The sequence below is a fragment of the Pinus tabuliformis genome, chromosome 9 (assembly GCF_031772625.1).
Source record: "Pinus tabuliformis cultivar Carrire ecotype Pingquan chromosome 9, CPIR1, whole genome shotgun sequence".
Lineage (NCBI taxonomy): Eukaryota > Viridiplantae > Streptophyta > Pinopsida > Pinales > Pinaceae > Pinus > Pinus tabuliformis.
This window is the reverse complement of record NC_142307.1, coordinates 1,470,441,213-1,470,729,570: the sequence shown is the minus strand read 5'-3', so window position 1 is coordinate 1,470,729,570 and position 288,358 is coordinate 1,470,441,213. Positions and strand designations below refer to the sequence as shown.

General features: G+C 36.3%; 1 protein-coding gene across 2 annotated transcripts; it reads left to right on the top strand.

The window, feature by feature from the left end:
- Window positions 1–46,068: 46,068 nt before the first annotated feature.
- LOC149154161 (metacaspase-1-like) lies at window positions 46,069–269,802 on the top strand. Of its 2 annotated transcripts, none has more exons than XM_089438590.1 (5): window positions 46,069–46,581; window positions 48,132–48,465; window positions 48,603–48,723; window positions 253,861–254,061; window positions 261,312–261,350. In XM_089438590.1, exons 1-5 carry the CDS (start codon window positions 46,182–46,184, stop codon window positions 261,333–261,335), a joined length of 1,080 nt encoding a protein of 359 aa, XP_089294716.1. In that variant the 5' UTR covers window positions 46,069–46,181; the 3' UTR covers window positions 261,336–261,350. The 2 variants fall into 2 exon arrangements, with proteins under 2 accessions (XP_089294716.1, XP_089294715.1); XM_089438589.1 differs by lacking the exon at window positions 261,312–261,350 and adding an exon at window positions 269,510–269,802 and having other exon boundaries at window positions 46,070–46,581.
- Window positions 269,803–288,358: the final 18,556 nt, after the last annotated feature.

Sequence of the window (288,358 nt, the reverse complement as noted above, 5' to 3'; positions counted from 1 at the left end):
TTTCACACTCACTAGATTATACTACACATCTTGGAGACCATCATCCTTATCAGTGGACATCTTCACATTTGTTAACGATTTTCATCACTAACCAATAATCAGAGGAATTCTTGCATGTTTAGAGTCAACATTTATTCACATGTGTATATTTATGCTATTATCTAATGCTAACGAAGACCTTGGGTGGAGGCTTGCATCACTTAGCCTTGTTTCCTCTATTTTTTTGGAGACAATTTATTAAACTGATCACATTAGGACATCATTCCACATTAGGCTTATCGGTGGACAAGATCCATCATAGATCCATCGGACATCATTTTGGTTGAGCTACTGAGCATGGGAATGCCTGACTCAAGACATGATTATGTATTTTTGACATATTTTTGGTGTTTACAAACCTCCTTCCATTCTGAAACTCTAGAACTCTCACTCATCAACTATGTTAAAAACTATTTTGGTCATCGCCTTCTTCTCTGCCCTCACCCTTTAGGGGGCATCTGTTATACAATAAAATACCTCCTCATCATCTGAAAGGATAAGATCATCTTTTTAATGAAAATACACCCCTATTTAGGAATTTTTAGGTTATAGCACACCCTACAAGATCACACCAATGCATTTTAACAGTGGCCATAAACTAGAAACCTACTTTACCCTAGAAGTTAACATTATGTATATTCATGGGGCATGTGTTACCATACTTTCACAAAGACACAAGAAAAAATGATGAGTTGACTCATTGTGACTTCGTTTGTTCACTCAAGTAGACTCTAAAAAGGTGGATAACTATTTCCTCGAGATCATCCATTGATGTTTTTTTTATCCTAACAAGCATACTAAAGTCGAAGAAAGAAATAAAGTAGAGGAAACATCTTCCACCCTATGGTTTTTTCCCAAAGTGAACTAAGGGAATAATTTCTAACTTTTTTAGCCTCCCCTTGCCTATATATTGTAGGTCAGGACATTGAGATTGGGATCAGAATTCATGTAATATTATGATACCAACATATTGTTTGAGAGAGAGAGATTGAAGAGCTAGGAGATGGAGGAGGTCATGCTAGAACTCCTTATGGTTGTAATATTCCTTCATTGATTGAATATATAGATCTATTGTTGTTTCATCCATATTGTTTTCTAATGTTTATGCTTCCTATTCTTATGTTGCAATAATTTGGATTATGGTTTCTTGTTGATGCCTTTAATGATACCTAGTTGCTTATTTGCAAGTGTTTTAAATTGATATTTTGTCAAGATCACATTTGTTTGCTTTATGTGTAGGTTTTGATCATGGAGTTGGATAAGGACATTTCTCAACCACACTGATTGCTCCAGATGATTTGTGCATATGGATAAGGCAATTATTTCTCACTTCTTCTTTTGTAATTCCTTATTATTACTTGCATTGTTGAATACATCCATCCATATTATAGTAGATCCCTTGATCCATTTGCCTTAGGTTCTGGGAAAACCTAAGAAGGTTTCTCATTCATCCATCCCAGCATAAATCCCTATATCAAGAAGAAAACATTTCATATCCATTACAAGATATTCAATTGGAAAACACACAACCATAGTTGGTTTGTAGGTCTACTAGGCCTCATAAGCCCTGGAAAAGGCATCCACCCTCAAATTGTATTTTTCTAACTTATGAAAGGGAACCTCATTTCTTTTAGGAATATTATCAAATGGAAATTAGAAAAAAGTGGAAGATATCAATGGACAAAGAAATGGACTCTTTGTTGGAGAATGAAGCTTGAGTTAGTGAAGATTTTGAAATAAATAAATGCCCTACAAAACAAATGGGTATACATGATTAAACATGAGGGTGAAGAGAAGAACCAAAGATAAAAATAAAGGTTGGTGGTGAAGGTATTTTCCTAAAAATAAGGTATTGAATTTACAAAAAAATAATTCACTTGTTGTTAAAATGTCACTTGTAAGAGTTATCTTTGGTATTGTTGTTTCTTTAGACTTCAATTGTGAACAATTATATGTGAAGACAACTTTCGCTCATGGAGAATTACGGAGGAAATTTATATGTAATATCTAGAATGATTCAAGGTAAAAGGTACAAAAAACATTGTTTGCAGGTTGATGAAGATCCTTTATGGTCTAAAATAGGCACATTTCTAATGGTACAAACAATTTGATTCATTTATGCTAGAGCACGGATTCAAAATACTAGGGTTGGTCATTGTGTCTACATCAAGAGGTATGACAAAGAAAAGTATATTATACTATTGTTGTATGTGGATGATATGCTAATTATTGGACATGATAAGAACGCGATCAATAGGTTCAAGATTTGGATAGTCAATTTGCAGTGAATGATTTAGGTTCAACACAACAAATACTAGGCATGAGGATTATATGTGACAAAAAGAACAAAAATTTATGGCTAACACAAGATAGAAATATTGAGAAGGTGTTCAATGGGTTCAGTATGAAGGATACCAAACCAATTGGTACAACCCTAACATCACACTTCAAACTTATCATGAATATGGGTCTTGATTTTGACTCGAAATGTAGATTAAAAATGCATACTCTAGATTCATCTTCGACTCTCAACTCTTCATCACACTTCACACTTAGTTCTTATTTATGCCTCTTATGATGACAAGAAGAAGGAGGAAATGAATAAAATACCTTATGCTTAAGCATTTGATAGCTTCATGTATTGCATGGTATGTACCTATCTAGATATCACATATTCAATGGGAGTAGTGAACAGGTTCCTTGTAAATATAGAAAAACAACATTGGAAAGTGGTAAAGTAGATTTTGAGGTATCTCAAGGGTACTAGTAATTATTTTTATGTTTTGGTAATAATAATGTTTTCCTTGAAGGTTATACAGATGCACATATGGTTGGATATGTGGATACTAGGAATTCTACCACTAGGTATTTATATAGTTTTACAAGTACAACAATGTCTTGGATGTATGCACTGCAGAAAGTAGTAACCTTCTCCACAATAGAGGTAAAATAGATATTTGTCACATACGCTTGCAAAGAAATGTTGTGGATGCAATGATTCTTAAGAGAAATTGTAATAACCCAAGATAAATGTGTTGCATTGTGAGATTGATTTTGGAAATAATACTAAGAGGAGGGGGTGAATCAGTATTATCAGATCAATAAAAATTTTCATTTCCATACTTAGATACATATATGCTACTTCATTCAAGGGAACCCGCGTGTATACACAACTGTGTCTAAAGCAACTAGCGTATATCTAAAATACTTATGATTCATTTAATCCATTAAGTGTTGGTCTTTAGTTAGTGCATCAGAACTTCATTAACCATATGAACAGTAAGCAGGTGTAGTAAAAATAGAACAGATCATCACACACAAGAAGCATACATGAACACCATGATATAAGGTGGAAACCCAATGTGGGTGAAAACCACCTGCTGCAATTCGTTTCTATCTTCCTTTATTAAGAAACTTCTTTTACAATGTACTGGTGCAGTCCTTTACCAGCACGCAGGCTACAACCTGCAGAAGGCTACAACCTTCTATCGTTCTCCAGACTCTCCAGGAAGTGAGCTCCAACCCCCTTTGCTCTTGTACTAGCTAAGATACTAGTACGTAGGCGCCGACCTACAATCTTCTCTCCTCCAGGTACCACGTTTCATAAATTTTCAGACTGGATACTCCTGAAGCACAACACATAATCTGAAAGGCCACGTTTCATCAAATTTTCATACTCGACCCATAAATATCACTGAAGCACAAAACAGTCAATACTAGCATCATCAATTTCTGAATCACTGAAACACTGAAACCCTGTCAATAACACAGTCATCAGAACACAGAGCAGATAACAGAACTCTGCCATAACCATCAAATTCATCTGCAACTTCAAATATTATCCTTCATAATGTATACGCTACTATAATGAATCAAACCCGCGTACATACGCGCTTTTGCCAAAGACAACCTGCGTACAGATCTAAAAATAGTTTCTCATAACTTGCAGCTGTACCAGACATCAGTCATACTCATAACACTTATATAAAAATACATGCATCAATATGTAGATCTAGAATAAGCATCATAAAGATAGTTCATTTCAAACCATTTGATCTCGATCTCTCCTTAGATCTTGTTCTCCATCAACCGTTGAGATCCCTCCTTCGCTTAGATCAAGCAATGTATCATCAACCCATAACCTGCATACTGGATCTCATACTTCATCAGATATTCAAGACTTTTCGGATGCACTTGCCTAATGATCTTCTTCTCCTTTTATAGTCTTAGGCCTTGTTCGATACCACGGTCCAAAACCATAATAAATCAATACCAAGAGCCCAATACTTGGGATCAACACACTTGTCGAGATACCATGGTCCGAAACCATAGGTTCAAATACCGAGGACTAACTACCACGGACCAAAAGTAAGCTTTCTGACATGTACGCGCTTTTCCGTGCATGAAACTGCGTGTATACGCCACTTGGTATATAGCGAACCTGCGTATACGCGACTTGGTATATAGTGAACCTGCTTGTATACCCTACTTGGTATATAGCGAACCTGCGTATACGCGACTTGGTATATAGTGAACCTGCGAGTATACCCTACTTGGTATGTAGTGAACCTGCGTATATATATTTTCTCTTCATACTTGTAGTCTGATCATCAATTCCTTGCTGCTATCCTTCTACACTATGATTTGTCATCAGTGTGATTTGCCATCAAGGACAACCCTTGTCCCATAATGCCAACAATTGAGTTTGCCATTCATTTATCAAAAAACCCAACATATCATTCTAAGATAGAGAAAATTGATGTTTGATATCATTGTATTCGTTAAGTGTTATATGATTGGCTACTACAGTTGGATAAAATACACACTAAAGACAATCTAGTTGATCTGTTAACAATGATTTTTCCAAGGGGTAAGTAGGAGCTTTGTAGAATCTTGGCTAGAGTATAACAAACATGATGAAAATAATATTCGAAAAGGATTAGCATTGAGGAGAGAGAAAGAATGTAAGAGATATTCACTAAATCTTTTACATGGTCTCAAGTGGGATATTGTTTGGTGTGAGACCAAATCAAAGTAAAAATAAAACATAAACTATTTTGACTTTTTAATGCTTCCATAATATTATGGAAGGAGTCAATTGAGTTGTCTGCACCCATGGTATCAGTAACCCTTGAAATTGGATGCATGGTATATTAATAAAGTTTATCTTTATAACGCTGTGAGTGAAAAGCAAATAAAGTGCAATAGATTTATTTTTATTCTAATAAAAGGGCTAATTATCTCTCCAATTCATGAGTTAATTCGTTTTCCAGATTATTTTTATTTACTCTCTTTTTGTTTGCAAAGAAGGGTTTGTACTTTAATAAATTTAACTCCTCTCGATGCTTTCTCTATCCAGGTTTAATATGGATCTATATTGAATTTTTAACTTTCAATTATTTCATTTTTTAGAATCGAAATATGTCATTATGGTTAACATTAAAATAATTAGTTAATATCAGTAAAAGCATGTATTGATTTTTTTTTTAAGTATAAGAATTATGTACATATTCTCCACACTCAAAATAAAAAATATAATATTTATGTATCTACATATGGATACAATTAAGAGATATATTTTTAAAAAATCACCCCATCTCCTCTATACAATATTTTAATATCAATAATGATCCCCTAAGAGGGTGAAAGTGGGAGTGTTAATGTTCTATAATGATTTTAATTAAAATTAACCAAATGTGTATATTCATTTTCAATTTTTATTAGACTTGATATTTCTTTTTTATTTTAAAGGGACACATGTCAACTAGAGGCTAAGCACAAAAAACATAACGCATCTCCTTCACACTTGGCTATAGAATGCGGCTCTCTACAAAAAAATATTTTAATATCCTAAATAATTGATTATTTTATAATTCTTAATTACATAATTTTTTTAATATGTTATTGAGAACCTAAATATTTTTAAAATTTTAGTAATTTTAAAATGGAGTATAATCAAATTAGGTGACATAAGAGGATATGCTAGGGTTAGGATTTTATTTTATATTTTTTTTCTACAAACCCCGATTTTGCATCCATATTCTTTATCCAATTAAGGTCTATATAAGATTTGGTAACTATCTCTTCAATTGTTACTAATTTTCTTAGTGAATGCCCATGTGGGGAGGGGTGCGAACCCCTTCTATAGACAAGTAGTGACTAGGGAAAACCATTCAAATGTTAGTAGTTTAGGAGATAATCATATTGAAGGAAATATTTGGGAGAATGTTGCCTTGGGAATCCGCTAACAATCAAAATTGAAAAGTAGATGTCTTCGTGAGCTAAAACTAACCCTAAATATGAGATTAGGTGTAATAAATAGAAAGCTATATTTAGTTTATGAAATATCATTCTCTCATCTACAAATTTATCAAGTTATGGCCTTTAGAGAAAGACTCGGTGAATTGAATCCAAATCAAGTGGTTGAAAAAAAGACATATTGAATTGAAACTAGGAGCTAAAGACTTCTTTACAGTTGATTTTTCCATTTAGAAGATCAAACTAGGTTTCTTGAAAATTGCCCCTATTTCTATAATAACACATTCCTTTTCATTAGATTTTGGAAAGAGAATTACAATCCTAAGAAAGAAAAGTTTTTGATGGTTTTTGTTTGGGTAAGATTATTTTCTCTCCCTAAAGAATTCTAAGATCCATAGATTCTCATTGGAATTAGGAATGATATAGGATATTTTGTGAATATTTTTTAGGTAAACAGTCATGGTTGGTATACCTCAGATTCTATAATCTGCGTATATATGAATATATCCTAGCCTCTCCTAGAATCTATAGAGATTTTGTATCAGTATGAAACCTAGATTCAACCCTTAAACTATGAGAATGTGCCTTTCTGATGCCATCGATGACACGATTACAAACACTTATTCATGGATTTCTTGATTCTCTACTCAATTGGAAAATTAGAAATTCAACCTAGATGGATTTCAAATAGTGGCTTATAAAAGATGAAACCCCATAAATTTGCAAGGCCCCTTGAAGGCTAATCTAGTTCAATATGAGAATAAGTTCATGGTTTCTTCAAACCCCAATGAGTTTATTGATCTACCTAAATATATCATGAATATTGATTGAAATGACGGAAAGGCTCAACCTAAATCTAATCCAAAGCATAAAGTACCAGAAGTGCCACTCAAACTACTAATCACAAAAGAAAACCTTGTGCAAGAAGCGGTCGAAATGGAAACCAAGGAGGAAGTAGATATTCTAATTCATGATGAAAAAGTGTTGGAATTTTTTTTTAGCGAATGGCACAACAAAGATCTTGCTACCAGTCCCTAAACTCTAGCTAACTTAATTCCATAAATAACTCAAGAAAAAGGGGTGATGTTCAACATGAGCCTCGATTTCGGTAGTTGGAGAACATTTAGTGTATTCTGGAGAGGTTACAGTCTTATTGGAGATGTTTTCATCCATCAAACATCTTATCTAATGAAGTTAATCTCTTGTAATATCCACATCCTTAGTATCGAAGGTAAAAAGTTGTCTTAAAGAAGGAATAATAAATGGAAAACCCTCAATTTGTATGCTTCAATAAATTAAAATCTCCATTGAGTAGGTCGAGAAAATAGTTGATTAATGTTGGAAAGGGTGTGAAGAAATTGTGGTGGATGCGAAAGGAAGTGTTGGTGACTTATTCATACTTTGGAATCATCTAGAAGTCTCCTTTCAAGACTGGGTGGATCTACCTTGAATACTATGTGTTTTTTTTTCATTATTATGATCAAAAGGAATGAGTTGCCTCACAGCTGTTTATAAATCGAATATTCTCTTGGAGAAATTGGCTTTCCTAGCAAATATTTAGATAATCTGATCCATCCATCAAGATGAGAAATGGGTATGTTTAAGGTATTTTAAGTTAATCAAATCTCTGGAGGAAATAAAGCAAGGGATAAGGAGGCTTGATTTGTAGGAACAATATTTTTTAGATCTAATCCATGATCTTCAAGTTGCATATTACAGTACCATCAATGGGATCTACATTTGGAATAACTAGAGAGAGGGAATACATAAATTTTTCAACCATCCAAACCAATTTCATGTGTATAAGGATTTAATCGGAAAGGGTATTTTCATTGAAGCATCTATCCTCCCAAGTCTTGGATCTAATCATTGGCCAATCCATTTAGAGTTGGACCTGAAGGCATGCCCTTGTAATCACCCATTTAGATTTGAGATTTTTTGGTTACAATGCTTGAATTCATAGAAGAATCCAAAGGTTGGTGGGAGGAGATACAAATCCAAGGAATTAACCTTATGCATACCTTGCAATTAAATCTAAAAGAATTGAATTTAAAAATCAAAGATTGGGATAGAATTGAGTTTGGTCATATCCTTACTATATATATATATATATTAAAGAAAAGGATCCATGAGGTCAAACAACAAATAATCTCTAATGGTATATCAGAGGACATGATCAGGGAAGAAGGTCTCCTAATCAAAAAAAAGGAACAGAGGAAAAACAAGAGGAAATCTTATGGAAATAGAAATCCCATGTGCAATGGTTGAAAGAAAGAAACTGAAATACCAAATACTTTCATAAGGCTATAATCAAGCACTATCATAATAATAAGATCTTCTCTCTTTCGTCATGAAATGGTCACCTTATGGTTTTGTTGATTTTCTAGTGAATTTAGGGTTAGGACAATATTTTTGAAATTGTGATAATTACTTTTGATGTAGACCGTCTTTTATCTTATTTCAATATATCATTCAACAATTATACTTCGGAAATTCAATAATAGAATAATAGAGACCACAATGCACAAAAGAGAGACAAGATTTACCCTTGGAAAACCCACTATGGGGAAACCCCAAAAACCTTTTCAATAAAGAAATTATTCTTGTTTAAAAAGAGACACACCTAGACCTATGGTCAAACCTGGTCTTCTCTTCCAAGTCAAGTCACCCAAACTGAAGTTGCACTTTGTTCTACCTACCTGATCCAGAAATTTCGGCCTCCCAACAACTATCTAGTAGCCCATAATTTGAGTCCCCCAAAATATGCCCAATAACCCAAAACAAATTGCCCCCCTGAAGCTGCTACCCCAGAAAGATGTGAATGAAAAATACTTATTTCCACATGTGTGATTTTATTAGAGAGGGGAGAGAGAAATTCAACCTTCTTTCTTTGTCTTTCTTCATCCTTCTTGGCCTCCTTCACTTGCTAGAAGTTTCCTTGAATGATGAATGTGAATCTTCCAATTGAGGAGCTTGAGCTGCCTTTATATAGTAGGTTGTCTAGGGTGGAAATACATGTCTCTCGACCATGATCGGCTTGACTTGGAGGAAAGATGACTTGTCACTTTTTGGAGCCAAAAATTTCATTTCAAAAATTAAAATTTACATCTTTTAGGAGTCATAATGGGACTTTGACTCAAGAAAAATTTTCTTTTACTCAAGCATTTATAAAATATGCTTTACAATGACATATTTAAGTACATCAATTGACCAAAAGAACATTATGAAGACTGACCATAGTAACAAATTCACACTCCCTCTTAACTAGGGAGGCATTCATAATCATGATCATAGATGTTCTTAGATTGAATAAAATTCTCTAATGAAATAGGCTATCCATTATCACCAACATCATCATCCATTATTAGCATCTACTAGTGGCCATTTCCAGGGCGGTATCAAACCCATGGCAATGTCATTAGCATATCAGGACTCACTTCTCCAGAGTAATCGTTCCTCAAATCCTAATGGCCACCACTTAGGCCATATGCTGAGACCCTCAACTAGAAAGAACTCACTTAACTTTCCCAGTGAGCACTCTAGACCAAGACCTCACTCAACCCCTTTATGGTTAGTGATCAGGTATAGATGTTTCAACAAACCTCAATCCACCTTACTTGGTTTGTGATCAGGGTCCAAGACCTCACTTCACCCTTTTGTTGTTTGATTAGGGTCTTGATGTTTAAGGACCTCACTCCACCATGCCTGGTGTGTGATCAGGCTCCAAGATATCACTCCTCCATCTCTAGTGTGTGACCAATTTCCTTCTCTAAGATACACTCACTCAACATTTCATGTTGAACCCTTTTTTTCTCTTGGAACCATTCTCCGTCTTGGGAGTTCGTGCTACATATGAATCAATACTACCTCTCAATGATAGGGGTGACCTACATGAGCCCCAACTTGTCTCTGAAGTACACAAACTTGTCCCTTGGAAATGTCTTCATCAAAAAATTAGTTGTCTTCTTATCAGTGGAGATGTATTCAAGCCTAATCACTCCCCTCTCCACCATGTCATGGATGTAGTGGTACTTGATCTCAATATGTTTAAACCTATCATGTAACACATGATTATCTAAAATATTCACACAACTTTAATTATCGTAGTGTATCACCATCGAGTCCAACTCTTGGCTGAATAGTCATGTAAACAACTTCCAAAGCCATACTACTTCGGTACAAGCCTCATTGGTTGTTATGTACTCTACTACACTAGTGTTGAGTGAAATCGACCTCTTCTTCCTACTTATCCACAATATCATAGCAAATCCCAAACTGAAGCACACTCTTGGGGTATTCTTCCTATCTTCAACGCTTCCTACCCAATCTGTCCTTGTATATCCCTTAATTTGTAAATCCTTGTTTACAACATACTTCAATCCATAATTCATTGTACCACATAAATATCTCAATATGTGCTATGCTTCAGTCCAATTCTCATGACTTGGTTCTATTTAAAACTGGCTGAAAGTGTTCACAACAAAGAAAATGTCTAACCTGGTGTTAATCAAATACATCAGCATGCCAATCAATCGCTTATAAATAAATGGATCTACCAAATTGGAGTTGGAGCCTCTTAACTTCTTTAGTTTATTAACCATTGGATTCTCCATGGGTTTGCAATCCATTATTCCAAAACTTGGAATGATCTTTATCACATACTTCCCTTGACTGGGGAATAGTTTTCCATATTTTTTCCATATTTCTAATCCCAAGTAATAGTGCATCAACCCAAGATCCTTCATATCAAGCTTATAATCCAAATTCTTATTGTATTGAATGATAAGAGGCTTGGAACCTATCAAAAAAATTCATCAACATATAATAATAGGATCACACGTGCATTATTCACAACCTTAAAGAAAAGTTTTGGATTTTCTTCCCTTTTAGTCAATCCTAGTCCTATAAAATAATTGATATGATCATAGCAGGCTCTCAAAGCTTGTTTGAGTCCATACAAGGCCTTATTCAAAATGAAAACAAGGGACTCCTTTCAATATAACTCCAATCCTTGAGGTTTCTCTATGTACACCTATTCCTCAATTACTCCATTGAGGAAAGTAGTCTTTACATCCATCTCATGCATTTCCCATCGCATAGAAGCAACAAGTGAAATGATGGATCTAATGGAGGTGTACCTAGAAACAAGAGTAAAATTCTCATCATATTCTTCTCCCTCTTGCTAGGATAACCATCTAGCCATGGATCATGCCTTGCATTTGTCAATTCTCCCATATGCAACATGCTTAATCTTATACATCCACTTGGAACTATCTATTGAATTCTCTTTAGGCCTTGGAAACATTTCCCAAATATCATTCTTCATGATTGATTGTTTCTCCTCATTCATTGCTTCCTTACACACCTACTGACTGACTACTTCTTTATAAGTGGAAGGTTCTTCATCAATGAGTTTTGTGATAATAACTCTATAGCTCAAGAACCTTTTAGGTTTCTTCACTTCTCTAGATGTGACATCAGGAGCTACATGTCTTTCTGCCTCTTCCAAAGTGGACCTAAGCCATGGGGGTCTCTTCTTGATCTCAACAACTATAAATGGTTCTACTGGACCTTAAGGCCCTTTTGGTCTTCTGGTACATTCTATTGAACATCTTGAGTGCTCTTCTCTTGATGTATCCCACTTTACTTCTTCCAAGGAATCTACAAAGCCTTCCTTAGACCTCCATTATGCCAATTTCTCATCGAAGGTGATATCTTAGCTAACCTCATTCCATTTGTTTTTGAATGTAAATTTTGTACGCTTTTGAAGATTCATTGTATACGAAAAATATACCTTTCTTTCTTAAAGGCTCATGCTTGTCCCTTTTAGCCTTAGGAACATGAATATATACAGCACAACCAAAGATTCTCATGTTCCCATCCTTTGGATTCCTTTTGGAGAAGGTTTCTTTAGGAGTCATACCTTCAAAAACTTTATGAGGATTTCAATTTTGAATATACACAGTTGTTCATGATGTTTTGCCCCATAAGAACAATGATACGTATAAATCTTGCATCATGGCCTTGAAATATTGTTTGATGGATCTAGTCTTTCATTTTTCTACACCATTATGTTGTGGAATATAGGGAACAATTAGCTCCCTCTTTATCTGAGTTTTCTTTTAGAAAGAAACAAGATCCTTTGAGGTGTATTCTCTTCCATTATTAGATCTCAGAATCTTGATCCTTTTACTTGTCAATTTTTCCACTTTAGTTTTGAATTCTTAGAACTTGTCAAATACTTCATATTTCATCTTCAAGAGATATATCCACATCTTATGGGAGAAGTCATCAATAAATGTCACACAGTACAACAAACCACCAAGCGATTTTATGGGAATCACACCTTATACATTGAAATGAACCAAATCCAAAACTTAGTTACATCTGTTATCATTGTTTGGAAATTTTTTCTTAATGCTCTTTCCAAGAGAAAAACCTTTACATAAACCATCATTCTTTACATGTAGTTCAAGAACCCTTGACACTACTTCACTTAATTCAGGCAATGCTCTGAAATGAATATGTCCATACAAGTTTGATGACATAGATCACTTGGATCTATTATGTCATGAACTAATTCTTTATATGGTAGAGTTACAAGTCTATGCAGTCTAGCATCATGAACCCTAATAACCCTAGCATCATTTATACTAGATCCCTTTGACCAAACAAGTAGTTTTCCATACATAGAAGCACATGTATCTCCTTTATCTTCTAAACAAGAAATAGAGACAAGATTCTTTTTCAAACCTAGTACATAAATGAAATTACCGAGATGAATGTTGTTACCAGATTCCATCTCTATAGGTGAATTCACAATTCCTTTGACTACATAGATATTTTTGTCTCCCAATTCAACCCTGTTATCACTCAGGTTGTCCCTCAGGTTGGATTAAAGGGATATGGCCGAGGTAACCACAAACCAACTTTGGGCTGCAGGTTCTAGCCCACCTGCAGTCAGAGAGGGCTCTCTCTTTCTGATTTAGCTTTATTGATGATGATTTTAGGCTAGCTATTGAGCTCAGGGGTTTTGTTTGTGTTTTGGTGAGAAGATTAATGTTTCTAGGTAAAGAGGCAATGCATATTCTGGTAAGTTTCAAACCATTGGGCATGGAGTCAAGGAGTAAGACTGTTGGTGCATTTTCTTGGTCACGGGAGGAATAAGGAGCAAGGTAGCTGCACATGGAACAACTTTTCAAGTTTGAAGGATGGAAAGAATGCTAAGGGAGGAGAGGCAATTAAGAATCTCTTAGTTAGCTTAACAGAGAAGGGTGGATGAGCTCTATCTAAGGGCAGTAAAGAATCCCTAGATAACTGTCAAACACATGTGAATTAGGGTAAATATGAGCCAAGGGGAATTCATATTCATGTCCAATTCATTTCAGATGAAAATATAGAGAAACAACAGAAATTGAGCCTAGAGTGCAATTAAACAAATTCTAAGCTAATCTTTCTTTCTGTTATTCAGATGGTGAAATAATGAAAACAGAGGTAAGAAGTACTTATTGAGCCATGTTGCAGCACAAGAATTCCATCATCCAGTCTCTAGAGACCATTAACAATACATCAGACAGTCATTCTTCCAATCTCTTCAGCAATCTTTGATTAAAGAAAAAGTATCAGACATACAGTGCGAGTCTCTAATGAAAAGTTATCAATCGACCAACCCTTGAAACAATGCAGAGGGTGGTATATATAGGAAAAATTCTCCAAAATTGTTTATTACAGCTGTGACCTAAACAAGTCTGAAAGTAAATGATTACTTTAACCTAAACCTATCAGGAATAAATGCAAGAAAATATCTATGGGCTGCACCGAGGGCAGCCGTATCAAAACTGAATTAAATGTGTTGTCCTCGCTGGCTTGGTGCAGTGCATCTGCAATAACTGTGCATGGACTTCTGCTCCATTGTAGTTCGGTGGCTTTAAGTGCTTTAACTGTGATTTGAGAGCTGGGATGGGCTTATACCATTTGATTTGACTTTGCTGGAGGCCATTCAATGCTGACCTGCTTTGGGAACTAAAGATTTCTATTAAAAAATTTAACTGATACTCTTTGCTGCTTCATCTTTCCTCTGATACTCTTTGAAAAATAAATCGGCCCGGTTCTCTCCTTTGCTGTGGGTCAAATCAAAATTTAATGGCCGCTGTTCGGCCCTCTATTTCCTTTAGAACTGTCCTTTGATCCTTTCTGCATGCCTTGGGAAGAAAAATGGGTCATTCGGCGCCTTTTGGGCTTGCTGGGGGCTGCACAATGAGGGGTTTTCCATTTCGGCCCTTTTCCCATAGCCATGCGCGATTAGCGCTAATCGCACATGGAAAACTGCCTCGGAATTTGAATCCGGGCTTCCTAAGCACGATTTTCGCCTCTCGCTCCAAAAATTGATGATGACGTCAGCATGACATCAGCGGGTGGGACCATGGTACGACAGATGACGTGGCAGGATGACGTCAGCAGGGTGACGTCAGCATGTATGGTGGATGACGTGGCAGGATGACTCGGCAGGGCCTGACGTGTGTAGATAACATGGCGTGGGTGACTAGGCAGATACGTAGGACAGGACAGGTGACATGGGGCGCGCACGCAGAACGCGGAAAGCGGTTTCATCGGACTGCTTTCTGTACGGGAGTCGTATCCGTGAGTGCCCTTCCAATGCAATAGAAGGCAGGCAGGTGTCTTTGGTACGGCGGAGAAACCGCCTCGCTATCGGAAGCTAACGGCCAACCGGCGGGGCACCTCCGAAATCGCCAAGAGCTGTCGGATGGGGAGGGCCCGATCCGACGGTGGACGGAACAGGTGAATCGGCGGGGGAATAATGGATGGGCGTGCGAATATTCAGATTTTGATATAGCGCAGCGGGGAGGGTAAAAGCTTTGGTTTTGTGGGTTTTGGGGGTTTTAAACGAGCGGGGGTTGAATGTATATGAACAAAACTTTAGGATAAGGGCGAAGAAGTGGGTTTTGTAGGTTTAGGGTTAGGGGAAAAGGTTGTTAGCATGACCAGGAGTCACACTAACTCCTGTTAGGACACAGATGAGTTCATGATAGTCCCAGGTGGACTATTATGTCCCAGAACTGATAAATACATAGCTATAGTGCTATAGGGTGGGATATGTATATAGGGGAGTTGTTTAGGATAGCTTTAGTAGGGGAAGGGGAAAACAGATAGGGATTTACATAATAGGGTCAGTAGTTAATATGAAGATGATGAGAAAAGGCTAAGGTATGGGACTTTAGGCTATTTTTTTGGGGAAAGTGACTTATAGAGGAAAAATGGACAATCCTTGAGTGGAGCAGATCTTCACCAAGGCAACTGATATGGAAAATGATGAAACTAAGAGGAATCAAGTAGATCTTGACCTCTTTAGGGGAGTTAGTAAGTGATTTGGGGAAAAAGAGGAAGGGGGAGTTAGTTATGTCTAGCTTGAGTTCCTCCAGATGAAAAACTGCATCATGATTGTGATCTGAAAAGATATACCACTTCAAAACACAAAATTGATCATGAATCATCATTCTGCAATCTCAAAAACTACCTACCCAGCCTACTTTCCTAGCAATTTTTCTTCTTTTTGGATTGGGTGCACTTAGACTTGCAGACCCAGCTTTACAATTTTTCTTTTGACTGTCCTCCTATCTAAGTCTACACTTATTTCTGCCAAGGACCCAGATTAAGCAGTTGGGCTCCTTTGATTCTCTACCTATTACAAATCTGCCAAGATTAAGCTGTTTGGACAGATATCATTCTCTATATTTTAAAACAGGAAATTGAAACCTAGGGAGACCAAGGTTAAGTTGTTTGGCCCTCCCTTTTAGAGAACATTCTTTTAAAAATGGTTAAGTCATCAAAATTGGAATTCAGCAGTGGCATTTGGACTAGCACACTTCATGGCTTCTTCTTTGGTCTCTTCTGGAAATATGGAACATTGCAGCATGCAAAGTATGACATATTTGGCATGTAAAATTTCAATCATGAAATATGAACACCTGTTGCAACAGGAGGCTAATAGTGACTCCACTTGGGGATGGCTTTTCCTTGTGAAAAGCCAAGAACAGTAGGTCAGACTGCCTTGATCTTCTGTGGTTGCTGTGGATTGAAGGAACTTCTTTATGTTGGCTGTTAGATAATTGAACTTTGTAATATAAACAACCTCCTCCTTAACTGAAATATTGTGAGATGCATATCACTGCTTGCTTTCTTCTGCGTGCTTGCTATTATGTAGAATGTTGCTTGAGCTTTGTACCTTTGAAACATTCTCAAAACATGGATCAAAACTGATATGTTTGCCTTGTTTTTGCTTTGAGCAAGGGTGCTGATATGAACTGAAAATACTGCTCTGTTTTGATATTTTAGACTAAAGACTGCAAACGGCTTCCCTTTACCATGAATTGTTGTGATGTGACTGTGCTACTCTTTGCTGTTTTGTTGAGGTTAGTGCAGAGACAGAGCTTTTAAAACTGGAACACTTGTATTGGCTGTGTCTTCACAAAATTTACTACTGTTCCCTTGACATTCAGAAAAATAAAATAAGACGTTGATATATACAAATATTATTATACAAAAATATACACAAAGCTGCACTGTATCCCTTAAAAGGGATCATGGTAATGTTTCAGCATACGGCCATTGAGAGGGCCTTCTTCAGCAGAACTATCCTCTACAGATTTGAGAAAATAAGTGTTATTTCCCTGAACAGCAGAAATAACGAATGGCCCTTTCCATAAAAAATCAAACTTGGCATGTTTGCCCTTATCTTCTCTTCTTGAGTCCCACCTTAGAACTTTGTCACCAATGTTGAAATCCTTAGCCTTAACTCTCTTGTCAAACATCTTTTTGAGCTTTTCTTGCAAAATTTGAGCTCTGTCATAAACTTGCTATCTGGTTTGTTGAAGATGAATGGTCTGATTAATTATTCTTTGAATGTCATTTGGTTCAGCCTGAATCTCCTGTAACAACTTGATAGTAGGGATGCCCAAGGATGAAGGAAATCTAGCCTCCATGCCATATACTAGCTCATAAGGGCTCATCCCAATGGACCTCTTAGTTGAAAGTCTATTTGCCCATAGGGCATTTACCAGCATTTTATGCCAGTTCTTCTTGTTCTCTTCTAGCACTTTCTTTATGATGTTGATGAGGCTTTTGTTAGATGATTCAGCCAAACCATTACCTTGAGGGTAATAGGCTGTAGAGTGGCCCAAGGTAATATGAAATTGGTGGAAAAAATTGATCATGTTTTTGGACTTAAAGGCAACGGCATTGTCAGTGATGATTTTCTCAGGGCAACCAAATCTAGAAAGGATATTGCACTCAAGGATTTGGATAATGATGGTTTCATTGGCTTGCCTGCAGGGGATGGCTTCAACCCACTTAGTGAAATAGTTGGTGGCTGTTAGGATCCATTTGTGCTGGCCTGAGGAAGAGGGATGGATTTCTCCAATGAAGTCAAGACCCCATTGTTGAAAAGGTTTTTCGGTTGAGATGGGTTTCAGGGGCAAAGGTAACAACTTTCTCTTGCCCTCAAAGATTTGGCACTTGTGACATGACATGGCAAACTTCTTTACATCTGCAAAAAGAGAGGGCCAGTAAAAACCAGCTCTTAAAATTTTATCAGTAGTGGACTTCCAATATAGATGGCGTCCACAGTCACCTGCATGGAATTATTTCATGACATTGTTAGTTTCACTCATGGTTAAACAATTAAGCAATATACCTTCATGATTTCTCCAAAATAATGCACCATCTATGACACAAAACTTTAAAGCCTTCATTTTTAAAAATATTTTCTTGGTTCTGGACAATCCTGGGGGAGCAAACAGGTTTAACAGTACAAAACATATATCACAATACCACGAAGATTGCAAAAAGGTCTCACTGATCTGTGGAGTCGCCATCTCCTGTTCATTGTCCATTTGGTCAATGTCTAGGGCTTGAAATTTTGTTTCGGACATCAGTTTGGCTAAACCTTGTCCCTTTATCAGCTTGGTTGGTTTTATTTCTATGTCATACTCAAGGATGTTTGCTATCCACTTGCCTCTTTTGCCTTCTAATCCCTTTTGGGTCAATATGTCTTTTACAGTAGCGTGTGGGACATAGGCAATCACATGTGAATATAAAATGTACACTCTGAAATCCTTGATGGCCTTAACGAGTGCATAAGCCTGCTTTTCCATGATTGGGTACTTCAAAGGGGCATCTCTTAAGGCTCGGCTGAAAAATGCAATTGGCTTTTCAGCTCCCTGTTCATCCTTTTGCAAAAGGACAACAGTTATTGTATGATCAGATGCAAAGGAGAAAATGATAAAATCTTTGTCAAATTGTGGGCTGGTGAGGACAGGGGTTTGGGTTAAGGCCGTTTTGATACTCTCAAATGCTTGCTTGCTTTCAAGAGACCGTTTTACCTTGGCATACTTTTTTAACATATTGCTTAATAATCTTATCAGCTCGGCTAGATTTGGAATGAATCTCCTTAGGAAATTGATCTTTCCAAGGAATGCTTGCAGCTCTTTTATGTTTCTTGGATATGGGATTTGGAGGATGGCTTGGATTCTTTCAGGATCAATTCTAATTCCATCTTTCGATATGATGTGGCCAAGTAATTTGCCTTCTTCAAGGCCAAAGAGAGACTTCTTGGGGTTCAAGGAAATTCCATATTTCCTGCATGTCATGAGTATTTGCCTAAGATGCTTGAGGTGTTCCTGATCAGATTTGGAAAATGGGGTAAGGTCATCAAGATAGACAACTAGGAAGTCATGTATTTCTTTGGCAAAAGCAATATCCATTGCTCTTTGAAAGGTAGCACCAGCGTTTTTAAGTCTGAATGACATCTTAACATACTTAAATGTTCCCCACGGTGTGGTAAAGGCTGTCTTGTCTTGGTCATCTGGGTGAACAAGTATTTGATTGAAACCTAAAAAGCCATCTAGCAAAGAGATTCTAGATGACCCCACTACTCTTTGTAGGATGTGATCCATCTTGGGAAAAGGATAGTGGTCTTTTAGGGAGACTTGGTTTAAATTTCTTAGATCTACACAAATTCTAATTTCACTTGTCTTTTTTCTTGTAGGAACAAGGTTGGATACCCATTCAGAAAACCTGATGGGTGCTATTATGCCTACTTCAAACATCCTCTTCACTTCCTTCTCAATCATGGGAAGAAGCATAGGGTTAATTCTTCTAAGTTTCTGTTTGAAAGGTTTCTGGTTTGGTTTTAAGGGAATGGTGTGTTGGATCACCGAGGTGTCATAGGATTTCAAATCCTCATAACTCCATGCAAATACATCTTGGAACTCTTTAAACAAATCAATGTACTTGGGCTTCTGATCAAGTGGTAAATTTTTGGACAATTTGATCATTTTGGGATTCTCTGTTGTCCCAATGTTGTGTTCTTCTATAGCAGTGTTCAATGGTTGTAATTTTGGCTTTCTGGGAACATCATTGGCGTCAAACATGTCTTCTAATGGGGTTAGGCCAGCAGGCAGAAAATTATCCTTTAGGTCAATGATCTCTGCCTCTGTTTTGGCAATTTCTTCCAAATGCATTTGTTTCAGCTATTCTATGTTTGTTTTGTCAAAAACAGTCGGGTTTAGGATTTGTTTGGCTGTTGCAGCTGTTACAGCCTGTTGGTTTTCATTTGTTTGCTGTTGGGAGTCATTCATAGCATCCATGTCAATGTTGATATTCGAAAACTCCTGCTCAAGGGTGAGGAAATTGTTGATCTGGGCGTCATTTTCAAAAACTTGCCAATCTTTAACGTTATTTGGGACAGCAGGCCTATGTTTTATTTCAGCAGTAAAGTGATGGCTTGGCTCAAAAGGAAGCTTACATGTACTAGCAAAGGTGGCTAGGCTGTGTGCATGGATGTTATGCTCTCTTGAAATCTTGGCTAGGCTGGATTCAGTAAATGCATTGAGTATATTAGTGGCAGCAGTCCTATAGGCCCTCATTCTATTGTCAATGGTTACAAAATTACCTTTCATTTGTTGTATGATTAAATCAGAGTCACCTAAAATGGACACCTTTGCAGCTCCTAAAGCTTTGAGCAGTTTAAGGCCTAAAAGCAGAGCCTCATACTCTGCCATGTTGTTGGTACATTTGAAATTCAGTCTGTAGGCATGACCTTCTGCATGATTGTTATGTGTATTGTGGATCCATACACCTGCCCCTGCTCCTAATTTGTTGACCGAGCCATCAAACTCTAAATACCATGTGATTTCTTGCTTGTGTTTAGTACCGAGAGTTTCAGTCATTCTTGTAGTGGGTAGATCTGAAATTTCTGTTTGGGGAGGTTCTTCTAGCATGCTGGTTGTATTGACTGTTGTGACAGTCTCCTGGGTATGTGTAATCGATTCTTCATTGATGTGTGCTTGTTGTTCTAGAGCCAAAGGTTCATCATCAGTTGGAGAATCTGTATCATCATTAAACAGAATAAGGGAATCCATATCAGAATGGATTGAGTAAATGGGAAAATTTTCAGGCTTGCTCTCACTACTTACCACATATTTCATGAGTGTTTCTCTGTACAGTCTCTTTGGTTGCGCAAAGACTGAAATAGTAGCATAGGAGAGGTCTAGTTGAAGGGATCCTTGGAGCTTTGCTCCCCATGATCTTGATAGGGGCATACCATATTTGGTGGGATGTCAGCCACCACCACATCCATGAGGATGGTCTTGTTGGGATATTGGACTAGGGAGACACACAAGTCTTGAATGAGGCCTAAACACTTGACTTGACTTGAGTCAAATGAGTATAAATCTTTGTAGGGTCTTGTAATATCAAGGTTCAGCTTTTCCATAACTGCTTTGGGCATCAGATTGTGTGAAGCTCCCAAATCAAACATAGCGTTGTGCAAAACTTTGTCATGAATATGCAAACTGACATAAAAGGGTGGAATAGGTCCATATGTTGATTTTCCATTAACTTTTGGGCCAAACAACAGTTCAGGGGTATCATCCAGAACATTTACATTGTCCTTATTCTCTAGTATTTGAAGTGATCTTTGAATTTGTTGCCTATATACATCGTGCTTGGAAAGTTCTGAGAGGGGGATGGATATCTTCAACTTGGCTATTTTTGTCTCTAAATTAAATGGCTTTTCCAATGGAGTTTTGGTGTTGATAATGGCAGTTTTTTCTGTTTCATTTGAATTGTCTGCTACTTGCTCTTGTTTGTTAGCGTTATGGGAATTGATTGCTTGCGGTTTTTCGATTTCAGGAGAGTTTTTTGGAACGTTGTTTGAGTTTTTCTCAGAGGAAGAAGGTGGTAAAAGCTGATCTACAGAAGGCTGCGCTTTTGTTATGTCTTCTACAGTCACCTGATGCGGGTTTGGGACAGTTGTATCAGCTGGTTCTGTTATGACAACCTTGCTCTTAATCTTGTTGGGTTGTTTTCCATCCTTTGTTTTGCTAGGTTCAGAAATATCAATGGTCCTAGTTCTCAGCTTATATTGTTTGTGGACCTCATACACAGCAGTATCATAACCTTGTTTAAAATCAAAAGACTCACCAGACTTAGTCTGAAATTGACTAAAGTTAGGCTCATCTTGGTCTTCTTGGCTCAGAAAAGTTTGATGCTCACCCTTTAGATCCATCAGATTCATGTAAGTGTCTTTTGTTTGCGCATTGGATGTAGATCCTTCAACATAATTATCTTGAAAAGGGGGTCTTATGTCATAGTCTGGGCTAGACCTGCCAGCATTTGTGTTCTACATTTTCCTAAAATTTGGGTTTCTTATGGTATTGGACTGTTGTCCTTCCCATGATGATTTCCTCTCAATGCTTTCTACTCTTTCTCCTAACATTTGTATGCCATTGATAATAGCATCAAGATTTTGTTCTAAGGCTGAGGGTTCTTCCTTAAAGGTGGTTCTTCTTTCCATTTTGGCTCTGTTTCTTTTGGCAATTAGGTTGGCCTCTACGCTGACAGCAACATTTTGCATGTCTGCAAGGGTTTGAGGAGCTCTTTCTTTTAACTCGTATGCCATATCCGGGTCGAATCCATCAGGGAATTTATACAAGGCAAGGTCAGGTGGGGGTCTTAAGTTCTATGGTGTTGCATTATAGACATTATTGAATCTTGCACAGTACTCCAAAATAGTCTCCTGAGGACCTCTTTTAATTGTATCATATTCAGCTAGTATGTGCAAGGGGTCTTTCTTTTTCTTCCATCTGTTGGTAAAGGTTTGGTAAAGCTCATCCGGAGTAGTTATGGAATTTGCAGCAAGTGATCTAAACCAAGTTCTTACATAACCGGTTAAACTTTGAACAAAAATTCTCATTCTCGTGCTATCATCGTCTATCTCATAGTTTTCAAAATAGTCTTGCATCTTCTTGGTATGCTGCAGGGCTGTGAAAGGACCGGTACTATCAAAATAGGTAATTTTAGATTGGTACTCCTGACGTAAAGCCCCAGGATTAGCAGGTAATTGCAGGGGTGCATATCTATTAGCCATATTGGCAGGGATAAGTGGAACAACAAGGATAAATGGAACAACAAGGATAACATGGATAACAGGAGTAACTGGAAAAACAGTAGTGGTAGTTGTAGTTTGTGCAGCGAGTGGAGGTGTGGGTGGGGTGCTTTGAGATGTGGATGATGAACAAGGGGAAGTTGGGGTTGAACGAAATAAAACCTTAATAGGAGTTGGAACACAACTTGGGAGAGCTGCTTCTGGACTCAAATCAGCAAAATCTTCTCTTTGCTCTTGCTTCTTAAGGATCTTTGGGATTAAGTTCAGATTTTCAAAAGCAGTTGGGGGATTTGGGTCGGCATTTGACCTTGTGTATCGTGGATTCTTCATGGAAGCCAGCTTCCGAAATGTTTTGGTATTTTCTGGGAATGTTTTGAGAATTAGAAAGGAACTGATCAAATTTTGGAACTGCTATGTATAGTTTAAAACTAGCATGAAGATTGACTGAAGCAGCTTTTATTTACTTCTACCATTGCAAAGAAAAGACAGTTTCAAAGGCTACCTGGCTGACATTCAGGCTTCATCTGTAGTTTTAAGGAATATGCAGCAATTAGAAAATTGATTTCTCAGTGGATTATTCCAACCTGTTTCGTGAATTTAACTGAGGAGTTCCCCAGTGGAGTCACCATTATGTTATCACTCAGGTTGTCCCTCAGGTTGGAGTAAAGGGATATGGTCGGGGTAACCACAAACCAACTTTGGACTGCAGGTTCTAGCCCACCTGCAGTCAGAGAGGGCTCTCTCTTTCTAATTTAGCTTTATTGATGATGATTTTAGGCTAGCTATTGAGCTCAAGGGTTTTGTTTGTGTTTTGGTGAGAAGATTAATGTTTCCAGGTAAAGAGGCAATGCATATTCTGGTAAGTTTCAAACCATTGGGCATGGAGTCAAGGAGTAAGACTGTTGGTGCGTTTTCTTGGTCACAGGAGCAATAAGGAGCAAGGTAGCTGCACATGGAACAATTTTTCAAGTTTGAAGGATGGAAAGAATGATAAGGGAGGAGAGGCAATTAAGAATCTCTCAGTCAGCTTAACAGAGAAGGGTGGATGAGCTCTATCTAAGGGCAGCAAAGAATCCCTAGATAACTGTCAAACACATGTGAATTAGGGTAAATATGAGCCAAGGGGAATTCATATTCATGTCCAATTCATTTCAGATGAAAATATAAAGAAACAGCAGAAATTGAGCCTAGAGTGCAATTAAACAAATTCTAAGCTAATCTTTCTTTGTGTTATTCAGATGGTGAAACAATGAAAACAGAGGTAAGAAGTACTTATTAAGCCATGTTGCAGCACAAGAATTCCATCATTCAGTCTCCAGAGACCATTAACAACACATCAGACAGTCATTCTTCCAATCTCTTCAACAATCTTTGATTAAAGAAAAAGTAGCAGACATACAGTGCGAGTCTCTAATGAAAAGTTATCAATCGACCAACCCTTGAAACAATGCAGAGGGTGGTATATATAGGAAAAATTCTCCAAAATTGTTTATTACAGCTGTGACCTAAACAGGTCTAAAAGTAAATGATTACTTTAACCTAAACCTATCAGGAATAAATGCAAGAAAGTATCTATGGGCTGCGCTGAGGGCAGCCATATCAAAACTAAATTAAATGTGTCGTCCTCGCTGGCTTGGTGCAGTGCATCTGCAATAACTGTGCATGGACTTCTACTCCATTGTAGTTCGGTGGCTTTAAGTGCTTTAACTATGATTTGAGAGTTGGGATGGGCTTATACCATCTGATTTGAATTTGCTGGAGGCCATTCAATGCTGACCTACTTTGGGAACTGAAGATTTCTATTAAAAAATTTAACTGATACTCTTTGCCGCTTCATCTTTCCTCTGATACTCTTTGACAAATGAATCAGGCCAGTTCTCTCCTTCGCTGTGGGTCAAATCAAAATTTAATGGCCGCTGTTCGGCCCTCTGTTTCCTTTAGAACTGTCCTTTGATCCTTTCTGCATGCCTCGCGAAGAAAAACGGGTCATTCGGCGCCTTTTGGGCGTGCTGGGGGCTGCGCAATGAGGGGTTTTCCATTTCAACCCTTTTCCCATAGCCATGCGTGATTAGTGCTAGGCACTAATCACGCATAAAAAACTGCCTGGGAATTTGAATCCGGGCTTCCTAAGCACGATTTTCGCCTCTCGCTCCAAAAATTGATGATGACATCAGCATGACTTCAACGGGTGGGACCATGGTACGGCAGATGACGTGGCAGGATGACGTCAGTAGGGTGACGTCAGCATGTACGGTGGATGTTGTGGCAGGATGACTCGGGAGGGGGCCGACATGTGCAGATAACGTGGCGTGGGTGACTAGGCAGATACGTAGGACAGGACAGGTGACATGGGGCGCGCGCACAGAAGGCGGAAAGCAATTTCATCAGCTCACTTTCTGTACAGGAGCGGTATCCGTCAGAGCCCTTTCGATGCAATAGAAGGCAGACAGGTGCCTTTGGTACGACGGAGAAATCGCCTCGCCATCGGAAGCTAACGGCCGAGCAGCGGGGTGCCTCCGAAATTGCCGAGAGACATCGGATGGGGAGGGCCTGATCTGACGGTGGATGGAACAGGTGAATCGGCCGGGGAATAATGGATGGGCGCGCGAATATTCAGATTTTGATATAGCGTGACAGGGAGGGTAAAAACTTTGGTTTTGTGGGTTTTTGGGGTTTTAAACGAGTGGGGGTTGAATGTATACGAACAAAACTTTAGGATAAGGGCGAAGAAGTGGGTTTTGGAGGTTTAGGGTTAGGGGAAAAGGTTGTTAGCATGACCAGATGTCACACTAACTCCTGTTAGGACACGGATGGGTTCATGATAGTCCCAGGTGGACTATTATGTCCCAGAACTGATAAATACATAGCTATAGTGCTATAGGGTGGGATATGTATATAGGGGAGTTGTTTAGAATAGATTTAGTAGGGGAAGGGGAAAACAGATAGGGATTTACATAATAGGGTCAGTAGTTAATATGAAGATGATGAGAAAGTGCTAAGTTATGGGACTTTAGGCTATTTTTTTGGGGAAAGTGACTTATAGAGGAAAAATGGACAATCCTTGAGTGGAGCAGATCTTCACCAAGGCAACTGATATGGAAAATGATGAAACTAAGAGGAATCAAGCAGATCTTGACCTCTTTAGGGGAGTTAGTAAGTGATTTGGGGAAAAAGAGGAAGGGGGAGTTAGTTATGTCCAGCTTGAGTTCCTCCAGATGAAAAACTGCATCATGATTGTGATCTGAAAAGATATACCACTTCAAAACACAAAATTGATCATGAATCATCATTCTACAATCTCAAAAACTACCTACCCAGCCTACTTTCCTAGCAATTTTTCTTCTTTTTGGATTGGGTGCACTTAGACTTGCAGACCCAGCGTTACAATTTTTCTTTTGACTGTCCTCCTATCTAAGTCTACACTTATTTCTGCCAAGGACCCAGATTAAGCAGTTGGGCTCCTTTGATTCTCTACCTATCTACAAATCTGCCAAGATTAAGCTGTTTGGACAGATATCATTCTCTATATTTTAAAACAGGAAATTGAAACCTAGGGAGACCAAGGTTAAGCTGTTTGGCCCTCCCTTTTATAGAACATTCTTTTAAAAATGGTTAAGTCATCAAAATTGCAATTCAGCAGTGGCATTTGGACTATCACACTACATGGCTTCTTCTTTGGTCTCTTCTAGAAATATGGAACATTGCAGCATGCAAAGTATGACATATTTGGCATGTAAAATGTCAATCATGAAATATGAACACCTGTTGCAATAGGAGGCTAACAAACCCTTTGACAAAAATTATTTTCTATCATGCTTGAAAGATTCCTACACTCTCTAGTCATGTGCCTTGATGCTCCGCTATCTACTAGCCACATATCATCATTATCTGCAAAGGAACTTGTCAAGGCATAAAAATAGAAGAAATATTTGTCAACCTTAGATCTCTTTGGTATTTCATCTTCTTTAACTTCTAATACGGAAGCATTTTTCTTCCATTTTATTTTCTTGTTAGTCCGATTAGGACAATCTCTCTTGAACTGTCCATATTCATGACAACCATAACATTGTATCTTTAAAAAGTCTTTCTTCTTATTAGAGGAAGAAGACCCTTTTTTTACCCTTTTTTGAGGTCCAAACTTCTTCTTTCCCTTGATCTTGAAGTGAACTACAAGGGCTTGAACTTCGTCTTAACAATATTTGTAAATAAATATTGCTTCGTCTTGAGCACATTATGTCCATAATTTCTCAAACGAAGGAGCTTCTTTCCAACTAGTTATACTTGCTACAAATGCATCCCATGATGTAGGGATGCCACTGAGTGTTATAGTCACAAGTTCTTGATTGGAGGTGGTTTTTACAATAGTAGAAATTTGATATCTGATTTTTGAAATCCTTACAAACTATGAAGCCACAATGTCTTCAAACTCATGAATTGACCAACATTCTTGCTAGTGTAGAGATTTATTAGGGCATCATACATCTTCTTGGTGGTATTGTGCTTTGCAATGTAGGAAATAAGATGGTCTCTAATGGAGTCCACTATTAAACTCATGGGACTAATATCATCCTCCTTTAACTTCTCTTTTCCAATTGCATCATTCGGTTTAGTAGTCTTTCCTATCACAATATCCAACACTATGATTTTGGAAAGAAAATATTTATTCTGACTTTCAAAGCTTTGAAGTTTGATGCTCCCTCTAGCTTTTTTTTGAATTTCATGTAGGAAGCCATATTAGACAATATAGAAGAATGAATTTAGTAATATTCTTTCTCTAGGGTTTCTGCAAAATTGATCTTAACATACCTTTTTTCGTCACCAAAGGTTTGGTTCCGTGTTGATTTTGTAGTGAAATTAGGGTTAGAAAAATATGTTTGGAATTCTAATAATTAATTTTAATGTAGATCTTCTTTTGTCTTATTTCAATACATCATTCAACAATTATAATTCATAAATTTAATAGTAGAACAGTAGATATAACAAGCACAAAAGAGAGACAATATTTACCCTAGGAAAACCCACTAAGGGGAAAAACCCAACAACCTTTTCAATAGAGAAATTATTCATGTTCAATAAGAGACAAGCCTAGACATATTGTCAAACATGGTCTTCTCCTCTAAGTCAAGTCACCCAAACTGAAGCTATACTTTGTTCTACCTACTTGATCTAGAAATTTTGGCCTCCCAACAACTATCTAGTAGCCCGAAATTTCAACCCCCTGAAGCTGCCATATAACCTTGAAAATTTTTGGCCCCTTAAAGTTATTGTCCCTGAAAGATGTGAATCACAAAGAGAGACTTATTTTGATGTGTGCAATTTTATGGGAGAGGAGAGAGAGAAACACGACCTTCTTTCTTTGTCCTTCTTCGTCCATCTTGAACTCATTCACTTGCTCAAAAGTTGTCTTGAGTGAGAAATACGAATCTATGAAATGAGGAGCCCAAGATTCCTTTATAGTAGTCTTTCTAAGGAAATAATACATGCTCTTGGTAAGGGCTGACTTGAAGGAATCTGACTTGTTACTTTTTGGAGCCAAAATTTACATTTCAAATATTCAAAATTACATCTTTTAAAATTCACAATAGCACTTTGAATCAAGATAAATTTTCTTTGACTCATGCATTTATAAAATATGCATTATAATGATAAATATAATTACATCAAGTGACCAAAAGCACATTATGAAGATCGACCATAGTTACAAATTCAAAAAATTTAGCACAGTGAGATGGAGCAAGGATTAGTCTCATTCTACCAATCTCTTCTCACAAATCCCATTCCAATCATAGTTTTTTTCATTCAACACATCATGGCACATATCGATAACCTCATTCTCCTAGAAAATAATGAATCCTTGATGAGGGATGTCTTGTTTGGTGGAGTGTAGGAAGTAGTAATGGAATTTCCTAAGAACAAAGCATTTGGCCTTCATGTTTTCACCACAGACTTATTTTAGGCTTGTTGGTCCTTCCTTGGCCTAGAATTTCATCCACTAGTGGAAGAATTCCACTAATATAAAAAGGTATGGTATGGCCTTAATGCCACTTTTATTACTTTAATTCCCAATGAAACTAGATTTGGTGATCCCAATAGATTTTGTTCCATTTCTCTATGTAATGTGATCTATAAAATGATCTCATCAATGATAGTTAGCCATCCCAATTTTCTCTTAAACAATATCATTTCCCTTGAGTAAACTAGTTTGGTGGAAGGTCAACGAATTCTTAATGGGATTATCACTACTCATGACATCATTCATACCCTGAAAAAATCAAAGAAAGCAGGAATGCTAATAAAACTACACCTATCCAACGCTAATGATAGGTTAAACTGCAAATATCTTTTGTCCACCCTTCAGTCCTTCAGTTTCTCTCCCTATTGGGTCCCCACCAGGTTGATTCTATCGCTCATATTCTATTTACTTTTGCGGTAGATGGTATGGGTAGATATCTTAAAGCCACAGTACACTAGGACACTCTTTAGGGACTTCATCTATATAGTAATGACCTTCCCATCACCCATGAAATATATTTTAACAATATTATGATATTTCCCCCGCCTATGGTGAAGGAAGAAATGGCTTTGAAATCTATTCTTACTAATTTTATGGATGCATCAAGAACCTTGATAAATGGGGATAAATCAAATACTTAATTTTTAAATACTTGTGTGACAATCTAGCATCATTTGGCTTTCATTTTGTGCTTCCAAACTATGTCTCTCTTCTCTAAATATTTGGGAGCTCCCCTGGTGGAGATCTCCCTACAATCCTCATGTTGGTAGAGCATTCTATAAAGGATATCTAATAAACTAGATAATTGAGAATTTCATTCTATGAAGTTGTAATTTTCCTTGCCCTTCTCAAATCATTGCTACAAGATCTACCTATATACTAGATGTATTCTCTAGCTTCACCTAAAGCTATTTTTAAATCTATCCCTTCTATTTATAGAGACTTCCTTTAGAGAGGAGTCAAGAAGGAAAAGAGTGCTAACTTATGGCTTGAGATAAAAATTTTGTCCATAAATTGGTAGGGTGTTCGGCTTTAGGGATACAAACATTATGAACAATGCATTGTGAGCTAAATTACAATGGTGTTAGCTGCAAGGTGTAATAGAGTTATGAAAAAAATATAGGATCAGAAGTATGGGCACTCCTCCCCCTAGTTAGAGAAATTGTGAGAAAACGATTATCCTTTTGGGTAATCCATCTAAAACTTGTCCCTGAATAACCAAAGCCTAATTTAATTCCATGATTTATTGGAAATCTGAGATGGTAGGTTTCCATTCTTTTGGAAAGATTCCTTGCATCAAATTCCACACCTTGGGGATTGAGATGACCTAAGATATTTAGAATAATTCACCATTGAACAACAATGTTTTACTATGGCATACTTTTGGAAAAAAATTCAAGGTTCTATATTATGGTAGGAATGGAAATCTATAGAAGACTAACCTTCTCATCCAACCCTTTCTTCCTAGCCTCTCCTAGCCAAAGAACTCCAAAAATGGAAATATCCTTATCTCAAGACTAGGATAAACTCACCCAGAGGTATGTTCACTCTGAGGAAAGCCTACTTCTTTCAACTAGTCATCATGATATTCCTCAAGATCTGATCTGGAGGAAAATATCGATGAATGACCGTTGGCCTAGAGTAGCTCACTTCTTGTTATTGATAGGCCAACATAGAATTCCCACTTGATATCAAATACGGGAGAAAGGGTATTTGTGTCCTTCAATCTATTCGCTATGCTAGATTCCAGAGGAATTAATAAAACACCCGTTTAATATATATTCTTATGCTGACCACCTATGGGAAAATATAATGGTTCTTTTCAAGTCTTCTAATAAAACCTACAAGTGTAGTGGAAACTATAGATCTTTGGTGACCCAGTATTGGTGGTAGCCCAGTGGTTAACACATCCTAGAATTTAGCTCCACATTTTTTCATGTAGCCCCTATGGAAGGAAATGAATAAAATGATCTTTAAATAAAAATACATTGTGGTAGGCTCTTTGAGCTCCTTGTTAAACAAATTATTCAACAGATAATGCTTAATAAACCATAGACCTAGGATGATTGAAACATCACTATACAAGAAGTTATGATCCTTTCCAAGTTGGATCTCTCTTCTTCTATGATCCCTTCTCTCACATCCAAGACTCCCACTCTAGGAGGGTCATTACCTTCCTTTTTCTCCCCTCCTCCTTTTGGGTTTTTTAAACTCAATTTTTGATAGGGGTTCTTAAGGCAATCTTAGCTAGGTAGGTTATGGTGGAATCTTCTAGAATTGGGATAGTAAAGTTTTAATGGTATTCACGATGAACTATGGCTTTATGAGTAATAATATGGTTGAATGCCTTGCTTTAGAAAGAGGGTTGATGGTGGCACTTGAGGTATGCACCTCTAAACTCCAAACAAATGAGGGTTCTCAGTTGGTAATTAAGACTATAAAGAAGCTCCTAAATGGATCAATAACAGTGAAACAATTGTCCAAGAGCTGGACACTGGAATGTATTATTTCCCACATCCATTATATAAATAAAAAAATTCATTTTTTGTGTCTGATTCAAGGTGATCTATTTTTTGCCGACACCTCCTCAACTTATGAACTGTTGGTTGATAATATTTTTCTTTTTGTGTGTGTGTGTGTGTGGTTCATGGATACCTGCAGTCATTGGGTAGTTGTTATGTCCACGGTAAGAACTGGACAGATCGACCCCGAAGGGGATAAATCTCCTCAGCCTATATCTAGCCCTGACCCTAAGGGCTTTCGGGGAGAATTGACCCTGTGACCTCCCGATTGGCAAGGCACTGATTTGACCAATTGAGCTAACCTTTGGGGCTTGGTTGATAGTTTAATGTACAATAATTTAATCAATTAAATTACTAGTCATTTTTGGCATTGTTGTCAGGGAGGTGTCAAGGAACTAGGTCTAGTTTGGTATGACATTTTATTATATTTCCTTACCTACAATATATGAGCATTCTAGAACATAGAGTGGCAAGAACTGTAAGATGGGAGGTAAGAACTTGCGCATCCACTTTCTTGGGTTCCCCTACCCCACCGGATTTAGACGATGTTGGTATTGTATGGGTCGAGGAGGAAGTTGACTCACGATAAATAGGTAGCTAGTGAAAGCGTGCCTTAGTAGCATGAGGGCGTCTGAGTATGTGATCGATCTTGTTTTGAATTTTCTTCCTTTTCATATATTTAATTTATTTATTTACAAAGTTTCTAGTGTGTTGTAAGAAACCCACAAATGTACTAACCCATGTACGAGATAGGGATTAGCACCCAATAGTAAGGATTTAGGAATGATCAATATTTTTTAGAATGTTACTTTGAGAACTTTCTCAAGCCCTAACCATAGTTGGAAATATCTTTGCATCTTAGGAGAAGAAAATTCTTATAGAAATTAGGAACATACCTACATTCTGGGAAGTAATACAAGAGAAAAAAGTCAGTGAGAAACATTTAGAAGAATACCCAAAACAAATAAAGAAACCATAGAGCACAACCAATGATAAGGAGCCCTTAGATCTAGAGATTGATGAATTTTTTTCATGCTTATCATCAAACCTCTTGAGTATTCCAAAATGTGAGGAGGAGAAAATAGAAGAACCTGAGAATGAGGAATTTTTATCATGCCTATATTCATATCTTTTATGCAACAAAGATATTTATTTAACAAATTGTAGAAGATTCATATCATATGAAGAATGAGAACACATAAATAAACATTGATGTTAAAACAAATACAATGAATTACAACTATATCAAGCACTAGTTATAAACAGTCATCAAGTTAGAGCACTACTCTCTTCTTCAACAATCCTTACCATCATATCAAACAAAGTAATTGGTTCTTCATACTATGTTATACATTAAATTTTATATTTAAAACTTAATTATGAATGTATTTTTATATTTATTACTCACATGGTTGCACTAGAAGTACTCCTACACTTGAAGGAGATCTTCCTTTCTTCAAATAAAATACTTTAGGATAGTATATAAAAATAAACTAAAGTAAAATTGTTGCAGCTACAAATCATATTTGATGTTGCAACTCCTTGAGATTTAGTTGCTACGTCTAAAGGCACAACAATTACAACTTATTTTTTATAGAACATGCTACAACTTCCTATGGTTCCTTCTACCACTTCCATCGTTGGATTGGCCACAATTTATTTTTGTTTGGGTCGACATCAAAAAATCATGTGGTAAGTCTTGTCAAGTACAATTCACTCTTTATTCCTCATTATTTTTTAAAATGACTACTATTATTTATTGGCTAATATGTCTCCATGTCACCTGGACAAGGTCATCCATTGAGTCAGTTGGGGGGGAATTTGTCATTGCCACTGTAATTTTAGTACTTCTTTCTTACAAGCTTAAAATGATGTGGGGAATTTAGGGGTTGTAAAAATAAAATACATCAGATAAGTCTTTCTCTCCAAAGATATTATCCAAAGAAATATTTCCAAGTTCCTCTAAGGAGCATTGTTGAAAACCTCGTATGGTGGACCATTTCTGTAGAACCTCAATAGGATTTTAGAATAACTCTAGCATGATCGACTAGAGGGGTATTTTAGTTATTATCTAAGATGCTTCATTTCACTACACATTAAATAGCTAAGATTTAAGACTATTGTGAATGGTGTCACCCATGGGCTAAACTTGAATAATGAGTTATGTGCCTAGAAAATATAAAATAATCTCGTACCACCTGACTTCCTTACACTCTAAAAAATGCCAATGAGAAGTATACATTATATATATATATATATATATATATATATATATATATATATATATATATATAATTCACATGAAAAATAAAAAATAATAATAAAAGGAAATATCAAGAAGTACAAGTAAACTCGTTGGGTTACTAAACAAGCCTACTAGCAATGGGGCTATGCTTGTATGATACCAAGGTAAACCCACTGGGGTACTGAACAAGCTTGATGACAGTATGTCTATTCCAAGTAAGAGGGATGGGGAACACACATTCGCACACATATAACACATTTTATGTGAAGTCCCAGGTCATATTCTGCAACAATTGTCATCAAATGTAAAGCTACAAATAATAAACCTCATAGCTCAACTTTTAGAGAATGGCTTCAAGACTCTTCAAGTATTATGCCTTGAAATTTTGTCTTTCAGAAAATAAAGATGTTTTCATGGAATTGGGACCCTTAGCATAGGTGATTTAATTTTCTCATATAAGAGGGCTTTTGTATACACTTGGATAATGGTAAAACTTTGAGAGACAAAGATAGATGTAACAGGTTCATTTTGGGAATGTATCATATTGTCAATATTTTTCTATATTTCACATCCTCTTCTTATGACATAACATTCAAATCACTGTTATTTATAATAATGAGATAATTGAAGTGATGAACTATTGACTAAAGTTGCTCATGAGGTGTTTTGTAGAAATTTCGATTGTAGGAAAATTGTAAGAGGAGTAGATTTCTAGTCTTCATCAGTGATTGGATAACTCTACCAGTAGCAGTCCAATGCCATGGCACCTATTCTGTATAAGATTCCACCGTTAAAAAATAACATTTGCATTCCCCTCCAAAAAGGGATATGGGGTTTTCATTTATTTCTACCATGAATTCTTTCATGTGATCACAACCAACATCAATATTCAATTCTAGATATTTTCTTGGAAGCTAGCAAAGGAAACCCTCATGTGAAACACAAATAGAATTCTTGGCAGCTAGATATTTTCAAGATTTCATGTAGGCACCTATTTTCAGAGGCACTTTTTGTAGTATGTTTGCATGCAACTGAAGCTCAAATAAAAAAATTGTGCAACACAGTTTTTCTCCATATATAAACTTGAGTAAGATGTGGACATAATTTCTAAAAATGCACAAGGGGTGTTTACGGAAATGTTTTTAAAGCAAACTTTTATATAAATTTCAGAAATTCTTGTAGCTTGCAATTTTGTTCAGAAGCAAAAATAATTTATTGAGAAACCCTTATTTCAATATTTGAGTGAGTTAAGATTCACAAGGAAAGGTGATTTGATGATATTGAAGGAGTTTGATTAAACAATATTTAACAACACTATCTTTTAATGCATTGGTTATGGATATCATAATATTCCAAAATGGGCTCTCATATTTCAAAAAATTGGCAATTTGTAGTTAAATTCCATATGTATGACAATTATTCACCATTATTTTGGTAGGAAGTGATGTAAAGAAACTCCTTTCACTTGCTCAACAAAGTCTTTGTACCCTCTCACAATGTTACCAAAAGTAGAACCTTCATTAAATGAAATGCTTGAAGCAAGTTCCAGGGTTGTATCAAGAGGTTTAAAGTTGGCACCTAATGGACATACTATGAATGATCAATTCTTGTAGCGTGTAAGGGAAGTCATTTTGATATATGTTGAGAAGTCATTTGTCTAGACCTATTTGACATTGAAATTACAACAAAGTACGTTCAATTCCCTATTTTCATTGCTACATTACATACAATAATGCATATTGCACTAGAGAGCTTGGAAACTTCATCCTATCAAAGAGTATGGACAATGAAGTAGTTTTGTGGGATCCTTATAGAAAATAAAAAAATATTAGTGATGGAATTGTGGACATTTATATCCAGTGCTAGAATATGATATTTGGTTCATAAAGTTTTTGTACACATTCCACTATAATTCTATGGCATATTGGAAACAAGAAGGACTATGCATATGGAATTAGTATGCTTCCCAGATTATTTTGTTCATGAATATGTACCTTCAAAAACTATTAATTGTTATTATCATCTTAATGGAGGCAAAGAAACCTTCTCAGACATCACTGAGACATCATCATGTCTACTACTAATGCATGTCTTTAAAATAGTACATGATGTCTTGGATTAAAGTGGAAATGATAATAAGTGGATTAAAATTACACAAAAAGGTATTTCATTCCTAGAAGAGCCATTTCCATAGTTGTTTCTAGACTAAATAATTACAATCTTGAGATCTGAAATACATGAAAGTGTGGTGAAATCATTTTCACAATACACAGGTTGGTAGGAAGTGGTTAACATGCTTCTTCAAAGAAAGGGACCAAACATAGGGAGAAGGATCAATAACCAATTTGTTTTCATGAGGGCATGCAAATATGGTGTGGGGGAGAAGTTGGGTTGTCGATTTTCCATTCTTTTTTCCACTTAAAGCACTCCTTCTTGGTCATGTTATAACACATTGTCACCCATTCCTTTCCCTCCTTGCCACGTTTCTCCATAATTTTGTCATAATAAATCTAAGAATGTTGAAGTAGGTAATTATTGTCATATTCCTTTATTTTTACCAAATTAAAAAGGATAATACTTGATTTATTATTAATGATGGTTCTCCTACCTTGGTTCTTATTGTTTCTATGCAACCTCCAAGGTTATTAGGTGACACTCTAACTACTAGAAGCAAAAAATAATCCAACTACTTGAAGTGCATAGTGGCCAAGTTACTCGAAGTGCACATGAAATGTTGATCCAACTGAAAGAATCCAAGTTATCGGAAGTCAAGACACAATATTATAGTAGACACACTATGTTGGCAGAAACACCATTTTGATAGTTATGCACTTGTAGTTGATCGTCGATAGTTCATTTGTCAGTTAAGATATTTCTCCGCCAAATTAGCATGAATAATGCCACGAGATGTATTCCTACTAGAAATATATTATTTCATATCATTCACATCGCACCAAGGTCAGTTCTAGAATCCTCTAGGAGAGATTAATAGTTCACACAACTCGTGCCATACATATTGGAGTCATGAAATTTGGGTGTGATTTCCCAAAGAACGAAGAAGATTATAGAAAAAATAAAACATAGGATTTGTTTAAAACATCCCAATTGAGGTTTTCCTAGGTGTGTTTCCTCCAAAAATTTTATGGATTGGGATATATATGTGATTATATTAGAGGGAAATTTCTAGTTGTGACCATTTTCCAGCTACGCCCAAACTGAACGACCAATTACTAGAACACATCAGATTAAGCTATTTCTGAATAAAAGTTAACATAATACATCATACCAAGCTAATTCAAGGTGGTTTCATGTCAAATCAAGTTTATATGATCATATTTTTAGCCAAAGATAACAACAAACCAATCTTATGACAAATGATCATGATTTGATAAACCATTTTGGGGGGAAATAGTTTGAATCTGCCTCCCATCTTTTATATATAAATTCCTGAGAAAAATCCAGGTTAAAGGGGTTTTAATGAGGAAAGAAGGATATTGACTTTGTTATAGCGGGAGTATTTTAGAACATTGTATGAACTTGTATTTTGTAATATTTTCTAATAATTAATGACAATTTCTTGTTGTTGATTAGTTTTTGAGTTCCATATTCCAACAATTCTCTCATCTACAAAGGGCCCCCTATCCTGGGATGCACTTGCATAGTTAGATAGTTTTGTAGATGTTATTTGATTTCTTTTATACATAAATATATCTATTTAAGTATTTGCAAATTTTGTCACTATAAATTTTAATTCATGTTTTATTTATTTCGATCTAGTTGTTAATTTCTATGATATTTTTCTTGGAATGGATCCACTTATGGATCAAAACGTTGAAAACTCTTAAAAATCATTGTGGAAAATATGGACTCTCTACCTACAAAAAAGAACCATAGGAATCTCAAATCTACCAATTTCCAGATTCCCATATTTTTCATGTGAAGTGATTTTTAGAGTCCGGCATGGAGATTAACAACCCAGGGATCCACCAGGAAATGTGAGAAACCCAAGGACTCAGACTGATAACTCTCTAAGATTTTGGTTTTGGTTTACGATTTTTAGCACAATGTGATTTTACTTAGTATTTGTTTATTGAAAACAATTCGACTCTTATTCTTCATATATTTTTCAGCGCCCTATCAATTTAAAAACTCCTAGTGGATAATTTAATGTACAAAATTTAAGAAATTAAATTTCCCATCACTCCTGGTGTCTGAGTGCATATGATTTCCATTCATGGGAGTGGGTGTGGGCATTGCACTAGGTAATGAAGTTAACAAACTGTTGTGAGGTGGGATAATATGTAGATATTAGCATGGCATAGTGGAGCTTGTCAAAACCTTCACTCATTTTCCATGGTTATGGCTATTGTTGGCCTTGGTATTCCTAGGTAACACTTATGGGTAAGGGTTCTCTTCTTTCTATTTGATTTTAATTTCCTTGTATTCATTTGTGGATGGTTAGTTTCTATTGATATTCCTACAATTACCCCATCGCATCCCTATTTGTTGGTTCTCAAATCCTTAGGACCATTAATAGTTCCATTGTTGATTTCTAAGCCTGATCTTGTCCCTTTCTTGGCAAAGTATTTATGGTTTAAATCCACTAGTCTCTCACTCGTCAGTTTAGATTGGTTATGTGACATTCTCCCTACATTTGTTTGGTTATTTGGGGACAATAGAGGGTCTAGTCTTTGGGCATCTTCCATTTCTTGGTTTATTGTTTCTTCAAGGGGGAATTTAGGCCTCCACTAGATTTTCTATTTTTATTTTGTAGTTTATTGGGAACTGGTTGGATACATCTCTTTTTGGGGGAGTCAGTTGTGGTCCCAATTCTATGATTGGTATCCTTCCTCCTTGATTGCAATGCCCAGACATAGGATGTGCAACGAGAGGGGTTGTTGTGCATGGATAGTAAGGATGGAGACACAATAAAACCTAGGCCCAAGAAGGGACATCTATATTTCATACAACAACCTCTCCTAAAATTCAGGAGGAGATTCATCAACTTGACACCTATGTTACTCATGATCGTTAGGCCTGTTCAGATACATAAATTATGGAGGACTTCAGTTGGATTCCTTTATATGGTCATACTAGGGGAAATGCTGAGAGGGGAGTGAATCAGTATTCCCTTTGATAATTTTTATTTTATCAATTAAGAACACTTAAGATAGAACAAAAAATGAATAATAACATAATAACTTTATTAATAAAAAATAATTAGGACTCCAATATTATTTACAATGAATCAAGTACAATAAATATTTCAGGGCTTCAACCCTAGATGACGAATACATCTTCAAAGCTAACCAAGCTCAAACCTATACTTCACCAAGAACCATCCTGGTATACTTCGGGACTCTAATCCTCTAGGGCTACAACCCTCTTAGCTAATCCAAGCTCCATCCTAATCTTCTTGAGGACTCCAATCCTCTAGGGATCCAACCCATTGCATTCATTCTTAAAAATAGTTTTAATCATTCTCATAGGCTTCCAATGTCTTCTACAAAAATCCCTAACAATATTTTAAACAATCCCCTCAATTAATCTTCAAAACTCTTTATTCATCAATGACAACTTTAGCAATCACAAAAGATGTCTCCAAGACTTCATGATACGTAAACAATTTCCTCCAAGTTTACTCCATGAGGGCTTCAATCATGCTTCAGGGTCTCTAAGAATGGCTTCTAAATGTATTCACGAGGTCTTCAATAATTATTCAATGTGTCTTCAATAAGTTTCTCCAACATATTCTCCAAGGTTTTCAAATGCTCTTCAAATGTTGCTCCAATGTCTGATCCAAGACTAGTCTTTAAACAAGAGTCTTCAATGATTCTTCAACACAACTTCAAGGGTTCAACGATTGTTTCATAATTTTTCTCTTCAAACTATTGAATGAGGTTCTTTAAGGATCTTCAAGTGCACTTCGACAGGAAACTTCAAAATGCCTTCATACTATGTCCAATGTAGCCTTCAAGGCTACTTCACTGCTTTCCTTTTTTGTTATACTTTTGCTTCACCGATGTAACAAGTTAATTCAATAAGATTCCTTAATCCCAAAACAATATCCTCCAAATGATGTCTAATAAATTTCTTCTCAAGGGATCCTCATACTGCAAACCATGAGTTATAAAAAGGATATCTTCATAAGATCACTTTAGTAGGTTTTTGCAAGCTTCAAAAGTGTTTCCAATGTCTGCACAACAAAGATGCTCCATAATCATTGTAATCATATTCATAGTTTTGAATACTTTTCAACGAGGATTATCTTCCAAATTTATTTTCTACAAGGTAAGAGAGAAATGGATTCAATTGCATTCAATCCTACAATCAATCCTTCAAGAATGCCTCCAAAAATGTCACACAATTTTAGTTCAAAATGTGCACAAATTAGCTTCTCTTACAAAAATATTCAACAATGCTTTAGCAATACTCTGAAGAAAATGCTACAATCAATGGTTTAAGAAATGATTCAACAGTGCTTTAAATAGTAGTCTTCACCAATGTTCCTAGCCATTCTACTGTAATTCTCCCAAAAAGGTGTCTTCTCTTTTCAAGGCACAACTCCAAGAGGTGGTCAAAAACTCCATAGGTATACAAGTGATATCATCATATGTCTACAATTCTTGAATAGGCCATAGGGAGGGTAAAGATCCTCCACAAAACCACCAATTTAAGGTCTTAAAAGGTCTGCAAAAAGGTCAGGTGTGAAATGTGATAGAGAAGGGTCAAATTTTGAAATATGAACAAGTCTCATGAAGTCGAAATTTGCCTCAAAGGAAAATCTGAAATACCACAGGGTCGGGTGTTGTAGAAGGCCGAAATGGTTGAGTTGATCCTTGCTTTGTACTGTAATTTTCACCAAAAACACCTCAAATTCATGACCCTAATTTGAATGCACATAGGATTATATATATATATATATATATATATATATATATATATATATATATATATATTTATTTTCCACAATGAAAGGGCATGTCGGTTGGCTTAAGGGTTGACTTAAGTGTTAGAGAGTCAACCTAAAAGAATGATAAACATGTATTTTTTATAATTTAAAAATTAATATACCCATAACAAAGGTGACTTAGGGAATGAAAATGGATTGGTTGGGGAGGGATTGAAGACTTCTTGAAGCTGGTGTAAACAACAATCTTCAGGGTATTGTGTAGGTGTCAAAATAAATTTTCTTTTCAAACATTTGGGATAGATTCATGAATTTAAGGATTATGACATTCTTTATGGTATGGATATTTATAATGTGGATAAAACTTTAGGATAACCTTTTATAATTAGGGCTTTAGAGTAGGAAACTAGGCTTTTTATGCACCAAGGATTTGTATGTGTATGAATGTTTAGTACACCATGGGGAATCAACTAGGGTTTTTCTTCTTGCTTATTTATTAGTTATTTATGCACTTATTGTATTCATTTATGGCTTTATGCATATATTGCATAAGTCATATTTAGGGTTTCATATACAAAGGAATTTTGTCATTTTTTACACTTAGGGTTAACAATTTTAGGGACTAGGGAATTTAGGGTTTATTCAAAAATTAGGGTTTAGGCTTTCCAACCAACCATTTAAGGTTTGATATTCATAGGGTTTCAATAATCATACATGTTTGACATCCATAGGGCTTCATTCTAGGGTTTTCCATTCAATCAATTCTACAATGTATTAACGTCAATGACAACTTTGTCCAGCAATCTCCCATTTTTCCATTGATGGCAATAATTACCCCCTTTTAGTATTCTCTCCACCTTTGACATCAATGAAAAATGGGCTACTTTTCCTAACAATGCCCTTTCATCAAGTTCTTCCCCTATCATTCTTGTCATGTCACCCTTGTTATTGTGCTAATATTCTTTTCATAGAGTTGTTTCCACTATCCTTCATATTATCATGGTGTTTGACTTGTGCTCCACCTAAGAGTGTGCATGATATTTTTATGATTCCCTTAAGTTAATCGACAACAAGAATTAATGACTTGAGCATTCAAGACAGATTCAATATGTTATTTTTCTGGTGAAACCTACTTCCTTCTCCAAACCTTTGTGACTATTTTCCCATGCTAGGTTGTAAATTCTTTAAATTATTTAGGAACCCACTTCAACTTGCAATCTTGAGCGATATGTCCAACATTATGGTATTTGAAGCATTCAATTTTACACATAAATAGTAAATCATAATCTTCGTAGTTGTGTATATTTGAGTATATTTCTACAAATTTACTTATAAGGAACTTATTGAAGTCCTGATAAATGTCTTTGTTATATGTTGTGCAATCCTTTGCCATAGGACCAAACTTTTTACAAGAGTAACAATAGCCAAAAATTATAGGTAGATACCTGGCAAAATGAGGATTTCCTTTGTGCATCTCTAAATATGTTATACCTTGAGGTTATTTGATAATATTCATTGTTTATTGCATCGTATATTCTAGGAGAAAAGGATCTTCTAATGTTATTCTATAGTTCCTTGATTTTGCTCGAACTTGGGGAATTAGCACAACTTTCAAGGCTCTCCACATTCTTGTCTTTTGATGCATTAAGGTTTGCATCACTTTTTCAAAAAGACTTCCTGCATATCCAAGACCAGATTTATCAAGAGGGGATCTTTGATGACTGAGAAGGTCATCCAATACTTGAGAATTCTTCAAGTTCTTCTTTAGTTTATCAACTTCTTTATTTAGGGAAACAATCTCTGATTTCATCTTCTCACATTCGTCATATTTCTTTTCCAATTTACTTTCAATTTCTCCCTTCACCCTTGTTGCTTCACATGCTTGGACTTTAAAATACATGAAATTTGCTTCAAATTTGTTATTTTCTTCATCCTTTTCTTTGATTTGGAATGGCAAGATTTCTCTTTCCTTCTTTTCTTCATCAATTTGTCCTTTTAGGAGGAGAAATTCTTCTTTTAAACTCTTAACTTCAAATCCTTGCATCTATTTATTTGATTATTCTAGATGATCTTTTAGGGAAGTGAATTCTTCTCTATACTGACCAACTTTTCTCAATTCTTTAGACCTTTTGTTTAAGACAATTTTCCAAATTCTCTTCGTTTCTTTTTTCTCTGTCTAACTGATTTGTCATGGATATGACTTCTTCATGATGTATCTTCTTGTTTTGCTACAATTATTCCTTAAGTTTTTTTATATTCTTAACCTTTTCTTGTATTTGATACCTTAAAAGGACAACTTCCTTCTTTGTCTTGTCATGATCATGATCAATATCTTGTACTTGTTTTTTGAGTTCCTCATTTTCCTTTTTCAAACTGCTTATCTCTTCTGGGCTAGCTACAATCTTTGTCTTGAGGTTTATTTCAATTTCTACTTCAGAGTTTTCTTCATCATCATCTTCCTTTATGCAATTGGTGCCTTCATATTTGCTTTCAGTTGTCTTCTCTGGTTCATCTTTGTGATATTTTCCATCATCTTCTTGATTAGAGGTCACAACCAACAATCCTTTTGAGTGAAGATCTTGAAGATTCTCCCAAAGCTCTTTTGTTGATGAACATTTATCCACATTGACCTCTATAGGATTTGGTAAACCACTCAATATCTTTTGTATAGATTTTGTATCAAACTATTTTGACTCCTCTAGGCTTCCATTAGTCATTGAATTTTATACTTCAAATTCTTTATCCATCAAAGAGAATTTCATTCTTTTTCTAGATGACTCATAGTTTATCCCATCGACCAACAAAGCTTCCGCGACTTGATTTTCTTTTGTTTTCACAATTGAAGAAGAGACATCTTTAGAGGGGTTGGAGGATTTATTCCTTGTCTTTTCCATTTTTTTTCTAAGGATATACCTTCCATCTATTAGGCTGAGATTGAAGGTACTGGCTTTGATACTAATTGTTGGAAATTTTGAGAGGGGTTCTAAATGAGTTTTTCTTTTTACAATTTTTATTTTACTAGTTAAGATCACTTAAGATAGAACAAAAAATTAATAATAATAGAATAATTTTATTAATAAGAATTGATGAGAACTCCAATCCTCTTTATAATGAATCAAGTACAATAAATAGTTCAAGGATAGTTTTAACCAGAGGAGGAAAGACTTGTTATATAGTTTTATGAACCCAATGTTTTGGACTACCAAGTGAGGCCATCATCAGGGGATGAGACAATAGATATTCTAGAGATATTACTGATGTGTCCATGAGCTATATTTAAGGTTATATATATCAGTTTCGCTCTGGATAATCTTAATTTCTTGAATTTTGATGTGTTGTCCATCATGTCCCTTCCATGGTAGGACTTGATGTTGTTAGATAATGAATCCATACACGTGAGGATAGTTTTAAATAAAGGAGGAATGACCTGTTATAGAGTTTTATGAACCTAATGTTTCGGACTACCAAGTGAGTCCATTATCAGGGGATGCGACAATAGATATTCTAGAGATATTACTGATGTATCCATGAGCTATATTGAAGGTTATATATATATATATCAGTTTCGCTCTGGATAATCTTAATTTCTCGAATTCTGATGCACTGTCCATCATGTCCCTTCCATGGTATGACTTGATGTTGTTAAACACTGAATCCATACAGGTGAGGATAATTTTAAATAGAGGAGGAATGACCTGTTATAGAGTTTTATGAACCCAATGTTTCGGACCACGAAGTGAGTCCATCATTAGGGAATGCGACAATAGATATTCTAGAGATATTATTAATGTATCCATGAGCTATATTTAAGGTTATTTATCAGTTTCACTATGGATAATCTTAATTTCTTGAATTCTGATGCGCTGTCCATCATGTCCCTTCCATGGTAGGACTTGATGTTGTTAAATAATGAATCCATATAGGTGATGATAGTTTTAAATAGAGGAGGAATTACCTGTTATAGAGTTTTATGAACTCAACGTTTTGGACTACCAAGTGAGTCCATCATCAGGGGATGCAACAATAGATATTCTAGAGATATTATTGATATATCCATGAGCTATATCTAAGGCTATATATCAGTTTCGCTCTGGATAATCTTAATTTCTCGAATTCTAATGCATTGTCCATCATGTCCCTTCCATGGTAGGACTTGATGTTGTTAAATAATGAATCCATACAGGTGAGGATAGTTTTAAATAGAGGAAGAAAAGTCAAAATACCATAGGATCGAGTACTTTAGAAGGAGGTAATTGTTGAGCTGGTCCTTTTTGTGTACTGTAATTTTCAATGAAAACACTTGAACTTCATCATCCTAATCCGAATACACATAGGTTTATATGTATAGGTTTATATATATATATATATATATATATATATATATATATATATTCAAACATTAGGGATAGATTCAAGAATTTAAGGATTATGGTAGCCTTTAGGGTATGTATATTTAGAATGTGGATAGGAATTTAGGGTATCCCTTTAGAATTAGGGCTTTAGGGTAGGAGACTAGGCTTTTTATGCCCCAAGGATTTGTATGTGTATGAATGTTTTGGACATCATGGGATATGAAGTAGGGTTTTGCTTGTTGGTTAGCACTTACTTATTTATGCACTTATCATATTCATTTAGGGATTTACGCACATATTGCATAGGTCATCTTTACAGTTGCATATACAAACGAATTTTGTCATTTTTAACACTTAGGGTTAACAATTTTAGGGACTAGGGAATTTAGGGTTCCTTCAATATTGCTAAGGTTTCATCAAAGTGTATTAGGGAATTTTCATCAACTAAGGGTTTGCTCATTGCATTTAGGGTTTCTTCAACAATTATCATTTAGGCTTGCCAACCAACCATTCTAGGGTTTTCTATTCATAGGGTTTCAATAATCATACATGTTTTCTATCCATAGGGCTTCATTCTAGGGTTTATCATTCAATCAATGCTCTAATGTATTACATCAATGACAACTTTGTCCAATAAAAGGAACCAATACCTAGACTCCATCACCTTATATTGGCAGCTCAAGATGTGTTAGGTCGAGTTCTAAAGGAAAAACACCAAGATAAGAATGATAACATTTTCTCCTTAAACAATATTTGGTGGGTGCAATGCCACGAGAGATTTTTTCGTGGAAAGATTGGATGCTTACTTGGCGGACATGGAGAGTCGCCTCCAATGTAATCCCAAGCCCTTTCGGCTAGTTGGAACAAGTGCAAAGGACCGTGACATCTGTAGATTCCTAGGTATGATATTCCATAGATACTTTAGTGTATTCAATAAATTGGTTATATTCAGACGCCATTGTAGAGATACCTTTTATTGATATTCCGTCTGTCTTTCTCTCCACCCACAAATCAAGTTTCTATTATGACAATCTATAATTCATATATCCATATCCAAACCAAAAGGAAAAAAATGAATGGAGTATAAACAAAATTCCGTTAGATAAGTTACGACTCCAATAAAATATTCCAGTCAGAATTTTGGAAAAGAATTCCAGCGTACTGATCGCATCGAATACCTTTGGTCTGTCCTGAATAGATAGGATCGAACATGATTCTCACAGCTGGTCAGAAAAAAGATATATGCTTCAATCTTTTTCGATTCCACAGCTCTGACCTGCATAAGTGTTCACACCATTTTCAATATATGATTCTGAATAGATGAGATAGATACAGAGGGTATTACGAGGAGGAAAAGTTTCACGAACGAAAGTAGAGATGATGGAAGAAGCCGAGCTGGTTCATTGTCCAAATTGCCGAAACGGGATATGGCTTCCTCCAGGGTTTGATGGTTTTCGCTGTGACTACTGCGGTGTTCATGTCGGGGTTCGCCGACCAGAACCATATTACCGGCCGAACCCCGCCGGGAGACGACCGATAATGCCAGGTGCTCGAAATTTTAATAAACCCAGATATTTCAATAAACCCGTACAGGAGCCGACTATTGTTAGTCCTCCACTGGTTCGAATCTCTGGTAACAAAAGAGCCGTTCTCTGCGGGATTGCTTACCGAAATACGCCATACGAGCTGAAAGGCTGCATCAACGATGTGATCTGTATGAAATATCTGCTCACAACCAGATTCAAATTCCCGGAAGACTCTATAGTTACTCTCACAGGTAAGTCTCATAGTTCATGTTGTTTGAGGCCGCTGAAAGAATATTTTTTTGAAAATTTTAGATAACCTTGAAGTTTTATAGGTATATTTTTTTGGGCTAGGGTTGAGCCTGGTCTACCAAGGCTATAAATTAGTCTAGGAAGTTATTTTTCTATGGAATTTAGAGATTTGTTTTTCAAAAAAATCTGATAATAGGAGTGTTTGAATATTTTTTAGTGGGTGGAAATGAATTCAGCACCATCAAAACTCTTTAGAGACCCAAAATACTGAAATTTATAGCTGCAAGTCAAATTTTAGATAGGGATGAAAGAGGGGTTTTCAAAATGTTTTTTCTTTTCTTACTTCCATCCATTCTCCATCTTCTTTTGTTAGAGCTTTACACATTAATCAAGGGTTTTCAAAATGTTTTTCTTTTTCCTAACTCTATCTATTTTTGTTAGGGATTTACACAATAATAAAAAAATTTCAAAATATTTTTCCTTTTCCTACCTCTATTCATTCTTGTTATTGTTATTGCTTTATACATTCTCAATGTTATAAATAGAATAAGTATTTTAATGATTATATATATTTATCAACAAAATAATCTAACTAAACTATAAATTCACCAAGAAAATAAGAGAAATTCCAGTATTTTGTATATCTTATATATTAAAGATTCTATATATCAAATAAATATGAAATAAAATTAACTAAATTTATTATAAATTTTGTATATCTAATATATTTAATATATATCAAATAAATATAAAATAAAATTAACTGTTAAATTTGTTTTGAATATTGGAGTATCTAACTCTAATGTAAACACAAAATCTCTCATGTAAACACAAAATCCAAAAAGTTTTAGTAGAAGAATATCTAAAAGTAACCTTTATTCCAATTAACTTAGGATGTCTTTTGGATAAAGGAATTATATTATTATACATGCTTGCACATAGAATGTGTTTTGGATAATGGAATTATATTAGTATACTTGAGAATGACATCATGTATTCAATTTTGCTGGGAAGGATAATAGAATTATATTATTATATTTATGGTATTATGTATTTAATTTTGGAGTTTTCTAATAACATGGAAGAATTGTTTGGACAGTCAAAAGTGGCTGGAATCCTGGCAAAAAAAATTTAAAAATCTTGTAGAGGCAGTGTTTAAATCGTGTTTTTATGGTGGAAATGGATTCAGCACCATCAAAAACTTCTAAGACACCTAAAATTTTGAAGTTTAACAACTATAACTTGGATTTACAAAAATCCTTGCTGGATTTTCTCTAAAAATTACAAAAATCCTTATTGGATTTTCTCTAAATATTACTGGAATTTCCATAACTTTCCGAGCAACTCCTCCCCTTTTAAGTTTATTTAGATTCTGTATTAATTTATATTTCACAAAAAAATATTCTTATTCATAATTTAATATTAAAAATTCAATTTTATTATTTTTTATTATTATTTAAATTACATCTATCGAGATCTACCCACTAAGAAATCTCACTGGACAACTCATGTGAGCTAATGTTTATAGTTTCCTGGTTTAAACTCTGTGCAGAGGACGAGGAAGACTCCAAAAGAATCCCCACAAGGCAAAATATGCTGAGGTGGATGCGTTGGTTGGTTGAGGATTGCCGAGCCGGGGACTCTCTGGTATTTCATTATTCTGGCCATGGCTGTCAGGAAGAAGATTATAAAGGCGAAGAAGTAGACGGGTACAACGAAACGCTTTTGCCCCTCGATTTTGAGGAGGCAGGGATGATTGTGGACGATGAAATCAATGAGACGCTGGTAAGACCCATTCCACCTGGAGCTCGACTGCATGCAATCATCGACGCCTGCCACAGTGGCACTGTTCTAGATCTGCCCTATGTCTGTGTTTTCAAACCCAGGTCAGATTTTCATGTCCTCAAGTCTGGCATACAATTTTATACGCAAGCTTTCACTTCTTAATTGTTCGTGAGAATTATAACAAGTTCTTATATTTTTTCAAATATCTTTTTGATTTTGCTTTTGTTGTCAAATTTAGTCTGGGCAAATGTGAGTGGGAGGACCACACACCTCGAAACGGTGCACCCAAAGGAACAAGTGGAGGTGAAGCCATATCTTTTAGTGGTTGTGGTGATGACCAGACCTCTGCAGACACTAAGGTAAGTTCATCTATCGGTCGTGCAAGTCTTAAATGTAATTTTATTTATGTTAGTCCTTTTTTTAATTAAAAATAATTTAAATAAATTTAATTTAAAGTTATTATGACATCACATAGGATGCGTTTTTTCACATGAAAAAAAGTGGTCGGATGATTTTTACCGGTTATTAAACACTTTTTAGGAATGTTGATGTTTGGAAAAGTTATGACACATATCATAAGCATATAGATATGAAAAGCAATTTCCTTTCTCGTGAGTAATGGTACCCATTGAGTTAGGATGAGACATGTTATCCATCAAGGTTCATGCTCTACGATATAAATGAACTAAACTATATGGGCGTTATCCAATTGTTATCCAATATAGAAGGAAATTTTGGTAGTCCTACTTAAATATGAAAAGTTAGCTTAAACCAAGAATTAATATACTTTGATGACCTAAAGACATACAACAAAATAAGATTATTAACGTAATTAAGGATATATGAGGCCTTCTCCTCCATTGAGAGGTTGGTGCTCCCCTTACCATCCAACCATTGATTTATTGAATGAATATGCACGTTAAGGGTATTATGAGTTGCATTTAATATTTAATGGACCATTGATTTATTGAATGAATATGCACGTTAAAGGTATTATAAGTTGCATTTAATATTTAATGGTTTTTATAATAAACTCAAAGGAAATTAGGAGTGTTTGTTGAAATAAATGTGAGTGTAAAATAAAGAGGGAATAATAGAGCATGAATGGGACCTCATACAAAATGAGATATTGATATAAGAGAGAGTGAAATGAGGGGATATATAGAGAAAGACAAAAGGATATATATATCTATATATATATATATACACTTTTGAATAAAAAAGCAACATATTGTATTAATAACCAAGTAAATTTAGAGTGAAGGATAATGTCCATGTGTGTGTTATATTAATAAATGTGCAAGTATAAATCTCAATATTCCATATAATAACCAAACCTCTCTTTTAAAATCCGTGAACTTGATGACGAGGAAGTAATCTACAGGGTTAGATGATGACAAACTAATTCACGTGGGATTTATTCATGCTTATTTGACCATTCTTGAAATCAAATACATGGAAGAAAATTATTCAATAACATGAGAAAGATAATTTTCATGACAAAGAAAAAAAAATCCTAAATCCCATCTCTAGGTTCTTTCCATATTTTTGAATGGAGAAGACACCAAAATATCATGACCAATGATATCTTAGAAAAATGAAAGAGAAGGAAATATAGAAGAACTATGCATATAAGAAAGGAGAAAGAGATATTAATGAATATTGTGAGAAGAGCCCTCAAACAATAATACAGAATCTAAGTAAAAAATGGAATCCCCTTGAAATTTTATGTTTCCTATATAAATCCTACTCTAGGTTCCCATTGTCTCCCATAAATGATATAAACTTTTATAATTCCACGCAAGAAGTGTATATTATTATATTATTCCCTAACTATTACCAAGATTCTTGGAACATCCACAAAATACATCACAATAATTGTGTGCAATGTAAGATATGACTAAGTAAAATAATCTAAAGAATTTTTTCAAGACATATTTATATCCTGATGTTGTCGTGAGGGAAAATCTAGTCTCTGATGATGCGTTCCTTCTCCAGATCCACATACACACATATCACATCAAAATTAAAGCCAAGGTATTTTAATTTTCCCTAAAGAATTAACATTTTTCATGTTATACATAAACATTTTTGTTGCACAAGGTTTTATGATCTAGGGTGTTGTTTTGGAGGTGTTAAGATCGTCTCTAGTTGAAGATAAGAAAATAAATAAAATAAAAATGATAAATTTATGTGTACATTTCAGCATGACATATTTCATAAGTCACATGCAAGTATCTAGTGCATTACTTAATCAAAAGGGAATCACCAATCACTCATAGAACCCATCCCTAGATCTAATTGCCACCTTCCAAACATACTAAGGGTCCATAGGAACCTAATTATATCCATACATAAGTAAATTCTAGTGAAGAACTCAAGACTTTATAATGTGTCTCGAACATCATCAATAGTTGTGATTGGACCCATATTCTTGAGTGTGACCTTGTTTTAGGTATAATAGTTAATGTAGAGGTGGAAAGTTCCATCTTTTGTGGGTGCACATATAATATAGATTACATAAGGAGAAATATTTTACTAAATGTATCCATTTTATAAGAGATCCTATATTTGGCATTGAATTTCCCTTTATTTCTACATAAAGGATTCACATTTTTTGAGTTCCATGGGTAGTGATACATTACATACTAGATAAATTGTAACTATACACCTAATAGATGAGTGTCAATCTTATATATCCCTGAAAAAAATAGTGCATATGCATATAAGTGCATTCAATCATTTCTATTATGTAGGATAGATCATAAAATGATACTTGGACTATCACTACAATATTTTACACAAACATTAAATAAATTATCAATATAATGGACTTTTAAGTATGGATGATAAACTTACAAAAATATTTGATAAAAATTTAAAACAAATTTGAATTATGTTATTTCCAGAGGAATGCTAAATTACCATTGTTATTTGATAGTGAGGACAACACCTTGATCCATGACTTGTAAATTGTATGGTACCCCTAAAATTGGGCCAAGCCAACAACACATTGTAGATATTGGAATGCATCATGTCACAAGAAAATTCATCCTTCCATGGATAGATGATATAATATAACGCCCATCATCGACTAATGTGTAACTCCTTTCATAAGTTGAAACATCCATTATCATAGGTGTGCATGGGATGGAAAGCTAATTTAAGTTGTCAAACTATTGTCCAAGAGATTGGATTCTATCAGTTCTCATTCTTAATGATGAAATGAAGGGGTTGTTGATTTTACAACAAAAGATTTTAGAGTAAATGTTTTTCCCATCCTCCAATTTATCTATGATTTAAGTCTCAAAGGGCGATCTCCTACTATACATATAAATCAATGAAAATGTATCACAAAGAGACCCTAGTGCTCAGGGATTACACCTCCTTTTATCTAGATGTTATGGAACCTATATTGAGGCTTTTAACTTGAAGCATTCGAGATATGACTAGAATTAAGACAATGAATATGCCATATGATGAATCAATCCAGCTTGCAAGGTTTGGCCCAAGCTAGCCACAAGATATCCTATAGAGTTGTTGAACATGAAATATACAAGTATCCCTAGGGAATGAGAGAGATAGAATAAGATCAATAGCTTTCCTAAGTGTGCTTCTAAAAATTTGGGATTTTCTAAATATAAAATATTTCAAAAGATGATAAGAGGCCCTACAAAAAGGAATTAAACATTATAAATAGGTAATGAAGTGACCTAAAGGTATAATTGAATTTTAGGTTAGCCATTATAGGGTTTGAGTCATATGAAACAATCATAAAATCCTTATTGAGTAAGTGTCATAGGTTTGGTAAAGTAATGCTTTGGGTTTTAAGGCCATAATGACTCTGCATTATGGATACTATGTATTCATAGTTGTGGCATTGCAAGGAAATTTGGGGTCTACTTCCAATCAATAGATAGGTAATGCTATTGAGTTTTGAATCAATCTTACTCTACAAATAGCAAGTCAAAAATGAATTTGGGCTACTTTGGTCCCAAAATGAGGCATAACAAGTGACGATGGACCCAACCAAGGGATTGGCACTCCCACATAGAGCCATGAAGTTAGAAAAATCCCTAAGGGTTGGAGTGAACAACACTAATGACCAAATACCTAAGATCTAGGGAGAGAAGGTACATAGGGACCCCACCTAACTGTTAGAAAGCTTATAGAGGCCATACATGTAGGACAAGGTGACAAGGCCTCTAGGAAGGTGACCCATATCGCTAAGTAATTATTTAAATGTGTTAGATTGATACTGGGTGGGTTGGAATTGAATGTGGTATAAGAATGGATAATATGATGCAACTTTCAGTTGGTAGGTGTATGTGAGTACCGAAGTGTGAATTTGATATTCTACATTTTCTACCCTTTTTGAACTTTGATGTAGGAGCATCAAGGCCAATTTTCATTTTAATGATGTAAATAAAGGGGGTGTGACATTTTTATTATTTTATTAATTAAATTGTTAGATAAATTATATAAGTGAGGTTTTTGTAAATATTCTTTTATTAATTAAAAGGATATGAGAGAAATAGATTAGGAGCCAAATTTGGGATTAGGAATACTATGTATCGGAGTTTGTTGAGTCCACACCTAAAATATAGATTTAGTTGAGGATTGGGTGGAGAGACTTTTGGAGTGAATTAAATGCATTATTTGTGTATAAATATGAGTGGTTTTTGTGAGGAAAAGACACTGGAATAGTTGAAGAGAGAGAGAGAGAGAGTGTGAGTAGAGAAACAGAGTAGGGAGCAGGGGTTTCTACTTGGAAGCCTTCGGGCAATTGTAAAGGGCCACCGATTGGAAATCAGGCCAAGGAAGGAGATTTTATGTAAGTAGTGTATGTATTAATACAACGTTTGATGTTCTGAAGTTTATGCCATTATTGAAGTTATGTGTTCAATATATGAAGAACTGATTTGATATGCTTGAATCCACATCATTTTGTGTGAAAACTGCAATCCATAATCATTGAATGTAAATGGTGTTAAATCTCTGCGTGAATGATGGTATTCTAATACATTTGAGGCTGTAGTTTTATGTTGAACCAGTTCTCTTGCGTATAATCGATTGTAGTAATCGCTATTGATTTAGCGCTTGAAGCCACAAGACACAATCCTGTGCAGACCTGAATTCGATTTGTATGAATACGTTGATTTTAATAACCTTTGTGATGTGACTCTGCACATAAGTTGAAAGAATCGATGTTATTAATTGTAGTAGACAAAACTCTGTAGGGAAAATCGATATTGTTTAAATAATGTCGACTTTCTGAAGATTTGCAGACAGCGCACAATTGAAATGTAATACCCACAGCGATTGCCATAAGTTTAAATGGCAATTCGAAGCATCAATCATGAATGGCATGTTGATGATTCAATTGTAGGAATGTGAGAAGGTTTAAAGTCAATTTGTGAAATACTAGAGAGCAGTCGATTGAACAGAATGCGGAAAAGAGTGCTGAGCAAATTGAATTAGTTGTAGAGATGAGGTTGACTCCACAGTGAGAACGTCTAAATGTGTGAAAAGTGGAATGACAAGAAATTCTGTCGTTGGAGAATGCGAGGCAAGCCGTCCTTGTATCGGTCAACATATATAAAGGTCGTGGCTGGTCTCCTGAGGCGTTGAATGGAATAGGTACTTGTATAATTAATCCAAGAACGAAGGTGAGTTGTGGGCATTGGAAACTTAATATTAGCTAAGCAAATATATAATTGAATGCATGTGGTGTAGCACCAAAGAGCAAACCGGAGGAACAAGCCACTAATGAAAATGATAGATTTGGTGATTGAAATATTGTAGTACTAATGTTCTTATTTGATCGCAGAAATGGAGCTGTATGGTCTCATGAAGGCGCAGAGAAAGTAAGTTTAAATTGTTTGATAGTGCGTTGATCTGATATAGGAAAGTGAAGTTTGGATATGCGTTGGGCAGTGCAATGTTAATGTTGGTGAACTTGATTCGATGTTGAAAGCGCCAGTCGGTGAATGACCCAGAATGGAAAAATTGATTTGGAAGTTGATTGCTCAGAATTGTAAATCGTTGAGCGGGTAAGAAGCTCTGTAGCAAACAGTGGAATCGCGGAATGGAATCATGATGGAATGCGCATCAAACAAAGGCAGGTTCTTGCATAAGTATGGACCGATGTCATCATAGAATGTGTGGGTCTTCACACAGTTTGGCAGGTTTAAAAAGGTAAAGGCGCACATATATTTGCAACTCTGAGTTCGAACAGTGGTATTAATTTGCTAGTTTAAACATGAGAATGGGTTCATAACCATAAAGTGATAATCATTTTCTGAAGATAAATTTTAAGCTTCCGCTTGTATGATTGGGAATGGCTAATGAGTTGAGATGAATTTGGAATTGCATTTTTATATGCATGGCAAATTGAGATTCTGGGTTGGCGGGGTTACCCGCTATCAAATTTGTTTTCCATACTATTGGGACAATGGAAAGTTAAAAGGAAAGAGAGAAGAAGTCATATTCAAGGGATTCGTATAGGTTTCTTTCTATTGTGAGCTAATGCTTCAATGTCATGAGAAAATCCTTCATTGATCATGCTATGATATCTTGGAGTACATGTGAAGGCATCCATGCCCCCATCATTGATGTAATGTGGAGATACAAGGGTCTCCCATGGAATGTTATGATGTTAAACAAGCAAAAGTGATCCATAAACTACCGTGGATATTCCATTTGACAACTCCTCACAATAAATCTGATAATATTATATTTAGAATCTAAGATTCTACACTATTACAGTTTTATTTAATTTCTAGATCTATAAAATTAAATGTAATTAGTGCATGCATGTAAAAACTAAATTAAGAAGAAGAGTAGAGAACGAAAGAATAATCTCACGTGCACATAATACACAAGATATGCTTTCTAGGAAACCCTTTCGGGAGAAAACCCAGCTAAAGGTGAGGTCGCTTCGCTCTCTTTCTCTATCTGGAAATATGGTTGTAGATAAAATATAGAAGTAATGCTTGTGGCACATGGGCTGCTAAAATGCACAGATTCTCTCTGTGTTCTCTACCTCCCATCTCTCTTGGCTATCTTTACTCAACTATGGAACAAAATTCTCTCGAAAGAATGGAATGTCTCTTCCTCCTAGTGGCCTAGTTATAACATAGCCCGATAGCCTACTAGTGTTTACGTTTGACTACATCAAATCTTAACTAGAGTTACAAAATAGACTCTTCTAGAGTCTTTTACATCACAAACACATGGATAGGCCCTTTTCCATGAATAATGGGGGCTGATGCGGCATCCTCCCGAATTATAGGTATGAAAACAGGAAGGTTAAATTTTAAGTGGCATAAATTTTGCATACGGACACTGATTGATGCAATTCTTGTGTCGTTGGAAATCTCTTTGTGTGTAGAATAACATGAAAAGGTTCAAAACTTGAGCGATAAAGTTTTAACCCCAAAAAGTGTCATTTGATTTTGCAAAATTGTCTCAGATGGTTTGAGGCCTCATTTCGCCAAACTGGGTTCCGCCAGTAAAAACGGTCCCGTGAGCTGATTCCTCCACTTTTTCCACTCCAAATGCATCAAGATGGATGATAAACAATATAATGATCCAATTCAGATCACACCTCCCCATTTTGGGAGGCTTTTGGTCCCCAAAATCTTTTACTAAATGAGGTGAGGAAAATTTTCCTCCACCTTCTCTTTGGTGTACCATTTAGCTTTTCCTAGAAGTTGTCCCTTCAACCCAATCTGCCAAAGGTCTTGTTTCCCTTGTCTTGTAGTTCTAGACCTCTTCTAAGAAATTGTATCTTATGTCAACTTTGTTTGAGCATATGGTGCCAAATCCTCCACAGAAGGTAGGACCTGTTCCTCTTCCTGAGCTAGCTTGGAAGGCTCATAGAGTTTCAAATTCTCTAGATTTACAACTGAGTAAGTGTGCATATATGGTGGTAAACTGAGTCGATAGGCATTATCACCCACCTTTTATAGTATCTCAAAGGGACCATACCTTAGAGCCTTGATTTTCTTACCAGGCCCCTGCAACCTCTCCTTATTTAACCGTAGCCATACTCTGTCTCCCCCCTTGAATGATTTCTCTATTTTTTGTTGATGATGCCTGACCTTATACTTCACCTACGACTTATGCAGTATTTCCTGTACCTATAGATGTATCTACCTAATCTTCTCTATAAATTTTCTAGCTCTCAAAGCATCTCTTGTAAGGTCTTCCTTCACTCCTCCTTACTGCCCATATGCAATATCTAAAGGTGAAGGTGGAAAATATCCAAAACAAGTTTCAAATGGGGACTTTCCTGTAGAAGTGTGGACTGCTCTATTATAATAATTTTGTATATATACCAAATTTTCATCCCATGTTTTCGGATGGTTCTGTTTGTAACCCCTCAGAAGCTGCACCAAAGTCCTGTTGACTACTTATGTCTTCCCATCTATTTGTGGATGGAATGTTGTAGATCTCTTCAACTTTTTGTCCATATTCTCCCACAATGTAGTCTAGAATTCACTGAGAAATCTTATATCCCTATCTGAAATGATGCTTCTTGGTATCCCAAAGTGTACCCAAACTTGTCCAAAGCAAAGCTTTTTGCTTTTTGTCTATTGATGGTATTTTTACAGGGCATCAGAACACACATCTTTCTGAACATGTCAACTACCATGAATAGGTATTCATGTCCCTTCTTGGTTGTCACTAAACCTCCCACGAACTCCATGGAAAGGATTTCCCAAGGACGAGTAGGTACAGGTAAGGAATGATAGAGACCCTATTTCCTATTGTTAGGCTTGCTGCTACAACAAAGCATACATCCTCTTATGAACCTAGCTACCTACTCTTACATCTTGGGCCAATACACATACCTCTATAAGTTAGCGTCGGTCTTCCCTACACCAAATTTCCCTACAACATTGGAGGTGTGAGCCTCTCTAATCAGCTGCAAACACTCACCTTTAGGAACACATAGCTTATCTAGCCTATAGAGTAACCCCAAATCTGTAATATTTGATGTGGGTGGCCTTGAAAGCATATCGGCCAACTTGTTTGTGTTGCCCTTCTTATACTTGATCACCAAATGAAATTGTTGTAAAACCCCATCCACTTGTAGTGTCTGGTCTGTTGTAGCTTATTCTGGGCCTAAAGTACTATAACGGCTGGTGATCTTTGTGGATTATTTTATTCTTTCCCACTAGATAGTGCTTCCACCTCTTCACAGCTTGCACCATGGAATAGAGCTCCTTATTTTAGGTGGGGTAGTTAATAAATTCGCCATGAAATACTTAATAATGGTAGCAAATGGGCCTTCCTCTTTGCATCAAGACAACATACCCACTCGCATTTGTCTCCACTTCAAAGGGTCGTTGCAAGTTTGGTAATGCCAAAACCGGTGCTTCACTAATCTTCTTCTTTAACTCATCGAAAACCTTTTTCTTCCCTTTTCCCCACTGGAAACTCTTACCACTTGTTGTTATGGCATGGAGCCATGTTGCTACCATTGAAACAAAGCACTGTGTTTCTCCAATGAAACTCCTAATATCAGTAACATTAGTAGGAACTTGCCATTTCATGATGTCTTCCATCTTGGAAGGATCGATCTTCAATTCTCCTCCACCAATCACATATCCCAAATATACCAAGGACTGCTACACAAATACGCACTTCTTGAGATTTGCTAGTAGCTTGTGCTTCTTCAATGTTTCCAACACCTGCGTCAAATGTGAAATATGATCCTCCTAGGTAGCACTATATACCATTATATCATCCAAATAGACAATAACAAATGAATCTATAAAAGGGTGCAATACATCATTCATTAATCTCATAAATGTAGTTGGTGCATCACATAGGCCAAATAGCATAACTAACCACTCATACAAACCTTTTCTGGTTTTGAAGGCGGTCTTCCATGTATCTTCTTCTTTGACTTGAACCTGGTGATATCCAGACTTCTAGTCCATCTTGGTGAAACACTTTTCTTGTTGAAACTTATCTAGCAGATCATCTATCCCAGGCAGGGGGGTATCTATTCTTGAGCATGATTTTATTAAATGCCTTGTAATCTATACACATCCTCTAAGTGCCATCCTTATTTGGCACAATGAATGTGGGTGACCCACATGGTGATGTACTCGGTCGAATGAAACCCTGTTCCAATAGATGCTGCAATTGTTTCTTCACCTCACTTGCTTCTATAACAGACTACCTGTATAGACTGATATTTGGCAATGGGGTGTTTGGCAATAGATGGATCTCATGCTCCACTTCTCTCTTAGTACACCCCTCTAGGGATGCCTTGTCTCTTATTGACTCCTCTATAGACTGAATTTCTCTTAAAAACAATAAAACATACTTCTTGTTGGAACTGATCAAATTATTGGATTGGTTGGCACTTACCAGTGAAATTTTTTACTTTCCTTTATGCGCGTTGATTATGAATGATTTTCCATCGTTGATTAGCTGATACTAGTTATCTCTCCTCATGAATATTGCATCACACAAGTACATGTATGGACTCCCAAGCACGACTCCACATACATCAAGGGGAACCACATCCAGATCTACTTCATCAATAAAATCAACACTAATAAAAAATATAATTTTGCATTGTTTTGTTACCTTCAGCTTTGCATCCTTATGTACCCATCCCAATGGATATGGGTTTGGATGATCATGAACTTCTAGCCCCAACTTCTTGACCAAATCTACTACAATGAGATTTTCCTACAATCCTGATTCAAACAGAGCATCAATATTCGTCTTCTTGACATGTATCTTTACATGAAAGAGTTTGTTTATTTCTTTATCCTGTTGTTCAAGGATACTCAGATTCACCTCCTTCTACATTGATGTATAAACAATCTTCTCATCCACGTCTGAGTTGCTTTCAACTTGGTTTCTCAAATCAGTGGCCATGAGATTCTTCTTTTTATTATCTTTCTTCTTGTTCTTTGGGTTTATCTCTGGATGAAACTTTCAACACTTCTTCTCTGTGTTTCATTGGTTGTAGTGGTTTCTAGGATCTTTTCACTAGTGCGTTATGGTTGTCATCTTTTTATATTTTCCCCACTTTTTCTTCTTCTTCCCATCCGTAGAATCATCTTGTTTCTCCTTTTGCTTTGATCCACTTGATTGCGCTCTTTTCAGGCCTATATTCTCCATGTGGTGTGCTTGCACACAGGCCCCGTCGACCGTTTTGGGCTTGAACAACATCACTTTCTCACGTAGATGGCAGTGAAAACCCCCCAAATACTTGACGAGTACATCTAGGTTCTTTGGAGAGATACCCAACATTATAGCCATCTTTATGAATTATGTGGTGTACTCCTGCACGCTTTGACCTGGCTTTTGCCTAAAGTAATGCCTCCAGATCCAGTCATCTTCCACGTACCCAATCGGATAAAATTGTGACTTAATGATGGTTTTGAAATCCCCCCAATTAGTCACTTGAGGTTCTCCCTCCAACCTCAAGGTTTCCGTGTGGCTCTCCCACCAAGTCAGTGCATGGCCCTCCAATTTTAGTTGTGCAAATGAGATCTTCTACCCTTCCTCAATCTGATCGAAACTGAAATAAACTTCCAGTGGTTGCAACCAGTGGTTTAGCTTCAGAGCATCGATCTCACCGTGGTATGGCTTGATATCGACTTTTTCTTCCACTTTAAACAGGGATTGGTTCATGAAACTTGAATTGGGTTGATCTTTTCCATGTTCTTTCTTTAGTTGATTGTTTATACATTCTCGATCTCCCGATCCCCCTTCTGATTTATCCTCTATATTCAAACCCCCTTCTTCTCCAAATATCCCCATCTTATTACTTAGGGTCACCATCAGGAGTTTTACATTGTGGTTTATATCCGCGACTTGTTCTTTGAGCCACGAAAACCTCACCTCTACAGGATCATGAGGTTGATTTATAGGTTCGTCACCCATGATTAGGGTTTTACGATTTTTGTTCCCGTTGATCTAGATCCCTGCAATCTCCACAAAATATCCAAATAAACCTAATCTGATGCGAAATTATCCATAAAATTCCATGGATTGTCCACTGGATAGCTCCTCACAACAAATCTGATAATATTATATTTCAAATCTTAGACTCTACACTATTACAGTTTTATTTAATTTCTAGATCTATAAAATTAACTATAATTAGTGCATGTATGTAACAATTAAACCAAGTAGAAAAGTATAGAATGAAACAATAATCTCACACACACATAATACACAAGATATTATCTCTGGGAAACCCTTTCAGGAGAAAACCCAACTAGAAGGTGAGGTTGATTCACTCTCTTTCTCTGTCTGGAAATATGGTCGCAGATACAAAGAAGTAATATTTGTGGCCTGTGGGCTACTACAGTGCATAGATCCTGTCTATTTTCTCTACCTCCTATCTATCCTAGCTATATTTTCTCAGCTATGGAACAAAATGCTCTCGAATGAATGGAATGTATCTTCCTCCTAGTTGCCTGATTATAATAGAGCCTGATAGCCTACTAGTGGTTAAGTTTGACTACATCAACTCTTAAATACAGTTACAAAATAGACTTATCTAGAGCTTTTGATATCACAAACACATGGCTATCCCCTTTACCATGAATAATGGGGGCTGATGCAGCATCCTCCTAAACTATAGGTATGAAAACTGGAAGGTCAACTCATGAGTGGCATAACTTTTGCATACAGACTTTGATTGACGCGATTATTGCACCATTGTAAAGATATCTCTATGTATAATAGAATAAAAATGTGTGACACTTAAGCAAAAAATATTTTCCCGAAAAAAACGCCATTTTATGCCCCAAAGTGCTCACAAAAGGCTTTAGACCCCATTTTTCCAAACTATGCCTCGCCGGTAAAAACAGTCCCGTGAGTTGATTCCTCCACTTTTTGCACTCCAAATCCATTGATATCGAGGAAAAACAATATAATGATCCAATTCGGATCAAAAAGATAACAGGAAATGAAAAATAGCAGGTGGTAGATGCATGAAAAAGCAAGAATGTTGGGATTGGAGAGTGGGAAATATTAAATACTAATTAAGAAAGATAGGAATTAAACTATGAAAATAAATGTAGAGTTAAAACCATAGTATTATATCTAACTATCATGCAAGTGATGTACTAACTAAATTATGATATTTAGAAATAAGAAAATTTTCATTACTAATTTAGTGAAATATAAACTAGAATATGTAATGAAGAATGAATGAGTCTCATGAGAAATATTAATAATAAGAGAGATACATAAACTCACCTATAGGAAATATTTGATACTATAGGTGCATGCTAGCCTAAACTAGGCACTTACATCACAAAATTTAGAATTGATTTTCAACCAATGAAGGGATAGTGACACCAATTCTTAGAAAAACAAAAAAGATAAATTTGAATGAAAAGGGAGGTGAAAATGCTCGAGTAGACCTATATAAAACAAGAAAGGGAAGGTGGTGAAGCTAGGGTGAACATGGAGAATATAGGAAATATAAGAGAGGAAATGTAACAATTATATGTAACGCCTAACAAAGGTGATAAAAGAGAGTAAAGTATGCTATGATCCAATGAAGTCATAGGATGCAACATCTACTCTTTGGGGATAATTGCAGCACAAAGGTGACGTACACCAATCCAATGCATAGTACAAGAAAGGGAGGAGAAATATGTTAACTTATATTAAATACACTATCCAAGGGCAAGGAACAAGCATTAGAGGAGACATAAGATAACTCGTGGCTAACATGAGAATAACACATGATGCCTCATTGGAGGAATCTATAAGAGCATGATTCATCTATCAAAGGGTAGTCATATGTGAGTACCCAATTATGAATATCATATGTTGCATAACCCTGCACCTCACCCCCCACAACCAAATCCCTTGTAGGAGTTATTGTCCAAAACATGGTAACAATAGTGAGTCATGAGGAAGGAGAGAATAAAGCATGTGCATTGGAGTAATCTAAGGTTCTTTGCAATGTGATTATTACTTTTATGTTGTAATGGAATCCTCCCCTAGGTTGGATATGATATCCCATAGTACATGTGAAGGCCCACATTCCCTGATGATCAATGTGATGTGGACCTACAAGTTTTTCCCATGGATCATTATGATTTCAATCAAGTGGAAGAAAAAATAGAAAGAAGAGTTAAGATGCATGAAGGATAAATGGTTAGGGCAGGGGACTAGGAAATCTTAACTACTAATTAAGAAATATATAAATTAAACTATGAAATATAAATGAAAAGTTTAGACAATGAGAAATAAATATAACTATCACTCAAGAGGTATAATAGCTAAATTATTATATCTAGAAACTAACTATATCTAATTGTCATGTCAATGAAATAGTAGCTAGAACATGTAAAGAACCATGAATTAGTCTAATTATAAGTATAAAATGTAATGAAGTGATAGCTAAACTTACATGTAGGTAAGATTTTATAGTCTAGGTTCATGTTCGCACAAGTTAGGTAACTACAACAAAAAATTTAGTAAATTTCCCCAAGGATGGTAGGGATAGCAAGGCCAGTTTCTAGGGAAATGAAAATGGAGGTGGAAATGCTAGAGAGAACCTACACAAGGCTAGATAAGAGAGGTGAAAATTCTATGGTGAAATTATAAAATATAAGGGGAGAGAGGTGATAATGTTATGGAAGACCTACTGGAGGCAAGAGAAGATATGTGCAGTGATGCTAAAATGGACCTAAAAAGTTAAGAGACAATTGTATCGTGACATAAGAGGTATGAGGTGGCACACTTTGGTGGGGATCTAACATAGGAATATGAGCCAAATATTATAGTTAGAGTTAGTGTAAGAACAAATGTGACATACATCAGTCTAAGGAATAGTGTGAAGAAGGGAGGTCAAGTATGTTAACATAGATTTAAAATAAGCATAGAGGTTTGTTTCTGGGAAAATTAGTGTCTTTTCGAATGGCTAACCCTCTACGTTTGGTAGCTAACCTAGAAACAACATTCAAAGAAATTCAATATCTTTCCTATGAGTAACAGGTAAGAAAAAGACAATGAGGGACCAACTTGTAGCTTTTGCTTGAATCCTCGCTCGATCTCCCTCTCCTTTGGCTGATCTCGTAACTCCTCCCCATACTTAACACGCTTGGAGAGTACCTGCACAACTACAGAAACAAAGACCTGTCAAAGCATAATGATCCATCACAGCATAAACATCATAGAATCAGAAATATGATAAACAAATGAATGCATTTACAGTTAACACAATCAATTGTTAAAAATCTTGAACAACTTTATTGATATCAAACAGAATTACAACCCATAAGAAGTCTGATCCAGCACCATCCTCCCAGCTTCAAGCCTTCTTCACCTCATGAATCAGCAAGAACACACCATAAATGACACAATGATCTCACCTCAACACTAAAACTAGCAGCAATTCCTTACAACTTAGAATAATTCAGCCCCACTTTCATTATCAGGACTCCCACGAGGAGGCGAATCGGTGAGAGATTATATTCGTCAGTTCTGTCGGGAAGGATCCCAACCCAGCAGAGATGGAAAAATTCATATCCGAAATGTTATTGATCGACCTTTGAGGACTTTTCTCTTTACCCTTGCTATATTGGCTGGCAGTGCAGCTTTACATTTAGCAAATAGATCCTACATGCAATATGCTCTGGAATGCCTGGAACCGAAGGTATTCAACTGGTGTGAGGTAGTACTTCCACTTATGAAAGATCAACTATCCAAAGTGAAGGCTGGAAGGACCAAAAATTTTGGTTATGGGTCCATTTTGATTTCCTTTGCTTTGGAAAGAATCCCACTTATGCAGCGATAGAACATTTCTCTAGGAGTGCCTAGACTAAGAGAAGCACAGATGCAGTGATTGGTAGACCTTATGGCTAGGTATGCTGGCCTGTCACAGATCTCATTTTCATCTGCCTTCTTCGAGTGGTTTGACCATCAGGAGATGGCCTTTGTGGAATATCCATATGTAGGGATGTATTTTCGAGGCGATCCAGATTTAGCACTACCAGTCGGGGAGCAGTGGAGTGCTATCGGTAAATTAATTTGACAACACTTTTAGTTTTTGAGTTTTCCATTTTTTTTGTTTTCTGAAGTTACCGAGACTAAACGAATTCATATGTATTTGCAGATATTCAACCAGTTCGACTTGTGGTACGCCCACGGGAAGCAGATGCTCTAGTGGAGGGAGCTATCGGGAGGGAAGTCCTTAGATATTTGGACATAGTAGAGACCCTGGCACAGTTGTAGGATCATGTGGAGAGCTTAACTCTCGGCATCCTGGATGTCTGGATTGATGAGTTACCCATGAGGCTACAGCGCCATACCACTGGTGTGCCAAGTCGTTGGACGAGGCTCCTGCGCATGATAGCACAGGTGGTGACCTATTATCATCAACAACACTAGTCTAGGATGTTTTTCTGCATTCATTTTGAGTTACTAGGTTCAAATGACCAATTTTGTCTTGCACACAAAATATTTGTGAAAACTTATAAATAGCTATCTATTTTACTTTCGGAATTTTATTATGGTTAAGTGATGAAATCCTATGCAAATGATGATGTGAAATGCTTTCTTTACATATGTTGCAAATGTCTATTTAACACATAGTTTGCTAAAGAGTCAGTCAATGTGTTTAAATTTCTAGAAATATGTTGATATTGAATGAAATCAAAATGTCTTTCCAAAATTCTAACTCTTAGGAACATGCGATGAATAGCTGGATTTCGAACAGAATAAACACCAGTAAGCTGTAGAATGACAAGTTGTGAATCTAGCCTAACAATGATTTAGCGTATGCCATGTGAAATGGCATCAGAGAGAAGTTCAATCAATGCACCATACTCAGTGATATTGTTTGTCGATCGACCAATACATATCCCTCTGAAACTCACTAACTCGTTGCTTGGAGAGAAGATGGCCCAGGCTGCAGAAGATAAGTCATGCGTACTACGACTAGCTCCGTCAGCATACCCAACAAATGGTTCCGAAAAGTTTTGACATCTACAAAAAATGTGAAGTGGATTACCTAACCAAATTGAAACTCTAAAAGAAAAACTAACACAAAAACATGCAATGAAATCATATGTATAATGAGTTTTACTACACTTAATCAAGCATAGTAACGTTTAAGATACAACCTGTTTCGGGGTTATGACAGTGGAATCCCATCATAATCAACTAACTCGTAGGCTCCTTTTGTCAACACACATTTAACGATATAAGGGCCCATCCATAATGGTTCAAATTTCCCTGCTCCTAATTTGTCAGAATCTTGATAATAAAGCAAGGCCAGGTCACCTTCTGAGAAGACACGAGGCTTAACGTTTTTGTCATATTGTGCCTTGATGCATTTCTTATGTGCTTCGTTAGCCAATGCAGAATCACGATGGGTTTCATCTAGATGGATTAATTCCAATAAACAAGCTTCTTCTTCAGAAGTTTTGGGTAGCAAGTCGATTGCGAGCTTGAGGGATGGGATTTCACATTGAATTGGTAAGACTGCTTCCAAACCATACGCCGACTGAAAAGGCATAAATCCGGTCACATTTCTCACTAAGGTCTGGTATGCCCACAAAGTTGAGTACAAGATTAAATGCCAATTCTGCTTATGGACTCCAATCATTCTTTGCAGCATGCACTTAAGGACTTTGTTGATTTCCTCAACTTGTCCGTTAGCCTGAGGATAATAAGGAGTAGAACTGTCATGAGATAGTCCTAACTTGGTAGTTAACTCGATCATCATATGATTGCGAAAATGTGACCCATGATCTATGACTATAGCCTGTGGCACACCGAATCTAGAAACCACCTGATTGAAAAAAAAGAGAGCAGTTGTTTCACCACTGTTGTTCAATGTAGGAATTGCCTCGGCCCATTTGGTAAAGTAGTCGACAGTGACTATAATATACCCATGCCCTCCCAGCCAAGGTGAGGTTACATTTCATGAAATCAATGCCTCATTTCACGAATGGGCCAACAGCAACGACTAGATGCAATGGTGCAAGTGGTAATCTAGTTTTACGGTCAAAAATCTGACAAGCATGGCACTTTTTGACAGCAAGTATGCAATATTTGAATATAGATGGCTAGAAGTAACCAGCTCGTAGGATTTTTTGTGCAGTTGTGTAACTAGATAAATTCCCCCCACAAGCACCTGAATGGCATTCATTCAAAGCTTTTTAGGCCTCCTCATGCGTGAGGCACCTTCTTAGAATCATGTCAACACCACGACAATAAAGTGTATCACCAATGATCAGATAATATTTGGCTTGGTATTGAGTACGTCACTGTTCAGAGCGAGAGGTGTTAGGCCTAAAAGCTTGGGTCTAGAGATAGATCAGTATATCCCCATACCACAGATCACTTGATGATATCAGAAACAGAGACTCATCCATGATTGATGCTTCTAATGTTAAATCATTGGAGGACAAGGGAAGGTTGCAAAGTAGCTCTGCAAAGACGAGAGATTTCTTTGATTTGGATTTGATGAATTCCAGATCAAACTCTTGCAAAATGACTATCCATTTAGAATATTTTCCCCCAGCAATTGATGTGACAAGATGTATGTCATAGGGTTGCAATCTGATAGAATGGTAGTTTTACGAAGGAGAATATAATGTCGAAATCTCTACACATCTTGAACGGCTGCTAAAGCTAAATTTTCAACATATGAGTATTTACTTTATGTATCATTAAGATTGCGACTTAAATAATATATAGGATGTTCAATTCCATTATCTTCTTGCACTAAAGACATACTGATGGTTGTATCTGCAGCGGCAAGATACAGGTAAAAATATTTTTGATAGTTTGGGGCATACATTAATGATGCTTTTATCAAGGAATCTTTGAGAGCATCAAAGGAAGCTTGTGCAACCTGACCCAATGGAAGGGTACCCCTTTCTTCAATAGACATGTATAACCTTTAGCTAGCTTAGCATAATTTGGAATGAACCTCCTCAAAAAATTTTCCTTCCCTTGAAGTCTCTGGATCTGTAACAAATTTGAAGGTGGAGGCATGTCAAGAATTGCTTGAACCTTAATTGAATCGAGTGAAATTCCATCCTTAGAAACTACAAAGCCAAGCAGTCAACCAAAGCCAACACAAAACACACATTTGTGTGGATTGAGTCTTATCTTGTAGTGTTAGCAACGTAAAAATATGTCTCTCAAATGTTGTGGGTGATCAGTCCATTTTCGCGAATGAGCAGGCAGCTCGTCAAGATATGGTTGAACTATGTGTTTGATGTCAGGAAGGCATAATTCATTGCCCTCTAAAATGTCTCCCTGTGTTCTTCAAACTGAAAAGTAATTTGCGATATGCGAATGTGCTCCATGGACATATAAATGCAGTTTTTGATTGGTCCTGTGGGCGAATATTGATTTGATTGTAGCTGGAAAATCCATCCATGAATGAAAATATTTCGCATCTAGCACATTCATCAATAATCTAGTCGATAAAGGATGTAGGATATTTATCCTTCAGACATGCTTGATTTACATCCCTATAATCGACGCACACTCTAATTGTCCCTTGTTTTTTCATCATTGGAACAATATTTGATACCCAATCAGTGAGAGGTAGAGGGTAAATGAAGCCAACATGCAAAGTTTTTCAACCTCTACTTTAATGGTAGTGACTTTCTTTGGATGAACAGGTCGAAGCCGTTGTCATACTGGTTTGACATTAGGATACATCTTGATCTAATGTTCAACGATGCTTGATTCAATGCCTGGCATTTCCTCATAACACCATGCAAAGTCATCTCTAAATTCATGAAAAAGAGCACAATAATTTTCTAGTTCTGATGGAGAACAAGATTTTCCGACATGAATATTTTCTACAACATTGGGTTTGGTCGAAATATTTATGGAGATTGTTTCTTCAATGTTAGATAGATTTCGCTCGGAATCGATTTTATTTACAGAATTCAATAAAAAATCAACGATTGAAGGGTGATTGAGTTCTTTTGAATAATCTTCATTGTCATCTTGAAGGTGGGAATGATGATGATAATCTTCCCACGGCGTCTCTCCTATCATCATTGATTGGATGATTCCTTTGTCTGTAGAATGTATACGTGACCAAGGATCGGAAGAGGTGCCATATTCTAAAGACCTATCTACCCATACAACTGTTGAGTGCGGATTTGGGTTCACCGCACAAGCCCAATAGATTGATTTCTATAACAATTCGATGGGGCTTGGCGGCATCTCCTTGCGATGATCATCACTCTCAAAATAGTTGGAACTCTTCTTAAACTCAGATGATGTAGAAGAGATCATGTTGCAAGTTTCCACTGTTGCAACTTCCACGAGACCAGATGGTGATGGTAAGGTAAAAGTACCCGTCAAGGAAGGATCTTTTAGGAGGCCTACTCCAACATTTTGAAGCGATTGTGAATTTCCATGTATCAATGGAATGCTTCCAGTAGCTTGTGAACTATTAGCAAAAAATGCTAGTTGGTCGATGACTGTGATTCCTCCTTTGAAATGAAATGCAATCGCTCGAAAGTATTTGGACACAACCGCAGCCATAGCATATACCCCTGGCCTTCCCAGTAAAACATTGTAATCAAGGAGTCCATCAACGACCTCAACTTCAATATCTAATATTTTGCCCCCTATTTCGACTTGCAAGCTATTTAAAATCCCGTACGAAGTGTACATTCTTCCATCAAAAGCTTTTAGTGTTGTTGGTGATCATGACAAGGGTGGTGAACCAAGAGTTTTCCAGCAACTCATTGACATGATACAGGTAGATGCCCCGTCATCAATAATGGTTCGATGAACATTTTTATTGAGGGATTTTACCTGTAAAAGGAAAGCGAGTTGTGCCGGTAACTATGGTGTATATCTTGTATGATTAAATACCACAAGATTGGAATCCGTAGGATCGATCCCACCTATCGCTGATAACAAATCCTGCTTTTGGGAGGGACAATTTTGCAATACCTCAAGTGTCGACATAGCGGAAGATGATTGAGCCAGATCCTCCACTATATTATAATTTTGGGCTACTCGAGCACAAGGATTAAATGTCGATTTGTGTACAACTCCATTTGGTGGCTTAATTGTTAATTTAGGAATAATCAGTGGAACAACTTCTGGTGAAGTCGTTGTCGAAGTACTAGGTTGATCAATAGCTTGGTTATTCAATGATGAAGTATTCCCATAATCTTTATTCCTTGTCGATACCAAAACATCAATTTGCTTATTTGTGATGGATAGCATAAGCACTTGGGATGTGGAAGCATTATCAGTGGCAACCAAATGTGTTTCTTGGTCCAGAAAGGGATCTATCAGCACCGCTGAGCTATTTGATGTCTTTAAAAGTTTAGATACCTTAGATCGATGTGGACAATCTCTTGTGAAATGCTCGTCATTGCATATCAAACATGCATAACGAGGTTTAGTAGCCGTAGTAGGGGTTTCAGAAGATTTTTCAGGAGTGGAATTCTCCTGTTTCTTCTTATTATTCTTCCCCTTCTTCTTTCCTCTCGATTTCTTTGGATTTTTGCCTTTTTTAGATGACATGGCATTAATCTCAGAGGCAAGAGTGTTTTCAGATGAATTTGCATTTTGACTGGAAATAGCAAGAGCTTGACCAGATGGTGCTCTCGTCGTTTTTGTGCTTGAGGAACCAATCACACCGTCGCCGGCATGAGAGTCCTTACTCGATTTTGGAGGTGGTGGAACAGTAAAAGCTGGTCTAGGTGCATCATGAATTTTGTCATAGAGCGTGCCTGATTATGTATAAATCAGATCCAAATATTGGGCACAAGCAATGACTTGCTCTTCCGTGACAACTCCTCCTTTTGCAACATCCTCAGTGATAGATGGCAATAAGGACTTTATAAACCACTCAGCTAAAAGTTGATTAGGAACATACGTCTTTACCATTCGACGACGATGTCGCCGCTCATGAATATGATCAAATATGTGAGTGGAGGTAGTCTGTTTAAAGTTGGTAAGAAGTTCTGTTCCAGTTTCATACTTGATAGGTAACTGAAAGTGGGTTAGAAAGGTAGTGGCAAGAATGGTGAAGTTATCAACAAAAGCTCTAGGTAATTCAATATAACATTTTGCAGTTGGACCAGTAAGTGTTCTTTGGAAAAGATGAAGTCTAATCGAATCATCATTCAAGGTGTTGGATGAAATCCATAAATGAAAAGTCATTATGTGATTCAATGGGTCTTCTCCTGGATCTCCATTGAAATTTGGAATGTCATATGGCAATTTATGTGGAATCGCTGTTCACCAAGGGGCGTATGCAATTGGATCATTAGTCAGCCGGTTCAAATCTGGTAGTTCTAGAGTTGCTACAAATGGCAACTGGTTATTCAGGTTGGGTGGAGCATACCCAAGATAAGATGGAATTGCTTGAGCAATAGGTCTTTGCATACCAACATAGGGCATCTGTGCCTGGTAACCCTGATAAGGTTGTTGGACATAACCAGTATAGGGCGGTTGTTTATAACTAGTTTGGAAACGTGGTTGTCCATAACCTGCAAAGCCTTGTTGCCCAGATCCTGGGCAAGCTTGATATTGACCAAAACCAATTTGAGCTTGTGAACCAAGTCCGAACTGGGGTTGGGATTGCTGGAATTGAGGTTGTTGATATTGCAACAGCCATGGCTATTGGGCCAATTGCTATTGTCCAATACCGGAAGATTGACCAAGTTGTGGATTAATTAGACATGTGTGTGTCTGAGTTGTTCTGGATAAAGGAACACTAACCTGAGGTTGTTGTTGAGCCCCAGAAACAAGCGGTTGTTGTATAACAACTTGAGAAACTTGAGCCTTTTGCATTGAAACCTGAGGTTGCGAGGAAGAAGGAGCAGGTTTTATTGGTTGAGATACAACAAGTTGTGCTTGTGACTGTGGCACAGTCGTAACAACAGGTGTAATGGGAATATTGGACACAAGTTGGATTGATTGTGTTGGATATACAACCCTTGGTTGATCTGGTGGTATTGGTAGCCAACCACTAGCTCTAATTCTAGTTTGATCTGAATACTGTGGGAAACTCTCATATGGTTGTCCCCCGGAAAAAGGAGGAAATGGTGAGTAAGCATACTGCTCTCCATATGGTGGCAATCCAGTGTTTAAAGGATATATCGGTCTCTGATAACTAGCTTGCCCAAATTGATATTGATATGCAGGATTAAATTGTTGAGTTTCCATGTGAGGAAAACCAGATGGGATTCTGGACGAGTAAATGGGAGTTGACCATGGTGCAAAAGCAACCCCTGAGTGGGTTCCTATTATCACCCCAAGAAACTCTCCTAGGTTGTAGCTCGGAGATGCTCAGGAACATTACAAATTCAACTTAATGTTGCAAATGGATGAATGGAAGGAATGATGCTTGTTCAAGCCAGATAACCACTTCTACTATTCTTAACTCCAGACATGCGTGAACACCCCTAGACTATAAGGCTTTAGACCACCAATTACTCATAGTTCAGAGATTGGGTGAATATGGAGAATACTGACCACACCAGCAGATGCACAAGACCTTGTGATGGCCGGCTGCAACGAGTAAAGAGGTCTGCAAATCTAATTCCCTAGTCTACAGACAGGATGACAGCTCTCTGTCACTAAGTGAAAAGAAACTTTAATAACTCATTCACTGATACGTACAAGACTTTGACACATAGGTAGGATGACAGCTCCTCTAATGCTAAACATCAAGAGTTCAGGAAAACTGCATATCAGGCACAACCTAGAATAGAATAGAAATGGAAAGTGAGCAATTAATAGCAAAAGAAACTTGTATTAGCTGAAAAGGAAGATGAAACACTACCCGTATCAAAGTAGTTACAGCCTCCATAAGTTGAACTTTACATCAAAACAACAACCATCAACCCTGATTACATCTTGTTTTTGGGTGTATATAGAGTTTCATTACAAAGGCGCTTGGCCATTCTAAGTATGGAGGGGTCATAATTGACCACCAACCACTTTAACTGCCTGGCGGAACTTCTGAGTGCGGTGGCTTGCTGTAGTAGACGAATTTGATCCTTTCCTATGCTCTGTTGTCCTTCTCGGGCAGGTGGAGTGCCGTGTAGAACGAAATTCCATAACTGTTAAATGCGGTTATCTGCTCGAGCTCTGTCTTTTTCCCTCTCAGCCATACTGTCCGTGGAATGCAGTTGTTGAGGAGAAAATGCACCGGGTACTGGTAATTGGTCACCTTCGTCCTTCGAGCACACAGAATGATTAGGGCAAGTGGACTGCATGGCGGATGTACGAGCAGGATGGAGGAAGGAAATCTGTAGTTGGATCAAGCAGATAGATGGCAGGGATCACTTGGCAGAAGGTATCAGGAAGAAGTGGGAGCAAGATGATCATGAGTCGTTGGATCTTAGGTGGGTAGATCCAATGGTCATTGGGTAGAGGAGACGTGTGGGGGTTAATGGGCAGGAATCGCAATTTCAGCGGCAGGCGGTATTGATCGTACCGCTTCAGGGCATATGGTGGTAAAAGTACAATGGCGCGCGATACCATTTAGAGGGTGACACATGGCGATGGGGAAAGGACAAAAACTGCCCTCCATTGCACGTTAATGTGCTGCTACATTGTGGTTGCGGGGAAAGCGGATGTCATCCGATCGCGGCGGATGCGATCGAATGGTGGGTATTTGATTGCGCAGGTAGCTTTATCTGATGTGATCGGAGCCATTGGATGGGAAGGGAGAGTTAACGGGTACGATTTGAAGGCGGGGAGGGGTCACAGGAGTGCGGGGTCATGTGTACATGGTTACATGATGGTTTAGGCTTCGCGCTCAGGGGCCTGAGGGAACACAGGTTTATGCAGGGTTTTAGAGGAAAAATGGAGGTAGCAGGATGATGAGGGTGAAAGTAGAGTGAAGGAGAAGGAGAAAGATGACTAGTGCGAGTCCTCTTTTGGGTACGAACCATATGGCCAAGCTTGCATTTGACTCTCAAAATGTCAAAATATGTAACAGAGCTAACAGTTCCAGCTAGTGATTGGTAACCAACCGGTATAGATGATGCACCGTACAAGTGTGACTCGGGTGTACTAGAAAACATCGAAGGAGTAGTAGCAAAATATTCTAGCACAGCTGCATCAAATGATATATTCTTCGATGTTGACAGTTGTTTAGACATGGTTAACTTATCCAAAAGTTGTTCTAACGATTCGACAGGAACTCGTGATGAAGCAGGATTAATGGAAACAAACTTAGGAGTAGTAGGATACAAATTAATCCCAGTTCCAAAATGAAATAGGGTGTCAGATGGGGGATCCTCTACTATCTCCTCTATAGCAATCAAACCAGGTGGAAGAGGCTAACCGTCAGGTCCGTAAAAGAGTTCTGGAGTTGAAGAAGGTGTAGTTTCTGCAGTGGTAGATGCTAGAGGGGTAACAACTTTTGGATACTGAAATTCAAAGTCCAGATGTTTAGGTAAATGAACTACAACCTCAAAGGGAGGTTCTTGAACAACTCCTGGTTCAGATGTAATCTCAGTTTGAACTGGAATGGGTTCCGGACCAACTCTAGATGGAGTTGTTTCAGGTTCAGAAGTATTTACCATTACACTAGGATCAGTTCTAATGTCCTCTGGTAATTGTGTAACTTCCTATTTAAAGGTGGATGTACCAGAAATAATTGGAGTAATTGGAGTCTCTAAATATGTTGAAATGAATGTTCCAAATAACCCAGATGAACTAGACTCAGCTAAACGATACTGCTTTGTCCGAATTGGTTTCACTTCCGGAGGCAAAGATGGTTGACTCGCTAATCTCCGCGAGCGATGGGGTTTTGATTGACTTTCTTCCACGATTTTGGATTACTTAATCAACTTAAAAATCAACTAAGGGAAAGTGATGTTATTTCGTAGTCAATTAATTTTAACGACACTTGGACACAACTTTTCTTTTTTAGTTTTAAAGAGTTGATAAAAAGATAAAGATGACTCTAGTCGCCTTCGATTCTTAATGAGCCTGAAAGGGCAACTGTTTAGATGGACCTTTTCCTTTAGAGAGTCGAAAAGGAATGAAAGTGACTACTCTGGACAATCTAGACAAAAAGGTTTACCAGACCAATCGCAAAACTGCAATATACACCTTAGTGATAAATTAAAGAGAAATTACCAAGGACTTGTGTACGGCAGTCAATCTTCTCGAATGTTGTGTTCAGTGCATTGCAATCGATAAGGCGGTAGACTCGATTTCCTATGGATAAAGGATTTAAGCCTATTATGGTCTCCCAATATATACGCAATGGTACGGGGAGCACAAGTCCGTGCTAGCACTTGTCGTATCAAAGAGGAGGAATCACCCAACCTTCAATGAAAATGATAGCCACTAGGTTTAACAACGCCGGAGCATGTCTCCAGCCTAGACCTCTAAATGTGTTCCATTAGATTCAAAGCATTGTTAAGTTCATTAAGGCTCATTTTAAAGTTGACCTTTCTTAAAAGTTTTCCTTTGATGGTTCACCGCGAAATGTGATCTGAAATTCCTAAAGATGCATCTACAATGATAAGCAATCTTTTCATTTATTTGAGGTTGATCTAAGTGATGTAATTTGGCTTCAGTGATGAGGTATTGTTCAAATTCAGCAAGCATCCAAGTAGGAATGAAAACTAGTCAAAGACACTCAACTCTTAGATGGGAAAATTGAGTTTCAGTCATCCATCGTAGGTACTAGTGATAGATAGTGCGATGCATAGCACTTTTCCCTTTCGGGAACTGAGATGCATCTCACTTTACAGTTCAAGATAGTGCGATGGTCCAGGGAGCGATTTCTGAAAGTGTTTTGGCTCAAATTTGCAGCAGTTTTCAATGGATTAAGCTTGATTTTAATGAACAATGATAAGCAAAGTGTGATGGAATGTCCTAAGAGGTTACTAAGCTACCAACAAGGGAATTTTGATGCTTTTGCAAATCAAATGCTCAAGATATAAACTAAACCAGAGATTGACTAAAGTAGCATTTATCTACTATGCAATTGTAGAACAAAAGCGGTTCGAAAGCTTCCTGGCTAGCTTCAGACTCTGTCTATAGTTTATATAATTCAACATAGAGCAAGAAATAGCAAAAAACAATCATCATTCCCCAGTGGAGTCACCAATTTGTTTCTGGGAAAATTAGTATTTCTAAGAAATGCTAACCCTCTAGGCTTGGCAGCTAACCTAGAAACAATAGTTAAAACAATTCACTATTTTTCCTATGAATGACAGATAAGAGAAAGATTATAAAGATCCAACCTGTAACTTCCGCTTGATTCCTCGCTTGATATCTCTCCTTTGGCCAATCTCATTACTCCTCCCCGTACTTAACATGCTTGGAGAGTACCTGCGTAATTACAGAAACATAGACCCATCAAAGAATAATGATCCATAATTCATAAACATCACGGAATCGAAAGTATGATAAACATATAATTGTATTGAAAGATTAAACAATCATAGGGGAAAAATCTTGAAAAGATTTATTAATAGAAAGGAGGATTACAACCTATAAGGTCGATCTAGCACCATCTTCCCAGTTTCAAACCTTCTTCACCTCATGAACAGCAAGAACATACCAACAATAACACAATGCTCTCACCTCAATACTGAAACTAGCAGCACTTCCTTACAACTCAGAATAATTCAACCTCCTTTGATCCCTTGGATGAGAGATCCTTTTATAGATGATTGCAGGAGGTTGAGTCATCAATGGGGATGATGAATGCCATTCTATTTTTAGGAATTAGTTCCATGAATGAGGGGAACAAGAGGTGGTTTCCTAGTTCCCTTGGTCATCCTTAGGCGAATTCAGAAGGGCAAGTGGCACAGGAGAAGTTTCTAGAAGTTTCCATGAGCAACCAATTCTCAAACTCTCCCAAAATTTTGTCCTACCTCACCCATCACACCTACTATAGGGCCAAACTACGATGCATAGCACTTTGGCAGTGCAGTACCTGCTATGCATAGTACCCTAACATAGGGCTTTCAACAATGATTCATTTTAGGCCCTTTCTGGATGATTTTTGAGATGGAACTTTTGGGGAATGAGGCATTCATATGACTTAGTTCCTTTAGGGCATAAAACAACTATTTTAGGGGTTGATGAACCCTAATACATCAACATGTAAGTTTGGGGTTGATGTGCCCAAATATGTCGATAACAAGGTTACATACACTAGCTAGGTGAAAGTTCCAAGTAAAGTAGGATAATTACACTAATATGATGTTAAAATGAACACAAAGCCATGATATAGTAGTGAAGGAAATAATGTGAGCATGGAAGGTGATATACACTAATCCAAGGTTAGCATAAGCATGGAGGAAAGATATACTAATTAAGGACCATGTGTGAGTTGGGGAGGTGGGATACATCAACATGAGGTCAATGAGAGCATGGAAGATATTAATTCCTAAAATAAAAGTCACATTGTATATAATTGACATTAGTGGCATATAATTCTTTCTATAGTTTAAGCTATGGAATGAGACTCAATGAATGATGACATAAAAAGATAGATAATAAAAAAAATCTAGTTAATCCATAACTAAGTAGCAGTTATCTATAGTAGGTCATACATGAGATAATGACTAGGAAGGATTAAGTTACGAACAATGAAATTAAGGGGATAAAGTGGAGAAAAATAGGTGAGCATGTCCCTATCATCTACTGGGTAAGGGTAAGGGAAGAGAAATTAGGTGGATGTTGGAACAAGAGGCTTAAGAGAGAAGAGAGGAAATAGGAAGGGAGAAATGGAATGTTCACTATCAATGTCAGATATGGCTAATGTTGAAAATGGGAGGTCCAAGTTAAAAGCGTAAAAATACCCATAAGAGACAAATTTTCATTCAATTTGGTAAACACGTTAAATACTTTAACCCTTTTAATCTAGAAAAGTCATCATCTAATACCGAGAAAATTCCAATGATTAACGTGAGAGGGTGAGAAGAATAGGAGTGGTTTCCTTTATCAATTAAAAACAGTCATGAAGAGAGTATAAGAATAGAAATGGGTGATTGAAAAATATTTGGAGAAGTAACACCATCTAAATGTGAGTGATTTAGATGAGGGGTAAGAAGGAAATGAGGCAATTTGAGTAGCAAATTCTCCATGATTTTTAAAATTTCATAGAGAAGGCTCTATCTCTAATTCTTCAAGGGTCATGTTATGTGAAGTTATCAAGTAATAAATAGGCTTAAGGGAATTCAAAGGCACATATATCATGCTTGCACTATGAGAAGTTCACCAAAAGTTTTTGATGCACCCTTATGTTGGAGAGGAGGTGTGTTCCTAGTAGGTTGAGAGGGATATCGTGTCACAAAGAAGTATTAGGTTGGGGTGCAACATATTGTTTATAAGTAGTTCTTGTTGGGAAGTAAGAGGTTGGGTTAGTGGATATCATGAGTCTTGTTCAAAAGAAGAAGAGGATTTCATCAAAGGACGTAGAATTCATCTAAGTTGTGAGTGTTTTTATTATGATACTTTCACCACTTCTCTAAATTAGTGAAATGGTTAGCTTAGGTGTTGTCATTAGTTGCATAAGTACTTATTTTTGGAGAGGGATTATCACTTCCCCACACCTCTTAGGTAGGGGTATGTAAGGCATTAAATAAGGTGGGTTCTTTAGACAAGGTTATATATTTATATTTGGGAACATGTTAAATATAGAAAGGTCTCTTGAGATATTATTAAAAATTAAAAATTCCTCTAAGGATCTTATATTCATTTTTTCCCTTGTAGGTCATGAGTTCATCTCTTTTATTACATGAGGTAGGTGGTTTCATGTATACTTTATCAAGAGGATAGGGAAAAATTGTATGATAAACCTGAATGGTAACAAAAAAGGGTTCATGCAAGGAAGAAATAGTGAACTATACTTTGTGATTAACCTAGTTTACATAGTGTAGGGTTGGTCCTCCTATATCACAAGGCTATTTTGGAATTGTCCTATGAGTACTTATATATCATCTACTAGGAGCAATGATAATATTGCTAATTCGATTTAGACGAGATAGACTATACATGTTTTGACAATAGATTTGGTTGACCCAAAGATGCATAAAACTAAGGAAAATAGACCTACAAGGAGGAAAATAAGAAGACACTATAGTCCAAGGAATAGGGAAAAAGAGATAAGAGGAAAGGGAGTTGAGAACCTTCGCTCAAGAGAAGGAAGAGTTGATAAGAAATCACTAATTTCTTGTGAATCTTGAAATAACAGTCAGATTTAAAAGAAATTTCAAGGCTCAATAAGATTGGAATCACAATCTAAGTTTCTATAGAAGAAGCCTCTATTCAAGCAAAGAGAATAAGAGAAGGTCTTGTCTAGTTTCTAGGTTACACAAGTAATCTAGGGTTTCCGTAGTAAAGTCACATCAGATCCTAAAGGAAGCCAATATAAGGGTCAAGAAGTAAGTATTATTCCAGTCAAATATACTAGAGAAGTGTGCAAGTATAGCGAAGGATGAAACCTCTTGAATCTACCACATTGAGCACACATATGTGACACCTTGACTACTACAAGTAAGTTGGAAAATTTCAAGTTTGTGATTGAAGTTCAAACGTTGAGTATAGTGCAATAAAAGGCATTTTGAGTATCATTGAATTAAAGAAAAGGAAGGGTTGATGTGACTTGGTTTTAAAGAATTTCTTAATCAAAGGTCTAGGTCTTGGAATTCATCAATTGAAGATTCTATAAGAAGAAGAATTCGTTTAGGTTTTCCTCTCAAGCTTGGAGAGGTTTTGGCCCTGGATGATAGCCTACATATTGTATAATTTGCCCCATTGTTCTTTATGATTTGGTAGTTTTTTTATGAATAATAACACATAATAATAATCAAAGTCAAAGAAGAACTATTTATGAAAAATTAAAAATTCTTCATAAGTAGTTATCATTGCTAGAGAAATCATCCCATCTCTCTACCCTAGATTTCTCAACATGGTATTAGGGTTAAGATAATGATTCAAGGAAGGGAAACTCAATAAGGTTCACTCAAAGACTGAAGTTCTAGAAGGGCATCAAGGGCATCAAAGAGTCAAGAAGATCCTCTCATATCCAAGTCTTTTTGAAGTCAAGGTCTACATCATCATCTTGAAGGAAGTATCAAAACCCTAGATCAATCAAAGAAGAAGTCCACACTTAAATAATTCCTTGGATCCTTTTTCAAATAATCATCATAAGAAAGGAGACCTCAAAATACCCTACCTCTACTCAAACAAATCCACTCCTCAAAGAATATTGAAGTCTACTCATCCAAGGGGAGAAAGAAGAAAGGATTTGTTTGCATCATCAAAGGATTCAAGGTGATCTACTTCTCTTTGGAGTCAAGAATCACTTTTGAAGGAAGAAATCTTCTCCAAGAAGAAATCCTCTAAAAATCATATCATCATCAAATCTGATTAGGTGGAAAATTGAAGGATTATCTTCTCAACTAAGTATTTTTATGTCCACATCTGAATCTATCAAAACGTCTTTTTACAAGGAGAGAAACAAGTTGGTTGGGTTTACAAACTTTCTTGTATGGAAGAAGAGGATTGATTTGATCCTTGTAGAAAATGAAGTGGTGAGTCATGTTAAGGGCTCAATCACTAAACCTCCAAAGGAATATGCTCAATAAATTGCAAGACATATGAAAGGGGAAGTAAATGCTTAAAGGATTCCCATAAAATACATCAAGGATCCCCTCATTCCCTATATATAAAATTTAGAAACATCGAAAGAAATATATGAAAAGCTTGTATAATTGTTATCTGTAAGCACTACAGGAGAATTAATCTCATTAACGAAATAATTCTACAAGATCAAGATATAAAAAGAAGAAGGATAAGCCTCATGCTTTATGAGGGTGTCTGAAATAAGGGACCAACTACAAGAGTTGGGAGAAATAATTTCTGACAAGGAGATGACTACCATAGTGCTCAATGCACTATCAGAAGAATTGGGAAAGTTCACATCAAGCATCTATGGGAAGAAAGAATCTACTCCATTCAATGATCTATGGTCATTATAAAAAACTAAAGAAACTAGGTTGAAGGTAAAGATTGATGTAGGATCAAACGAGAAAACTCAAACATATGTTGGCATGGCAAAGGAAAGATAAGTTTGGAAACTTTTTTCCTCATAAATGGAAGAAGAATATGGAAAAGGTTCAATGCTATGGATGTCAATAATATGGGCACTACAAGAGCTATTTTCCGAAGCTCAAGAAGGACAACAACTAAAGAGAAAGGGAAGAATCCCATATCACTGAAGAAGTAGAGGAATATGACAAGAAGAAATCCAAGAAAGAGGAAGTAAAAGATCTCTTCTATGATTGAGATAGTCTTCCTCACTTATTTATTTTCAAGTTTCTCTTTTTAAGTATGAATCACTAAGGAACATGATAGAATGCATCATGCCATCACAGAAGCATATGATTGAAAGCAAGAGTTCATGGAATCATCTTACAGAACCATGAAATATGGTTGAAATAGAAGTCTATGGCAGTCACCTATAGAAGGAGGTAGATCTTGGTAACCTCACTAGAAGCATAGGAAATACTTATGGGAAGGAGAAAATAATATAGTATAGAGTCATCACACATCATTCAAAAGGAGAATTTGTTCAATGAGGATGATCAATATCCTGTTTTAGAATATTCATTGAAAGGTTCACCTTCTGAAAGAAGAGTCTTGCCAAGAATTCCACCTTATATGGGATTCATGTAATGATGGTATGATGTCGCAAGAAGTGAAGCGGGTCAAGGTAATTGAAGTTATTTCAATCAAGTAAGTTGTTGAAGGAATTATAAATAACCTAAAGGAAGAAAATGAGGTATGTATGCTTGTATTTGATTTAACTGAGTCATGTCATATGGTTGAAGATAACATGGATGAATGCTCTACCTCAAGAGCATGATCAAAGGTAGGATATCCTCCTTTGGAAGGATGCATGAAGGAATGGTTCACACATTGACTAGATGAAATCAACATAATATGTCCTCATATGAAATATGAGGTGGTTGACAAAGGAAATATGATTGGAAGTTTATGGGAATAAATATGTGAATAAATAAAGGAAGAGATCATGAAAAAAGAAACTATGAATAGGGCTATCAACATCCAAGGACTAAAATATTTGACTATGATATCTCCATGGAAAATATATGAATATCATGATGAAGTCACAAAAGGAAAGAGACCCTTTTCATTATATATCTTTTTGGAGATGTGTCAATATATATGCAGGATGTTGATGCAAGTAAGGAGATGTTAGGATGAAAGAAAATCACAAAGGATGAAAGATCTTTAAGGAAACATGACTTGAAGAAGGTATAAAGGTATGAAGGAAAGCTAGACATGGACTAATGGATCACTTCTTGATGAAAAGAAGGATGAAATGGCTGACACGATTCATGAATTAAAGTGATCGATGGTTTGTGCCCTACAAGAAGTCCCAAAAAGATGTAGGATCAATAACAAATAAAAAATTCATGACATCGAAAGAGGGAGTCCTACAAGCAGTTGTTTGTCCCATGATGTCAACCTAAAGAGCTCCTCGAAGTAAGTCCCTAGTCAAGAGGGAGTTTGTTCAAGTCCCTAGTTAAGAGGGAGTTTGGGAACATTCCTTTTATAGGAATGGTTACATTCCTTCATTAGAATGGGAATATCCTCCTTGATTGAGAGGAAGAGATAGACACATCATTCTTTTCTTCACTTGGGAAGAAAGAATGGAGGATTATGTAAGAATCTGGCATCGGATACTCTTCAAGGATGTCGTAGGGAATCCAAGATAAAAGTAGTCGTAGAGGACCGATATTCTTTGAGGACTGGGAATCCAAGATAAGAATAGTCATGGTGGAACATACTCTGAGAGAACACGGGTGGGGTATGTTATGAGAGAGACAATGATGAAGGTGTCTATAAATCATTGGTCTTGCTGATATTATGCTTTGATCTTGTGGAGAGATATAGCGGTATGTCAAGGTCTTACTATGTGATAATGTTGGATGATATGATGCTAAATAGATGGGTTACCCATCTGACTCTTCTTATGAGAATTCTTCATATTGAGAATGTCCAAGTACCTTATATGGATTATGAATACCTATCTAGTTAAGAGGGAGTGTTGAAATATGTAACTAGGTTCAGTCTTCATAATGACATGTGTAATCATGATTTTATGTATTTAATATAATAGTAAAAATATTTTATTATTATTGATCTTGAGACATGGGTTTCATGCTCAAGGAAATTTTATTTTTAGGTCAAGCTCCCATTGTGAGCTCTTAGGATTGGTCATTGAGTCATAAAGTCAATTGAGTCATTGTCATGTATTGAAGACCCATTTGGGCATGTTACATATTGTAAGAAAAATTTATTTGAGTCAATGTCTAGTCAGAGAACTCTTTGAAACCAAGTCACAAATAAAAACTCAAGTCATCCTTATCAAAGATCAAGTCGGCCTAGGGACATCTTGAAGTTGGCCACAAATCATGGTTAAGGATGACTATATATTGGAGGACTCAACCTCATTCTAGGGACATCAATCAATCATTTGCAAAAGTTTGAAAAATAGATAAGAAAGAGTGTCGTACCATAGCAGAGAAGGAGCATACTGATGCAGGAGCATCCGACCACCCTTAATTAAAAGTCAAGGTCAAAGCTATGGAGGAGGAGATGTGGACAATCATGTAAACTGAGAGAAAATTTCTGTTAAAAACGAGCTAATTTGATGGAATTGATAAGTCTCAAGAAGACTTAATTTAATGTAATTATCTGCCATGTATGTGTGTTGAGAGATTTAGGCGATTTGTGAGAGGAAATCATGGATCTGAGATGATCCACAACTTTGTAATTTCTCTATAAAGAGTCTGTGTGTGAGAGAAGAGATAGAGAAGGGCAGGAAACATTTGTGTAAACAGAGTGTGGATTCAATGTAGTCAAGAGGAGAATTTGTGACTAAGGTTGAAATGCCTTAGACTGTAATTATACTATGTATAATATAAACTGTGTGTTATGTGGAATTCGTATGTCTGTGTGTTTATGTGCTATTGAGTTAATTCCCATGTTATTGGTTCATTGATCGACCATCAATCACTGTAAGGATCGATGGTGATCCAATGTTAACAAGTTAACTGTTGTATGAGTGTGAACAGAGTATGGCAGAGTTAATGGATGTTTGACGTAATTTCCATCATAAGCGAACAAGTGCAGAGGCATCTGTCAGATCATTTAGATCGATGGATATAAATGGTGGAAGAAGAATGGTGGAGGAATAGATTGGGGGGATAGGAGTGTATGGATGTCTTGATCATGGTCGAAGGCCCGCACTCAATCACAACCGTCGATCTAAATTTCAAATGCTTATGTCACAGTCAACTACGGGGGTTGAGCTGTTTGGTAATCCGCATGCTAGTTGAAGGGCCGCAGATTGTAGAATTTGATGGCCTCCATTATCCAACAAATATCGGGCCATAAAGAGATCGAACATTAACTTCAAAGGCGGACCCGAACTTTTATAGATTAAGGATTTAAAATCCTTATCAACTTCGTAAGGGTGGTTAAGTGTCGCACACGTTTCTCATGCGGTATCGCTATTGATCGTTAGATCAAGTGTACCTTGATTAAATAGTGGAGGATGGTGATTGGGTTTGTTGATTGGGTGGATCAACAACCATCGGATTGAATGGTAAGATCAATGGTGGAGATTGAAGCCGATAAGGCTTGGGCCTGAGCAGACCTGAGAAGTGTATGGACGCGATTTTGTTTTATTTGGAGTCCCATTTTGCACATTCAGGTGGGACCGACGTTCGTTGGTAGATTATATGTTAAAGCGTTGTTTAGTGATTGGTCAGGCTAAAATCCACCAATTTAAATGCTTCTGATTTGTATAGGTGGGCCATAACCCACAGGTTTACGTAAGGTGATTATGAAAGTCAGGGGAATTGCCTTTAGGTGGTTTTTCCTGCGTCAAAGCGGCATCAAAGCAGGGAAACGTTTCCTGTGTGTAGAAAGGAGATTTTGTGTGTGAAAGGCGGAGGTATAGTTATGTGAAGATTGGTGAGTTTGTGATCTTTATGTTGTTATGCAGGTAACAGCATAAGAAGGTGAGAAAACTTGCAACATCCTAGAGCATGGAGTGCTCATATGGTTCCACAGAAGAGAGAACCAGAGAGATGTTGAAATACTAAGACAGGAAGGAAGCTTGTTGAGGTATTATGTAGCAGAGAAGACTGTTACTACCGAGGTTTTGTTGCAGCTCACAGAAAGATCATGAAAGAAATTCCACTGAGGAAGTGGGTAGAATTGCTATGGGATGAAGGAGAAGCATATGGCCAGGAGGTCATAAATTTTTTGTGCCTTGGGAGTTTGATGCAGGAGCATCTGACCACCCTTAATCGAAATTCAAAGTCAAAGCTATGGAGGAGGAGACGTGGACAATCATGTAAACCAGGGGCAAATTTCTGTTAAAAACGAGCTAATTTGATGGAATTGATAAGTCTCGAGAAGACTTAATTCAATGTAATTATCTGCCATGTATGTGTGTTGAGAGATTTAGGTGATTTCTGAGAGGAAATCGTGGATCTAAGATGATCCATGAATTTGTAATTTCTCTACAAAGATTTTGTGTGTGTGAGAAGAGATAGAGAGGGGCAGGAAACATTTGTGTAAACAGAGGGTGGATTCAATGTATTCGAGAGGAGAATTTGTGACTAAGGTTGAAATGCCTTAGACTGTAATTATACTGTGTATAATATAAGCTGTGTGTTATGTGGAATTCGTATGTCTATGTGTTTATGTGCTATTGATTTAATTCTCGTGTTATTGGTTCATTGATTGACCATCGATCATTGTAAGGATTGATGGCAATCTAATGTTAACAAGTTAATTATTGTATGAGTGTGAACAGAGTATGGCAAAGTTAATGGATGTTTGATGTAATTTTTGTCATAAGTGAACAAGTGCAGAGGGAGCGGTTAGATTGTTTAGATCGACGGATATAAATGGTGGAAGAAGAATGGCGGAGGAATAGACCGCAGGGGATAGGAGTGTACGGATGTATTGATCATGGTCAAAGGCCCGCACTCAATCACAACTGTCGATCTTAATTTCAAATTCTTATGTTACAGTAACTACGGGGGTTGAGGTATTTGGTAATCTATGTGCTAGTTGAAGGGCCACAGACCGTAGGATTTGATGGCCTCTGTTATCCAATGGATATCGGGCCATAAAGAGATTTGACTTTAACTTCAAAGGTGGACCCAAAATTTTATAGATTAAGGATTTAAAATCATTATCAGATCCATAAGGGTGGTTAAGTGTCACACAAGTTTCTCGTGTGATATCGCTATTGACTGTTAGATCAATCATGCATTGATCAAATGGTGGAGGATGGCAATTAGGTTTGTTGATCAGGTGGATCAACAACCATCAGATTGAATGGTAAGATCAATGGAGGAGATTGAAGCTGATAGGGCTTGGGCCTGAGCGGACCTGAGAAGTGTATGGATGCGAGTTTATTTTATTTGGATTCTGGTTTTGTGCATTCAAGTGGGACCGATGTTCGTTGGCAGATTATATGTTAAAGTGTTGTTTGGTGATTGGTCAGGCTAAAGCCCACCAATGTAAATGCTTCCGATTTGTATAGGTGGGCCATAACCCACAGGTTTACGTAAGGTGATTATGAAAGTCAGGGAAATTTCCTTTAGCCATTTTTTCCTGTGTCACATACATAGAAGAAGGAAAAAAAATATTGGGGTTTGTTTTTGGGTCTTCTCTCTCACATGTGCAGTATGTTCTTATGGCACACTTTTTAGCTATAGAAGGAAGAAATCACAGTCATATTTAGAAGAAGTTTCAAGGCTCAAGAATATTGGAATCACAATTTGAGTTAGTATTGAAGAAGCCTCTATTCAAGTGAAGAGAAGAAGATAAGGTCTTTTCCAGTTTCTAGGTTACACAAGTAATATAGGGTTTTCATAGTAAAGTCACATCAGATCTTGAAGGAAGTCAAGATAAGGGTCAAGAAGTAACTATTATTCCAAAAAAATATACTAGATAAGTGTGCAAGTATAGTGGATGAGAAAACCTCTTGAATCTACCCCATTGAGCACACATATGTGACACCTTAACTGCTACAAGTAAGCCGAAAAATTGCAGGTTTGTGATTGAAGGCCAAAGGCCGAGGAAAGTGGAATAGAAGCTAGTTTGACCATCGTTGACTTAAAGAAGAAGAAGGGTTGTTGTGACTTGGTTTTGGAGAAGTTCTTGATCAAGGGTTTAGGTCTTGGAATTCATCAATTGAAGATTTTATAAGAAGAATAATTTGTTTGGGTTTTCCTCTCAAGTTTGGAGAGGTTTTGGCCCTGGCTGATAGCCTACATCTTGTGTCCTTTGTCTAATTGTTCTTTATGATTTAGTAGTTATTGGATGAAAAAGAACAAATAATAATAACTAAAGTCAAAAACTAACTAATTAAGAAAAAGTAAAAAGTCTTCACAAGCATTTATCATTGCTAGAGAAATCATCACATCTCTCTGCCCTAGATTTATCAACACCAAAGACCAAATCCAACAACCCTACCAAGCACTAAGTTAACCCCCAGCAAGATCTTCTTCAAGGTAGCTTCCAGAACTTTGATACTAATACTATGATGTTGCAACTTTAGCCTCCTGCAACTATTTCACAAAATTTCAGCCTCCTACATTAGAACTTCAGCCCCTCTACAACTAGAAACTTCACAAACCCTATAGAAAAACAAGACTATGACCTTAGAAAAAAAAAATTGGCTTATTTTCTTCTTCTTCATCCCTCCAATTACTCTATTTCTTATTTTTTATTGTAGATCGAACTTGTGTTTGTTTTGTTTCCAAATGAGTGAAGCTCCTCTCTTTTATATAGCCTTTCTTGAGGGTAGAACTCCCTCCTTTAAGACCAACCTGATTTTCTCCTTTAGTCTACCTGGTCTTGGGATTATAGGTGGATTTTCTTGACAAAATATTTTATTTTTTTATTACAAAGAGTCCAAATGGGATTATGACACATGACCAATAATATTCTTTATCCTAGAAAGACCTAGAAAACCTAAAAGCATGAAAAACATGCTTTTGGCTCAAACTTTAGTATGAAACCCATACTCCAAAAATAAAAATATAATTTCTCTCTCTTTATTTTTCTTTCTTTCTAAAGAATATACAATGTCATGATTATAGTCAGGTAATTATGAAGACTGAACCTAGTTACAATTTTCAACACTCCCTCTTAACTAGGGAGGTATTCATAAGCCCATTACATGGTACGAGGAATATCAATCTTGAGTCACTATCATAATAAGATTCAAATTGATAAGCCATATCTTTTGTGAATCATCTTCATCATAACCAACATGTCCTTGAAGTCCTTAACTAGACAAGAGCATCCTTATTTGAGACCATTATGTTAGGAGGCTTTACGTGAGATGCCACACTACCTCTAAGGCACATACCCCATCTTGATGTTCACCATGTATGTCCTTTTAGGACTAATCTTATCTTGGATTTCCAAACTTGAATCCTCAAAGAATATTGGTCCTCTTCGACTACTCTTGTGTTATATGCCCTACCTCATCCTCAAATAGTATTAGTCAACAACTTCTTTCCCTGTATTCTAGAATCCATAATAAGTCTCAATCGAAGAAGTTTATCCAATCCTCTAGACTCCATTATTTCTTTATGGACTTCAATAAGACTTACGACAATTAGTCCTAGTCTAGTGCATGACCCATAATGACAAGAACTATCCAAAATCACTCCCTCTTAATTAGGGAATATATGTTCCCCAAACCAATATTACCTCTCAGGTGCTCAAGTTTCTTATTTGGTAATGATTTATTCAGTATGTCGGCTACCTGTTCATATGTAGGTAGCTAATGCAACTTCATGAGCCCATCTTGTACCAAGCTTATGATGTAGTCGTAATTATTATTTATATTCTTTTTCCTAGCATGAAACATCGGGTCTTTTGACTATCTTATGAAACTTTCATTATCACGATGTATCCATGTAGGGCTAAGTGATCCTTCAAATAAGTGTTATAACAACTTCCTGATCCAAACTTATTCCTAACAAACCTTGCTTACTGTAACATATTCAGCTTTAACACTACTCAAAATAATTGAATCCTAATTTCAGCTCATCCATGACACCATGGAAGACCCTAGGCTGAAGAATCCACCTATTGTGCTTCTTCTATTTGTCTCATTGCCACTATAATCTGAATCTGTATATCCCATGAGCTAGATTTCATTACCAGTCTACTGGAGGCAGTGATGTATGGTTCCACACAAATATCTTAGGATATGTATGGATACGACCCAATGATCATGTTTTGGCTCCATCTGAGACTGAATGATGACATTTAATAAAATAAAATGTTTGGTCTTGTATTTACCAAATAAATTAAGGACCCAATCAATTTTCTATGGAAAATATGATCCACAGTACTAGACTCTGAACTCCTCAAATTATTTAGATTGGTAATCCTAAGAGTCATCATAGGATTTCCATCCATCATGCCAAACTTCTGAAGTATCTTGATCACATACTTACCTTGACCAAGATATATCCCACCTGGCTTCTTCCATACTTCTAGTGCTAAATAATAGTGCATAATCCAAAGATCCTTCATATTTCACTCAGCTTCTAATTGCTTCTTACATTCCTAAAACTAATGCTCTACACCTATAATTAATAGATCATCCACATACAAGAGTATCGTGACTGATTCACCCTAGACTACCTTGATATATAGGTTAGGATCTGCAGTAAACTTGGTAAAACCAAGTCTCAACAGGTATGCATCCATTCTTGCATACCAATATCTATCTGCTTGCTCTAAGACATATAGAGCTTTCTTAAACTTGCATACATGAGTATCCCTCCAATTTATTTCAAATCCTTGAAGCTTCTCAATGTAAACCTCCTCATCGATTGTCCCATTCAGTAAAATTTTCTTAACATCCATTTGATGGATGTTCCATCCCATAATAACAACCAACGAAACAAGTGATCTTATTGTCGTATATCTAGCTATGGGAGAAAAGGTTTCCTCATAATCAAACACTTATTTATGTGAGAAGCCTCTTGCTACAAACCTTTATTTGTATTTATAAATTCTCCCATCTGCAACGTGCTTTATCTTGTAAATCCATTTTGAAGTGACTATAGACTTGTCACTTGGCCTAGTGACAATTTCGCAAACATCATTATTCATTATGGATTGGTATTATTCTTGCATTTCATCCCTCCACTATTGATTTTTGGATGCATCTTCATAGGAGGAAGGTTCTACTTCAATAATATTCATCATATATGCAGCATACCTGGAATACCTCTTAGGAATTTTAGTTTCCATGAAGTTCCTTGATGGCATATTTCCTTCCGCTTCTTGTAGAGTAGATCTTAATCAAGGAGGCCTCTTTCAATTTTCTAGAATAATCACTTGGTGTGTCGGCTCACTCAGACCTTCAAAATATTCTTGAGTAGATGTCTAACCTTGATTATCATTATCCCTTGATATATCCTCAAATATAGGTATTTCTTCTTCATTAGAGTCAACCAGAACATCCTTCGACTTCTTGTGAGTTATGCTTTCATCAAATATGGCATCCTTTCTTACTTCAATTTGATGATCCTCCTTAACAATGATTCTATATGCCATTCATGAAGCACTATACCCAAGAAATATGCCATTTAGGCTATTAGGATCTAACTTCTTTCTCATGTCCTTAGGTGTATGAATATACACAGGACACCCGAATATATGAAGGTGATCCACACTTGGCTTCTTTCCTATAAATGCTTATTCTAGACTCATGTTGTTGAGGATTTTGTGAGTACTTTGGTTATGCAAGTACACAATTTCCATGCATGCTTATCCCCATAGGAATTGAGGGAGAAATTGATCATGTAGCATGGCCTTGACACATTCTTTGATAGTTATATTATTCCTTTCACCCACACCATTTTGTTCAGGATTATAGGGAATAATAAGCTCCCTCTAGATCCTAGTTTCCTTGTGGAAAGATATCAACTCTTCGGAGGTGTGTTCCCCACCACTTTTTGACCTCAGAGTCTTAATCTTCCACTCTATTAGATTCTCCACTTCATTCTTGAACTCCTCAAACTTTTCTAATATCTCATCCTTGTTCTTCAGAAGGTTGTGGAGCGATAAAAAGGTGTCTTTTGAACTCCTAATTACCTTCACATTAATTATCAACCCAGGGACGACTTTTTATTTCAAAATTGTACTCAGTCTGAGGCGGCTATTTACTCAAGAGTAATGTTTTGTAGTATAGTGCTTAAAAGCTACAAAAGTAAATGGCTGCATGTCTATAACTTAACTACTTCAAAAGGATAAATCACACCAAGCATTGCATCAGTTGAAGGTTCGGTAGCAATAACCCATCCTTTTCATAACTGATGAGAACAAATCCGAGGTCTGGGAGCTAGGTAGCAGATGCTGGGGCTCACTACAGCCTGAGATCGTCCTTGATGAATATAAATGAAATGGCAAGTAAAGGAAATAACAATGAAATAGAACAACACATCAGCCAAGGGTTTGGTGGCAATAACCTATCCCTTCCATAACTAATGGTAGCAGATCAGAGGTCTGGGAGCCAAATAGCAGAAGCTGACACTCACTACAGCCTGAGTCTGTCCTTAAGAAATGGCAAGTAAATGAAACAACAAATCAGCAATCTTGAAATAGACCAGCGATTGAAATGAAATAGCAATGCTAAAATACTAGAATTAAACAGTAATCTTAAATGGAACTGAACAACAAAACTAAGTAATTAGAAAGACACAGCAACTATAAATGTAATTGAATCAACAACCTATCAGCATGAACATTAATCGCAGTTATTGAAGCAACATCAATCGTAGTTATAATTGAATAGTAACTTAATTGAACAACCATTGCAATTATAGATGAGCAGCAATTAAATGAACCATAGTCATAATTAGATAGCGCAGCATTAGATCAGAATTATCAGCAGGACATTTCAAGCTATAATTAATAATTCTATCACTGACACAATCCAATTATGATTTCAACGAAATGTTCATAAACAAAAGATTACTGAACAAAACAATTTAAAGAAATGGAAAGGAAATCAAACCATCGCACGAAAGCCATTGTAAAGTTATGATACACAGCAGCAGCGTACTCCACCAGAGGCTGGGCCCTTAGCCGCCAGCGGATGCTGCTGGGTTACTTCAGAATGAGAAGAATGAAAAGCAATTCCCAAATCATTTATTAATCAGCCAATTGTGGAATCATTACAACAGCAAAAGCTTGAGAATTACAGCATGCAAAAATCCCTATCCTATCATGAATAATCCACCATCATTCTTCATCATTTTTTCATCATTCCAATCCCCAAATCCCCCATCTCTGATCTCTGTTTTCATTTAAATAGAGAGAGATCAGAGAGAAGTTACAATAAGGATAAGTACAACATGATTCCTATTACAAAATCGGTTTGCTTCTAACCATTTGATCAACAAGAACAAGGCGAATTTGGCTTTGTAGCTAAGATTTGGAGGACGACCGCAACAATAAATCTGAGAAAATCGTGCTCAAAGAACCCTGCGTTTCTCTCAATACAAGCCGAATTTGGGAAAACCATTCTTCAATAAAGTTAATTGGGTCCGTTCTGGACAAAACCCATGTTCCGGATTTTCCAGATTCTGCTTCATTTTCTCAGAATCTCAACCGCAAAATCGTCACTTCTTATTCCAGCGAATTTCTGAGTTGGCACTTTTAATAATCAAATCTTCAATCTGGAAATTATCTTGAAGGCTAAAAATGGTGAATAATGTTATAACTGATTTATTAAAACTATCATTGATAAAATCGTGCATAATCATCAATTTATTAGAAATAAAGGAGAAGAAATAGTATTCATTCATAAGAGCATAAATCATTATGAAATGGATTTAAATAATTATGACATGATGAAGAATAATAGAAATGGGTGGAATAAGTGTTTAAAAGTGATAATAATAATGACATATTAACGGCCCAACATACCCCCACACTCAATATGTTGCATGTCCTCATGCAACGAAAACTGAATATATTGCATGTCCTCATGCAACTCAAAGACAAAAACCCATGTGTTAACCAAGCAATAAAAAATATGTTCATCTCAGCTCATGAAATGGATAGAACAAATGAATTCTTCCTTAATTAATGAATATTCACTTTTAGTAAACTTGATGAAGGCATAACAATTTTTACATTGACATTCAACTATATGTATATATGAAGTTGCAACAAAATATGATATAAGTAACAGAAAACTTCATTAACCATTCTCTCAAAAACTACAAACCAGCTTTTGTTGAAATTTGGCAAGTAGATTTATAATATATGAATGCCTTTATGATCCAAAAATTGGACTGTTTTGATGCACGGGTCATGAGATATAAACAAAATGGCTGTAGGTGAGAGTGCATGATTTCCAAAATTTTATGAACTAATTTATCTTGAAATTGTCTTGGTTTTATTAATGATACGTCTGTGTTTTCCAAAAATCACAAGAATTGAGTTCATAGTTTTAAAAATATTATGGAAATCAATTTCTACACTGAAATTGTATGCCTTACATGAGAAAGAAAATAGAAAATATCCATCATGCGTAGCAATTCCTCCCCCTCTTTGAAAAATTAGCATGCCCTCATGCGATGCTAGAAAACAAATAGAGGTGGTTGCTACTATCTGGTGAATTCTATGCTTGGTGTAAAACAACATGGAATAAGGGAGGTGTTGAGAATGAATAAGAATAGCAATGGATGATAAAGAATATGAATTGCATGCTCATAAGAAAGAAATGAATGAAAGCAACACTCCCCCAAACTGAAAGATGATATGTCGTTGAAAAAGGGGAAGTGGTAAAGATGTGGAATGAAAGATGATAAATAATGCTCAAAATGAAATTCTCCTAAATTTGTAATAGATCAGAAAATTATGTGATTTTACCTCAAGTTTTACCTCCAAAAATGTGGAATGACATATATGGACTGGCATGTGTTGAAGCTGATGTAGGCAGAGTTGGTGCTGAAAGTGATACAAAAGGTGGAATCCAGGTAAGCACATCATGTCTGCAGAATTGTTCACGTTCGCGAGCCTCTTCTGTTAAGTGCAATAGTGTGGTCATGCTATGAATAGAATTCTGCCCATACTTGTTGTTTTCCTGCCAACAAATCATTATTTTGCATACAATGTTCTTGAATCCATAGTGTTAGTTTTGAATAGCAATAGATAAGATGCATGCAAAAATTTCAATAGGAAAAACTTATGTATACATGCAATACTAATATTTTGGCAAATCAATAAGTGATGGCAGAGTGCAGTAATCATATCGCATGCAATCCCATAATGCATACATTCCCCCCTCAAATTGGAAAAGGAATTCCATGACCATAAAGCATATGAGAGGGGTTATGTTGACGGCAAGGCACAGAAATGAACAATATATCAGTAAATGAAGCAGAGTACACTTATCAATGATAGGACAGCGAGAGTTATGGTTATAATGAGAGCAGAGTATGTAAAGATAGTAATGAATAAGAGATAGGACGCTTAGGATTGATGATAAGTTATGAAAAGGAGAAAAAGAACAACAATATGCCAAAAAGATGCTTTACTGATAGGATGCTAGCTGAAAATGATGCGATTGATCATAAAACGATTTATCATGCATAAAGGTTCAAAACAGGGAAAAAGTTAAGGAAATAACTTCTCTGATAAAAAGAAAAAAATAAGAAAAGGGTATTATAATAATAATTGGCGATAAGATATAACTTCAATACCATAAGCAGAGCCGCTGCTGCCAGCAGGCGTCCATAGCCTCGGCAGGGTTTCTTTTTAACCCATATGAGCCAGGATCCTCAATTTATAAATGGAGAGTTACAGTGTTGTTCTACAGAAGAGATCAGTGTGCTGGCGTGGTAACCAGATAACCACACTGCCATTCACTGGGATGTAGCAAAAGTGATCAGGCCGGCTCGTGATGAGACCTCCTGTTCCAAGGATAATTTGGCTATCCAATGGATCATAACCCTGGTGTGGTGGCCATAATGGGAATGTCACTTTCTTACAACCTTATGAACATGGTAGGCTGGCTCGTAATGAGACCCCCTATCCTCTATCTGCGAACAAAATTTTGTTGTTATTACACATTTTTATGATAAAAAGAGGGAGGCTCAGTACTCCTTAAGAGCAAGGATGGTGGAAGAAGTTGAACATGTCAATAGAAAAAAATATACCCATAATCTCATTTATTACAGACAGAGAAGATTATAACCAGGAAGGGTGGAACCAACATGGTATTAAGATGATCAATCAGTATCATGTACAGCAGAAAACAATGCAGTAAAGTAGTATATAAACAATTGTGTCCCTTTTTGAAAAGAATCTATCATCAAGGAGCTGTCCTATTAAATATCATAACGTAAATGATAATAACTCGCTTCAAAAGAATCCATAATTCTTGTCCTCATAAAAGTAGTGTACTTCATGCCATGAAAGAGAATCAGGAAAATGTGGTTGAGATGAAATAGGAATAATCCCACAAGAGGAAGGAAGGGTTGCTCTCGAAAATAATCCCAAAGTCTTGCTTTTTTGAAGGAACAACAAAAACGTTTAGGGAACAGCAAAGGAAATGCACACCAAAAAGCAAAAATACACAGAAAAAGGTGTGAGAATGCAAATGTCGTTCCTTTGGAAAAAGGAACAGCAAAAACTAAAAGTGTCGTTCCTTTAGAAAAGGAACAACAAAAATGAAAAGTGTCGTTCCTTTGGAAAAGGAACAACAAAAACGCAAGTGCCGTTCCTTTGGAAAAGGAACAGCAAAAATGAAAAGTGTCGTTCCTTTGGAAAAGGAACAGCAAAAACGCAAGTGTCGTTCCTTTGGAAAAGGAACAGCAAAAATCACAAGTTTCGTTCCTTTGGAAAAGGAACAACAAAAACGAAAGTGTCGTTCCTTTGGAAAAGGAACAGCAAAAAGAAAAGCGTCGTTCCTTTGGAAAAGGAAAAACAAAAACGCAAGTGCCGTTCCTTTAGAAAAGGAACAGCAAGAATCAAAAGTGTCGTTCCTTTGAAAAAGGAACAACAAAAACGCAAGTGTTGTTCCTTTGGAAAAGGAACAACAAAAAGAAAAGTGTCATTCCTTTGGAAAAGGAACAACAAAAACGCAAGTGTCGTTCCTTTGGAAAAGAAACAGCAAAAATCAAAAGTGTCATTCCTTTGGAAAAGGAACAACAAAAAACGCAAGTGTCGTTCCTTCGGAAAAGGAACAGAGAAAATGAAAAGCATTGTTCCTTTAGAAAGGAACAACAAAACGTGAAAGTACAGAAGTGTTGTTCCATTCGAAAAGGAACAACAAAATGTGAAAGTGTAGAAGTGCTGTTCCATTTGAAAAGGAACAGCAAAACGTGAAAGTGCAGAAGTGATGTTCCATTCAGAAAGGAACAGAAAAACGTGAAAGTGAAGAAGTGTTGTTCCATTCGAAAAGGAACAGCAAAACGTGAAAGTGCAGAAGTGATGTTTCATTCGGAAAGGAACAACAAAAACGTGAAAGTGTAGAAGTGTTGTTCCATTCGAAAAGGAACAGCAAAACGTGAAAGTGCAGAAGTGTTGTTCCATTCAAAAAGGAATAGCAAAATCTGAAAGTGCAGAAGTGTTGTTCCATTCGAAAAGGAACAGCAAAACATGAAAGTGCAGAAGTGCTATTCCATTCGAAAAGGAACAACAAAATGGACAATCATAAAATGAAAACATGCAAAAAAAACAAATTAGCTGTTCACGGCATTGATACTGAGGATGAGTTACACTTTGAATGAAGCAACACCTGAAATACAAGATATAAGAGAAATTAGAAAAGAAACAACATTTTAAAACAATATGTAAATTAAGTTACAACAGCTATGATATTATGTAAAAAAAATGATCTTTTTGAAAAATGTTTTGGCAGCAGTGACAAGACATGAATCTTCAAATCGAAATCAATTCTTCATTTCTTCTATTATGAATCCGTTGGGTAATGACTTGGATGAAATTCCTTTGTTTCATTAAAATTTCTTTCAAAAATCACTCGTCCATAAATTGACCTTCTTTATTTTCCCAAGACCTGCAAAAAACGAGTGTCTACCTGCAATAAAACATTAAATCATGGAGAAAGAGAGGTGATCGGGCTCCCCTAATCCAAGAATTATGCAAAAAAATAACAAATAGTTACTCTTTATAACAAATTCATTGAGAAAATAACAAAGTAAAATTTATTTGTCACCTGCGGGAGAGCAGTGGTCGACCATACTATCCAGCAGTGTTTTAATCACAACTTCTTTGTTTTTCATCGAAATTGAGTGATTCCAAAGTGAAATGAGAGCTAATTCAAAGGTTTATCTCCAGTAGCAACAGGTTTTAGAAATTCAATGATATGATATGTCAATTTTAGTTAGAACAACCTGCATAACAGAGTCATTTTCGATTACCCAACTCAGACCAACGATTGATATTTCAAGCATAGATTCTTCGTTTGATGTCAGATTCAAATGATTCAAATTGGAAATGAAAGTAGATTCATTGTTTTACCTCCAATAGAAACAGGTTTTGAAGAAAAGAAGAATTGATAGGTCAAATACTGTAAGGAACAGCCAGAAAGACAAAGTTTTAAGAGTGCTGATTTACGATAGACATTCAGTATTTTGATCATAACTTCCCCATACGATATCAAAAATGAGTGATTCCAATTGCATTGTAAACTAGATTCATAGGGGAATCTACCATAGAAACAGATTTTAAAAATTCATTCATTTAGGCCTCCAAACACTGACTGTCCCAACTCTGTTCCTGAGCTGCCCGCTAGACATCCGGTCAATGTTTTGGCTCTAACGTCTTCGTTTCAAATCCAAATTGAGTGATTCAAATTGGGTTAGAAATTAGAAATCAAGGGATACTTGGGGTAGAAACAGGTTTTAAAAATATTCACTTTTGGTCCCTCAAAACATGACTGTCCCGACTGTTTTTCCAGAAAGTTCATCAAGCCCGCAAGCCAAAAAAATGAAATTCAAGCATTTTTTCAAATTGGTGATAAAAATGAAAATGAGTGTTTGTAGAACTTATTATTTCCATTATGATTCATCTACATATTCAAATTATTAAAAAAAAAAATTATCACCGATGTTGATTTCGATAGCATGTTGCAACAAAAACAACTAGTTTTACATGGAAAAACAAAATGCATTTATTTATTCCCTTATTTATTTTATTTTCTACACCAACCCATTTTGATCTGAAAAATGAATATGACTACGTATATGAGTACTTCTAGTGGAGCCATTTTCAAAATAAGGCTTCATGTATACACATACCCAAATTTGAAAAATGCATATTAATGAAAATTAGGGTATGAGAAGCCAACTTCCCTTGAAAAAATGATATCAAAAATTGTTGAAGCATAGAGTGATGTTGCAAACAAATGATGGAGTGAAACCAATCTTCAATGTAGCTGTTACTTTCTTGATTTCTCATATCCATCATACCATGAAGTTCTTGGGATTTTAAAATGACTTGATGATGCATACTAAAAGAAACTTCATTTTCTTCCATAACTTCTACAATTTTTGAATTTGAAACATTTTGAATCTCATTGCAAGTTTTCTCCATTGGTGCATGTGAGATAGAATGGGTGGGAAGGGTTGGTAAATTTGGCAGTTCAACATTGTAAGCATGTTGTACTGGTTTATTGTGGTGAGGGTGTGGAATTAGTTGAGCAGGAAAATGTGTAAGGAATGGAGCATTGTGATGATGTGGTTGGTTGGGTTGAGTGGATAAATTTGATATGCAAGTAGGATGTTGTGGAAGAGCTGGTGGAGAATATGGAGAATGTGCTTGTGCTACAAGGTGAGGGAGAGTAGTCATGCAATCATAAGGTGAACCATGCCAAACTTGTAGATAAGATTGGTGGTTATATTGAAATTGACATGGCTGCCCTAGAACATGAGTATTCCATAATGGATTATGCAAGTAAGAGAATGGAGAAGAAGTGTTTTGAACCATACCTGTAGGCCATGATTTCCATGGTTTTGACCTTGTTGCAGCTTCCTCACCTCTTTGATATGATACTTCCATCCTAGATAAAGAAGAGTAACCATCTATGGTATGCTCCTTTCAGTCATGAGTGAAAAACACTTCATCAAATTCTTGATTTTTATGAACCTGCAAAGCATCCAATTTTGAGCTTAGAGAGGTAATAAAATCAACTTTAAAATGTTCAAGTAAATCATTGATTTTAGCTCTTATGTCTCCTATTCTTGTAGCAGATTTGGAAAAGAAAGAACAAACATCTCTAGAATTCTTACCAGCCTTGGAGATTCCTCTTGAATACCTTATGCACAATTCACAAACACCATCATATGACAACTGAAAAACATCACCTTTTCCTATCAGATTTAAGAGTTCTAAAAATTCATCTTTGATTCCTTTAAGAAGGAGTGTTTTTAAGATCTCTTTTTCCAAATGCTTGTGCTTTGATTTTTGAAGGTTATAATGAAATCGATCTACATAATCCTCCAAACTTTCGTCTTCCCTTTGTATCATACCGAAAATATCTTCATTGGATTTGCAATAGTCTTGGTACTTCTTCAAGAATATGTTCTTCATGTCCTCCCATGTTTGGATGCAATTCCCACCTAGGCTCCTGAACCATCGGAGAGCTGTTCCTTTTAGAGTAAGAGGAAACACTTTCAATCTTTGATCATTAGTACAATAATCATATCCTCTACAAATTTTCGAACTCAAATAAGAATGTATCTGGATCTTCATTTGTCAAGCCATGAAAATTTGGTAGAGACAATGGGGAATTATGTGCATTTGTGTCACTCCTCCTAGACCTTTGATAGGAAATTCAAAAGTAAAAATGTGATCCATTTCTTACCATAATAGAAGATGTTTTTCATGTGTTTCTTTGAGGCCCCTTCTTCAAATGTTCCTGTCAATCGGTTAGTGAAATGGGTGGTGCTTACATCACCACTTGAGAGAAATCATGAGATTTGTTTTTCAAAATTTCTATTTTTTCTTTTAATTCATTCACATAAAAATTCAAACATCTATTTCTACCCAACAAAGCAACAAAAAATCTATTAGGAAAGCGGACAATGGAGCAGGGCTTTTACATGCTCCGCACGCAGGTTCTTACCTTTCATTTTTAAGATCCAACTCTTCCCTAGCAGGCACTCATCAGATTCACAGTACTCTTTAGAAATGGCTACACTCTCCCCCGGCAACGGTGCCAAAATGTGGAGCGACAAAAAGGTGTCTTTTGAACTCCTAATTACCTTCACATTAATTATCAACCCAGGGATGACTTTTTATTTCAAGAGTGTACTCAGTCTGAGGCGGCTATTTACTCAAGAGTAAAGTTTTGTAGTATAGTTCTTAAAAGCTACAAAAGTAAATGGTTGCATGTCTATAACTTAACTACTTCAAAAGCCTAAATCACACCAAGCATTGCATCAGTCGAAAGTTCGGTAGCAATAACCCATCCTTTTCATAACTGATGAGAACAAATCCGAGGTCTGGGAGCTAGGTAGCAGATGTTGGGGCTCACTACAGCCTGAGATCGTCCTTGATGAATATAAATGAAATGGCAAGTAAAGGAAATAACAATGAAATAGAACAGCACATCAGCCAAGGGTTTGGTGGCAATAACCTATCCCTTCCATAACTGATGGGAGCAGATTAGAGGTTTGGGAGCCAAATAGCAGAAGCTGACACTCACTACAGCCTGAGTCTGTCCTTAAGAAATGGCAAGTAAATGAAACAACAAATCAACAATCTTGAAATAGACCAGCAATTGAAATGAAATAGCAATGCTAAAATACTAGAATTAAACAACAATCTTAAATGGAACTGAACAGCAAAACTAAGTAATTAGAAAGACACAGCAACTATAAATGTAATTGAATCAGCAACCTATCAGCATGAACATTAATCGCAGTTATTGAAGCAACAACAATCGTAGTTATAATTGAATAGTAACTTAATTGAACAGCCATTGCAATTATAAATGAGCAGCAATTAAATGAACCATAGTCTTAATTAGATAGCACAACATTAGATCAGAATTATCAGCAGGACATTTCAAGTTATAATTAATAATTCTATCACTGACACAATCCAATTATGATTTCAACGAAATGTTCATAAACAAAAGATTACTGAACAAAACAATTTAAAGAAATGGAAAGGAAATCAAACCATCACACGAAAGCCATTATAAAGATATGATACACAGCAGCAGCGTACTCCACCAGAGGCTGGGCCCTTAGCCACCAGCGGATGCTGCTGGGTTACTTCAGAATGAGAAGAATGAACAGCAACTCCCAAATCATTTATTAATCAGCTAATTGTGGAATCATTACAACAGCAAAAGCTTGAGAATTACAGCATGCAACAATCCCTATCCTATCATGAATAATCCACCATCATTCTTCATCATTTTTTCATCATTCCAATCCCCAAATCCCCCATCTCTGATCTCTGTTTTCATTTAAATAGAGAGAGATCAAAGAGAAGTTACAATAAGGATAAGTACAACATGATTCCTATTACAAAATTGGTTTGCTTCTAACCATTTGATCAACAAGAACAAGGCGAATTTGGCTTTGTAGCTGAGATTTGGAGGACGGCCGCAACAATAAATCTGAGAAAACCGTGCTCAAAGAACCCTGTGTTTCTCTCAATACAAGCCGAATTTGGGCAAACTGTTCTTTAACAAAGTTAATTGGGTCCGTTCTGGACAAAACCCATGTTCCAGATTTTCCAGATTCTGCTTCATTTTCTCGAAACCTCAACTGCAAAATCGTCACTTCTTATTCCAGTGAATTTCTGAGTTGGCAGTTTTAATGATCAAATCTTCAATCTGGAAATTATCTTGAAGGCTAAAAATGGTGAATAATGTTATAACTGATTTATTAAAACTATCATTGATAAAATCATGCATAATCATCAATTTATTAGAAATAAAGGAGATGAAATAATATTCATTCATAAGAGCATAAATCATTATGAAATGGATTTAAATAATTATGACATGATGAAGAATAATAGAAATGGGTGGAATAAGTGTTTAAAAGTGATAATAATAATGGCATATTAACGGCCCAACAAAGGTATAACCAAGTCTTCCTTAAGAAATTAGTAATGAAGCTTACATAATATTGCTTCCCACTAATATACTTGACTTCCATAGGTCCACATACATCTGAATGTATGAGATATAAAACTTCCTTAGTCTAGTATCACTTTTTGCAAATGGATTATTTACATTCTTTCCTAGAACACATCCCTTATAGGTCCCTGCATGTTCTCCCCTTAATTTGGGAATGTCATTGACCATTTGACTTAGAGATGGAAAAATTGTATAATGATGGTGTCCATACATTCTATGCCATAGTTATGCAAGACTTACATCCAAGTGTGCTAGGGCATGAGATAGATGTGTATATATTCTATCTAATGTCCCCACATGAATACCAATCACCTTAGCATCATCAATAATATAACCCTTTCCCCATACCAAAACCTTTCCATCAATAAAAGAAACTATATCACCCTTATCCTCTACACAAGAAATAGAAAGAAACTTTTTCTTCAAACTTGGACCATATAAGATATTGGTTAGGTGAATGCTTCCATTAGACTCGAGCTCCAAAGAAGTAGATCCAATCCCTTTCACTGGATAACTCTTCTTGTCTCCAAGTTTGATTGAATAGGAATTTCCTTTAGATACAGTTTGAATTTGACTAAATTCTCTTTTCATATGTCTGGAGGCACCACTATTAATAACCTATACATTCTTATCCTTGAAAGTGCGAGATAAAGCGGAGAACAAACTTCCTTCTACTACCTCCTTAGCAAGATTGGAGATAATGATCAACAGAAAATTCTTGATAGATGTAGAAAGATTTCAAAGAACCTTGAAACCCTTCCTTATAACCCTTTCCATAGTTCCAACAAAGATGTGATCTCCATTCTCCTTCTTGCACCTTACCTCTGATTCCATTTTGGAAAATCAAGAGAATTATGTATTTGGATGATTTTCAATAACTTGATAATTACTTGTAATTTGTGTTTGCCTTTTTATTACTATATTAGATATTTTTTCATCAAGAAATTACCAAAACAACGAAAAACACAAAAATACATACTACACAAGATATAGGTTTCAAGCCAAAGAAAAACCCCTACAAGGGGAAAACCTGGAAAATTCTTCTCATCTTCTTTATAATCCACTTGCAAAGAGACTTCCAAGACCAAAATATCAAAGCCAACAACCCTACCAAGAACCAAGTCATCCCCAACAAGATCTTCTTCAAGGCGGCTTACATGACTTCGACACTACTACTATGATGTTGCAACTACAGCCTTGCAACTGCATCCTCCTGTAGTTTCTTTATAGATTTTTGCCCCTAGCATTAGAACTTCATCCCCTCTACAACTGGAAGCTTCACAAACACTAGAGAGTAATAAGATAAGAGGACCTTAGACAAATTATTGGATTTCATTCTTATTCAGCATCCCTCTAGCTACTATCATTCTTCGTAACTATTGCATATCGAACTTGTGCGTGTTGTGTGTCCAAATGAGTCTATCTCCTATCCTCTATATAGCCTTTCTTGAGGGTAGAACTCCCTCCCTTAATTTTTACTTTGCCTTGGGGTTATAAGTGGTTTTTTCTTGACAAAACAGATACTTTTCTTATTACAACGATTCCAAATGGGACTATGAAGCATGATCAATAATATTCTTTTTCCTATAAATACTTTCAAAGACCTAGAAAGCCTAAAAGCACGAAGAAGATGATTTTGACTCAAACTTGAGCATGAAACCCATACTCCAAAAATAAAATATAATTTCTCTTTATTTCTTTTTCTTTCTTTATAAAGAATATAAAATGTTGTGATTACAATTAGGTCATTATGAAGACCAAACCTATTTACAATTTTCAACACCACTATGATCTAGGTGATGAGAGGAATGAGACTAAATATCGTCACAATAAATATAAATAAAGTTAAGAGGTAATGATAGTATGGAAAATAAAATAAATAGAACAATAATATGGTAAAATCCAACTCTTTATTATATGGAAAAATATGATTAGCCCACACCATGAAGGGGAAAATTATGTCCCATTACAAGTAAAAGGTTGATATATATGATACTTATGAGCACCTTTTCACACATGATTCATTTACTTTCATTATTTATTTTATTTTCAAATACCATAGGTTGTAAAATTGCATGGGTGAATATCTTAAACCACTAATGGAAAATTTAATGAATTATTGTTCATGTTAAAAACTAATTAATGATCATGCAATTATATTTTTATCATTTTATCATGATTTATTTTATTTTTCTTTTTTCCACCTTGAAAATAACATGGTTGGATACCATGGTTTACCAAAACCATGGGCTTGTAAGCCTACAATAGTAAAACTACAATTATTGATTGTGGTGATTCACTCATATCCACCTAAATTAGTCCTCCACCCTTTGGAAATAATGTTCACCAATGCATCAAGTCTCTCATAAGAAAATTATATTGAATTTTGTTTCTAGTGAGCCACATGCCTTGATGAATAATATGCCCTGCTTTGACAACATAGTAGATTTGTGTGTTATGTTAGAATGTGTTCTTTTTGTTGTTGTTTATAATCTGATCCATTGTATCCCACAACCTTTACAATGATTTAAGGCCTGATCCAGGTCCGGGTGTGAAGAAGGACCCTTCCAAGACCTTTTACTTTAGTGGTGTGTTAAGATTGCATTTTAAAAGAACATTAAGGAATACATTTGTATGTGGAAAAGAAAAGGAACATATCAATCATCAGCACATGAAAACATAAGCCTTTGATAACGGAGTTTGTCCAGGAGGGACTACATCTCCGGGCCCCGGTGTCAAGATGGTGTAGGCTGTTGTATTAAGTGTTGTCAATAAAGGTGATATACACAAGAGATGATGTCGCGATCATATAAGGAAAAATTCCCTCACGCAAGAGTGGCTCTAAGAGATATTCCACAACTAGAATTCTCAATCAAACGACTCCTATCAGTGTGACACAAAAACATACATGGTGAACATCCCGCCAACATGGCATAAAAGGGATTTCAAAACAAAACATGCATGACGACAACAAGAATATCCCAACAACATACAACAAGGGATCTCAAAACATAACATGAAGACTTATGACAGCAAGTACATCACATAAAATATTCCACATCAAATCAAGCAAGGAATCATGACAACATGTAATAAATGAGATCCTGCATCGACATCAATCAAGGATCTATGAAACATAATGCATAAATAAGAAGTAAATGAACACATAATATACCTCACAACCAAGGGCCATCTGAAGAAGTGGATGTCACACTATTGAAGCTGCTTAGACCATCAATCTCAAGGCATCGATCACATGAAGATGGCTTCTCGCACAAGAACGTGGACATTTGCACTGGCACTTACAAAAGTGACTAGAAGAAGAAATGGGAGAACAAGAAATCTAAAGACACCATTATATTTTTGGCGTCGAGTAGTGCTGAATCGACTGTCCAAAATCCGAATTCTGAGAAGTTGAGAATTCTGGGCTCAAGGAATCTTTTAGATTCCCCTGAGATTCCTCAAAGATTCTGTTCCATGGATGCACTGGAAATTTGCAACTCAGATGGCGAATCTGATCTCGCCATTGCAATCCCTGCAAACTTGATTATATTCTGAAATGTCAAAATTTTACCTCCTTGGGAAAATTTCATGGCTCATGGTTCTACTTCCTGTTTTTGCTGAAATCATGATTCCACGTGCATTCTAGAAATGACCAAAAAATTCAGAACTCTGATGAAGAAATGGACAGCACCGTTGCACTCATGGCGACGAGAGGTGTAAAATCCATATAAAATTTGTCAATTTCGAACAAAGTGAAAATTTTGCCCTCCTGCAAAATTCATGGCTCCTACATTAAAATATTAATTAACTGCCTCGAAAAGTGTGCCCGCATTCTGCCTCCTCGAACTCTGTGCAAAAGTAAAAACTCTGAGTTTAAATAAAAACCCTGGGTACATTCACCAAGGTGAGCAGTTATGGCTCAATGGTAAATAATAGGAATTTTTGAGGAGAGGTCAGGGGATCAAATCCCGCCTCTCCCGAAAGAATACACACAGTTCCTTTTGGAAAACCAAAATTATACATTAATGGGGGGTCGGGTCTGCATTGGGTGGCTCGTTCCTTAAACCTTGTGCTAACAACATTATCGACATACTAATATCGGCGATCGGCGCTTTGAATCGACAATTAACGTGGGCGCTGGTAGCATTTATCAGCGTGATTTATGGGATTTCGCCAATATATCAGTGATTGACTTGATTGGCTTCGATTAAATTGGCGATCGGCCTTCCGAATCAGCGATCGGCATGCACGATGTTAGCACATCACAATCGGCGCTTTGGCTTACAGTTCTCTGCATATATATATATATATTGGTGCGATATATGGGATCGGGGCGATGGGGTGTGGATCGGGTCCACCGTCAGTGGCCCGTGCCCACCCTGAATAATAAAATGTTATATATATATGGTTATGTGATGGAGGAGGGTTCACCGGGGGTTATGGCTTCCGATCCTAAACAATATATATATTGTTTATTGTTGCGATTACGATTAGGCCGGTAGGGGTTATGGCCGTCGGCCTTAACATATATATGTGATTTGTTTAAAGGTTTGGGGTGATTAGGCCAGTGGGGAGTTATGGCCTGTCGGCCTTATAATATAATTTTGTTATGAAATTTTGTTACATGGTTATTTAATAACCATTTCCCATATAAAAAATGATTTTTGTCTCTTATGCAGTTTTAGGAGACCAATGAAAGAACGCCAAGTGTCAATGGCTGATGGGCTACCATGTGGGTCCCACTTGCTTACTAGGATGCCATGTGGCACACGTGGGCCCCTCTTTTCCCCTGTCATGTCAAAATTTGAAGAGCTATGTCTTTCGCATATGAGCTCGGTTCGACGAACCATTCACACCACTGTAATCACGACGACAAGATACCTAACATGAACCTATTTCGAGCATAATCCAACACTTTGATTTTTGAGCCCTCTTTGTCCTGTGTGTCTCTCTGGAGCCACCTGGATCAATCCTCCCTACTAAGAAGCTTTTAGTCCTCCAAAAGCATGAAAAATAATCTACAACTTTCTCTGTACCCTGTCTGCATCACAAACGTCCTGAAAAGGTCTCGCTTCCATCTCCTTCACCTTTGTTCTTCGAAGCCTTAAGTGACAAGCCGACACCTTCTACCTCTGCAACATGTAGTACATTGTTTTGTAAATTACATGCTTTGAATGACATGACCAACTAAAGACCCAAACGTACCACACTTGCCACCAGTTTATAACACATACTCGGTGGTCAAATTTACATCAAGATGGAAATAATACTCCAGCTATGACAACAAGGCCAACATATCATTGTTGCTTCAAAAAGTGATGGAAAACACATCATCACTACAACACATAATTTACACACATAAGGCCAAACACTATTGTTTTGACAAGTGATGGAAACATAACATCACTTTCATAGTTTTAACATGCAACTCAAAATACGACTCAAAACATGACCAGACGTCATTGTTGCCAACCAAGTGATGGAAACACATCATCACTTTTAAATTTTAAAATGCAACAAATGATTTACAAAGGAATGACCATGAAATGACAACATGTCAAAAAAAACCATTTTTCACTTATCAATGTGAATAGGTCACCTCCTTGAGGTGGTTTTGCTTGTCAAACAACTGCTCTTCTTGGTTCATGCACCAATGCTTTGTCTTTAAGGCGCTGCTCTAGATGGAGCTTCCAGCAAGTGGCTCTTTGATGGCCATTTCTATCGCAATGACTGCAGTAGGCTTTCTTCCTCCATATCTGCTTAACCTGTTTCTTTTCATGTTGTTGAGAGGGTCTTTCATGCCTCATGAGTGCTGCCATTATTTTCCAACACTTAGAAAAGGTATGGTTAGGTAAACCACAAAAGGTACATGTTTTTCGATGCCTTGATCTTCATTCATTATTAACAACATGATCATAATCAAAATGAACATTTGAAGATCGAAAATGGTTATACCTTCCTTTGTTGTTTCTGATGTCAGTATGGCGATGAGAGCTTGCCTCAGCTCTCTCCCTGCAATGGGCACTACCATGGGATGATGGGGATGTTTTCCCATCATTCTCTTTCCTCAACGATGTCTCGAATGAATCTAACACCTTCGAGCACTCTCCTTTAGTGTACCTCGAGCCTGCAAATGGATGTTCATGCACAACCTCCAAAGGTGGAGTTATGCCTTGGTTATTAACACCAAGTTCTTCTTTCTCCTCGTGCCTCATCCTTGTAAGGAGCCTCATGTTTGTCCCTGTAATTGGGATCTCCAAATCTCCAACAAAAATCATACTATGATAGGATAAAATAAAAAATAAATCAACATCTTTTACCTTCTCTTTCGATTTGGAAAGAACTGAAGAGGATTTCTCATCATCCATTGTTGGTGCTTCACTCACTGTCTCAGCGCATTTCCCAACTTCTTTCCTGACATACCCAAGTCCTGCTTGACGAGGTAATTCCTCTACTTTGATGGGGTTGACAATGCCTTGGCCATTAACACCCAAGCCTTTTCCTTTGTACCCCATTCTCTTCAACAGTTTGGAGCCAATTCCTATGGTGTGATTTTCAAACACAGCGAAATCATCATCAGGAAACATACATGAAGATGGAAAACTAATTTTTACCTCACATGAGTCTCGCTGCAGCTTTTCCAAGGCCTCGTCCTTTTCTTGCAGTTGTCATAGCAAACTTTGTTTCTCCTCCTTCTCTTCATGTAGATGCATCTTCAATTCAGCGTTCTCTGTTTGAAGATTATGTTTGTTTTTCTTCAGTTCTTCCATGGCCTCTTCTATGGCTTGCAACTGAAGTTGCAATCGCTCCTTTTCCTCTATCTCTTTCTATAGAGTTTCATACATAATTTCCACTTTCTTTGCAATGTTGAGCATGGTCTCATACATCGCTCTTTCATCCTCTATCATTGTTCACAGTGCAATTCACATCAACGCAAAGACCACTTTGATACAACTTGATCCAAGTCTGGGTATGAAGAAGGACCCTTCCAAGACCTTTTACTTTCGTGATGTGTTAGAATTTCATTTTAAAATAACATTAAGGAATACATCTATATGCAGAAAAGAAGAGGAACATATCAATCATCAACACATGAAAACATAAGCCTTTGATAATGGAGTTCGTCCAGGAGGGACCACGTCTCTGGGCCCCGGTGTCAAGATGGTCTAGGTTGCTGCACTAAGTGTTGTCAATAAAGGTGATGTACACAAGCACTGATGTCACGATCATGCAAGGAAAAACTCCCTCACGCAGTAGTGGCTCTAAGAGATATTCCACAACCGGAATTCTCAATCAAAAGACTCCTATCAGTATGACACAAAAACATACATGATGAACATCCCGCCAACATGGCATAAAAGGGATTTCAAAACAAAACATGCATGACGACAACAAGAGTATCCCAACAACATACAACAAGGGATCTCAAAACATAACATGAAGAGTTATGACAGTAAGTACATCACATAAAATATTTTGCATCAAATCAAGCAAGGAATCATGACAACATGTAATAAATGAGATCCTGCATCAACATCAATCAAGGATCTGTGCAGCATAATGCATAAAGAAGAAGTACATGAACACATCATATACCTCACAACCAAGGGCCATTTGAAGAAGTGGATGTCACACTGCTGAAGTTGCTCGGACCATCGATCTCAAGGCATCGATCGCATGAAGATGGTTGCTCGCACAAGAATGTGGACATCTACACTGGCACTTAGAAAAGTGACTAGAAGAATAAATGGGAGAACAAGAAATCTAAAGACACCATCAGATTTTTGGCGTCGAGTAGTGCTGAATCGACTATCCAAAATCCAAATTCTGAGAAGTTTAGAATTCTGGTTTTATATTCCCTCAGGATTCCTCAAAGATTTTGTTCCATGGATGGAATGAAAATCTGAAACTCAAATGGCGAATATGATCTCGCCATTGTGATCCCTGATGAAAACCATGAAAAACAAGTATAAACTATATTCTGAAATGTCAAAATTTTACCTCCTTGGGAAAATTTCATGGCTCATGGTTCCATGTGCATTTTGGAATGATCGAAAAATATAGAACTCTGATGAAGAGAGGTGTAAAATCCATATAAAATTTGTCAATTTCTGACAAAGTGAAATTTTTTCCCTCCTGCAAAATTCATGGTTCCTGCATTAAAATATTAATTAACTGCCTCAAAAAGTGTGCCCGCATTCTACCTCCTCAAACTCTGAGTTTAAATAAAAACCCTGGGTGGATTCACCAAGGTGAGCAGTTATGGCTCAATGGTAAATAATAGGAGTTGTTGAGGAGAGTTCGGGGGATCAAATCCTGCCTCTCCCGAAATAATACACATAGTTCCTTTTGGAAAACCGAAATGATACATTAATGGGGGGTCGAGTCCGCATTAGTTGGCCCACCCCTTAAACCCCGTGATAACAACATTATCGGCATACTAATATCGGCGATCAGCGCTTTGAATCGGTGATTAGCATGGGCGTTGGTAGCGTTTATCGACGCAATTTATGGGATTTTTCCGATATATCGGTGATCGACCTGATCGGCCCCAATTAAATTGGTGAGCCGCCTTCCAAATTGGCGATCAGCGCGTGTGCTGTCGGCGCATCACAATCGGCACTTTGGCTTACATTCCTCCGCATATATATATCGGCGCAATATATGGGATTGGGGCGATGGGGTGTGGGTCGGGTCCACCGTCGGTGGCCCATGCCCGCCCCAAATAATACAATGTTATATATATATATATATATATATATATATATATATATATATATATATATATATATATATATATATATATATATATATATATATATATATATATATATATATATTGTTTATTGTTGTGATTGTGAATAGGCCAGCAGGGGTTTTGGCCATCGGCCTTAACATATATATGTGATTCGTTTGAAGGGTTGGGGTGATTAGGCCATCAGGGAGTTATGCCCGTCAGCCTTATAATATAATTTTGTTATGAAATTTTGTTACATGGTTATTTAATAACCATTTCCCATATAAAAAAATGATTTTTGTCTCTTATGCAGTTTTAGGAGACCAATGAAAGAATGCCAAGTGCTAATGGCTGATGGGTTGCCATGTGGATCCCACATGCTTACTGGGATGCCATGTGGCACACTGTGGGCCCCTCTTTTACCATGTCATGTCAAACTTTGAAGAGCTCTATCTTTCGCATACGAGCTCAGTTTGACAAACCATTTCCACCACCGCGATCAAAACGACAAGATACTTAACATGAACCTATTTTGAGCATAATCCAAAAACTTTGATTTTTGATCCCTCATTGTCCTATGTGTCTCTCTAGAGCCACTTGGATCAAGGCCCATATCGGAGTTGCATAAGTTTTTTGTGGGGGCCTATGATGCACTCTTTCTTTAAAAGAAACCATATCTTATCACCAACCTGAAATTCATGTGGAACCTACTATTTTTCATGTAATTTTTTATACTTGCAATTGAAATTTTGTAGGGTATCACGAACCTATTGTTGGAGGTGTTTATTCCATTCAACAAATTTTGATGTTTAATTTGTCTTATTTTGAGCATGGGAGGTCTATTTCAATGAAGATGTACTAGGAAGAGACACATCAATGGAGGATAATGGATAGAACTCTTAATACATTTGAAAAGAAATGTATCCAATAGAGTTGTTGAGAACTTTGATACAACCATGCTAAACATATGGAAGGATTTTGTCCCATGTATGTGGTTTTTTGACCTAGAAGCATATAGGAACCCTCGTAGGTGGGGTGAATATGTCTCTAGACCATTCTACAAGCTTGTCCACTTGCTTATGTTCTGTAGAGAGAACTTGTTCTAAAGTTGTGGCAATTTTGGTGACCTTTGGTTCTCCTTTTGGCTGAACCATGAAGAGGACAAACTTGGAGATATAAGAGGCTATTATTGTAAATTGTTTTGTCAATATTACTAAAATTATAATAGTCGGAATTGCCTCTAATATCTTCTAGAGCTAATCCTCTAGAGTAATAACAACACTATGTCAAGTTTGAGACATATAAACAACATATTATTTTGACATATAAGGTTATCCTAAAAGAACATCAAAAACTTCAAGTGGGACAACAGCACACAACAACTTATCTTTGAAAGGTTTTATGCCCTAGGATAGACAACATTTATAGCTAATGTTGATTTAACATCCTTGGCTCAACCAACCAATGATGTATGGTTAGGGATATGGAACTATCCACAATTTCACTCTTGATGGTGTTAGTGAATATTAGGTTCTTATAGCTCACAATTTCAATAATGAAATATAGTGGGGTCCCCTCCACCCACATATGTGAATGAAATAGGTGCTCCCTATCCTCAGGCTCCTTTGACTCTTTTACTTGGATACTCATGGACACAATGGTAGCACTTCATTTTTCATTGATGATATACTTTCCTTTATTTTATTTTAAATCAAAATCATAGGTAGGATTCATTTCTTTAATCTCAACCAATAATGATTGTTTTGATCAAAATTCATTAGTGTTGTTCTAGGGACCTGACTGGAATTCACCGAACTTTCTAGTGTCCTTCTTTTCCTATAACTTGGGATAATTTTCTTAAGGTTACCTCTCCTTGATCTGTCCTTTATTCTTTATTTGAGGGCCACCTTTTCCAATATTTTGTTGTTGGGGACTTGTAGGCCAAAACTCTTTCTTATTCATATTCTTAAAGTTTTTCTTAATTTTGACAAAATATTTCTAAGTGGCTCCTAATGAAGGGGTGTCCAAGAAATCCATCTATGTGTAGATGTACCTATATAGGCCACTATGGTACTTTATAACAAGGTGTCACTTAGAGTCTATGATACCTAACATTGAACGCAAGGTATGGAAAATATATGTGTACTCTAGTGATATTTGTTCTATCTCTTGTTGCAAAGTGGTCCATCTTCCATACTTCATAGGATAGAATTCCTCCTTAAGGGGATCCTCAAATTCTACCCAAGTGGGTTATTTCCAAAATGGCATAGATTCACTTATGGTGTATCCATCCCAATAACCTTCCCACCAAACTTTGAGATGAGGATTGGTTTCAAGGAGTTTGAAACTAATATTTTCACTAAAAAAACAATTAGATAGAGTAATAACCCTTGAGCATGTTCAACCATTTCTCTAGGGACTATACATCAATCTTTCCTTCAAATAAGGGGTTATAAGAGTTAACTTGCACCTTAAAGGGAATTGAAGCTCTAAAATTGTTGTTGAATGTTCCTTGGCTAGTGTCTATTAGGATTATGGAACCTAATTTACATTTTAGATACAAAATATTCCAAATATAGAGTCAGCTAGACATATAAACTAGACTAGAAGCTCGATTAATATAAACCTTTAAAGATTGTGAAACTACTTAAAGATAAGGAAATAAATGAATTACACAAAACATAAAGGTTTTACCGTGGAAACACTTATCCAGGAAAACCAACTAACCTTTGAGCCTGTTGAAGCCTCGAAAATTGTTGTGACAACATGGGGGAAAACCACCCGGTCCGGAACTTGAAAGCAACTCCTTTTCCATTTGGTATAGTGGCTCCGACTGGGGATAATGGGACTAGTTTCCCAGAAAGGGTTGACTTGATAATGTTGATGGGATGATATAGTATGTAACGAGAAATGATTCAGCTAAGTGTAATCTAATCTTACTACTAAACACATGCATATATCTTAATCTAACATTATCTAACTATAAATATACCAAAGAATAAAATATGATATGTGATCTACAATGATGTCTTGCAGCGATTGATAATAAATATCATTCAACTTCCAAAATAAATGAAATAATTTAACAATAATTGTTCTAGATAAATAGTTAGACAAAACAATTGAGAGAAATATATCGCATATGAAAATCGTTCATGTATTCAAAACAGAATCAGAGCTAACATCATACAGAAGTGTAATAATGCAAAACTATAATTCTAACTTTCATACATAAAATAGTTGAAAGAAGAAGTATTTCTTAATACATAAATAAAACATAATCATACGATAAAAGTACCATATATGATAAGTGTTGCTCATGTGATTCAGCAATATTGACCCAATTTCAATCAATCCAACACATTCTAAGAGTAGAAAAGTGCATTTCAGTAGAGCATGCTAGATATTTAAAGAAAAATAGATCCTGCTCCATTCATTTCATCAAAACCTCCTCAAAATTACAGAAGTGTAACATCTTGAAAAGTGTTTTTGATAAAAAAAAATTAGACCCCTCTCTAAATGCATGAGAGGGTTTTAAATACTAAAATATATGCCTCAAAATAGAATATTACAAAAATAGTTGAGGAGATTTCAAACAACCTTCCTCGGAATGGGAAAAAATAAAACTAAAAGTAAAATAAATTATTGACTAGCTCCTTTGAACTTGATCCTTGAGGTCGCAAATATCAATCATTGGCTTAAGCTAAGGTGGCTAGCTGATTGTAGATTTTAACTTCCCAGCAAATATGGCATCTATCAATTTTGGCACCATCTTTTGTGTAGAAGTTGTTAAACACCTCAAAGTCATCCACTGGCTGTGTGGTTTTACTAGAAACTGTCAGTATGTCTCCCAATTCAGGTTGGTTAACTATTTAATATCCTCTTCCTTTTCCTACGTTGTCTGTTTCCATTGTTGCTCTAGTTGCTTGACATTTGGTAGAAACCCTAGTACACACTCTTTGACAAGATTGGCACCATGAAGGTTTTCATTTACGACCTCTATTATGTTGCTTGTTGCTCCTATTGCTATCGTTGTTGCCCTTTCTGCCTATTTCAATCGAGAATCTCAATCCATAAACAAAATATCTTTGTGAGACTTCTCCAACTTTGGTAGGTCAGCCTTTCTTCCATCCTCTGATTCTTGCCAGGTGATAAATTCAGAAACCCTTTTGTGGATTTCTTCATACTCAAGCCTCATATCAATTACTTGGTTTTTTAATTTATCACTGGTCTTGCAGTAAGGATTTATTTGCGAGATTTTCTGGCAGAATACTTCTTCTTGTTGCATTAGTAGCGAATTGAGGTTGACTTTTTCTTTGATGAATTCGTCAATTTGTGGGTTGTCTTTGAATTTATCTATCATGGCTTGTATTTGTGAATCCTTTTCTACTAAGCTAGCCTGGTGTTGTATCCTCATCTGCTCGAATTCTCTTTGAAGTTGGGCTACCTATAATTCTTCTTGCTGATTAGTTTTTTCTTGGGCTAATTTTTGTTCTAGCAGTAGAATTTTCTGTTCCTTTTCCTTCAACATCATTCAGACTTTTGTCGCCTTGTCGATGGTGGTTGTGGCATAAGATCCTGCAAACTGTGACAACTTTGTGAGATTCTCTGATGGGTCAATAGGCGTGTCCTTCCACACAATATCCATTGGTTCATTTTCCGAAGTCATAACAGTAGTGGTGTCCAGTTTCCTTTTCTTCCTTTGTCTTTTCACTATAGCCTTGTGGGTAGGACTATAGAATATATCTAATGGAGGTATTTCCTCAATTCTTAAGAAAATTTCTGAAGTAGGAATAGCAGGAATAATCTCAATTTCCTGGGTACCTATAGCTCGTTTCTGTATTTGATTTATGTTGGGTTTGCTTGGGAGTTTGCATTTCAGATGTTTGCTCAAGATTTGTGTATATATGGAGCTTTTTATTGAACTAATCCCATTCTTGTTCCAGGTCAATGGTTGGAGCTTTACCTAACTAAGTTGAAGTAGAATCACCCTCTTTCTGTTTCTTTCCCAAGGCGTGCTCGGCTATCTCCTCTATACTTCCATATATGTCTTTCTCAGACTCTTTATTTGTGTTTCCTCCCCCATTTTGAGACTGTTGTTCTAAGTGTTCTGACTCATGAGTCGACTTCTCTTGGGTTTCTTCTTCAGATTTTTATTTGTAACTTCCCTCCAAGATTATGCTAGGAGTTGGCTCTCTTATTGGTTCAATATTCAATAGGTCCAATGGGACCTTTGATAGTCTCTTATTTCTATACACATGGAAAGCATTAATATCTTTCGGGGTCAACAACAGTGATGCCATATGTAGAAGTTGCGAAATTGTTTCTGGTTGTAGGAAGAGGTCATCAAAGGTATCCTCTTCATGGGTGAATTGTTTGACTTTTACCATAGTAGTAAATTCTTTAACAGTTTGATTTGGGTCGTATTGCCTTCTTTGAACTATAGCCAATTTCAGAAACATAATAATCTCTGCTTCCTTTAATGCATGCCCATAATTGTGTAATGCAAAAACACCACATTGTAATGGTAAGGCAGGCCAAATGTATTTCTTCTATTCTTTCAGTCCTCTAGTTAAGCCACCTTCCCCTGCAGTCTGGTAGGCTATTTCTCTAGCCAAAAGTTTGTCGGGGACATAATATGGGAGGACATGCGGAAAAGAAATGCTCCCAAAAAATCTAATGTAGGTGAATGTCTCTTCCCCAAACAATCTGGATACTGGCAAGATATCTACTTCAGCCTCTTGAGAAAACCTAGGGGATGTTCTATCAAAAACTGCTTTATGAATGGACAACATAACACCTTCATAGATTTTATGAAAATGGGGGTGGAACTGGGGTTCCCACAAAATTTTATGGTATATATGGATGGGAAGCGGGTTCTGTACAGTCCACTTCCATCCCATATTCGGAAACTAAGAACTAAAACAAATTTCATCCATAACAAAAGCACTCATAAAGAAAGGGGGGAAATCCTTAAAGAATGACTTCTTTTCCTTCTATATTCCACAATGGTCTTTGCCAAATTGTTTGATAAAATTTGAGCCTAGTTCATAATCATTGCATTAACTGCTGCATCTATTAACAAGAGCCATTCCATGGAAAATTTGGTGCTATCGGGTCTACTAAATAACCTACATATCATTGTTGTTGCGAAACTATGAGGGGGAGAAATGGATGCCATTGAGTACATACTAGTTTTATCCCATTTGAGTTTTCCTCCGCTTGATCTCCAGGTCTGCGTAACGTCTGATGGGTCCTCGTTCTCTTTGGTGAATTGCAAAAGGAACTGCTTGTTGTAGAGATTTTGAGGCTCTGGTAACTAGTACATTAGTTGTAGGTTGTCTGGTGAGAAAGACCCCATGACCTATTTCCTTTTATTCTTGAAGGTTCTGTCTGAAATGTCTACCTCATCAATTACCCATTTGACCATATCTGTGTATGGTATTATCTTTGGTCTCGAATCTATTTTGTGCAAGAATGAACATGTTGTTTTGAAATAGGAGGTGTTAGATGACTCCTAAGCATCAGTCGTGGCCTTTGTTACCAGTGGCCTGGGCTACTCTTCTTCTAACAGGTTATACATGGCTTCCCATGTCATGGTTCCTCCATCCTTGTTGCATGTGGTATCGGTGAAAAATAGTACCATGTCTGATTTCTTGGATGCAGAAACCTTTCCCTTCTTTACCATTCTTTCTAATGATGTTTTCTGCGGAGGTTTCCTGAAATGGAGCAAATAGAAGTTATCAGATAAACACAAGTGAGAACGACATTGAGATTTAAATGATACAATCAACCCCAAAAGGTGACAAGAAAGGAGCTTTTATTCAAAACACAAATGAAAAGATATTGTATCCCGTTGAGCCACTCTTAACATAAATTCAATTAAACTTCTTAACTACCCACTAAGGTCTCTTATCATTACCTTTATTACATATTAAACTACCGCATTGCAAACCAGAAGGGAAAAACTTTAAGGTGGCAAGTTTAAACTGTGAAAATGCCAATTATGCGATTGTGATAACATTATTGCAATATCGCAAATCGCACTATTGTATTTTCAGTTGTGCATTTTTTCTAGAGTTGTTTTAGAATTCTGCGGGATGCGAGATGAGCGGCATATTTTTTATCTTTTAGAGTGTACTTTTCCTAAATGAATAATTACTTCATAAAGTGAATTTTTACTAAGCGTCAGACTTAACTTGTAGTTTATAACATTTGTTTTTATCAAGTCCAAATACTATCACACTTCGCAAACTTTTGCAGATCATAAGATTGGCTTTCAAGTAAAGTGCAATGATGTGATAAGTATTGGCTCGTTCTACCGTAATATCGCATTTCGCATATTATGAGAGGATTTTTGAGTTGCAGATTTTTTGGAAATCGATATGTGATTGCGATAGGCACTTTATTTTACAATGAATGCATTAAGTCTTAGCTTTGAATGAAAAATCTAATGATATCCTAAGTTAAATGCGGTGATCCCTTCCATTGCAATTCGCGGATTAGAGGTTGTTATGTTACCTTTGACACCCTTTCTCCTGTGATATGCGATAAAAGCACAATTTGCTAGTGTTAAAGGGATTCGACTTGATATCTTAATTTATTTCTAAAATTTTAAAAAGAAAGTGCCTAAGTGCTCAATTTTTCTTAGAGGGATTTTAATAAAGGGTCCCAATTTATTAATAGAATATTAACTATTAAATCAATAAATGGGGGGGTTGTTGAATAGCACAACAGATTCCCACCACTCTTATATTATGAACTAAATATTACTGCTAGTTACAATTAATGTCGACCTTAGTCCACACCAAATACTTCTGCATGGATACAACATCCAATATTTATCAATCATGAATATTCATCATCCCATCATCTTATTTAACGTCACTTCATTATCTATTTAAAGGCATAGAAACCCTAATTTGAAGCATATTGAATTAGTACATGTGGCAAAGCATTTATTAGCTAATATTTTAGGAATCTTAGGATTCATAACCATTTTCCAATTGTAATCGATTCCTTTTTTACCACCAATTGACTTCTAATCGACCATCAATCTAATTCAATTATGCATGCACCTAAATGTGATCCTTCGGTTACTCCGGACTATTAGTTTCATACACATCAAATTCTACTAAGGTAACTACTCTTTGACTTGAGAGTTGACCCATCAAATTGACCAATAAATTGTTGTTCTTAGTCAACTAAGATTGCTTGAGAAGAGTACAATATCTCAAAATTATCCCACTTGTCTTCTTTGCATGATATTTTAGTCCTATGCTTTTAGTGTTCCATTTATCCTAAGACCAACTCCTAACTACACCAAGATAGCTTACCTAGATACTAGCCTCATTGACTTTGTGAGATATTCTACAACATTCTTCATCATTTTCACTGTTACCAGTAACACCTTCTTTCTTTCTTGCATGTCTCTAATAAAATGGTATTGTACATTAATACGTTTTTTCCTTCAATGATAACCTAGGTTCTTTGCTATGAATATTGCACTCTAACTATCACAACCTGTCCTGATTACTTGTTAAGAAAACTGAATCTTTGAACACAACTTCTACAACTAAATTGCTTCCTTCCTTGCATGAGTGGATTCCATGAATTCAGCCTTTTTCATCCATAGTTCCATGACAAAATATTTGTTATGCATCTAGCTAATAGATCCACCAAACATCTTGAACACATATCTACTAGTTGACCTTCTTCTATATAGAGAGCCAACCAAATTGGCATAAAAAAATCCTTATATAGTTTTTTCACTGTCATACTTAGATCCTTCATGGTTGTAGGTTGAACAATCACTTATGCCACATAAATAGCTTAATACTCTTTTGATAGAAAACAAATTCTTTTTTTTGGGTATTGTCATGTATATACTCATTGTCACCACGTGAGCTATATCTAGTTGAGTGAAGACTATTCAAATAAAAAACTCCCTATAGTACTTGCTTGTGGAACATGGGTTATATCCTCTATATCTTCTTGTTTCTTTGAACATTTTTCAATAGTTAGTCTTGACCCAAAAGGAATTTTTACCTTTAAAATTTTATAATCCTACATGTTGAAATGATTTAGAATTGTTTCAAAATACTTCTTCTAATTTATACTTAGTTTCCTAACTACTTTGTCTCTCCTAATCTCCATTCCAAGAATTAAATGTGTAGCACCAAGATCCTTCATGTTGAATTTGGAGGATAAATACATCTTCATATCCTTGATTAAACCTATGTTGTTTCCAATAAATAGCATTTCATTGACATACAACATTAATATATGAAACACTTGCCTTCCAACTTGAGATATATAGAGTGATGAGCTTGGATTCTCACAAATCCCAAACCTTGGATGTATGTGTCAAATATTTGGTACCACATCCTAGGTGATTTCTTTAAACTAGAAAGGGATTTCTTCAGCTTCCAAACCATCTTTTCCTTTCCCTTTATAACAATTCCTTCAATTTATTTCATATATATTTATTCTTATAAATAACCATGTAGAAATGTTGTCTTTACGCCCATTTTCTCTATTTCTAGATAAAATGCTATAACTAGAGACATTAGTACTATAATGGAAATTATGTTTTTAAAAGGAGAAATTATCTCACTAAATTTGACTCCCTCAACTTAGGAATAACTTTTTTTCCACTACTTGGGACTTGTAATTCTTTACTTGGCCTATTGAATTCAAATTTTTCCTAAACTCCCACTTACAACCAACAAGCATCCTTCCATTGGGTATTTTGACTAGATTCTATGTCTCATTCCTTTTTGAAGAATCCATTTCTTCCCTCATGGACTTTAACTAAAGTTTACCATCATTTAGTTCAATTTCCTTATTGACTATATGAGTTTCATCATCGATAATAGACAGTACAAAAAAACTATAAATTGGGTGGGGTGTACCTATTAGATTATTTCATTACTTGACTAAATATTTTCAAATTTGGAGTCTATTTTACTTCTTCATCTAAATTATTTGACTCTTCTAAGTCATTTTATTTTGTGTTCAAGTTGAATGCCAATTTTTGTTTCCCTTTCTCTTTTTCTAGTCTCTTATGTTGTGGAAGTGCACCTAGCTTCCCTAAGGAACACATATCAACTATAAATATTTTTGTTGTCACTAGGTTCCATAGCTTATATTATTTAATTACATCCTTGTAGCTAATTAAAATACACTTGAATTCCCTATTATCCATATTTTCCCTATTCTCCTTTGGGATATGGAAAAATGCCTCACAGCCAAAGATTTTGAGATGTGTTAGTTATGGACTTTTACCAAACCATAATTTATATGGAGCTTTTCTAATTAATGTTGATGATGGAGACCTATTCACCAAGTAACATGTATTGTCTACTTCCTCTTCCCAAAACTCTTGTGCCCATCTCACACTATTGAGCATGTTTCTTACCTTATCCATCAACGTTATGGTCATCCTTTCTAGTACTACATTCTTTTGAGGAGTGTATGTAGTAGTGTTATGGTGTATTATCGTGTTTATATTTGCATAACTTCTCAAACTCTACCATAGAATTCACATCCATTGTCATTTCTCAAAACCTTTATCTTATTATCTGTTTGGTTATCCATAAGAGCTTTTAACTTGTAAAATTTATCAAAATCCTTTGATCTATTCGTCAGGATATATAACCCTATCATCATGGAGAAATCATCAATAAAAGATAATAAAAAAATATATGGATTCACCTAGTGACTGCACTGGTATTGGCCCAAATACATCACTATGAATTAGCTCCAAAATTCCTTTCTCGCTTGTAGCATCAAATGGAAACCTAGCATGATTATGTTGCCCATAAAAAAAATCTTCACAAAATTGACTTTCAAAGAGTTACCAAGAAAACCTTCAACCTATTGTAGATGATACGAAAACCCTCCCTAATTTATTTTAGTGCCTTAATCTTAGAGGGATTACAGGGACCACCTAGTAAACTCAACCTAGAGACATATCTTTAAAACCCTATTTAGATATTATAAGTGTGATCAACCTCTAATGGCATGAGATATTTGATGGAATCTTGTTGAGCCATGGTAACCAATCTAGCGAAAGGAGCGGTCTCTAATCCTAATCCAATTGTGAAAAAGGATCTTGTAGAGGAAAAGTTTTGCAGAAGGCGTTCGCTTCATTCGTTCCAAGTAAGTTGCCAAGACCATCCATATTTTTGGTATCAGAGCCCTGTTCTAAATCCTGACTCACTAATCTGTAGACAAAATTCTATTGAAAGCCATCTAGCCTTTGAAAGGCCACTCTGTTGATCATTGGGCTGAGTAGATAAAAGCTTTCATTAGTCTATTTCTATTATAGATTAATCATGGCCAATCTGTTGCGATCATTCTCATCCATAGACAGAAAAGTCATTACTGAAGTCTCGTCACGATCGTCTGAGTCCGAGTCTGTTGAAAACGAAAATCATGAAATAGTTGAAGACCCTGAACATTGGACTCCTCCTGCTTTAAATTCTACTGATATATATAAGCTACCTATGACTTTCCTGTTCAAGAAGAAAAACTTTCTGAAAGAGGTAGAAATCACTATAAAGATATCTGGACCTTCTGTGCAAATCCTTGCTTTGAATTTATTTTCTGATGATGAAATTAAGAAATTTCGGCAGTATGTGAAAGATGGAAAATATTTCTATCTTCATTTTGGAGGGATAAGGATTGGATTAGCTCCACTGTTTCGTCATGGAATTAATACTCCCTGTATTGCTGAACTGTTTGATACCCGTCATCAAAATTATGAACATGCTAGGATTGGTACTATTCAAGGAAACCTTGCTACTGGTTGTCAATATAGAACCATTTATCCTGACTATGCTATTAGTCTGAATGATGTCCATCTGAAAGATTGTTGGAAATTATTATCTGGGGTTCAAGGATTAACCATGGCTGAAGAAAGTGAATACCTGTCTATAATTGGACAAGCCTCCTTCCAATTGACTAATACTGCACATCCTAAACTCAAACAGCCTGTTTTAAAAGATTGTGTTACTGTTGGCTTATCCAATGCTCAAGTTGAAGGTGTTCTGTATGATCCTACTGAGTTACCTGGCAATTGGTATTTCCAATATAAATCAATAGTTGATAATAAGCAACCTCAATCAAAATTGAAAAGAGTAACTATTGATAATGGACATGTCAAGCTGATTCCTCCAAGACCAGTAATACCTAAACCTGTCTCAAAGCCAAAGAGATATGTGTTTCCTATGATTCCAAATGAAGTTCCTTCAAATAGTCAAGTTCCTGCTACTATTCCAGAAGAAGAAAGTTTAGGTGAACCTTCGTTGTCACCTAATGAGTTGTATATACCTGAGTACAAACCATTTCTACCTATTGTAAATAAAATGCATCGTATCCGTACTTCTTTTGCTCCAGTTGAAGAATGGCAATATGCCAATCATAGATTTGTAAAAGGTGGCAAATGGCCTCCTCGAACAAAGTTCTGTACTACTTCCTCCTCTTCTCGTCAGCCACCCACCAGAGCAGATTGTGCTCCTTTGATACAACACAATTCTCAAAATACAAATGATTTAGATCAAACTTATCAGATTGGGAATTATTTAAAAACCTGGTGTGCACATGCTGAAGAAGTCCTAGATGATTTAGGCTCTCAAAGTGATTTGATTTTAGCCAATCTTAAACTTCTTCATGATGAACAAACCGCTGAACAACAGCGAAGAGATGAAAAAGAGAAACAAAGAAGACAGAAGAAGAAAAGAGAAGAACAACCTCCAAAGTTTGTGAAAACAATGGAAATTCCTCAGAAATGGGAAACCAGTGATTCCCAAGAAGAAGCAGTTGATTTTGCTGAATCCAGTAACAGCCAATTAAGTACTAAAACAGCTCTTCCAAAATTTTCAAGTTTATATAAGAGTAAAAGTGAATTGGCTACATTAGAAAATGCTGCTACTCTATTTCCATCGTTTATTATGCCTTCCCTGCAAAAAGCAAACCTGCATAAAGATCCGAAATATCCACGAGTCGAAGAAGATCTCTTTCATACAAATTCCTCTGGATATGTTCTAGATTTAGATAAGTCATCTAATCCTGCAGAATCTATCCGGATCTGGATAGGCGCTTTATATCAAATGCAAGTTGTGTCAAAATTGGATAATTTTTCCATTTTCTTGCTGGCGGAGAAACGTATGGCTGGAATTGTTTGGGATTGGTGGATGGGCGCTTCTCAAGAAGAAAGAAACAATGTGGCTGCTTTAGGCTTAGCCACTTTAGAAGTCTTATTGTTAACCCAATTTGTTCCCGAACCTCAAGATGAAAGAAAGACAATAATCACAGATCTAACCCGCATGCAATTGAACGATCTAAAAGATTTAGATCAGTTCGGATCTGAATATATGGGTAAGATATATAAAGCAAATCTTGTCAATGATCATACCCAGAAGATTGCTTTTCTTTCTAAATTACCGGGAAACATAGGAGATATGATAATGAAAGATATTGAAATCCAAGGCAAAAAGATTGATCAAATCTATTGGATAGATCTCCTATTTAGATGTCAAGAGAAAGTTAAATATTTGTGCTGGCAGAAACAGGTTCATGATATTTCTCCTAATTTGAATGTGTGTCGTTCTGTATTACCTTGGACTCCTTTTAAAAAAAGGAAATCAAAAAGATATGGTAAATACAGACCCAAGCGAGTTTGCAATCCTAAACGACCATTCAGAAAATTTAGATATGTGAAAAAGAGGAAACAACAGAAGAAAGACAATGCTTGCTTTATCTGCAAGCAAGAAGGACACTTTGCTAGGAAATGTCCCAAAAGTTCCTCTAACAAACTGAAAGCCTGTTTTGAAATAGATGAATTTGCAGATGAATGGTCAGTAGTTGCTTCTGATGATGAAGTTTCAGATGTATATATCTTGACTGATGCTTCTCTTTCTGATACTGAGTCTCTGCCTGATGCTAGTAATAAAATGAATATTGCTTATCAAGATTCTGATATTGAATCAGAAATTTTTGAAGAAGATCACTATAGTGATGATAATGATTCTGTTACTTTTGAAGAAGATGATACAGAAGAATATTCTGATACTCTTTCTGTAACAACTCATACAACTGTTGAGACCACGAATTCTTTGCCAAATTTACTTTCAGTCAAACCACAGCAAATCCAGAATTCTTTATGTCCATATCCTAAAACAGTTGCATCTTCTCCCTCATCACTTCCAATAACTCGTTCTGATGAAGAACAAGCTTTTCTGAAAAAGCTAGTCAGAACTAGTGATCTGTTTTATATTCCTGTTGAAGTTCAAGTTCGTGGTGAATGGATTTCTGTTGATGCTTTTATTGATACTGGTGGCTCCAATAATCTAGCTCGACCGTCTCTTTTTAAGGGATTATGGAAGCCTTTACAGCATATCTTAAGATCAGAAACCATTGGTGGATCTGTTAATCTGACTCATTATGTTGATAATGTTTCAATGAAACTTGGGGGGGTTATTATTAAGATTTCATCTATACAGCATTATGATAACTCTGCAAGTTTATTTCTGGGTATGCCCTTCATCAATTCTGTTTTGCCTGTTACAATCAGCAATGATAAAATCATTTGTAACATCAAGAAGAAAGCAGTTTCAATACCCAGGTTAAATATGGCTAATTCTGAAGCCAGAAAAGACCCGAGTCAAAAGAAGGTAGGATTAAAGAAGCAACCCAAAGAGAGAAAAAAATCTCACAATTGGGAAGAAGTGTTAAAGATCTATGAAGCTAAAGCTCAACCTACCCAAAAGGCCAATAGGGATCCTAATTGGTCGCCTGAACAGATTCAGATATATGAGGATTTATTAAGCTGTTGTTCAAATAATCCTCAAGCTTTTTGGACAACTCAGAGCCCCAAACAAGAAATAATAACTCTGCATGATAATGGAGTAACTAGAAAATTGATACCATGTACTCCAGATGAAGAAAAAGAAATGCGAAAACGGATTCAAGAATTATTAGATCTTAAACTGATTGAAGAAAGTGAATCTCATTATTCCTGTTCTGCATTTCTAGTTCGTAATCATTCTGAGATTGTTAGAGGTAAAGATCGAATGGTCATCAATTATAAGCCGCTCAATGCTATCACCAAAAGCTTTAATTACCCTATGCCTCGACAAGAAACAATCATGCAAAAAATTCATGGCAGTAAGATATTCAGCAAATTTGATATGAAATCAGGATATTATCAGATTCACATTGCAGAAGAAGATCGTCCAAAAACTGCATTTAAATGTCCTGCCGGGTTCTTTCAATGGAGAGTTGTTCCGTTTGGTTTAAAAAATGCTCCTGCATTCTTTCAGCGTCGAATGGATCATATTTTTGGTTCATATGATTTCATAGTTGTATATATTGATGATATTCTTGTATTTAGTTCAGATCTTCATTCTCATTTGAAGCATCTCCGAATATTTCTTGAAGAAGCCAGAAATCATGGGTTAGTATTATCTGAAAAGAAAATGGTTTTATTTCAAGACCATATTGATTTTCTGGGCATCAACATCAGCAAAGGTAAAATTCAGATGCAGCCTCATGTTTTACAGAAAATATCTGAATTTCCTGATCAATTAAAAGATAAGCCTATGATTCAGCGATTTTTGGGAATTCTGAATTATATTCATAAATATATTCCCAATCTTTCTGAGAAAACTGCTCCAATTCGAGAATTTATTAATGGAGGTTGGTCCGATGAAGCTACTCAAGCGGTTCAGTTATTGAAACAAGAATGCCAGACATTACCAACATTAAAACCGCCTGGTAATGGTTTTCTCATCTTACAGACTGATGCATCCGACAATTTTTGGGCAGCTACTCTTTTTGAAAAAAGGGAAGAAGGAGAAAATATTGAAGAAGTTCTTTGTGCTTATGCTTCAGGTGAATTCTCTAAACATCAGAAAGGTTATTTTCCTGCTGAAAAAGAAACCCTTGCGATATTCAATGGAATTCAAAAGTTTGAAATATATTTGGCACCTTCAAAATTCTTAATTAGAACTGATTCCATGAATTTCAAGTACTTCTTAAATGCTAAGATTTCTCAGCAACTGGCTCGGGGGAGATTATTAGCTTGGCAAATGTGGTTTCAGATGTATGATTTTGAAGTTGAATGGATTCCGGGTAATTCTAATTACTTACCTGATGCTTTAACCAGAGAAATGAATAAGGTACATGTTCATAGTGAAAGCCTTTTCACTATCGCCGGAAAAAGTCCAGCTGATGATTCTTTTGAAACTTTTGTACAGCGTTTTAAGATTTTAGAATATTTGTTATCCGATGTCACTGATCAAATCAAGAAGATAATTGGTCTCAGACTACGAAGAAATCAGTGGATTCAAAGATGCCAAGCTTGGCAACATAAAAATGTTGGTATTTTCCTCAATCTCAATGAAGAACTGGTAAAGGTTTATCCTCTACCCAATTTACAGGTCAAGCTCTATTTTCTACAGATGGATGACACTTGGCTCAGTCATTATACTCCAGACATGGTTAAAACTCTGAAAACTCTTAATTATTATCAGATTATTGGTGCAATTGAGTTTTCTATCTCTGTGTACATTTCTTCCAAAATGTTAGAACTGGAGGAGGTAAATATGAATGGACTAGTTGAACGTTTCTTGAGATCTCTCAAAATTCCAGATTTGTTTGAAGAGATTGAAGCAGCATATCTCCAACAAAATACTGAAGCTTTTGTAAATACTGATTCTTTCCCTCAATTTGAGTTGTTTCAGTCTTTTGCTGATTGGGAGATAAGAGATGGCAAGTGTCAGAAGAAAATCCAAGTCAGAGCTTCTCAATGTGTATTGAGAACCTTGCAGTAGTTAAGAACATTTACAGAACCTTGGGATTATCAGAATATGGAATTCCGTAATGCAATTGAACCAAATCCTTTTGCACAAATATACGGAAAGGATAGTATTATGAAATCTACATTAGCAGATGATCCAGATCAAATTAAAAAGATTTCATTATGGCTTCAAGATTTCTATTCTTTGAAACTACCGGAGAAGATATCACTGATAAAAACCCTAGAACCGTTGCAAGGAAAACAACGAGTATTTCGATTAATAATTAATCAAAAGGCATTGATTACTATTAATGTATACTCTTGTTCATGGACAGAAGATGCAGTCTGCCTAATCAATTTATTACTATCTAATCGTGTCTGCTCTTCAATAGCTTTTGAAATCGGATGGCAAGAACAAGGCCATCCTAGTCATCAATGTAAATTATGGGTTCAATCAAGCATTGAACAATCTGTAAGTATGTTTCAGATTTTTAAATGGGAGTTATTAGATGGGGTTGAACTGACTGTACAGTCTTTGCCAGACTTTAGAAATAGCAAGAAGGATAATTTGCTTGGAATAGAGATTGACCCCTTTGCCTATGTGAACAGATGGAATAAAGATGATTATCTCTTTCCATTAAAAAGCCTAAAAAAGTCTGCAGATTCGATCAAATTTACTTATGATACAGGTCAGAGTTCACATGCTCCACAAAAAGAAGATTCCTCCATTACAATCCACGATCCAAAGGAAAAGCTAAAGTAGACAGCGAAAAAGAAACATTGTATGTGGATGTTTATCAAGATGCTCAGGAACAACATGACCCCACTTGGGAAAAAGAATATTTATCATGGCTTACATCTTCCTGGAAAGACCCTCAAGACACTTTATCTCATTTAACGTACCATTGGAATAAAGAAAGGACTCCATCAGATTCTGAGATCGGATATGATAGTGACAGAAGTCCGAAAGGCTCTTGGTAAAGATAAGAAAGAATCCTTTGTCAGCAATGTGATACTGTTGATCACATGTTGTGACACGAATCTTTGTACAAAAGAAAAGTTGAGTAGACACCGTCAGTGGAATAAGATACTGACAGGACCCTCAATTATTTCTATCTTTTATGTCATGTCTTAGGTCAGATAGATTCGATTTTTAGATTATTTAAGCGAGAACTCTCTTCTAGTTTTAGCATCGTGAGTTGTGAGTGCATAGTGAGTTTGTGAGTGTGTGTGTAATCAGAGCTCATATCTCTGAGTTTCTATGGTGTGTAATTTTACATTGAATTAATATTGAAGCCTGCTGGGCCGCCAGTCTGAGGACTGTTCTCTTCCAAGATCATCGCTTGTGTGAGATAGTAAGGCGCGTTGGAGAAGCGACAGGAGTTCGCAGTAGTCCGTGCAAATCTCTGGTAGATGTGAGGAAAAGTTTTGCAGAAGGCGTTCGCTTCATTCGTTCCAAGTAAGTTGCCAAGACCATCCATATTTTTGTCAAAAATATGGATGTTCTTGGCAACTTACTTGGAACGACTGAAGCGAACGCCTTCTGCAAAACTTTTCCTCACATCTACCAGAGATTTGCACGGACTACTGCGAACTCCTGTCGCTTCTCCAACGCGCCTTACTATCTCACACAAGCGATGATCTTGGAAGAGAACAGTCCTCAGACTGGCGGCCCAGCAGGCTTCAATATTAATTCAAAGTAAAATTACACACCATAGAAACTCAGAGATATGAGCTCTGATTACACACACACACACAAACTCACTATGCACTCACAACTCACGATGCTGAACTCAAAGAGAGTTCTTTCTTAAATAACCTAAAAATCGAATCTATCTGACCTAAGACATGACGTAAAAGTAGAAATAATTGAGGGTCCTGTCAGTATCTTATTCCACTGACGGTGTCTACTCAACTTTTCTTTTATACAAAGATTCGTGTCACAACATGTGACCAACAGTGTCACATTGCTGACAAAAGATTCTTTCTCATCTTTACCAAGAGCCTTTAGGACTTCGGTCGCTGTCATATCCCATCTCGGAATCTGATGGAGTCCTTTCTCTATTCCAATGGTACGTTAAATGGGATAAAGTGTCTTGAGGATCTTTCCAGGAAGATGTAAGCCATGATAGATATTCTTTTTCCCAAGTGGGGTCATGTTGTTCCTGAGCATCTTGATAAACATCCACATACACCATTTCTTTTTCGCTATCTACTTTAGCTTTTCCTTTTGGATCGTGGATTGTAATGGAGGAATCTTCTTTTTGTGGAGCATGTGAACTCTGACCTGTGTCATAGGTAAATCTGATCGAATCTGCAGACTTCTTTAAACTTTTTAATGGAAAGAGATAATCATCTTTATTCCATCGGTTCACATAGGCAAAGGGGTCAATTTCAATTCCAAGGAAATTATCTTTCTTGCTATTTCGAAAATCTGGCAAAGACTGTACAGCCAGTTCAACCCCATCTAATAATTCCCATTTAAAAATCTGAAACATACTTACAGATTGTTCAATACTTGATTGAACCCATAATTTACATTGATGACTAAGATGTCCTTGTTCTTGCCATCCTATTTCAAAAGCCATTGAAGAACAGACACGATTAGATAAGAGTAAATTGATTAAACAAACCGCATCTTCTGTCCATGAACAAGAGTATACATTAATAGTAATTAATGCCTTCTGATTGACTATTAATCGAAATACTCTTTGTTTCCCTTGCAGAGGTTCTAGGGTTTTTATCAGTGATATCTTTTCCGGTAGTTTCAAAGAATGGAAATCTTGAAGCCATAATGAAATCTTTTTAATCTGATCTGAATCTGCTGCTAATGTAGATTTCATAATACTGTCAGTTCCGTATATCTGTGCAAAAGGATTAGGTTCAATTGTATTACGGAATTCCATATTCTGATAATCCCAAGGTTTTGTAAATGTCCGCAAATACTGCAAGGTTCTCAATACACATTGAGAAGCTCTGACTTGGATTTTCTTCTGACACTTGCCATCTCTTATCTCCCAATCAGCAAAAGACTGAAACAACTCAAATTGAGGGAAAGAATCAGTATTTACAAAGGCTTCAGTATTTTGTTGGAGATATGCTGCTTCAATCTCTTCAAACAAATCTGGAATTTTGAGAGATCTCAAGAAACGTTCAACTAGTCCATTCATATTTACCTCCTCCAGTTCTAACATTTTGGAAGAAATGTACACAGAGATAGAAAACTCAATTGCACCAATAATCTGATAATAATTAAGAGTTTTCAGAGTTTTAACCATGTCTGGAGTATAATGACTGAGCCAAGTGTCATCCATCTGTAGAAAATAGAGCTTGACCTGTAAATTGGGTAGAGGATAAACCTTTACCAGTTCTTCATTGAGATTGAGGAAAATACCAACATTTTTATGTTGCCAAGCTTGGCATCTTTGAATCCACTGATTTCTTCGTAGTCTGAGACCAATTATCTTCTTGATTTGATCAGTGACATCGGATAACAAATATTCTAAAATCTTAAAACGCTGTACAAAAGTTTCAAAAGAATCATCAGCTGGACTTTTTCCGGCGATAGTGAAAAGGCTTTCACTATGAACATGTACCTTATTCATTTCTCTGGTTAAAGCACCAGGTAAGTAATTAGAATTACCCGGAATCCATTCAACTTCAAAATCATACATCTGAAACCACATTTGCCAAGCTAATAATCTCCCCCGAGCCAGTTGCTGAGAAATCTTAGCATTTAAGAAGTACTTGAAATTCATGGAATCAGTTCTAATTAAGAATTTTGAAGGTGCCAAATATATTTCAAACTTTTGAATTCCATTGAATATCGCAAGGGTTTCTTTTTCAGCAGGAAAATAACCTTTCTGATGTTTAGAGAATTCACCTGAAGCATAAGCACAAAGAACTTCTTCAATATTTTCTCCTTCTTCCCTTTTTTCAAAAAGAGTAGCTGCCCAAAAATTGTCGGATGCATCAGTCTATAAGATGAGAAAACCATTACCAGGCGGTTTTAATGTTGGTAATGTCTGGCATTCTTGTTTCAATAACTGAACCACTTGAGTAGCTTCATCGGACCAACCACCATTAATAAATTCTCGAATTGGAGCAGTTTTCTCAGAAAGATTGGGAATATATTTATGAATATAATTCAGAATTCCCAAAAATCGCTGAATCATAGGCTTGTCTTTTAATTGATCAGGAAATTCAGATATTTTCTGTAAAACATGAGGCTGCATCTGAATTTTACCTTTGCTGATGTTGATGCCCAGAAAATCAATATGGTCTTGAAATAAAACCATTTTCTTTTCAGATAATACTAACCCATGATTTCTGGCTTCTTCAAGAAATATTCGGAGATGCTTCAAATGAGAATGAAGATCTGAACTAAATACAAGAATATCATCAATATATACAACTATGAAATCATATGAACCAAAAATATGATCCATTCGACGCTGAAAGAATGCAGGAGCATTTTTTAAACCAAACGGAACAACTCTCCATTGAAAGAACCCGGCAGGACATTTAAATGCAGTTTTTGGACGATCTTCTTCTGCAATTTGAATCTGATAATATCCTGATTTCATATCAAATTTGCTGAATATCTTACTGCCATGAATTTTTTGCATGATTGTTTCTTGTCGAGGCATAGGGTAATTAAAGCTTTTGGTGATAGCATTGAGCGGCTTATAATTGATGACCATTCGATCTTTACCTCTAACAATCTCAGAATGATTACGAACTAGAAATGCAGAACAGGAATAATGAGATTCACTTTCTTCAATCAGTTTAAGATCTAATAATTCTTGAATCTGTTTTCGCATTTCTTTTTCTTCATCTGGAGTACATGGTATCAATTTTCTAGTTACTCCATTATCATGCAGAGTTATTATTTCTTGTTTGGGGCTCTGAGTTGTCCAAAAAGCTTGAGGATTATTTGAACAACAGCTTAATAAATCCTCATATATCTGAATCTGTTCAGGCGACCAATTAGGATCCCTATTGGCCTTTTGGGTAGGTTGAGCTTTAGCTTCATAGATCTTTAACACTTCTTCCCAATTGTGAGATTCTTTTCTCTCTTTGGGTTGCTTCTTTAATCCTACCTTCTTTTGACTCGGGTCTTTTCTGGCTTCAGAATTAGCCATATTTAACCTGGGTATTGAAACTGCTTTCTTCTTGATGTTACAAATGATTTTATCATTGCTGATTGTAACAGGCAAAACAGAATTGATGAAGGGCATACCCAGAAATAAACTTGCAGAGTTATCATAATGTTGTATAGCTGAAATCTTAATAATAACCCCCCCAAGTTTCATTGAAACATTATCAACATAATGAGTCAGATTAACAGATCCACCAATGGTTTCTGATCTTAAGATATGCTGTAAAGGCTTCCATAATCCCTTAAAAAGAGACGGTCGAGCTAGATTATTGGAGCCACCAGTATCAATAAAAGCATCAACAGAAATCCATTCACCACGAACTTGAACTTCAACAGGAATATACAACAGCTCACTAGTTCTGACTAGCTTTTTCAAAAAAGCTTGTTCTTCATCAGAACGAGTTATTGGAAGTGATGAGGGAGAAGATGCAACTGTTTTAGGATATGGACATAAAGAATTCTGGATTTGCTGTGGTTTGACTGAAAGTAAATTTGGCAAAGAATTTGTGGTCTCAACAGTTGTATGAGTTGTTACAGAAAGAGTATCAGAATATTCTTCTGTATCATCTTCTTCAAAAGTAACAGAATCATTATCATCACTATAGTGATCTTCTTCAAAAATTTCTGATTCAATATCAGAATCTTGATAAGCAATATTCATTTTATTACTAGCATCAGGCAGAGACTCAGTATCAGAAAGAGAAGCATCAGTCAAGATATATACATCTGAAACTTCATCATCAGAAGCAACTACTGACCAGTCATCTGCAAATTCATCTATTTCAAAACAGGCTTTTAATTTGTTAGAGGAACTCTTGGGACATTTGCGTGCAAAGTGTCCTTCTTGCTTAGAGATAAAGCAAGCATTATCTTTCTTCTGTTGTTTCCTGTTTTTTACATATCTGTATTTTCTGAATGGTGGTTTAGGATTGACAACTCGCTTGGGTCTGTATTTACCATATCGTTTTGATTTTCGTTTCCTGAAAGGAGTCCAGGGTAATACAGAACGACACACATTCAAATTAGGAGAAATATCATGCACCTATTTCTGCCAGCACAAATATTTAACTTTCTCTTGACATCTAAATAGGAGATCTATCCAATAGATTTGATCAATCTTTTTGCCTTGGATTTCAATATCTTTCATTATCATATCTCCTATGTTTCCCGGTAACTTAGAAAGAAAAGCAATCTTCTGGGTATGATCATTTACAAGATTAGCTTTATATATCTTACCCATATATTCAGATCCGAACTGATCGAGATCTTTGAGATCTAGCAATTGCATGCGAGTTAAATCTGTGATGATTGTCTTTCTTTCATCTTGAGGTTCGGGAACAAATTGAGTTAACAATAAAACTTCTAAAGCAGCCACATTGTTTCTTTCTTCTTGAGAAGCGCCCATCCACCAATCCCAAACAATTCCAGACATTCGTTTCTCCGCCAACAAGAAAATGGAAAAATTATCCAATTTTGACACAACTTGCATTTGATATAAAGCGCCTATCCAGATCCGGATAGATTCTGCAGGATTAGAGGACTTATCTAAATCAAGAACATATCCAGAGGAATTAGTATGGAAGAGATCTTCTTCGACTCTGGGATATTTAGTTTCTTTATGCAGATTTGCTTTTTGCAGGGACGGCATAATAAACGATGGAAATAGAGTAGCAGCATTTTCTAATGTAGCCAATTCACTTTTACTCTTATAAAGACTTGAAAATTTTGGAATAGCTGGTTTAGTACTTAATTGGCTATTACTGGATTCAGCAAAATCAACTGCTTCTTCTTGGGAATCACTGGTTTCCCATTTTGTAGGGATTTCCATTGTTTTGACAAACTTTGGAGGCTGTTCTTCTCTTTTCTTCTTCTGTCTTCTTCGTTTCTCTTTTTCATCTCTTCGCTGTTGTTCAGCAGTTTGTTCATCATGAAGAAGTTTAAGATTGGCTAAAATCAAATCACTTTGAGAGCCTAAATCATCTAGGACTTCTTCAGCATGTGCACACCAGGTTGTTAAATAATTCCCAATCTGATAAGTTTGATCTAAATCATTTGTATTTTGAGAATTGTGTTCTATCAAAGGAGCACAATCTTCTCTGGTGGGTGGCTGACGAGAAGAGGAGGAAGTAGTACAGAACTTTGTTCGAGGAGGCCATTTGCCACCTTTTACAAATCTATGATTGGCATATTGCCATTCTTCAACTGGAGCAAAAGAAGTACGGATACGATGCATTTTATTTACAGTAGGTAGAAATGGTTTGTACTCAGGTATATACAACTCATTAGGTGACAACGAAGGTTCACCTAAACTTTCTTCTTCTGGAATAGTAGCAGGAACTTGACTATTTGAAGGAACTTCATTTGGAATCATAGGAAACACATATCTCTTTGGCTTTGAGACAGGTTTAGGTATTACTGGTCTTGGAGGAATCAGCTTGACATGTCCATTATCAATAGTTACTCTTTTCAATTTTGATTGAGGTTGCTTATTATCAACTATTGATTTATATTGGAAATACCAATTGCCAGGTAACTCAGTAGGATCATACAGAACACCTTCAACTTGAGCATTGGATAAGCCAACAGTAACACAATCTTTTAAAACAGGCTGTTTGAGTTTAGGATGTGCAGTATTAGTTAATTGGAAGGAGGCTTGTCCAATTATAGACAGGTATTCACTTTCTTCAGCCATGGTTAATCCTTGAACCCCAGATAATAATTTCCAACAATCTTTCAGATGGACATCATTCAGACTAATAGCATAGTCAGGATAAATGGTTCCATATTGACAACCAGTAGCAAGGTTTCCTTGAATAGTACCAATCCTAGCATGTTCATAATTTTGATGACGGGTATCAAACAGTTCAGCAATACAGGGAGTATTAATTCCATGACGAAACAGTGGAGCTAATCCAATCCTTATCCCTCCAAAATGAAGATAGAAATATTTTCCATCTTTCACATACTGCCGAAATTTCTTAATTTCATCATCAGAAAATAAATTCAAAGCAAGGATTTGCACAGAAGGTCCAGATATCTTTATAGTGATTTCTACCTCTTTCAGAAAGTTTTTCTTCTTGAACAGGAAAGTCATAGAACCTCTGCAAGGGAAACAAAGAGTATTTCGATTAATAGTCAATCAGAAGGCATTAATTACTATTAATGTATACTCTTGTTCATGGACAGAAGATGCGGTTTGTTTAATCAATTTACTCTTATCTAATCGTGTCTGTTCTTCAATGGCTTTTGAAATAGGATGGCAAGAACAAGGACATCTTAGTCATCAATGTAAATTATGGGTTCAATCAAGTATTGAACAATCTGTAAGTATGTTTCAGATTTTTAAATGGGAATTATTAGATGGGGTTGAACTGGCTGTACAGTCTTTGCCAGATTTTCGAAATAGCAAGAAAGATAATTTCCTTGGAATTGAAATTGACCCCTTTGCCTATGTGAACCGATGGAATAAAGATGATTATCTCTTTCCATTAAAAAGTTTAAAGAAGTCTGCAGATTCGATCAGATTTACCTATGACACAGGTCAGAGTTCACATGCTCCACAAAAAGAAGATTCCTCCATTACAATCCACGATCCAAAAGGAAAAGCTAAAGTAGATAGCGAAAAAGAAATGGTGTATGTGGATGTTTATCAAGATGCTCAGGAACAACATGACCCCACTTGGGAAAAAGAATATCTATCATGGCTTACATCTTCCTGGAAAGATCCTCAAGACACTTTATCCCATTTAACATACCAGTGGAATAGAGAAAGGACTCCATCAGATTCCGAGATAGGATATGATAGCGACAGAAGTCCAAAAGGCTCTTGGTAAAGATGATAAAGAATCTTTTGTCAGCAATGTGACGCTGTTGGTCATATGTTGTGACAAGCATCTTTGTACAAAAGAAAAGTTGAGTAGACACCGTCAGTGGAATAAGATATTGACAGGACCCTCAATTATTTCTACTTTCATGTCATGTCTTAGGTCAGATAGATTCGATTTTTTTTTTTTGCCTTGGATTTCAATATCTTTCATTATCATATCTCCTATGTTTCTGCTCGGGGGAGATTATTAGCTTGGCAAATGTGGTTTCAGATGTATGATTTTGATGTTGAATGGATTCCTGGTAATTCAAATTACCTACCAGATGCATTAACCAGAGAAATGAATAAGGTACATGTACATAGTGAAAGTCTTTTCACCATAGCCGGAACAAGTCCAGCTGATGATTCTTTTGAAACTTTTGTACAGCGTTTTAAGATTTTAGAATATTTGTTATCTGATGTCACTGATCAAATCAAGAAGATAATTGGTCTCCGACTACGAAGAAATCAGTGGATCCAAAGATGCCAAGCTTGGCAACATAAAAATGTTGGTGTGTTTCTAAATCTCAATGAAGAACTGGTAAAGGTTTATCCTCTACCCAATTTACAGGTCAAGCTCTATTTTCTACAGATGGATGACACTTGCCTCAGTCATTACACTCCAGACATGATTAAAACTCTGAAAACTCTTAATTATTATCAAATTATTGGTGCAATTGAGTTTTCTATCTCTGTGTACATTTCTTCCAAAATGTTAGAACTGGAGGAGGTAAATATGAATGGATTAGTTGAACGTTTTCTGAAATCTCTCAAAATTCCAGATTTGTTTGAAGAGATTGAAGCAGCATATCTCCAACAAAATACTGAAGCCTTTGTAAATACTGATTCTTTCCCTCAATTTGAGTTGTTTCAGTCTTTTGCTGATTGGGAGATAAGAGATGGCAAGTGTCAGAAGAAAATCCAAGTCAGAGCTTCTCAATGTGTATTGAGAACCTTGCAGTGTTTGCGGACATTTACAGAACCTTGGGATTATCAGAATATGGAATTCCGTAATACAATTGAACCTAATCCTTTTGCACAGATATACGGAACTGACAGTATTATGAAATCTACATTAGCAGCAGATTCAGATCAGATTAAAAAGATTTCATTATGGCTTCAAGATTTCCATTCTTTGAAACTACCGGAAAAGATATCACTGATAAAAACCCTAGAACCTCTGCAAGGGAAACAAAGAGTATTTCGATTAATAGTCAATCAGAAGGCATTAATTACTATTAGCGTATACTCTTGTTCATGGACAGAAGATGCGGTTTGTTTAATCAATTTACTCTTATCTAATCGTGTCTGTTCTTCAATGGCTTTTGAAATAGGATGGCAAGAACAAGGACATCTTAGTCATCAATGTAAATTATGGGTTCAATCAAGTATTGAACAATCTGTAAGTATGTTTCAGATTTTTAAATGGGAATTATTAGATGGGGTTGAACTGGCTGTACAGTCTTTGCCAAATTTTTGAAATAGCAAGAAATATAATTTCCTTGGAATTGAAATTGACCCCTTTGCCTATGTGAACCGATGGAATAAAGATGATTATCTCTTTCCATTAAAAAGTTTAAAGAAGTCTGCAGATTCGATCAGATTTACCTATGACACAGGTCAGAGTTCACATGCTCCACAAAAAGAAGATTCCTCCATTACAATCCACGATCCAAAAGGAAAAGCTAAAGTAGATAGCGAAAAAGAAATGGTGTATGTGGATGTTTATCAAGATGCTCAGGAACAACATGACCCCACTTGGGAAAAAGAATATCTATCATGGCTTACATCTTCCTAGAAAGATCCTCAAGACACTTTATCCCATTTAACGTACCATTGGAATAGAGAAAGGACTCCATCAGATTCCGAGATAGGATATGATAGCGACAGAAGTCCAAAAGGCTCTTGGTAAAGATGATAAAGAATCTTTTGTCAGCAATGTGACGCTGTTGGTCACATGTTGTGACAAGCATCTTTGTACAAAAGAAAAGTTGAGTAGACACCGTCAGTGGAATAAGATACTGACAGGACCCTCAATTATTTCTACTTTCATGTCATGTATTAGGTCAGATAGATTCGATTTTTAGGTTATTTAAGAGAGAACTCTCTTTGAGTTCAACATCGTGAGTTGTGAGTGCATAGTGAGTTTGTGAGTGTGTGTGTAATCAGAGCTCATATCTCTGAGTTTCTATGGTGTGTAATTTTACTTTGAATTAATATTGAAGCCTGTTGGGCCGCCAGTCTGAGGACTGTTCTCTTCCAAGATCATCGCTTGTGTGAGATAGTAAGGTGCGTTGGAGAAGCGACAGGAGTTCGCAGTAGTCCGTGCAAATCTCTGGTAGATGTGAGGAAAAGTTTTGCAGAAGGCGTTCGCTTCATTCGTTCCAAGTAAGTTGCCAAGACCATCCATATTTTTGGTATCGGAGCCCTGTTCTAAATCCTGACTCACTAATCTGTAGACAGAATTCTATTGAAAGCCAGCTAGCCTTTGAAAGGCCACTCTGTTGATCATTGGGCTAAGTAGATAAAAGCTTTCATTAGTCTATTTCTGTTATAGATTAATCATGGCCAATCTGTTGCGATCATTCTCATCCATAGATATAAAAGTCATTACTGAAGTCTCGTCACGATCGTCTGAGTCCGAGTCTGTTGAAAACGAAAATCATGAAATAGTTGAAGACCCTGAACATTGGACTCCTCCTGCTTTAAATTCTACTGATATATATAAGCTACCTATGACTTTCCTGTTCAAGAAGAAAAACTTTCTGAAAGAGGTAGAAATCACTATAAAGATATCTGGACCTTCTGTGCAAATCCTTGCTTTGAATTTATTTTCTGATGATGAAATTAAGAAATTTCGGCAGTATGTGAAAGATGGAAAATATTTCTATCTTCATTTTGGAGGGATAAGGATTGGATTAGCTCCACTGTTTCATCATGGAATTAATACTCCCTGTATTGCTGAACTGTTTGATACCCGTCATCAAAATTATGAACATGCTAGGATTGGTACTATTCAAGGAAACCTTGCTACTGGTTGTCAATATGGAACCATTTATCCTGACTATGCTATTAGTCTGAATGATGTCCATCTGAAAGATTGTTGGAAATTATTATCTGGGGTTCAAGGATTAACCATGGCTGAAGAAAGTGAATACCTGTCTATAATTGGACAAGCCTCCTTCCAATTGACTAATACTGCACATCCTAAACTCAAACAGCCTGTTTTAAAGGATTGTGTTACTGTTGGCTTATCCAATGCTCAAGTTGAAGGTGTTCTGTATGATCCTACTGAGTTACCTGGCAATTGGTATTTCCAATATAAATCAATAGTTGATAATAAGCAACCTCAATCAAAATTGAAAAGAGTAACTATTGATAATGGACATGTCAAGCTGATTCCTCCAAGACCAGTAATACCTAAACCTGTCTCAAAGCCAAAGAGATATGTGTTTCCTATGATTCCAAATGAAGTTCCTTCAAATAGTCAAGTTCCTGCTACTATTCCAGAAGAAGAAAGTTTAGGTGAACCTTCGTTGTCACCTAATGAGTTGTATATACCTGAGTACAAACCATTTCTACCTACTGTAAATAAAATGCATCGTATCCGTACTTCTTTTGCTCCAGTTGAAGAATGGCAATATGCCAATCATAGATTTGTAAAAGGTGGCAAATGGCCTCCACGAACAAAATTTTGTACTACTTCTTCCTCTTCTCGTCAGCCACCTACCAGAGCAGATTGTGCTCCGTTAATAGAACACAATTCTCAAAATACTACTGATTTAGATCAAACCTATCAAATTGGGAATTATCTAACCACCTGGTGTGCACACGCTGAAGAAGTCTTAGATGATTTAGGCTCTCAAAGTGACCAAATTTTAGCCAATCTTAAACTTCTCCATGATGAACAGTCAGCTGAACAGCAGCGAAGAGAAGAAAAAGAGAAAAGAAGGAGACAGAAGAAGAAAAGAGAAGAACAGCCTCCCAAGTTTGTCAAAACAATGGAAATCCCTACAAAATGGGAAACCAGTGATTCCCAAGAAGAAGCAGTTGGTTTTGCTGAATCCAGTAATAGCCAATTAAGTACTAAACCAGCTATTCCAAAATTTTCAAGTCTTTATAAGAGTAAAAGTGAATTGGCTACATTAGAAAATGCTGCTACTCTATTTCCATCGTTTATTATGCCGTCCCTGCAAAAAGCAAATCTGCATAAAGAAACTAAATATCCCAGAGTCGAAGAAGATCTCTTCCATACTAATTCCTCTGGATATGTTCTTGATTTAGATAAGTCCTCTAATCCTGCAGAATCTATCCGGATCTGGATAAGCGCTTTATATCAAATGCAAGTTGTGTCAAAATTGGATAATTTTTCCATTTTCTTGCTGGCGGAGAAACGTATGGCTGGAATTGTTTGGGATTGGTGGATGGGCGCTTCTCAAGAAGAAAGAAACAATGTGGCTGCTTTAGGCTTAGCCACTTTAGAAGTCTTATTGTTAACCCAATTTGTTCCCGAACCTCAAGATGAAAGAAAGACAATAATCACAGATCTAACCCGCATGCAATTGAACGATCTAAAAGATTTAGATCAGTTCGGATCTGAATATATGGGTAAGATATATAAAGCAAATCTTGTCAATGATCATACCCAGAAGATTGCTTTTCTTTCTAAATTACCGGGAAACATAGGAGATATGATAATGAAAGATATTGAAATCCAAGGCAAAAAGATTGATCAAATCTATTGGATAGATCTCCTATTTAGATGTCAAGAGAAAGTTAAATATTTGTGCTGGCAGAAACAGGTGCATGATATTTCTCCTAATTTGAATGTGTGTCGTTCTGTATTACCCTGGACTCCTTTCAGGAAAAGAAAATCAAAACGATATGGTAAATACAGACCCAAGCGAGTTGTCAATCCTAAACGACCATTCAGAAAATACAGATATGTAAAAAAGAGGAAACAACAGAAGAAAGATAATGCTTGCTTTATCTGTAAGCAAGAAGGACACTTTGCACGCAAATGTCCCAAGAGTTCCTCTAACAAATTAAAAGCCTGTTTTGACATAGATGAATTTGCAGATGACTGGTCAGTAGTTGCTTCTGATGATGAAGTTTCAGATGTATATATCTTGACTGATGCTTCTCTTTCTGATACTGAGTCTCTGCCTGATGCTAGTAATAAAATGAATATTGCTTATCAAGATTCTGATATTGAATCAGAAATTTTTGAAGAAGATCACTATAGTGATGATAATGATTCTGTTACTTTTGAAGAAGATGATACAGAAGAATATTCTGATACTCTTTCTGTAACAACTCATACAACTGTTGAGACCACGAATTCTTTGCCAAATTTACTTTCAGTCAAACCACAGCAAATCCAGAATTCTTTATGTCCATATCCTAAAACAGTTGCATCTTCTCCCTCATCACTTCCAATAACTCGTTCTGATGAAGAACAAGCTTTTCTGAAAAAGCTAGTCAGAACTAGTGAGCTGTTGTATATTCCTGTTGAAGTTCAAGTTCGTGGTGAATGGATTTCTGTTGATGCTTTTATTGATACTGGTGGCTCCAATAATCTAGCTCGACCGTCTCTTTTTAAGGGATTATGGAAGCCTTTACAGCATATCTTAAGATCAGAAACCATTGGTGGATCTGTTAATCTGACTCATTATGTTGATAATGTTTCAATGAAACTTGGGGGGGTTATTATTAAGATTTCAGCTATACAGCATTATGATAACTCTGCAAGTTTATTTCTGGGTATGCCCTTCATCAATTCTGTTTTGCCTGTTACAATCAGCAATGATAAAATCATTTGTAACATCAAGAAGAAAGCAGTTTCAATACCCAGGTTAAATATGGCTAATTCTGAAGCCAGAAAAGACCCGAGTCAAAAGAAGGTAGGATTAAAGAAGCAACCCAAAGAGAGAAAAGAATCTCACAATTGGGAAGAAGTGTTAAAGATCTATGAAGCTAAAGCTCAACCTACCCAAAAGGCCAATAGGGATCCTAATTGGTCGCCTGAACAGATTCAGATATATGAGGATTTATTAAGCTGTTGTTCAAATAATCCTCAAGCTTTTTGGACAACTCAGAGCCCCAAACAAGAAATAATAACTCTGCATGATAATGGAGTAACTGGAAAATTGATACCATGTACTCCAGATGAAGAAAAAGAAATGCGAAAACAGATTCAAGAATTATTAGATCTTAAACTGATTGAAGAAAGTGAATCTCATTATTCCTGTTCTGCATTTCTAGTTTGTAATCATTCTGAGATTGTTAGAGGTAAAGATCGAATGGTCATCAATTATAAGCCGCTCAATGTTATCACCAAAAGCTTTAATTACCCTATGCCTCGACAAGAAACAATCATGCAAAAAATTCATGGCAGTAAGATATTCAGCAAATTTGATATGAAATCGGGATATTATCAGATTCACATTGCAGAAGAAGATCGTCCAAAAACTGCATTTAAATGTCCTGCCGGGTTCTTTCAATGGAGAGTTGTTCTGTTTGGTTTAAAAAATGCTCCTGCATTCTTTCAGCGTCGAATGGATCATATTTTTGGTTCATATGATTTCATAGTTGTATATATTGATGATATTCTTGTATTTAGTTCAGATCTTCATTCTCATTTGAAGCATCTCCGAATATTTCTTGAAGAAGCCAGAAATCATGGGTTAGTATTATCTGAAAAGAAAATGGTTTTATTTCAAGACCATATTGATTTTCTGGGCATCAACATCAGCAAAGGTAAAATTCAGATGCAGCCTCATGTTTTACAGAAAATATCTGAATTTCCTGATCAATTAAAAGATAAGCCTATGATTCAGCGATTTTTGGGAATTCTGAATTATATTCATAAATATATTCCCAATCTTTCTGTGAAAACTGCTCCAATTCGAGAATTTATTAATGGTGGTTGGTCCGATGAAGCTACTCAAGCGGTTCAGTTATTGAAACAAGAATGCCAGACATTACCAACATTAAAACCGCCTGGTAATGGTTTTCTCATCTTACAGACTGATGCATCCGACAATTTTTGTCAGCAACTCTTTTTGAAAAAAGGGAAGAAGGAGAAAATATTGAAGAAGTTCTTTGTGCTTATGCTTCAGGTGAATTCTCTAAACATCAGAAAGGTTATTTTCCTGCTGAAAAAGAAACCCTTGCGATATTCAATGGAATTCAAAAGTTTGAAATATATTTGGCACCTTCAAAATTCTTAATTAGAACTGATTCCATGAATTTCAAGTACTTCTTAAATGCTAAGATTTCTCAGCAACTGGCTCGGGGGAGATTATTAGCTTGGCAAATGTGGTTTCAGATGTATGATTTTGATGTGGAATGGATTCCTGGTAATTCAAATTACCTACCAGATGCATTAACCAGAGAAATGAATAAGGTACATGTACATAGTGAAAGTCTTTTCACCATAGCCGGAACAAGTCCAGCTGATGATTCTTTTGAAACTTTTGTACAGCATTTTAAGATTTTAGAATATTTGTTATCTGATGTCACTGATCAAATCAAGAAGATAATTGGTCTCCGACTACGAAGAAATCAGTGGATCCAAAGATGCCAAGCTTGGCAACATAAAAATGTTGGTGTGTTTCTAAATCTCAATGAAGAACTGGTAAAGGTTTATCCTCTACCCAATTTACAGGTCAAGCTCTATTTTCTACAGATGGATGACACTTGGCTCAGTCATTACACTCCATACATGATTAAAACTCTGAAAACTCTTAATTATTATCAAATTATTGGTGCAATTGAGTTTTCTATCTCTGTGTACATTTCTTCCAAAATGTTAGAACTGGAGGAGGTAAATATGAATGGATTAGTTGAACGTTTTCTGAAATCTCTCAAAATTCCAGATTTGTTTGAAGAGATTGAAGCAGCATATCTCCAACAAAATACTGAAGCCTTTGTAAATACTGATTCTTTCCCTCAATTTGAGTTGTTTCAGTGTTTTGCTGATTGGGAGATAAGAGATGGCAAGTGTCAGAAGAAAATCCAAGTCAGAGCTTCTCAATGTGTATTGAGAACCTTGCAGTATTTGCGGACATTTACAGAACCTTGGGATTATCAGAATATGGAATTCCGTAATACAATTGAACCTAATCCTTTTGCACAGATATACGGAACTGACAGTATTATGAAATCTACATTAGCAGCAGATTCAGATCAGATTAAAAAGATTTCATTTTGGCTTCAAGATTTCCATTCTTTGAAACTACCGGAAAAGATATCACTGATAAAAACCCTAGAACCTCTGCAAGGGAAACAAAGAGTATTTCGATTAATAGTCAATCAGAAGGCATTAATTACTATTAATGTATACTCTTGTTCATGGACAGAAGATGCGGTTTGTTTAATCAATTTACTCTTATCTAATCGTATCTGTTCTTCAATGGCTTTTGAAATAGTATGGCAAGAACAAGGACATCTTAGTCATCAATGTAAATTATGGGTTCAATCAAGTATTGAACAATCTGTAAGTATGTTTCAGATTTTTAAATGGGAATTATTAGATGGGGTTGAACTGGCTGTACAGTCTTTGCCAGATTTTCGAAATAGCAAGAAAGATAATTTCCTTGGAATTGAAATTGACCCCTTTGCCTATGTGAACCGATGGAATAAAGATGATTATCTCTTTCCATTAAAAAGTTTAAAGAAGTCTGCAGATTCGATCAGATTTACCTATGACACAGGTCAGAGTTCACATGCTCCACAAAAAGAAGATTCCTCCATTACAATCCACGATCCAAAAGGAAAAGCTAAAGTAGATAGCGAAAAAGAAATGGTGTATGTGGATGTTTATCAAGATGCTCAGGAACAACATGACCCCACTTGGGAAAAAGAATATCTATCATGGCTTACATCTTCCTGGAAAGATCCTCAAGACACTTTATCCCATTTAACGTACCATTGGAATAGAGAAAGGACTCCATCAGATTCCGAGATAGGATATGATAGCGACAGAAGTCCAAAAGGCTCTTGGTAAAGATGATAAAGAATCTTTTGTCAGCAATGTGACGCTGTTGGTCACATGTTGTGACAAGCATCTTTGTACAAAAGAAAAGTTGAGTAGACACCGTCAGTGGAATAAGATACTGACAGGACCCTCAATTATTTCTACTTTCATGTCATGTCTTAGGTCAGATAGATTCGATTTTTAGGTTATTTAAGAGAGAACTCTCTTTGAGTTCAACATCGTGAGTTGTGAGTGCATAGTGAGTTTGTGAGTGTGTGTGTAATCAGAGCTCATATCTCTGAGTTTCTATGGTGTGTAATTTTACTTTGAATTAATATTGAAGCCTGTTGGGCCGCCAGTCTGAGGACTGTTCTCTTCCAAGATCATCGCTTGTGTGAGATAGTAAGGCGCGTTGGAGAAGCGACAGGAGTTCGCAGTAGTCCTTGCAAATCTCTGGTAGATGTGAGGAAAAGTTTTGCAGAAGGAGTTCGCTTCATTCGTTCCAAGTAAGTTGCCAAGACCATCCATATTCTGTAAGCAAGCAGGACACTTTGCTAGGAAATGTCCCAAAAGTTCCTCTAACAAACTGAAAGCCTGTTTTGAAATAGATGAATTTGCAGATGACTGGTCAGTAGTTGCTTCTGATGATGAAGTTTCAGATGTATATATCTTGACTGATGCTTCTCTTTCTAATACTGAGTCTCTGCCTGATGCTAGTAATAAAATGAATATTGCTTATCAAGATTCTGATATTGAATCAGAAATTTTTGAAGAAGATCACTATAGTGATGATAATGATTCTGTTACTTTTGAAGAAGATGATACAGAAGAATATTCTGATACTCTTTCTGTAACAACTCATACAACTGTTGAGACCACGAATTCTTTGCCAAATTTACTTTTAGTCAAACCACAGCAAATCCAGAATTCTTTATGTCCATATCCTAAAACAGTTGCATCTTCTCCCTCATCACTTCCAATAACTCGTTCTGTTGAAGAACAAGATTTTCTGAAAAAGCTAGTCAGAACTAGTGATCTGTTGTATATTCCTGTTGAAGTTCAAGTTCGTGGTGAATGGATTTCTGTTGATGCTTTTATTGATACTGGTGGCTCCAATAATCTAGCTCGACCGTCTCTTTTTAAGGGATTATGGAAGCCTTTACAGCATATCTTAAGATCAGAAACCATTGGTGGATCTGTTAATCTGACTCATTATGTTGATAATGTTTCAATGAAACTTGGGGGGGTTATTATTAAGATTTCAGCTATACAGCATTATGATAACTCTGCAAGTTTATTTCTGGGTATGCCCTTCATCAATTCTGTTTTGCCTGTTACAATCAGCAATGATAAAATCATTTGTAACATCAAGAAGAAAGCAGTTTCAATACCCAGGTTAAATATGGCTAATTCTGAAGCCAGAAAAGACCCGAGTCAAAAGAAGGTAGGATTAAAGAAGCAACCCAAAGAGAGAAAAGAATCTCACAATTGGGAAGAAGTGTTAAAGATCTATGAAGCTAAAGCTTTTATCTACTCAGCCCAATGATCAACAGAGTGGCCTTTCAAAGGCTAGCTGGCTTTCAATAGAATTTTGTCTACAGATTAGTGAGTCAGGATTTAGAACAGGGCTCTGATACCAAAAATATGGATGGTCTTGGCAACTTACTTGGAACGACTGAAGCGAACGCCTTCTGCAAAAATTTTCCTCACATCTACCAGAGATTTGCACGGACTACTGCGAACTCCTGTCGCTTCTCCAACGCGCCTTACTATCTCACACAAGCGATGATCTTGGAAGAGAACAGTCCTCAGACTGGCGGCCCAGCAGGCTTCAATATTAATTCAAAGTAAAATTACACACCATAGAAACTCAGAGATATGAGCTCTGATTACACACACACTCACAAACTCACTATGCACTCACAACTCACGATACTAAAACTAGAAGAGAGTTCTCGTTTAAATAATCTAAAAATCGAATCTATCTGACCTAAGACATGACATAAAAGATAGAAATAATTGAGGGTCCTGTCAGTATCTTATTCCACTGACGGTGTCTACTCAACTTTTCTTTTGTACAAAGATTAGTGTCACAACATGTGATCAACAGTATCACATTGCTGACAAAGGATTCTTTCTTATCTTTACCAAGAGCCTTTCGGACTTCTGTCACTATCATATCCGATCTCGGAATCTGACGGAGTCCTTTCTTTATTCCATTGGTACGTTAAATGAGATAAAGTGTCTTGAGGGTCTTTCCAGGAAGATGTAAGCCACGATAAATATTCTTTTTCCCAAGTGGGGTCATGTTGTTCCTGAGCATCTTGATAAACATCCACATACAATGTTTCTTTTTCGCTGTCTACTTTAGCTTTTCCTTTTGGATCGTGGATTGTAATGGAGGAATCTTCTTTTTGTGGAGCATGTGAACTCTGACCTGTATCATAAGTAAATCTGATCGAATCTGCAGACTTTTTTAGGCTTTTTGATGGAAAGAGATAATCATCTTTATTCCATCTGTTCACATAGGCAAAGGGGTCAATCTCTATTCCAAGGAAATTATCCTTCTTGCTATTTCTAAAGTCTGGCAAAGACTGTACAGTCAGTTCAACCCCATCTAATAACTCCCATTTAAAAATCTGAAACATACTTACAAATTGTTCAATGCTTGATTGAACCCATAATTTACATTGATGACTAAGATGGCCTTGTTCTTGCCATCCGATTTCAAAAGCTATTGAAGAGCAGACACGATTAGATAGTAATAAATTGATTAGGCAGACTGCATCTTCTGTCCAAGAACAAGAGTATACATTAATAGTAATCAATGCCTTTTGATTAATTATTAATCGAAATACTCGTTGTTTTCCTTGCAACGGTTCTAGGGTTTTTATCAGTGATATCTTCTCTGGTAGTTTCAAAGAATAGAAATCTTGAAGCCATAATGAAATCTTTTTAATTTGATCTGGATCATCTGCTAATGTAGATTTCATAATACTATCCTTTCCGTATATTTGTGCAAAAGGATTTGGTTCAAATGCATTACGGAATTCCATATTCTGATAATCCCAAGGTTCTGTAAATGTTCTTAAATACTGCAAGGTTCTCAATACACATTGAGAAGCTCTGACTTGGATTTTCTTCTGACACTTGCCATCTCTTATCTCCCAATCAGCAAAAGACTGAAACAACTCAAATTGAGGGAAAGAATCAGTATTTACAAAAGCTTCAGTATTTTGTTGGAGATATGCTGCTTCAATCTCTTCAAACAAATCTGGAATTTTGAGAGATCTCAAGAAACGTTCAACTAGTCCATTCATATTTACCTCCTCCAGTTCTAACATTTTGGAAGAAATGTACATAGAGATAGAAAACTCAATTGCACCAATAATCTGATAATAATTAAGAGTTTTCAGAGTTTTAACCATGTCTGGAGTATAATGACTGAGCCAAGTGTCATCCATCTGTAGAAAATAGAGCTTGACCTGTAAATTGGGTAGAGGATAAACCTTTACCAGTTCTTCATTGAGATTGAGGAAAATACCAACATTTTTATGTTGCCAAGCTTGGCATCTTTGAATCCACTGATTTCTTCGTAGTCTGAGACCAATTATCTTCTTGATTTGATCAGTGACATCGGATAACAAATATTCTAAAATCTTAAAACGTTGTACAAAAGTTTCAAAAGAATCATCAGCTGGACTTTTTCCGGCGATAGTGAAAAGGCTTTCACTATGAACATGTACCTTATTCATTTCTCTGGTTAAAGCATCAGGTAAGTAATTAGAATTACCCGGAATCCATTCAACTTCAAAATCATACATCTAAAACCACATTTGCCAAGCTAATAATCTCCCCCGAGCCAGTTGCTGAGAAATCTTAGCATTTAAGAAGTACTTGAAATTCATGGAATCAGTTCTAATTAAGAATTTTGAAGGTGCCAAATATATTTCAAACTTTTGAATTGCATTGAATATCGCAAGGGTTTCTTTTTCAGCAGGAAAATAACCTTTCTGATGTTTAGAGAATTCACCTGAAGCATAAGCACAAAGAACTTCTTCAATATTTTCTCCTTCTTCCCTTTTTTCAAAAAGAGTAGCTGCCCAAAAATTGTCGGATGCATCAGTCTGTAAGATGAGAAAACCATTACCAGGCGGTTTTAATGTTGGTAATGTCTGGCATTCTTGTTTCAATAACTGAACCGCTTGAGTAGCTTCATCGAACCAACCACCATTAATAAATTCTCGAATTGGAGCAGTTTTTTCAGAAAGATTGGGAATATATTTATGAATATAATTCAGAATTCCCAAAAATCGCTGAATCATAGGCTTATCTTTTAATTGATCAGGAAATTCAGATATTTTCTGTAAAACATGAGGCTGCATCTGAATTTTACCTTTGCTGATGTTGATGCCCAGAAAATCAATATGGTCTTGAAATAAAACCATTTTCTTTTCAGATAATACTAACCCATGATTTCTGGCTTCTTCAAGAAATATTCGGAGATGCTTCAAATGAGAATGAAGATCTGAACTAAATACAAGAATATCATCAATATATACAACTATGAAATCATACGAACCAAAAATATGATCCATTCGACGCTGAAAGAATGCAGGAGCATTTTTTAAACCAAACGGAACAACTCTCCATTGAAAGAACCCGGCAGGACATTTAAATGCAGTTTTTGGACGATCTTCTTCTGCAATTTGAATCTGATAATATCCTAATTTCATATCAAATTTGTTGAATATCTTACTGCCATGAATTTTTTGCATGATTGTTTCTTGTCGAGGCATAGGGTAATTAAAGCTTTTGGTGATAGCATTGAGCGGCTTATAATTGATGACTGTTGTGGGGAAACGTATCTGATGCGGATGACACTAACCCTTTCTAAAGGTGACAGTCTTTAGCAACAACTGAATGATAAAGTTTTCATGTTCCACTTTATGAAAGCACAGAGAGAATGGAAAGAGGGTCAACCAACCTGGTGTCTTGCGCTTAGTCGATCCTTGTCCTTCTCGCTTTGTATCCTATTCCCAGCTCTTTGCTCTCCAAGCCGATCCAGCTACACACAGAATCTGCACAGCAAAAGGGAGCAAACTACGAGATACAAGCAATCATAATTGAAGCATGGATTAGGTTGCATCAAATATACATGTAAACACAAAAGCATCTATGTAAAACAAGTATATAGAAGAACATGCAAACTTTATTGATAGAAAGTAACAGGGTTCCAGAGGAAGTTACAACCAATGATGTTGGCTCCAATCCAGCAGCACCTCCTCGGCAGCAAGAACTCTCTTCTTCACCTCTAGTAAAACAATCACCCAATAATCCTGGCAGTATACCAACAGCACCTCCTTGCTTAAACAAAATTCCAGCCTCCCTAGACCTCATAGAAGAGCTCTATATATAGGAGGGAAGAGGAAAGGATGAGTCAGCTGGAGGCTGGCATATAGCTGACTAGTGTCCTCTCCATCTTCAGTTAATCTTCAGTTCCTGTGTCCACTTGGAGATCCTTGCTTACACATGGTGATCAAGTACCTCTTACTCATCACAGGGCGAATCTCATGACCCAAGTGTCAGTTTGGAAGCTTCCTGGGCAAATGACACCTTGCAGGATGACTGTGCCACTTGGCCAATCTCGCCCAGCGTAGGTAGCCTTCATTGTTTTTGACTTCCAGCGCAGGTACAGAGTGGGACAGTTGCAATACAGCGCAGAAGCTCAGTTAAGCACCTGACATGATCCAAAATAAGCCTGTTCTGAAGTGTTTTTAGGTGGAGAACTGTTTGGAAGTGCTGTTGATTGATGACCTTGTTCTTTTAGGGGTAAGAACAACATGTTTAGGGACTGAGGATCCCTGTAATTATCGACATTTCTCGCTCCTTGACGTGAGGCACAAAAATGTCTATAACAGTTGCCCCCTAAAGTATGAGGCCGTTAATCGGGTGAAATGCTTTAGCTAGAGGGTCCGAAGTTCGTTCTAGTGCTGAGGAGAGTGCCCTGTAATACAATACAATACAATACATTATTTTTCATTCATCATTATTCTCATGATCTAGCTGAGGCGGGCATTCCCATGCTCAGCTTTCTATAAATACATTTTGGGTACATATGACAGACGATCGTCTGAAGATAGACTGATAATTTTCTGCTGAAACTATCATCCTTTGAATAGGATGATCATCTGCTGCAATGATGTACACGGAAAATGCTTTTATATTTCCTGAATATATATCGCAGCCCGGATGGATGAAGCTAGATCCGGGGTCTTCAAACTCGCTCGATCTTCACTCTAAGTACAAGTCGATCCATGTGAGAATTGCGCTGAAGTCGAACATGGAAAGACATCGCTTGATTACCGGTCAATAATGAAAACCGTTAACAAGCGCGAGAGGAATCACCAATAATGACGATGACCCTCAAGGTACTGCAGTACAATTCACGTGGCGTGAATAAAGGACTTGGCGTCGAACGCCACGCAAAATCTTCTGGTCGAAGGTCATTGATGTATACCTGTCGCCGGAAGTGAGAAACTTGCCATTGAGGCATGCAAGCTTCAAAGTACTGATGGGGGTGTTCCTAGATCGACTTCTTGGATAATGAGCTGATGTCGACAAGAAGCGATCCATCAAAGGAGGGCCTTAATGAATCCCACATCAATGACACGGAACGGAGCTAATGATTTAGTGGAGGCGGAAACAAACTGTGACATATGATTCAGGGTGGCGATCATGAAATGGATGAAGGATAATGTATGGTAGTGGATGGGACACGGTTGACACTTTCTGAATGACCCCTCTTGAACATATAACGACACTGATGTGATGGATCGGTAGCATTACCCCGAATGGATGGTGTGGCGAGGACCATGGTGATGAAACCGGTGAATGAGACAACCCAACCCGATGTGATACGGAAGAAAAGTGTCATGTTCAAGAGTGACTTGCTACCTCTAAACCTTGATGTTCTCCCAATTTTTCCCCAGTCATTTCTGACCAGTACCTCTTTATTTTTGTCAAGCTTGAGGAGGATAACATATGCTTGTTCTATAACCTGCCCTTCGGGCAAGCCCATCGCTATGATTTAACGAGCCTAGCGATAGGGAAACTCGTTCTCGTCTAAAGACAAGTTTGTCGCTATTTAATCATTTTAACGAGTCTAACGACAAGGAAAACTCGGTCCTTTTCATTTCTAGAGAGTCTAAAAAGGTACAGAAAGTCAACTCCATAATTCCTTTTTCGACAGCTAATCCCTTAAGTCCGAAAAAGTATAAAACAATACAGAAGGGATGGCTGTTCGGTACTTTTAACGAGCTGAACCAGGCAAGCGCTCGATCCTTTTGTGCAATAATCCCTCAAGTCCAAAAAGATTAAAATTTAGAGGAGGGATAGCGTTCCGGTCATTTAACGAGCTGGAAGGCCAAAACTCGGCAAACTTTTCATATTTTACGAGTCAGTGAAAAGAGCTGAAAGAAGACTCGTCTTTTGAGGAACGAGTGATAAACAGGGATAGCTACAGATTCCAGGTACAGGTTGGAATTTCCAATCACGGCAGTGTCACAAGGATGGCTCGGTGAAATCACTCTTCGCAGCTGTTTCTCAAAAGAGGTAAACACACAAATGGAAGTGAATGATCGGCCAAATGAACGGTGGAGGTGGTGGATGAAAACACGATCAAGGTTCTTATGGCTAATGAATTTACGATCTCAAAAGGTTATTTACCGGTTCATTTTTTCCATGAGCTTGAACTCTGGGGGAAACATTTTCTCACACTTTTCTATTTTTTAACGAGCATAAATTCAGGCCTAAAACTGCTCGAATTTCGCGTTTATTTTTTAACGAGCATGAACTATATGCTAAAACTGCTCGATATACCAGTCATAAAAAGAACGCCTCCTCTAAGGATCCATTTTTTATAGAGCTTGGGCCTTACCACAGCTATGCTCCAAATATAGCAAATTTTACTTTTGCCCCACAGGCTTTCTTCATGCAAGGTTGGAAACGGCTAATCCTACGAGTTTAACGGGTTAGACCTACAGGTTTAAAGGGAGGACCTAAAAATTTAAAAAATAAATAGTCGTCCCTTGCTTGCATTCCAAAAGTTTGCATGCCCCCAGGTATAGGATAGAATTTCGAGGCTGCCCCTCCTCTCCTTTACTTTTGCTTTTCTTTGGGTGTTCACAGTTATTTGTCATCTTGCTAATCTAATGCTAACGATACTTGTCTTCTCGTTATTTTAAGGGGTCTTACGCAGTACTCAGATTTCCTGTTGGCCCACTTTTAACAAACAGCTATTGTGACAATAGAAGAACACTACTCAAAGATAAAACATTGGTATTATTGAGGGAGGCTTGCCTCTTTCTTATTATCCGAAGAGTGGTTCTATTCGCTGCCGCAAATCAATCTCTTTCTTCGGCGGTGTCTATCATTGGGTTGTCCAAAGATGGTTACCCTCTGTCACAACAATACGGTCTCCTTCTTCTTAGACTGCGCCTGCTTATCCTTCAAAACATATGTTTCGATGGGCGAGGCTTGAACTTAAAGATGGTGACTACTTGTTGCAATAAGGGAATTCCTACTTGGGCATTGCCAACTTTTTTAGACAAAGGTGAATGACTCTTTTGCCAAACCCATAACTTTAACAAAAGAACACTATTCCAGAACAACCCCACTTCCTTCGGACGGGGTACGGACTAGTCATGTTCTTCTGCGGAAATTCTTCCTTATACCCGGAGTTTCTTCTGCCCGAAGCAGACCAGGGTGCATGCCCCCTGGGTCCTAGTCTTTCTTTCTGAATTACTCGCGCTCATCGGGAAGGAGGACTGGGGGCGGAGGCGAATCTTGAGTGAATAGACCATTTAGGATTGGTATTTGACTATTTGCGATGCGAGATCCCGGAAATGAAAGTTGGTCTACGAGCTTGACCACCCTTCCTTCATGTGGAAAACACATTACTCTAAAGAGTGAGGAGACTATCGCTCCCATGCAATAAATATAGTCGCGTCCAAGGAGTAGGTTATAATCCAAGGGTCCTTGAACTACCAACACGTTCATCCTGACGGTCTTCCCCTTCAATGTAACAGGTACATCGGGGAGGATTCCTAATGGTCGACTGGTTCCTTTATCAAAACCTGAGAGATTTCTCAACTCAGGTAAAAGCGCTGGGGAACCCAGTGCTTTCCAAGCAATAGAGGAAAGGATACTCACAGACGCCCCTTCATCAATGATAGTACCAGCCATAATCATTCTATAGATCTGGACAATGATTCTGAATGGTATACTGGCTGGTAACCGGGGTCTGCCTAGTCGATTCCAATCAAAAGATACAACCAGGTTGCTTGGTGGTGGGACCGAATATACGGCCGGATACGACTCTGATGATGTTCCTTCCTGCGATAAAGGAATGGGCGAATTGCCCGGATGCTCGTCGGAGTCGGTGCTGATAAAGAGAACCTGGATGGTGTCATCCTTGTTCTCATCAGTGAGGGTGTCACATGAAGACGACACTTCGGTGACGGTGTCATTTGAAGACGGGTCTTCAATGACGGAGTCATTGGACGATAGAACCTTTGAAGGAAGAACCGGGTCAACTGCCGTTTCGACCTTTAGACTTTCGTCTAGTCTAGATTCGGTAGGTTCATTCTCAATGACTGACACATCAGCTGACCACTTGAGTGGTCCAACTGGATTTTCAACTATCGAGGGATTAGGCGCGAGTTTTCGGTATCCAGGCGGAAGTTGCACCGGTGACACCGGGCGATCTTCCAAAACTCTCTTTGCCTCATCTAAGAATGGACATTTGTGGATGGCATGGTGACCTTCACACAATAGACAGCCTCATCTAAGAATGGACATTTGTGGATGGCATGGTGACCTTCACACAATAGACAGGGTGATCTTGGTCCCCTTCTTCGTCCTTCACTCTCGCTAGTTGAGGGTATGCAATCAACTTGACAACCAGAGGTTGATGCTACCGGATTGTGCAACTTCGGGGACCAGTCCCTTAGTATCCGGGGAATACAAGGACAATCACGATGGAAATGGATCCCTTTACAAATGACACATGGCGATTTAGGCCCGGTCGGTGCAGTGTGTGGGTTTTTGTCAGTTTTCTTCTGCTTGCCCCCAGTCGCCTTCGCCAGAGGCTCCTTCTGCTTCTTCCCTTTCTTCTTCTTTTCCTTCTTCTCCTTGGGAGGCTGACTTTTTCCGGCTCTACCTTGCGAAGATGAAGGATCAGATGAAGTGTCATAAGAAGTGGAAGGCTGGTGGGTAGTTCTAGATTGTTCTGACAGTTGATTCGACTGCTCAGGATTAGTGGCGATTTGGACAACATTAGTTGAAAAGAGCCAAACAGGAAGGCTGATTGTCAATCCTGGAAGTGACAATGTAGCCATATGAGGTGCACCAACATCTCCCCAAGAGGAGAAGGGATTTGGACTTCCGCCAAGGTTACTTCCTTGGTTGGTGGGCTCCATACTTTTCAACTGAAAGATCAACGTGGGAATAACAGGTGATTATGTTCCGCTTTAAAATAAGTTTTATTTACGACGCTTTTAGACACAAACTTGCTTTTTCATGTTTTAAGAGTCGAGAAAAAGCTAAAGATGACTCTAGTCGCCTTCGATGTATTAACGAGCCCGAAGTGACAAATGCTCGGTTGGACTTTTTCAGTTATAGAGTTTGAAAAAGGCCAAAAGAAACTGCTCTGGAGATCTAGGCAGAGGGTGTGCCAAACCTTTCGCGAAACCACAGAATACGTTTTACGGTACGGGTGGTCGATCTTCGTGAATGCTGTGTTCACTGCATCGCGATCAGTAGGGCGGCCGACACGGTTTCCTAAGGATAAAGGATAAAAGCCTATAGGGGTCTCCCAATATACGCGACGGTACGCGGGAGCTCAAATCCGTGTTAGTGCCACCGACTCTCAGGAGGAATCACCCACCTTCGTAGAGATCGACAGTCACTATGTTTAACGACGCCGGAACACGTCTCTACCTAGACCTCTAGATGTTTGCGTTAAATTCCAAAGCGTTGTTATGTAAATTGAGATTATTTTAATGTTGATCTTTCTTAACAGTTTGCCTTTCAGGTTCGCCACGAGATGTATATATACAACTTCCTATATGCAATCTAAGAATGAGAAGCAAAATCTTTTCAATCTTTCAACTTTGAAAACCTTAATCTACTTGAGGAAAGAGCAAGACACAACTTTTTCCACAGATCAAAGAACACACACTAAAATGCACATTTTCCTAAATCGTCAAGCATACAGTCAAATGCAAAATGCACAATGCATGTATTTCTTTTCGTTATCCTTAATGTTGATGCTTAACAAAAGGAAACTGTTGTATGATTTTTGAATCAACTTTCAAGTAGAAATAAACAAGCTTGTCCACAATCAAAAAGACACCTTATGAAAGACTTGTTTAAAATACAGGAAAAGTATAGATTCAAACCATAAAGTGAGAAGCAAACCAACTTAAACAGCTATGAACAGTAATAACACTAACTCATAAGACCACAAAAAATGCTTTTACAATTCAGGATCTAAGAGGCCATAGCTACTAGGTTCGCTTTTCACAATGGGAAATTGCAACTGAAACAAGAAATACTGAAAGAACGTTTACAATTTCATCACACAACTGAGGCGGAATAATGTCAAGGAGAAGTGGTCTACAGCAAATACAATAACCAGCAAGCAATCAGCCAAAAACAAGTGCAAACAGGGCCAAGACTCAAAGGAAGAGCTGAGCTAGACAAAGGCTAACTGGACCAGCGCAGGTACCAGTTCACCAGTTTGACTCTCAGCGCAGTTCCCGAAGGGAGCACCTGCGCTGTAATGCAGACTGCCTGTGGACAGCCTGCACTGACTTACGAGAGTTACGTCTGCTAAGAATTCCGGGTCATAAAAAGCTCAAAAATGTACTGTTTTGACTGAAATAAAATGCTATGGGTTAAGTACAGGTTAAGGGATGATCAAGAGGATAAAGATCTATCACTAAGAGTAAAGATTCATCTGTAGATTAGCTCTTTAAATCTTGAATTTGCTCAGCAAAGGAGCAAGAGTAGCAAAACCCTCTACTTCGCTTTTGATAGAGTCAAAAGCTTTTCGATTCGGTACTCCTTTCTTCAAGAAATGAATAGCAAAATCCTACAACAACAAGATACTAGGATCTCCCCAGTGGAGTCGCCAGTTTGTTGTGGGGAAAAGTATCCGATGCGGATGACACTAACCCTTTCTAAAGGTGACAGTCTTTAGCAACAACTGAATGATAAAGTTTTCATGTTCCACTTTATGAAAGCACAGAGAGAATGGAAAGAGGGTCAACCAACCTGGTGTCTTGCGCTTAGTCGATCCTTGTCCTTCTCGCTTTGTATCCTATTCCCAGCTCTTTGCTCTCCAAGCCGATCCAGCTACACACAGAATCTGCACAGCAAAAGGGAGCAAACTACGAGATACAAGCAATCATAATTGAAGCATGGATTAGGTTGCATCAAATATACATGTAAACACAAAAGCATCTATGTAAAACAAGTATATAGAAGAACATGCAAACTTTATTGATAGAAAGTAACAGGGTTCCAGAGGAAGTTACAACCAATGATGTTGGCTCCAATCCAGCAGTACCTCCTCGGCAACAAGAACTCTCTTCTTCACCTCTAGTAAAACAATCACCCAATAATCCTGGCAGTATACCAACAACACCTCCTTGCTTAAACAAAATTCCAGCCTCCCTAGACCTCATAGAAGAGCTCTATATATAGGAGGGAAGAGGAAAGGATGAGTCAGCTGGAGGCTGGCATATAGCTGACTAGTGTCCTCTCCATCTTCAGTTAATCTTCAGTTCCTGTGTCCACTTGGAGATCCTTGCTTACACATGGTGATCAAGTACCTCTTACTCATCACAGGGCGAATCTCATGACCCAAGTGTCAGTTTGGAAGCTTCCTGGGCAAATGACACCTTGCAGGATGACTGTGCCACTTGGCCAATCTCGCCCAGCGCAGGTAGCCTTCATTGTTTTTTACTTCCAGCGCAGGTACAGAGTGGGACAGTTGCAATACAGCGCAGAAGCTCAGTTAAGCACCTGACATGATCCAAAATAAGCCTGTTCTGAAGTGTTTTTAGGTGGAGAACTGTTTGGAAGTGCTGTTGATTGATGACCTTGTTCTTTTAGGGGTAAGAACAACATGTTTAGGGACTGAGGATCCCTGTAATTATCGACATTTCTTGCTCCTTGACGTGAGGCACAAAAATGTCTATAACAATGACCATTCGATCTTTACCTCTAACAATCTCAGAATGATTACGAACTAGAAATGGAGAACAGGAATAATGAGATTCACTTTCTTCAATCAGTTTAAGATCTAATAATTCTTGAATCTGTTTTCGCATTTCTTTTTCTTCATCTGGAGTAAAAGAAGTACGGATACGATGCATTTTATTTACAGTAGGTAGAAATGGTTTGTACTCAGGTATATACAACTCATTAGGTGACAACGAAGGTTCACCTAAACTTTCTTCTTCTGGAATAGTAGCAGGAACTTGACTATTTGAAGGAACTTCATTTGGAATCATAGGAAACACATATCTCTTTGGCTTTGAGACAGGTTTAGGTATTACTGGTCTTGGAGGAATCAGCTTGACATGTCCATTATCAATAGTTACTCTTTTCAATTTTGATTGAGGTTTCTTATTATCAACTATTGATTTATATTGGAAATACCAATTGCCAGGTAACTCAGTAGGATCATACAGAAAACCTTCAACTTGAGCATTGGATAAGCCAACAGTAACACAATCTTTTAAAACAGGCTGTTTGAGTTTAGGATGTGCAGTATTAGTCAATTGGAAGGAGGCTTGTCCAATTATAGACAGGTATTCACTTTCTTCAGCCATGGTTAATCCTTGAACCCCAGATAATAATTTCCAACAATCTTTCAGATGGACATCATTCAGACTAATAGCATAGTCAGGATAAATGGTTCCATATTGACAACCAGTAGCAAGGTTTCCTTGAATAGTACCAATCCTAGCATGTTCATAATTTTGATGACGGGTATCAAACAGTTCAGCAATACAGGGAGTATTAATTCCATGACGAAACAGTGGAGCTAATCCAATCCTTATCCCTCCAAAATGAAGATAGAAATATTTTCCATCTTTCACATACTGCCGAAATTTCTTAATTTCATCATCAGAAAATAAATTCAAAGCAAGGATTTGCACAGAAGGTCCAGATATCTTTATAGTGATTTCTACCTCTTTCAGAAAGTTTTTCTTCATGAACAGGAAAGTCATAGGTAGCTTATATATATCAGTAGAATTTAAAGCAGGAGGAGTCCAATGTTCAGGGTCTTCAACTATTTCATGATTTTCGTTTTCAACAGACTCGGACTCAGACGATCGTGACGAGACTTCAGTAATGACTTTTCTGTCTATGGATGAGAATGATCGCAACAGATTGGCCATGATTAATCTATAACAGAAATAGACTAATGAAAGCTTTTATCTACTCAGCCCAATGATCAACAGAGTGGCCTTTCAAAGGCTAGCTGGCTTTCAATAGAATTTTGTCTACAGATTAGTGAGTCAGGATTTAGAGATATGTGTTTCCTATGATTCCAAATGAAGTTCCTTCAAATAGTCAAGTTCCTGCTACTATTCCAGAAGAAGAAAGTTTAGGTGAACCTTCGTTGTCACCTAATGAGTTGTATATACCTGAGTACAAACCATTTCTACCTACTGTAAATAAAATGCATCGTATCCGTACTTCTTTTGCTCCAGTTGAAGAATGGCAATATGCCAATCATAGATTTGTAAAAGGTGGCAAATGGCCTCCACGAACAAAATTCTGTACTACTTCTTCCTCTTCTCGTCAGCCACCTACCAGAGCAGATTGTGCTCCGTTAATAGAACACAATTCTCAAAATACTACTGATTTAGATCAAACCTATCAAATTGGGAATTATCTAACCACCTGGTGTGCACACGCTGAAGAAGTCTTAGATGATTTAGGCTCTCAAAGTGACCAAATTTTAGCCAATCTTAAACTTCTCCATGATGAACAGTCAGCTGAACAGCAGCGAAGAGAAGAAAAAGAGAAAAGAAGGAGACAGAAGAAGAAAAGAGAAGAACAGCCTCCCAAGTTTGTCAAAACAATGGAAATCCCTACAAAATGGGAAACCAGTGATTCCCAAGAAGAAGCAGTTGATTTTGCTGAATCCAGTAATAGCCAATTAAGTACTAAACCAGCTATTCCAAAATTTTCAAGTCTTTATAAGAGTAAAAGTGAATTGGCTACATTAGAAAATGCTGCTACTCTATTTCCATCGTTTATTATGCCGTCCCTGCAAAAAGCAAATCTGCATAAAGAAACTAAATATCCACGAGTCGAAGAAGATCTCTTTCATACAAATTCCTCTGGATATGTTCTAGATTTAGATAAGTCATCTAATCCTGCAGAATCTATCCGAATCTGGATAAGCGCTTTATATCAAATGCAAGTTGTGTCAAAATTGGATAATTTTTCCATTTTCTTGCTGGCGGAGAAACGTATGGCTGGAATTGTTTGGGATTGGTGGATGGGCGCTTCTCAAGAACAAAGAAACAATGTGGCTGCTTTAGGCTTAGCCACTTTAGAAGTCTTATTGTTAACCCAATTTGTTCCCGAACCTCAAGATGAAAGAAAGACAATAATCACAGATCTAACCCGCATGCAATTGAACAATCTAAAAGATTTAGATCAGTTCGGATCTGAATATATGGGTAAGATATATAAAGCAAATCTTGTCAATGATCATACCCAGAAGATTGCTTTTCTTTCTAAATTACCGGGAAACATAGGAGATATGATAATGAAAGATATTGAAATCCAAGGCAAAAAGATTGATCAAATCTATTGGATAGATCTCCTATTTAGATGTCAAGAGAAAGTTAAATATTTGTGCTGGCAGAAACAGGTGCATGATATTTCTCCTAATTTGAATGTGTGTCGTTCTGTATTACCCTGGACTCCTTTCAGGAAAAGAAAATCAAAACGATATGGTAAATACAGACCCAAGCGAGTTGTCAATCCTAAACGACCATTCAGAAAATACAGATATGTAAAAAAGAGGAAACAACAGAAGAAAGATAATGCTTGCTTTATCTGTAAGCAAGAAGGACACTTTGCATGCAAATGTCCCAAGAGTTCCTCTAACAAATTAAAAGCCTGTTTTGACATAGATGAATTTGTAGATGACTGGTCAGTAGTTGCTTCTGATGATGAAGTTTCAGATGTATATATCTTGACTGATGCTTCTCTTTCTGATACTGAGTCTCTGCCTGATGCTAGTAATAAAATGAATATTGCTTATCAAGATTCTGATATTGAATCAGAAATTTTTGAAGAAGATCACTATAGTGATGATAATGATTCTGTTACTTTTGAAGAAGATGATACAGAAGAATATTCTGATACTCTTTCTGTAACAACTCATACAACTGTTGAGACCACGAATTCTTTGCCAAATTTACTTTCAGTCAAACCACAGCAAATCCAGAATTCTTTATGTCCATATCCTAAAACAGTTGCATCTTCTCCCTCATCACTTCCAATAACTCGTTCTGATGAAGAACAAGCTTTTCTGAAAAAGCTAGTCAGAACTAGTGATCTGTTGTATATTCCTGTTGAAGTTCAAGTTCGTGGTGAATGGATTTCTGTTGATGCTTTTATTGATACTGGTGGCTCCAATAATCTAGCTCGACCGTCTCTTTTTAAGGGATTATGGAAGCCTTTACAGCATATCTTAAGATCAAAAACCATTGGTGGATCTGTTAATCTGACTCATTATGTTGATAATGTTTCAATGAAACTTGGGGGGTTATTATTAAGATTTCAGCTATACAGCATTATGATAACTCTGCAAGTTTATTTCTGGGTATGCCCTTCATCAATTCTGTTTTGCCTGTTACAATCAGCAATGATAAAATCATTTGTAACATCAAGAAGAAAGCAGTTTCAATACCCAGGTTAAATATGGCTAATTCTGAAGCCAGAAAAGACCCGAGTCAAAAGAAGGTAGGATTAAAGAAGCAACCCAAAGAGAGAAAAGAATCTCACAATTGGGAAGAAGTGTTAAAGATCTATGAAGCTAAAGCTCAACCTACCCAAAAGGCCAATAGGGATCCTAATTGGTCGCCTGAACAGATTCAGATATATGAGGATTTATTAAGCTGTTGTTCAAATAATCCTCAAGCTTTTTGGACAACTCAGAGCCCCAAACAAGAAATAATAACTCTGCATGATAATGGAGTAACTGGAAAATTGATACCATGTACTCCAGATGAAGAAAAAGAAATGCGAAAACAGATTCAAGAATTATTAGATCTTAAACTGATTGAAGAAAGTGAATCTCATTATTCCTGTTCTGCATTTCTAGTTCGTAATCATTCTGAGATTGTTAGAGGTAAAGATCGAATGGTCATCAATTATAAGCCGCTCAATGCTATCACCAAAAGCTTTAATTACCCTATGCCTCGACAAGAAACAATCATGCAAAAAATTCATGGCAGTAAGATATTCAAAAAATTTGATATGAAATCAGGATATTATCAGATTCACATTGCAGAAGAAGATCGTCCAAAAACTGCATTTAAATGTCCTGCCGGGTTCTTTCAATGGAGAGTTGTTCCGTTTGGTTTAAAAAATGCTCCTGCATTCTTTCAGCGTCGAATGGATCATATTTTTGGTTCATATGATTTCATAGTTGTATATATTGATGATATTCTTGTATTTAGTTCAGATCTTCATTCTCATTTGAAGCATCTCCGAATATTTCTTGAAGAAGCCAGAAATCATGGGTTAGTATTATCTGAAAAGAAAATGGTTTTATTTCAAGACCATATTGATTTTCTGGGCATCAACATCAGCAAAGGTAAAATTCAGATGCAGCCTCATGTTTTACAGAAAATATCTGAATTTCCTGATCAATTAAAAGATAAGCCTATGATTCAGCTATTTTTGGGAATTCTGAATTATATTCATAAATATATTCCCAATCTTTCTGAGAAAACTGCTCCAATTCGAGAATTTATTAATGGTGGTTGGTCCGATGAAGCTACTCAAGCGGTTCAGTTATTGAAACAAGAATGCCAGACATTACCAACATTAAAACCGCCTGGTAATGGTTTTCTCATCTTACAGACTGATGCATCCGACAATTTTTGGGCAGCAACTCTTTTTGAAAAAAGGGAAGAAGGAGAAAATATTGAAGAAGTTCTTTGTGCTTATGCTTCAGGTGAATTCTCTAAACATCAGAAAGGTTATTTTCCTGCTGAAAAAGAAACCCTTGCGATATTCAATGGAATTCAAAAGTTTGAAATATATTTGGCACCTTCAAAATTCTTAATTAGAACTGATTCCATGAATTTCAAGTACTTCTTAAATGCTAAGATTTCTCAGCAACTGGCTCGGGGGAGATTATTATCTTGGCAAATGTGGTTTCAGATGTATGATTTTGATGTTGAATGGATTCCTGGTAATTCAAATTACCTACCAGATGCATTAACTAGAGAAATGAATAAGGTACATGTACATAGTGAAAGTCTTTTCACCATAGCCGGAACAAGTCCAGCTGATGATTCTTTTGAAACTTTTGTACAGCGTTTTAAGATTTTAGAATATTTATTATCTGATGTCACTGATCAAATCAAGAAGATAATTGGTCTCCGACTACGAAGAAATCAGTGGATCCAAAGATGCCAAGCTTGGCAACATAAAAATGTTGGTGTGTTTCTAAATCTCAATGAAGAACTGGTAAAGGTTTATCCTCTACCCAATTTACAGGTCAAGCTCTATTTTCTACAGATGGATGACACTTGGCTCAGTCATTACACTCCAGACATGATTAAAACTCTGAAAACTCTTAATTATTATCAAATTATTGGTGCAATTGAGTTTTCTATCTCTGTGTACATTTCTTCCAAAATGTTAGAACTGGAGGAGGTAAATATGAATGGATTAGTTGAACGTTTTCTGAAATCTCTCAAAATTCCAGATTTGTTTGAAGAGATTGAAGCAGCATATCTCCAACAAAATATTGAAGCCTTTGTAAATACTGATTCTTTCCCTCAATTTGAGTTGTTTCAGTCTTTTGCTGATTGGGAGATAAGAGATGGCAAGTGTCAGAAGAAAATCCAAGTCAGAGCTTCTCAATGTGTATTGAGAACCTTGCAGTATTTGCGGACATTTACAGAACCTTGGGATTATCAGAATATGGAATTCCGTAATACAATTGAACCTAATCCTTTTGCACAGATATACGGAACTGACAGTATTATGAAACAAGCTGTTTGAGTTTAGGATGTGCAGTATTAGTCAATTGGAAGGAGGCTTGTCCAATTATAGACAGGTATTCACTTTCTTCAGCCATGGTTAATCCTTGAACCCCAGATAGTAATTTCCAACAATCTTTCAGATGGACATCATTCAGACTAATAGCATAGTCAGGATAAATGGTTCCATATTGAGAACCAGTAGCAAGGTTTCCTTGAATAGTACCAATCCTAGGATGTTCATAATTTTGATGACGGGTATCAAACAGTTCAGCAATACAGGGAGTATTAATTCCATGACGAAACAGTGGAGCTAATCCAATCCTTATCCCTCCAAAATGAAGATAGAAATATTTTCCATCTTTCACATACTGCCGAAATTTCTTAATTTCATCATCAGAAAATAAATTCAAAGCAAGGATTTGCACAGAAGGTCCAGATATCTTTATAGTGATTTCTACCTCTTTCAGAAAGTTTTTCTTCTTGAACAGGAAAGTCATAGGTAGCTTATATATATCAGTAGAATTTAAAGTAGGAGGAGTCCAATGTTCAGGGTCTTCAACTATTTCATGATTTTCGTTTTCAACAGACTCGGACTCAGACGATCGTGACGAGACTTCAGTAATGACTTTTCTGTCTATGGATGAGAATGATCGCAACAGATTGGCCATGATTAATCTATAACAGAAATAGACTAATGAAAGCTTTTATCTACTCAGCCCAATGATCAACAGAGTGGCCTTTCAAAGGCTAGCTGGCTTTCAATAGAATTCTGTCTACAGATTAGTGAGTCAGGATTTAGAACAGGGCTCCGATACCAAAAATATGGATGGTCTTGGCAACTTACTTGGAACGAATGAAGCGAACGCCTTCTGCAAAACTTTTCCTCACATCTACCAGAGATTTGCACGGACTACTGCGAACTCCTGTCGCTTCTCCAACGCGCCTTACTATCTCACACAAGCGATGATCTTGGAAGAGAACAGTCCTCAGACTGGCGGCCCAGCAGGCTTCAATATTAATTCAAAGTAAAATTACACACCATAGAAACTCAGAGATATGAGCTCTGATTACACACACACTCACAAACTCACTATGCACTCACAACTCACGATACTGAACTCAAAGAGAGTTCTCTCTTAAATAATCTAAAAATCGAATCTATCTGACCTAAGACATGACATAAAAGTAGAAATAATTGAGGGTCCTGTCAGTATCTTATTCCACCGACGGTGTCTACTCAACTTTTCTTTTGTACAAAGATGCTTGTCACAACATGTGACCAACAGCGTCACATTGCTGACAAAAGATTCTTTATCATCTTTACCAAGAGCCTTTTGGACTTCTGTCGCTATCATATCCTATCTCGGAATCTGATGGAGTCCTTTCTCTATTCCAATGGTACGTTAAATGGGATAAAGTGTCTTGAGGATCTTTCCAGGAAGATGTAAGCCATGATAGATATTCATTTTCCCAAGTGGGGTCATGTTGTTCCTGAGCATCTTGATAAACATCCACATACACCATTTCTTTTTCGCTATCTACTTTAGCTTTTCCTTTTGGATCGTGGATTGTAATGGAGGAATCTTCTTTTTGTGGAGCATGTGAACTCTGACCTGTGTCATAGGTAAATCTGATCGAATCTGCAGACTTCTTTAAACTTTTAAATGGAAAGAGATAATCATCTTTATTCCATCGGTTCACATAGGCAAAGGGGTCAATTTCAATTCCAAGGAAATTATCTTTCTTGCTATTTCGAAAATCTGGCAAAGACTGTACAGCCAATTCAACCCCATCTAATAATTCCCATTTAAAAATCTGAAACATACTTACAGATTGTTCAATACTTGATTGAACCCATAATTTACATTGATGACTAAGATGTCCTTGTTCTTGCCATCCTATTTCAAAAGCCATTGAAGAACAGACACGATTAGATAAGAGTAAATTGATTAAACAGACTGCATCTTCTGGCCATGCACAAGAGTATATATTAATAGTGATTAATGCCTTTTGATTAACTATTAATCGAAATACTCTTTGTTTCCCTTGCAATGATTCTAGGGTTTTTATCAGTGATATCTTTTCTGGTAGTTTCAAAGAATGGAAATCTTGAAGCCATAAGGAAATCTTTTTAATCTGATCTAGTTCTGCGGCTAATGAAGATTTCATAATACTGTCCTTTCCGTATATCTGTGCAAAAGGATTAGGTTCAATTGCATTACGGAATTCCATATTCTGATAATCCCAAGGTTCTGTAAATGTTCGCAAATACTGCAAGGTTCTCAATACACATTGAGAAGCTCTGACTTGGATTTTCTTCTGACACTTGCCATCTCTTATCTCCCAATCAGCAAAAGACTGAAACAACTCAAATTGAGGGAAAGAATCAGTATTTACAAAGGCTTCAGTATTTTGTTGGAGATATGTTGCTTCAATCTCTTCAAACAAATCTGGAATTTTGAGAGATTTCAGAAAACGTTCAACTAATCCATTCATATTTACCTCCTCCAGTTCTAACATTTTGGAAGAAATGTACACAGAGATAGAAAACTCAATTGCACCAATAATTTGATAATAATGAAGAGTTTTCAGAGTTTTAATCATGTCTGGAGTGTAATGACTGAGCCAAGTGTCATCCATCTGTAGAAAATAGAGCTTGACCTGTAAATTGGGTAGAGGATAAACCTTTACCAGTTCTTCATTGAGATTTAGAAACACACCAACATTTTTATGTTGCCAAGCTTGGCATCTTTGGATCCACTGATTTCTTCGTAGTCGGAGACCAATTATCTTCTTGATTTGATCAGTGACATCAGTTAACAAATATTCTAAAATCTTAAAACGCTGTACAAAAGTTTCAAAAGAATCATCAGCTGGACTTGTTCCGGCTATGGTGAAAAGACTTTCACTATGTACATGTACCTTATTCATTTCTCTGGTTAATGCATCCGGTAGGTAATTTGAATTACCAGGAATCCATTCAACATCAAAATCATACATCTGAAACCACATTTGCCAAGCTAATAATCTCCCCCGAGCCAGTTGCTGAGAAATCTTAGCATTTAAGAAGTACTTGAAATTCATGGAATCAGTTCTAATTAAGAATTTTGAAGGTGCCAAATATATTTCAAACTTTTGAATTCCATTGAATATCGCAAGGGTTTCTTTTTCAGCAGGAAAATAACCTTTCTGATGTTTAGAGAATTCACCTGAAGCATAAGCACAAAGAACTTCTTCAATATTTTCTCCTTCTGCCCTCTTTTCAAAAAGAGTAGCTGCCCAAAAATTGTCGGATGCATCAGTCTGTAAGATGAGAAAACCATTACCAGGCGGTTTTAATGTTGGTAATGTCTGGCATTCTTGTTTCAATAACTGAACCGCTTGAGTAGCTTCATCGGACCAACCACCATTAATAAATTCTCGAATTGGAGCAGTTTTCTCAGAAAGATTGGGAATATATTTATGAATATAATTCAGAATTCCCAAAAATCGCTGAATCATAGGCTTATCTTTTAATTGATCAGGAAATTCAGATATTTTCTGTAAAACATGAGGCTGCATCTGAATTTTACCTTTGCTGATGTTGATGCCCAGAAAATCAATATGGTCTTGAAATAAAACCATTTTCTTTTCAGATAATACTAACCCATGATTTCTGGCTTCTTCAAGAAATATTCGGAGATGCTTCAAATGAGAATGAAGATCTGAACTAAATACAAGAATATCATCAATATATACAACTATGAAATCATATGAACCAAAAATATGATCCATTCGACGCTGAAAGAATGCAGGAGCATTTTTTAAACCAAACGGAACAACTCTCCATTGAAAGAACCCGGCAGGACATTTAAATGCAGTTTTTGGACGATCTTCTTCTGCAATTTGAATCTGATAATATCCTGATTTCATATCAAATTTGCTGAATATCTTACTGCCATGAATTTTTTGCATGATTGTTTCTTGTCGAGGCATAGGGTAATTAAAGCTTTTGGTGATAGCATTGAGCGGCTTATAATTGATGACCATTCGATCTTTACCTCTAACAATCTCAGAATGATTACGAACTAGAAATGCAGAACATGAATAATGAGATTCACTTTCTTCAATCAGTTTAAGATCTAATAATTCTTGAATCTATTTTCGCATTTCTTTTTCTTCATCTGGAGTACATGGTATCAATTTTCCAGTTACTCCATTATCATGCAGAGTTATTATTTCTTGTTTGGGGCTCTGAGTTGTCCAAAAAGCTTGAGGATTATTTGAACAACAGCTTAATAAATCCTCATATATCTGAATCTGTTCAGGCGACCAATTAGGATCCCTATTGGCCTTTTGGGTAGGTTGAGCTTTAGCTTCATAGATCTTTAACACTTCTTCCCAATTGTGAGATTCTTTTCTCTCTTTGGGTTGCTTCTTTAATCCTACCTTCTTTTGACTCGGGTCTTTTCTGGCTTTAGAATTAGCCATATTTAACCTGGGTATTGAAACTGCTTTCTTATTGATGTTACAAATGATTTTATCATTGCTGATTGTAACAGGCAAAACAGAATTGATGAAGGGCATACCCAGAAATAAACTTGCAGAGTTATCATAATGCTGTATAGCTGAAATCTTAATAATAACCCCCCCAAGTTTCATTGAAACATTATCAACATAATGAGTCAGATTAACAGATCCACCAATGGTTTCTGATCTTAAGATATGCTGTAAAGGCTTCCATAATCCCTTAAAAAGAGACGGTCGAGCTAGATTATTGGAGCCACCAGTATCAATAAAAGCATCAACAGAAATCCATTCACCACGAACTTGAACTTCAACAGGAATATACAACAGCTCACTAGTTCTGACTAGCTTTTTCATAAAAGCTTGTTCTTCATCAAAACGAGTTATTGGAAGTGATGAGGGAGAAGATGCAACTGTTTTAGGATATGGACATAAAGAATTCTGGATTTGCTGTGGTTTGACTGAAAGTAAATTTGGCAAAGAATTCGTGGTCTCAACAGTTGTATGAGTTGTTACAGAAAGAGTATCAGAATATTCTTCTGTATCATCTTCATCAAAAGTAACAGAATCATTATCATCACTATAGTGATCTTCTTCAAAAATTTCTGATTCAATATCAGAATCTTGATAAGCAATATTCATTTTATTACTAGCATCAGGCAGAGACTCAGTATCAGAAAGAGAAGCATCAGTCAAGATATATACATCTGAAACTTCATCATCAGAAGCAACTACTGACCAGTCATCTGCAAATTCATCTATTTCAAAACAGGCTTTTAATTTGTTAGAGGAACTCTTGGGACATTTGCGTGCAAAGTGTCCTTCTTGCTTACAGATAAAGCAAGCATTATCTTTCTTCTGTTGTTTCCTCTTTTTTACATATCTGTATTTTCTGAATGGTCGTTTAGGATTGACAACTCGCTTGGGTCTGTATTTACCATATCGTTTTGATTTTCTTTTCCTGAAAGGAGTCCAGGGTAATACAGAACGACACACATTCAAATTAGGATAAATATCATGCACCTGTTTCTGCCAGCACAAATATTTAACTTTCTCTTGACATCTAAATAGGAGATCTATCCAATAGATTTGATCAATCTTTTTGCCTTGGATTTCAATATCTTTCATTATCATATCTCCTATGTTTCCCGGTAATTTAGAAAGAAAAGCAATCTTCTGGGTATGATCATTGACAAGATTTGCTTTATATATCTTACCCATATATTCAGATCCGAACTGATCTAAATCTTTTAGATCGTTCAATTGCATGCGGGTTAGATCTGTGATTATTGTCTTTCTTTCATCTAGAGGTTCGGGAACAAATTGGGTTAACAATAAGACTTCTAAAGTGGCTAAGCCTAAAGCAGCCACATTGTTTCTTTCTTCTTGAGAAGCGCCCATCCACCAATCCCAAACAATTCCAGCCATACGTTTCTCCGCCAGCAAGAAAATGGAAAAATTATCCAATTTTGACACAACTTGCATTTGATATAAAGCGCCTATCCAGATCCGGATAGATTCTGCAGGATTAGATGACTTATCTAAATCTAGAACATATCCAGAGGAATTTGTATGAAAGAGATCTTCTTCGACTCGTGGATATTTCGGATCTTTATGCAGGTTTGCTTTTTGCAGGGAAGGCATAATAAACGATGGAAAGAGAGTAGCAGCATTTTCTAATGTAGCCAATTCACTTTTACTCTTATATAAACTTGAAAATTTTGGAAGAGCTGTTTTAGTACTTAATTGGCTGGTACTAGATTCAACAAAATTAGCTGCTTCTTCTTGGGAATCACTGGTTTCCCATTTCTGAGGAATTTCCATTGTTTTCACAAACTTTGGAGGCTGTTCTTCTCTTTTCTTCTTCTGTCTTCTTCGTTTCTCTTTTTCATCTCTTCACTGTTGTTCAGCGGTTTGTTCATCATGAAGAAGTTTAAGATTGGCTAAAATCAAATCACTTTGAGAGCCTAAATCATCTAGGACTTCTTCAGCATGTGCACACCAGGTTGTTAAATAATTCCCAATCTGATAAGTTTGATCTAAATCATTTGTATTTTGAGAATTGTGTTATATCAAAGGAGCACAATCTGCTCTGGTGGGTGGCTGACGAGAAGAGGAGGAAGTAGTACAGAACTTTGTTCGAGGAGGCCATTTGCCACCATTTACAAATCTATGATTGGCATATTGCCATTCTTCAACTGGAGCAAAAGAAGTACGGATACGATGCATTTTATTTACAGTAGGTAGAAATGGTTTGTACTCAGGTATATACAACTCATTAGGTGAAAACGAAGGTTCACCTAAACTTTCTTCTTCTGGAATAGTAGCAGGAACTTGACTATTTGAAGGAACTTCATTTGGAATCATAGGAAACACATATCTCTTTGGCTTTGAGACAGGTTTAGGTATTACTGGTCTTGGAGGAATCAGCTTGACATGTCCATTATCAATAGTTACTCTTTTTAATTTTGATTGAGGTTGCTTATTATCAACTATTGATTTATATTGGAAATACCAATTGACAGGTAACTCAATGTGTATTGAGAACCTTGCAGTATTTGCGGACATTTACAGAACCTTGGGATTATCAGAATATGGAATTCCGTAATACAATTGAACCTAATCCTTTTTCACAGATATACGGAACTGACAGTATTATGAAATCTACATTAGCAGCAGATTCAGATCAGATTAAAAAGATTTCATTATGGCTTCAAGATTTCCATTCTTTGAAACTACCGGAAAAGATATCACTGATAAAAACCCTAGAACCTCTGCAAGGGAAACAAAGAGTATTTCGATTAATAGTCAATCAGAAGGCATTAATTACTATTAATGTATACTCTTGTTCATGGACAGAAGATGCGGTTTGTTTAATCAATTTACTCTTATCTAATCGTGTCTGTTCTTCAATGGCTTTTGAAATAGGATGGCAAGAACAAGGACATCTTAGTCATCAATGTAAATTATGGGTTCAATCAAGTATTGAACAATCTGTAAGTATGTTCCAGATTTTTAAATGGGAATTATTAGATGGGGTTGAACTGGCTGTACAGTCTTTGCCAGATTTCAGAAATAGCAAGAAAGATAATTTCCTTGGAATTGAAATTGACCCTTTTCCTATGTGAACCGATGGAATAAAGATGATTATCTCTTTCCATTAAAAAGTTTAAAGAAGTCTGCAGATTCGATCAGATTTACCTATGACACAGGTCAGAGTTCACATGCTCCACAAAAAGAAGATTCCTCCATTACAATCCACGATCCAAAAGGAAAAGCTAAAGTAGATAGCGAAAAAGAAATGGTGTATGTGGATGTTTATCAAGATGCTCAGGAACAACATGACCCCACTTGGGAAAAAGAATATCTATCATGGCTTACATCTTCCTGGAAAGATCCTCAAGACACTTTATCCCATTTAACGTACCATTGGAATAGAGAAAGGACTCCATCAGATTCCGAGATAGGATATGATAGCGACAGAAGTCCAAAAGGCTCTTGGTAAAGATGATAAAGAATCTTTTGTCAGCAATGTGACGCTGTTGGTCACATGTTGTGACAAGCATCTTTGTACAAAAGAAAAGTTGAGTAGACACCGTCAGTGGAATAAGATACTGACAGGACCCTCAATTATTTCTACTTTCATGTCATGTCTTAGGTCAGATAGATTCGATTTTTAGGTTATTTAAGAGAGAACTCTCTTTGAGTTCAACATCGTGAGTGGTGAGTGCATATTGAGTTTGTGAGTGTGTGTGTAATCAGAGCTCATATCTCTGAGTTTCTATGGTGTGTAATTTTACTTTGAATTAATATTGAAGCCTGCTGGGCCGCTAGTCTGAGGACTGTTCTCTTCCAAGATCATCGCTTGTGTGAGATAGTAAGTCGCGTTGGAGAAGCGACAAGAGTTCGCAATAGTCCGTGCAAATCTCTGGTAGATGTGAGGAAAAGTTTTGCAGAAGGCGTTCGCTTCATTCGTTCCAAGTAAGTTGCCAAGACCATCCATATTTTTGGTATCGGAGCCCTGTTCCAAATCCTGACTCACTAATCTGTAGACAAAATTCTATTGAAAGCCAGCTAGCCTTTGAAAGGCCACTCTGTTGATCATTGGGCTGAGTAGATAAAAGCTTTCATTAGTCTATTTCTGTTATAGATTAATCATGGCCAATCTGTTGCGATCATTCTCATCCATAGACAGAAAAGTCATTACTGAAGTCTCGTCACGATCGTCTGAGTCCGAGTCTGTTGAAAACGAAAATCATGAAATAGTTGAAGACCCTGAACATTGGACTCCTCCTGCTTTAAATTCTACTGATATATATAAGCTACCTATGACTTTCCTGTTCAAGAAGAAAAACTTTCTGAAAGAGGTAGAAATCACTATAAAGATATCTGGACCTTCTGTGCAAATCCTTGCTTTGAATTTATTCTCTGATGATGAAATTAAGAAATTTCGGCAGTATGTCAAAGATGGAAAATATTTCTATCTTCATTTTGGAGGGATAAGGATTGGATTAGCTCCACTGTTTCATCATGGAATTAATACTCCCTGTATTGCTGAACTGTTTGATACCCGTCATCAAAATTATGAACATGCTAGGATTGGTACTATTCAAGGAAACCTTGCTACTGGTTGTCAATATGGAACAATTTATCCTGACTATGCTATTAGTCTGAATGATGTCCATCTGAAAGATTGTTGGAAATTATTATCTGGGGTTCAAGGGTTAACCATGGCTGAAGATAGTGAATACCTGTCTATAATTGGACAAGCTTCTTTCCAATTGACTAATACTGCACATCCTAAACTCAAACAGCCTGTTTTAAAAGATTGTGTTACTGTTGGCTTATCCAATGCTCAAGTTGAAGGTGTTCTGTATGATCCTACTGAGTTACCTGGCAATTGGTATTTCCAATATAAATCAATAGTTGATAATAAGCAACCTCAATCAAAATTGAAAAGAGTAACTATTGATAATGGACATGTCAAGTTGATTCCTCCAAAACCAGTAATACCTAGACCTGTCTCAAAGCCAAAGAGATATGTGTTTCCTATGATTCCAAATGAAGTTCCTTCAAGTAGTCAAGTTCCTACTATTCCAGAAGAAGAAAGTTTAGGTGAACCTTCATTGTCACCTAATGAGTTGTATATACCTGAGTATAAACCATTTCTACCTACTGTAAATAAAATGCATCGTATCCGTACTTCTTTTGCTCCAGTTGAAGAATGGCAATATGCCAATCATAGATTTGTAAAAGGTGGCAAATGGCCTCCTCGAACAAAGTTCTGTACTACTTCCTCCTCTTCTCGTCAGCCACCCACCAGAGCAGATTGTGCTCCTTTGATAGAACACAATTCTCAAAATACAAATGATTTAGATCAAACTTATCAGATTGGGAATTATTTAACAACCTGGTGTGCACATGCTGAAGAAGTCCTAGATGATTTAGGCTCTCAAAGTGATTTGATTTTAGCCAATCTTAAACTTCTTCATGATGAACAAACCGCTGAACAACAGCGAAGAGATGAAAAAGAGAAACGAAGAAGACAGAAGAAGAAAAGAGAAGAATAGCCTCCAAAGTTTGTGAAAACAATGGAAATTCCTCAGAAATGGGAAACCAGTGATTCCCAAGAAGAAGCAGTTGATTTTGCTGAATCCAGTAACAGCCAATTAAGTACTAAAACAGCTCTTCCAAAATTTTCAAGTTTATATAAGAGTAAAAGTGAATTGGCTACATTAGAAAATGCTGCTACTCTATTTCCATCGTTTATTATGCCTTCCCTGCAAAAAGCAAACCTGAATAAAGATCTGAAATATCCACGAGTCGAAGAAGATCTCTTTCATACAAATTCCTCTGGATATGTTCTAGATTTAGATAAGTCATCTAATCCTGCAGAATCTATCCGAATCTGGATAGGCGCTTTATATCAAATGCAAGTTGTGTCAAAATTGGATAATTTTTCCATTTTCTTGCTGGCGGAGAAACGTATGGCTGGAATTGTTTGGGATTGGTGGATGGGCGCTTCTCAAGAAGAAAGAAACAATGTGGCTGCTTTAGGCTTAGCCACTTTAGAAGTCTTATTGTTAACCCAATTTGTTCCCGAACCTCAAGATGAAAGAAAGACAATAATCACAGATCTAACCGCATGCAATTGAACGATCTAAAAGATTTAGATCAGTTCGGATCTGAATATATGGGTAAGATATATAAAGCAAATCTTGTCAATGATCATACCCAGAAGATTGCTTTTCTTTCTAAATTACCGGGAAACATAGGAGATATGATAATGAAAGATATTGAAATCCAAGGCAAAAAGATTGATCAAATCTATTGGATAGATATCCTATTTAGATGTCAAGAGAAAGTTAAATATTTGTGCTGGCAGAAACAGGTTCATGATATTTCTCCTAATTTGAATGTGTGTCGTTCTGTATTACCTTGGACTCCTTTTAAAAAAAGGAAATCAAAAAGATATGGTAAATACAAACCCAAGCGAGTTGTCAATCCTAAACGACCATTCAGAAAATTTAGATATGTGAAAAAGAGGAAACAACAGAAGAAAGACAATGCTTGCTTTATCTGTAAGCAAGAAGGACACTTTGCTAGGAAATGTCCCAAAAGTTCCTCTAACAAACTGAAAGCCTGTTTTGAAATAGATGAATTTGCAGATGACTGGTCAGTAGTTGCTTCTGATGATGAAGTTTCAGATGTATATATCTTGACGGATGCTTCTCTTTCTGATACTGAGTCTCTGCCTGATGCTAGTAATAAAATGAATATTGCTTATCAAGATTCTGATATTGAATCAGAAATTTTTGAAGAAGATCACTATAGTGATGATAATGATTCTGTTACTTTTGAAGAAGATGATACAGAAGAATATTCTGATACTCTTTCTGTAACAACTCATACAACTGTTGAGACCACGAATTCTTTGCCAAATTTACTTTCAGTCAAACCACAACAAATCCATAATTCTTTATGTCCATATCCTAAAACAGTTGCATCTTCTCCCTCATCACTTCCAATAACTCGTTCTGATGAAGAACAAGCTTTTCTGAAAAAGCTAGTCAGAACTAGTGATCTGTTGTATATTCCTATTGAAGTTCAAGTTCGTGGTGAATGGATTTCTGTTGATGCTTTTATTGATACTGGTGGCTCCAATAATCTAGCTCGACCGTCTCTTTTTAAGGGATTATGGAAGCCTTTACAGCATATCTTAAGATCAGAAACCATTGGTGGATCTGTTAATCTGACTCATTATGTTGATAATGTTTCAATGAAACTTGGGGGGTTATTATTAAGATTTCAGCTATACAGCATTATGATAACTCTGCAAGTTTATTTCTGGGTATGCCCTTCATCAATTCTGTTTTGCCTGTTACAATCAGCAATGATAAAATCATTTGTAACATCAAGAAGAAAGCAGTTTCAATACCCAGGTTAAATATGGCTAATTATGAAGCCAGAAAAGACCCGAGTCAAAAGAAGGTAGGATTAAAGAAGCAACCCAAAGAGAGAAAAGAATCTCACAATTGGGAAGAAGTGTTAAAGATCTATGAAGCTAAAGCTCAACCTACCCAAAAGGCCAATAGGGATCCTAATTGGTCGCCTGAACAGATTCAGATATATGAGGATTTATTAAGCTGTTGTTCAAATAATCCTCAAGCTTTTTGGACAACTCAGAGCCCCAAACAAGAAATAATAACTCTGCATGATAATGGAGTAACTGGAAAATTGATACCATGTACTCCAGATGAAGAAAAAGAAATGCGAAAACAGATTCAAGAATTATTAGATCTTAAACTGATTGAAGAAAGTGAATCTCATTATTCCTGTTCTGCATTTCTAGTTCGTAATCATTCTGAGATTGTTAGAGGTAAAGATCGAATGGTCATCAATTATAAGCCGCTCAATGCTATCACCAAAAGCTTTAATTACCCTATGCCTCGACAAGAAAAAATCATGCAAAAAATTCATGGCAGTAAGATATTCAGTAAATTTGATATGAAATCAGGATATTATCAGATTCAAATTGCAGAAGAAGATCGTCCAAAAACTGCATTTAAATGTCCTGCCGGGTTCTTTCAATGGAGAGTTGTTCCGTTTGGTTTAAAAAATGCTCCTGCATTCTTTCAGCGTCGAATGGATCATATTTTTGGTTCATATGATTTCATAGTTGTATATATTGATGATATTCTTGTATTTAGTTCAGATCTTCATTCTCATTTGAAGCATCTCCGAATATTTCTTGAAGAAGCCAGAAATCATGGGTTAGTATTATCTGAAAAGAAAATGGTTTTATTTCAAGACCATATTGATTTTCTGGGCATCAACATCAGCAAAGGTAAAATTCAGATGCAGCCTCATGTTTTACAGAAACTATCTGAATTTCCTGATCAATTAAAAGATAAGCCTATGATTCAGCGATTTTTGGGAATTCTGAATTATATTCATAAATATATTCCCAATCTTTCTGAGAAAACAGCTCCAATTCGAGAATTTATTAATGGTGGTTGGTCCGATGAAGCTACTCAAGCGGTTTAGTTATTGAAACAAGAATGCCAGACATTACCAACATTAAAACCGCCTGGTAATGGTTTTCTCATCTTACAGACTGATGCATCCGACAATTTTTGGGCAGCTACTCTTTTTGAAAAAAGGGAAGAAGGAGAAAATATTGAAGAAGTTCTTTGTGCTTATGCTTCAGGTGAATTCTCTAAACATCAGAAAGGTTATTTTCCTGCTGAAAAAGAAACCCTTGCGATATTCAATGGAATTCAAAAGTTTGAAATATATTTGGCACCTTCAAAATTCTTAATTAGAACTGATTCCATGAATTTCAAGTACTTCTTAAATGCTAAGATTTCTCAGCAACTGGCTCGGGGAGATTATTAGCTTGGCAAATGTGGTTTCAGATGTATGATTTTGAAGTTGAATGGATTCCGGGTAATTCTAATTACTTACCTGATGCTTTAACCAGAGAAATGAATAAGGTACATGTTCATAGTGAAAGCCTTTTAACTATCGCCGGAAAAAGTCCAGCTGATGATTCTTTTGAAACTTTTGTACAGCGTTTTAAGATTTTAGAATATTTGTTATCCGATGTCACTGATCAAATCAAGAAGATAATTGGTCTCAGACTACGAAGAAATCAGTGGATTCAAAGATGCCAAGCTTGGCAACATAAAAATGTTGGTATTTTCCTCAATCTCAATGAAGAACTGGTAAAGGTTTATCCTCTACCCAATTTACAGGTCGAGCTCTATTTTCTACAGATGGATGACACTTGGCTCAGTCATTATACTCCAGACATGCTTAAAACTCTGAAAACTCTTAATTATTATCAGATTATTGGTGCAATTGAGTTTTCTATCTCTGTGTACATTTCTTCCAAAATGTTAGAACTGGAGGAGGTAAATATGAATGGACTAGTTTAACGTTTCTTAAGATCTCTCAAAATTCCAGATTTGTTTGAAGAGATTGAAGTAGCATATCTCCAACAAAATACTGAAGCTTTTGTAAATACTGATTCTTTCCCTCAATTTGAGTTGTTTCAGTCTTTTGCTGATTGGGAGATAAGAGATGGCAAGTGTCAGAAGAAAATCCAAGTCAGAGCTTCTCAATGTGTATTGAGAACCTTGCAGTATTTAAGAACATTTACAGAACCTTGGGATTATCAGAATATGGAATTCCATAATGCAATTGAACCAAATCCTTTTGCACAAATATACGGAAAGGATAGTATTATGAAATCTACATTAGCAGATGATCCAGATCAAATTAAAAAGATTTCATTATGGCTTCAAGATTTCTATTCTTTGAAACTACCGGAGAAGATATCACTGATAAAAACCCTAGAACCGTTGCAAGGAAAACAACGAGTATTTCGATTAATAATTAATCAAAAGGCATTGATTACTATTAATGTATACTCTTGTTCATGGACAGAAGATGCAGTCTGCCTAATCAATTTATTACTATCTAATCGTGTCTGCTCTTCAATAGCTTTTGAAATCGGATGGCAAGAACAAGGCCATCTTAGTCATCAATGTAAATTATGGGTTCAATCAAGCATTGAACAATCTGTAAGTATGTTTCAGATTTTTAAATGGGAGTTATTAGATGGGGTTGAACTGACTGTACAGTCTTTGCCAGACTTTAGAAATAGCAAGAAGGATAATTTCCTTGGAATAGAGATTGACCCCTTTGCCTATGTGAACAGATGGAATAAAGATGATTATCTCTTTCCATCAAAAAGCCTAAAAAAGTCTGCAGATTCGATCAGATTTACTTATGATACAGGTCAGAGTTCACATGCTCCACAAAAAGAAGATTCCTCCATTACAATCCACGATCCAAAAGGAAAAGCTAAAGTAGACAGCGAAAAAGAAACATTGTATGTGGATGTTTATCAAGATGCTCAGGAACAACATGACCCCACTTGGGAAAAAGAATATTTATCATGGCTTACATCTTCCTGGAAAGACCCTCAAGACACTTTATCTCATTTAACGTACCATTGGAATAAAGAAAGGACTCCATCAGATTCCGAGATCGGATATGATAGTGACAGAAGTCCGAAAGGCTCTTGGTAAAGATAAGAAAGAATCCTTTGTCAGCAATGTGATACTGTTGATCACATGTTGTGACACGAATCTTTGTACAAAAGAAAAGTTGAGTAGACACCGTCAGTGGAATAAGATACTGACAGGTTCCTCAATTATTTCTATCTTTTATGTCATGTCTTAGGTCAGATAGATTCGATTTTTAGATTATTTAAGCGAGAACTCTCTTCTAGTTTTAGTATCGTGAGTTGTGAGTGCATAGTGAGTTTGTGAGTGTGTGTGTAATCAGAGCTCATATCTCTGAGTTTCTATGGTGTGTAATTTTACTTTGAATTAATATTGAAGCCTGCTGGGCCGCCAGTCTGAGGACTGTTCTCTTCCAAGATCATCGCTTGTGTGAGATAGTAAGGCGCGTTGGAGAAGCGACAGGAGTTCGCAGTAGTCTGTGCAAATCTCTGATAGATGTGAGGAAAAGTTTTGCGTGTGTGTGTAATCAGAGCTCATATCTCTGAGTTTCTATGGTGTGTAATTTTACTTTGAATTAATATTGAAGCCTGCTGGGCCGCCAGTCTGAGGACTGTTCTCTTCCAAGATCATCGCTTGTGTGAGATAGTAAGGCGCGTTGGAGAAGCGACAGGATTTCGCAGTAGTCCGTGCAAATCTCTGGTAGATGTGAGGAAAAGTTTTGCAGAAGGCGTTCGCTTCATTCGTTCCAAGTAAGTTGCCAAGACCATCCATATTTTTGGTATCAGAGCCAAGTTCTAAATCCTAACTCACTAATCTGTAGACAGAATTCTATTGAAAGCCAGCTAGCCTTTGAAAGGCCACTCTGTTGATCATTGGGCTGAGTAGATAAAAGCTTTCATTAGTCTATTTCTGTTATAGATTAATCATGGCCAATCTGTTGCGATCATTCTCATCCATAGACAGAAAACTCATTACTGAAGTCTCGTCACGATCGTCTGAGTCCGAGTCTGTTGAAAACGAAAATCATGAAATAGTTGAAGACCCTGAACATTGGACTCCTCCTGCTTTAAATTCTACTGATATATATAAGCTACCTATGACTTTCCTGTTCAAGAAGAAAAACTTTCTGAAAGAGGTAGAAATCACTATAAAGATATCTGGACCTTCTGTGCAAATCCTTGCTTTGAATTTATTTTCTGATGATGAAATTAAGAAATTTCGGCAGTATGTGAAAGATGGAAAATATTTCTATCTTCATTTTGGAGGGATAAGGATTGGATTAGCTCCACTGTTTTGTCATGGAATTAATACTCCCTGTATTGCTGAACTGTTTGATACCCGTCATCAAAATTATGAACATGCTAGGATTGGTACTATTCAAGGAAACCTTGCTACTGGTTGTCAATATGGAACCATTTATCCTGACTATGCTATTAGTCTGAATGATGTCCATCTGAAAGATTGTTGGAAATTATTATCTGGGGTTCAAGGATTAACCATGGCTGAACAAAGTGAATACCTGTCTATAATTGGACAAGCCTCCTTCCAATTGACTAATACTGCACATCCTAAACTCAAACAGCCTGTTTTAAAGGATTGTGTTACTGTTGGCTTATCCAATGCTCAAGTTGAAGGTGTTCTGTATGATCCTACTGAGTTACCTGGAAATTGGTATTTCCAATATAAATCAATAGTTGATAATAAGCAACCTCAATCAAAATTGAAAAGAGTAACTATTGATAATGGACATGTCAAGCTGATTCCTCCAAGACCAGTAATACCTAAACCTGTCTCAAAGCCAAAGAGATATGTGTTTCCTATGATTCCAAATGAAGTTCCTTCAAATAGTCAAGTTCCTGCTACTATTCTAGAAGAAGAAATTTTAGGTGAACCTTCGTTGTCACCTAATGAGTTGTATATACCTGAGTACAAACCATTTCTACCTACTGTAAATAAAATGCATCGTATCCATACTTCTTTTGCTCCAGTTGAAGAATGGTAATATGCCAATCATAGATTTGTAAAAGGTGGCAAATGGCCTCCACGAACAAAATTCTGTACTACTTCTTCCTCTTCTCGTCAGCCACCTACCAGAGCAGATTGTGCTCCGTTAATAGAACACAATTCTCAAAATACTACTGATTTAGATCAAACCTATCAAATTGGGAATTATCTAACCACCTGGTGTGCACACGCTGAAGAAGTCTTAGATGATTTAGGCTCTCAAAGTGACCAAATTTTAGCCAATCTTAAACTTCTTCATGATGAACAAACCGCTGAACAACAGCGAAGAGATGAAAAAGAGAAACGAAGAAGACAGAAGAAGAAAAGAGAAGAACAGCCTCCAAAGTTTGTGAAAACAATGGAAATTCCTCAGAAATGGGAAACCAGTGATTCCCAAGAAGAAGCAGTTGATTTTGCTGAATCCAGTAACAGCCAATTAAGTACTAAAACAGCTCTTCCAAAATTTTCAAGTTTATATAAGAGTAAAAGTGAATTGGCTACATTAGAAAATGCTGCTACTCTATTTCCATCGTTTATTATGCCTTCCCTGCAAAAAGCAAACCTGCAAAAAGATCCGAAATATCCACGAGTCGAAGAAGATCTCTTTCATACAAATTCCTCTGGATATGTTCTAGATTTAGATAAGTCATCTAATCCTGCAGAATCTATCCGGATCTGGATAGGCGCTTTATATCAAATGCAAGTTGTGTCAAAATTGGATAATTTTTCCATTTTCTTGCTGGCGGAGAAACGTATGGCTGGAATTGTTTGGGATTGGTGGATGGGCGCTTCTCAAGAAGAAAGAAACAATGTGGCTGCTTTAGGCTTAGCCACTTTAGAAGTCTTATTGTTAACCCAATTTGTTCCCGAACCTCAAGATGAAAGAAAGACAATAATCACAGATCTAACCCGCATGCAATTGAACGATCTAAAAGATTTAGATCAGTTCGGATCTGAATATATGGGTAAGATATATAAAGCAAATCTTGTCAATGATAATACCCAGAAGATTGCTTTTCTTTCTAAATTACCGGGAAACATAGGAGATATGATAATGAAAGATATTGAAATCCAAGGCAAAAAGATTGATCAAATCTATTGGATAGATCTCCTATTTAGATGTCAAGAGAAAGTTAAATATTTGTGCTGGCAGAAACAGGTTCATGATATTTCTCCTAATTTGAATGTGTGTCGTTCTGTATTACCTTGGACTCCTTTTAAAAAAAGGAAATCAAAAAGATATGGTAAATACAGACCCAAGCGAGTTGTCAATCCTAAACGACCATTCAGAAAATTTAGATATGTGAAAAAGAGGAAACAACAGAAGAAAGATAATGCTTGCTTTATCTGTAAGCAAGAAGGACACTTTGCTAGGAAATGTCCCAAGAGTTCCTCTAACAAACTGAAAGCCTGTTTTGAAATAGATGAATTTGCAGATGACTGGTCAGTAGTTGGTTCTGATGATGAAGTTTCAGATGTATATATCTTGACTGATGCTTCTCTTTCTGATACTGAGTCTCTGCCTGATGCTAGTAATAAAATGAATATTGCTTATCAAGATTCTGATATTGAATCAGAAATTTTTGAAGAAGATCACTATAGTGATGATAATGATTCTGTTACTTTTGAAGAAGATGATACAGAAGAATATTCTGATACTCTTTCTGTAACAACTCATACAACTGTTGAGACCACGAATTCTTTGCCAAATTTACTTTCAGTCAAACCACAGAAAATCCATAATTCTTTATGTCCATATCCTAAAACAGTTGCATCTTCTCCCTCATCACTTCCAATAACTCGTTCTGATGAAGAACAAGCTTTTCTGAAAAAGCTAGTCAGAACTAGTGATCTGTTGTATATTCCTGTTGAAGTTCAAGTTCGTGGTGAATGGATTTCTGTTGATGCTTTTATTGATACTGGTGGCTCCAATAATCTAGCTCGACCGTCTCTTTCTAAGGGATTATGGAAGCCTTTACAACATATCTTAAGATCAGAAACCATTGGTGGATCTGTTAATCTGACTCATTATGTTGATAATGTTTCAATGAAACTTGGGGGGGTTATTATTAAGATTTCAGCTATACAGCATTATGATAACTCTGCAAGTTTATTTCTGGGTATGCCCTTCATCAATTCTGTTTTGCCTGTTACAATCAGCAATGATAAAATCATTTGTAACATCAAGAAGAAAGCAGTTTCAATACCCAGGTTAAATATGGCTAATTCTGAAGCCAGAAAAGACCCGAGTCAAAAGAAGGTAGGATTAAAGAAGCAACCCAAAGAGAGAAAAGAATCTCACAATTGGGAAGAAGTGTTAAAGATCTATGAAGCTAAAGCTCAACCTACCCAAAAGGCCAATAGGGATCCTAATTGGTCGCCTGAACAGATTCAGATATATGAGGATTTATTAAGCTGTTGTTCAAATAATCCTCAAGCTTTTTGGACAACTCAGAGCCCCAAACAAGAAATAATAACTCTGCATGATAATGGAGTAACTGGAAAATTGATACCATGTACTCCAGATGAAGAAAAAGAAATGCGAAAACAGATTCAAGAATTATTAGATCTTAAACTGATTGAAGAAAGTGAATCTCATTATTCCTGTTCTGCATTTCTAGTTCGTAATCATTCTGAGATTGTTAGAGGTAAAGATCGAATGGTCATCAATTATAAGCCGCTCAATGCTATCACCAAAAGCTTTAATTACCCTATGCCTCGACAAGAAACAATCATGCAAAAAATTCATGGCAGTAAGATATTCAGCAAATTTGATATGAAATCAGGATATTATCAGACTCACATTGCAGAAGAAGATCGTCCAAAAACTGCATTTAAATGTCCTGCCGGGTTCTTTCAATGGAGAGTTGTTCCGTTTGGTTTAAAAAATGCTCCTGCATTCTTTCAGCGTCGAATGGATCATATTTTTGGTTCATATGATTTCATAGTTGTATATATTGATGATATTCTTGTATTTAGTTCAGATCTTCATTCTCATTTGAAGCATCTCCGAATATTTCTTGAAGAAGCCAGAAATCATGGGTTAGTATTATCTGAAAAGAAAATGGTTTTATTTCAAGACCATATTGATTTTCTAGGCATCAACATCAGCAAAGGTAAAATTCAGATGCAGCCTCATGTTTTACAGAAAATATCTGAATTTCCTGATCAATTAAAAGATAAGCCTATGATTCAACGATTTTTGGGAATTATGAATTATATTCATAAATATATTCCCAATCTTTCTGAGAAAACTGCTCCAATTCGAGAATTTATTAATGGTGGTTGGTCCGATGAAGCTACTCAAGCGGTTCAGTTATTGAAACATGAATGCCAGACATTACCAACATTAAAACCGCCTGGTAATGGTTTTCTCATCTTACAGACTGATGCATCCGACAATTTTTGGGCAGCAACTCTTTTTGAAAAAAGGGAAGAAGGAGAAAATATTGAAGAAGTTCTTTGTGCTTATGCTTCAGGTGAATTCTCTAAACATCAGAAAGGTTATTTTCCTGCTGAAAAAGAAACCCTTGCGATATTCAATGGAATTCAAAAGTTTGAAATATATTTGGCACCTTCAAAATTCTTAATTAGAACTGATTCCATGAATTTCAAGTACTTCTTAAATGCTAAGATTTCTCAGCAACTGGCTCGGGGGAGATTATTAGCTTGGCAAATGTGGTTTTAGATGTATGATTTTGATGTTGAATGGATTCCTGGTAATTCAAATTACCTACCAGATGCATTAACCAGAGAAATGAATAAGGTACATGTACATAGTGAAAGTCTTTTCACCATAGCCGGAACAAGTCCAGCTGATGATTCTTTTGAAACTTTTGTACAGCGTTTTAAGATTTTATAATATTTGTTATCTGATGTCACTGATCAAATCAAGAAGATAATTGGTCTCCGACTACGAAGAAATCAGTGGATCCAAAGATGCCAAGCTTGGCAACATAAAAATGTTGGTGTGTTTCTAAATCTCAATGAAGAACTGGTAAAGGTTTATCCTCTACCCAATTTACAGGTCAAGCTCTATTTTCTACAGATGGATGACACTTGCCTCAGTCATTACACTCCAGACATGATTAAAACTCTGAAAACTCTTAATTATTATCAAATTATTGGTGCAATTGAGTTTTCTATCTCTGTGTACATTTCTTCCAAAATGTTAGAACTGGAGGAGGTAAATATGAATGGATTAGTTGAACGTTTTCTGAAATCTCTCAAAATTCCAGATTTGTTTGAAGAGATTGAAGCAGCATATCTCCAACAAAATACTGAAGCCTTTGTAAATATTGATTCTTTCCCTCAATTTGAGTTGTTTCAGTCTTTTTCTGATTGGGAGATAAGAGATGGCAAGTGTCAGAAGAAAATCCAAGTCAGAGCTTCTCAATGTGTATTGAGAACCTTGCAGTATTTGCGGACATTTACAGAACCTTGGGATTATCAGAATATGGAATTCCGTAATACAATTGAACCTAATCCTTTTGCACAGATATACGGAACTGACAGTATTATGAAATCTACATTAGCAGCAGATTCAGATCAGATTAAAAAGATTTCATTATGGCTTCAAGATTTCCATTCTTTGAAACTACCGGAAAAGATATCACTGATAAAAACCCTAGAACCTCTGCAAGGGAAACAAAAAGTATTTCGATTAATAGTCAATCAGAAGGCATTAATTACTATTAATGTATACTCTTGTTCATGGACAGAAGATGCGGTTTGTTTAATCAATTTACTCTTATCTAATCGTGTCTGTTCTTCAATGGCTTTTGAAATAGGATGGCAAGAACAAGGACATCTTAGTCATCAATGTAAATTATGGGTTCAATCAAGTATTGAACAATCTGTAAGTATGTTTCAGATTTTTAAATGGGAATTATTAGATGGGGTTGAACTGGCTGTACAGTCTTTGCCAGATTTTCGAAATAGCAAGAAAGATAATTTCCTTGGAATTGAAATTGACCCCTTTGCCTATGTGAACCGATGGAATAAAGATGATTATCTCTTTCCATTAAAAAGTTTAAAGAAGTCTGCAGATTCGATCAGATTTACCTATGACACAGGTCAGAGTTCACATGCTCCACAAAAAGAAGATTCCTCCATTACAATCCACGATCCAAAAGGAAAAGCTAAAGTAGATAGCGAAAAAGAAATGGTGTATGTGGATGTTTATCAAGATGCTCAGGAACAACATGACCCCACTTGGGAAAAAGAATATCTATCATGGCTTACATCTTCCTGGAAAGATCCTCAAGACACTTTATCCCATTTAACGTACCATTGGAATAGAGAAAGGACTCCATCAGATTCCGAGATAAGATATGATAGCGACAGAAGTCCAAAAGGCTCTTGGTAAAGATGATAAAGAATCTTTTGTCAGCAATGTGACATTGTTGGTCACATGTTGTGACAAGCATCTTTGTACAAAAGAAAAGTTGAGTAGACACCGTCAGTGGAATAAGATACTGACAGGACCCTCAATTATTTCTACTTTCATGTCATGTCTTAGGTCAGATAGATTCGATTTTTAGGTTATTTAAGAGAGAACTCTCTTTGAGTTCAACATCATGAGTGGTGAGTGCATAGTGAGTTTGTGAGTGTGTGTGTAATCAGAGCTCATATCTCTGAGTTTCTATGGTGTGTAATTTCACTTTGAATTAATATTGAAGCCTGCTGGGCCGCCAGTCTGAGGACTGTTCTCTTCCAAGATCATCGCTTGTGTGAGATAGTAAGGCGCGTTGGAGAAGCAACAGGAGTTCGCAGTAGTCCGTGCAAATCTCTGGTAGATGTTTAAAAACACTAAGTTAACTTTCTAAGATAGGATTTTACTTGGATTTATTTGCAATTTTGTGTTTTTTGTGGTAGTGTAGTGCTAAAATAGGATCCAATTTAGTGCTATAATGCTTGGGAGACGTCTAGCCCAATTCCATGGACTTGAAATTAGCTTCAAAACTTGGTTTTGGACTCTAAATGTTTGTGAAGTTCCATCCTATTCCCCAACGTAGCTATATAGAAGTCCTCTAACCCTTAAGCCAACATTATTTCCTCAGGAAAAACTCTCTTGGGTGTCTCTTTCTCAATATTTTCCCTTGTAAAATTACCATAGAAAACCACTAAGCCTCAAAGAATCATTACAATGATCCTCATTCTAGTGTTATGGTTTCATTTTCTCCTTCCTAAGTTAATATTATGTCTCACCTTACTTCATGTAGTGGATCATTTACCCTTTGAGGAGTGTTATATCACACCATCGAGCCTTAGTGGAGTGTTAGTGCTAAGTCAATGCTTAAAGTAAGAAAATAAAAGATAATTTATGTTGGTTGTGGAGTCTAATTATATTCCTAATTCAGAGGTGTTTTTTTAGTCATGTTTGGATCTCAATCCCTGACGAGGGGGTGTGGGGGGCTTTCCTCCCCACTACTGCTATTTTCCCCCCTTCGCGGGGGTTGTGGGGCAACACCCGTAAAATTAAAATTTAGAGAAAATTTTCCTTGTAAAATATTATAATATCGTAATCAATCTACGTCATCATGAGGAGAAACATATAAAGATAGAAGTTATGTTATTTAGGGTTTTATTCCATAGAAGGAAACCCTTGATTTATATGAGGGAATTGTATTGTGACTGTGTATTATTTTGTTTGAGAATAAAACAGGAGACTATGTGAGAGAAAATATGAAGTTATAGTGGATTTGTTGTAGGTTGTATCGCTTCAGTTTGTTGGATAATATAAAAGGAAGGATTGTTTATTTCTCCATGGATGTAGCACAAATTGGGTGGACCATGTATATTTGTGTCTCTCTTGTTTCATTTTTATTAGTGTCTATGTTTTTGCAATGTGTTTCATTGCTTTGTTATTTATTTCTAACAAGTCTCAAGGTTTTTTCTTGCTTTCAAGGATTTTCTCTTGAGTTTAATAAAGTTACTTTAAGTTAAAAAAAAAAAAAAAACAATTTAATAAATAAATTACTTAAGTAATTAACAAAAAATCTCTTGAGAAACCCTTTAAGAGAAGTTCATATCACTCCTCTTTACTCACACCAAATAGACATATTTTTCTCAAGGTCAAATCACTTTAGTGATGAGGCATTCCACTTCATATTTCCTTAGCCATCGCCAGTTTTTCATATCATCTCAGGTAAGTTAATTTTTATATTATTTCATCTCAGTTTCCAACTTTTATTATTTTTTTTTAAACACAGTATTTACCCTGTAGTTATTTTTATTTACATCAATAATATGTGTTTCATATTTGGCCAAGTAAATGAGTTTTAGATGAAATGTATTGATATTTGGACTATCTTATAATGCAATGTCTAACCCTCATTCTCCTAGTGACATAGAGAACATTTTGCACATCATACAACTCAAGGGGAAAACATTTAACTCAACTTCAACATCAATATTAGAGGGTAGAAACTACCATTTGAACCCAAGATGGTTGTATATCGACCTTATCTCACTCCATTCAACCCCAGGAAATCACCCAATCTGGCTAATAGTTTCCTTTTTGGGATTTACATCATTTTTCTTAAACATTAATGATCAAAAAATTCTTTAGAAAATCCCAATAGCCCTTAGCAATCAACCTAGGGATTTCCTTTTTCGAACACCTGGGGTTTCAAAAATTTAGTGTTCTTAGGCTTGTAGTGTAATTTTTTTGTTTAAAATCATAATGGTTTCTTTATTTCTTAAGGAAAAGAGAATGAGAAAACATTTCTTATCTAGAAAACATATCTTGTCTCTCGTTACCTTAATAATATTATTTATGGTAAGGATCTCATCCATCATAGTTGAGATTGTGAGTCTAACAATATTTCATTTTTCGCATCGTCGAAGTTTTCTTTTTCTCTCAAATCCAACTATCCTTGAAACTAGATACTTCAATTCTTTGTATTCTACATTTCATGATAACCTCTATAATCAATGTTTTTTACTTTTTTAGGTTTTGCAGGAAGACCATGTCCATGTCCAAGAAAAAGTTTGGGAAATCCCTAGTGGTTGAGTCCTCAGATGATTAAGATCCTAGTAACTCTTCTGGTTCATAGTTTTAACATACTCCTTTCCATATTGACAAGTACACCATGTTCACATCGTTAAAGGTATATGAATTGTTTCATAGAGAAAATCCACCTCCATATGATCTGTATTCTAAGGTTTAAAAAGCTTCCAAGAGATCTTGGCTACCAAAGGTGCCTACTCATCCATCTATGCTCATGTGTGCTAAAGTTGTAGAGTGGTTAATTAAACATGAAAACCCCAATGAAGCCATGATCAGAGATGGCCATGGAAAACCCATCACTTCTTTGCATGCTTCTAATATTAATATGTTATATATGTCACCTAAAGAAGAAGCATGCCTAGATGAGGATTGGCTAAGAAATTTGAAGATTTTTCCTAAGGAACTACTTAATACATGGTTTGCTATCAAAGAAACATTTATAACACAAGAAAATAAAGAGTATGATGCAATATGATGAGGAATTCATTTCATTTGGTAGTTTCTATGTTATGAAATTTTATGGTCAATAAAATGTTAAAACCTTCCCCGAGGGTTGGGTCCCACTCATGTATGTTGTTGCAGTTGAAGGAAAGAAATTTAACTGTGAAGATATATTAGTAGCCTATCTTAGAGATAATATTGAGAAGGAATATATTATTGTTTAGTAAATATATTAGCCTTAGTTACTCATGGTTTCATATCTTCTAGGCATCATCTACACTGAGATTTTTTTCCTAGTCATGAACTAGAGGTGGACCATCCATGAAGAACAAGTCCATATTTATTACAAAATATTATAGGAGGATCACTATATGTTGGTTTATGCATACACTTTCCATAGTTTTTTTATGCATTTATATGAATCCCTATTCAATGAAGTTGCTCCCTACATGATGAAAAAATTCTAGCTAAGTAGTACCCCTAGTGGATCACTGTTATGTGGTTAGGATGACACTTATATAAGGGTTTTTAGAGAAATGAAACCTCCTTATTTTCTACCCATATTTGTAATTGATATGGTAATGCTACAAGAAATTAATACTACTGAATTTTCTATAGTGGTCAACACAATGAAGTATCATATTTCTATGCCCTCAACAACTACGACATTCTCTCAACCCATTAAGAGAAATGTATGAGATCTCCAAAACAATGTCAAGAAGAAGGATGCATAGATACTTGAGATCAAACAATAGGTCAAGATGTTGAAAGTAGAAACCAAGACAATCGAGCAAGTGAGCACCAAGGTAGAGGATTACAATTCATGTGTTATGGAATTATGTGAGTCCTATAAGGATCAAGTATTGCAAGTATACCCTTATCTATAGATCATGCAGGAAATAGCAACTAGATTACAACCACTATGGAAACTAGCTAAGGAATAAGGTATCCAACTACAATGAGTTTTGAATGTTTTCAATTAACTAGAACAATGGTCCAAAGAGTATATTTAGGCTATAGAAAAATTTCTCAATATCAACACTTAGGAATTAGCATATGAATTAATTTCTATAAACCAAGCCATAAAAATATAGGAAAGTATAGAAAAGGATGTAGTTTGGTTAGTATCCCAATATCAATAACACTACTCCTTAGCTAAAAGAATTATCAAGATGAATAGATTTTCATCAATTGGGGCCCAGGGAGAAGTCAAGACAAGTGAAAAAGTAAATAGGGAGTTATAGGAATTGTTAAATTCCAAAGAAAAAAAATTAGTGTCTTCACTAATCAGCTCACTAAGGACAATCTGAATGTTGGCATTATGATACATATGTTGTACTTGATGGCAACCCACTCATCTCAGATGATAAATTATAGTGCAGCAAAGTTCACGCACCTTCATGAAGATAAAAGTTTCTTTCATGTAGAGAAAAGTTCACGCACTTTTATGCAGAGAAAAGTTTATTTCATGTAGAGAAAAGTTCACGCACTTTTATGTAGAGAAAAGTTTATTTCATGTAGAGAAAATTTCACGCACTTTTATGCAGAGAAAAGTTTATTTCATGTAGAGAAAAGTTCACGCACTTTTATGCAGAGAAAAGTTTATTTCATGTAGAGAAAAGTTCACGCACTTTTATTAAGAAAAAAAGTTTATTTCATGGAGAGAAAAGTTCACGCACTTTTATGCAGAGAAAAGTTTATTTCATGTAGAGAAAAAGTTCACGCACTTTCATGCAGAGAAAAGTTCCCTTCATGAAGAGAAAATTTCACGCACTTTCATGGTTGGCTCATGGTATTAGTCTGACAGTTTTTGATCCTATGGTTTTGGTCCGTGGTATTGCATCCAAAAGTGTTGATCTCATGCACTTTCATGGTTGGTTCATGGTATTAGTTCGACAGTTTTTGATCCTATGGTTTTGGCCCATGGTATTGCATCCAAAAGTGTTGATCTCACGCACTTTCATGGTTGGTTCATGGTATTAGTTCGACAGTTTTTGATCCTATGGTTTTGGCCCGTGGTATTGCATCCAAAAGTGTTGATCTCACGCACTTTCATGGTTGGTTCATGCTATTAGTCCAACAGTTTTTTTGATCCTATGGTTTTGGACTGTGGTATTGTGGAAGGCCTAAGACTATAAAAGAGGAAGGAGATCATTTGGCAAAGCATCATCGAATGAATTGAATATCTAATAAGTGCTAGATCTGAAATATTTGTGATTGGGTTATGGTGCAGATCTGGATCTGAATGAAGGAGGAACCTTAGTGCATAAAGAAGAATAAGTTCTATTGATGGGTCATAATCTTTATGCTTGAATAATAGTATCTTTGCATGATTTTGATCTGTTATATGAGGTGCATGCTTGATCTATAAATCTGACAATCTGGGTTAATTAGTGTCTGAATATTTGAAAGAAGGAATTATCCTTTATAGATCTGCACGTAGGTTTTAGGTTGTTGAAGTAGTGTATATCTTTAAATTATGATCTAGCTGCCTTTGTCTATTACTGCAGTATTCTCGGTTCAAAATTTGGTGTGTGGTTACTGTTACTGTGTTCTGGGTACAGCTGTCAGAGAAGTGTTTACTTGATTCAGTGCTAATTGGGAAAAGGATATTGTTTGATGCAGATATACTTGATGATTGATTGATGTTCATGGATCCAGTCTGAAAATTTATGAAACATGGTCCCTGGAAGAAAGAGAAGGTTGTAGCCTTCAGTAGGCCAGCACCTACGTACTAGTATCTTGTCTAGTACAAGAGCTAAGGGGGTTGTAGCTCCCTTCCAGGAGAAGCTGGAGAACGAGAGAGGGTTGTAGCTCTCTGCAGGTTGTAGCCTGCGTACTGGTAAAGGACTGCACCAGTACAAAATCATTGTAAAAGGAGTTTCTAATTGAAAGAAGATAGAGACATATTGCAGCAGGTGGTTTTCACCCACATTGGGTTTCCACCTTATATCTGGTGTTCTTTTGTGTGACTATTTGCTTTTTTTGTTCCTGCTCATTATTTTATGATACTGACATACAAAGTAATGATCAATATTTGAAGAATTATTCAAAGTATAAATAAGGAAGATAGATTGATAATAATTTGATAATACTGATTCACCCCCCCCTCTCAGTATTATTTCCAACAATTGGTATTAGAGCAGGTCCTTCTGAAGAAGCTTGATCACTTGAAGGAAGATCTAACATCATGAGCAACTATGAGAGGGAAGCATCAATCAGGCCACCGATTTTTGATGGAACAAACTTCGTATATTGGAAGGTAAGAGTTACTGCCTATCTTCAATCTTTGGGTACAGAAGTATGGGACATTATAGAAACAGGGTATACTTTTCCATCAGCTACTCCTACAGATTCAGCTGAGAAGAAGAAATATGAAACAAATGCAAAGGCGGTTAATACTCTTCTAGGATCTCTATCTCAATCTGAATTTGTGAAGGTTATGCAATATAAATCCGCGAAAGAAATATGGGACAAGATTGTTTTGAGCTACGAAGGAGATGAACAGGTAAAACATGCAAAACTTCAAACCCTCAGGATTCAGTATGAGAATCTCAGAATGTATAATGATGAAAGTGTGGCTAACTATTTCCTTCGGGTAGACGAGATTGTTAATTGTATGAAAAACTTGGGTGAAGAAATAAAAGAGGCTGTTGTGGTTGAAAAAGTCCTAAGATCATTGTTCCCCAAGTTTGAATCTAAAGTGTCTGCAATAGAAGAAAAGGAAAATCTACGAACTCTTACTATGTCTCAGCTACACAGAATTCTAACTGCTTATGAAATGAGAAAAGGAGGTCCATCAGACAGGAGAGAAGCTGTTTTTAAGGCTTCAGGCAAAGGAGACTACTATGAATCAAGTCACGTGCCAGAAGAAGAAGAAGAATCAAATTTTGTCATAAATCTTCAACAGGGTACTGGAAGGTTTAAAGGTAAGCTACCTTTTAAATGTTTTGCTTGTGGAAGAGTAGGTCATTATGCTTCCAAATGTCCTCATAAGGATAAGATTGACAAAGGAAAGGAACCTGCCAGATGGAACAAGAAACAGAATGCAAATAAGAAAAGCTAGTACACTCATGAAGACAGTGATGGTCTATCAAATAGTGATGAATATGAACGAGGTAATGACTATAAACTTTTAATGGAATTTGAAGATGATGATTACATGGATGCTATAGATGTGGATAGGTTTTATGAAGAGATTTCTAGACTTAAGACATGTATAGAAGAAAAGAATATGATCATTGATACTCTACAATTTCAAATTGATGAAAAAGAAAAATATCTTGAAAAGTTAGAAGGTGAAATTGTTGGCCTTAGAAAAGAAATTGAGAAAACAAAGGCTATTAATCTTAAGTTTGTCAAAGGATCTGAAACTCTAGATGAGATCATCAATGTACAGCGTTCTCCGCTAAACAAGACAGGTCTGGGGTATAATGGAGAAACATCTCAAGCATCCACCTCAAAGAGTTATCTTAATGCAGCAAGAAGGAATGAGCAAAAGCACAATGGAGATCACCAGGTAAAGCAGGGACGAATTACATCAAGAACGAACAAAGACTATCAGGTAAACCAGGGGAAATCTGTATTAAGGATGAACAAAAGCTACAACCAGCCACAGGTAAAATCTTGTCAATTTGCTTCAAGAATCGATGACAATAGAAATTACAATCATTTGGCTGGTAGATTTGATAATCGCAGAAGTTTCTTCAATGGGCAATGTTTCTCTTGCCATAACTTTGGTCACAAAGCAGCTCAATGTGTTGCATATAAAACAATCATGACTAGAGAAGCTCAAAAATAAAGAAGTATGATTGGGATTACAAAAAAGACCTATAACAACTTTTCGGCTCTTGAAAATGAAGTTGAATGTTCTATTTACAATAAATTTGGTCATGAAGATTCTGAATGCAGGAGCAGGTTTCAGCAGACAAAGGAACAAGCCTAAAGCTCCAGAACATGGAGAATAAAGGAACCACAAACAAAAAGATGTGGGATAGCCTTTTATGCAGAAGGACAGGAAAATCTATGGTACATCGACAATGGATGTTCGAAGCATATGACAGGTGATAAAGAAAAACTTGAATCATATTCTGCTTTAGAAAATGGAAAGAAAGTTTCTTTTGGAAATGATACTCCAGCAGCTATAAAAGGAAAAGGCACAGCTCAGTTAAAAGAAAAGGTCAAAGCTAGAAATGTTTTGTATGTTGATGGCTTGAAGCATAACCTTCTGAGTGTCAGTTAGATGTGCGATCAAGGAACCGAGGTAATATTTCGATCAAATGGATGTAGCGTTCGTGATCTTGATACAGGGAAAACAGTGATCAAAGGTAGAAGAACTCCAAATAATCTAAACATATTTGAAGAAGGACAACAACAATGCTATTTGAGAAAGGATGATGAACATTGGTTATGGCACCGAAGGTTGGGGCATCTATAGCTTTTCACAAATAAGGAAGGCATGCAAATATCAGGCAGTTCGTGGTCTTCTAGATATCAAAATTCCAGACAACACTATGTGCAAATCATGTTAGTTTGGTAAGCAAACTAGAACCAACTTCCCGGAGAAGGAAGGATCAGCCAGCAAGCCTCTTGAACTAGTCCATACAGATGTATGTGGTACTTTCAGGACGAGGTCACCTCGAGGAGAAGAATACTTGATATTATTCATTGACGATTTCTCCAGGTTTGTTTGGTTAGGACTTTTGAAGCATAAAGACGAAGCATTCGAAAAATTCAAATCCTTCAAAGCCTTGGTTGAAAATGAATCAGGTTACAAAATTAAGTGCCTCAGGTCCGACAGAGGTGGGGAGTTTACCTCAAATGAATTTTTCGATTTCTGTGAAGAACATGGGATAAGAAGGGAATTCTCTACAGCTAGAACTCCTCAGCAAAATGGAGTGGTGGAAAGGATGAACAGAACAGTCCAACAAATGGCCCGTGCTATGCTTGATGAGTCTGAAACTCCCGCAACTTTCTGGGGTGAAGCTGCATATGCTGCGGTTGTTATTCTCAACAAAACAAATGTCCGAGTGAATAGCACTCAAACTCCTCATGAGCTCTGGTATGGTGAGACTCCTTCAGTAAAGCACTTCAAAATCTTTGGGAGCAAATGCTATATTAAGAATACTGATGAGCAACTTGGCAAACTTGAACCTAGAGTAGATGAACGCATTCTTCTTGGTTATTCTCCACACAGCAAAGCATATAAGTGCTACAATAAAAGACTTGGAAGAATTGTTGACAGCATTGATGTAGTGGTTGATGAAAAGGGATACATTCCTAGGCAAGTAAATCATGAAAATATCGAAGAAGATGAAGACTACTCTCAAAGACAGAATGATGAAGAAGAAGAACCTCAAGAAGCACCAGAGGAACAGATAAGGATAGAAGAGAAGACTCCATCCCGGTACGTTCAGAAGAATCATCCAGAATCTCAGATTTTGGGGCAGAAAGAAGCAGGTGTACAAACAAGAAGAACAATTGCAGAAGCTTCAAGCTATTTGGCATTACTCTCCTCCACTGAACCAAAAAATGTAAAAGAGGCATGCAAAGATGAATGTTGGGTCAAAGCAATGGATGAAGAACTTGAGAAGATCGAAAATAACAACACTTGGGAGTTGGTTCCTAGACCAAAGGATAAGAATGTTATAGGGACAAAATGGGTCTTCAAAAATAAGTTGAATGAAAATGGGGAAGTAATTAGAAACAAGGCAAGACTTGTTTGTAAAGGGTATGCGCAGCAAGAAGGAATAGATTTTGAGGAAACTTTTGCTCCTGTTGCAAGACTTGAGGCCATCCGAATGTCCCTTGCTCTCTCAAGCTTTCAAAAGTTCAAAGTATTTCAAATGGACGTGAAATCAGCCTTTCTGAATGGAGACTTAGAAGAAGAAGTATACATTGAGCAGCCAGATGGTTTCATTCTTGGAAATGATCTAAATCTTGTATGCAGACTGAAAAAGGCTCTATATGGTCTTAAACAAGCTCCAAGGGCTTGGTACTATCGTTTGGACAAATATCTTCATCAACAAGGTTTTTCAAAAGGATCAACAGATAGCAATCTTTATATAAAAATTGAAAATGACAAATTGCTAATACTTGTTGTGTATGTAGATGACATTATCTTTGGTAGCAATGAAGAATCTATGAGTCAAAGCTTTGCCTTGGTGATGCAGAAAGAATTCGAAATGTCCTTGCTTGGAGAATTGACATATTTTCTTGGCCTGCAAATCCAACAAGGGGAAGGAGGGATCTTCTTGTCTCAAACCAAGTATCTCAAGCAGATTTTGAAGAAATATGGCATGGAAGATGCAAAACTAGTATGTACACCCATGGTCACAAGATGTAGCCTCAGTGCAAATGATGAATCAGCAGTAGTACATCAACCAACCTACAAATCTATGATAGGAAGTCTACTTTATTTGACAGGTACCCGACCAAACATCATGCATGCAGTGGGAATAGTTGGAAGATTTCAGGAAAATCCAAAGGAAACTCATCTTCAGGCAGTAAAGAGAATCTTCAAATATCTTCAAGGGACTCAAAATTATGGCTTATGGTATCCTAGAGATACAGATCTCACACTTCATGCTTATAATGATGCAGATTGGGCCGGAAGCGTGGATGACAGGAAGAGCACAAGTGGTGGTGCATTCTTTATGGGTTCCAGATTAGTATCTTGGTTCAGCAAGAAACAGAGTTCAATTGCGTTGTCTACAGCTTAACCAGAATATGTTGTTGCTGCATCTTGCTGCACTCAACTCCTTTGGATGAGGCAGACCTTGCAGGATTTTCAAATCACTTGTACACCACCCATCTCCATCTTATTTGATAATACAAGTGCAATCAGCATTTCAAAGAACCCAGTCATGCATTCAAAAACCAAGCACATACCAATCAAGTATCACTTTCTCCGGGAACAAGTGCTTGAACAAAAGGTCAAGTTGGAGTATGTTCCTTCTAAGGAACAGGTTGCTAATATACTCACCAAACCATTGCCCAGGGAGACCTTTGAATACCTCAGGCAAAAGCTGGGGGTTGTTGATGCATCATCTTGTTGTTGAATCTCTTCTGATTGTTGGTTGTACGCAAGGTTCATCTGAAGTATATGCGTACATGTGCTGGGTTGCAGATTGGTCAAAGATCGAATGGCACAGGTTCATGGGGAGCATATCATGCATTGTTGGCATTATGGAGGAAGTACAGAAGGAGATCATGGATGCTGGTCTGAATATTGCTGCAATACGTCTCTATCTCCCTTTCATGTTCATTTATGGTGTTTGATGGATTATGGTTCTTCTTTGCAGATCTGGTTTATAGTCAGGGGGAGCATGTTCTTAGGGGGAGCATAACCCTTTTCCCTTGATGTCAAAGGGGGAGAGTGATTGGTTGTTGTTGCCATCAACTCCAAAGGGGGAGATTGTTGGCATTATGATACATATGTTGTACTTGATGGCAACCCACTCATCTCAGATGATAAATTATAGTGCAGCAAAGTTCACACACCTTCATGAAGATAAAAGTTTCTTTCATGTAGAGAAAAGTTCACGCACTTTTATGCAGAGAAAAGTTTATTTCATGTAGAGAAAAGTTCACGCACTTTTATGTAGAGAAAAGTTTATTTCATGTAGAGAAACGTTCATGCACTTTTATGCAGAGAAAATTTTATTTCATGTAGAGAAAAGTTCACGCACTTTTATGCAGAGAAAAGTTTATTTCATGTAGAGAAAAGTTCACGCACTTTTATGAAGAAAAAAAGTTTATTTCATGGAGAGAAAAGTTCACGCACTTTTATGCAGAGAAAAGTTTATTTCATGTAGAGAAAAAGTTAACGCACTTTCATGCAGAGAAAAGTTCCCTTCATGAAGAGAAAATTTCACGCACTTTCATGGTTGGCTCATGGTATTAGTCCGACAGTTTTTGATCCTATGGTTTTGGTCCGTGGTATTGCATCCAAAAGTGTTGATCTCACACACTTTCATGGTTGGTTCATGGTATTAGTTCGACAGTTTTTGATCCTATGGTTTTGGCCCGTGGTATTGCATCCAAAAGTGTTGATCTCACACACTTTCATGGTTGGTTCATGGTATTAGTTCGACAGTTTTTTATCCTATGGTTTTGGCCCGTGGTATCGCATCCAAAAGTGTTGATCTCACGCACTTTCATGGTTGGTTCATGGTATTAGTCCAACAGTTTTTTTGATCCTATGGTTTTGGACCGTGGTATTGTGGAAGGCCTAAGACTATAAAAGAGGAAGGAGATCATTTGGCAAAGCATCATCGAATGAATTGAATATCTAATAAGTGCTAGATCTGGAATATTTGTGATTGGGTTATGGTGCAGATCTGGATCTGAATGAAGGAGGAACCTTAGCGCATAAAGAAGGATAAGTTCTATTGATGGGTCATAATCTTTATGCTTGAATAATAGTATCTTTGCATGATTTTGATCTGTTATATGAGGCGCATGCTTGATCTATAAATCTGACAATCTGGGTTAATTAGTGTCTGAATATTTGAAAGAAGAAATTACCCTTTATAGATCTACACGCAGGTTTTAGGTTGTTGAAGTAGCGTATATCTTTAAATTATGATCTAGCTGCCTCTGTCTATTACTGCAGTATTCTGGGTTCAGAATTTGGTGTGTGGTTACTGTTACTGTGTTCTGGGTACAGCTGTCAGAGAAGTGTTTACTTGATTCAGTGCTAATTGGGAAAAGGAGATTGTTTGATGCAGATATACTTGATGATTGATTGATGTTCATGGATCCAGTCTGAAAATTTATGAAACGTGGTCCCTGGAAGAAAGAGAAGGTTGTAGCCTTCAGTAGGCCAGCACCTACGTACTAGTATCTTGTCTAGTACAAGAGCTAAGGGGGTTGTAGCTCCCTTCCAGGAGAAGTTGGAGAACGAGAGAGGGTTGTAGCTCTCTGTAGGTTGTAGCCTGCGTACTCGTAAAGGATTGCACCAGTACAAAATCATTGTAAAATGAGTTTCTAATTGAAAGAAGATAGAGACATATTGCAGCAGGTGGTTTTCACCCACATTGGGTTTCCACCTTATATCTGGTGTTCTTTTGTGTGACTATTTGCTTTTTTTGTTCCTGCTCATTATTTTATGATACTGACATACAAAGTAATGATCAATATTTGAAGAATTATTCAAAGTATAAATAAGGAAGATAGATTGATAAGAATTTGATAATACTGATTCACCCCCCCCCCCTCTCAGTATTATTTCCAACACTAAAACAACACCTTTTCACCTTGCCAAGCAATAGATAGTCCTAAACTCTTTCATGGTTTCTTTAAAGAGAGACATGTTAGTTTTATCCTATTCTCTCCTATGAAATAGAAAAGTATCAAATATGCATGTAGAGCTTGTTTCCCTATAGAATCAAAATGATTGCTTCATTATATGAAATTTTTGTGGCCTATTTTCAGGATGTCATAAAACTCCCAATTGAAGATCTAGTAAAATTGTAATAGTTGTCAGCCTCATTTATGAGAGTTTTCTCGGCATTTAATTTTATTATATTTGTAAATTATGTGAATGTGAATGTTTGCAACTAGTCTCAAATAATTTCATTAATCACAAGGAGAAATTAGTAACTCTACTTATAAATATTTTAAGACTTTCAAAAGGAGGGGTTGCAAATTTATAAATTTTTTATATTCTTATGGAATAAAACTAGGAGACTTGTAATTTTGTATTCATTGTTATAATACTAAAAATACTTGAAGGAAATTTTTGAATTCATATTCCTACATCCATTGTGTTTATATTTTTTACTACTATTGAATAAGGTCTTTCATGTGTGTATTTCATGATATGTTTTGCTGCTAGGTCATAGACTAATCTGTGAAATAAATAGTTTCTTCTCACATTCTTACTATTTCGTTTTTGCTACTTCCAATAATGATTACTTATTATATCAAAATACTGACTATTTTATATTTTCTCTAATAGGTTAAGCATTCACTATTGTTTTCGGTATCATCTTTTATTATACATATTTTTTGGCGAGCTAGATTAGATTAGCTACATTTTTTCATTTACTTAATTATAGTTTATATTATTCATGCCCTTCATTGTGGCGATCATCCATACCTCATAGAATTTTTAAAAATCAAGAGTGCATACCAAGCCCAAATATATATGAGTTTCTTACCCAAAATAGTGTGAGTTTTAATTAGAAACTTATGCCAGAGAGAACCCCTTAATAACTACTATTTATCGCTATCAATGAAACCATGCATTTGTTTTTCATAACCAAAATTCATTTCTCTCTAATGTGTCCCATTATTTGATGTCGTAGTATGGTTTCATTAATTAGAGAAGATCTAGAATCATTAATCTTAGAGACAACTACATGTTACATTAACTTGGGTTACTGTGACTCAACATCTTGAACAATGTTCTAATCCAAACACTAATCATCAATATCATCGCTCCACAAACCATTTTTCATGAATATTTCTTAAATACAGTTTTCACACCTACATCACCAATTTGAGTGATAAATATTAGGTTTCTATCCAAACTTGGAATATGTAGTACTCATAGTAATGTTCTACTCCAACCATTATGTAGCACTAATTGAACTTTCCCTTGATTAACTATCTTGTTTGTTACATCATCCCCCAAGTAGAAATATCCTCCATGACATTCTTCATACTTGTAGAAACACTCCTTGTGGAGTATATGACAAGATGCTCCTAAGTTGATCAACCATGCCTCATTATCTAATTATGTACTAGTTGAAGCTAAATACACATATCCTTGTTCATTGAAATAATTTACCCATTTCATCAACTACTTGTTGAATACCTTCTTTCATTCTACAATATTCCACTAGAAATATCTTTTGTAATGATCTTCTTTACTGCATTTTTTGCATCTTCTTGTTAACTCAATAGGAGACTTAAATCTTCATTTTGATCTAGATCTTCCTTTAGACAATTCACATTTACTTATGTCTCGTAGTCAACTTCTCACACATAGAGTATTATTGGTATATCCTTCCATGTTTATTCACCTCATATTCTCTGATAATATAGATTCCACCACATCATCAAGAGTCAATGTGGTCATATTACTCCCAATAGCCATAGCTATACTATGCCATGAGTCTGGAAACGAAAACAATACAATGATACATTTTTCTTCTTCTTTAATGGAGATATCCACACTTAATAACTAATTTATCATGGTATTAAATGTACGAAATTCTTCTATGATCGAATCACTAGATCCCTTAAAAGGTAAGTTTCTTTCAAAGAAATAACTTATTAACCAACACTTTTGTCTAGTATAAGTTTCCCAGTTATCATATAGCTTCTTGGTAGCATTTTTCCCTAATACATTCAACAACACCAAATCCGCAAGATAGTTGAATCATGCTCCTCACTTTTATTTTAAGTTTCTCCCAATTGAAATGAACCTTGTGCCTTAAAAATGATAAGAAACCAATAATTATAGTTCACTTGGAGGGGGAAACCTCCTTTTACAATGAATATAATCTACAAGACAAGATTGTATGATCCTAAGGATGCATATCCTAGATATAGATATATCTATATCTATATATATATATATATATATATATATATATATATATATATATATATATATATGAGAAAAAGGGTGCAATTATAATAAAATGGGACCATGAAGGTTTCTAGCCTACATAACAATATAACAATATAAATGTAATAACTCAATATATTAGGCTTAAAAATGGGTTTTGGGGTTATCACGGGGCTTTTATAGGGCTTAACATGCCCCTCCTCTTCAAACAAGTGCTTTCCTCAACACTTGTTTAACTACTAGTGATTATGCATGAATAATTCATCTTCCCATGTCATGTCCTCCATTGGTAGGTTATTTTGTTTGATGAAGCACTCCATGATTTATGTGTTACTCAGCTAGTTGATCCTCATTTCAAGGATTATTTCTAATTCTAGTATGATTTTCGCTTCTTAATTTATCTCTAGTACACTTCTGAGCTACAAATGAATAGCATAGTCATGATCTCAAGTAGGTGGAAGATCATTAGGAATTTATCCAAATACCTTGGAATGATTGTTGACAAATTTATGGAGATTCACTAACATAGATGAAATTGGTGTTTGAACATTTAGTGAGCATAAGTTTGAAATTATACAAAGTTCCCAATTTTGAGTAATTTTATCATTTCATTAGAGCTTATCATTTTAGACAGTTTCCCTTGGATACTTCTAAACTCAATTTCCTTTCCTTCTAAGTTAAATATTATAAAGAGGTCTTGAAAATTAAAGGTTATTGTTCCCAATGATTGTGACCATTGGAACCTAATATGACATCAGCATAACCCATTTGTATTTTAATCATGGGACTATCCAATATATAATCCCTCATATTTAGATTAATACCATGGAACTTCCCTAAACAATTTATGGTACCTTCATCTACAATCATTACTTGAAACTCAGGTGCTATATATATGAAGTATTTCAAAGGTTTTTTTAATCTGTAATTGATGAAGTTATGGGTACTGCTAGATTCAATTATATCCTTTTATATTAAAGGCTTATGGAGTACTTATGTTAGCCAACGCATGACAAGAGATTGCTATAGTACTTTTTTATAGCTCTATATCTTGTGATGGTTTCACTTTTTTATCTTCTTTGTCTTCACTGTCTATGTAGAAACATTTATTCTCACTATATTTTTGCCACTCACTATACTTGTTTTGATAGTTGAAACATAGTCCCTTTCTCTTATTTCATCCATTTGTTGAGGAATCAACCTTGGTGGTTGTGGAAAGGGAGCATGATTTTCTCTATAGTTATTAGTGACCAATTTTCTTGTGGCATTTTCAACTTTATTTGGATTTAAAACAAAATCATGCTTTAGATATTTAGGTTTAGAGATATTCCTCATGTTCAATTATTTCCTTTAAATCTCCCATAAATAATTCTATCAAACTATATTTTGAAATATTCTTTACCCTAAGACTCCACTTTTGTAACCATTGAATGTCATCTGTAACTGGACCTTTTGGTTGAAGATTTACCAATTGGCCAAAAAAAGTATTTCTCTTAATATACCCATAATGTGTTATCAGTTCCTTTGTAAAATGGACCAAGAGATAATAGAGTACTTTTTCATCTCACAAATCGATTAATACCATCCATGTTGGTATTTTTATAAAAATGAATGCAATATTTACCATTTGAAAGGTTTCCCCTTGTTGTAGATCAAAGTATTGATTTGTATCAAATATCCATGTTATAGGATCATTACAATCAATAATTTTCATATTAATATTTGGAATGTAGTAGTTCCTTGGTGTTGACTTGAAACCCTGATGATGCAAATCTTGGATTAAAAATTCATGATTATTGTTTTGTGATTCAATAATTTTTCTCTCTAATTATGATAAAAATTCCCATAGTTGACTGAGTTCCAACACAATGGTTCTCCTTATTTTCATTATTTATTTGGATCTCAATGTCCCTTTTTGGAAGCATATCCAAGAGAAGATTTTTCATGGAATTTATCTTCCTTTCCATTTCATCCATAATTTCTCTTTTAAGCTTTTCTTTAGAAACTGATAAATCGGCCTTCCTCAACATACTACTATCCATTTCATTAAATTTCTTCTCCAATTTGGAGAACCTAAATTATAAGCCTTCAATTTATTCATGAGTCTAGGATGAGTCTTTAGGAGGTTTGAAATGTATTGTAGCTTTCTTTAGAGGCATGTTGCAAAATAATAATAATACTTCTATTTATCATTGTTGGTTTGAGGGGGCTTGGACCCAAGTTTAGAGTTAGTTGTGCTAACCAAAAATACGCTATAGTACTTACCATTTTGGCAAAAACCCACGTAGCACAGGCTGCAGTTTCACCCGAGGCAGTATTGGGGGATGCTAGAACTAGGTTTCTGCATCCAAAGGACTATGTGAAGTGTTTTTGTTAAACATAGGGTTTTATCCCGACCTTCATGAAATCTAACCCTTAAAACCCACAGATTACATTAACTAACAGTAATCAGAATTGAACCCTTTGTCGATTGCACTAAAAATTCATAACATCATATTTTTAAGCAGATATACTTCTTCGCGCATCTATTAATTGTTTTCTATATTAATTGCATTCAATCAGACCAGAAATACAGTAAATTCATAGATAGACAATAATACATAGATATGTGAATAAATCTTCAAAACAACCTTTATTATGCTTAGATCTTCAATTACATACTCTTCCAACCCTACGCACACAGCTACAGGGGCCCGCACACTCAGCTGTAGACTTACCAAGGTCTTCACACACACAACTCCAGGAACCTTCCCCTTCGCCTAATTACATAAAATAGACTTCTATTCTTACTTAGATCATCTATTGATTCCTTAACTACCTCCTATAACTCTTATATGACTCCTTTTTATATATTTCTTCATTACAATGCCATGGTCTGCGGTCGGGTCACAAGACAACTTGACTCTTAACAAACTAAGGGGATTTGACCTTACTAAATCCCCTTTGACCCCTATCGACCTGCGCTACTCATGCTCCACTCCTCAAAATGTTGAGACTTTACAATATTAACAAAACATTTACAAAATTTAACCCTAGGGGACCCTGTCACAATAGGCCCCCAACAGAAATTCGTGACTCTTCCCTAGTCACTCTACTAGTGTTGCCTCGATCTTTGGTTACAGACCGCTGAAATTTTTCTTCAATTCTTGAAGATCTGTTTCTCCTTATGCAATGGCCTGATGAACCTCTTCAACCAATTTCTTTATAGTTGGACCTTCGACTGCAAGACCCATGGTTCCCTGTGTTTGATGCATAGCCTTCAACTTGCTATGAATTGTTTGTGTTAACTGGCTTGCCTCATCAGCCTAGGGCTATGTCCTTGAGGATATGATGGAGGCATTCATATGTAGCTCATCAATTTGGGTCTGGATGAACTTTCCCTCCTGCAGTCTAGTGAACTTTTGCACAAGTGCTAAGGTTTGCATTGTTTCCCTGATCCTATCGAACTGCACATGTTTTTCTCAGATGTCTACTTCAATTTTTGGCAAGTGTGGATCCTCCTATAGTAAGTCCACATCTCCATGGTTTGCTAAAACAATTATCTGAAATCCTTGACTGTCGCCTCTACAGTAGTCATATCCTCTTTAATAATAGCCTCGTGCTACTCTCTGATTTCCAGAGGAGTGGTCGGTTGTAGCTTAAGTTGAAGCTTGGATATCTGCAGTTGTAGCTCAAACAGAACCTTGCCAATTTCCTCCTTTGACTCCTTTACTGCAATAGCTAACTTCTTGATTTTCTCTGAGAAGGTTGCTTCTACCAGAATTTGGAGCTTTGGAAGCTCACTACAGACCTCTGTTATCGTTTCTTCCATCTGCTGACTACGTGCAATGACCTCTTTTCGTTCTTTGAGCACATGCACATTTTCCTCGAAAATTTATTGTTTGTAGGTCTTGACTTCACTGATAACTATTAAGGCTCATTGTTCCCAAACCTTGATCTCATCTGATAATCCTTGATGCAGCTCATGCAATGACTGAATGGGGAGCGTTACAAGGTTAAGGCTCAAATTCTTTAGATGCAATAGGTACACCCTGTCCTCTGAAGTCTCAACGTGAAAGGATCCCTCTGGTAACTGCACTGCATGGAGGTCTATGGTCATCTCTATTTTTTAGGCTTTCATGCTCGCCTGCTTCAGGCTCACTTATCCTACGCTCGCTTGAATCAACCCTGTCTAGACCTACAATTCCCTTAGGCCCTGTTGTACCTTGTCCAGTGCCTGATGGTATTGGTCCTCAATGTGGCCCCAAATAGTTTCTGTGGCATTATGGACCACATCGCCGATCTCATCTAGGTCCCCCTCCATGAGGACCAATGGTGTCGCGCTCACGGATTTGTCGGACTTCTGCTTTTTGTGGGGTCCCATGGAACTCCACTTCTGCCTCCTCTTGAGTATGAAGGGGGACTCCAAGTTTGTGCCCCTTCCTCTTCATCTTGAGTCTTGACCTCCACATCTGTGCACTTGATTTCCGATTCTTCGAGGTCAATAATGGCTTGCGAAGTTGTTTCTTTCTTCTTTTGGCGCATCCATCTCCTTTGTAGACACCTTTACTTTCGGTGTTTCTGTCCCCTTTGTACATGCCTCTTTCTGTTATGTGGCCTTTTCTTTCAAAGAAGCCTTTTCTTTTGCAGAATCCTTATGTGCTTCTTTATTGTTGTCTTTCTTTGTTGTTGTTGTAGTTGCGCCTTCTACAACCTTACTTGTTCCTACAACTGCATCAGATGGAGTGCGCCATTTGCTTGGCCATTTGCTGATGACCCCCATAATATCATCTTAAGCGACCAAGTATGTCAACTTACGCCATGTGCCCATGGTTTCCTTCTTTGCACTGATAGACAGATTGTGAAAATCAGCCTTGAAGTCTGCAATGTTAGCATATTTCTCATGTAAACATGGTGATAACCGCGGCCATTGGTTGATCACCATCCTCAACTCAGAATCGAACAGGACCCAGAATATCTTTGTCTCCATGATGTGCTCAGGATCCTTCATCACCCATAGTGAGGTTAATTTCATGGCCTCGCATAAGTTTGGATCATGCTACAGGAATTGTCTCTCCTCGGGCATCCTCCATTCCATTAATGCGATCAACATAAGTAGCCACGTGTAGTAGAATGCCTTGTCATCGTCCTAGGCCTCATGGCAATCCTCCAAGAACTCATCACATAGATACTAATCACAATTATATTATACTCTTTTGGCACACTACGCAGCCAAAAATACTACTGGCACTGGCACTTCATCAGTGTGACACTTCCTCATGATCTGTCGAGCCAATATTTGTACAGTAAATGGCACAACACCATCTGATATGGAGCTAATCGCATATCCACATGACTTGTTCACCATCTTGAAGACACTCTTCATCTAGTCTACCAACATTTTCTCCTACGATTTCCCCACAAAAGAATCTATGGGGTTCATGCCTTGATACAGTAATAAGGTTATTCGGTCGATCAACGTATCAGTGATTGGAATGGGCCCTCCTAACCAAAGGCACCCATCGTGAACCAGTGTCAATAATTGTTGCAGACAGATAGTGTTAATGGTGTTGCGGCTAAAATGTGTCACCCACAACATGTTTAGCAACCCCGGTGCTCAATTCCAGTTGCCCACTTCATTGGCTCAAGTCGTGTAAAATCTGACTCATTGTAGACTTTCTTCAAATATTTGCTCAGTTCCAACTGTGGGAAATTCTTGTGATCACACATGTCCCAGTCCTCCATCTTCAAAAATGGTATCAAGGCCAACAAATTTCCATGAAAAGGTACCTCCTCTGGTAAAAATAGTGTGGATACTTGGAAATTCGCCGAATCTAGGCCTTTAGTAATGTTGGTTGTGGATTTCCTAGGGGGTACATAAGGTGGTAGCCGAGTAATCAACACGACTTCATCTGAATCAATCTCTTCAATCCCCATAGTTATCTCTTCTTCATCTAAGTCCAAGGGTTACATCGGCTACTTCCTCTTATCCATCTGACCCTTTTGTTTGATCTACGTGGGATTCTTGCATGACGATTACCGCAACGGCACTTGTTGGGGCTTATTTTTCTTCTTTTCTCCAGCTATGGAGGTAGATGGTTTAGGCCTCAGCGACCTACGCATTGTGGTAGGTATGGGTTGTGTTGCAGTCATTCTCTTCCAGAGTATTTCCTTCTTCCACTCAGTTAAATTCGCGTCCCACCCAAGTCCTTGTTGTGAAAACTTCTCTCGAGTATCCATACAATCCCCTCTAGACATGCAGCAATTGTCTTGGCGCAAACTAAGGCGCAAAAGCTCAAGGAAATTTCTCAGGAATAAAAGTGTTTGAATGTGGAGTGAGATGCTTAGCCAACTTGAATTTAAATCCATCTGTTCCCTCCAAATCTCTGCCATTAGTTCTCTCTTGGGCACAGATTTCCAAAGATATGCTCCTTAAATGCCCCCCCACTCCTTTTAACGGAAAAATTTCCATCCAATCATCTACAGTGCTTCCAATGGTCACTTTTTAGCCAAGCTGCATAAGACTCACCAAGCTAGCGAAACTCCCTCATCGCAACTCCCTTCTGTGCCTTTCTCCTAATCGTCACACAACCCCTTCTCTTCACCAAATTTTCCTTATGACAGCGTAGTTTATAGTTCTGTACTTCCTTGCAACTGCCTGAAGTACTAAGATTGTCCTGCATTCATATAGTCATTGCGTAATAGTGAGATTGCCCCTATACAACTTTAATCGACTCCCATTGGTTTTCCCTGGAAACATTTCCTCCTTCAGCTTCGCAAGATGAATTTCACATCCATCCATAATATCCTTGACGATGTATGGCTCGAGCCAATGCGTCTAAAATTTTCCTGGAAACTTTGTGAACTCACTATCATATAGGAATACTAAATCTCCACTTTTAAAGGTGCACTGCTTAATGTGGTGATCACGCCACGCCTTTTCGCGATCCTTCTACGCCTGCTGATGAAAACCTACCAAGAAGTGATCTTCTTCCAACTCAACTATATGTGTGAGGCGTTCTTCCATGGTATCCTGATCAACCATATCTGTGACTACAACAATCCTCAAACTGGCCACAATATACTCCATTAGCATCACTGCCTCTTATCCATAAACCAACCTAAATGGTGTATGTCCAATCAATTTCTTACAGATAGTTCTATATGCCCAAAGAACTGCTAGTATGCACACATCCCAATCCTTCCTATTTGCATTACAAATATTTGTCAAGGAACTTTCCAGGATTTTATTATAATTATTTCACTGTGTTGTTCACTTGAGGATGATACGGCGTGCTTTTCTAATGATACATCTGAAATTCTTCAAGCAGGGCAACAATTGTTTCATTTAGGAAGTGTGAACCCCTATCGCTCATCAAAATATTAGGACAGAAAAACCAAGACAAAATGTATTCAAATATGAAATTCGCAGCTATAGTTCCACTGCAATCCTTCACAAGTTGTACCTCAGCCCACCTGGTCAACTGTTTTATTATTGTGATGATGTATCGCGCTCTTGTCTTCTTTCATGGTGGTTGAATTGATCCCACAAAGTCTATTTCCCATTTATAGAATGCATGTAATGACACTTATGGGTTCAGAGGAAATTTATCCCTTCACAATGGCCTCCCCATTCTCTGATAGACATCGCATGCCCTAGAATATTCATTGGAATCCTTGTGCACAGTGGGCCACCATAGCCTAGCTCATAGGATATTTTGTGTAGTCACTCTTCCAGCATAATGTCCTTCAACAACTCCTCCATGTGCTTCAACGAGGATCTTGTCTTTCATAATCTGATACATACCTGCACAGAACTTCATCCAATCCCATTTTATACAAGTGCCCTGCAATGACAGAAAAATCTGTAGCCCTAACCACCAATTCTTTCTTCTATTATGTCGTATACCCTTCAGGAGTTGTACCCATAGACAAAAATTTGATTATGTCTGCAAAATGTTCATCTGCAATGCGCACAGTAAAGAGTTGCGCATCAGGAAATCCTTCATCAATACTTGTAGGTTCTTCACCATTCTCAATTCGTGAAACGTGATCTGGTCCAGCATTTAATCTCCCTGACTTCACAACTACTTCAAAGTCGTATTCCTAAAATAGTAGTAACCATCTACAAATCCCCCCCTCCAACACAGGCTTGTTGACTAAGTACTTCAAAGTTGAATGACCTGTGTACATTTTGAGATGAGCACCCAACAAATAATGCTTGAACTTCTGGAGCGCATACACCATCGCCAATCCTTTGTGCTCCATGGTCGAATAATTCTTCTCTGCCTTAGACAACTTTTTGCTTTCAAATGAAATCGGATGGTCAATATCACCTATGCCTGGTTGGGTTAACACTACTCCTAACGCTATGCACGACACATCCACATGTACATGGAATTCTTTCTTCCAATTGAGGAACACCAAAATAGGTGTTGTAACCATATTTTCCTTCAATACATCTAAGCTTTTCTGGTAATCATCATCCCAGCAAAAATTCGCATCCTTCTTGAATAATTTTTCCATGGGCGCAGTGACCTGCGCATATGCCTTGATGAATTTCCTATAGTATCCTGTATGGCCCAACGTTGCACATAGCTATTTTACATTCCTTGGAAGCTCCAGATTCATAATCACTATGATTTAAGAAAGTTCCACCATCAACCCCTGCTTGCAGACAACATGGCCCGAGAGTATCCCATAAGGTACATAAAATATGCACTAGATGAAGACTAGAAACATGCTTCTTCACTAACCCAAACACCATCCAATCATCAAAGTAAACCTCAAAAAACTTATAAATAAATTATTTAAAAGTTGTGACTACCACCCTAGAAAAGATCGCAGGGGAATTCTTAAGTCCAATGGGCATAATTGTATACTGAAAACAGCTGCATTCAGTGGCGAAGGTAGTCCTTCTTCGATCTTCTAGCACGATCTTGATCTAGTGATACCCTAAGAACCCATTTGTAAATGAGAAGGTTTCTTGACCACCTACATTCTCCAGTACCTCATCTATAAATGACGTAGGGAATGGATCATGTACATAAGCATCATTCAACTTCCTTAGATCTACGCAGATTCATATTTCACCCTTCGTCTTCTTTTCCTAAACCACCATTTGACTAACCTAATCTGATTCTTCTAGAGGCTCAATAATTCATGCTGCAAGCATCTTATCCAATTCTTTGAACACTTTTTCTTTGTACTTAGGATTCAACTGATATGGGTGTTGCTTTAACAGTTTCGCATCTAGCTTCATATTGATGTTCATGACACCTAGACAACCTACTATCCCCTTCATATCAGAGAACTTTGTGAGAAAAAATTATTGATACTCCCATAGTAACTCAGTGATTTTATCAATTGTACCCTCATCCTAGTAGTCACCTATATTTGTGAACTTCGGCTACATGTCTAACCCAATGTTCACTTGCTTGGTTTTCAATAATTTTGGTATGTCAGTAACTTCTGCCTTAGGCCCCACAACTTCATGTTGTCCCTCTAACTCATGGATACTGATATTTCTGGGATCTTCCTCACCCTCTTTTGTGGTCACATTGTAGCATTCTGGAGCATGGTGTAGCTGCGTACTCCAGTCTGGTTGTACCCTTGTGATAGGTCCTTCCGGCCTCCTGAATATTTCAGCCTTGATTTCCTGTACTGCTTCATCAATAGACTCAAATCCATCCTCAAAATTGAATGTTAACAGGAAACTTTCCTTCAAAACATCCCACTCTGCATAGCTCCCGTCAACAGACGTGTCAATCGCGAACTCAATAATAAATCCACCCAAAATACTATTGATCCAATAATCGGCAGCTTTCAGGATCTTGTTGTCTGATCCTTCTAGGTGCCTTACTAACTCTGGAGTCCACACAATAGGGCTATCCAACTTCAAAGTACCTTTATCATCCACCAATTTAGTCAACCATTCGTATAACTCGCACAGAAAAGAGTAGAAGAAAATTTTGTGTTCTTCTGTATACGGGTATCTATTCAACCACTCTTCTTTTGATAGACGCGGATTCCTATTTTCTTGGGCTGCAAACTCATGCAGCTTCCGTTCTATCCACTTTTCAATCTCCTTTTTAGTTGGTATCCACTTATGCCACATCACACATTCCTCAGAGAGATCCTAGTCCTAGCAACAAAACCATTTGTTGGCTTGAAGGGGCTTGGACCCAAGTTCATAGTTAGTTGTCCTAACCAACAAAACCCTACACTAACGGCCCTTTCATAAACAACCCACATAGTGTAGGCTAGAGTCTCACCTGAGGAAATATTCGGGGATGCTAGAACTAGGTTTATGCATCCAAAGAACTATGTGATGTGTTTTTGTTAAACTTAGGGTTTTATCCTAACCTTCGCAAACCCTAACCCTTAAAACCTAAAAATTACAGTAACTAACAGTAATCAGATATAAACCCTTCGCTGATTGTGCTAAACATTCATAACATCATATAATTAAGCAGATCTACTTCTTTGCACATCTATTAAGTATTTTCTATATTAATTGCATTCAATCAGATCATAAATACAGTAAATTCAGAGATAGGCAATAATACACAGATATGTGAATAAATCTTCAAAACAACCTTTATTATGCTTAGATCTTCACTTACAAAATCTTCCAACCTTGCACACACAGTTGTAGGGGCCCGCACACTCAGTTGTAGACTTACCAAGGTCTCTGGGCACACAGTTGTAGGATCCTTCCCCTTCGCTTAAGTATAGAAAATAGACTTCTATCTCTTACTTAGATCATCTATTGATTCCTTTATTGCCTCCTATAACTCTTCTATGACTCCTTTTTATATCTTTCTTCATTACAATACCATGGTCCACGAACCATGGTCGGGTCATAAAACAACTTGACTCTTACTAAACTAAGGGGCTTTGACCTTTCTAAAGCCCCTTTGACCCCTCTCATGGAACCCATCTATAGCTTATAAAACTTTGTATCTTTGTCATCGTAATATCTTTCAGATAGGTACTTCTTCTTGAACAGTCTCTCAAATTCATCCCAGATCAACTCTTCTTCTCTAATGTCTTTGACATTCTTCACATTGTCCCACCCAATATTTTCTTTCCCTTTAAGAATGAAGGTGGTTATTTTGGCTTTCATGTTCTCTGAATAGTTATGAAATTTGAATAATTCATCCCAAGGAACCATGCCTTTTAATCTTCTGACTTCTTCAACTCTCCATCAAATGTAGGTGGCTTGACTTTCTTGAAATCCTCTATAAAGTACTCATTCCTCCTTTAAGGATGATGGTGGTGGTGATGATAATGTCTCCTAGATGAGGGACTAGAATGAAACCCATACATATCAGTCCTCCTATTAGGTGTACCCAATGATCTTCCACCTTTGACTATGTCCACTATATCCAACATGTATTATGACTGAGACCTACTACCATATGCCATGTTAGTCTTCTCTTCCTGTTCTTGACTAATACTAAATCGTCCCTATCTCAAAAAGTCTGACAAACTCTGAAGGATGACTGCATTGATCTTCTTTTCTTGAGCCCTTACATTTCTTTCCTAAGCCTCAAAAAACCTTCCATTATCTTCTTTGCAACTTTTGATCTCTTCCCTCAAACTCCTCAATGTGTTTAATATATCAGGAGAATACTCATCGCCTTGCTGCCCAACTGATTTGTAGGGAGAGTCACATGAACTATAGTCCACCATTTTTCTCATCATTTTTTATTTTCTTATTCCTGCAAGTATACCATGTCAATTAAACCAAATATATACCATAACCAAAATCATACCTCAATGACATTCAAGGGAGACTTATCTCATCTACAAAATCGGTCCACATTAGCACAATACATGCATAATCATAATTACATCAATATGCCAACATCATGCATGAAAATTCCAGTTGCATACCATAACCTCATGAATGACAACCATAACAATGACAATGCATGCATAACAACATGCATCTATCACATCCAGTCTAAGTGTTTGAACCATGCTCTGATACCACTTTGTACCACCACCTCCCATATCTTCCCACTTTCACTAGCCTATTAGGGTAAACATGAGCATAGGTATACTATGACATGACTCAACCTCCTAAGTATAGTTAACGAAGTGGAATCAACGACATCAAAATTTATTGACTTCCCTTAGATGCTACAGGACCCCCAGGAGCTAAACAACCAATCCAGATGCCCAAACCCTGAGTTAACTTTCCTTTTTTAGTGATATGGAGCCCCATTTTCTTACATAGCAAGGAAAACAAATGACTGTAACCCTCCAGTCGCATGGATGACCCTGCCTCCCAACGAATGTAGACTAAATTACTCAGTTCTGTGCATGCAATGTCGAGATCTGAGCCACTTTTTCAGGGCTAGGATCTAGACCTCTTAGAACTTGATAGAAATTTTAGAAATGATAAATGACACAAGGATAAATCCCTTACAATAAACTTGGACAAGGACTTGACCTAACCAAGTATAACCATGACATTCATTTCACCAAACATATAGTGAACATGAAATCTACAGGTCGTTGAATGCACATCTGAACATAGAGATATGAAACTTATCTGAGAATCATCAAGAAGGTCTAATTCCCTCCCACAATAGTTGTAATAACATCTATTAGGTCATGCATTCAAAAAACATTCATTTATCAATCAAACATGATAAGAGGCATAACTTGAATCTGTCATAAAACCATGCTTATAACCAGCATATAACCATAACAAAAACAATGATAGAACAACCATTAAAGCCACATAATAAAAAGTACATTTACTCATAAAATACAAGAGTAAATTAGCTCTTACTAACATAGGAAAGAGCCAACCAAATCAAGGACTTGCACATACCACTCGACCATAGATTGGGCTGAACCAAATATTTCTTTCAACCAATCACCCCCATGCCATATTCCAAGAATGAATGTGGGATCTCATGGGATAAACAAATCCATAAAAAACCAAGGGAATCCAAAGGTTAAACCACTTCCACCCTCACCCTATCATGATCTCAGTTAAATCGGTCCCGTGATCACAAACAAAGCCGAGCTTCGATGTCTTAGTATTACTTCACCATCCCTTGAGGAATTTTCCTATCTACACCCACATGTCGAGGGATTCCTGGAGAAAACCATCTCCACCCCCAACCCTTGGTATTTTCTTGAGACCACCACACCCAGATCAAAAACCCTCTGGCAATCCAAATCTCAACCAACAATGAATCCCATCACACCATTCCTCTCCAAAAATGGTAAGACAAGGCTGAAACCACTGTCAAACCTAGAAAAATCAATGCCAATGATAGAAAATGAACCAAATACACACATGCATAAGTCATGCATGCCAGAATCAGCTAGGAAATCATACACACCTGTTACATGCAAGTATTCTTGTTGAAGCCTCTCGATCCAACTCTTCCTTGCTTGATCCTTGTTTTTCTTTTCTTTCTTTTCCTTCGTTTACATGTCCTTACCCTTCCTTTGTCTTCCTTCTCCTTCCTTTTCTTGATTTCTTGCTTCCTCCTCTTGGTTCTCTTCTCCTCTCTAAATCCAATTCCAAAATTGAACTGACAAAAGGCCCCAAATTGATGATGTAACGTCTTTTTATTATTGATGCATATAATTTTTTCATTTTTCCTCTATTTTCCTTCAATTTCCTCCTCAAACGTAACCTTTGACCTTTCACCTTCATTTTCTCCTATTTTCCTTTATTTTCATAAATAAATGTCAATAATTTCCTCTTTTCCTTTTCAAATCCTTTGTCGATTTCCCTTATCCATAATAAACATCAAGCGATGCCCACTAGGATTCTTTGCCCAACATTCAGCTTCGAATATGTGTCTCGTGACCATGGTCATATTTTTTCTTTATTAACTTTATTACATGAACTTTTAACCCGTGGATATTATAGGAACATTGATAACATGGATCATAAGGAGGAGGGCCCTACACTAATCTCATCTTTTGATCATAGTCATTAATTTGTCGAGTGAAATCGTATTCGTTGGATCCTTGCACCAATTAGAGTGCATTGGGATCGAAAAGGGTCAATTGACTGTGGTCTCACTTTTCACCCAATAACAATGTCAAACCCCATGAAAATGTTTTTATCAGGAAAAAATGGGGGTCTGTTAAATTCAAGGTTTGGTTATGTTTGATGAGCCTATAGTTGTCAATCTCATCATATGATCATGGCTGATGATTTCAAAGGATCCATGCGATATGTTTTACATATATTTGGACCAAGTATTGTTGTTTGCAGGGGTCCACATCGACAGGAACCAATGTTTTTAATATTCGTCAGGAGATCCAAGGTGTTGATTTGGAGGCTACCAAAGAGATGATGGTGCTTGGTCACTAGGAAATCGATGACCATGGTTCGTCAGATATCGATTTAAGCCCTAACATCAAGGAATGGCATAGTGGAAGCATGAGCATGAGCCCATTTCTATTAAATTTCATGGGACCATAATCCAGCGGTTCAAGAATTGAACCTTTAGGGGTCCAATTTTATTAGACCCCTAGAATTTATTTTCATCAAGTGGTATTAGAGCCCATGATCAGTGTTCATAAAATCTTAGACTAGTGTATAAAATAAGCCACTCAAAACTTGGATTTATGACCATTAATGACAAGATATATGGTATGTATTGATGTTTAGGAAGGATCCTTTTTCACCTATTAGTTAACCAAGGTTTACATAATATGAAATCCTCGTGCTTTGAAAGAAAATATTTGTTCTAAAATATTCTACTAATTTTCTAGCTAAGTTATAATAGTTAAAATAATGGATATATCTAAAAAAGTATATCATTAAATAGTAATATTTCATTTCGTTTTCTCCAAATATTTTATATGTGTAAGTCTAGTTAGGCCATTGGGAATTTGTACTCTAAAATCCAAAACTTGAAATATCTCTTTGTATTCATTGAAATCCATCTCCTCTTATAATATTGAATATCATATGATTAATCTTAATTAGTATTGACCTTTTAGGTTAGCTAACTTACAGACTTGCACCATGCACCCTCCTGAGCATCTAAAATCCAAAAATTAAAATCTCTCTCTGTGTTCATTAAAATCCATTTCCTATTATAATATTGAATATCACATGATTTATCTTATTTAGGATTGACCCTTTAGGTTAGTTAACTCACATACATGTTAAATTTCTCCAAGGGGTGCACTGATGCAGTATCACACCATGGGGTGTGCTCATGCGATATCTAAATTCCTCCAACGGGTGCACTCATGTAGTATCACAATTCCTCAGGGTGCGCTCATGCGCTCAAGAGGTCCAAGAGGGTGCATGGATCAAGTATGAAGGATGAAGGATGAAGATTTGTGCCTTTGAAGTGTGCTCATGCACTCAAAGTATCAAGAGGGCACATGGTGCATTGTGGAAGGCTGAAGGGTGGGGCTTAAGGCCTTCGAGGTGTGCTCATGTGCTCAAAGGGGTGCATTCCTTTGGGTCGAAGGAGTGATCTCAAATGAAGACTTGGTTTCTGGAAGGGCACAGTTTGGAACAAGGAAGGGGAAAGGGCTTAAGGAGTGTGCCTTGCGCTCTTGGAGGATGCATCTCACACTTATGAACAATGAAGTATTCTTGATCAAGGCTTCAAAGTGTGCTCATGTTCTCTTTGCCTTAATGGGTTCTCTTTGAAACCAAAAATTTTCTAACTTTGGAAGATAGGAAAAGGGGTGAACATGATGAGTTTAGACATAAATGAGGTGCGACACATACAAAATCATCAATAAAACTTAGACAAACTTGAACAATGATAATTAAACCTCAAAACACCACTTTACAAACATCCCCCAAGTATAACTGGTGAAGTGTGTGCGACTGTGACCAAAAAGTGTTGTTTTACAACAACAAATGTGTTATGATTATGAAATGTACTAAATATGTTCTAATCGATGCGACAACACTTGAGAGTACTTGGGAACACTTGAAATGTATAGGATGGCATGAAACAATAGTTGACAACCAAGGCGAAAATTTGACACAACAATAAAGTAGGCTCCGAAATTGGAATGTAGTGAAATTTTGGAGGTTGTTGTAGCAGCAACAACACATCCCCTATATTATTATCATGATAGTAATATAAACATATACCAATTTTATTGTATATAGGACATCATAATAGTTTATTTACATAAACAGTGAGCAATAAGACACACACATATACGTCGATATAGTCATTATTGGATACATGGATTTATCATTTAAATATATGGATGTCCTTTCGCTATATGAGGGTTCTTATCCAAATGCATAAGGAATTATTATATAAATAAACACTAGTATGGTTTTGATATTCTTGCATGTATTTGGTGTAGATTGTATGTATGTGGGTTTATAATGTTAATTTTTTACTAAGTTCATAGTAATCAATGTCAAAGTGGGCAATTCTTGGTTTAACACCTTCAAATTGGACCTCTCCTATTTTGTCCACAAATTTAGATAAGTAAACAAAATATAATATACCTATGTATAGTTGGAGGTGTGATATTGCTAGAGTTACAACCCATATAATTTAGGGTTGTTTTTTAGCATCAAACACTTAGATAAGTAAGGTTCAAAACGTAGAGATATCTAAATATCAATAAGTCAAATTATATTGAGAATAATTTAATATGAAAAAAGGAATAATAGGTTGTTATTTGTAAAAAAATTATATATTTTACAAAAGAATTGGTATATTTATGTCTATATAACCTCACTCTCATGATCAGGGAGAAAAACAGCAAGGTTGGGAAAATTATCCATAGTTTTTACTTAGAAATTCCAAATTTATCATGGAGCTAATGGAATTGTAGAGAAAATATTTCAAGATATTATAGGATTGATTTTGAACTATTTTAGATATAAAATTATGTATGTATAACATGTGTAAGGTATTTAATGAGTACAACCTCCATAGAAAGGTTTAAAAAGGTACCCCGTGAGCTATAAATTTCCATGAATATTCCACTAAAATAGTTCATCACAAAATATCTTGTACTATGCTAGAATATTTTAATATATAGGCCTTTCCTTTTTTTCTCCTTATATCCCAAATTTAGCAACACTAGCTTATTACTCAAATTCTTGAAAATAAGTGAAATACGAAAATGGGAGAAAAAGAAAATTAACCCAAGATGTATCCTAGGAAACATAATATGGGAGAAAACGTAGCTAGAAGGTGAGGTCTATGTTACTCTCTCTTTTCTTCAGTTATCATTCAATGAAAATACAAAGAAAGAAGCATTTATTATGGAATTTTATTTGACATTATGGCCCAAATGGCTACTACAAATTTTTCTTCATCCTATGTTATTCCATAGAATCCCACGACTAGATGATTTGCTCAACTATTAAAGAAGTGTAATGCTAAAAAAATGGAAACTCGTGTCCTCCTAATGACCTAGTATTTAACATAGCCTAATAATTATCCAAGGTTAGGTTTTTTTTCATTCCTCAACCACAATTTACTGTTAAGTTTTGGAATTTCTAAAATATTATTAAAAACCAATATGCATCTAGCCCCACATGTGTGCATAATGAGGGATCACATGGCATGCACTCAATACCATGCTAGTCAACAAGGTAGGTCAACTTGTAGGAGGCATAACTTTCACACATGAACTCCTACTAAGGTGACTTATGGAAAGGTTTTGGTGTGTAAAATGATTCTTAGTCACCAGAAACTATTATTCTAATATTTGACTCCAAAACGTGTCATTTTATGCCTCAAAATGTCTCTAGAAGGTTATAAATCCCAAAAATATAAACTATGATGTGCCACTAAAATGGGCCTTACACCCCAATTCTTCCAATTTTCCACCTATAAACTATCAATATATATGTATAATGATTCATTCCAAATCATACCAAATTAAAACTATGACAATTTTTTATTGGAAGGTCTATTATATTATAATACCTTGGTAAAGGGGTTGGGTTAGTTTGTATAACTAATAAAAATATAGTTTATTTTCAAATTAAGGATTTTTGCAAGACCCTAAGTGTTTAAGACAAGTTCATATGGAAATACAAAAATTTAAAGGGGATGAAAATGGAATTAATCATAAGAATGGCTTAATATCACAAATGAAAATTGTATAAAGATTTTCATGTATTGAATTTATTTTGAATATGAAGATAAGGATTAGTGGTACATCCTTGATAAATACATCAAATTATCTACATAAAAACATTTTGAAAATGTAATGGAATCGACAATTCCAATTAAATTGATAATGGAAATGAAATCAAAGGATTTCTTTTTCCAATGAATATATCATGGGTTATCGATTTTTTAAAGATATTCTAATACATAGATATTCTAAAGATATACATAGATTAATATCTAGGTTAATTAATCAATATAACCTAACCTAATACAACTAATTTATAAAACCTAATGCATTTAATCAAACAAATCACAATCATATTTGAAATCTAATTAAATAATAAATCAATTGATATCTAGGTCAGTTAAGCTACATAGTCTAGATTAATTAAAACAATGCAAAACCTAATGTATTAACTTTATTAATTAACATTATGGTCAAAATTGAAAATCAATATAAAACCAAATTAATTAAATATCATATAACTATATTAATTACTCTATACAAATATAAAATAATTACACAATACATAGAAATGTATATCCAAGTTAATTGTACATTAGAATCCAAACTAATAAAACAAATTTATAAACCTAGTGCATTAATCAGAGTTAATCTAACAATAAGCATCCAAAATAAAACTATTCTAATTAAAGCAACATAGATTTATGCAAATTATTCAATATAAAACTTTATTAATAGCAATTATAATAACAATAGAAAACTAAATCAATTAAAATAACATATAACTAAGCTAATTAATACAAATCTAAAATAATTACACATGCATAGATTAATATACATCTAGGTTTATTGAACAATAGAACCTAAGCTAATAAAACAAACATATAAACAATGAGCAGCTAAAATAAAAAACAAAATAAAAACTATTCTAAGTAAATATACAACATAATACTTAATTAACATAATACTTAAATATAATACTTAAATATGCAATATAATACTTAATTACACAATACATAGATTAATATCTAGGTTAATTAATCAATATAACCTAACCTAATACAACTAATTTATAAAACCTAATGCATTTAATCAAACAACAAAGCATCTAAATTAAAAACAAAATAAAAAACTATACTAATTAAATATACAATATAATAATTAATTATTCAATATTCAAATCCTTCATAAAAAAAAAAAAAAAAAAATAGACAATTAAAATTACAAAACCTAACAAATGTACAACGACAAAGCTAGGGCATATCCAATTAGTAACTTAAACAAAATAAAAATTTAATAATTTATTAAATAAGCATTGGTCGGCTAAACTCCCAAGCTGTCACCCTTCACCATATTTATCGCAAATTCTTTTTCCTCTTCTCTGTATATCATGTCCTGATGATGAGTCTTGCTCTAGACTTGAAACGTCGACAGAAAAAGATGAACACTGTGGATGATCCGAATTCAAATTCTCAAAAACCACTCCACAGAAACCTGCAATCCAAAATATTCTAAACTAATAATTACTTCTTAATATTTCTTGGGTTAAAATTTTCTTGCATTCACATTCATCATAAATAAATTACACAAAATATATCAACATTAGAAACAAAATTCTAGTAGGATCATGAAGAGACATCCAAACAAGAAACATAAGAATTGTATCTTAGGAAAACCCACATGGGGGAAAAATAGCAACCTTTTCCTTAGAAAAATTAATCAAGTCAACAAAGATCCATCTAATTCTTCAATTCAAACATGAATTCAAACTAACTAGTGCCATATCCCTAGCCACACCTAGTCAAACTGCCCTCTAGACAAGTCAATATGTTTCCCAAACAATTCATCATAATCAATCTACTTTAGAATTTGGTCAAATACCTTCCACGAAGATTCAGTTATGTTGCCATCTTAGAAATTCATTTTTATGCCTTCTCAGAAAATTCATCCTTATCTGGATTAGAATAGTGACTTAGATGATCTGAATTATTACTCAACAGTAATAGAAGTAGATGCCAAAAGTGAAGGACAAATTTCTTTTATAAAGTGAAAAAATGTACCCCCTAAGTGGTGTAACTGTTGGAGTTGGTCAGACGTAAGTAGGTTGGATCTAAACTTATATTTGGAGGGAAAATTCATAATTCAAATTCAAATTTTCTTCTTTTTGAAACTGACGTGAAGAACATGTCTTACATTAATCACTACATGTATTTTAAGGGTTAAAATATAACTTATGAAAACCAACCATAGCTACAAAATTCAACACTCCATATTAGGTAGGGAGGTATTCATAATGACTATCTAGATGTTCTCTTGTTGATAAATTTCTCTAATAAAATGTTACAACAATTCATCCTCAGAATTAGCATCATCGAATTACCATAATATTGGTTATCAACTTTGACTCATGGTAAATTAAGAACATCAACTAGTTACCATCATTCCAATCAATACCTCTAACATATGGTGCACCATAATCCTGGTTAATACTCCTAACACATGGTACATCATTAGCATCAACTAGTTAGCATGACTATGGTCAGTACCTCTGACCATAATTCTGGTCAGTTATTCTGACCCAAATTGGTCTTGGTTCACCATCATCCTAGTCAACATCTTTAACTCATGGTGAATCTCTAAAGGCCTCACTCTTCATGACTAATTCTGGGCCTAATTCTAAATGTTCTCACTCACCCTATCTAGAGAGCCTGAGCCTTATGCTAAAAGTCACCCACTCAACTAAGTGTTTGTGCCTCTAGGATGATTCTTCCTAATTTCAACCAACATACTTGACACAAAAAGAATGTGTGTCCTCTATTGGACCATTCTCCTTAATTCTGGTGAACATTCTTGACACAGGGAGAATGTTTTTCACTAATTTTATTACATCAACACTTTGGACCATTCTCTTTCTCAACATGATCTAGAAATAACTTTTGTCCTTGATCTCGTTATTTCATCACTCCCTATTACTAAGACAAACATGCTCAATCATTCCAAGTTTGTCCTCGAAACAATATACTTGATTGTAGAATAGTACTAGAGCCATACTTCTCTCTTATATACCATGTCTCTATACTAGATCTCACTATTCTTTGACCTATAATCATCACTTGTACTTGATCAAATGATGCAGGAGCATTCAACTCAGAAGAATCATTGTATTTTAGTAGACATAGGGGGGTCTTGTGTTTTAAGGAAGTTGGTTTCCTAAGTGTTGAATTAATGTAATTATTGAGGTTTTGAGTGATTTTAATGAGAGAATCTAGAATAGGGATTTAATTAAGTATAGTGAGGCCTATTTGTAAATGTTCTCGAATGTTGGAGAACATGAGAGATTCAAGATAGTTGAGATATTTGAGAATCATTTGTAAATCCTAGTTTAGGAGTTGGTTTCCTGATTTGTGGATTAAAGAGGATCCTTAGGGATAAAGATGAGATTTTAGGATTTTGTTGAGAAGTTTATGGATCTAAAATAGGATTTGGTTATAGAATCCCTTTGTATAAATGTAAGCCTAAAAGGCATAGTCAAGTTAGATAGTTAGCTGGTTAGCTAGTTAGAGGTCGTGAGTTAGAGGTTTGATTGTAAGCTTAGGGACAACTAGGAAAATAGAGGCCACTGATATAGAAGATCAGGCCAAGGAGAGAGTTCCTGTGCGAATACCTGTTTATTAATACAAACAACTCGATTTTGAGTTTGTGTGTGTGTGTATGGGGTAATTTAGTTATAATCTGTGTGTGAACTAGAGTAAGCTCTGTGTAACATAGGTTGCAGGTGGAATTCGAGCATAACACAGAGAAGAATAATGATATGAAGGATCGTAATGGATCGCTTGAATCCATTCGAAAGATCACAGTCGAGATTCAGGAGTGACTGTGTTAAGAGCATGCAGAGTTAAGCTCATGAGGAAGTTGTGATGCAGGGCATCTAAAGACTGAAACCATGGAAGAAACCAGAACCCACAGAAGAACACTGAAGAAATGGCATAAAAACGAAGTAAAGGGAAGAACGAAGAAGTGAAGTGTCGATCCATAGGAGCCGTTGGATCAGCTAGATCAATGGACGAGATTGTTTGTGATAAGCGGCCATGATTAAGTCGCGTAGAATGGAGTCAAGAAATGAATGGTGGAGATCAAACCCAAGTGCTTGTGGAAGGTGAATCACGGAAATTGATTTGGATCATTAGATCAACAGATCTGTTAGGTTGATGGATATTAATAGCAGAAGAAGAAGGGCGAAGGAATAGATCTGGATCGTCATATCGACAGATCTATTAGATTCACGATGATCAGCAACTGCGAGGGTAGGAGAGTATGGGTTTCCTTGATCGTGGTTGAAGTCCTGCACTCATTCCTAGCTGTTGATCCCATATTCAACCTCTTAGATCATATTCAACTGCAGGGGTTAGGGCCATTTTAAACCGTGTGCTAGTTAAAGTCCTGCAAACCATAGATTTGATGGCCTCTAATATATAACAGTCATCGCGTGCAAATCAGCTCATACAATAGTCAAGGAAGAAAGACGGGTTTATAAGCGGAAGATGTTTATAGGGTGGACAAAAAGTGGTAAGTGGTAATTCGGGGTAGTCACCCGATTCCATTTAGTAGTCAACACGTAGCACATCAAAGGAGAGAGGAAATCTCTTTATCGAACGAGTAATACTCGTGCAAGTGGCTCGCCCGATATCATTGTTAACCGTTGGATAAAGTGTGCTTTGATCAATGATTGGGGATTGCCAATTAGTTTCGCATCAGAATATTTCATGAGTGGATGAACCTTGACCTTAAGAAAATGTGGTTTGCGATGTGCGATGCTCAAATGTATCAACAACCGTCAGATTGAAGGGTGAGATCAACAGTGGAGATTGAAGTCGATAAGGTTTGGGCCTAAGCGGACCCAAGAAGTTTATCAACGTAAGTTAAGTGATTTGAATTTCAGTGGATGAATGGGTTTAAGTTGGTATACAACGTGACAGTCGTTGATCTGATGGAGTGAAATCAACGGTGGGGGCTGAATGCAATAAAGGTAGAGTGTTGGAAAACGTGCAAAGGTCGTGGATTGGCAGAAAGGTAAGGCTTACAGGTGTTTTATGTGTATTTCTATTATATAAGAATTATAATAGAAATAAAGCGGATAAAGGTTTTATGGGTTAAGTTCAAATATAACCAAATTTAATATTAAGGTTTGGCTAATATGCATGGGGTATAGAATTAACCAAAGTTTATGAGGGTGAATAAAGTTCCGCTGGAAAGGTTAATGAAGGTTTAGACTATTGAATAGTCAAATATAACGTTTCCGCATAAAACTTAATTAAGAACATTAAACCTTGGTTTAAGAAGGTTTTCACCATGGATCAGGTGATTAAGGCCTGGGACCAGTGACATGCAATTTTATTTGCATAATGTGGGTATTGTCGGCTTAGGCTGGCATCATTTTGGTATCAAAGCAGCACAAAGAAACTCTGTGTGAAAATTTCTTTGAAAAGAATTTAGAACAGAGTTATGTTTTAAGATGTGTATGCAGGCAAGAAGAGATCAAATTTTAATCTGACAAATAGTAGGCACAAAGAGATAATGTGTAGCAAAACTTGCAGATGAAAAAGAAACAGAGGACAATCCATTCAAAGTGCAGGTGAACGGTAGAACAAGATCATGCGGAGGTCTTGAAGGTGAGATGATATGTTTTGTTTTAATTTGATTTGAAGATTGGAGAGTGTGTGGTCTTTATATAGATGCACAGGTAACAGCAAAAGAAGGTGATAAGATTGCAGCAACCTAGAGAAAGGAGTGCTCAATTGGTTCCAGAGAAAAAAGCCAAAGAGATGCCAAAATAATGAGCTCAGAGGAGAGAAGCTTAGTGAAGCATATGTAGCAATAAGGAGACTTGTTACTGTAGAGGTATTATTGCAGCTCACAAAGGAAATTCCACAGAGGATGTGGGTAGAATTGCTAAGTAATGAAGGAAACTAATAATACTTTCTAAGTGAAAGAAGAGGTGGTTAGAACCAAGTATCTCATTGTGATTGAAATACAAGAGTACAGTTGTATTCTTAGAAGGTGCAAATGAGTTGAAGCCTAGAAGGAGCAGAGAGAAGTGCTCAAAAGGTTCGAGAGATAGAGAACCAAGGGCTTGCCAAAAGACCAAGTACAGAGGAAAGCTTGGTGAGGTAAGTGGCAGCAGGGAGGACTTGTTGTTGCAAAGGCTTTAGTGCAGCTCATAGTGAGTGAGTGAAGAACTCATAGAGATGGAGAAGAAGATGACTACTGATAGTCATAGTAGAGGTTCTGAAGAAAACCACAACAGAAGGAAAGTGAAGAAAGAGGATGCGAAGGAAAATGACAAGAGAATGAGTCAAGAGGAAATTTACAAAGAGATTGTTGAGATGAAAGAAGAACCTAATGTATTGAGGATGATACTGGAGGAAAGCCAGAGACAAGGTTGGGTCTTGCGGAAAAGGGAAGTAAAGTGGCATAAGTTACAGAGAAGGCTACAACAGAAACAAGTAAAGTGGTTGATGGAAAAACTCAGAGAAGATGAGTTGGAAATGGAAGTTTCCATTTCTGAACCAGAGCAGGATGAAGTTCTAGGTGAATAAGAAGGAATTATTGATGATTTTTTGAACTGTTGGACAAATGCAGACCAGCAGGAGAATTTAAAACCTTATATTGTTGAATCTAATAATTTTGATGTGATTACAGGTTTTGTAGAGGATGAGAAATCTTTTGAAACTGTCAAAAGTATGGAAGAGTATCTTTCAGAAGATAAAAACTCTGAAGTAAAGAATGATGGAGAATGTCTCTTGAATGAGAAAAGCAGTGAATTATTGTAGCAGAAAGAATTTAGTGATACATTGATGTTTGAAGTTGTGACAACACAGGGAAAAATTCTTGTGAAAGGAGATGAAATTCAGTCTGAAGAACTGATATGTGAAGCAACAGTTGAGACTGTTGAACCTTTTAATTTTAAAACTGATAATTTATGTCTAAATGCAGGAATCATAAGTAATGATGAAGTACTTATGAAGTGTCACAAAGAAATTGAGTTTCTGGAGTATTTGCTGGGAAATTTAGAGTATGACGGTGTGATTGCAGAGGAAGGAGTTCACTACAGTGGACAAGAGTAGGAAGACATCATTAGAGGAGATGATGTTGAGGGGAGACTAACTGATAGTCTTGAGAGTACATTAGAGAATTCTTTAAAGGGGTTGAATCAACATATTGATGTGCTGATAGATGAGGAGAAACCAAAGCAACATACTAAATTTTTGCCAAAGGAAGAAGAGGCACTGAGGCCTTATGTTTTTTATTTTAATAATTGTTTTGTGAGTGCAAGTTTAGTTGCAGATGCTGGAAGAAATTTGGCATAGATGAGCAGCCAAGTAAAGATGGTAGAAGAGGATTCTGTGGAAGAATTTAATCCATGGAAAAGAGATGTTCAATTGCCGGAGAGAATGTTGGAAAGTCAAGATTCAATGCAGAAAGAGATAATCATGAAAGAGGGTAAGGATGAAAGGAAGGTAGAAAAAGTAAGAGTAAGAGTAAGAATTCCACAACTTCAAAGAGAAAAACAACAGTTTGAAAAGTTAGTGGACAACAGCAACAACCTGAAACAAAGAGAAAGAGGTAACAGTAAGTGGCAGAGCATGGACTACCCCAAGGATGTGCTAGAGATGGATATTGAAGAATTATGGCAGTTGATGATGAAACAGTCCAGGATGAGGGAAATGACAATAGAAAGGATGATCAATCAGAACTTGAACCTGATTGACAAGGAGAGGAAGATGAAATAGAAGACAATAGACATACAGCAACAACAAAGGCACAGAGCATTCAGACAACTACAAACTAAATTTTGGGACCCTGGAGGTTTTCTATCAACATATGAAGACACATGATCAGGAGATCATGAATGTTTTCTACTTTGGAAGTCTGATGCAGGAGCATTTAGCTCAGGAGAATCATTGTATTTTAGTAGACATAGGGGGGTCTTATGTTTTAAGGAAGTTGGTTTCCTAAGTGTTGAATTAATGTAATTATTAAGGTTTTGAGTGATTTTAATGAGAGAAGCTAGAATAGGGATTTAATTAAGTATAGTGAGGCATATTTGTAAATGTTCTCGAATGTTGGAGAACATGAGAGATTCAGGATAGTTGAGAGATTTGAGAATCAGTTGTAAATCTTAGATTAGGAGTTGGTTTCCTGATTTGTGGATTAAAGAGGATCCTTGGGGATAAAGATGAGATTTTAGGATTTTGTTGAGAAGTTTATGGATCTAAACCAGGAATTGGTTATAGAATCCTTTTGTATAAATTTAATCCTAAAAGGAATAATCAAGTTAGATAGTTAGCTGGTTAGCTAGTTAGAGGTCGTGAGTTACAAGTTTGATTGTAAGCCTACGGGCAGTTAGGAAAATAGAGGCCACTGATACAGAAGATCAGGCCCAGGAGATATTTCATGTGTAAATACCTATTTATTAATACAAACAACTTGATTCTAAGTTTGTGTGTCTGTATGGAGTAATTTAGTTATAATCTGTGTGTGAATTAGAGTAAGTTCTATGTAATAGAGGTTGCAAGTGGAATTCAAGCATAATACAGAGAAGAAGAATGATATGAAGGATCGTAATGGATCGCTTGAATCCATTCGAAGGATCACAGTCGAGATTTAGGAGTGATTGTGTTAAGAGCATGCGGAGTTAAGCTCAGGAGGAAGTTGTGATGCAGGACATCTAAAGACTGAAACCCTGGAAGAAACTCGAACCCACAAAAGAACACTGAAACAATGGCATAAAAATGAAGTAAAGGGAAGAATGAAGAAGTGAAGTGTCGATGCATATGAGCCATTGGATTAGATATATCAATGGACGAGATTGTTTGCAATAAGCGGCCAGGTTTAAGTCACGTAGAATGGAATTAAGAAATGAACAACGGAGATCAAACCCAAGTTCTTGTGGAAGGTGAATCATGGAAATTGATCTAGATTGTCAGATCAATAGATCTATTAGATCGACAGATATTAATGGTGGAAGAAGAATGGCAGAGGAATAGATCTGTATCATTAGATCGACATATCTATTAGATCGACGGTGATTAGCAACTATAGGGGTTGGAGAGTACGAGTTTCCTTGATCGTGGTTGAAGTCTCGCACTCGCTTGTAGCCTTCAATCTCATATTCAACCTCTTAGATCACAGTCAACTGTGGGGATTAAGGCCATTTTAAACCGTGTGCTAGTTGAAGTCCCATAAACCATAGATTTGATGGCCTCTTATATCTAACGGTCATCGCACGCCAATCAACTCATACAATAGTCAAGCAAGAAAGATGGGTTTATAATCAGAAGTTGTTTATTGGGTGGATAAAAAGTCATAAGTGGTAATTCAGGGTAGTCACCCGATTCCATTTAGCAGTCGACACATAGCACGTCGGAGGAGAGAGGAAACCGCTTTATCGGACGGGTAATACTCATGCAAGTGGCTTGCCCGATATCGTTGTTAACCGTTGGATCAAGTGTGCTTTGATCAACAGTGGGGGATAGTCGATTTGTTTCGCATTGCAATATTTCATGAGTGGATGAACCTTGACCTTAAGAAAATGCAATTTGCGATGTGAGATCCTCAGATGTATCAACAACTGTCAGATTGAAGGGTGAGATCAATGGCTGAGATTGAAGCCAATAAGGCTTGGACCTTAGCGGACCCAAGAAGTTTATCAACGCAAGTTGAGTGATTTGAATTCCGGCAAATGAATGGGTTTAAGCTATGATACAACACGACAGTCGTTGATCTGATGGAGTGAAATCAATAGTGGGGGTTGAATGCGATAAAGGTAGAGCGTCCGAAAATGTGCAGAGGTGGATTGGCGAAAAGGTAAGGCTTACGGGTGTTTTATGTGTATTTCTATTATATAATAATTATAATATAAATAAAGCAGATAAAGGTTTTATGGATTAAGTTCAAATATAACCAAAGTTAAGAGTAAGGTTTGGTTAATATGCGCGGGGTATAGAATTAACCAAATTTTATGAAGGTGAATAAAGTTCTGCTAGAAAGGTTAATGAAGGTTTAGACTATTGAATAGTCAAATATAGCGTTTCCACATAAAACTTAATTAAGAACATTAAACCTTGGTTTAAGAAGGTTTTCACCATGGATCATGTGATTAAGGCCTGGGACCAGTGACATGAAATTTTATTTGCATAATGAGGGTATTGTCGGCTTAGGCTGGCATCAGCAAACAATCGTGCAAGTAGTTTCTAAATCAGTAATTCTTCACAGCTCGCCAACCAGTTGCAATATACTCAACTTCTACATTATTAAGTGCAACAAATTTCAGCTTCCTACTCATCCAAGAAATCATAATGATTCCCAAACTAAAGCGATATCCTAAAGAATTTTTTTTTCTTTTGCATTCTCTACCCAATCTGAATCTATGAATTCATGCAATTTTACTTCACTTGTTTGAGACATATCTCAAACCATAACTAATTGTACCATGACCAATTGCATCAAGCAAGTACCTCAACACATGTTGAGCCACATGCCTTTTTCTAACCATAAACTAACCTACTCCTTCATTGGATCTATCACCACAAGTGCTTTCTAGTCCTGACTAGGCACTCCCTCTAAAACATATCAGGCTATGGTAATCCTCGCCACTCCTTTTGCCATTGTTTCTTTCTAGTCATTGAAGCATATCCATTATCTAGCATAGTCCACTCATAGAAGGTATACTGATTTTAGATACCTTCTATCTCTTGCGATCCATCATTTGAAGGATCTTAATAGTATACTTCCCTTGACTAAGGAATTAAGGCATCAAATATATATCCATTGTCACGAACTCAAAGGTCAACTCCCTCTGAAGCTGAAACAAGGCCTAAATACTCCCTCTATCATGTGATTCCTTCTCCTCAATTCATATGACAACAAAATTGGCCTTGATCCAATGATCCAAGAATGTCAAGTCTAAGGAGGTTGTACAAGCCCTTCTTATGTTTGAAAGTAAGAGACTTATTAATGTTATGTGCACTTCATCAAGGAAAACAATCATTGAAAATAAGAGACTTATTCATGTACCTCAAAAGATTAAGGTAGCTCTTATGTGCACTTCATCAAGGAAAACAATCATTATATCCATCTTATGTAACTTTCAATAGAAATCATAAAGACAATCATTTAAATAGAAGTGTACCTGACAAAAAATTATCTTCACAGTCTTTTCCCTCTTTCTGGGAGAACCCTCTAGTCTCTCTATGTTTCCATTTGTTGCACACTCAATTTTGTAGATCCATTTGGAAGTCATCACTGAATTCTCTTTGGTGCAAACAAGATATACTTCAAACTTGTTGATCTCCCTGCTCCCTAAGAGCTAGGATTCCATCTAGTACAATATCTCTCAACATAAATCATTGATTCTACGAGATTCTTCTAGTCACAAGCTTTGCTTCATTCTTCCACTAAATTCATCTGTTGTTGGAGCTTTAGTAGCCTTCACTATGTGTCTGCAATCCTCCTAAGAGGCCATGGAAGAAAAAATATAACCAAGGAATGGACACAAAGATAGGAGACCAAATATTAAAACAATAATAGTAATAATAAAGAGAGATACAATATACTTATCTTTTGGGGATTATAGGAAAATTCCAGCTCCCTCTTGTTATTAGCCTTCTTCCATCCATCTTGCAAATTTATCAACCTCATCTTCATCATTAACATGATGTCATTTCTTCCTTGCATGAGCTAGGGTTTCTTATTTTAGCATAACATTAATCTAGGTCCAAATCTAGGGTTTTATCCACAAACCCTAGGGTTTTTCACATCCAAGACTTCCAACCTTTTATAAACCTTAGTTTTACAATACTCATCCTTTTGCAAGTACAACAATGTTTGTCATCAACAAATTTTCCTTTTATTTCCAAACGTTCAAAATCATAGGTTTTTTTCCATGCCACCTCATATGTGATGTAATCAATCAAGAAAAATCTTCAATAGGGGTATAACATTCCAATATCTTCTATAGCACTTACTCCTCCTACCAACTCTTAATCAACAAATTTTGAGTAATACAAGTTTGATCAATATTGAACTCAGTCCTTGAGCATGATTCAAAACTTTAAAATGTCCTATCAGTTCATGACACTTGAAACAAGTGTATCCAAGCTACATTTTGCCTTAACAATACACTTCAATGGATTTGCTTCAGATTTGATAACCAAGCTTCAAGTGTTGAATAAATTCTTCATAGGATGGAAACATGTTTACTTCTAGGCTTAGGCAACCCTATGTTCATTCCAATGTTCTTCCTTAACTCCCTCTGGTTGTTAATAACTTTTCAAAATATGAACTTCTATCAATACATCATGCTTCAAGATGCTACACATTCTGGTCACAAGTGTGTGGATCACATATCTCTCTTAGAAACTTAATTATTTCTTTAAATATTAACGAAATTACTATAAGATAACCTACATGTTGTAGAAAAAAGAATATCATTAGTTTTTCCACATTTTAAAAACCCTTATTCAAGACATAGGTTTTCTAGGGTTTACCAACCCTAAGATCATCAACCTTTTATCATGGCAACTTTTGTTGTAATATATTGATTCCATTGTCAATCAGGTGATGTTATTAGTCAATCAAATAACTTTGTGGAAATATGTTTCTAATTTTTCTCTTATCCATGTGTAGATAATGTTTTTCATAAAGAGGCCACTAGATCTTTGATTTCTATACATTACAAGGATCTCTCTCCTTCTCTTGTTATTCTTGTGTGAAAAATACATTAGTAATCAAGTCAATAAATTTCAAGACTCAATGAACACTATCATTGAAGATTTTTCATAGTCTATTGTCCAATATGTAAAGCAAGGTTGAGTTACAACTTTGCTTTGTCATATAAAAAAATTTCCATAAAAGAAGTATGCTTCAACTATGGTTTGTTTACGAATCCAAAGTGAACTCTTCTTTAGACCAAGAAATCTACTCTAAATGGTGGGATCTCTCTTCTTATCTATTCAAAAGTACTAAGAGGTAGAAAGAATAATTAGCCCTTCAATACCATTAGAGGCATTCCTCTCAATCCCTTAAATTATTTAGATTTAGCCTCTAATACTATTATGATATAATATGTTTTCCATGTTCTTATGATCCATATATAGGATACCATGAATTCTAACATTATTTATCCCATGCACAGTTGATGGTTGTAAGTTTTCCAAGTAAGCTAGTTGCAAGATAAAATGAATAAACTCTATCTACCTTGGTACTCTAACACTTGATTATTTTTAGGTAGCCTAAATAATTTTAATCCAACTTATTTAGACTCCCTTCAACCATGCATTGTGAACCACTATACTTGAAATCCAAATATTCAAGATTAGGAGGGACAACAAAACTAATATGCCACATGGAAGTTGATCTACGCTCCATGGTCAGATCCTTTTGCTCACTAATTCCGTACACAATGATTTTTAAATTTGAGGAATAGTGATCTAAATTGGATAATTATATTTTTTTCATCCATATCAATGCATTTGGAGTGGAAAAGGTGGAGGAATCATCTCATGGGACCATTTTTATCAACGGGACCCAGTTTGGCGAAACGGGCTCTAAAACCTTCCGAGAGTGTTTTGAGGCATCAAACAACATTTTTTAGGTGTAAAAATTGTTTGCTTTAGCATGAAACCTTGTCATGCTATTCTACACATAGAAATATTTCCAATGGCACAAGAATCGCGTTAATCAAAGTCCGTATGCAAAATTTATGCCACTCAGAAGTTGACCTTCTTGCTTTCACACTTATAGTTCGAGAGGATGCCATGTCAGCCCCCATTATTCATGGAAAAGGGGATATCCACGTGTTTTTGATGTAAAATACTCTAGAAGAGTCTATTTTGTAACTCTAATTAAGAGTTGATGTAGTCAAACTTAACTTCTAGTAGGCTATCGGGCTATGTTATAACCGGGCCACTAGGAGGAAGAGGCATGTCATTCTTTGGAGAGAATTTTGTTCCATAGCTGAGCAAAGATAGCCAAGCGATATAGGAGGTAGAGCACAAAGAGATGATCTATGCACTGTAACAGCTCATAGGCCACAGAGATTACTTCTTTGTAACTGCAGCCATATTTCCAGACAGAGAAAGAGAGTGAAGTGGCCTCACCTTCCAGCTGGTTTTTCTCCCGAAAGGGTTTCCCAGAGAGAATATCTTGTGTATTATGTGTGTGTGAGATTATTTTTTCGTTCTCTACTTTTCTTCTTGATTTACTTTTACATGCATGCACTAATTACAGTTAATTTTATAGATCTAGAAATTAAATAAAACTGTAATAGTGTAGAATCTCATATTTTTAATATAATATTATCAGATATGTTGTGACGAATTGTCTAGTGGAATATCCACGATATTTTACGTATAAAATTTCAATTTAATCTTGTTAGCCTCCTACTGCAGCAGGTTAATCATCTTTCATGATCGACATTTTCACATGCCACATATGTCGTACTATCCATGCTGCAATGCTCCATATTTGCTACAGGTGGCCAAAGAAGTGTCCATAAGAGTGTGCTAGTCTAAGGACCACTGCTATGTTCCAATTTTGATAAGCAATCCATTTTTCGGTTCGAGGCAGTTTTTTAGTTGGAGGTACTCAGGCTGGAATTCACTAACCTCTCCCTTCTTCTCATCACCCTTATTATATAACTCCCTAACAATTTTCCCCCTTCCCCTATTTTAATCATGTATATAAACTCCCCTATGTAAATACCCCTCCTTGGCAATATAGCCATATTCTCTATAAGTCCAGGAAATCACAGTCCATCTCGGGCTGTTTTTAGCCCATCCGAGTCATTAAGGAACTAGTTTGACATCTGGTCAGCTAGTAACCTCTCCCTTAACCCTAAAAACCCCTAAAAAACCCATATTCCGCCCCTAACCCAAAGTTTCTGTGCATAAGTATTAAGCCCGCGCCTGTAAAACCCACATAAACCCGTTTCCCTAAGTTTTTAACCCACCCGCGCAAATATTAAAAAACGAATATACTCCGCATATACCCCACACTTAACCCGTCGTCCCTTCGCGTCCGCCGCCAGCCGTCCGATCCACAGCCCCGCAGATCGACGGTGGGCGGGCCACCCCATCCTCGAACCGCCCGGCCTTTAACGTCCGGGAGTTCGGCGGTTTTTCCGCCGTACTCCCACCACGCGTCAGGCGTTGGGCTGTGGTGGAGCCCCTCCCTCCGAAACCACTCGCCCCTGAAAGCGGTGCGCCACATACGGCTTACCGCCCTACACAGTGACGTCATCCCCTGCACAGTCACATGCCCACGTCACACCCTACGTCACCTGCTGAGTCACCCCCCTGCCTAGCCACATGTCGCGTCACGTGCCTGCGTGGCCTCCTACCACGTCACTTCCACGTGTCCCCGCCACCGTACCTGCCACGTCATCGTCCGTACGTGATGACATCATCCCGCCACGTCGCCCTGCTGACGTCATACTGACGTCACCCGCCGTACAATGATGATGTCATCAGCTCTTTTTTGGACGCAGAGGCGCAAAAGTTGCACTTCGGAGCCCCGGAATCGAATTCTGAGGCAGTTTTTGATGAGCGATTTTTTAGGCCGAAATGGAGAATCTTCAGGGAATCTTTAAGGAATCTTCTTACCATGCGGCCCCAGGAAGCCCGAAAAGGCGCAAAAATGATCTGTTTTCTTCACAGAGCATACCAAAAGGATCAGAAGACAATTCCAGATGGTACAGAGGCCGAGCAGCGGCCATTTACTGGTGATTAGACCTGCAGCATATCAGATCAGCAGTCCAGATTTTGTCAAAGAGTACCAGTGGAAGAAAAGACGCCATAGAGTATCAGTCAATATTTTTTAGGGGCTCGAGGCACCTGAACATTGATGAAGCCCCCAGAAAGTCAAATCAATAAGCATCAGCCCATCCTTGCCTTCAAATCACCATCAAGGCATTCAAAGCACCAGGACAGCAAGGAAGCAGAAACCCATACTCATTTATTGTAGAAAACACTAGAGCAAGCCACCAAGGCCAGCATCATTTATTCAGTTTTGACCCATCGGCCCTGAGCACGGCCCGAGATATTTTTTTCATTTATTTCTAGATAGGATTAGGTTAAGTAGTCATTTTTATGACCTAATTAGGTCAAGGTGTAATAAAAGCAGTAGATAGAAAGTTTTTCCCTATATATACCACCCTCTGTATAGTTTTAAGGGTTGGTTAATTGAGAATTTTCACTAGAGACTCGCTGTGTATACCTGAATTTTTCTGTAATCAAAGATTGCTTAAATCTTGGAGAGCGAACTGTCTGTTGTTGATGAATGTTTTGAAGAGTTGAAGGTGGAATTCCTGCGCTGCGGCCTGAAGCAATAAGTGCCTCTTATCTATGTTTATGTGTTTTCCATTATCTAAATAGCAGAAAATAGGAATAGCCTAGAATTAGTTTAAATACTCTCTATGCTCAATTTTTGTTGTTTCTTGATGTTTTCCTCTAAAAGAGTTGGTTATGAACATTGAATTCCTCCCGGCTCATGTTCACCCCAATTCACCTGTGTTGGCCAATTATCTAGGGATTCTTAACTGCCCCTAGGTAGCGCCCTGTTTTTTCTCTGCTAATCTGTTGGAGAGATTCTTAACTGCCTCTCTTTCTTTAGAATTCAGTTCATCCCTTAAACCTAAAGATTGCTTCAAACCTCAGCTATCTTGCTCCATGTTCCCTCATTGTTATTAAAAAACGCACTGGCAGTTCCCCTCCTCGACTCCACGCCCAATGGCTTGAAAGATTCAGACTATACTCTACCTCTCTACCTGAAAGTGTCAGTTTTCCCACCAAAACTCAATCAAAATCCCTATGCATCATATCTAGCCTAAAATCATCCCTTTCAACAAAGCTAAATCATAAAGAGAGATCCCTCTCTGACTGCAGGTAGGCTAGGGCCTGCCTGTATCCCTTTAGGAGTCAAAAGGGACAAAGAGTGATAACATAATGGCGACTCCACTGGGGAATGAATCATGTGTTTATTAGTGTAAATTCTCAATTTTGACCAGTTCGCCTCGTTTTCTGGAGAAAATGTTCCTTTTCTTCAGGGCTTTTCATGTTCAGCTCTGATTTGTGACGGTGGACAGAGATCAGGCACTTCATGGTTGATTCATCCACCTGGCGACTCCACATCATCCTCATAATAAAGACTCCGCTGGAGAAATGAACCCGAAGGAATTATATAAGCAAATTAGGCTCTTGACTTGGACTATCATCCAAGAGATCATGTTCTTTCTCTTGCACCAGATTTTTCTGTGCATATTGTACTTTAAAAACGATTTTATGTCAGATTTTTATGTTTTTCCTTTGGAAAAGGTTGTTGAAAAGCCTCCTTGCACATCAGAGCAGCAGCTTTCAAATGCTGTGGAAGATCATCATACAGCCAAGGAGGAACCAAAAATAGAGCCCAGTCTTCTAGTTCCTGTACATACTCCCATGCCTCGTAAAGTTCCTGAAAGATATAAGCCGCTCATTTTGCCTCCTGTGCTTGGTCCTCTGCCGGCAAATCATCCTGAATATCTCCCTAGATTTGATGGAGAAAATGGTATTACTGCCCAGAAACATATCCAGGCTTTTGAAGATTATCTTAATACATTTGAAGTGGAAGATGAAGATGTCAGTCTTAGACTATTTTCCCTTTCTTTGCAAAGCGAAGCTAGGACTTGGTTTAAAGCGTTGCCTGAGGCGAGCATCTCTAAGTTTCAGCAGTGTGCCAAGCTTTTCCTTGATAGATGGATGATCAGAGGTAGTCTCTTCGTGCTCATCGAAGAATACAATCATTTAGAAAGGCATCCAGATGAATCCGTTCAGCAGTTTTCAGACAGATTCAATCAGGTTTATCAATCCATGCCTTTAAATATAAGACCTCCCCTTGATCTAGCTCTATTGCAATATCCTAGAGCATTTGACACAGAGATGGAATTCTGTTTAAGAGAGAGATGCCCGTCCACTTTGAAACAGATGCAGGACATAGTTGTGGACGTAGAGGCAAATCTAATAAGGAGGGAAGAACAGTGCAAAGCAGAGCAAGAAGAAATATTTCATAGTGTGTTACAAAGGACAGAGGAAATGACGCAGCTGATCATAATGAAAGTGGAATGTTCAGAGCACCAGAATAGATCTGTTTCACAACAGGAAAGTAGTGACATTCACGAACAAACCTGCCACAAAACAGATGACATATTCATCCAGCCATACATGATGGAGCAGTCTCCTGATATATTGTGTGAATATAATAGCTTCTCTTCTTTCAACTGCTTGCCCAAATATGATCTGTATGATGATGATTATGAGCCTAACGACCAAATCAGCCTTGCAGAGGAATCAGATCCTATTTTGGCAGGAAGCAGTGTTCAGGTTCAGCAACCTGAAACCAATGATCAGCATGCCCATCTCAGCTATGAAGAAAAGGAAGAAAACGCAGAGTGTGTTGATTTCAATGAAGGAACTTTACCCTTTTGTTTTGAATCTTTTCAATTTATCAAGGATAACTATCATGTTGTATATGATCGAGTGTCACCGCGTGTTTTTATTGACCGTCTAGAGGTTAATCAAGATATTGTTCCAAAGGTATTGCCTCTAGTTTTGCAGCCCCAAAGAGCCATTGAATATCAGATTGAGGTGGATCCAGAAGCAGCAGTATATGACCAAATAATCCAAGTGGATCCCCTGCCTCTTTGTTTTCAGCCATCTGAGTTGTTCAAAGAAGAAGAAGACCAGCAGCCTGCACAGATCAGTCAAGTCCTATTCGAGCCAGATTGTAATAAATTACAAGCACCTCTGCAAGTTCTAAATGACCTATCCGCTGGCAGGCAGAATGATGAAAGAGATCAGTGCTCTTCGCCATTAACAAGCTGCAAGGCTCAGTATCGAGTTATCGATGATCTCCCGACTCCAAGGCATGGTAGCGATCCTCAACCTTTGTACAGCTCATTATTTCAACCTAGAAATTGTATATATATGTTGCAGGACAGTTTTGTACAGCATTTAAACACCGCAAAGGAGGTCAGTAGCTTCCTGATCTTCTCAAAGATTGACAAAGCCATAAAAAGTTGCAAAATCTCAGTTGGTCTCACTAGCAAGCATAAGAAGCAAAGCCCACTCATGTTATTATTGCTTAAGTGGCTACATTGGCTATTTCACTTCACCTAACAGCAAAGTAAGTGCTGGTTAGGGTAGGTAGGTAGGTAGGATCAATAAGGTAGCCAGCCAAGGGAAATTTACAGAACACAGCAACAATTGAATACAAGGCAGTCTGACCTGCTGTTCTTGGCTTTTCACAAGGAAAATCCGTCCCCAAGTGGAGCCACTATTAGCCTCCTGCTGCAGCAAGTTAATCATCTTTCATGATCGACATTTTCACATGCCAAATATGTCGTACTATCCATGCTGCAATCCTCCATATTTGCTACAGGTGGCCAAAGAAGTGTCCATAAGAGTGTGCTAGTCTAAGGGCCACTGCTGTGTTCCAATTTTGATAAGCAATCCATTTTTCGGTTCGAGACAGTTTTTTAGTTGGAGGTACTCAGGCTAGAATTCACTAACCTCTCCCTTCTTCTCATCACCCTTATTATATAACTCCCTAACAATTTTCCCCCTTCCCCTATTTTAATCATGTATATAAACTCCCCTATGTAAATACCCCTCCCTGACAATATAGCCATATTCTCTATAAGTCCAGGAAATCTCAGTCCATCTGGGGCTGTTTTTAGCCCATCCGAGTCATTAAGGAACTAGTTTGACATCTGGTCAGCTAGTAACCTTTCCCTTAACCCTAAAAACCCCTTAAAAACCTATATTCTGCCCCTAACCCAAAGTTTCTGTGCATAAGTATTAAGCCCGCGCCTGTAAAACCCACATAAACCCATTTCCCTAAAGTTTTTAACCCACCCACGCAAATATTAAAAAACGAATATACTCCGCATATACCCCGCACTTAACCCGCCGTCCCTTCGCGTCTGCTGCCAGCCGTCCGATCCACAACCCCACAGATCGACAGTGGGCGGGCCGCCCCATCCCCGAACCGCCCGGCCTTTAACGTCCGAGAGTTCGGCGGTTTTGCCGCCGTACTCCCGCCACGCGTCAGGCGCTGGGCTGTGGCGGAGCCCCTCCCTCCGAAACCTCTCGCCCCTGAAAGCGGTGCGCCACATACCGCTTACCGCCCTGCCCAGTGATGCCACCCCCTGCACAGTCACATGGCCACGTCACACCCTACGTCACCTGCTGAGTCACCCCCCTGCCCAGTCACATGTCGCGTCACCTGCCTGCGTGGCCTCTTGCCACGTCACTGCCACGTGTCCCGCCACCGTACCTGCCACATCATCGTCCGTACGTGATGATGTCATGATGACGTCATCCCGCCACGTCGCGCTGCTGATGTCATGCTAATGTCACCCGCCGTACAATGCTGATGTCATCAGCTCTTTTTTGGACGCAGGGGCGCAAAAGTCGCACTTCGGAGCCCCGGAATCGAATTCTGAGGCAGTTTTTGATGAGAAAATCGCTCATCGCAGGATTTTTTAGGCCGAAATGGAAAATCTTCAGGGAATCTTTAAGGAATCTTCTCACCATGCGGCCCCAGGAAGCCCGAAAAGGCGCAAAAATGATTTGTTTTCTTCACAGAGCATACCATAAGGATCAGAAGACAATTCCATATGGTACAGAGGCAAACAGCGGCCATTTACTGGTGATTAGACCCGCAGCATATCAGATCAGCAGTCCAAATTTTGTCAGAGAGTATCAGTGGAAGAAAAGACGCCAGAGAGTATCAGTCAAGATTTTTTAGGGGCTCGAGGCACCTGAACATTGATGAAGCCCCCAGAAAGTCAAATCAATAAGCATCAACCCATCCTTGCCTTGAAATCACCATCAAGGCATTCAAAGCACCAGGACAGCAAGGAAGCAGAAACCCATACTCATATATTGCAGAAAACACTGCAGCAAGCCACCAAGGCAAGCATCATTTATTCAGTTTTGACACATCGGCCCTGAGCACGGCCCAATATATTTTTTGCATTTATTTCTAGATAGGATTAGGTTAAGTAGTCATTTTTATGACCTAATTAGGTCAAGGTGTAATAAAAGAAGTAGATAGAAAGTTTTGCCCTACATATACCACCCTCTGTATAGTTTTGAGGGTTGGTTAATTGAGAATTTTCACTAGAGACTCGCTGTGTATACCTGAATTTTTCTGTAATCAAAGATTGCTTAAAGCTTGGAGAGCGAACTATCTGTTTTTGATGAATGTTTTGAAGAGTTGAAGATGGAATTCCTGTGCTGCGGCCTGAAGCAATAAGTGCCTCTTATCTCTGTTTATGTGTTTGCCATTATCTAAATAGCAGAAAAAAGGAATAGCCTAGAATTAGTTTAAATACTCTCTATGCTCAATTTCTGTTGTTTCTTGATGTTTTCCTCTAAAAGAGTTGGTTATGAACATTGAATTCCTCCCGGCTCATGTTTACCCCAATTCACCTGTGTTGGCCAATTATCTAGGGATTCTTAACTGCCCCTAGGTAGCGCCCTGTTTTTTCTCTGCTAATCTGTTGGAGAGATTCTTAACTGCCTCTCTTTCTTTAGCATTCAGTTCATCCCTTAAACCTGAAGATTGCTTCAAACCTCAGCTATCTTGCTCCATGTTCCCTCACTGTTATTAAGAAAACGCACTGGCAGTTCCCCTCCTCGACTCCACGCCCAATGGCTTGAAATATTCAGACTATACTCTGCCTCTCTACCTGAAAGTGTCAGTTTTCCCACCAAAACTCAATCAAAATCTCTGTGCATCATATCTAGCCTAAAATCATCCCTTTCAACAAAGCTAAATCATAAAGAGAGAGCCCTCTCTGACTGCAGGTAGGCTAGGGCCTGCAGTCCAAAGTTGGTTTGTGGTTACCTCGACCGTATCCCTTTAGGAGTCAGGAGGGACAACCTGAGTGATAACAAATCCAATCTTATTTTAATCCTTGAGGGAGGTCTCCATCAATTAGACATGAATTCAAGTTATGACAATGAATATTTTGATGTGCTTCTTGATCAAGCAACTTCCTCAGGTCTAAGATTTTCCTTGGAATTTTTAATAAGGGGTGAATGGATCTCTCATCATTCCTTACCATATTTTTATTTTCCAACTATGGTCATATTCAGCCTCCTGCAACCACATTTGGCATTTGAAGTATTTCAGACTTCTAATACACATTGAACTAAGTCCTAGCTTCATAGAATCTCATCCCCTCTGTAACCAACTCTCTCAACCTACCTGAGGTTAAACTTCTTCAGCCCTTATATTAAATATTTATAACTTTATCATTAACTATGTTTATTGTCTAGTAAGTGGACTAGGGATAAGGTTTCTCTAGGAAGAGGATTTAGTCTGCTCTTACTTTTACAAGGTTTATCTTCAACCATACACTCTGAAACCATGTTGATTTTTTAAAGATATTCTAAACTGATAATTAATTCTTATGGTTTCTTAGGTTAATATTTCTCACATTCACATCCATCATAAAGCAATTACAAAAGATCTCAACATTAGAAACAAAATTCTAGTAAGATCATGAAGAGACAGGAAAACAAGAAACACAAGATCTTATCCTCGGAAAACCCACATGGGAGAAAAAACTAGAAACCTTTTCCTTAAAGAAATTATTCAAGTCAATAGAGATACATCTAATTCTTCAATTCAAACATGAAGTCAAACTGACTAGTGACATAGCCCTAGCCACACTTGATCAAACTGCCCTCTAGACAAGTCAATTTGTTGCCCAAACAATTCGACATGGTTAGTATACCTCATAATTTGGTTTGTTGCCTTCAATAGAGCATAAGTCTTACTGCCATCTCAAAAATTCATCTTATTTTCATCTCAGAAATTCATCCTTATGTCATCTCATAAAGTCATCCATATCTAGATTAGAATAGTGCCTCATATGATCTAAATTATTCCTCATAAGTGATTGAATCGACTTCCAAAAGTGGAGGAAAAATTACCTTATATAGTGAACAAAGGTTCCCTTCATGTGGTGTGACTGTGGGGGCTAGGCCAACTTAAGTAGGCTAGAGATGACCTTATATTTGGAGGGAAAAAATCATAATTAAAGTTCATTTTTTTTCTTTTTGAAACCGACATTAAGAACATGTCTTAAATTAATCATTACATATACTTTAAGAGCTAAAATATAACTTATGAATATTGACCATAGCTACAAAATTCAACATGGGATCAAAACTTCTTTAAAATATTTAAATGGAGGATGGATCAACTACTAATGATAATAAAAATTGATATCTTTGTGAGACTTGAACTTGAACTTTGGAAAAAATAGAGTTTATTATGTCATGACAAATTCTACCTTAAAATATTCATTTAAATCAATAAATATAGCCATTGGGATAAATGGAATTTAATGAAATGAATAAATTAAAGATGGATTACATGAGGTGAAAGTAGTAATATAGAAGAAAATTGTTGAAGCATCTCAATTACAAAAGGATGGAGGTGAACTAAAATAAGGCTTCCTTAAGAGTGGTGGTGATTTTACCAGTAGAAGGATCTCAATCAAATTCTTATTAGGCTAAGAATTTAAAGTGGGGATATATGAAAAAAGGGAATGAGGAAACATTAGGGGAATTCTAAGGTAAAAAATGGGCCTCAAAGTAAAACAAGTACTAACAAAATAAAATTTAAAATAACCAAAAAGATTTAAGATGTTGATGTCATCCCTAGGGGTGAATATGTTTGAAGGGAGAAGAAGAAAACTAAGTTTTTTTAATTGTATTTTTTATTTGTCTCCTTATAAGTTTACTCAAATGTTGAATGTCGTCATCCATTGAAAGTAAAATTAAATTATTCATCTAACGAGTGCTCACTCTGCATACTTTGTTTGGAGGGAGAAGAATAAAACTACATTTTTTTAATTGTATTTTTGACTTATCTCCTTATAATTTTACTCAAATGTTGAATGTAGGCATACATTGAATGTAAAATTAAATTATGCATCTAACAAGTGCCCACTCTGCATACTTTTGAGTAGATGCACACCAAAAAAATTGAAAATACATGACAAAATCAAGTTTCTTTTCAGAAACACATTTTTTTTTATGTATTTTCAATTTTTAGTGGGTGTGGGCCTACTTTAAAGTATATAGAATATACACTCTTTGAAGGTTCATACATATTACATTTAATTAAAGCTATAAGGAAATAAGAAACAAAAATACAATAGAAAAATAGTGTTCTTTCATTTTATTTAAAAGTTCAATTATTTTCCTTGGTAATCCCATTGTAGATCCCAAAATTCTCATAATGAGGATGAGTCAAAGAAGAACTAACAAATAAATATGAAAATTTCAAAATTTTACATAATCATAATTACGAATCCATTATTGATTCTAATAATCTGGAAAGTCATCTACATAAGGTAGAATCAAAGATCAAAAAGGAAAATAATACTATAATAGTTGAGGAGGAACTCCATAAAGAGGTTAAAAATGCTTAGAAAGGATGAGATGAAATCCTAAATGAAAAGAATAAAAAATAAAAAAGGAATAAGTTTATTGATACCACCACTTTTGGCTTTTAGAGGAGAAGGGACAACATGTAAACTAAGGTCACAATAAAATATCTACATAAGTTGAATTGTTTTGAGAGGAGAAGGAAGAAAATATAAAGTAAGGTAACAATAAAATACTTGCAAAAGTTGAACTATATTTAATGACATAAAGATCAAATATGATTGTATTGTCTCAAAAGAAATATAAAATGAAGAGAAATCTCATAATTAGGATCTTATCTTTATACTATAAAAGGAGATTGATTATAAGGGTACAGAAAATGAAGTCAAATCGTCAAAAGTGGAAGCATATCAATGTCATAATTACCAATAAAGTTGGAAATAGAGATAAATAACTCCACAACATCACGCCCAATAAACAATTTGATAGGATCAACAACATTCATGGAATGTGCCGCTTAGAAACATTATGTTGCAGGTAGTATCAAGGACCCATGAACTTCAACTTATTGATTTTGTTACAACAATGTATGAAATTAGAGGAAAAGAAACTAAGAGACAACAAACAATGAAACATTTATGAAAATAAGGTTTGAATTTGGATGGATGAATGGATAATTAACAATGAAAAAAACAAACTAAAATTTTGAGAAATACTATTACTTGGTTTCATCATATGTAAATCTCTCAATTACAAAGATTTGAGGGTAAATCTTTACAAAGGGGGTATTATGTTATGACCTCAGTAAATGTATTTTTTGGAATCAATATAGTATAATGTTTTCTTGGGAGTAGTGAATTTTCTACTAGGGCGCCACTCCTTAAATAAATATAATGATAAGTTACATAATATTGTCTTATACATTCGCTAACAATAGCCCATGAGTGCATTCATAAATCCAAATCATAATTCCATGTATACAATAACTACTATAATAACTTCTACATATACATATATGTCACATTGCCCATGTAGGCCTAGTGCCAAACTACCTACTATTGTTATATACATGGTTGAATCTATATCTACCCATATTAGGGTCATGACAATTGATATGTAAAGAATCATAATTCAATATGGGTTTTTTATTCTATCAATTCATGCTAGGTTTAACTTCATTAATTACCCCTATTAATATATATTTTGGTTGAATCTTCATCATAATTTTGTTATGGTTATTTTTCGATTCACTATCTTAAATCCTCATGTACAAATCATGATACCAATCAGCATTTTCTCTTGTCTATTTCCATGAATATCAAGCCTAGAGTTTACATACCAACTTGTAACATACATCTAATCCAAAAATAAACTATGCTTGTAGCTATCCAAGGAATTTAAAACAACAAAATATTTTATATGAGTGAAACTCCAATTAAAGAAATAAGAACCAAATAACAAAAAATTGAGAGACTTTACACACCCAAGCATAAACTGCACTTATTAATCTACTTGTAAATGTAGATTAAGGGTGGAAAACATTTATACAAAACCGTTTTCAATTTATTTTGGAAGTACAAGCATTAAAAATGATCCAGAGAAACCCTTATGGTATAAACTAGAATTTAAAGTTAAATTATCAGCAAATTAGAGAAAGATTTTATTGCATAAAGAAGATAGTTCACAAATATTCAATTGTGATTTTACAAAGATATTTTTCTTCCAAGGAAAAAAAATTGTACCTTATATTAAAAAAGGAGAATGAAAAATGCAACCTTTAGGTGCTACAATACAAAGACTTATATATTTATGGTTAAACAAAAGAAAACCATAAAGGACCATCAACTAGTCAGCCATTGATTTTTCCCATAAGTTCCCTCATAATTGACCCTTATTATCTAAACTTACACATTGTAGCGTCCAAAATATTCATCATAAAATATGACTTTTGTCACCTAAGACAATGTCTTACACTAACCTGTAAAAATAAATAAAAATATAGATATAAGTTCCATCCATAATGAAAGAATACCCAATCATAAAAACCTAGAACCTAAATAATTCCCTCTTTGGGCAAAGTATCGGCTTCAACGTCTAATTCCCTAAGATATGTGTGAAAGTATTCAACTCAAACTAGGTAAAAATTCCAAGTAGTTATAAAGTTAGCCTTTGAAGAATCAGATTATGTAGAATTGTTCCAATTTCATCCACTTAATAAATAATAACAAATTTCAAAATCTTTGTAACTTATAAATTCCTATGGATGGAGCTAACATCTTTTAAGGATATGAGATTCATAAATTCCACTATTAGATCTACTACCTATATTTTCCTTAAATCAAATAAAATGATTTTTTTTAATCTATAATATACCCCCCAAACTATAGATGTTCTCCTTCCCTTAGAAATGTCAAAAAAAATCCCTAATGAGAAGTTGTAAATCACAAGTTCTCTAATGTGACTTTTCCCTCTAGTTATAATGTGTGTTTTCAAATTGTGAAATAGGATATTACCTAAATAGTAACTTTCAAGTTAAGTATTTATTTATCCTCAAATAATACTTTATTGTGCACTTACCAAATACCTCAAAAAATGGGAAAAGGATCTCTCTCACTAGCTTCAAATCTTGTCATTGAAATAACTTATGTAAACAAGAAATAGCATTGCCTTCATTCCACAAATTATCCAAGTGTAACCATAGAGTGATATCTCTTTTGAATTGAATAGTGAAAGGACAAAAGTTTACAAAATGAATATTGTTTTCATCATTAATCCTACATAATACACAAACATATGGTCCTTTTGTTTATCTTTTTTGTAGGAGTTCCTTGGTCATAACTAAATTATTAAATGCTAAACACATGTAGAGAATAATTTTCTTAGGTATACTAACTCCCCACATCTTTGAATACCATCATTTTTTTCATGGTGTCTATCATACCTCAAAACTATATATTCAAGCTTTGTTATATATTTACCTCCAACCTTATTCATTGACCATCATGATTCATTGTATATCTCTCTTATCCTTATATGTCCTTTCCTAAGTTCCTCCAAGAATATGTCCCACCAGGTAGAAAAATTAGCTTCAAGAACCAAATTTCCAAAGGTTTGTCACATCTAATCCCATATATCAATTGTATGTGCATTCACTATCTGATGTAAATTCAATATCCCTATGTCATGCAAGTAATATATTATATCTTTGGAAAGAAAATAGCATTCCCACATCTCACGGTAACATGAACACCAACCCTAACCCGCTTACCATTCCCAACCCACAAGGAAAGCTACTTACCAATAATTGAAAATGTTTATAATAGGAATTTATAATTATTAGAAACACCCATAATAGGCTTTCTTCCCCTCCTAATTTACTACAACACTAATTCTAATGAAATATAATTTTCTACCACAATCCTTTACTATAGACTCTCCTTTTGTATAAGATTCCAAAGGCTTTCTATAGTTATGGATATATGAGAAAGATACATATTCTTTAGCACATAGCCTTCTTCATCCTTTGGTTGTGTTATGGCTTACAATTTTGTGAGATGGAAATTCCCTGATTCTATCTTCCTTTTCATAAAGGATAAAACAATTAATTCTAACCCTTTCCAACACCTATTTTGGTATAGTAGCCAATATATGCTACTATAAAAGAATGGTTTCGAAATTATATACTTAACCAATGTTAATCTCGCACCTTTAAAAAAACACCTATTGCACCAAAAATTATCTTCAATTCAATTCTTCATATAAGCTACTACCAACCCCTTTTACAATATCTATGTGTTTTCAAAATACAACCCAAATACTTAAATCATGTGTCCAAATCCACTAAAGTAAAAGGAAGAAATAGATACAGTGTGTGCAAAGTACCCTCATTAATGGAATGGGAACTCTTTATAGATTTCTTTAATTTGACCTCCATCCTCATAGCCTTGTTGTACAACTACATTATTTCCTTCAAAAAACTCCCTTCCTCTTACAAGTCATTTTTGTATGGTAAGACATCATCCAAAATAAAAGGTTTGTTAGGTATTCCATGCCCCCAATATTGATTTCTTTTAATTATCACCTCCTTCTAGCCTCTTGAATAGCTCAACTTATCCCTTCTAGTACCAACAACATTAGATAAGGGAAAATAACCTTTTCTAAAAACTTGATTATGTCTAAAAAAGTGGAGGTAGCTCCATTGATAAGTATAGAAAAATCCATAGGCATAACACACCCCATTATCTAATTGATCACACAGAAACTCATGCCTATATTGATTAGTAGTAACATTAGATGCGATGAATGGGTTCTATCATATACCTTAGAAAGGATTAACTTTAATACCATAACTACAAGTTTCTATGATCTAATGGAATGTAGCTCTTCTTTTGCACAACCAAATACATCACATATTGGAAAACCTTCCCAAAAATAAAATTGCCATGGGGATATAAATACTGAAATTAATTTCTTCAACCTAACTACCAACACCTTCAATATTATATTTTACATGCAATTGAAAAGTGAGATAGAGTTGAAGTCATCAAAGGAGCATGGTTTATCCACTTTAGGATTGAGAACAATGAATGTATCATTAAAGTAACTAACATCCCAATTAACTAAATTCCTCATTCCTCTATTTAAATCCTCACCTAACAAATATGAAAACCCAAGGAAAAACTCCATATTTCAACCACCTGGAATAAAATTTCTCTCCTTTTAAAAGGACAAGAATACATGTACTTATTCCTCCTTATTAATATTCTCATTCAAGTCTTTGTTATCATCTCCTAATATCAACCTGGTAAAATATAAAACCACCCTAATGATCTCAAAAAATTCATACTTTCAAGTTCTTCTGAAATTTTCTAAATTACCAAACACCCAATTATACGAACCCTTGAAGTTCCTTACATCCAAATCTCCTTCAACCTCGATTTTATAGATCGTAATATTTATATTTATATATTTTTCATAATGTTGAAAATATTGTATGTTCTCATATCCCATCTTTAGCCAAATGGCCCTTCTTTTCATTCACTAATTTTACTCCCTCTCTTCCAATAGATTCATTTTTTATATTTCCAAAATTTTAACCCTCAATTTTTCCTCTTCACTAGACACTCGAGAAGTATTTTTCATGAGGATTTTTCAAAGTTCCTCCTCAATTTCCTTTATTAACCTATCTATGTTCTTATAAATTTCCCCTATCCAAAAAAAAACCATTTCTTTGACTATATTTAGAGGAAAAGGGACTTGCTCAATAGGATTACTCCTATCATCCACCTCAGACTGCCTCCAAGTATTGAATAAAATATCTTGAAATTTTTCCTCCTTGAGCCAACTAGGCTTGAAATTGACTGGGGTCATAAGGTTAAGATCATTCCTCTCAAATTGAAAAAACATAGGGTTGTGATATAAAATCCTTCCCTCCTATATTTGTGATCTAAACATGTCAAGTTGATACAAAAAGAGATTTGAAACAAAGAACCTATCAAAATTATTAGATACAACATCTCTACTTAACCTATTGTTCCACCATGTAGGTCTAAGAGAAATAAGTTCTACATTAACCAAACCAAATTGTTCCAAATAATGAATTATGTAATCAACTAGTCTATCCATCTAAGTTGAGTCCCATCAATTTTCCATTATATTCAAATTAAAGTTTAGGTAACCATTAATAATGACTCTTCCCTCTTCAAACACTAAAGCTAAAAGAAATTCTCCTAAAGTCCATGCCTATCTCCATAGGCAGGATACACATTTAGCAGAACAAGTGTTTGACCCTGAATTTTACTATAAATCTTATGCATAGAATTAAAGTGACAATATAATCATTAATCAAAACCATATTAGTATTCCAACCAATTATTATTCCTTTTGACAATCCCATTGCATCAATAAAATTGAAATATAATCTTTTAAAACTTTTCCTCGGCTTTACTAAAATGCTTAAGTCCTTACACATTATCTCCTATTTTAAAATGATATATCACTTTTCCACCTCAATGAAATAGGTTAGGGAAATTATGCGGTGATTACTACCCAGCCCATAAATGTTAGTTGATGAAATTTCGTGAGAAACAAACTTTAGGGTCTTAGTTTACTCTAGAAAACCCTATAATGAGTCTTTGATGACCCTATCGCATCTATTTCAAAACTTTATGTGGTATATGAAATATATGATATTTCCTATTGACGTGATCAGATGAAACATCTTTAAGGTGATTTATCTCTAAGTCACCCTAGATATCTCACCTCCCCGCTCCCCCCTCCTCCTATACCTTAGTCAACATCATGTGTTTTTGGGTCTCAACTAGTAATGACCTTGTCCCTAAATAACATTATAACCACCACTAGCTTCTATTTCAAAGGAATCCTTATCAACTTTAATGGAGATGTCCCCTCCTAAACCCAAGTAACTAGAATGAGTTGAGAGGGATTATCAATTTTGGACCCTACCCTAAAAAACTTGTCATAATGTCATTGTCCGTTTTGTGAGTGGCTAAGGTATGTTTATTCCCTTTGTCAGATTTATCCACCTAGACTCCAAATTTACAATGGCATCAATACCTAAAGGAGTTCAGGTATTTTTTGCCTAATGAGTGCCATTCTAGAAGTGTGCACTCTTGAATTAGTTCAGGTGTCAACTCTTTTATAGGATTGGATGGATCAACATCTATGTCCTTTAGCTCCTAGTGCTTGTGTTGCACATGCTAGTATCAAAATAGTTTCAGGGGTTGTGCTCCATAGAAACTAAGGGAAACTTGATGATTACATTAGATTTAATAACATCATCACCCAAACCCTAATTCAACAACTTTGGAGGAAGTTCTTCCATCTTTCCAAACTTTGTCACATAACCTTTTCCTTAATTTTGAGTAACACCTTCCACACTCACATCACTCTTATCCCTCTACATGTGCTTCTTGAAGGGTTTGTCATAGTCCTACACTATGTGGTTATCAAGGACAATTTTAAAAATCCATACCCTCATTCACCACCTTTGTAAGAGGTTCTTCCAAACTTTATTAATAACATTTTCCTCAATTTGAGTCACACTTTCCGCAATCACATAACTCTTATACCTCCTAAGGTGCTCCTTGAAGGGTTTGTCATACTCCTACACTACATGGATGTCAAGGAAAATTTTAAGGATCCATATTTATCTTATAGTGTAGAAACTTTGTGAATCTTACTAATTCTTCAAAAAACAAGCATAAAATGTTTGGTGATATTTTTGTAAAATATTCAAATTGCTAAATATTTTATATAGTTTTTGGAAAATTTGGGAAATTTTGAAAGTAAAATACTTTTAACGTATAGAATTTTGGCAAATTATTGTAGAAAAGAATTGAAATTGGAAAATCCTTTTTTTGGAAAAAGAATCATGGAAAATTAACCCATGGGATAAATTTATCCCCTAAAATTTTCCTTGATGCTTGTGGTTGTCCCAATGAATGCACCTAAAATACATTCACATTGTCTAAAATCTAACTATAAACCACATCTCTCTCCACAATCTTTTGACCCTCACATATCCCTTCTTCATATCAATGCCGACTAGGATATTGGCTACAATCTACTATGAATCTTCCTTATAACCTTGGTTAACACAAAATTTCCTACATATACCATTACTGAAAGTAAAAATGTCTTCATCAAACCAAACATCCATTGGAAATTTAGGTGTCTTAACCAAAACAAGAATAATGGAAGAAACCTTTGATCTAGGATTGAACCATAGGTGCCAAGGTTTGATATTTAAAAACTTTGAACCTCAAAACCAACAAGCCTGAAATCATTGTAGCATCATCCTCAGATCAAAACACAAACCCTATCCACCCATAGGAGAAAATATGAGGTCAAGTTGTACCTAATTAGCAAAGGCCAAAAATCTTGAAGCCAAAAATTCATTGTATCCTTTTCCATCTACTTTCCAAAGAATTTTCCATGCAAATTTTTACTCAAATAGTCAAGAATCTCGTTCATTCTAATATCTTCACCTACAACAAATTGTAAGTCATGTTCCTTTCTCCTTAAAACCATCCTTCCTCTCTTAACTTTGCCTTTACACCCTAGGATTACTTCCAAATCCTTAGTAGGAAAAACTCCCATCAAACAATTTAGATCAATAACACTTCTAATGAACCCTCCACCACATGGAACATCCACTAAAACCACAAAATCATCCCTATGGAAATTTTTTTATATAGCACTGGGGCCTTATATTGAAAGAGCCATCATCATTCCTTGACTTTGTGTAACGTAGAATGATCTAAAGAAATTTCACATTTGTTGTGCTTGAAATGTGCTTCCACAAGAATACCTCAATATTTTTCCTCCCCACTATGAATTATATAGTTGTACCTTCACTCTACATAAATATTAACATGATTTTAAAGTTGATTATATTTAACTCGCTAACCCTGGTCCCAAAAGTGTTGTGGAGAAAACTTGTCACCTAAAACCCCACACAAAGCATTTGAGCTTCAATGCTGAAAGGCTGAAATCCCCTCCATAGATCATGTCAATATTCCACTAGATTGATGTCATTAATATATTTTGATTATATACAGAACACAAATTAACCTATTTTACTTTCAATGTTTCAAAATATAAATTATACAAGTTTATTTAACTTTGCATCAATGATTTTATTTCTGAGTATGCTATAAACATTAAGATTAGTGTTTTGTTTGACCTGTAAACATTTTACGCTATTTCAAATGTTGTGAACAGGCTATTTCAAAGATTACATCAACCGGGGCCATGACACTTAGTTTTATTAAAGCCCTTGAAAAGGGAGAAGGAAAAACTTACGGCACTCTGTTAAGTTCTATGCGTGATAGTGTTCGTGTAGCACGCCAGAAGCCTGCAAAAACTACTGTTCTTACAAATATGCTTTTAGAAGGTGGCAGCCAAAAACAAGGGAAAATACAGGTAAATTTCTATTTGGAAAATTTTGTTTATATTATAAGTAATTTTGAGGGCTGTATTTTATCTTAATACATTATTTCCTTCTTAGTATAATTAATACGAATTATAACTTAATAATATATTATTTCCTTCCTAGTATAATTAATATGAATAGTAACTTAAAATTTAATTGAGGTGAAAAAGTCCAGAAAAGATCTTTAAAAACATTTTAATTATAGGAATATTCAAAATAATAAATGAATTTGAGATTAGTAAAGAATTTTTCTTTTATTACATTATAAAGAAAAAGAATGTATTTATTAAAATTTGAAAACATTTTGTAATTATTTAAGAGATTTTGAATTGATGGTGAATGAATGCATTGCACTCTTTATAATAAGTCAATAGTTCAAATTCTCTAAAGGTAGTCTCACTTAACTAACTGTATATATATTAAAAATAATTATAACTATATATTAAATTTATAAAAGTATAGATAATTTTACTTATAAAATTAAAATTACATGATTAGTAATTAATATATACATTAAAAGAAATTAGTTTATATTATTTTTTATTATCATGTAATAAAGAGATTTACCATAATTAAAATTACAAAAGAAAATGTATTCCTTATTTAGATTGATAATATTTTTTCCAATAGAAAAAACTACATAATTTTTAAAATACTAATAAATTAATATTCTTGATTATCTAGCTTTACATTATTGTAAGAAATAATTATTATTTTTAAAGTAAGCATGTGCGGTGTAGTTAAGAAATTATATTTTTTTGAAGTGTGTGAGAGAGACCAACCAAGTATTCCACTCATTAGGGGATAAGATATTTACTCTTAACAAAAAATTGTAATTTTATTCAACCTGAAATCAAGGAACAAAATTACATTTTGTAGACGTTGTGAAGCATTCGAACATGTTATCATTTCGAATGATGAGGAATAAAAAGAAAAAAAAAATTACATAAATTTTGTTGACGCTAAGTGTGATAAAAAATTACTTAACTTCTCCATTTTTCCTTTGTGTTTTTGAACCCTTTGCCAAACCCATGGATGAGTTTAGTTGTTACTATTACCAATTCATTTCCAACTACCTGAGAATGGACTTCTTTGTCTAAGTCAAAGCTCTCACGTACATGAGTTCTCTTTATACCCCCCATGCATGTTTCGTTGAGTGTTTCTATTAAATAATCCTTCAGGATTTTATATATAATAATAGTTAGAACATAGATTAGTTATTTCCTGTATTTCTAATTATGGAGACATAATTTTCTCCCTCTGAATTTGATTGTATAAATATGTACTTCTGATTAATAAAAATATCGTAGAATACTATCATTTTATCATGAAGTTCTCCATGCACATTTAATAGTGATATCAAAGCACAAGGTTTTGAAAAGCACTGAAGTTATTGTGCCTGGTTCAAACTTCATTCATGCAAAAGTTATAGAGTTAATAATCCGACCTGGCGGAGTCCGTGGGACCAGGAGTTGATAAGATGTGACACGAGTTGACAGTGCACAGGACTAGTGGTTTTGGAAACCATTCTGGCACCACAAGATGTGGCATTTGAAACTAGGATGGGTGTCCTTGTAACAAATGTGGGCCATCAATTAACGCACTTAGTGATTTTCTTCAAACCGCCTCCAAGGACCACAACACTCGTTAAAGCTTAGCAGGAGATGTGATGTTAGGTGTCATTGGATGTGTTGGAAGTTGATCTGATATTTCGGACTTGTGCAACAAACAACTATCTCGTGGGACCACTCATCACATTAAAATGCAGCAAGGAAGAAGTCATCTAGGACAAGGCTCATCATACACCAACTCAAAAAGGAAACATTTGTCAGTTGGGGATATATAAGATCCTCAAAATTCTCTGATGGAATCCTCATCGTAGGGTTCACTAATCTAGAGAGGAAGCAAGTGTTTCATCAAGAACTACGACTTGTGGAACTCATGTATGATAGTATAGTGACATAAGAGAAGAAGTGGATCAAGGGGTTGAAGACACTTCAATCAAGGAAGTTGTTAGAAGAAGCCTAGATGACCTAAAGGTAAAATTGGGTATGTATGCTTGTGTTTAATATTATAATGTAATGTCATATGGTTGTAAGTAACATGGATCATTGCTTCTATCTTAAGAAGCATGATCAAGAGAAAAAGGATCTCCTTCTCTGAAAGAATGCAGGAAGGCATAAGACACGCTAGATGAAATCAACATAATATGACTACAACTAAGAAACTTTGATTAAAAGCACCTAGGAATGGAATGTGGAGAAGGAAGAGATCATGAGATAAGAAACCATGACAAATCTAATCAACATCCAAAAGACCAAGACTTGACCAAGAAATCTCCCAAAAGGATATGAAGACTCTGATGGAAAAGATGAAGACCCTTGACCATAGATATCTTTGGGAGTTGTGTCAACATGTATGAAGGATGTTGATACCTACAGAAAGATGTCATGATGAAGAGCCATCTAGTAAGGTAATATTTGATTTAATGATATATTTTGATTTCTTGAATAATATTTGGAGAAGTTCATGTAGGGCTACTCAAGCAAGAGTTGTAAATACAATTACAACTAGCATTCATGTGAAGGATAGAAAAAGCGTGATAAAGAAGCAGCCATATGATGAAGGTTCCAGATATGAAGAAGGCCACTTTCCATGAAGAAAGAAATGACATGACAAATGAAGGAGGAAAGTGATCGGTGGTTGTTGCCCTACAAGGAAGAAGCTCAACTGAATTTCATGACATCAAGAAGAGAAGTTGATCAAGCAGTTGAAGGACCCATGAAGAAGAAGTTGTTGATGTATAGAAGAGTCCCTAACTAAGAGGGAACTCTCACAAGTTCCTGATTAAACCAGAGCTTGGGCAAGTTTCTAATCAGAGGGAACTTGGGCATATCTTCCCCAATTAAGAGGGAGAGATCAGCACAACATTCTTGTCTTCACTTTGGAAAAAAGAATGGAGGATTGGGTATCATCTGGCATTCGATGCTCTTTGAAGGTGTGTAGGGAATCTAAGACAAGAGTAGGCAAGAGGACCGATATTCTTTGAGGTTTGGGAACCCAAGATAAGAATAGTCCTAGAATATCATACTCAGTGAACACCTGGGTGGGTATGTACCCTGAGAGACAATGATGAAGGTGTCTATAGTCATTCGTCTCACCAGCATTGTGCTCTGATCTAATGAGAGATAGAGTTGTGAGTCAAGGCCTTGTTGTGGAAACAATGTTCGTTACTATGATGCTATACATATGGGTTACCAATCTAATTCTTCTTATGAGAAATTCTTTAGATTGAGAATGACCAAGTACCATTATGAATATCTCCCTAGTTAAGAGGGAGTGTTGAAGAAAGTGTAGCTAGCTTCAGTCTTCATAAATGTAATTTTGATCTTTTTACTTGTAAAAAAAAAATATTATTTTTCTAAATTATAAAAATGAGTTTCTTTCTCAATGAATATGTCTAGCACATGTTGGAGTGTTATAGGAAAGTCAAAGAGTTAAATAATGTATGAAGTAGCTCTTCTTGAGCATGAGAAAGAATATATTTGAGTCATTAACAATGCCAAGTATCCCTCCAAATGAAAAGCACCCTCCTCTCTGTCACATCAGCTTGGAAATTGAATTAAAAGGTAGTCAAGTTGGCTCAAATAATAGACACAAAGTTTCATTGACATGTTGGCTAATTATGGAGGACTAACACCTACAAATACCCCACTAGGGTCACCACAGGAATTACAAACCTCAGACTTGTCTGATATCTTCGGAGGTCTATTACAGAACTCGGACAGAACTGAAACTTCAGATAAGTACAGACCTTAAGTTTTTATAATCTCATATAGGTACAGGAAGGAAAAAAATATCAGATCCTCTATAACCCCAGACATCTTGCAATATTAGATAAGGAGCAGTAACATCTTCAGTCAAGTTCAGGGTTACAGGAATCTCGGATAAGGAACAGCACAATGTTTCGGTTAAGAGAAGGGTCATGTCTCAACAGTCTCAACATAATGATAAGAATAAGAAGCTCGATGATCCCACATTGATGCAATCTCAGCAAACTAGACACAGTCATGACTTCAGTAAGGTGGTAATCATATGTCTCGATGTAACTCTCATACAGTATAGAGACCTTGTTGATATGAACATGATCTCAGTGAGAGTGCAACAAGGATATAGGTGAAGAAGAAACTATGGTACAACAAATATGATCTCGTTATATGTTAAATTCCTCCATAAGGATGTTGCAACAATCTCAAAAATGACCTCGATAATGCAATAGTAGTGAAGACCTTGGTGAAGCAGTAATGATGATGATGATCTCAGCAGTAAGAAAAGTATTGGTGTCTTGGTCTAGGAGTGGCTTAGTAGGTAAATTTCATGGTCTTGGTATTCTTCAATTGGAATCTCTATAAGAAGAATTTTGTGTGGGTTTTCCTCTCCAAGAGGGAGAGGATTTGGCCCTAGTAGAAATCCAACATCGTGTGTTCTTGTCTCTTTGTTTTTTATAGCTATTTGATGAACTAAGAATACACACTCTAATAATAATGACAAGTGAAGAAGTAAAGTTAAATAACTCACAAATAGTTATCATGCAAGAAGAATCTAATTAAATCTAACTGCCCTAGATTACATCATAGACACAAGTGCCACTTGTCATATGACCTTTAGGAGAGACTTGTTTGAAAAAGCCAGTGATAACATTGATGGAGTAGTGTATTTTTCTGATAATTCTCAATTAAACTGGAAATTAGCAAAGAAGCTTACAATGAGACTGTAATGATTGGTGTGGAAGAAGACAAATTATTAAAGTTGAAATGTATGTCATCTGTTACATTAAATACTAATCATTTGGTCCAAGAAAATGTTTGTCATCAAGTTTATTGTGGCATGCACGTTTTGGTCATATTAATTATGAGAGTATTAGAATTATGAGATAGTAGGGGATTAAGGGGCTTCCAATAGTTCCAAGAAAACTTACTCTGTGTAATGCTTTTATCTTCGGGAAGCATCACAATTAGTCTTTTCAAAGTTATACTTCTAGAGCTTCAAGAAAATTAATTCTCATACATTTAGATTTATGTGGACATATGCTTATTGCAACTGTTAATGGAAATAAATATATACTGACATTTATTTATGATTATTTGAGGATGTGTTGGGCATATCTTCTTAAAGAAAAATCACAAGTTTTTGATGTGTTAAAAAATTTCATATCTTGATTACAAATGAAGCTTAACTTAATATAGACACTATAAGAACTAATAATGGGGGAGAATATACTTCACATGTCTTTGAAAGTTATTTGCAAGAGAATGACATCAAACACCAAACTACAATACCTTATAATCCACAACAAAATGGTGTTGCAGAACAAATGAACAGAACACTGCTTAATATGGTTAGATCGATGATGCTCTTTAAAAATGTAAAATTGATGTTCTTGGGAGAAGCATTGCTTTGTGCAACTTATATTAGAAATCAATGTCCTTAACTTTTCATCAATGATAAAACTCCATATGAGATGTGGTATAATCATATTCCTGTTGTTCAACATTTCAAAGTTTTTGGTTCTCAATGTTATGATTTGATTCCTAAACAACAAAGAAATAAGTTTAGTGTAATAAGAAGAAAACGTATATTTTTGGGATATTCTATGACTTCTAAAGCATATCGATTGTATGATGAAGAGAATAAGAAGTTTATTTTGTAAAGAGATATAGTTTTTCTTGAATCTGATAAAGATATGCCCATTATTGATAGGAAACTTAATCAATTAGAGAATTTTGTGTCTGCAAAATTTTATTATCAATCTGATAATATTCTTCCACATCCTGAAGGGGGGATTCCCATTCTAGATCAGTCTGTGGATTTTCCTTTCAAATTTTCCTCTCAATGATGATAATAATTCTATTTTTGAAGAGAAATTGGATGATAAATGTGTTTCTACAAGGACAACAGGGACTAGGACAACAAGGACAAAAAGTAATGAAGAGTTTTCTCTACAAGATGAGCAACTTCATCCAAAACCTCTATGAAGATCAACTCGGATTAGAACATTCCTGAGGAAATATGATGAGTTTGACATAGGGATTTGTTCAGGTAACTATTCTCATGATTGTGAATATAAATTTTTTGTTGATTATGGGCCTAATTGTTTTGAAGAAGCTACTAGTTATGATGAGTGGAAATATTTAATGCAAAAAGAGTATGATGCCCTCATAAAAAAAGGCACGTTGGAGCTAGTGGATCCTCCTATTGGAATCACACCTATTGGTTGAAAATGGGTTTATAAAACTAAGTATAAAGTTGATGGCTCACTTGATAAGCACAAGGCAAGGCTTCTAGCAAAGGAATATGCATAGAAAGAGGGTGTTGACTGTATAGAGACATTTTCTCCTACAACTAAAAAGGGCACTATTAGAATTTGTTTCTATTGCAGTTTAGAAAGGATGGAAAATTCATCATATGGATGTTAAAACTACTTTCTTAAATGGATATTTGATGGAAGATGTTTACATGATTCAACCAGAAGGTTTTTCTATCAAAGGGAAAGAACAAAAGGTATGCAAATTAATGAAGTCTTTGTATGGCTTAAACAAGCACCATGTGCATGGTATGAGAAAATAACTGAACATTTTCTTAAGTTGAATTATAAGCATTTTGACCTAGATGATGCAACTCTTTTTATTAAGAAGGTTTGAAGATCAGTTGTATATCTGGTTTTCTATGTTGATGATTTGATGATTACAGGGGAAAATGATGAATATATATCATCTATTAAGAAGGAATTGAAAAAGGGTTTTGATATGACATATTTAGGTTTACTTCATTATTATCTTGAAATTGAAGTTGATCAAAAACCTCAACATATTTTTATCTCTTAGAGGAAATATGTTGGAAATTTATTGAACAAATATGGTATGATAGATTGTAATCATCTTGCTACACCAATGGAACAGAATTTGAAACTCACTTCAGAAGAAGGAAAACCATTTGAAGATCCAACAAAGTACATGAAACTTGTTGGAAGTTTGATTTATCTTTCTACTACTCATCCTGATATAACTTTTGTTGTTGGGATACTTTCTAGATTTATGCATCAACCTTGTGAAGGGCATTGGGTAGCAGCAAAAATAATTCTTAAATATTTAAAAGGAACTCAAACATATGACATCAAATATTCCAATGTTTAATACTTCCATCTTATTGGTTATTCATATTCATATTTTGATGGTGACAGGGAGCATGGAGTCTCAGCCTCTAGTTATTTGATGAATCTTGGATCAGCAATTAACAGTTGGAGATCATGAAAGCAATCTATTCCTGTTGATTCTACCACCAAAGCCGAATATGTTTCAGCATCTAAAGCTATAAAATAAATAATTTGGCTTCGCAAAATACATGAAGATTTGCAAGAGAAACAAAAGGCTTCAACTCCTCTATTTGTTGACAATTTTTCTGCAATTCAATTAGCCAAGAATCCAAAGTTTTATGTTCGAACCAAACATATCAACACCAAGTATCATTTGATCAACATCATGTAGAGGCCAAAACAATTCATCTAATGCATTGTCCTACTTTAGAACAAATTGAAGATATCTTTACCAAAGCACTAAGACATGAAAAGTTTGAAAATTTTAGATCTTTACATGGCATGTCAGGTGTCCCTTTAGATTAATGGGGGGAATGTTAAATAACCCTTCAGTATTCTATATCTAATCATAGTTAGGGCATAGATTAGTTATTTCTTGTATTTCTAGTTATGGAGACATAATTGTCTCCCTCTAAATTTAATTTTATAAATATTTCCTTCTAATTAATAAAAGCATCATTGAATTCTATCATTTTATTATGGAGTTCTTCAGGCACCTTTAACAGTTTCCTCTTTCTAATACATTATTTCTATGTTATCTACCAATTTAGTACCCTTGTGAGTGTGGGTCATGGTTCCTGATTGGTCCATGCCACCCTCACATACATGGTTACCATCTTGCACTTGTGCTTCATTTTTTGGAACTTCCTTCATGTTCTCTTGTTCTTCTTCTTCAAAAAGGAGAGGGTCTGATACTTGCCATCCTTTAGGCTTATGTGCCTATGTATTTTTTGTTTTTTTGTATTATTTTTTTCTTGCGTGTAAGTGTTCTACGAATGTCCTGTTTGAAAACACATTCAACATCTAAATGTCATGTTCTCATAATCTAAGACTTGGGTCCACTGAAACTTTTCATGTTTCAAATGGATGTGATCGAGTAGACCTTTTCTAAGATCTATCTCTGCACATATTTTGGAAAAGGTGAAGGTACCATTTTTTTTTGTCATGGTCCATCTTTTTAAATTTTCCCATAGTATTTCCAATATTTTCAAGGGCCTGATGATACGAGAAAAGAAGAGGGAGATTTGGTAATATCACCCAAATTGGCATTATTGTGACCACCATGCTTGTGTCATTGAATTTTCGGAACCATGGGGTAATGAAGAGCCATTCCCTACCCCAAAATCGTGGCTCCTCATTTATGAATTTCTCTAGATATTTCGGTGTATCAAATTGAACTATGAAAAAACCTTTGGAACATAAGTATATATCATAGTTGGATGTCCAAGAAGAAAAAAACCCACTAGTGTAAATCTTCAAATCTTAGCCAAAATCCATTAAACCTATATATTATAACCTTGTATTGAAGATGAAAAAGGAAGTGATTTTACCTCTAAGATTTTTATTTCCATAGTTGGGGCTTGTTCTATTTAATCAACAAATTAGGATCCTGGAAGATTTTGGATCTGGTCTGCAGGAATGGAAGCCTTCCCTTTCATTGCATCCTTGAATGAAACTAGTCCATTAAGGTTTATGAAAACAGAATTTTCAACTATGGGATTTCTAGATCCAACAACTTCCTTACAATATTTTGAGGCCTTCGGTTTCCTTCTGCTCATAGATCCACCATAAATCCTCACAACCATGAAAATCATAGAATTCTTTGAAATAACATAGCCAGTCAATAAATAAAAATTCATTAACTACTCCCCTCCATGTAATAGGCATTGCAATGACACAGGAATACCAATTTGATGCTCTAGTTGTTTTTTTACATCCAAAATATGATCAGTTCCAAAAACCCAAAAAAGGAGCATAGTCCCATATAGGGTTTTGACAAAGATCTAAAATCCCTCATTTAGATCCATTTTTTCCTTCTAAGATCCCTTGATCTGAGGGAAGAAATTTTTTGATAAACTCCATCGCTTACATAAGAACCCATCTTGGGTACAATACACTCGTGACAGAGAATCTTCTCTCCCATGGAGTCGCCTTGTCCTAACAGCCTTCAGATACCAAAGAAATTTAGTGTAAGGGAATCCCCATTCTAGTGTATATAGAGATATGAACACAAACCCAAAAAAGCATCCTACCTACACAAAACTAGATAGACAGTGCCATCATCCACCAACCAAGTTTAAAAAAAGTATTCAACAACTGCTAGGATATAGACAAATTAGTGGTGTGTCCAATTTACATGGTAGATCATTTGCTTTCCCACAAGAAATGCTTGTGATCTAAATCTAAAAATTTTGATGATCCCCCATCGCTTGTTTTTCACATAGATACAACAAACTGCATCATTGCATCATTTAGAAGGAGCCAAATCTGATGGGGAATAAAATTTAGGTGACTTCTTAAATTCACGAACCCACCATAACCTCTCCATGAGAGCACATCCTCTAAAACACACTTTCAGTCGATGGTTGAGTCTTTTGCCATTGATTCCATCTTCGTCACGAACCCAGAAGCATAAGTCTTCTATAGATCGAAGACTTTTCTTTCTCTCAAAGGTCCAGTTCGCAAATATACATAGGAAAATGGAGTATGCATCTTGAAAGAAAAAAAACACACAAAAACAAAACAAAACAAAAACAAACAAACAAACAAAAAAACATGTCAGGCACCATGGACAATACAAATTTCATTTGCTCTTCTTCTAAGTATTCCTTTACTGCCTTAGACCATCCGATAATCTATGATAGCAATCATCTCTCCTACTCCTTATCCATTTAAATAATGTATTTTGTAAGGCTCAAGACCATAAAATAATAACATTTAAAACTATTACAATAATATAGAACTCAACATATTATATGTGAAAAATAAATTAAAGTGAGGAAAATGAGTATCATTTTTTTAAACATTTTAAATAAATAAATCATTATAATATTAAATTATTTTTATTCTTATTATTATATTTTTTTAATATTATGTGTTCACTTCATATTAACTAAAAATTACACCACTCTTTTGTATTAAATTATAAATAAAACATTTTTCAATATAATAATCTCATAAAATTAAAAATATGATTTGAACAAATATTTTTTCATGAATAATTTTGTTTATATTAAAAAATAATTTTATTCAAAATTTATATTACAAGTTTACTATATTTTATAATTATTATAATATATTTTATAATTATTATAACAAATTTATGAATATAATAAATATTATTTTCTTAAATAAATTTGTTTATGATAATGATAATGGTTAATGTTCACTGAGACCAAACTTTGGTCTAACGTACCTAAAGAAATGAATTATTATTTACTTTGATTTAAGATTTTATTCCTATGCTCAAAAAGCTTGGAGAGAAGCCTCCCGAGCTCACTATAATTTTGACATCATAAAAGGCTAGGACAGTCAGTATTGAAATAAAGATTATGAAACTCATATCTAATGTGGTTGTACGTAGGGTACTCTAAGAGGAAGTGATTTTCATCCTCGATGTTCATATTCTCACAGAGATGGTAGATCCTTTCCATCCATGGTGTTTTTAGGAACTGCCTAACAACCCATTTCACTATGGAGCTCATCAGAGTTTGTTCTAATCTTGGCTATATTAATTTTCTTCTTTGAGCTAGTTAAAATAGAGAGATACTTTTGATCTTCTAGGGTGGGGTTGATGACCTCCTTATAATATCTTGATTTTCTTTTAGCTGCTAAATCCTTCTCACACCACATTTTTTCTTTGAACTTAGAAGTAACAATATTTTTAATGTTATTAATGTTTTGCAATGTAACATTCTCGTCGATCTCCCAATGGTTTAACCAGGCCCTGGTGTATTTATACCAATCTCATTTGATCCTTAGGTGGTTTTGGCTAGCTTAGGAAGTCTATGGTCTCCTACGTTATTGAGTTTGTGCTTGTACAACAGAAGTCAAGTCATAGCTAGGCTCTCGATAGGGGAAAGACCCACTTCTATAAGGAGAATAGGATAGGGTGTATTGCTTTTAATTTTGAGGTTATAGATTACAAAACGCTTCTAGATTTGCTCAATCTTTCTCCAGGATTCTCTAGACATGATGCGACCCTAAACCTCACATCCATATAAGATAATAGGAGTGACTAAAGTTTCAAAGAGGAACTTCTTTCTATCCCACATTACGAGGTTTTCCATTTTACAATTATTTTCAAGACCAAAATAAGCTTTCCACCCCCCATTAATCCTTTTCTCAATGCTATAGTTCCAGTTGAGCTTGTGATGAATATTAATTCCTAGGTAATTTTTAGAAGACACTTCCTCCAAGTTACTATTATCATACATAAAATTAGCGTAAGTGTCCTTCTTGGATTTGATAATCATAACTTTTGTTTTGTCAGTGTTAACAGTCATACCCATGGTAGAGCAAAAATCCTTAAGAAGTTTAAGTTTTTTATCAAGATTAGATGGGCACTTTGTGAGAAGAACAATATCATCAGCATATAGAAGAAGGATGATGACTATCCCAGCTAGGATCATACCAGCATAGCCTGCTTCCTCTAAACAACCTTCTAGCTTGTCGATGTAAATTCCAAATAGGGTAGGGGAGAGGGGGTAACCTTTTTTAACTCCGATATTACACTTAATATCTTTCGACCACCCCTCATTTCTCTTTAACTTCTTATTGAAAAATAGTGTTAGGTCCTTATACTACTAGTGTAACCCCTTATTGTTATTAGTACAACCCCCTTATTATATTGTTGTTCCCATGTAGTCCCCATATTTTTATTATTGTGCCCCATAGAAGCCCACTATTGTTATTATTGTGCCCTTACATTATTATTGTTATGTCGGCTTTGATTATATTATGACCCCTTAGACTCCTATATATATAAAGGAGGCCTTGTCATTTGTATCATCCAAGAATTGTACATTTGTGTAATGTAAATGAGGTTTCCCCCTCGAAGAGGCTTATTTATAAGGCGTGTATCTATCTTTTCTATCTTTTTGTGAGCTGGTTTCATAACATTTGGTATTAAAGCTTTGGATTCTATGGTTTCGCTGCTCAAAACCGATCATCATGGAATTTTTGCTATAACCTTTTCGCTACGAAGTTTTATAAGCTAAAAAAAAAAACATTTGAGTTGAAATCGTTTTGAACCTTGTGTCCAAATTTCAGATCTTGTCTCGCTATATTTTCGGAGATATGATATGAGGAAGTTAGATTTTTGCAAGCTCCAAAATTCAATCTCAAACAGGTCATTGTGGAATTTTTGCTATAATTTGTTTTCTACGAAGGTTCAGACTCTAAAATTAAAACCCATTTGAGCCGCAATTATGGTGCAGCTCGGCCCCAAATTTCATATCTTGTTCCGCTATATTTTAGGAGATATAGTTAAATACATTTAGGGTTTTTGCAAGCTCCTGAATTACATCCCAAACATGTGACCTGGGGAAATCATTATAACTATCTCTCTGAGAATTAGATTGAAATTTCGTAAGAAGTTGCAAAAAGAGGATAGACTTTAGTTTTTTGTATATATTTTTCAGATTCAAAGGTCAAAACAGTGACATGTGGCACTTCATACAAGTTCGCTCTTCTAAAACGGTATATAATCAGGTCATCTTGGGAGATTATGCATAACCCTTTCTTGCATAATCCAATTTCAATCAAACTAGTGGCATTGGAAAGAGGACGCAGAGGGCTACTGCAGGCCATGATTTCAGAACTAGAAGATCTGAAATTACAGAGTTACAGTCATTTCAAAATCAAGCTCCTAAAATCAAGAAAAGGTGATATGAGGAAGTTTGATGGCAAGGATATAGTAAATTGGATATTACAAATGGAGAAATATTTTGATCTACATGAGGTGCAATTGTTACAAAAGGTACATATTGCATCTTCATATTTAGAACAGAATCAATTTTTATGGTATAAATGGCTTTGTTCTTGTAAACCACTTGTTACGTGGTCAATTTTCACAGAGGAAATGATAGCACATTATGAGGATACAAGGAGAAACACCTTCTTTAGCCAATTGATAAATCTCAAACAAAAGTGTTCAAGAGCACATTGAGGACTTTAAAAAATTGAATATAAGGGAAAATGATATTCCATAGAAGAAGAAGATTGATGTCTCCATAGGGACTTTAAAGGATAACATTCAACATGAGTTTCGTCTTTGGGAACCTGATTCATTAGAGAAGGCATTCAGGTTGGCAAAAAAAGTGGAAATCAAAATGATGGCAACAAGGAAGTCTACCCTTCACAACTATAAAGATGGAAGTGTTGTTTATCCTAGCCTTCCACAACCTACAAGGTTGACACCACAACAATTGGAAGAAAAAAGAGCAAAAGGACTTTGTTACAATTGTGATAACAAATACATTAAAGATCATAAGTGTGCTGAGAAGAAATTATTTTACATTGATTGTGAAGAGGTGGAAGAAAAGGATCAAGAAACATCAAAAGAAGAGGATATACACCAGGAACCAACCCCAGAGAAAGAAGAAATCAATCCGACCATATCTTGTAAAGCATTAGCAAGAATTACCACTCCTAAAACTCTCAAGATAGAAGTACATATCAGGAAGAAAAAGTTTCAAGTGAAAGATCATATCGAGAAAGAAGAAATGAATCCGACCATATCTTGTAATGCATTGGTTGGAATTACCACTACTCAAAATATCAAGATAAAGGACATATCAAGAAGAAAAATGTTCAATAATTGAAAGATCACATCGAGCATCAAGAAATGAATCCGACCATATATTGTAATGCATTGGAAGAAATTACCACTCTTCAAACTCTCAAGATAGAAGGACATATCAAGAAGAAAAAGATTCAAGAAGTGAAAGATCACATCGAGCATCAACAACAAGTTCTCCAACTTTTAAATGATAACACCACTTTGGTGCAGAATCGAATGGAACAACAAACAAATCAACATCACAATGAAAGAAGTTTTGATGTAAGTGATTGGGTATTTTTACAGTTACATCTCAAGCAAGCTATTTATGACAAGGAAATGTTGGCAATACTACATGCACTTAAGAAAAGGTGACCATACCTAATGGGAAGACACTTCAAGATAAAAATGGATCATGATAGTCCTAAATACTTTTTAGAACAAAAATTATCTTTAGAAGAACAGAGAAAATGGGTCACAAATATGTTGGGTTATGACTTTGAAATCATCTACAAAAAAGGGAAGCAAAATGTTGTTGAAAATGCACTCTCAAGAAAGGATGAGGATCTGGAAGCATTGTTTTGTGCTATTTCTATTATCCAACCAGATTGGATAAACGATGCAAGGGATGAATGGAAGAAGGATGAAGAAGTGTGGTCACTCATTCAAAAGTTGCAGAAGATCCCAGTTCAAACAATATTGCAAGAACTTGACGAGGAAGGAAAAATCATATTCTTGGAGCAGTGACAGAAACAAAAACCCGACAACTACGAAATCGATCAATTTCAGAGTATCTCATCGGGTGGAAGAACTTATCCACTGAAGATTCCACATGGGAGGACAAGAATTTTATACAGAAGAATCAAGAACTACTCAAGCGTTGAGGACAACACTTTTTGAAGAAGAGGGGCATATCAGGTCCCCATACTACTAGTGTAACCCCTTATTGTTGTTAGTACAACCCCCTTATTATATTTTTGTGCCTATGTAGTCCCCATATTGTTATTATTGTGCCCCATAGAAGCCCATTATTGTTATTATTGTTCCCTTACATTATTATTGTTATGTCTGCTCTGATTATATTATGACCCCTTAGACTCCTATATATAGAAAGGAGGTCTTGTCATTTGTATCATCCAAGAATTGTTTATTTGTGTAATGTAAAGGAGGTTGCCCCCTCAAATAGACTTATTTCTAAGGCATGTATCTATCTTTTCTATCTTTTTGTGAGCTAGTTTCATAACCATTAATGAAAATTTTATCATATTTTATAATTATTATTATTATATTATATTATATTATAGATAAATATTTAAAAGCTAATTAATATATATATATATATATATATATATAAAACTGACATTCTTAATTTTATTTATATATTAAAAATAATAATACATATAAAATATTTATAAATTATTATTAGTCATATTATGTATATGAGAGAAAAAATAAATATTTGCTATATTCTAATATCATTTAATTTGTATGTTGAATATTGCAGGAGCCGCAATTGTCTTCGTCATATCCATTTGATTTCAATGGGAAGCCATTTTATCTGTGATGTTTCTTTTTTAATGTGAAAAAAAACAAACCATTTTATTGTGTTTATTCGTGATAGAGGATTTATGAAACATAAAATATAGAATGCGTGTCTTTATAAAAGTGGATTAATAATGGGGTAGAAACTACCATATTGAAATTGATGGTGAAAATTATTAGTGTTTTAAGATTTTGTATTAAATGGATGGTTGTTTAAATTTTCATAATAAATACTGTATTATTTTTATGTTTTTATTTTTATTATAGCTTTTGTTTTAGAAAATTTCAAGAATGTAATGAATATGAAATTAAAAAATATGATTATATATATTTATATAATTTGTTATTTATAAAAATTTATTTATAATATATTGAAAAAAAATTAAAGTAGAAATCATATATTACAATTTTGACCGATATATTTTTATAAATAAAATTTAAATTTTAAAATTTTGTAATTTTTAATATTTAATTTATATGAAATTAATTTTTTCCCATGTCTAAAAGACTAATTGCAATTTCATTAACTTATATTTTTTAAACATTAACTTATATTCTTTAAAACTTTTAAAGAGAATGTCATTCTTTTATAGTTAAGGTTTTAAATCTTATAGATAAGGATGTTATAAATTTATAGGAGCTCTTGGTTTTTTAAGTGTGTGTATATATATAGCTTAGCTTGTGTTTGTTTTTTTTATATAAGATTATGTTTATATAAAAGAATTAGTGAAAATATTGACTTGTGGTCTTTTAAAGTTTTAAATAAAGATATTTGTTATAATTAATTTGGGGTTGTTAGTTTTATATATAAAAAAGTCAAGTAAAACATTAATTTGTGGTTTTTTTAAAATTTCAAATAAAAGTATTTGTTATCAATAAATGAAAATTTGTTCTTAGTTTATTATATATAAAATGTTTTTTATATAATAAAAAAAATTTATAATGTTATTTCATTTCATTATTTTATTTTATCTATAAAAATATTTAATTTATGTTTTTTCTTTACCCTTCTCTACTGTATAAAGATTAATAAGATAATTGAACCTGTGATAGAATAGGTTTTTCCTTAATCTGCTATGTTTCTATGTATTAAGATTACACCTTTTTGATGGTGCAACTATGTGTATTTCAAAGTTGTAAAAATGAGAATTGAAGTAAAGATATTGAATTTTAGGATCATGGTTCAAAAAGAACTAGATTTTATATCATAACCATAATCCCTTCTCCATGATCTTTGTGAGTGTGTGAGATCTTTTTAGCATATTTTTATTAAATTTAAACTACTCTATATAATCTAGGGTTTTTTTTCAAAAAAAAAAAAATCAAAATTTTCATTTTTTAATTAAAAATTATTAGATCGATAATCTCAGTAGTGTATATAGTCATTTGTTTTTTTTTTCTTTTGTTAAATTAAATCATTTTTTCTTGCATTATAGTTTCTATTATATATATTTTATTTTATTTTCTAAATTATACTAAAAATATATTATATTATAATCTTCAAAAATAGCTAAATAAGTAATTTGGATTATATAAACTATATTCCAATTTTTTAATTATACCTAAAAACATATTATATTATAAGTTTTTCCTTTGAACTAACAACATCATGCATTTAACTACTAAGACAAATCATTTTTTAATTTTAAAAATTAAATAAATTAATGTATGATATATTTTAAAATTCAATAGAACATAGTAAATTTGAATTTATAAATCATTCGTATTGTTTAAATAGATTTTTATTTTCAATTTAATCCATATTTTAGATTTTCCTTTTGTAATAAATGGGAGAGATTCAACCATTTCATTTAAATTTAAAATCAATAAACATTAAACTTTAATATTATGGTTTAAAAAGAACCCAACTCTAGTCCAACCCCGATCCCTTACTCTATGTCCGTTACTTTGTATGTATGTATAAGACCATGGTTCAAAACTTGCAATCTTTTAAAAAGTGCCATCTTTTAAAACCCTCCATCATGACTATATATATATATGAATTTTTTAGAGTTTTTTTAAATTAAATCGAGGTTAGTTTACCTAAATTAGATCTTTTCTTTTTTTAATTGAAAATTTTATAAAGTTGGTACTGGCATGATGTATATTGCCATGTGTTTCCTCCAAATTTATTCTTCTTGTTAAATTGAATTTTTTTTAATTCAAAATAATAAATTCATAATCGTGGTTACTAAATTATATTTCATTTTTTCAATTATGCTTAAGATGTATTACACTATGATCTTTCCTTTTAATTTGTAATAATCAAAAACATTATGCATTTAATTATTTTAATGAATTATTTTTTAGTTTGAGAAAAATTGAATGAGTGTAAGGTTGGTAAAATGATAATATAGATCAAAACACTTATTCTCTAATACATCTCATAGTGTTTAGATTAAAAAAATTAAAAAATTAACTTAATTATAACTTTATTAAAGTGTTTTTTTACTGATAGAGAATCTAGCGGAAAACCGAGCTGCGGAGAGAGCGGGAGTCTGCGGAAGATCAAGGCGGAAGGTTTTTGAGCGGGAGTTTCACCATGGAAGGTCGCAAAGGAGGGAGCTCCACTCCCTCCTACAGAGAGGTAGTGGTTAACAAGGGCAAGACACCCCTAGAATCAGGCAGAGGTAACTCGATGGAAGAAGGAGAAAACAGGGACAAGGAAACAGTAAGTAACAAGGAGAAGAAAAATGATGGCACAAAAGACAAGGAGGAAAATGACAAAAAACAGGGAACAACAGATAGGAAACAAAAGGGACCGTGCAAGCCCAAAGCTGAAATTACTCCCTAGGAATCTTAAATAACCCAGAGCTGCAGGCCCACAGGGAGCACATGCAGACTTATGCAATCATATGCAAATTCATGGGACTATGGCCCATCGAAAAGGCTTTACAAACATGGATCAGATACCAATGGAAGCCTAAAGGAAGAATTGATCTTCATCTAGGATCCAAGGGTTTTTTCACTGTGGTGTTTGCAAACATTGAGGACAAAGATAGAGTGTTTGAAGGGGTCCCTACTTCTTTGCAGCAGCAGGGCTCTATATGCGCTCGTGGACAATGAACTTCGTGCCAGAGCAGGAAACATTTACCTCAGTCCTAGTTTGGGTAAGACTCTATTTGCTACCTCTGGATTATTGGAAAATAGAATCACTAACAGCTATAGGAAATAAATTAGGGAGGTATGTCAAAACTTTTGAAGCCACAAGAAGGGGAAAATATACCTCCTTTGCTAGGATTTGTGTAGAGATGGACCTATCTGGAGCACTTCCAGATGAAGTTATATTGGAGGTTTATGATGAGGAATGGGTGCAGAAGGTTGACTACGAGCATATTCCTTTTAGATGTCGAAAATGTCATGAACATGGGCACCTCCTTAGAGACTACCCTCTCAGTAAGGCAGAGATCAAAAGCAATCCCAACATAATGAAAGAAACAGAGGGCTTTCACAAAGTAGCTCATAAAGGTAGAAATGGAAAAAAAGGGCCGAAACAACACCAAAGTGGAGATTAAATAGTGAGGCCAAATCCATTCCAAGTACTTGAAGAAGAGGAAGATACAGCAATCAAAAACCTAGTAATGAAAGATAGATATGATAAGCAGGACAAGGAAGAAGAACAGGATCAAGAAAAGGTAAAGGAAAAATAGAAAGGGATCATGATGAGTGAATCAGAGATGGATATGGATTAGGAAATGACTCAAAGCGAGATGGAAATGGAAGACAATGAGTTGCAAGAGATTCTTGACAGAGAAAACCTAGATCTAGAAGGGTTCTTGAGTAAGGGAACAACGGGTGGGGTAGAATCTCTACCACAAGAAGAATGCATTCGAGTAAAGCAGTTATTCTTATGGAAAACTCAGGCAAAGGGATTGAGCGAAGATAACAGCATGGAAAGACAGGGCACTCATGGAATAAAAGCAGTAAAATCAACACCAGAATTAGCTCCAAGAAACCCGGGGAAAAAAAGGGGTAGAAAAAAGCAGAATGAGCTATTAATGGAATGTGGAAAGCTCATGATAGACTCAGGTAAGATGAAAGATCTAACTAGTTACTCCTTTACCAATCTATAATTATGAAGTTTACAACTTGGAACATCAGAGGTCTAGGTAGCAAAAGAAAGCAAAGAATACTGAATAATAGAATGAAGCAGGTAACTCTAGATATAATATATGTCCAAGAAACGAAATGTTATGTTCAAAAGATAAGACAAATCCATAGTAAATGTCTTAGCAGATATGAATTCATAGAAGTCAAAGCAAAAAATATAGCAGGGGGTATCCTTATCCTCTGGAATCCCCAAAAAATAGGCATTATAGATGCGGAGGCATCAAGAAACTATTTATCAGTTGTCATTCAGCCTGTAGGTGACAAGGACACCTTTCTTGTTACGAATGTCTATGGCCCTCAAAGGTTAGATGACAAAATCAGGTTTATTGATTCCTTAGTGGACCTTCGAAACAAATTTTCAGGGCTATTGTGCGTTATAGGAGGAGATTTCAACATGATTAGATCTCTCTCAGAGAAAAGAGGGGGTAAAAGAGCTCTAAGCAAAGATTCCTCAGCTTTCCAATGTTTTTCAGAAAACATGAAGCTGGTGGACATTGAGACAAACAATGGTCTTTGCACATGGAACAACAAAAGAGGAGGGGGTTCCCAGGTAGCTTCCAAGCTAAACAGATTCATGATCTCTGAAGAGCTCATGCTTCTAGACAATGAAATAATAGCAGACATTCTTCCTTTTGGAGGCTCATATCATTGGCCGATTCAAATGGAGATAAAGGGCATTGGCACCCCAAGAAACAAACCGTTCAGGTTTGAAAATATATGATTGTCACACCCGGATTTCAATGGCAATATTGAAAAATGGTGGGCTGAAGACCTGCACATTCAAGGATCTTCTATGTTCCTGCTACATAAAAGACTAAAATACATCAAGCAGAAGCTAAAGGAATGGAACCAGAAGGAATTTGGCAATCTTTTCACAAGTAAACAAATTGTAGAAAACAAAATACAAGAGCTCAATCAAACTTTGATCAAGAATGGCTTTGATAAAGACATAAATGATCAAGCAAAGAAATATCAACAAGAATGGGAAATGTTGTGCAAACAAGAAGAAATTTTTTGGAAACAAAAATCCAGGGTACTATGGCTGAAAGAAGGAGAACGTAATACCAAATTTTTTCACAGATCTACCATTGCAAATAGAACCCACAACAGAATCTCTTCGATCAAGGATGAAAATGGCCAAATTCATCACTCCCATGAGGAGATAGATGCAGTGTTAGTAAAGCATTTTCGGGACATTGCCAAGGAAAACTTTTCAGAAAGAGAACCTTTCATTAAGAACTTAATTAAACACATACCTAAACTGGTCTCCAGAGAGGACAATTGTAATCTCAACAGACCTGTAACTGAAAAGGAGATCAGTGAGGTCCTCAAGGAAATGCAAAATGGCAAGGCACCAGGGCCGGATGGATTTAATGTGGATTTCTTTAAAGCCTGCTAGAATATAGTCAAAAGGGATATAGTGGAGATTGTGGAAGACTCCAGGCAGAACAAGACCATTTTGAAAGCTCTCAATACCTCCTTTATTGCCCTCATTCCAAAACAGGATAATGCTCAAACTCCAGAGAGATATAGGCCCATCGCCTTATGTAATGTTGTTTACAAGATAATTTCCAAAGTTGTGGCTAACAGACTTAAACCCCTACTGCCCAGGCTCATCTCCGGGGAACAAACAAGGTATGTAGAAGGAAGAAAAATTCTGGACAACATAATTCAAGCTCACGAGGTGGTTCACTCGTTAACATGCAACAAGAGAGTGGGCATGATCATGCAACTGGACATAGCCAAAGCATATGACAAAGTAAATTGGATATACATCAAAAAAGTGCTCACAACATTTGGTTTTGATCATAATTGGGTCAAATGGGTCATGGCCCTGGTGACCTCTTCCAGCTTTTTAATTTTGGTGAATGTCTCTCCTTCTGAACATTTTTATCCCTTCCAGGGGTCTTAGGCAGGGAGATCTGTTATCCCCTTTTCTCTTCATCCTCATGATGGAAGGGCTAGGGCGATCTATCAAACATGCAAGAGAAATAGGAAGAATTCAAGGACTCCAACTTTCGAAGAATGGGCAGGTTCTGATGCATCAACAATTTGTAGATGATACCATGTTACAGGGAATTCCCACAGTTAAAGAAGCACAGGATTACAAACAAATTTTGAAGGACTTCGCGAAGGCTACAGGTATGGAAGTTAACCTTACCAAATCAAAAGTCTTTTTCTTTAACACTCATATTGCCATCCAGAGAAATATCTCTAGAATTTTAGGCTTTCAAAGAGAATCCCTTCCTTCTAAGTATTTGGGAGTACCTCTTACAGCTAAACCCCGACACAAGAGCATTTGGGATCCTCTAGCAACTAAAATGCAAGACAAGGTCAGGAAATGGACAAACAGATCTCTAAATTTAGCTGGTAGACTAGTGCTTACTAAAGCAGTTCTCCAAGCTATCCCAATCTTTATGCTATCAGTCCTCCCAGCTCCAATAGGAGTCTTATAGCATTTTCGGAATATTCAACGAGACTTTCTGTGGGGCAAAGAGGAAACAAGGAAAAAATGGGCTTTGGTCTCTTGGGAAAAGATCTGCAAACCCAAATGCCAAGGAGGCCTGGGTTTGGATAATCTAGAGATTCTCAACAAGGCTCTAGGAGCAAAACTTTGGTGGAGGTGGGTTAAGGATCCTAAAGCTCAATGGGCAAGCATCTAGAAGGAAAAATATGCCAATGCCTGGCCAGCTTCTAATATAATATGTATGACAGGAATAGTGAAAGGCTCCCTCATATGGAACAAGGCTTGGGAGAACAAAGAAGTGGTTCAAAAGAATAGTTTTTGGGAAATCAGAGAGGGAGATCTGGCACTTTTCTGGGAGGAAAAATGGCAACAAGAACCTAATCTTCTAAGGGAAGAATTTTTAGGTCTCAAGCAAGAGACTGACAATCAAGGTTTAGTTAAGGTGAAAGACTTTTGGGAGAATCCACATAATGCAGGAAAGTGGAGAATTTGGAAAAAAATAGAGAGTAGAGAGGATAGGACCCTCAACAGTAAAGCTGAGTCCCTGAAGAGAATGCTGGATCAGAGAATAATTCTAGTAACGAAAGGGCAGGATCAACTGAGATGGGGCAACAACAAAGAGGGCAACTTCAATATCAAGGAAGCTAAAGGTCTTCTCCTTGATCTGGAACCACAAGCTCCAAATAAAACTTGGCAGAAGCTTTGGAAGCACAAAGGCTGGATGAAAATCAAACTCTTCATGTGGTTAGTTAACCACCGGAAAATTTTAACCTGGGACAACCTCAAAAAAAGGGGCATGTTGGGACCCTCCAGATTCCATCTCTATGAAACCCAAGAGGAGACCATCGAGCATCTTCTCAACAGTTGCATTTTCACAGATAGGATTTGGGATTTCTTTACCAATATCTTCAAATAGTCTGATAGAGACAAAGAATATATTGGTAACACCCTAAATAATTGGAGGAATAAGTTTTCTGATAATGAAGTTCTCAATTCTGCATGGGATCTTTTGCTGGGTTTCATTATATGGAATGTGTGGAAAGAAAGGAACAAAAGAATATTCAAAGAGGTAAAGACTGACTCTCTTAACCTGGTGAAGCTGATTGTAAAACAACTTAAGGAGGTAGTTGGTACCACCGTTAGGAATCTCCCCAAAAATCCTCCCTCAGTTGAAGAGTTGAGAATCCTATAGTTGCTAGACATGCAGGGGCTTATTCCTCAAGGCCTAGGCAGGAAAGAAAGCATGAGAGAGGCGATAGAGGAATTCTGGCATCCTCCCCCTGAAGGTTTTTTAAAGTACAACATAGATGGAGCTTCCAAAGGCAACCTGGGGGAGGCTGGCTTTGGGGGAGTTCTAAGGGATGAAATAGGTAGAATAATTACCCTCTTCCATGGATACCTAGGAAAAGCCACCAACAACATGGCAGAACTAATGGATTTGGAACAATGTTTAGAATTTTTGATACAGAACAATTGCCAAAACGTCATAATAGAGGCGGATTCAGAGTTAGTCATCAATGCAGCCAGGAGAATTAGTAATGGAATAGGGTCGGAAAAGGTCACAAAACACTGGAGGTTAACTCAGGTTCTTCAGAGAATTCAAGTTCATCTACAGGTGCTTCGTACCCTCAGATTTATACATGTGAAAAGAAGGGCCAACAAGTTGGTAGACATTCTTGCCAACCAAGGTGTCGGTTGCAAGAACAGCGCAATCTTATGGAGGTGGAACACAATGGTGCAGAGCAACCTGAAAAAACTCTATCACAACCAGGCGGAGGAAGATATAGAAGAGTATAGAAGCAAAATGACAGAAACCAACGAGTAATGAACAGAGGTCAGAGGGTTGCTCAAGGTTGGACAAAAGGTTCAGGAGGGAAGATATGCCAAGGTTAGCGATTATGTTGACAATGATCAGGATTATTCTCCATGTTGGACGTTAGAGATGCCCTGAACGAAGAAAGCAGCATCTCATACTTCATCATCACCTCAAGTGTTTGCCTATCGGCTGGATCAGAGTCATCCCTAGCTGGCTCTTTGGCGGGTGTTTCCTTTTTCTTTTGGTTCTGGATGATTGGGTGCATCGTCTGATGCTCTCAGCAGTCGCACCACCTGAAGTTTTCTGTCCGGAAGCTGCTTACCGGAGTGGAAGTGGTATTCTGGCGATCACAAGCCCCAAAGGTGGATTTCGGTTTTCCCGATTTGGTAGCGATCACATTCATAGTTTGACACGTGGTGGTGGGGTCAGTTGGAATACCACCCTCATCGCGCACTATTGTTCGAGGTTGTTGGGGGGTGCGATATGTTCCAAGACCGTTCGATCATATGATGTGAAGCGACGGCTGGGATGGATCGTGCAGTTTGGTGAACAGGCTAGTTAAGTGTCGAGCTTCTTTCCTTTGCGAAGTTGACCGCTGCCATCGGATAGGGTTAGTAGAATCAATGGTGAATATTAATGAGACAGGTTGTCCGTAGGCTGCGTTTCGTCATACATTTTGGGCGCGTACTCTTCCTCTTGTACGGGGTGTGATTTTCTCGAGGCAGTTGTGATTAAAGCAGCAGGTTAGGTTTATGGCGGGAGTAGTCAGTCTTTATTTCTCTTGGCGGGCCGCAAAAAGTTCTTTGTGGAAAGCGCCATTCCTTTACCATCCACAGTTACTCGGGGGGTGTGTTAAGTGGCGTTGATTTCTTTTCTGATTGGTACTTTGGTTCTGCTCCGAGTCCGAGTCTTTTTTTTTCTTTTGGTCTACTGGATGCCGCATTGTATCTCTTTTGAGAATTTTGAGGTTTTGACGTTGAGATCGGGGCTAGTTCCTCTCGCCCGATTAACAGTTATTGTAGGTTTTCTCCTTGGTCCTCAAATCACCGAGGATTGTTGTACTCTATGTATTTTAATTTTCTGATTAATGAAATAGAAGGTCTGACTCTTGCGTTAGCAAAAAACAAAAAACTTTATTAAAGTGTTGATCTAAGAGGTGACACTATATACCTTGGTGGGCCATTGATTTTGTGTGTTATATGATTAGAACATTTCCAGTCATTGTGTGAGAGAGTAGGTGGAAAATGTTGGTTAAGGTAGTTTTATAGGCACCAACAACCAATAATTGAACTAGAACGGTGTAGTTTTGCAGTCGTTGACCTTTGGTATGTGAGGGGCGGACCAAGAGTTGATGTACGGCAGCACAGACAATTAGAATACCATAGTGAGGGGCAGGGAAATGGCGGTAGAAGAGACGTGCGAAGGAGGGAATAAGAATCAGTGTTCCCAACACAGGTTATCTTGAGAAAAATGTTATTTTTTTCGATGCCTGCGGTAATGCTTTGGGTTTTATTCTGAAGCAGTGAAGAAACAGTATTTTGTATTCGGGCTCGTGGGACAAAATTGTGTGCCTCACAACCATGCCTTCAGTTCCATAGTCGTTTTTGTCGATGGACTGCTCTTTACTAGGTCGGCTAACATCACAGTCAAAGTATGGGCTCTTATTCCAAGAAAGGCAAGGCAAAAACATGTTCTCGCATGAACTCTCAACAGATTCGCTTGCCTTTTGTGGAATAGAAAGCACAGTTAGTTTACTCATCTGATATCTTGTGAAAGCTCATTTAAGTGTGGACTTTGAAATCATTCTATCGGGTACATTTGGTGGGAAGCGGGTTTTCATTTGCATTCAGAAAGAAGGAACATGATTGGCCTGAACTGATTAGAGAGTTCTAGTGGAATTAAGTATTTTCCAACATTTCCCAAGTTGGGTATTCTTTATTTGATGACCAAATTCCAGTTATCAATGACCAAATTCCAGTTATTAATGTATTTGGGTTGAACGATGAGCGTTGCTACAAAACGATGAAGGAAATCTCATATGCATGCAGAGAGTGGGTATTCTTCCAAGTGATTTACCATGGAATAGATTCTCATGTTCTGAAGTCTGCATTGGATGTCAGTAGAGAAGTTTTTAAGATGCCATTAGAAGAAAAGGATAAGCACACAAACGATCCTATCACAAATGAAGGATACGGAATCTGACTGAGAGTGAAAAAAAGATGTCCTTCTTGATTAGGGAGATTATTACTATCATAATTGTTTCCCTCTAGATATCAAAAACAAGAGTAAGTGGCCTTCCACACCAACGAACTACAAGTAAATTATTTTTAATGGCTATAAAGTTTGATCTACAGTTATTTTTAATTAAAAGTTTTAGTTAGTTATTTTCTGCAATATTTTGTATAGTCGTCATGTAAACAATGATACATGATACATATGAATGAATACCACAAAGAAGCTGTAAAATTTTTCTTGAAGTTGTTGTGGTTATTTTATGTCAACCTCGGTCTTCATCTAGACAATCTGAAGCAAGCATTTGGAGGAAAGGAAGATATGAGCATGTGCATTCGAATTGATTATTAACCTACATGTCCAGAGCCAGATCTGACTTTGGATTTGTCATCTCACTCCAATATGGGAGGTGTAACTTTCTTCCTTCAAAACATCTATGTTTATGTTAAAAGAATCCCTGACTTTTTGGTTGAAAACCTAGGTGACCAGATGCAGGTAATTAAAATGTGAAAATATCGAGGTTTATTGAGGTTTTGAGACTTTGAATGAATATTTTCATGTGTATAAGACCACGTTCATGGATGTATATCAGACTTTGATAATCTTCTAAATTAGAGACATACTTTTCAAATTAAAAAGTTAAAATGCGAAATATGCCATATATCACTTATTTTCTTAACATGCTTTACCCTTTTCAAGTTTAAGTTTGGAATGTAAATTCCTAATAGGTTATATCAACTCATCAAATATTTGAAAACTATATATTCATTACATAGATGCAACAAATATATCAAAATATGCAACTTTGTTTCAATATTCATTGCAGTTTATGTTATCCAAATATGGACTGTTTATGTGGGTATTTTCCCAAAGTTGAATACGTTACAATTTGTAGTATGCACTCATTGATCTATGCCACTGGGTTCACAGATAGTTACAAATGGCATCTACAAAAACAATGAACATAGAGATGTTTTCAATGAAATAAGAGAATGATCGTCCATCGTTGGTTTTTATAATCCTTGTGGAGATGAAATAGTGGGATCAATAGAGGAATTGATCAACGATCGCAGCGTTCCACTGTATAAATCTATGACAATTAATGAATACAGGGAACTTATACGAGTTGGTGACACAAAATGAAACGCGTATATAAATATCATTTTTACGTTCCAAAAATAGATTTAGTGATGGAGGATAATTCTAAAACATGTCTGCTACACTTTTGTTCTTTTGAATCCCATGTTTTTTGAAAAAAAAATGGAATTTGATTAGAAAATAGAAAAATTGAAATTTTCATAATTTCAAGGCTATTTAAATTCAATAAAATCGTCATTTCTTCAATATAGTTGAAACATTTGATAGATTAAGTAGAATTTTAAAAAGGAAAATATATATTTTTTTCTGAAGAAAAAGCAAACTTTTTATGGAAGAGATAAAAAGTTACATTGCATATGCTTAAGCATTTTTGTTGCTGCTATAAGACTTCTTTTGCAATAAAAAACGTCCTACTTTCAGGAAGGACCATCTGTTCTCAAGAAGAGGCTGCTGAAAATAGTATTAACCTGCTGCTTAAGACTGTCCAGCCATCAGCCATAAACCATAACATCCCTTTCAAAAAAGGGCAGTCTCCTCAAGAGAGGAAAACAACCCTTACAAAAAGGATATTAAGTTCTGAGTTTATCCATTTTGCAGTTTTCATTCCAAAATTTCATAATAAGAGTCTAGAAAATATGTATGACAAAAATATATATGAAGTAAAGCTATCACTGCAAACAAGTATCTAGGAATGAGGTGGCTGATCCAATATAAGAATCTGTCCATGGTTTTCTTCTACAAATTTCCAGCTGCCCAGATTCTGCTGCAAACCTTCCTTAGAAAGTTTGTCGGCTGAATCGTTACCATCCCTGTAAATATGACATAAAGAAAAACTGTTAAAGTAAGTTTTTGATACCTGTATTTCTTCCAACAAAGGTTTCAGAATTTGATTTTTGCATGTACTTTGCCCATTAACCCAATTGATAACATTAAGTGAATCTCCAAAGATCTGAATTGTGAAGATGTTCCTTTGGATGAGCCAACAGAGAAGTAGTTTCAAAGCTGACATCTCTGCGTAGTTATTTGATCCTGTCCCTAGTCCAACTGAAGCTTTGAGGAACTGATTTGCATTTACATGAATGACTATTCCTGCTCCTGCCCTATTGTTCTGCGAGGCACCATCAAAAAATGCCCAGGGAATGCCCTCTTTTATTTGTACGGCTTTGTCTTGTCTTAGTGATTTGTTCTCCTCTGGTTCTGGGATACTTGAGTAGATAGAGACACTTTGGATTGCTGTGACAGTCGTCGAAGTTTCCTTATCCTGAAAAATACTCCTGTTTCTGGCAATCCAAACCCCCCAACAGATAATGAGAGGTAGATTTCGCATATTCCCTTCAGGATATTGTTGCCACCATTTTGCCCAAACCTCAGACAGATTTTCACCTACCCATTCGACCCTTTTATTCATCAATTTTCCTGCCTCCCCCCATATCTTTTTGGTTTCTAAACAAGATAGGAACAGATGGTTGATGGATTCAGCTTCATATTTGCATAAGGTACATCTCCCTGGACCATGCATATATCTTGACTGAAGAATGTCCCAAGTTGGGATTTTCCTTTTTAAAGTGCACCAAAATAAAAGTCTAGCCTTTGCCGGACATTTGACCTTCCATAAGTGCTTCGGCCACCATTCCGGAGTTCCCCATCCTTTCCTAGACATGATGAATTTATATCCACTTTTTGGAGAATACTCTCCAGTGTCTGCATGGGCCCAGATCAACTGATCCAGACTGTCTTTCATTCTGACATTTGATCTGGAGAGTTCTTGAATATAAATATTCCATTCATTCCACCATCTATGCTCTAGGTCTAGGTCTTCTCCATTTTTCCAAGCTTGTCCCCATATGGTTGAGTGACCAACTTTTTCCACCTGATTTAAGAAGAGTATGCCTTTGGTTTCTAAGTGACTGATTAACCCGGGGGATAATGCAAAATTTTCATTGCAGCCAACCCAGGGATCCTTCCCTATCTTCAAATTCCTTCCATTCCCAATCTTCCATGCCAATCCTTGTTCGATCACTTTGAATGACTCCACAGTTGCTTTCCATACCACCGAGACATTCTTCTTGTTCTTTGTTGGGTTTCTGATCCATTCTTCTAAAGGAACCGGGTCTATATATTTCCTTTTTACCACTCTTGTCCATAAATTTTCCAACTTTATAAGTCTCCAGCCTGATTTGGCTGCCAACATGAGGCTGAAGTCAGGAAGGCTTTTTATTCCCCATCCTCCCCAATCTTTTGGCCTTGCCACTTTCTCCCAGGCAACCCATGGAAGAACAGAGTTCTCCTTTGAGCCAGCCCACAGAAATCTGCTACAAATTCTCCTTATTTTCTCCAGGATTCCTTTAGGAACCCATGTTAAAGCTGCCCAGTAGACTGGAATGGCCAGTAGCACTGATTTGATTAGAGTCAGTCTCCCAGCTTTGGATAGCCATTTGTAGCTCCAGTGTGAGATTCTGGCTTCAATTTGGGTGATCAAATAGTTCCAATCCTCTTTCTTATAGGTGTTGGGTTTTAGCCAGAATCCTAAATACTTGAAGGGGGATTCCATATTACTCGTTTCATAAGGAAAGAATGAATAGATTTGTGCTTTTTCTTGTCTGTTTAGTCCTTCCACTATTAACTGAGATTTCCTGGAGTTTATCTGCATTCCAGTTGCTTTCAAGAAAAGATCAAGTATGTTTTTTAATTCCTTTATTTCATTAGAATCTCCATTTGTGAAAACCAATATGTCATCTACAAAAAGGAGATGAGATATGAACATGTTGACTGCTACTTCTATACCTCTTACCTTGCCTTCCCTTTTGGCCTTTTGAATCAGCTAGCTTAAACCTTCTGCAACTAAAAGAAAAAGTAAAAGGGACAAGGGACAGCCTTGCCTCAATCCCCTCTATCCTTTGAAAAATGGAGTGGCTGCGCCATTGATGAGAACTGCATAGTTGACGTTTGTGATACACCCCATGATCCAGCTAATGAAATCCATTTTGAAACCTAAATGAGTTAGAAGCAGACGGATATATATCCAATTTTATCCTGTCATAAGCTTTTGATAAGTCAATTTTTATAACTGCACCCGTCTTGTTCTTCTGCTTTACACTATGCAATACCTCCTACGCCACACCAATACCTTCATGGATTTGTCGGCCATTCAAAAACCCAAATTGTTCAATTGAAATGTGCCTTGACAGAATTGGTTTAATTCTGATCGTAATCACTTTTGCAATAATCTTGTATATATTGTTGCATAAATAAATTGGTCTGAAATCTTCAAAGGTTTCGGGAACTTCCTTCTTTGGGATGAGGGCTATAAATGTTGCGTTGAAAGGACTATAAACCTCTCCTTTCTTTCTGGACTCTTCTACTACTTCAGTTATTTCTGCTCCTATCAGATCAAAAAAATGGTGAAAGAGTTCTATGGTCCATCCGTCCGGCCCAGGGCTTTTTTCTTTTGCCATAGATTTGATGACACTTTCAACTTCCTCCTTTGTTACTGGGCTCATCAACTCCTCCGCTTCTTCCTCCTCCACATACCTAGGGAAGCATTGCGCTGTTTTGATAACCTCGGCGATGGTGACCTCACCTTGATCTGCAAATAAGTTCTGGAAATGGCTTTGCCCTAGCGCTGACAGTGATTCAAATGTCTTTGCCTCCCTTCCTTCATCATTTTTTAGGTTCCAGATAGTGTTTGCGCTCTTCCTCCCTTTTGCATAGTTGTGGAAAAATCTCGTGTTTTCATCCCCTGCTTTAAGCCAAATCGCTCTGCTCTTAAGCCTCCATTCCTCCTCTTTTGCCAGAAGAATTTGATTTTTGAGTTTCTCAAGGTATAGGATCCTCTCTTTTGATTCCTGTGTCGCATATCCATCCTCCTCTATACTTTCCAGCTTTTGAAGTTCCTCACTTATCCGGATTATTTCCTCGTTTTGTTTTGCCTTTCTGTCCTTCGCCCATATAATTGTTGCTTTCTTCAGTCTTTTGAGGTTTTCCATGAACAGGAACCCTTTATCCTCTGAGGTGCTTCTGTCAGGATATCTCGATGTTTCTTTAAATAGTTTGTTGAAAGAAACTTCTTGCAACCAAGTTGCATTGAACATGAAGGGTGTTGGCGGCTTTGGAGGAGGCTTAGAGAGTTCTAAATAAACTAGAAAGTGATCTGAAGGCCCCCCCTCTTCAACCCATTGCCTAAACATTGGGATCATGGAAGATAATTCTTCATTTATGAGGAAGCGGTCCAGTCTTTTTGCCACTCTTGCTTCTCCTACTCTTCTGTTCCTCCAAGTCGGCTTTAACCTAATAAGATTAACATCTATCAGATTGTTGGCGACTAAGAGATTTTGGAAGAAATCTGTAAGCGAATCCTCCCTTGCCGAGGGTCCCCAGGCCTCCGCTCTTCCTATTGAGAAGTTTAAGTCTCCGCCCAGCACCATGTATTTACTCTTCACTGTCGAATTGGACATCAGATCATTCCAAAAAGGCACCCTCCCCTGACATGGCCCATAAATGTTTAGGATTGTTAATGGGAAGTCAAATTCTGGGGATTGAAGTTCCATGCCCATCACCTGTTTCATGCCCCATTAGTTCCTTATCTTGATTCTCCCTTCCCTGTAGCCTACAGCCAGTCCTCCAGAATGTCCTACTGAGTCCATAGCCGAAAATTTCCAACCTGGAAGGAGGGCATTTAGCACCGATTCTACTTCTGCTCCATTCCCCAAAGTCTCCTGAAGTAGAAGGATATCTGATTTTGAATTCATGACCATCTCCCTAAGAGCCAGTTTTTTGGGTTTACTGGCTAAACCCCTGCAGTTCCATGATGTAAGAATCATTTTAAAACATTTTCAGGGGCCTACACCGCTCTAAGTGCCCCAGTGATTGACAGTTGCTTTCCATCTGCCACATCATGCTTTTCTTTAACCTGGGCCATGGAAAGATTTGATTTCCTTCCCCTTTTTTTCCTTTCAGGCTCAGAGGAGGGGATAGGCCTATGCCACCCACTGTATCTAAGGGATCAGGTTTATTGTCCTGAGATTTAAGGTTATAGGGGCATATGGGATGATGGACAAGGGGGATTAGTTCAGAAGAAACAACTTCACAATTCATATCTAAGGAGGGGATGGCGGCCGAAATGATTTCAATACAGGTTTCCACATTATTCCCATCATGACTTTCTTTATTATCATTGATATCATGAATGAAATTTTTTGAAAGAGATTCAGGAACCAGACAATCTTCTTTTTTTTCTGAATTAAGAAAAGGGGTATTTATTGGATCTAAGCACATACCCTTTGAGTCCTCACTATTGATGGGATTTTGAGTTGCTGCCGCTTCCTCGATGGGCTCCATGGTTGCTTTTTCACTCCCAAGCTCAAGATCTTCTTCTTCCCTTCTGATCAGTGAATCTCGATTTGCTACATTCGGGGTTTTCCCCCCCTGCTGAAAATCCATCTCCATTTCTCCTTCTATCTGATGAATAGAGGTCTCTTTTCTCTGAAGAGTCTGATTATGACAAGTTGCCTTCTCCAACTGTGCTGACGTCCTCTGGAATCTTCTCCGTCGCCTACCCAAGGGTCATTCCTTGGCCAAATGTCCATAGACGTGGCATCTATGGCACCTGAAGGGCAAGTATTCGTAGTCCAGGATCTGTTCAAAGACATAATATTTGTACTTGAGATTGATCTTCTCTGCTAGTCCTCCGCTTGGGTTTAGGCTGACTAGAATCTGTGCCGTAGCCTTATTCTGGGTTTACAGGAAGGACATATCCGCTCCCAGAAATGTGCCCAACCTATTCCCTATTGCCTTGAAAACTGACTCAACCCAAAGGAATGAAGGCAACCCCAGAGCCCTTACCCATACCAGAAAGACATCCGTTTTCTCATGAATTGCATCAAACAGAGGACTCCATTTTTTTAGAAGAACAGGGATGTTCCCGAAAGCCCAATTCCTTTCAACAACCCAATCTGCCGCCTCTTTGTGCTCAAAACGCACCATAAACCAGCCTTTTGCTAGAGTCGAAACCCTGAATCCTCTAATGAGATCAGACTACCAATTTTGTTCCCCCCATGATTTGATGAAATTGGAAGTGTATTTTTTCCCTCTCGCCCTACCGACCAAGGTGCATTCAGCCACCTCCATAGCGTCTTCTATCTACACATCCATTCCCAAAACCAAATTCCCTACTAAATCTTGCAAGTTAATCGGTCTCTGCTTTTTCCTTTTCTCCCCTTTTTCCTTGTCCCAACATCCTCCTCCCTTATTTTCTCGTTTGTCTCGTTCCTTTCTTGTTGTTCCGGGCCGGAATTCAATGGGGAAAGCCTTGGCTAGTATGAGGCCAGAAACGAATTTCTTATGGTGTAATTAAAAGGCTCTGCTAGAGATTGATTTGTTACCTAAGTCCCCAATTCTGATCCTGTAGGCTTCTTTCGTGGGTCTAGAAGTCCTTCAAAGTCGACTTCCTTCCGTCCTTCTATCCTTTTGGGGCTGCCCTGACCTTTGGCAATGGATGCTCTGGTAACGGTCGAAGACCTTCCAAAACCGGTCGAAGACCTTCCAAAACCCCCTTTAGACCTTTTCCCTATGCTTGATCCGAAATTAACGATATCCTCTAAACCTCCAGAGAGAACCGGACCAATGGAAGAGGGTTTCCCTTTGCTGCCTTGGGAGGATTGACGAAGGCCTACATGCAACTCATCTCCGCCCGCCCTTCTTGACTGCTGCAAACCCTTGGTGTCCTGATGAAAAAAGAAGTTCCCCTTCGACTTCTTTGTCGACTGTAGGAAGGGATGGTTAATCCTTAGCATTTCCGGTGACAAAGGGTCGGAGCTTAAGTTATCTGGCGCTCCAAAATATCGTTCAATGTTCTGGACAGTTGGGTCTTTCCCCCAAACCAATAGGATATCCTCCATTGCAGGGTCTAGGTCAACAAGTTCGCTAGGGTTAACCATGGTTACTGAGGAGGGTCACAGATAACTCGCCGATCGGTTTCTTCGATGAAGGGTCGCTGCCAGCAAAATAGTCCTGTCTCCTTGCTTCCCTCTATAAAAACCCTTGTTATTGTGCTTCAAATTGATGACTCCCAGCTGTCTACCCCGCGCTAT

What these genes read in the sequence shown, in the direction of transcription:
- LOC149154161 (XM_089438589.1), top strand. Translation starts at nt 46,182, where the DNA reads ATGATGGAAGAAGCCGAGCTGGTTCATTGTCCAAATTGCCGAAACGGG. An exon ending in AGACCTCTGCAGACACTAAG is followed by an intron (nt 48,724 to 253,860) that starts GTAAGTTCATCT and finishes TGTTGTGAACAG; the next exon opens with GCTATTTCAAAGATTACATC. An exon ending in AAAAACAAGGGAAAATACAG is followed by an intron (nt 254,062 to 269,509) that starts GTAAATTTCTAT and finishes TGAATATTGCAG; the next exon opens with GAGCCGCAATTGTCTTCGTC.